The sequence below is a fragment of the Schistocerca serialis genome, chromosome 3 (genome assembly GCF_023864345.2).
Source record: "Schistocerca serialis cubense isolate TAMUIC-IGC-003099 chromosome 3, iqSchSeri2.2, whole genome shotgun sequence".
NCBI lineage: Eukaryota > Metazoa > Arthropoda > Insecta > Orthoptera > Acrididae > Schistocerca > Schistocerca serialis.
Genome location: NC_064640.1, coordinates 813,140 through 1,101,497, shown reverse-complemented (window position 1 = coordinate 1,101,497; position 288,358 = coordinate 813,140). Strand labels below are relative to the sequence as shown.

The 288,358-nt window shown below is 40.3% G+C and overlaps 1 protein-coding gene and 1 pseudogene across 2 annotated transcripts; one reads left to right on the top strand and one right to left on the bottom strand.

The window, feature by feature from the left end:
* Positions 1-65,730: 65,730 nt before the first annotated feature.
* On the bottom strand, positions 65,731-284,301 carry LOC126469655 (F-box/LRR-repeat protein 6). Of its 2 annotated transcripts, XM_050096786.1 has the most exons (10): positions 284,140-284,301; positions 262,993-263,660; positions 249,046-249,209; positions 240,924-241,093; positions 232,305-232,433; positions 200,061-200,222; positions 185,170-185,392; positions 142,502-142,661; positions 90,080-90,253; positions 65,731-67,395 (listed from the first exon to the last, which is right to left on the bottom strand). In XM_050096786.1, the coding sequence occupies exons 2-10, from the start codon at positions 263,226-263,228 to the stop codon at positions 67,392-67,394; spliced, it is 1,422 nt and encodes a 473-aa protein (XP_049952743.1). In that variant the 5' UTR covers positions 263,229-263,660; positions 284,140-284,301; the 3' UTR covers positions 65,731-67,391. The 2 variants fall into 2 exon arrangements, with proteins under 2 accessions (XP_049952743.1, XP_049952744.1); XM_050096787.1 differs by lacking the exons at positions 65,731-67,395; positions 90,080-90,253 and adding an exon at positions 141,909-142,186.
* LOC126472041 (5S ribosomal RNA) lies at positions 258,593-258,710 on the top strand (annotated as a pseudogene).
* Positions 284,302-288,358: the final 4,057 nt, after the last annotated feature.

The window sequence follows — 288,358 nt, the reverse complement described above, 5'->3', positions numbered from 1 at the left end:
GATGGTTATAAAGACGACTGTACATTACTTTTTCGAAAATTTTTGAGAATGCTGGCAACAGTGAAATTGGACGGAAATTTGATGCTATTTCTTTATCTCCCTTCTTAAACAGTGGCTTAACTTCAGCATATTTCAGCCATTCGGGAAATATTCCACTGATAAACGACTGGTTACACAGATAGCTTAATATGTTACTTAGCTCAGAATCACATTCTTTAATCAACTTTGTTGATATTTCATCATACCCACTAGATGTTTTTGATTTTAAAGATTTTATGATGGACATTATTTCTGTTGGGGTAGTGAGGGTCAAATTCATATTATGGAAGTTACTTGAAATGTCTGGTCTAAGGTAATCCATAGCAGCATCTACCGAACCTGACAACCCCATCTTTTCAGTAACAGTTATAAAATGTTTGTTAAAATGTTCTGCAACACTATACACATCTGTCACCAATGCATCATTTACTCTTAATGCTATTTGTTCCTCTTCATGTCTGGTTCTACCGGTCTCCTCCTTCACTATATCCCATATTGTCTTTATTTTGTTATCTGATATGACTATCTTTTCCTTGTAATATATTTGCTTTGACATCCGTATTACAGTCTTTAATATTTTGCAGTATTTCTTATAATGTGCTATAGCATCAACATTGGAAATGTTTCGGATTGACAGATACAGTTTTCTTTTTGTTTTACAAGATACCCCTATTCCTCGAGTAATCCATGGCTTCTTTGTAGACTTTGCTCTAACCTTGGTAAGTTTTGGGGGAAAGCAGTGTTCAAATAAGGTAAGCACTTTATTAGCAAAAATGTTATATTTTTCATTCATGCCATGAGCACTGTAAACATCAGTCCAGTGAATGTCTCTGAGGAGTGTCCTAAAATAATCAATTTTTGGCTTACTGATTACCCTCTTGAGCTCAGATTTAACAGATTTTATATCCTGTTCAGTATTAACATTTAACAGAAGGAACTGCATGTCATGGTCTGAGAGGCCATTGACTATTGGTTTTGTAATATAATTTTGTTCATTTGACTTTTCTATAAAGATATTATCAATGGCTGTTTGTGAGCAAGTGGTTATCCTAGTGGGGAACTTTACTGTGGGAATTAAGTTGAATGATAGTGTTACTAACTCAAATAGGTTCTTATTGGGAGAGTCTTTAAGGAAATCTACATTGAAATCACCAGCAACCACTATTTCTTTGTTTTTGGTTGTTAAATGGGCCAGTACAGCTTCAAGGTGGTTTACAAACAGATTAAAGTTACCTGCAGGTGCTCGATATACACTTAATATTATGAAAGATTTTTTGTGAAAATCTAATTCTGTTGCACATGCTTCCATATGCTGTTCTAGGCAAAATTTATGAATGTCTATGTTCGTAAATTTATGACAGTTCCTGACGAATGTGGCAACTCCTCCTTTCTCCATTTCTGATCTACAATAGTGAGATGCTAACCTAAACCCTGTAACACTTAAAAGTTCTATACCAGTGGTCACATGATGTTCAGAGAGGCAGATTATGTCAGCTGGGTTTGAAGACTCTAATTCATCTATGCAGATAGTTAATTCATTAATTTTATTTCTCAGTCCTCGAATATTTTGATGCAATAAAGATAGCTGACATTTCACATTGACTGACTTAAAATTGGATGGAGTTAAAATATCTGCTGACAGTTGAAAATTCTTAACCAATGGCTGTTTATGTTGATGTAATAAGCTGGAATTATGTTTTTTGATTTCTTTCTCAAACTGAAGGTTTGTCTCAGTTCTAACCTCTCTTAAAATTTGTTTTCTTTCTGTCCTCCCTACCCTAAAAAAGGGTCTTTTCTGAATCCTATAACCACTGGTATTTTACCACTCATGACAGTGCCTCCCCCCTTTAACTTTCCTGCTATTTCCCCAGCCAATTTACCCTTCCCCTTCCTGTTGAGGTGAAGGCCATGCCTAGTATAATCCCACCTACTGACAGAATCAACATGAACCACACCAATGTGTGACCCCGCACCCGACATGAGCAGCCGTTCCAGCTCCAAATTAACTCTCTTGACAGAAGAGTTCAAATGAGGTCGGTCATGGCGCCCAAGAACAGATACAAACTCAACACTGGTATGCCTCGATGCTGATGCAATCTTCGCCAGGTCACACTCTATGCTGTACCCAGGATCTCTGTCAATACTGTTACCTGCCCCACCCACTATAACCACGGTGTCTTCCTTAGTGAAATCTTTGCAAAGTGATCCTAAATCCTCTGTCACCTGCTCCAGACCAGCACTAGGTTTAAAAAAATTGGTGACCTGGTATTCTGATCCTAGTTCATCCTGCAAGAGTTGGCCAACACCTCTTCCATGGGAACTACCTAACAACAACACTTTCTTTCTCTTTACTGATTTCCCTACATTCTTACTTTTCAATTTGCTGCTGAAAGTTTGTTGTGCCCTGTCTACACCTGTAACTGCTTGAGGCTCACCAGCTTCTAACTGAAGCAACAGGTCAAATCTATTTTCCACATTCACCATAAAGCTGTCAGACAAAGTTCTAGGCCTGTTCCTCCTGTTGCCTGTTGCCACTTCCCACCTCTCTTTACCCTTCTCCCTCCTTAACCTGTCAAGATCTCCCCTGGCCTTGTCTAACTCAGCCTGAAGGGCAGCAATTTTCCCCTCCTGTTCCAGTATCTTCCTATCTCTACTACAAATCCTACAAAACCACTGATGAGTCTCATTTACTTCCCCTATTCCCACGCCACTACAGTCACCCACATGGAAAAAACTACAGCACCCATCACACCAAAGCCCCGACCTAACAATTCTACGGCAAGTCAAGCACTTTTCACTCATGATAAACGTAATAATTTATTAAGAATAAGTCAGTTAAATTACAGATAAACACGAAAATATGGTTACACAAATTTGGCCTATACGCAACTGTGTGTAAACAAAAACAAAAGTGCAAAGTTTCTGAAACAACAAGTTAAACTTTACGCTACTTTCCGGAAATGCTAGTTAAATAATGAAGAGGTACGCTAAGTTAAATTGCTGGAGAGAGCAAGGAACAACTAAACGAAATTCTATAGATTTGCTGCAGCAGAACGTAAACAGAAAATACGACTGTACGGTCTTTTCGCGTTTTCTGCTATATTACGTAATGAGAAATGAAACCTTTAATGGTACACTTAAACGGCACACTAATACACTTATTTACCACGTAATCAGTACTAATCTATGTGTTTTATAATCTAAAATAACTTATCTTTACGAGAACACCAAACCTCGCGCTAGTCGCTTGGCTGCAGGGCTGCAGGATGTACCAGGATTGTCCCAATGAATTCCATGGAAAAAAACGGGTTAACCACATTACAGTCTTCACATCCTTGAAAAGTTTTGGTGAAGCAATGTTTGCTGAAAATGTCTCTTTTACACCAGCATTTTCAGTAAATGCTATGAATGCAGTATCCTTAAATATGAACTGTCTGCATTCATCATCACATCTGCCATTGTGTTCACAGTATTAGATGCCATTGTAAAGTGCTCTGGGTATGACATAACACCTGTTCATTTAAACAGCTTGCAGCACAACACCAGTGAGTGGGCAGTAGTTAATCACCGTGTAAAACTATAGCATATGCTGCAGTGCATGATAGGAAACTTGCTGAAGATTCAAATTCAGTTCATACATGTATTAGTACTAATTTAACTATCTCATTCTGTTTTGAGGAGTCTGTTCTGATGACTGGCGCCAGCTCCTTGAATTTACATGGACTGAGTAGACATCCTTCCTCTCCAACACCTTCATACTATGAAGGGTGGAACATTGCATACTTGTCAAATGCTGGACCGTATACATTTTCTTCCCACTGTAGCAGTAAAATGTCTTATGGGTAGAATTCTGAATTCAAGTAGACTCTGGCATTAGTTAACTTCCAACTGCAAAAGGTGGTAAAATCTAGCTGTCTGAAACGCAAGTATGTTGAATCTAGGTGTCTCCAATTGAACAAAAGCTTTAATAGCCACATTTGTCTGCTCGCTGTCGGTAGCAGTGCGTATGCTAAAAGCTCCCATGAACAGAGAGTGAATGGCAGATATACAGCAGCATTCAGAACTTTTAAAAGCTTCAAACAGTCTTCGTCTGCTACAGTGTTGTGAGGCATTTTTCAAATTATATTATTGATGGTCATCTTGTTCTCTTCTTGGGTTCCTTGAATCGATGAGTTATTATCCATCACATTCCATACTAGTGTAAGTTCCTGTTTACCATTCATAATAGTTTGTTGCATGTCCTCAAAATACCACACAAGCATTTTTAGAGGCATACAGGCAGTAAATCGCTCGTACTCTTCCACTGGTTTGTATATGAACCATCCTGCATCTTCTGACCTTTCATATCAGAGGTCGATGCAGAGACATATGTGTTACAGGTTGATGCTATGCCTACATCATGTGTAGAGTCAGTCTCAGTACTGTTAAGTTCATATTGTATCTCCTGAAACAGGAATGCTAAAGCATTACATGTAACGTTTGATCCCACTGTAGCAGAACCACCATTTTTTTAATGTTCCATCCAAATATATGAAGCTCTTGCATTGAAGGGTTAAAGCATCTGGGCGCAGAATGACAATCCTATTTCATCATTCTTATTAAAAGCAGATGAAGCATAATGTTTACGTGAGAAGTATTCCTCGCACATAATTTTCCCATCATATCTACCAGAACCGTTATACTGAATGACATCATTGCAGGGCTTCAGACCTGTTGATTTAAGAAACCAGTAGTTTGCATGCGTTATCACCTTGTTGTTCTACTGTGAAGTGTCGTGCTCTGGCGAGTGTGTGCTGGTTTTATACCTTACTCCAGTTCTATCTTAGATGTCGCCACCACAAAAGTCAACGTATTTATTTTTCAGGCCCACGATATGCAGCTTCAGATAGTTCAATGTCTAAACTGTCATTGGAAGATATACAGCGTTGGTGGGAGTCTCAACAATCTTATATCGTGATCCAAATGTGGGGAAGAATCCATGAATTGTATGAATCAATGTATCGTTGAGACTGGAATGCACTGAAATGTTATACTCGACATGGATTGTGCTGACAGAGAGTATATCTCTGATCAGACTTGTAAAATTTACGAGGATCCTTCTTCAAATTATGTCGCTTTGCGATACCCAGTAGTCTTCCTACTGAACCTTTCTGGTTAAAGTCAATCGTTGCAATCACTGTCCTTATTCATGATTTAAGCGTATTGGTGTTTGCAAATAGCTCAATCCCTCTTCGAGACCAGTTTAAAACTTCGTTAAAATCATCAGTATCATATGCACCAAGATCATTTCCCACAATTTCTTTTTAATCATTAATTTCCAGAAGAAGTTTATTGTTAGCCTCTGTGATATCTGGGACGCTGTTGTATGCCTCCAGCCCAACCAGCGCAATACTCCAATCTCCAATGCTTAAAACAATTGATGCAAAGTAACAATTAACCATATAGCGGAGATGCTGAGTTGCAGATAGATACAACAAAAAGACTCTCAGAAAGAGCTTTTGGCTAACCAGGCCTTCATCGGAGATAGGACATACACATACGCATTCATGCAAACGCAATTCACACTTGGCCAGTCACAATTTTGAGTGCCCTACGGGGGCAGAATTGTGGACGAGACCAGCCAGCCCCCGCATGTCAACGTAAACCTACACAGAGTATTTCCCACCAATTTTTCATCCTCGATATCATGATGTCGTAGTTGGATGCAGTGCTGCCAGTTCGTGTTTTCCGATCTCTGGTGGCCGTATTGTCCACTAGGTCAGTCGCTCTCCACAAGTCAAGATGAACACACATGCAAGAAAAAGATTTAGGAAGTATTTTCCAACAGGGTAACACCGCAAAAATATGAAATAAAGAAAAAAACGACCCTGTATCCTTCCACGCCAACAGCTCAGCACCGTTTCCCGCCGTTTCTCCAGGTGAAGGGGGGCAGGTGAGGGAATGGGAGTGGAAATAAGGTGAGAGGGAACGGGTTGGGTGGGGGGAGAGGATGGGAGGGGAGGTACGGTTACTGCTGAGGTAGGTAAATTGCACGACACTATGCTGGTATCCCCTTTGCCTCAAAACTGACAACTCTAGTGACATCCAGAAACAGTATTAACGGTCCCTTTATTGACTGACCAAGTGCAACATGCACTGGACTCCATTCTACAAACCGAGCGAGGTGGCGCAGTGGTTAGCACACTGGACTCGCATTCGGGAGGAAGACGGTTCAATCCCGTCTCCAGCCATCCTGATTTAGGTTTTCTGTGATTTCCCTAAATCGCTTCAGGCAAATGCCGGGATGGTTCCTTTGAAAGGGCACGGCCGATTTCCTTTCCAATCCTTCCCTAACCCAAGCATGAGCTCCGTCTCTAATGACCTCGTTGTCGACGGGACGTTAAACACTAACCACCACCACCATCCATTCTACAAACTGACATCTGGTACCTGTACTACACAATGCATGCACGTTTGCATTCTTGCATTCAATATCCTGGCTGCTACACAGCTTATTAATGTACCAGCATTTCGCATTTGCAATGGCTTATCTTGATCTTACATTAACCTGGTGATTTTGCAATGTTAATCACTGAAATATGTTACCGAGACAAATGTATTCCCGAAATTTCACTACTCTACATTAGTTCTAAGATAAGTCGAACAGTCAGTATGACCTCATATGTTCCTACATTTCTCCAGAACCCAACCATATCTTCTCCAAGGTCGGCCCCTGCTAGTTTTTCCATTCGTCCATAAATAATTTGTGCAAGAATATTGCAGTTATGACTTACTAAACTGACTCTCCAATAATATTCACAGCTATCATCACCAGCTTGTTTGGGTAATGAATTCTTTCTTTCTTCTTATGTCCGAGGGTATTTGCATATGAGCCGAAATAATTTTCTCACGACTTGCTCTCCAAAGAATCCTAGTAATTCTGAGGAATTGTAGTCTACTCCAGGGAACTTGTTTCGACTAATATTTCTCAGAACTCTGTCACATTCTTCTCGCAGTATGATATCCCATACTTTATTTTTATTTTCTTCATCTTCTCTTTCCATAATATTGTCTTCAAGTTTGATTCCCTTATATAGAACCTCTCTATATTCCATCCACCTTTCAGCCGTCCCTTCTTTGCTCGGTATAGATTTACCATCTAAGCACTTAATATGCATCCAGGTGCTTCTCTTTCCTCCAAATGTCTTTTTAATTTTCCTAAACGCTGCATGTATCTGTGCCATAGACATGTACGCTTCTACATCCTTCCATTTCTAGTATAGCTACTGCTGCTTGGTCATTTTACGTCTTCTGTAAGTTGTGTAAAGGAGAAATCGTGCATACGGTAAAAAGGCCATCCTGGGAGCAGTTAGGAGAACATGTTACAGTCGGATACAGGTCGTCACTCACGGAGCATCGTGGTGTGTGCGTGTGTGTGTGACAGAGAGAGAGAGAGAGTCAGAGAGAATTTAGTGGATGATTGTACACCACAGAGGTAGCAGTACCTCGGATGCCGCGAGGAATATGCATACACTGTGTGTCCCAGGTCCATTAGCACTGCTTGTGTTAAATTCCAAACTGAAGTGCTATCTCGTTGCGAGTTGCGGCATTATGATCCTTGAAGTTTCAACAAGAGCCTTGTAAAGTCCTGGCCATGAATGCAACAGTACATTTTTGACACTTGTCGGGAAATGGTAGTGGAGCAGGGACTCAACATCAAGTTTTGTATTAACTTAGGCAAATCAGCCAGTGAGAAGTTTGACATGACGAAAAGTGTTTATGGTAGTGATTTATTTAAGTCCTTCAAATGTTTTTCGGTACTATGCTTTATTTCGTGATGGCAGAGAGGACATTAAGGACGCACCACGAGCATCAAAGCCGTGAAAATGTCACACGGGCGAAAATGTGCAAAAAATCGGCGAAATCATTGCATTAGGTAGGTGCGTTTCTGTATGACTCTTCGAAGAACTGTCAGGAATACCGAGAAATACTGTGCAAAAAATTTTGACCGAGGATTTGGGAAAAAGGGAGGTCTATGAGCGGTTTGTCTCACACACACTGTCACGGGATGAAAAACATGCCAGAGTCCAACACTGCGAAGATCTATTACACGTCGCCCAGAGTGGTAATGATTTCATGAAATTGATTTTAACTGGCGACGAGACGTGGTGTTTCCAATACGAGCCTCTTACAAAGTGACAGATTGCAGCGTCATTGAGCCCACAGAAACCACAATCAAATAAAGTGTGCTGGCAGAAGAATCGTGTGAAGACAATGCTAATGGTTTCCTTCGATTTCAAAGTAATAATACGCAAGGATTTTCTACCAGAAGGGCAAATTGTTAATTCTGAATATTGTCGCGGCGTCCTCCATTGTCTGTGTGCGAGGAATCGTCGAATTCGATTCGAATAGCGAGAGGCAAGTTCCTGGACTCCCCTCCATGACAACGCCCTAGTTCTCAACGAGAAGACTGTGCGCGAGTTTTTGGCCAGCAAAGGGTTCATAGTCCTGCATCACTCACCGCATTCGCCGGATTTGGCTGTCGGCGACTTCTGGTTGATCCCCAAATTGAAGTTGGCAATGAAGGGACACCATTACATGGCAACTAAGGACATCGAAAAAAATTGTTCTGCAGTGCTAAATGCAATTACAGGAAGGACTATAGTGACTGTAGTGGTAGGAGCACCTATGTGTCACCCCACTCTGCATTGTTGCCAAATTTATTCAAAAGGCGGATCCAAGATGGCGGCGATAGATATGGCAATGTCGCAATGACGTCATGGTGGGAAGTTCAAATTTTGGCAGGAAAATAGGTCAATTGCACTACCTCCACTAACCTAACCCCCTTCCCCCTGCCCTAACCCCTCCCCACACCCTTCCCATTCCCTCTGCCCTTACCTCCCACAGAAAATGACGAGGAGTTCAAATTTTGGCAGAAAATGGTGGGAAAAATACGTCACTTGGGCTACCTCCACTAACCTAAGTCAGCGGTCACCTCTTCCTAGGAATTTGTGGGGAAAGGACTCAGCCTGTGCTGAACTGCTGGATAGGATGGACATAAGTCTTTATTTTGCATGCAGTGTTTATTTAAACAATTTCAGGCAGCAGTTCCATCCACTGTGCTCACCATGAGGTCTGGAGTCCAACTGACCTAGTACACATTACTGCCACCAGAGGTCCCTGTCATCCCTTCTGTGACATAATCCAAGATGACGGTCTGGGGAGAAAATCGCGGGAAAAGGACTCAGACTGTGCTGAGCTGCTGGAGAGAGAATGGAGTGTTATTTATTTTGGAACAATTTATTTAGGGACGAATTTCGCGTAGTACATTTATTACACTGATACAAAACACTCGCTCTGACGTGCTTGGGATCACAATACACAGCCTACAGAAATTTATACTTCTCGTAAATTATCTAAATTATTCTGTACACTGATGTTCAGACACGCAAACATCTTGTAAATTGTCAAAATAGTGCATGTAAAAAACTTTGCAAACACGCTCACAGAGCTGAAACAGCCGAAAATAATGCACTGCACTAACGCTCAGTGCTAAAAAAACGCTATCGAACTCTCGGCAACTGCAATGTATGAGAGACTCCAACGCGCGCACGCGCCGATGCCGCCGACACCGCAAAGGTGGTTTGCAGGGGCAGAAGGACGCAAGCCAGCATTAGAGCGCGAGCCATCGCTCCCACGCCACTGTGGGCCTACAGCAAGCAGGTGAAAGTCACCTCTGTTATCGGGTATAGAGTTAGAATTCTTTGAGTGTTATATTGACGTCACTTCTCAATGTCTCTTGATGCGCACGTGGTCACCTAACCACCGTGGCAGCCGCAATGACGTATAGCTGCGAGTCCAGCGCCGAGAGAGAGGTCTGCATAGCGGCTCTCCATCTCAGATGAAGCTAAAATCTTCTCAATGTTATACTGACGTCACAGATCCCGCTATAGAAATCTGTTCCAATGCTTCCCAGAATAGCTCAGGGTGCATTGTTCCTAGCGATCATAACAGGTCATGTGAGCTCCATCTAGACTTGCACGTGCTTACCTGCATCACCGCGAAATGACTCACCATCGCAGGCGCATCTAAGAGGTTCTCAATGTTATACTGATGACACATGGCTATGTAAATAAGAGCCAAGTCTACCTCTCGGAAGCTGTAAAGTGTCACAGAAATAGTTAACGGTCGCTTTTGTAGGAGTTTTCGTGATGTCTCAGCTTGTCTGCAGGGATATTTTATCCTTAACAGAAACTGTTTACGAAAATAGCCCAGAATAACGCCGAATGCGTTCCTCCTGATGGTCCTAATGTGGCGCCCCATCCATCATGTGTTACCATTCCTGGAAATCGTTAAGTCCTGCTTTCAACAAACATCTCCGAAACACAAACATACTGACAGCTATGTAGATGCTCCTGTGTCCCAGCACAAAGGATGTCTTGCAAATGAATGGAGCATGCTGATCGGCTCTTACTGAATTTAGCCGCCAAATTACTGACACCGCTGATGTGGAAGCACTCTCCTGCCTTTTCTTCTGCAGACAAGACTTTCAGTGACAAAACTATTTTGTATGCACCACCATATTGCACTGACAGTTAAACCCTACAAACGTGGCCTACATACCGCCAAATATGGAAAGACTCTTGCTCAATTACACCGCTCTTCCACTGAGGACGGAAGCTTGGATATTTCATCGTGAAACCGATCACCATGTACCATGTCAATGTAGTAAACACACAACTCGTATCCTGCACCTTTCACATCATACATCTGTCGAAAGCCAGACACTCGTAAATATATCGCGAAGACAGACAGCATAAACACATGCACCATAGGTGTAATGCTCACAGCACTAGATATTTCCCGCGGGGTCGTCCTGTCATCCATCGTAGCCAAGTCATCCGCCACTGATGCACGATCAGAGCACCTTCAGTGGACTGAAGTCACTCGCAGAACTGTTCTACATAGTCGGGGTTGGTCCCCCTCGGCACCATATACGCGATACTTCTCGATATCAAGCATGTAGCAATACCGCTTGCATTCCAGTATGGCTCACACAGCATAATTACGAAGATACAGGCTCAAAATTATTCCTCTAGAAACTCGAAACATTAGCGAGGTGGAGCGCGCTGTAAACTACTGAGTAACTAGAATCTTACCGTCTGCGAAGACCTTTACATGAAACCTCGAAAAAAATAGAGGAAACCCATATTTCCACTCGCGATACTGATGTCGGTGATTCCAGATCACCCCCACAAAGTCAACTAAGGTGTTTCTCATGTCTAGAGGAGCAGCAAACATATCTTCCACCCGCCTTTCACCTGCTAGATGCAGACAGCACAATCCATGTTCCCTCAACTATATGAAGGTGCGAAATGTACAGACGCAGTCAACCGAACAATTTCCATGGGAGGGAATAATGGTCCAGCGCAAACACATGTCCTTATTGAACTTTCTCAAATTTTCACGCGATCACGAAACCCGTCCAACACATACTAAGTATTAGTTCGCTATTCGGCCATCTAGAGGACGACATGGTTAAGTCAGCTACATTCCTGCATGCCAACAGGCCTCTACATTCAGACAGCTCTTACCGTTAGCCGGATACGAGACTCTTTCCCGCCATAGGTCACTGACGCTGCACACCAAGCACGCATAAACAGAATAATCCTAGGAAACTGGCCACATATATGTTTTATCACTGCACTTACAATTAAATATTATGGTTGTGGTCTCAATTGGATGGCCATCAACAATGAGCAAAGTATTGAAAATACACCCTGCTGACGGCTGTGGCTCTGAAATAGAAATATCTGTACCATTCTTATTGACTGGACATACTCTTCCATTTGCTATCACAGTATTCCACGTCAAATCCATCCGTTCCTTACGATAGGACATAGTCATTTCCTCTGCACATGTCGGAACACACACACATACTTTATAAGCTTGATGCTCAAGGAGACCCTATCACACATCCCCTACTACTAAGTATAATACTTGGTCAAAAACTAATTGCTGGCGATACCAAATAATATTAACCGAAAATCAGCGATGAGTGAATATGTCTCATTTTTCTTGTGAGTGGTACCACTGTGTCTTAGAAAGAGAGACTTAATCCTCTTACAAACTGCCATATGTTAAAAAAAATACGATCGCGACGACCATATTACTATCACAATAGGTCTTGGTTCTACAAGTGCACACAAGTACCCATGTTAAAAGCTATACTGGCTTTATAAATCTAGGTATGGCATTACCTCCAATTGAAGTGGTTTTTCCAGAAAAATACCGCGATACTGAATATAGACGGTGATTGCTGAATTGTATATTACCAGACCAACAGTGCGGTTACAGGCAGCCGTCGGTGCAACCTCATAATAAGATTACCGAATTTATAAAGTGATTCGGATAAGGAACGTGGTATGAAAATGGTATTCGCAACTCCCTCATGCTGCCGCTACATATTTCTCCAGTATTTGTAACGCATTCTGTCTCGATGGCACATCAGAGGTATGTTGATATATCCATTGAGTTACGGGCGATGGTTGATTGAGAAGGATCACAAACAGTAGATGGTGTGCTTATTGAAGTCATACGTAATGTACACTAGCTTTTCAGATCTCCACTGTTACGCTCTCTGGTAGAAATGCTGTCTGGGATTTGGAATCAAGTCTTTCCATTCAACCATATACCTGCGTCAGATCCTATGGGGATGTCCTTTAATGATTACAGACACTAGTGAATCATATTTCTGGCACTCTCATATCTCGAAACGAGTCACGTTTTTCGAACCAATCAGCTACAGTAAAATGCCTCTTGCAACTGCTGCTATTTCTGTAGACATACAGAAAACAGAGCAAACGCAGTGCAACTGTGGAATATGTGGGGTCGAGGCGACTGGATGTAATCGAATACAGTGCTATACTATGTCAGCTGATTTTAAAAAAAATTGTGCATTTTCGGTAGTGTTGGCGGCTGTACTACATTTACAAGCTATTTTAGAACACGAGACGAGACGTGTGTCATGATCACACAGGTAAAAGTGACATAAAATCGATAAATTTATGAAAAATAATGGAAAATACGTATAAATTGAGAGAAAATACGCCGAATTGCAGGGAAATTGAGGATGTACTTGCGTGTCTTCTCGTTTGCGCAGAAGTATTCTCGTACTTGGGAACGAGTATGTGACAGTAAGAGGAATACGAGAAAACGTTGACATGGGAGCATCGGGAACCAGGGATGCCATAATTTTTTTTCGTCGAGGCAGTATTCTACTGTATGTCAATTGACGTAATAGTGTTACACATGAGTTGACTGTTGTCCTTGATGCTTTCCAGGGAAAACAGAGAACTATCTGCCTCTAAACTTACTTGCGTCTGCGTTAAAGGATGACAGAGAGTCGATGGTGTACTCGGTTGAGATGGAGTTGTAACGCGGTACGATTTAGTGGTAGACTTATGATGGATTCTAGAGAGAGGTAGATGTTGCTGTAGATCATTTGACCATTTCCTTCCGATATTCTGTCAGGATACATCAGTTGTGTGACATAGCATATACAACTGCGTGTTCTGTGTGGGTCTTAGAGCAGTGTCTACTTGCGATCGTTAACAGTAAACTACTCGGTCATCAGAGGACTTCAATCTCATGTGTGATGAAACGTGACACCTTTCTCTAAAAGAACGAAGATTTATGCGATGTGCACCATTCCACTGTCGCGTCTTGGGTATAAAATCAAGACTTCAATTTCATAACTAGGATCATTCTAAGTTAGCGATAGGTGTTTGTGAGGCACTGCAATCCCCGTGTATACATTTGCTTGACAGATGTCCTCTTTGCAGAGTTAGTGGCGGCACAACGTGCAATTTCACATGTCAAATGCCTTTGCTATGCGTTTATCCGTTTCCTTGTAAGAGGTATCCTCCGTTACTAGCGATCATTTTATATAGGACTGATGTGGGCATAATATAATTTCTGAACCGTGATCAGATGTGAACAGTGGACGGTATAAATTTCTGGAAAGCTATATTGTGCACGTATCACGCAGAATCAATATTTTAAGTAATCAGTTTTTTTTCATTTTACTATTTGTTATCATAGTTTATCGTAGAGAAACCTGCAAGAAGGATGTATGTCGTGCGCCGGAAATATATTTCGTACATTGGAATGTTAACAGGGTTACATTCCATATGACTAATAGGTTGGAAACTGGAGCAATCTAACATTATAACCTTGTAGTCTTTGGAGTGCGTGTGTTTATTTTCTCTCTTAACAGTATCTTCTTGGTACTGACCCCACACACTAGAACAATACTTTAGAGTTGATAGCGTGGTTTATTTGTGTAAAAATGCTTCGAACTCCATCCATCTGGAGCCCCAAAATGCACAAAAACCAGTCCTTTTTTGTTCTTCTTAACCGTCTACTATTACATCACAACACTTTCAGATCTGTTACTGTACACCAATAAGGGGTGCTAACCTCCTCGACACGGACGCATCTCGAGAAATCTTGTGTACTTAGATGGGCGAGGACTCAGCCAACTCCATTCATTCACGAGACGTTACGCGTAGCGGTCTACTTCTGGTCAGTTAGAGATTAAATCGGTAACGGTGGTACAGGGCGGGTTGGTCGATGACAGCGTGAGGGGGTCTTTCAGTCTCTAATTTTACCCTAAGACTGCTAGAATGCTCTGTGACCCCCATCAGCATAGAGATAGATCGTAAATTAAGCAATATGTTCGAGGTGTTAGAAATATGTAGAGCGATCTGGTATACTTTGATGACGTCTGTGTTCAACAATTAACAATGAATGGACGCACTGCACAGTCATCTATCTACATTTGCAATGATACTCGCAAAGTAGAGAGGGGGCAGTTTAGCTATGATACTGAAATTTGGAAACATGCCGTCGCAGCACTGCTCAGTGTTGAAATTACTGCAAAATTGCTAAAATTGTTTGCACTATCAATTGTGATGCTTATTATTAGAGTACATTGATGGTGTCTTTTCCACCCCATCCGTCCACTGGTACGCTTTTGGTTACCACATAATCATCGACTGACATCGCTTGTTTGAGTTGGAGAAAGAGTTTTGCTGGAGGGACAACACTTTCTTGGGATGGATAACACCGAAACAGTGATCGCGTACACGATTGCAATATGAGGAATCAGTCGAAGCGGAACACGGAGCCATCAGCTATTCCGTCAGTGTGACAGATGAGTTTAAATGTAGAGGTCGTTAATCACGTTCGGAGAGCAATTTAGAAACTCTCCACAAAACTCTTCCAGTTGCTTTATGTTGTAACTGTCTTTTGTTTAAAATCATCCAGTGCGTGTGGTGTGTTATGGTAGCAGCAGTAACATGACTTATACCGTGCGACATCTAGTTTTCTGTGAGAAGCAATGGATCAGAACGTGTCAATGTCAGTTTAGAACCTCACACAGAACTCGAAGTCGTGGTGGAAAAAATAAAATGTTTGGCAGTGTACAAAGAATGCTACAGCAGAAAAAGCAATGTTTCAAACAATGACATAGTGTAAAAGGGAGGGTCTCTTGCGACTTACAGTTCAATTTGTGGGATACAGTCATCCCCCCACAGTACAGGCGATGCAACTGTACACTTGTCCGGTCAATAGTTCAATACCTATATATTGAATAGGATCGTCACATGTGCTTGATGCCGGCATGCAGACGGTATTTGTCTTTGATATAAGGGAGAAGAGAGGTGCGGTAAAAATCTTATCGAGTTCTCTATCGGATGAAGTTAGTGGAGCTTTAATAGTGTGTCATTTTTCTCTGTTGGATGGTAGAGAGTAATGGTGGTAGACGTGAATGGGCCTTGAGGGACGTGCATCTGCTTCAGACTTTAGTACTTGTATGTAGTTTGGGAACACTCTACAATGCAGTAGCAAAATCCTCGTCCTTTCCCCAGTTCCTGTACTGTCTTTTACACTACGTCATGCTGCAGGAGCAGGCTTCGTTTGTCACTGACGTTACACATCGTACACTGTTGGCGGACCTATGAAAACATGTTCCCGTTTGCATCAAGTGGTCAAAACACAGTCCTGTCATTGTAACTCAGCTTAGCCTGTTTCTACGTGGGTTGCAGAAGGTGCTAGACACAGCTCTCTATCACTTCCACTCCGGTCCGACTTAAATTGCAATGATCACATGCGCAAAGCTGCAGAAATAGCAGCAGTTGCAAGAGGCATACGGACTATCTAAAATTTTACTGTAGCTGATAAGTTCGAAAAACGTGACTCGTTTCGAGATATGAGAGTTCCAGAAATATGATTCACTAGTCTCTGTAATCATTACAGGACTTCTCCATAGGATCCGACGGAGGTATGTGGTTGAATGGAAAGACTTGATTCCAAATCCCAGGCAGCATTTCTACTGGAGAGCGTAACGCTGGAGATCTGAAAAGCTAGTGTACATTTTTATGACTTCAATAAGCACACCATCTACTGTTTGTGATCCTTCTCAATCGATCGTCGCCCATCACTCAGAGGATATACCACCGAACCTCTGACATGGCATTGAGACAGAATGCATAACAAATATTAGAGAAATATGTAGCGGCAGCATGAGGGAGTTGCAAATACCGGTTTCATATCACGTTCCCTATCGGGATCGATTTCCAAATTCGGTAATTTTATTATGAGGTTGCACCGACGGCGATCCGTAACCACACTGTTGGTCTGATAATGTACACTCCAGCACCGTCTATATTCAGTATCGCGGTATTTTTCTGAAAAAACCACTTCAATTGGAGGTAATGCCATACCTCGATTTATAAAACCAGTATAGTTTTCAACATTGATACTTGTGTGCATATGGTCGTCGCGATCGTATTTTTTTTTAACATAAGGCAGTTTGTAAGAGGATTATGTCTCTCTTTCTAAGACACAGTGGTACCACTCACAAGAAAAATGAGACATATTCACTCATCGCTGATTTTCGGTTAATATTATTTGGTATCGCCAGCAATTAGTTTTTGACCAAGTATTATACTTAGTAGTAGGGGATGTGTGATAGGTTCGCCTTGAGCATCAAGCTTATAAAGTATGTGTGTGTGTTCCGACATGTGCAGACGAAATGACTATGTCCTATCGTAAGGAACGGATGGATTTGACGTGGAATACTGTGATAGCAAAGGGAAGAGTATGTCCAGTCGTAAGAATGGTACAGATATTTCTATTTCAGAGCCACAGCCGTCAGCAGGGTGTATTTTCAATACTTCGCTCATTGTTCATGGTCCCAATTGAGACTGCAACCGTAATATTTAATTGTAAGTACAGTGATAAAATTTATGTGTGCCGGTTTCCTAGGATGATTCTGCTTATGCATGCTTGGCGTGCAGCGCCAGTAGCCTGTTGTGGGAATGATTCACGTTTCCAGCTAACAGTAAGAGCTGTCCGGATGCAGAGGCCAGTTGGGATGCAGGAATCCAGCTGACTTAACCGTGTCGTCCTCTAGACGGCCGAATAGCGAACTAATACTTAGTATGTGTTGGACAGCTATCATGATCGCGTGTAAATTTGAGAAGATTCAATATGGACCATTACTCCCTTCCATGTAAATTGTTCGGTTGTTTGTGTCTGTACATTTCGCACCTTCATTTAGTTGAGGGAACATGGATTGTGGTGTCTGCATCTAGCAGGTGAAATATGGGTGGAAGGTATGTTTACTGGTTCTCTAGACATGAGAAACACCTTAGTTGACTTTGGAAATTATGGGGGTGATCTGGAATCACCGACATCAGTATTCACGGGTGGAAATATGAGGTTTCACGCAAAGGTCTTCACAGTCGGGATAGGTTTATAGTTACTCAACGGTTTACATCAAGCTCCACTTCGCTAAAGTTTCGAGTTTCTAGAGAAATAATTTCGAGTCTATATCTTTTGAATTATACTGTGCGAGCAATACTTCTATGCAAGCAATACTACTACGTGCTTGATATCGAGAAGTATCGCGTAAATGGTATAATATTCTGACAAAACATGTGAAAATACATGCGTTCTTTTAATCCCAGTGTCTGGAGATGGGTGTAGAAAGCAAGCAAGTGAGCAGGTGAGGGCCAGAAACAGTAACGCCTTTGTGCCGAGGGGACCGACCCCAACTTTGTACAATAGTTCTGAGAGTGACTTCGGTCCGCTGAGGGTGCTCTGGTCACGCGTCAGTCATGAATGATTTGTGAATGTCGGCTGCAGTGGATGACACCATGACGTCATGGGAAATATCTAGTGCTGTGAGCAGCATACCTATGGTGCATGTGCTTATGCTGTCTGCCTTCGTGGCATATGTACAATTGTCTGGTGGTCGATAGCTATGTGCATGATGTGAAAGAGGCGATTTTGTATGGCGCATACGAATTGTGTGTTTAGTACATCGAAACGATAAGCAGTGATCTGTTTCACGTTGAAATATCCTAGCTTCTGTCCTCAGTGGAACAGCAGTGTAATTGAGCAAGAGTCTTTCCATATTTGACGATATGTAGGATACCTTTTGCAGGGTTTAACTGTCAGTACAATATGGCATACTGTACAAAATACTTTCACCACTGAATGTCTCGTCTGCAGGGAAAAAAAGGGCGGACAGTGATTCCACACTGGCAGAACCAGTAATTTGGTGTGTAAATTCAGTAAGAGCCCATCATAATGCTCCACTCATTCGCAAGACTTCCTTTGTGTTGCGACATAGGAGCATCTACATAGCTGTCAGTATGTTTGTGTTTCGGAGATGTTTGTTGAAAGCAGGACTTAACGATTTCCAGAAGGGTTACACATGATGGACGGGGTGCCACATTAGGACCATCAGGAGGAATGCATTTGGCGTTATTCTGGGCTATTTTCGTAAACAGTTTCTGTTAAGGATAAGAATTTCCCTGCAGACAAGCTGAGACATCACAAAAGCTCCCACAAAAGCGACCATTAACTATTCCTGCGACACTTTACAATTTCTGAGAGGTAGACTTGGCTCTTAATTACATAACCATGTGGCATCAGCATAACATTGAGAACCTCTTAGATGCACCTGCGATGGTGACTCATTTCACGGCTACGTAGGTAAGCACGTGCAAGTCTAGATGCAGCTTGCATCTCCTGTTAGGATCGCTAGGAACAATGCACCCTGAGCTATTCTGGGAAGCATTGGAACAGATTTCTATAGCTTGATCTGTGACATCAGTATGACACTGAGAACCTTTTAGCTGCATCTGCGAGGCGTTGGACTCGCAACTATACGTCATCGTGCCAGCCACGGTGTTTAGCTGACCACGTGCGTATCAAGAGACATTGACAAGTGACGTCAGTATAACACTCAAAGAATTTAAACTGTATACCCGAAAACAGATGTGACCCTCACCTGCTTTCTGTAGGCCCACAGTGGCGTGGGAGCGATGATTTGCACTCTGGCACTGGCTTGCGTCTGGCTGCCCTTGCAAAGCGGCTGTGTGGTGTCGGCGGCGTCAGTGCGTACGCACATTGGAGTCTCTGATATGTTGCAGTTGACGATACTTCGAAAGCGTTTTTTTTCGTGCACTGAGTGTTTGTGCAGTGCATTATTTTTAGCTGTTTAAGTGCTGTGAGCGTGTTTGCAGAGACTTTTACATGCATTATTTTGACGATTTACAAGTTGTTTACATGTCTGTACATGAGTATACTGCATTATTTAGATAACTTACAAGTAGTTTGCAGGTCTGTAGGCTGTGTATAGTGACCCCAAGCATGTCAGAGCGGGTGTTTAGTATCAGCGTAGTAAATGAACTACGTAAAATCCGTCCCTACATAAATTGTTCCAAAATAAATAAAGTACACTCCTTCCTTTCGCCAGTCCTTTTCCTGCCTATTCCTCCCCCCCCCCCCCTCCCCGCAGGATCGCCATCTCGGTTTCTGTCACGGAAGGGACGGCAGTGCCCTCTGGTGGCAGTACTGTGTACTAGGTCAGTTTATACCTCATGGTGAACACACTGAATGGATCTATTGCCTCAAATTGTTTCAATAAGCACATGCAAAATAAAGTCTTACATTCATCCTATCCAGCAGTCCAACACAGACTGAGTCCTTTCCCCATCAATTCCTAGAAAGAGGTGACGGTCGGCTTGTAACAACAACAACTGTACATATAATAATTTTTTCTTCTGATTTTCGATAAATTAGTGTAAGCGATGTTCTGATTTCATTTCTGTTTTCTTTTCATGTCATTATGTTAAAGAAACTGTAAACAATTTTCGATGCGAATATTAATGTTTATGTCAAATTGCAAGCAATATTATAACAAAATGGAAATGTAAGAAATGTTGAAACTGTTGTAAGATGTTAAAGTTGTATTTGTGCACCTGGTCCATACGTAGGCAATGTATTAGGATATGTAGAATGCAAAACCTTTGGTGAATACCCTGTCTGTAGGGGAGCGGTAAGAGGTGGATGGCAGGCGAGCACAGGAAAATGCACACGGGCGCGGCATGGCATAACGGGCTCAGCAGTAGTAGTCGGAGTTGGGCTTTGATCTGAGCAACACGTTCTGGATCGAGGAGGCTCTCCTGGAAAACGTGATTTCATTGAGCCTCGGATGTGCCGTTTCCGACGACTATACTGCATGGCAAAATTCTGTAGGCACTAAATGGAAAAATATTGCGACGCTATGAAGAAGTAAAGTGCCGATACATCAAGAGCCATAGCTGTGATTGTATGTGTGCTCTGCGCCTCGCCATCTCGCCGCCCGCCAACCGCCGCATCGATACGAACAGGTTGAAACTTTTAGTACTGTATTCGTGTGGACCAGTGTTGCTTTTGTTTCTTATTGTTCGATAACAACTTAACTTTTACCAGAACTGTCCTATCATTTAATTATCCTCATCACTAACCTAGACAGGGTCCTTTCCACATGTTGTGCAATCCGAGTGTCCCGAAATGAAGATTTAAAGTTTATGTTAATAAGAATTACCTGCAGACCTAGCTATGTTAGAATGATGTTTAAAGAACTTTGTTGTTAATGAATATATAAATAAATAATATAGGTCTGACAAAGTTGGAAGATAATGTTGAAATTGGTTTAGTAATGAAGGCTAATTAATTTGAGACAAAAATAATGGTAGTTAAATGAGCAAGAAATAAGACAAAAAGAGTAGTAACTCATATATTGGAAATCTTGAGTGCTTAACGATTAAGATAATCAAAAAATTTCAGTACAGTGATCATAACAGTTTCAGGGTCCCCCCCCTTTTTCTTTTCTATTTATTTAAATTCTGAAGTGTACCAAACTGATTTGAACAGCAAAGTTAGAGTCAATATAAAACCAAAATTTATTAGTGCTTTAACTTTTTCAAAATTGACATTGTATGTGTGTTTCGAAAGTGCTATTACTAGGGTAACCTATGCCCGAATTTAATCAGATCAATAGACAGTACGAATTTTGTAGTAAACATAATAGTGTATTGTTGTGTATTTATGGCTCGTCCATATTAGTACAGAAAGTGAAATCACTAGTACAGTAAATTTTCTGGTTCTAAAATTTACCATAGTATGCAGTGTTATTACGTGTTGTTTTGTATGAACGTACATCAACTTGTACTGGGAAGAAACTCAGTTAATGCCTAATTAGGCTGGCGACCGTATTATTAACAATTTGGTAGCATCTGCTGTGTTATTTCTTGTCCATCCTAACGTGTAGTTGCACTTCAGACTTGCTTGACGCATCATTGTTGTTACTGAGTGGGTGGAAGTCTGATTTTGCCTCCATTGAGGTACACGCGGTCAACATATATACCAAAATCCTTTCTTATAAGGTGAAGCCCGTCAACTTACCATAGTACAGGCTTTAATAAGTATCGTGCGCAGTAGCGTAGTGTTACAGGCTGACTTAGGTTAGTGGAAGTAGCCCAAGTGACCCATTTTTCCACCAAAATATGAACTTCCCACCATGACATCATTGTGGTGTTGCCACATCTATCGCCGCCATTTTGAATAAATTTGGCAGCAATGCGGAGTGGGGTGACACATAGGTTGTTGCACTACTAACTGTCTGCAAAACACTTTTTAATGATTTCAGCTATGTATGGATCAGGTGGAGAATTCTGAATGAAAATACATATTTTTGTGAACATAATCCACGACTTTTATTTTTCGTAGCAAAAGTCCTAACGGAACTGTGACAAACTGTATATATCAAAGAGGCTCAGAGCTTGGTATGACCTGCTCCATTGTTCCGAAGGGATCAGCACATTATAAGTGGAAATATTATTCTTTCACAAGAAACTCTGAGACAGTTAAATCTACTTCTGCACGATATATGTGGCGGAGGTAATGGACTACAATGCCAGTGCCAGCTCAAAATATCCTGTATGCATGCCTATACATTGAATATATGTAAACAGGCAGAATATGGCGCTGTGGTCAGCAGCACCTATACGAGACAACAAGTGTCTGGCGCAGTTGTTAGATCGGCTAGTGCTGCTACAATGCAGGTTATTAAGAATTAGGTGAATTAGAACGTGGGGGTGTTATAGTCGGGTCACGTGCGATGGGACACACCATCTCCCAGGTAGCGATGAAAAAGGGATTTTTCTGTACGACCAATTCACGAGTGTACGGTGAATATCACGAATCCGGTAAAACATCAAATCTCCGACATCGCTGCAGCCAGAAAAAAATCCGACAAGAACGGGACCAATTGTTCAACGAGACAGAAGTGCAACCCTTCCACAAATTGCTGGAGATTTCAGTGCTGGGCCATCAACAAGTGTCAGCATGTGAACCATTCAGCAAAACATCATCGATATGGGCTTTCAGAGCTGAAGGCCCACTCGTGTACACTTGATGAATGCATGACACAAAGCTTTATGCCTCGCCTGGGCCCATCAACACTGACATTGGAATGTTGATGGCTGGAAATATGTTGCCTGATCGGACGGGTCTCGTTTCAAATTGTGTTGAGCGGATGGACAGGTACGGGTATGGAAACAACTTCTTGAATCCGTGGACTCTGCATGTCAGCAGGGGACTGTTCAAGCTGGTGGAGGCTCTGTAATAGTGTGGAGCGAGTGCAGTTGGAGTGATATGGGACCCTTGATATGTCTAGACACGACTTTGACAGGTGACACGTACATAAGCATCCTGTCTGATCACCTCAAACTATTCATATCCATTGTGCATTCCGACGGACTGGGGCAAATCCAACAGACATTGCGATATCCCACAAGTCTAGAATTACTACAGAGTGGCTCCAGGAATGCTCTTGTGAGTTTAAACACTTTCGGAGGCTACCAAACTCTCCAGACGTGAACATTATTGAGCATATCTGGGATGCCTTGCAACATGCTGTTCAGAAGAGATCTTCACCCCCTCGTGCTCTTACGGATTTATGGACAGCACTACAGGATTCATTGTGTCAATTCCCTCCAGCACTACTTCAGAGATTAGTCGAGTCCATGCCACGTCGTGCTCAGGCACTTCTGCATGCTCGCGGGGCTCTACACAATATTAGGTAGGTGTACCAGTTTCTTTGGCTTTTCAGCATATAAAGGTAACGCTGTCATCAGCCTGAAGTTCGGTTTGAACACCGCAGTGCTTTCCTAGAAGCGATCCTAGTGTTCAATGAATTTCACCAGGAAGGAGCGACTTAAGAGATGTGGGACGAGTTGAGTTAATGCAACAGGGCTGTGAAAAGTTGTCAGATTTGCCGGCGAGTGACCCTGACCACGATGTTTCCATAAGTGTGTTACTCATTAGATTCCATCGAAGTATCAAGGTATTGCGGACGTTACTGTATGCAAGTTGATTTAGATGAGTTGGGAAAACAACCCTGTAGAGTATTAGTGCTGCTGTGCTTGACGCAGTCACATTGATTAAATACCTAGGCGTAACATTGCAAAGCAACATAAAATGGAATGTGCACTCGAGGTCAGTCGTAGGGAAGTCGAAAGCCCGAATAACGTAGAATTCTAGGAAAGTGCAGCTCATCTATACAGGAGACCATGTACAGAACACTTGCACAAACCATTCTCGAGTACTGCTTGATTAATTGGGATTGCCACCAGCTCAGATTAAAGGAAGATATCAGAGCAATTCATAGGCGAGCCGCTAGGTTTGTTATCGGTAAGTTCGATCAACACATGAGCATTAAGGAAATAGTCCGTGAACTCCATCCATAGTATTTGCAGGATAAGTCTATATTCACGCATACGAAGTCTGTTCAAAAAATTCCGGAACTTCTGCTATAAATTTTTTCTACGCTTACCTTTTACTTATTGCGCATGGTCTCCTTCGAAATACTCTTTTCCACAACTGATGCAGCGCTCCCGACGCCGTCTCCATTTCCGGCATCAGTCTCGGTACGCCTCTTGCTGGATCGCGCGGAGCGCCGTCTACCAGTTTTCTTTTATCTCGTCTATCGTTGCAAATACTCGTCCTTTCAATGGGGTTTTCAATTTTGGAAATAAAAAAAAGTCCGCAGGGGCCAAGTCTGGAGAGTACAGAGTATGAGGCAGCATAGTGAGTTCCTTTTCTGTGCAACAGTCACGCATGACTCATGAGCCGTGGGACGAACTTTGCGGCAATACGATGCATTCCGAGATGGTGTGTCAAAATTTCATGACGTTGTCCAGATGAATGTTACGTTATTCTGCAATTTCTCGGAAAGTCAGTCTTCGATTGGCACGCACAATTTCGTTGACGTTCCTGGCATAAGCGTCTTCGGTAGACATCGAAGGGCGTCCTGAACGAGGGTCATCTTTAATTCACGTCCGGCCATTTTTCAAACATGGGAACTGTTCGTAACACCGAGAACGGCTTAAAACACTCATCACCGTGGGCTTCGTGTACCATTTGACATGTCTCTGTAAAGATTTTCTTGAGTCATCTCGAAATTCGCAAACTGTAGGACACAACGTTCTACTCAATATAGCACTGAACGATAACTAGTAGACACACAACAATGACACTTCTTGCGGTTCGCATTAATGACAGGCGTGTGGAGGGGTGCTAACCTCATTTCGCTCCAACACACGATTGACGCAAATTTACGAATAATACGAAATTTTGTGAACATACCTCGTACAGGGTGATTCAGCAAAGCTGTTCAGTTCAAATATTTCTGGAGTCATTTAAGATATCGCATTTCTTGATGTACCCAAATGACTTGTCAGAAAGTTATCACTAAAAGAGGTATAGACTCTTTTCATAGCTATATTAATTACTGAGATATCGATGTAAACTTCGATATTTCATTTGAAAATGTAGTAATTTCTGCTGCTAGTATCGTAGTTCTAAAAGAGACGTACTGAATGGCGTTTCAATCTTCAAAATCCGATTAGTAATTTCGGAGTTATTACAATATTCAAAATTTAGATTGCATGTATTTTTAATATGAAACCGATTGCTGTCTTAAACATAAGTTTGTCATTTCATACTCAAATAAGGAAATACGTCACATCAGGTGACGACGTAACACAGCGCTACACTGCAGTGATATGAAAGGGCCACAGAGGAAATGTAGTTTTCGTTCTGACTGTGTCGTTCACGTGTTGGCAGTTTGAAAACAATAAATGTCTTTCATAAACCGAGAGACACTAGATATGCTACGCCTCAATGGAGAATGCAGAAGGAATGCGGGAGAACAGTTGAGTTGCACACGTGAAGGCCTCCTGACAGGTGGTGTCAAACAATAATGACAATTCAACGAATGTGCGAAAAATTGGTATTAGGAGAGCACTGATATACTATATAGAGGATAAGGAGCGAGCCAGAAAAAGAGGAACGAACGAAACAAATGTTCTGGCAGTTGTTTCTCCTGATCCACATGTTAGCTCCGGAGAAATTACAACTGCCTCTAGAGTAAGTCAGCCCAACATGGTTCGCATTTTGCTCGCGAACGGCTTCCATCCATATCATGTGTCGCTTCACCAGTCGATTAACCAGCAGGATTGCAGGAAATGCCTGAAATTCTCACTCGGGTCTGATGCAACATCAGGACAATAGGTTCTTTCTTCAAAGAATTTTCTTTGACGATTTTGCTGCCTGTATAAATCATGACAAGCTAAATGTAAGAAGTATGCATTATTGGGCCACTCTAAATCGACAGAACATCAGTGCAAGTGGAGTTTGAACGTTTGGTGTGAGATTATTGTAGACTACACGACTGGTCCTTACTTCACTGAAGAAACCTTTTCTTACCAAAGTACTATCGGCTCGCCTATAGGAAATACCGCTTGAAGTACGCAGATGTATGTATTACCAACACGATGGGTGCCTGGCTCGCTACTCGCCTGAAGCTTCGAAAGTGTTCACCCAGCTCTTTCCTGGTCGCTGGATAGGCTGTGAAGGTGTTATCAGCTGGCCAGCCAGCACTTATGTTGATCGAAATATTTTATCACGAATGAAATTTTCATTCTGCAATGGATTGTGCGCTGATAATCATGATGGATTTTGCGCTGATAAGAAACTTCCTGGCAAATTAAAATTGTGTGCCAGACCGAGAGTCGAACTCACGACCTTTGCCCTTTGCGGGCAAGTGCTCTACCAACTGAGCTACCCAAGCACGACTCGCGACCCCTCCTCACAGCTTCAGTTCTGCGAGTACCTCGTCTCCTGCCTTCCAAACTTTACAGAAGCTGTTCTGCAAACCTTCGCAGAAGAGCTTCTGTGAAGTTTGGAAGGTAAGAGACGAGGTACTCGCAGAACTGAAGCTGCGAGGAGGCAGAACTGAAACTGCGAGGGCAGGTCACGACTCGTGCTTGGGTAGCTCAGTGGCGCTGACACGGTAGCTCAGCGTGTTCGGTCGGAGATCTGGATGCCTATTCTGTATCTTTCCGCCACTGTGCCGATCGTTTCGGTACTCAAGAGCACCGAACGGTCTAGTACTCGAATTAAAGTCCCTGCATTGTTCAGTATGCATTTCGGTAGCGATACCGTTCGGGTCTAGAGAACAGAAGTGCTGTTGTCGGTTTGTGTCGCGCAAGCCAATCAAAAGCAAGCGGCCGCAGATCCGCGCATGTGCACTGCAGCGCGCACAGCGTCACGAACACAAAAAGTAGCTAGCAGACGACACAGGCGCGCTATTCTTCCAAGTACCGAAAACTGTGTTTACGTTGCCATAATGCATGACGCCGCATTCCATCGAGCTGATGTGCCCGCCTTCATTGCCCTTGCCTCCTCCTTAATAGTATCAGGCGCAGTATATCCATTTCCATGATTCTCAGCTGAAATGCATAAAAATTTTTAGTTTCTCTGATCGCATGTTTCCATGCATGCATAATAACGATAGCTTATTTGACTGGATTCTGCAGTTATGTCATCTTATTCTAATTCACATTGATATCGTGTTTTGGATTTTACGTTTCGGAAATGGAGTCAGGAATAGTGTGTAGTACCACATTGTACTCACACATCCATAGAAACACCCGAAAAATTGATTCTGAGAGTTTCAAAGAATAAGAAGATAAACAGAATGTGGTTATAACTCGCTCCTAGAGATCTAAATGATTAAGTAGCCCACTTCCCTATATGATACGTCAACGATTTGGGTCTTAAAAACAAAATTGAAAAAAAAACGCATTTTCGAGAGCTCCTGCAGTTCGTCGAAGATTATAACATGCATCTCATGAATGCAAATGTTTCGTATATGGTGCTGCAGTCTAAAAATATTACGGCAGAGATCTTTCCTCTCTGTCAACTGTGGGTGAGGATTTGAGCGCAGATAAATACTTGTGACAAGCAAGATTATGAAGATGACTGCTCAGTAATTTAAGTTGTGCTCTTAGATTCCTGTCTAACCGCATACTCGGAAATCACTACACATTCGGAAAAAATGGTGAATTATTTCTGACAAGAAAAAATATAAAGGTCACTGTCGGTTATTTCACTCACAGCAATTTCATCTCCAACGATTTCATATTTCGTATTTTAAACACACAGAAATCATGAGATCATTACTGAGGAAGTGCGCTCTTACATGTAAGTAATAACGAATATTGCTGAAAAATCTTAACTTAGACAAACAACAATGTTTCAGAACGTGTTGCATATATGAAGAGGAAAAAAAATTTTTTTTATCCACCTATGCGCGAACCCGTATCCTTTCATATCTCATTCTCGGGCGCAAACCACTTTTTTTTTTTTTTTTTTTTTTTCCGGCAAAGAACAGACTAGCTCTGCTCAATTCTTGCAGTATTGTGTAGACGAACGTAGGCTGACTTTGTTGCGAAACAGTGCTGCGTAGGTCATAAATGCGTGATAGTTTGGAAGGTTTCCGATATCAGGCTTCACATAATTGCTTTCCATTGTTACTTAAAAACTGTAAACACGCTTCAATAATTGCTAATTAACCCATTTGTGGGAAAAAGTACACAAAGCCACTAGTAACGTCAGTTCAAACTCATGTAATATATGTAAGCAGAGCCGCTGTCTTGATATTTAATGATCTTTAAACTCTTATTTGCACAAAAATAACACGTATTTTGAGAGAATATTGACCGAAAACGATTTTTTTGGATGTAATCATTCACAGTAATAACCTAACCTAACCATATTTCTAACAAAGGAAAATAGTCTATTATGAACTCACTTTCCAATCTGGTGATTCTTTAGTAACAAAATCACTAAATCCAAAGCTAAAACCGCTAAATATGTTTAAAATAACAAATTATAGGTGTACATAAACCACAGGTCACCAATCGGCAGAGCCAGACCGAAATCCAAAACCACTCAGTACAATTGTCGTAAAATCGGTGGGAGGACCGTTCAGTAACAAGTCTCAGAAGCTTACTGAATAGGATATTTCGATAAAGAACCGAAAATGACGTCACTACCGAAACTAATCTACTACACCGATCGGTATGAATGATACAGAATAGGGTCTCTGGCTGGCCCAGTAATAAAAAAAACTGAGTGAACAACTAACTTGATCGATCAATCAGTCAAATCTGCACATGCACAGGGGCGCTTTCAACTGAAATGGCAAACGGTCTCGAAAACAGATGTAAGATTGGCAGTGTCCCCAAAACATTTAGAAAATTGTTCTCATAATTCTTTCATGGCCATACTGAATTTTTCATATCTCGAGTTTTCTGTAATGAAAGTGAGCTTATGGAAGCGGGCGGTGTTTTTTTGTCAGAATTTGTCCCTTCCACAATGAAGATTTCTTTTTAAATGCATTCCCATCAAATCGAAATAAGTTGTCTTACTGTGGGCAGTCTACAGTCAAGGGCACTTAAAATGCATGGTCGGCAATCCATTCTGGATATTCTTAATTTCGTTCCTGCTCTCCTTTGACCTTCATAAATTCAACAGTAGCGAGTTTTAAGTCGAAAAACCCTTCTGGGCATGCCCCTTGACTTAACCAACGCATTTTTCTGTAGTATATAAAGGCTCCATACTCTTCATTCAGTTCCCTCAAAAATTGTTGCAACTGACAGTGTTAAAATTTAATATTCGTACCACCAGTTACCTCATGAGCTCCATGCATACAAATTTAGCAGGAAGTTCTTCTTAATGTGCGGATCAATTAAGGCCATCCTTCCCTCCTATCCTTCCCATTCATTTTAAAGGCTTGTGATGATCAATCGCTACACTGCCTCTTTTTGAGAAAAGAGCCACTGGACCTATGAACTTCTTTTATACTACGAACAAAAAGTGAAGGGTAAACGGCACTGACACGACGATTCTTCGGAACTGAAGAGAGCCGTACTGACCGAAAAATATCGCACTGCAATGCTAAATGAAATATCAGGCTATACCGAGTACTTCCGAGAAGTACCGTGTGAAGCCTAGACAGGCGGAGCCTCGTCCTGCCTATCGTTCTCGCATGGCCGACACTGATGTAAACAATCGCATTGTTGAAGTTTGTGCTGTGGTACCGTAGGAATCAATTCAGTCTGTCCAGAACAGGGGCGGATTAATGAATTTTTGTGGGTAGGCAGTTGCCTAGAAGAGAAAGACGACCCAGGCGTCCTCTCCTTGAAAGTCAAGGAAAAAAGCTCCAAAAACTATAGTTTGAAGCTACTTCGATACTTAAAAAATCAAACAATTTCAAAAATGTATTTCATTTTAGACGAAAAAGTTTTAGATTTCTTGAAATGTGTAGCAGTCACAACCTCTTTCTGACCGACTTCTCTTATATCTAATTGTTAACACACAGCAACAAGCTCATAAGCCTTTTGTTAACACAGAGTTGATAAACAAATTAACAGTAAATAAACTGAAATTAGAATCAAATGCTTTTAAAACTGTAGTTCCTAGTAAGTTGACAGTTATATTTTTTCCAGTTTAGTTCACACACACACATATTATATCGAAAATTATAATTGTAAAGTGTGCTGTTGTGGCAGACCGGGAAGGCCTGCTAATATTTGGCGCCCAGAGTTCGAACAGGAGGGGAAGCACAAGTCACTGGTACAGGTAGTACTTTCTCTCAGGCACACAAAGTGAGATGGCTTGGGGAATACTTAATTAAACGACTAAATCCCCCAAAAAAGGCTCTAGATTCGCGTTCTTAACTTTAGCACAAATTACAAAAATCAAAAATTACTGTTTGATTTTAATATTTAGTTTCAACTCTCGGAGGAGGCGATTGCTCCCTCAACCTCAACCCCCCCCCCCCCCCCCCATTAATCCATCCTTCATCTAGAAGTCCTTGCAAAAGCACCTGTAAATATATAAACTTGCAACAGGTGATGGACGTTCCGAACACTTGATTGCATAAATGGAACTTTAAGAAAGTGTTTATAACTACATTCTTCTGTTAATCCCTTTTTATTGCTGTTTCTGGTGTAATTCTAAATTGTAAGTGTGTATCTTGACATTAAACTCATGATATTGTCTCGCAATTGTACCTCAAATTCCTGTTTTACAAATCAATTCAATTTTTGATGTGCCCAGTTCTTTCAGGCTCTGGTAGAAACAACAGCAGAACTACTACCGTAGTTGACTGGCGAATCATTGTTAGATATCACGTCCTGTGCCTTCCAGCTGGTGTATCAGCTCAACTACACGTAGCCAAATGCGATTAGCCTTTTAACTGCTGTGGACGAGTTAACTCGTCATAGACTGCCGCTCCCCACGTGCTGAGGATGTGTTTAAATACGGCCCCTGTGATTTCCTGAAGCGCTATTGACGTGTTTACGACTCCCGATCAGTCAAACTCTCACTGCTGCGGACGAGGTACTTCCACATATCAGTAAATAAAAATGTTTTGAAGTATTTATCATAGAACATATGTGCCTTTTTACCTTCTTTCATTTGCAAAAAAACTTGTTTCGATATTTTGAACGGTTTATGAAATATGGCGATTGTTATGATCACATGTTTTGCCATGCACATGATGCGGATAGTGGAGGTTTGCTGAGAGAGATTAATAAAGCTGTGTATGAACTTATTTTATTAATTAAAATAACGCTTTCTTTACAACGGCTGACTTGCAACGAAAACAATACAAAGAATACTACTACTGCAAAGAAGAGAAAGCTCACATAAATAAACACTATGCACTAGTGGACAGAATGTGAGCATAAACAAGAACAAGAACTACAAACACATGCAAATGCAATTATGCGAAACCTTTCCAACACTCCCGCTGTTTAAGTGATTGCATTTACCAATTAACAACATTCAGCTTTCACAGCAATTACACAGAATTTCTTTGGTTAATGTTTTGCTCAACAAATCAGCGAGTTGTTCTTTGGTACACACATTAACAACTTCTATCTCTTTACACAGCACTTTTTCACGAAAGAAATGATAGCGTACATCTATATGTTTGGTGCGTTTGTGATATTCATGATCGTTTTGACAACTTGATTGCACTCTAGTTCTCGATTTGTAATGTAGTTGGTTCTTTACACTTGATTCCCAGACCACCTCGTAATTTTCTCAGCCAAACTGCGTCCTTAGCAGCAGCTACATATTCGGATTCCGTTGTACTTAGAGCAACAACCTTTTGCCCTGAAAAGTCCAGGTTGCAGGACCACCAGCCAAAAGAAAAACAAATCCTGTTGTTGACTTTCGCGACGTAAGATCACCTGCGTAGTGAGCATCAGAAAAACCAACCAGTTGCACATTGCTCCCGCTGTTTGAGTTCTCTATAGCGTAATCTGGTGTTTCAATTAAGTACCTGTAAATTGTTTTCACTGCTTGCCAATGTGCATTAGTATGGCTGTTCAAAAATCTGCTCACACTGTTGATTGCAAATGAAATATCTGGTCGAGAGATAACTGACAAAAACATAAGAGACCCAACCGCTTCACGATATGATACTTTTTCACAACTGAACTCTTCATGATCAGGCAACAGACTCACATGAGTATCAGCAGGAACACTTAAACCTTTTGCTTCAGACATTCCAAATTTCTCAATTATTCTTCTCGTACACTGGTGTTCACATATTAATATTTCCTTTCCCACAGGACCTCCCTCAATTTCCACTCCAACAAAGCAATGACCTTCACTGACAGAGATTTGAAAGACTTCTTTTAGTGGTGTAACAACTTTATGAATTGCCTCCATTGACTTTGATGCAATAAGACCATCATCTATAAATAATGCTAACAAGATAACATCACCACTTATTACACCATTGAATAAACATGGATCAGCGTCAGTTGCTTGAAAACTACAGGGTGAGTCACTAACTATTGTACAATGAAGGCTTTCACGACCGGGTGACACGGCTGTTGATATACTTTCCGGGATGTGAGGTCCTGGTCCAAGAACTTTTCTGCTCCTTACGTTTCGTCCAGGACTGCGCTGGACTTCCTCAGAGGCGCTGCTCCGCTGAGTCTTGCCGACTGACTGGTCGGGTGTCTGAGAGCGACTTATATACAGGGTGATTCAAAAAGAATACCACAACTTTAGGAATTTAAAACTCTGCAACGACAAAAGGCAGAGCTAAGCACTATCTGTCGGCGAATTAAGGGAGCTATAAAGTTTCATTTAGTTGTACATTTGTTCGCCATTTCAGCCAATAAAGTTTTTGGTCCCTTTTTCTTCGAAGGTGCTACTGTAACTGGACTACAGTAACTGGAGATGTTAGAGAATTGGCTGTTCCCTCAGCTCGAACAAGAAGCACAACAATTCATATTTCAGCAGGATGGAGCGCCACCACATTGGCACTTATCTGTCCGTAACTACCTGAACGTCAACTACCCGAGGCGATGGATCGGCCGCCAGGCAGCCCGTGACGGAGCACTTCATCACTGGCCTCCAAGAAGCCCTGATCTTACCCCCTGCGATTTTTTCTTATGGGGGTATGTTAAGGATATGGTGTTTCGGCCACCTCTCCCAGCCACCATTGATGATTTGAAACGAGAAATAACAGCAGCTATCCAAACTGTTACGCCTGATATGCTACAGAGAGTGTGGAACGAGTTGGAGTATCGGGTTGATATTGCTCGTGTGTCTGGAGGGGGCCATATTGAACATCTCTGAACTTGTTTTTGAGTGAAAAAAAACTTTTTAAATACTCTTTGTAATGATGTATAACAGAAGGTTATATTATGTTTCTTTTATTAAATACACATTTTTAAAGTTGTGGTATTCTTTTTGAATCACCCTGTATTGTGAGAAAAGGGGGCGTGGTTTGGAATATAAAGTTTTTCGGAAGGCAACACATACGGACAGATATTTACATAAAAATTCGAATCATCATCCTCAACAAAAAAGAGGTGTCATAAAAAGTCTTGTCGATCGAGCGGAACGGATATGTACACCTGAACATTTGGATGCTGAAGTGAAACATCTGAAGCAGGCTTTTGAAAAAAAACGGCTATTCAAGAAAAGAGATAAATAGAATTTTGCGTCCAAGGAACAGAAACCCAAAAGATAAGAATGAACCACAACGACAGAAAAATACAGTAGTTCTCCCTTTTATTGAAAAAGTAACAGATCGGATCGGTAAGATTTTACGAAAACATGACATAAAACCGATCTCTAAACCAACAAAGAAAATAAATCAAGTACTACGATCTGTGAAGGATAAACGCCCTCCCCTGTCCACATTTGGTGTGTATAAAATTCCATGTACCTGTGGTAAAGTTTACATTGGTACTACCAAAAGAAGCGTAAACACGCGACTGAAAGAGCATAAAAGTCTTTGTCGACTTGGAAAAATAGAAAAGTCAGCTGTAGCGGAACATGCTCTTCAACTAGGCAACCACCAATAGAAGTTTTCGGATACCGAAGTTTTATCTACAACGTTAAATTACTATCCATGGCTATATAGAGAAGCTATCGAAATTTATAAACATCACGATAATTTTAATAGGAAAGAGGAGGCTATGAAACTTAGCGATATATGGACAGTGGCTCTACAAAATTGCTAACAATTTTTATCTTTGACAAGGTGGTAATCGATAGTCAACCTTATCTTTGCTATGGATTATCACTGCTCATCACGTGTCACCTGAACCACGCCCCCCTTTCTCACAATATATAAGTCGCTCTCAGACAGCAGACCAATTTTCACCTCCGCCGGTGTGCCCCAAGGCTCCGTCCTCTCCCCCCTCCTGTATCTTTTGTACACGGCGGACATGCCGCCGCCGTCACCCCCCGTCCACCTTCTCCAGTTTGCCGATGACACCGCCTTCCTTGCCCTTGCCCTCACCCTGCAACGCTCCCAACGCCTTCTCCAATCCCATCTTGACCGGTTCACCGCTTGGTGCAACCAGTGGTTGCTCAAGGTCAATCCTTCCAAAACCCAGGCGATCATTGTAGGCAAAACCACCCCTTCCTTCCGCCTCCTTGATTTCTATCTCACCGTCTATGGCCGTCCCATCGCCCTCACTCCCACCCTTAAGTACCTTGGCGTCACCCTCGACCGTCGCCTCTCCTGGACTCCCCATCTCCAGCCAATCCAAGCCAAGGCACGTTCCCGCCTCCGTCTCCTCAAGCTCCTTTCTGGCCGTACGTGGGGTCTGGACCCCTCCACCATCCTCCACACCTATAAATCCCTCATCCGCCCTATCCTTTGTTATGCCCATCCAGCATGGATCTCCGCTCCCCCTACCTTTTATAAATCCCTCCAAATCCTTGAACGCCATGCTCTCCGCCTCGCCTATCGCATCCGTCTCCCCTCCCCCACGCGGATCCTGTATGATCTCATCCCCTTCCCCCACCTCTTCCTTTTCCTTGAAAGGATACGGATCCTGTACACCTCCCGTAAACTCGACCCTCCTCACCCGCTCGTCTCCCCGCTCCTCTCCCACCCCCGCCCGCTGCCGCGCCTGTATTCCCATGTCCCACCCGGTCTCCATCTCTCCACCCTCCTTACCCTCTCCCAAGGTGGCTTCCGCCAGCTCCGTCTCCCTGATGATGTCCTTGTCCCCTCCATCTACCCCTCCTATCAACTTTGACCCTGCCCCACCCCCCTCTCCCGCTGTCCTTTCCTTTCAGCGCCCTCCCTCCCTTCTCTTCCCTTCCCTTCTCTTCCCTTTTCCCCTGTCCCCTCCCTCCACCCCTCTTCCCATGGGCTTCCTTTCCCCCTTCCTCCCTCCCCCCCCTTTCTCCCCTGCCCGTGGCATCTCTGCTCTCCCATCCCGCTCTCCCACTCCCCTTCCTCCTCCTCCTCCTCTATTGGCAGGTCCCCGGACTCGCACACGCTCAGTGGACATTCCCGCGCCGGAGACCACCGCCGTCAGTGTATCGTGTGTGCTGTCATGTTTAGTGTTCAGTGTTTCACCGTCACACTCCATCGTTCACCAGTGCCGTCGTCTTCTTCAGTGTTTGTGCATCGTGTCAACAGTTCGTCGTGTGGATTGTCATCGAGTGTGAACGGCTTCTTGTGTTTTTATGTTCATGTGTCTACTCTTTTTTCCCGCCGTTTTTCTACGTGATGTCTCTTCTGTTTATCTCATTGTACTCTCTTCGGCTGAAGAGCGGCGTATTGTGCTGCTGCCAGCCTACCTGATTGTTCAGGTGTAAAAAAAAAAAAAAAAAAAAAAAAACAGCCGACCAGTCAGTCGGAAAGACTCAGCGGAGCAGCGCCTCTGAGGAAGTCCAGCGCAGTCCTGGACGAAACGTAAGGAGCAGAAAAGTTCTTGGACCACGACCTCACATCCCGGAAAGTATATCAACAGTCACTAACTATTGCCACCTAGAATAACTCCAAAAGTATGATAGTAGCTGAAAAGTTTGTGGGACAAATGTTGCATGGGACAATGGGGGCCATAATATGATGTAGATTTCTTGTTGCTAGGTGGGGTCGCGTCAGAGATATGAAGGTTAACTTTGTTTATTTAAATGGGATGCTATACTTTGGTACTTATTTTCTGATACCGGCTATCAAGACGAATCCAATGACGTGTAACAGTAAGGTCTTTGAAGGTCAACGAAGGTAAAAAATGTGACATGAACGTCCATTTGCAGAAGGTGTTTGAAGTGATGACCATTGGTATGAATGCAGTGCTGCAATCTTCTTATCCTGGATTAAGTGGTAACCTATTCCTTATCACTTCAGCACTTATCGAAGCACACGCTCTGACAATTCTGTCTTGCATATCGTGAAAATAGTAAATATTCACTGAATACGGCGTATCTATCTAATGTGCCATTGACATTTAAACACCATTCGACAGTTTCGCAATACGGAACTAATAGGAACGATAAGAGTAGTATCGACGAATCAAGCGAATATTAATGATGTATTCCTTCGAATAACAAGTTCATATGCTTCTCATTTATGAAGAATGCCAACGAAATTCAGTGAGAGCTAGAAACGTATACACTCAACGTACTCACCCTACACATCTACATTTAAATATGTGTAAGATAAATTGAGAACAACTGGATATTTAATGCATCGGAAACATATCCAGCAAAGCAAGGTTACTAACGAGAAAACTAAAATTGGTATTCTTGCCACTGTTGTTCGAGATCCTTGTGTTAGTTTGTGTCAAATTGCAAGGGAATCTGGAATGAGACAGAGTAGTGTTGTTCGTGTTCTGCATCGCCAAAAATATCAGTTTCCGTCAAGAATTAACTGGTATGGATTGTATGTGTAGCACTGAATTCTTCTGATGGGCTCAACTTCAGGTTCAGAGGGATGACACATTTATTAATTTCATTTTATTTACTGAAGAGGCTACATTCACGAACCATGAAAATGTTAATTTGCACAACATGCATTATTGGGCAACTGAAAATCCATGTTGGCTGCGGCAAGGTGCACACCAAAAACTGTGAAAGTATGGTGTGGGATTCTCGAAGACAGAATTATAGGTCCCTATTTTATCGAAGGAAATATTACGGTAGGAAGTACACTACATTCCTGCAAGAAACATTATTAGGTCTGTTATTGGAAGCAATATCTTTAGGAACAAGGAACAGAATGTGTTATCAACACGATGGGTGTTCGGCACATTTTTCGCTGATGGCTAGAAATTAGTTGCAGAGACAATTCCCAAATCGTTGGACTGGCCGCGGAGGAGATGTGTCGTAGCCGTCTCGTTCGCCAGACTTGACGCCACTGGATTTTTTCTTGTGGGGATTCGTAAAAGACATTGTTTATAAAGAAGTTCCAATTACAGCCGAAGATATGCAAGAGAGAATTGTCAGAGCATGTGCTTCGATAAATCCCGATGTGATAAGGAATACCACTCAGTCCATGATAAGACGATTGCAGCACTGCATTGATACCAATACTTCGAACACCTTCTATAAATGGACGTTCGTGACACCTTTTCGACCTTCAAAGACCTTAATGTTACACATAATTTGATTCGTCTGAATAGCTGCTATCAGAAAATAAGTACCAATCTATAGCATCCCATTTAAAAAATCAAAATCAAAAATACATCTGAAGCGACCCTACCTAGCAACAAAAAACCAACATCATATTATGGCCCCCGTTGTCCCATGCAACTTTTGCCCCAAAAACTTTCCAGCTACTATCATACTTTTGGAGTTATTCTTGGTAGCAATAGTTAGTGACTCACCCTGTATAATGTGAAAGTAAGTCTAACTTTCTTGTTCCAAGACCGAGGAGCTTGCTACAGTCCGTACAGTGATTTCTCAAGTTTGCAAACTACTGGTTTATCTGTTTTAACAACCACCCCCTCAGGTATATCCATGTAAGGACACTTGTACTAACCTCAGTCACACAACTGCCACCTCCTCCTAAGGATTCGTGGGAAAGGGACTTGGAGATAAGTCTTCATTTCAACAATTAGAGACAGCACCACCATCCAGTGCATTTGCCAGGAGGTCCGCACTCCAACTGACCTAGTACACACAACCACCAGCAGAGGTGGAAGCCATGACATCAGCTGATGATGTAAGTACAGTTATCCAACATGGCTTCAAACATTATGTTCACCACAAGGTCTGGACCTAGTACTGATTACAACCACCAGACAGCTTGGTCATCTGCTTCGTGACATAACCCAAGATGGTGGGTGTAAATGGCGGGAAAACGACTCTGTCTGTGCTGGACATGAGTCTTTATTTTGCAGGCACTGTCTCCACCATGAGTTCTAGACTCCAACTGACCTAGTACACATTACTGCCACCAGAGAGTGCTGTCATCCCTCCTGTTACATCATCCGAGATGGTGGTCTGTAGGGGGAAAATAGCACGAAAATGACTCAGCCTGCGCTGGGCTGCTGGGGAGAGTAGGGAAGGAGTGTACTCTATTTATTCTGGAATATTTTATTTAGGGATGGAGTATATTTATCACACTGATACAAAACACACGTTCTGCCATGCTTGGGGCCATCTCACACAGCCCACAGACCTGTAAACTACTTCTAAATAACGCTCTCCAGACATGCAAACAACTCCTAAATTAACTAAATAATTTCAGTACACACCTGCAGACTACACCTAAATAATGCAGCACAGTGATGTGTAGACACGATCAGTACTCGTAAACTGTCCAAATAACGCATAGCAGAGCCTATAGACCTGCTCGCAAAATAATGCAATCAACACGCGCAAGCACCCTCCGCCACCCCCTGTCCAGTAGAGCACACAGGAGGTAGTGGCAACCCCTGTGAAGTCAAACCACGCACAGGCCCCCACTTGGGTCCCACAAGGATGAGGCAGCAACATCCCATTCATGAAACTTCCTGGCAGATTAAAACTGTGCGCCCGACCGAGTTCGAGTCTCGGTTGGGCACACAGTTTTAATCTGCCAGGAAGTTTCATATCAGCGCACACTCCGCTGCAGAGTGAAAATCTCATTCGGGAAACATCCCCCAGGCTGTGGCTAAGCCATGTCTCCGCAATATCCTTTCTTTCAGGAGTGCTAGTTCTGCAAGGTTCGCAGGAGAGCTTCTGTAAAGTTTGGAAGGTAGGAGACGAGGTACTGGCAGAAGTAAAGCTGTGAGTACCGGGCGTGAGTCGTGCTTCGGTAGCTCAGATGGTAGAGCACTTGCCCGAGAAAGGCAAAGGTACCGAGTTCGAGTCTCGGTCGGGCACACAGTTTTAATCTGCCAGGAAGTTTCATATCAGCGCACACTCCGCTGCAGAGTGAAAATCTCATTCGGGAAACATCCCCCAGGCTGTGGCTAAGCCATGTCTCCGCAATATCCTTTCTTTCAGGAGTGCTAGTTCTGCAAGGTTCGCAGGAGAGCTTCTGTAAAGTTTGGAAGGTAGGAGACGAGGTACTGGCAGAAGTAAAGCTGTGAGTACCGGGCGTGAGTCGTGCTTCGGTAGCTCAGATGGTAGGGCACTTGCCCGAGAAAGGCAAAGGTACCGAGTTCGAGTCTCGGTCGGGCACACAGTTTTAATCTGCCAGGAAGTTTCATATCAGCGCACACTCCGCTGCAGAGTGAAAATCTCATTCTGGAAACATCCCATTCATACTTGGTACCTGAGAAATTCCTGTCTAAATACGTGTTCACCTAGACACCACGGCCAATGTGAATGGGCGGGAGTGCAGACACTACAGAGAACGCGCACAGCCGTGAGCCACTGCTGGACGCATGTGAAAGTTTACTTCCGAGTATACAGTCCCGATTGTACTGACATCACAGAATTCCAAGGGGTGATCACGCCTGTCTCATATGCAGACACCTCCGAGCAGCACTTGTCTTTACCGTTGATGACAGAATAGCACAGGCTGCTTTCACCCTAACAGAACATTCGAGCTGCATCACTGACACCTCGCTGCGAAACACCTGCGTGGCGACTCGCCATCCAACAGGTTCTCAATGTTATTCTTACGCCACCTGGCTTTGTAAAAAGTAACAGCCAATTCGACCTCTCAGGAACTGAACAGTGTCCAAGAAATAGTTAAGGCTCGCTTTCTTGATGTCTCAGCTTGTCTGCACGAAAATTCTTACCCTAATAGAACCTTTTTACGAAAGTAACGCAGAATTACCCAGTCCATGACATATTACCCTTCCTGCTCTCTATACGCAAACGTCCCCTGTGCTATGCAGAGGCTCCTATATCCCAGCACAAAGCATGTCAATGAATCAAGCATTATGATTGGCTCTTATCGAATTTACCCATCGAATTACTGATACCGCCGATATCGAAGCACTGTCCGCCTTTTTTCCTTCTGCAGACGAGATTTTACACAGATCGCCATATTGCGCCGACAATTAAATCATACAAACTTCCATACATATCGTCAAATGCAGAAAGACTCTTACGATAGGACACACAGTCATTCTCTCTAGTCAGGCCATAACATAAACCATAGTAACTTTAAATTGCAATATATGCACGTTTTACACAACGTAAGCCACAGTAACTTTACGATACAATATATACACATTTTACGCAAACAGTGTAGTTATCTTTTATATCTGTACAGCTCACAAAATATTATGGTATGCCCACACCCACACCGGCTATATGTCACGATGCTCCCCAGTCCTAGGGGAGCACCGTTTGCATCAACAACTAAACCTCCCAAAGCGCCATACATATTGTCAAATATGGAAAAACTCTTACTCATTTACACTGCTCTCCCACCGAGGACAGGAGCTCGAATATTAGTCCGTGAAACCTATCTCCAACACAGCAATACATCACCGTGTACCGTATCGAAGTAGTAAACATACAATTCATATCCTCCGCCATACAAAATCATCCCTTTTACATCAGAGCACCCTCAGCCCACCCACGTCGTTCTCAGAACTGCTCTACAAATTCGATCGCTTTTCTACAGACATCTCCAGACTAGGTGATTACAAGAACACACATATTTTCTCCACAATACTATACCATTTTCGCGGTACTTCTCGATATCAAGAACTAGGCAGCATCCTACCGATCGCTAACACAGCATAATTCCCAAGATATTGACTGGAAATTATTTCTCTACAAACCCCAAACTTTAGCGAGGTGCAGTGTGCAGTGTGCATATTTCCACTCTCGAATACTGATGTCGATGATGTAACAGATTCCAAATGATTCCTGATTTACAAGCCAACTAAGGTCTTTCCCATGTCTAGAGAACAGGCAAATGTGTCTTCCACATGCTAGATGCACACACCACAATCGACCTTCTCTCAAATAAATAAAGGCAGGAAATATGTAGAAGCAGTAAACCGAACAATTTACATGGGAGGGAATAACAGTCCAGCGCAAACGCACCTCCATACACAATCTTCTCAAATTTCCACTTTATCACGAAAGTCATGCAACACATACTAAGTATTAGTTCGCTATTTGGTCGTCTAGAGGATGGCAAAGTTAACTCAGATACATTCCCACACTCCAACAGGCCTATGCATTCGGACGGCTGCTGCCGTTAATGGGAAACGTGAATCATTCCCACTACAGGCCATGCATACATGGAATTATTCCAGAAAACCTGTCACATATATATTTTATCATTATATTTACAATTAAATGTTACGATCGTGGTCTCAACTGAAATGGCATTCGACAATGAGCGAAGTATAGGAAATACACCCTCTTGACGGCTGTGGCTCTGGAAATGGAAATATCTGTACCATCCTTATGACTGGACATAGTCATTTCCTTTACACAAACATTATAAACCTGATGCTCAAATGCGAACATATCACACACCCACCACTACTACTAAGTATAATACTTCGTCAATAACTGATTGCCTAAGATACAGAATAATACTGACCGAAAATCAACCATGCATGGGCATGTCTCTTACGTTTTCCTTGTAAGTGTTACCATTGTGTGTTAGAGAGACGTAATCGGCCAGATGTTAAAAGAAAAAACTCGATCCCAACAACAACTGCATGTTACTATCGCAAGCGATCTTGGTTCTAAAGGTGCACACAACTATCCAGGTTAAAAGCTATACCCACATTACAAATCTAGGTACGACAGTACTTCTGAATGAGGTGTTTTTTTTTATTTACAGACAAATACCATGAAGTGATCGGAGAAATGTGTATTATCAGCCCATGATGCAACCTTGGGATAAAATTATCGCATTTTGAAAGTGATTCAGCTAAGGAACGTAGTATGTAAGCGGTATTTGCGACTCCCTCACACCCCGCGCTCAACTAGATAATTCTATAGTATTTGTAGTGCATTCTGTCTCGATATCATATCAGAGGTTCTCAAATATATCCACTGAGTTATAAGGGGCGACTGCTTGTGAAGGAACACAAACACTAGTAGTAGATGATGTGCTGATTGAGGTCATAAGAAGAAAAATGTACACTAACTTCTCGGATCTCTAGTGTTACCCTATCTGCTAGGAATGATGTCCATGATTTGGAATCAGGTCTTTCCATTCAAGCACATACCTGCGTTGGATCACACCCATAAGTGAATTATATTTCTGGCACTCCCATATCTCGAAACGAGTCACCTTCCTCGAACCTGTCTGCTACAGTAAAATTACAACCTAGTTTCAGCCACTCCCTATGCATTTTGCAGCCGCGCCCATTTCTGCAGCTTCGCACATGTGATCGTTCCATTTTAAGTTGGGACTGAGCAGAAGTTGGAGGAAGACACATCCACCACCTTCTGCAACCAGTGTAGAAACAGAACGATCTGAGTAACTGCAACAGGAGCATGTTGTGACCATTCGATTGTGGTACATCTCCAACCTAGATACAGATACAGATACGCGTCCATTCAAATCTATCACCCCAACATACTATCATCGTTATTCTCTATCTACAAACAGAGAAAATTTACGAAATATAAAAGCTCATCCGATACAGAACTCACCTAGGCACCATTGTTCGCATGATGACGCAAAGCTGCGGTGTGGTCCAGCGTGGAGTAAGAGATTTCGCAATGCTTCCCCAGAACAGCCCAGCATGCAGCCCTCCAAGTATTCCTAATGGTATTCACCGTCCCTCACTGAATTAACCCTCAAACTGCTGCTGCTACTGCTGCCTGTGTGGGCACAATTTTATTAGATATACAGATACCGCAGAGGCCACTTTAAAGGTTGATCACCCTCAATGGGAAAAAATTGATGCCTCCCTGATTCCCTTCGTTTCGATGTCGACGTTTTCCCGGGTTCCTCTTGTTGCCGCATACTTGTTCCCATGTACAAATTGTTTGGCGTGAACCAGAAGATACGCAAATACTTCCTCAATTTTCCCGCATTTCGGGTATATTCCGTCAATTTGTACCTATTCCCTCGTCATTTTTCGCAATTCTATCGATTTTATATCAGATCTCTCCATGCGATCATGACATAACATCTCGTTCTGTGTTGTAAAATTGCTTGTAAATATATCACTGCTGCCAACACCTAGCCTAAATGCACTGATCAGGATGCGTAATATAGCACTGTACTCGACTGTATCCAGTCACCTCCACATTCCAAGAGCATTTGCTCTGTTTTCTGTATGTCAGTGTATATGCACACCTCACAGAAAGCTCCCAGGACCCGCAGTAGACCCAAGTTAGTGTTCGAATGTGGATCTGCCGCACGTTATATCCGGAGCAGTGTTGAGATGTGGACCCACAATATGCCGCACATAGGATAGGGTTTGAAGGTGGATACGCTGGGCGTTATATGTGGAGCAGTGGTGAGGTGCGGATCCACAATATGCCGTGCATGGGATAGCGTCTGAAGGCAGATCCACCACGTGCAATGTACGAAACGGTGTTGGGATGCAGATCCACAATATACCACGTCCGAGTTGGCATTCAATTGTGGATCTGCCACGGACTATATATCCAGACCTATGTTCGGAGGCAGATCCACCACACGTCACATCCGTGATAGGCTCCGAGGGAGGACCAACCACGCGTTACGTCCAGACACGTATTCTATGTTCGAAGTTTGGTCCACCAGCGGAGGGGACTGGGTCCTGAGAGCCGTCCGCGAGGCATGCATATACACAGAAATACAGAAAACAGAGCAAATGCTCTCCGAATGTAGAGGTGATTGGATACAGTTAAGTACAGTGCTATATTATGCCTCCTGATCAGTGCATCTGGGCTAGGTGTTGGCAGCTGTGCTACATTTGCAAGCAGTTTTAGAACACAGAACAAGATGTTATGTCATGATCACATGGATAGATCTGACATAAAATCGATAGAATTGCGAAAAATGACGAGGGAATAGGTATAAACTGACCAAATATACACAAAAATGTGGGGAAATTGAGGAAGTACTTGTGTATCTTCTGATTCGCACCGAACAATTTGTACATGGGAACACGTATGCGGCAACAAGAGGAATCGGGTAAAATGTCGACATAAAAACGAAGGGAATCAGGGAGGCAGTCAATTTTTTCCCGTTGAGGCAGCATTATAGTGTATGTCTATTGAGCTACCAGTGATACACGCGATATGACTACTGTATTTGTGGTTTTTCGAGAGGACAGAGAACAATTCATCTCTAAACTTACATGCATCTGTGTTAAAGGATAACAGAGAGTGGACAGGATGACCGATTGAGATGGAGCTGCAACGAGGTACGATTTAATGGTTGACTGATGCATTCTAGAGAAGGAGAAGTTGCTGCAGGTCAATTGTTTTCCACTGTTCTGTCTGGATGCATCAGTCGCGTGACATAGCCTGCATTCTACTCGTATATAGCCACGTGATCTGTATGTGGTTTAAAGCAATGTCTACTTGCGATCGTTAACGGTAAACCTGTCGGTCATCAGAGGACTTCCATCTCATGTGATGAAACTTGACACATTCCTCTAAACGAACTTTGATTTATGCGAAGCCCCTATCGCATCTTGGGTTTAAAATAGAGACTTCAGCGTCATAACTAAGTTAGCGACAGCAGCTAGTGGGGCAGTGCAATCCCCGTGTACACATTTGTCCGACAGATGTGCTGTTATAGAGTTAGTGACGGAATGACTTGTAATTTTCACACGTCGGACACTGCTGTTATGCGTTTATCTGTTTCCTTGTAGGATGTATGCCCCGCTACTAACGATCATTTTATATAAGCCTGATTCAGGTATCGTATAATTTCTGAACCGTGATCGGATGTGAACAGTGGACACTATACGTCTCCGGAAAGCTATATTGTGCTCGTATCACGCAGAGCAAGTGTTTTACAGAAGTAGTTTGTTTTTCGTTTTACGGTTCGATAACATAGTTTATCGTAGAGAAACCAGGAAGAAGGGTGTCTGTCATGCGCTTGAAATATATTTCTCACAATGGAATATTAAAAACGCTACATTCCATATGTCTGATAGGTCGGAAACGCATGCGATCTAACATTATAACCCGGTTTTAAGTTCAGAACGTTGTAGCCTTAGGAGCGCATGTGTTTATGTCCTCTCTTACCAGTACCTTCCAGATACCTATCCTAGAGTCTAGAACAATACCTTAGAGTTTATAGCTTTGTTCATTTATGTAAAAATGCGTCGAACTCCATCCGTCTGGAGCTCCATCGCTTTCTTTTCATGTTCATCTTAACTGTCTGGTATTACATCCCCGCCCTTTGAAATCTGTTACTATACATCGATAAGGAGTGCTATGCTTCTCGACATGGTCGCACCTCGAGAAATCTTGTGCACTTGGACGGGGAGTGTAACGGTCTTCTTCTGATCGGTTGCAGATTAATTTGGTAACGATGCTGCAGGGTGGGTTGGTCAATGGCAGTGTGAGGAGGGTCTTTCACTTTCCAATTTTACCTTAAGACAGCGAGAATGCTCTGTCACTCTCATACGCAGAGAGGTAGATCGTAATTTAAGCAGTATGCTTGAGGTGTTAGAAATATGTATAGTGCTGTCTCGTATACTTTGATGATTTATGTTTTCGAGAATTAACACTGAATGGACGTACTGAGCAGTCATCTATCTACATTCACAATGATACTCGCAAAGTAGAGAAGGGGTGGTTTAGCTATGATGCTGAAACTGGGGGAGACATGCGGTCACATCATTGGCCGGTGTTGGAGTTACTGTAAAATTGCTAAAATTCTTCGCACTATCAACCGTGTTATTTATTATTACAGTACATCGGCAGTGTCTTTTCCACTCTATCCGTGCACTGGTGCACTGTTGGTTACCACATAATGATTGACTGACAATGCTTGTTTGAGTTGGGGAATGAGTTTTGTTTATGGGTGACAACTTCTGGGGGTTGCTAGCAGCGTAACAGTGATCGCGTACAAGAGTGCAATATAAGGAATCAGTCGAAAGGGAACGCAGAGCAATCAGCTATTCCATCAGTGTGAGAGGGGAGTCTAAATTTAGAGCTCATGAATCACCTTCGGGCTGTAGTTTGGAGACCTATGCCAATGCCGTAAAAATCTTCCAGTTTGCTTATGTTGTAAGTGTCTTTTATTTAAAATCAGCTGATGTGTTGCGTGTTATGCTATCTGCCATAAGAAAATGATTTACACTTTGCAAAGTCTAGTTTCCTGCAAAAGGCTGTGGATCAGAACTTCTTAATGTCAGTTTAGAACATGAGACTGCTCTCGAAGTCATGGCACAAAAAAGGAATTGCTTGGCATTGTACAAAAGCGTGTTAGAAAACAGTGTTTGAAACGACTAAACAGGACCAGAGGGAACGTCTTTTGCGACTTAGTACAGTCTGTGGGATACGATCATTCGCTTAGAGTATAGGTGACCAAACTTTTTAGTGCCCTCTGCTGTGCCTGTATATTTAATAGGATCATGCCCACACAGGCAGCAGTAGCAGCAGCCAAAATCTCTTTCTCCACACTGGACCGCCCTGCAGCTTTGGGTCATCGCACGAGCAATGGTGCCTAGGTGGGTTCTATATCGGATGAGCTTTTATATTTCATAATTTTTCTCTGTTTGTGGGTAGAGAATAACGATGATAGCATGTTGGGGTGATAGATTTGAATGGATGCGTATCTGTAGTATCTGTATCTAGGCTCGAGATGAACCACATTGGGTGCCTTTCCATCGAATGGTCAAAACATGGTCCTGTTGCAGTAACTCAGATCATTCTGTTTCTACACGGGTTGCAGAAGGTGGTGGATATGTCTTTCTCCGACTTCTGCTCAGTTACAACTAAAAATGGAATGATCACATGCACGAAGCTGCAGAAATAGGCGTGGCTGCAAGATGCGTAGGGAGTGGCTAAAACCGGGTTGTAATTTTACTGTAGCAGACAGGTTCGAAGAAGGTGACTCGTTTCGAGATATGAGAGTGCCAGAAATATGATTCACTTGTGGGTGTGATCCAAAGCAGGTATGTGCTTGAATGGAAAGACCTGATTCCAAATCATGGACATCATTTCTAGCAGGTAGCGTAACACTAGAGATCTGAGAAGCTAGTGTACATTTTTCTTCTTATGACCTCAATCAGCACATCATCTACTACTACTGTTTGTGTTTCTTCTCAATCAGTCATCGCTTATAACTCAGTGGATATAGCGCAGAACATCCGATATGGTATCGAGATAGAATGCACTACAAATACTATAGAATTATCTAGTTTGGCACGGTGTTTATTGGATTCTGTTGGGTGTAATAAAAGAGCGCTTGCAGTGGAAGAGATGTTTTGCAGTAGCAAAGATGAAGAAGGGCTCGTAGCTCTTGAAGTATGTATTTTAGAGTCCATGTTTACTGGACATTTTATTTTTGTTTTAATCCATACAGCCACCTATCAAATATGGAACATATTTTAACACCCTGTATAACGGAGGTTTCCTTTATGAATTGTCAGGTGCACTTCACTTCGGGTTGCAGCAAATTCTGTAATTTCGTTTTTGCATTACGTAAATGGAGTCAGCCCAAACAAAAACTTATTGTGTTCTCTATGTTACAGGTAGTGTCAACAGAAAATGTAGGTTGTATGTTGTTACAAAATAAAATAATAGTTAAGGAGGAATTTTTGGTGTCCACTAGGTAGAACGGTCCGGAGTTAGCCTAGTGCAATATTTGGTTTAATAGGGACGCAAAAAAAAGAAGGAAAACCAACACCGCTGTAGTGACTGGGTGGCACTACATCATGATCACAGCAGAGAGTCAACGTAGCAAAAAAGACCTGGCAAGTCAGGAAAGGAAGATTTGTTTATTGAGTAATTTACATATATGATGATTGCTAAAGCTGACTTTTATTTATACCAGCTGAGTACCTGGCGATCCCCAGTATGTATTTATTGCATCTCCTTCTTGCCTCCTCTATCTGCCCGTCTCCTCTTTCCCTGCCTTCCCCTTCCCTATCAATGTTACCTAATCTCTCTGTTGATCTGCTCCTTCCCTCTCTGTTCATCTCCTTCTCCCCCCATCTAATTCCACCTTCTCTTCCCCCCGCCCCCCTCTCTCTCTCTCTCAATCTCCTACTTCTCCTCTCTCTGTCCATATCGTCCTCCCTCCTATAGCTGTTCACATCCGTCTCACTCTTCTCTGTCCACCCCTCCTCCTTTCTTTTTGTGTCCATCTCCTCCTATTCCCGTTCTCTGTCCATTTCGTTCTCCCCTCCCCCAGCCCATCTCCTCCTTCGTCCTCTCGCTGCCCATATCTTGCTTCCCGCTGTCTGTCCATCTCCTCCTCCTCTCTTACTCTGTCCATTTCGTCCCCTCCCCCCCCCATCCATCTCCTCCTTCGCCCTCTCGCTGCCCAGCTCTTGTTTTCCCCTTTCTCTGCCCATCTCCTCCTCTTTTCGTTGTCTGTCAATCTCCTTCACCTCCTTCTCTCTCCACGTTATCACCCACACCCCAATAGGGGACTGGTGGTTCTCACCACCACAGTATTTCTTTCCATATCGTAACTGATATGTATACCAAATTTGGTGGAAATCGTTCCAGTGGTTTACGATGAGCTTTTTACCCGTGGTTTTGCTTGCTTAGGCCTTGTCTGCACTAGTATACAAATCGAGCGATTTTCATATCTAGACAGTGATTATACACAATCGAGTGATTTTGTATCTAGACAACAGAGAGATGTTTCTGGTCGATAGACGTGCTTTTTCAACAAAATCGCAGAATTTCTAACTCCCTTTGGAAATGGGAGACATGAGGCAAATCTTAGGCAACCCGGGATCTCCTGCTTACCGGGTTCGAGTCCCGGTCGGGGCACACATTTTCGGCTCTCCACATCGAGGTATATCAACAACACCTGTCGGCACTTGAGGTTGTCAGTTAGTCATCATTTATTCCAGGGAAAAGCTGCACAGTCATCAACAGTAACTGTTCTTTCGAGAACAAGTTACTGTCTTCGTATATAATTCGCTCTGGTTGGGGTGGCTGGCAGGCAGGCTGCGAGCTCAGGGCACAGTGGACTTACAGCACATTTTTGGTAGCAGCGATGCTGTCTAACTGCACACACAGCACTGAACATGAACCAAAATTTTGCGTTCTTCCTTCAGATCAAATGGTGGGGGATCCAATTTACAGTAGGCAGAGCGTGATAGGCGGGTGTCAGGAGGGAGACAGTGAAATAAAACAGAGAAATAAACGAACCTTGCACTATATTTTGACATTTAAGGTATACGTAAGGGCGCACCTTGGGATGGCAGTAAAGGACAACTGCTAGTATTGGTGATTGATTAAAAAAAAAAAAAGGAGCAGCAAGTGTGAGAAGAAGCGATTCATGTTTAGTTTGACTGGTGGCCGGTCGTGGATCACTCAGTCATAGGTGGACGGTAGGGGGCCATCCACTCTGTTGGAAGGCTGGATCATAAGAAAGAGATGAAACTCTGCCCCACACAGCACGATGCAGCCAGCAACTACCACACGACTCCATTCTCACACCTCCTAATGTCTACACACAGTGGCACGGGTATGCTATCGTTCATCGAAGGGCTGAAAAGTGTATCTTGTCAGAAAAGGTAGCATGATGCTTGTTCTGTGCTTCCCAGGCATGTAGGCCACAGAGTAAACTCATGCTGCGAACCTCAGAAGTGAAGCAAACTTTTAGATTATGAATAAGGTGCAAATGAATAGCTCTCAGTAACCCAGACTAGCTGGTCACCCTATGCATTTAATAAGCGATGTAATACATAATACATCGACACTTGTTCATTCTGAGGGAGTAGGTTAGATAATAATGGTGTGTAATGATGTACTGGTGCAAATACAACCTGAGACTACAGAAAAAGTTTAAGAGAAGCGTCATTGATCGAGGGAGCTAGCACTGACGAAGCTCGCAATACACTAAGACTGCTAATTATGTTAGCTGGCTAAACGTGGGGCCTAAATCCCGTCACCATCATCTACACAAACCGTGCAGTCCTAATGCATCAACTGCACACCGATTAGTGCAGCACCGCAAAATGTCATCAAGAAGATGCTGACCCGTGCACCGATGAAATGAGCCCACAGTGCGACACCTCCAGGAATACAAGAGTACAGCGCCCCCTGTCAACGCTAATTTAATCAGCCGTCCATTGCTGGTTGGCACAGTTTCGTCACAGACTTCGAGAGCTTCGGTGCCGAGTAATAAGAAGACGACACTTAGCCTGCATGTTGCGAACAGTAATAGTGAACAGTACTTGCCTGTAGGAGGCTCAAGCAGAACATCAGATTAAGTTATAATTATTTTCTTTTTAGAAATAAAGAGTTATATTAATCTTCAAGTGTTTTGTACAAATGTTCTGGATTTCTGCCACTGGCCATTGCAACTTCTGTCCTTCCTCGTTTGTGTTGGTGCCGACTCCCACAGTAAACGACACGACATCTGGCAACAAGCATTCCAGAACCAATGCTGCCTTCATTCTACACCGCTCCGTTACAGCGCTTCACTAATATTTCTCTCTTTTCTTTCAGAGGCACGTTGCTACTATTTGTGTTACTCATAATTCTTGCAACACTCCTCTCATTAAAATAGCCTCTAACCCACCTCCTACACCACATGCGCCTATGCCTCCAGTTGCTGCTGCCTTTAATATAATGCAGTTTATTCAGTTTCAGAACCACCAAATGTTGCAGTTGATGATGATCGTCCAACAGTACATTAATTCATGTGCCGCTGCTGCATCAACTCTGTCACGACAGCCAGCCACATCTACGGCAGCGCCTCCGTGCATTCCACCGTTTCGAGCTTTCGATGAACAGCAGGAGGAATGGAAGGAGTACTATGCTCAGTTCGACGCTGATTGTGCTGCACATCAAGTGCAAGGTACTGTGACACTTTCTCATTTCTTGTCAACGGCCGGGACAGGAGTTTACTGTCTCACTCAGAAGTTATTCCCAACTACACACATCAAAACAAGTTTTGCATCACCTCGGTTCCGAGAATTCCGGAACCTATACAGAAAATTGGAATAGAGATCAACATAAACATCATTTCCGCTCTTTTAATTGCTCATGAAAACCACACACTGCATGTTGTACCACCATAAAGCCAGATCTTCAGAGGCAGTGGTGCAGATTGCTGTACACACCTGTACCTCTAATACCCAGTAGCACATCCTCTTGCATTTATGCATGCCTATATTCGTCGTAACATACTATCCACAAGTTCATCAAGGCACTGTTGGTCCAGATTGTCCCACTCCTCAACAGAAATTCGGCATAGATCCCTCAAAGTAGATGGTGGGTCACATAGCCCATAAACAGCCCTTTTCAACCTACCCTAGGCATGTTTGATAGGTTTCATGTCTGGAGAACATGCTGGCCACTCTAGTTGAGTGATGTCGTTATCGGCCGGCCGGGGTGGCAGAGCGGTTCTGGGCGCTCAGTCCGGAACCGCGCGACTGCTACGGTCGCAGGTTCGAATCCTGCCTCGGGCATGGATGAGTGTGATGTCCTTAGGTTCGTTAGGTTTAAGTAGTTCTAAGTTCTAGGGGACTGATGAACACAGATGTTAAGTCCCATAGTGCTCAGAGCCATTTGAACCATTTTTGATGTCGTTATCCTGAAGGAAGTTATTCACAAGATATGTAAGATGGGGGCGCGAATTGTCGTCCATGAAGACGAATGTCTCGCCAATATGCTGCCGATATGGTTGCACTATCGGTCAGAGTATGGGGTTCATGTATCGTACAGCCGTTACGACGGCTTCCATGGCCACCAGTGGCGTACGTCAGCCCCACATAATGCCACCCCAAAACAGCAGGGAACCTCCACCTTGCTGCACTCGCTAGACAGTGTGTCTAAGGCGTTCAGCCTGACCGGGTTGCCTCCAAACACGTCTCCGACGACTGTCTGGTTGAAGGCACATGCGACACTCATCGGTGAAGAGAACATGATGCCAATCCTGAGTGGTCCATTCGGCATGTTGTTGGGCCCATCTGTACTGCGCTGCATGGTGTTGTGGTTGCAATGCAGCCTATTGCACACAGTTTGAGTCGTAACACGACGTCCTGTGGCTGCACGAAAAGCATTATTCAACATGGTGGGGTTGCTGTCAGGGTTCCTCCAAGCCATAATCCGTAGGCAGTGGTCATCCACTGAAGTAGTAGCCCTTGGACGGCCTGAGCAAGGCATGTCATCGACAGTTCCTGTCTCTCTGTATCTCCTCCATGTCCAAACAACATAGCTTTGGTTCACTCCGAGATGCGTGGATGCTTACCTTGTTGAGAGGCCTTCCTAGCACAAAGTAACAATGCGGACACGATCAAACTGCGGTATTGACCATCTAAGCATGGTTGGACTACAGACGACACGAGCCATGTACCTCCTTCCTGGTGGAATGACTGGAACTGATTGGCTGTCAGACCCTCTCTGTCTAATAGGCGCTGCTCATGCATGGTTGTTTACATCTTTGGGCGGGTTTAGTGACATCTCTGAACAGCCAAAGGGACTGTATCTGTGATGCAATATCCGCAGTCAACGTCTATCTTCAGGAGTTCTGAGAACTAGGGTGATGCAAAACTTTTTTTGAAGTGTGTAGTAGGCCAGAGTTGCTAGTTTTTGAACATTTAGTTTCCAGCCTCACTAGGTATTACAAGGATCAAGTACAGGTTGCTGCAGCTCATTACAAGTTCCTTTGAATGTGGAAAAAGCCAGAACAGACATACCATTAGTGGATCACAGAACTCCAGTGTCGTTCTCAATGTATTTGTGGACAGTACTATAAAGACACATTACGTACAATGTGCCAGAAAGTAGGATTCATGAACAAATTCTCAAACATTCGGATCCTACTTTGAAATAGGTGCTACAAATTATTGAACAACATGACTCGTGTGACACTGCCATGGAAAACTTTGACTTAGCTCCCATTTGCAGTGTAACGCTAGGTGAAAAACAGCTAAGGCCTTGTGAGTGACCACCGTGCACCAATCGGCCACCACACCACGTCCAGAGTAAACAAGTGTCAAGATGTGTGTCTGGTGTGAGATCATGTCTCCACTGCTTTTCCATGCATAAAGGACAGCATTGCCCTTCGTTGGGCTCAGCTTGCTTTGCTTGTGGAATGCCAGGTCATGTACAGTCTGTGTGTTTGCAACAGAAAAAGAACTCTACCCATAAGTGCTCTCATAAGTGTTCTTCTAAACCCGCTACCAGTACTACTAATGACAAATTCCAGATGTGCCTTCACCCCAGAAAAGTGCGGTTCAATGACAGTCAAACAAACTGTTTGTGAACTTAGTTATTGCTGGACGCTGTGTGCAACTTCAGTTAGACATTGGCACTTCCATTACATTGCTTAATCGTGACACTTATAAACAGTTGGGCTCGCCACAGTTGACAAAATTTTGCACGCAACTTACTGCATATAACGGTTAGGACATTCCACTGCTTGGTACATGCAGTTTGCCTGCCACATTCCAGCCTCACACCACAACAGTGACATTTACAATTTTGCGGTCGCGAGATTGTCAAAATACCTTTGCGTTATATTCGTTTGGTCTTCGTATTCAGGGCAATGTACTTTTGGTTTCTGCTTTCAACCCAAAAGACAGTGTTACTCGATTGATTGTTGAGTATCCTGATTTATTTTCTGAAGGACTTGGCAAAGAAAATAAATTTGCGATGCACGTTACAATGAAGGGCAATGAGTAATCTAAGTTTTTGCGGGTGCATCCTATCCCTCATGCACTTAAGAGACACAGTTGCAAGTGAACTTGAAGAATGGAAAGACAATGGTGTTATTGCTCCTCTCCAGGCTAGTCAATGGGCTTCTCCCTCAGTAATCTTAACAATGCCTTCTGGAAGACTTCATCTTTGTGTTGAAGTTAAATTCACTGTGAATCCACAATCAATAATTGATAATTATCTGTTGCCTCGCCCTGAGGAATTAATGGACAGGCTTTGTGCAGGGTGCTATTTTTCAAAAATGGACTTATGCAAAGGGTATTTGCAAACTCCGCTAGATGAGGAGTCTCACAAAATATTTGAGGTCAAAACACGTTTAGGGTTGTTCAAATTTTGTGCTTATCCTTTGGCAGCGCTTTCACGCCTGCCATTTTCCTTCACTATTTAGAACATCTTACTGCAAAAGTTCCATTCTGTTCAAATTACTTGGACGATATTGTAGTATCAAGATGTACACCGGAGCAATACATCACCAACTTTCATACGCTTTTACAAATGCTTTCAGCTGCAGGTTCAAACCTTTTTTCAAACTGAAATTCAGTACTTAGGGCGTGTTAATCCCCATCAATCACATTTGCTGGCCTTCCGGGACCTCCCTGTCCCACGGAACATGACAGAATTGCAGTCAGTTCTTGGAAAGTTCAAATATTATATCCGGTTTACACCCAACGCAGCCCAGATCATTGCTCCGTTGTATCGTTTGCGCTGGAAGAATGTGTCTTTTGTTTGGAACAAAGAGTGTCGCGATGCATTTCAGAAAACTTCAAAATGCCTTGTTGAGTGACAGATGCCTTGATCCTTTCGATCCCCCTTACCCTGTGGTTTTGGCAGTGGATGCTTCTTTGTACTGAATCGGAGCTGTGCTCTTGCACAGATTCGGTTTGCAGGACAGGCCGATTGCTTTCACTTTCAAGTTATTGAGCGAGACTCGATGATAAATATTCCCAAATCGAGAAGGAAGCGCTCGCTATTATCTACAGAATGACAAAGTTTCACCAGTATCAGTTTGGTCGGAAATTTTATCTAGTGACGGACCATAAGCCATTTCAGTCTTTGTTTCACCCTTCTAAACCTGTTCCGCCATGTTCTACTCAAAAGGGCTTTGTTATTGTTACAGTACCAGTATGAAATATTGTACTGGTCCACGTTGAAGCATGCAAATGCTGAAGCCTTTTCTCGCCTTCCTGTTGGTTCCAATTCTGAATTCAATGCTACTGCTGCATCTCGTTGTCAAATAGATGCGCAGGACACTGAACTTTTATAGACTTTTCCACTGGACTATAGGCAAATTGCACATGCCACAGAAGCAGACCCTGACCTGAAAATTTTGTTGCACTAATTCCATACTGCTTGGCCTCGTTCAGTATAAAGCATTCAGAATTCTTTTGTGCACTGATTTTTTGCTTGTCAGCGTAGCCTCTCTGTACAGTAGTGTGATTTTATTGCAAAATGACTGGCAAATCACGTGTGCTTAATCCTAAAGTGTCGTATAAAAGATGTGTTACGAATGCTTCAACAAGGACATAGGGGAATTGTATGCACAAAACAGTCAATGCGTCAGGCCGGTATTACACTATCAAATTTCTTTGTCCAATATCTTTGTCAAAGATATTTGATAGTGTAATAGGGACTTTGTCAAATGTCGTCCAATATTTGAACAAATCTAGGGCCTCGCTGTATATTTGATCAAAGAAACCGCTTGTCTTCTGTTCACTGCAATGTGATATGTTACCACATGGAGCGCTAGCATCGCTGCAGCGTTCTGTCGTCTGTTGTGTTTTTACACTCCTGGAAATTGAAATAAGAACACCGTGAATTCATTGTCCCAGGAAGGGGAAACTTTATTGACACATTCCTGGGGTCAGATACATCACATGATCACACTGACAGAACCACAGGCACATAGACACAGGCAACAGAGCATGCACAATGTCGGCACTAGTACAGTGTATATCCACCTTTTGCAGCAATGCAGGCTGCTATTCTCCCATGGAGACGATCGTAGAGATGCTGGATGTAGTCCTGTGGAACGGCTTGCCATGCCATTTCCACCTGGCGCCTCAGTTGGACCAGCGTTTGTGCTGGACATGCAGACCGCGTGAGACGACGCTTCATCCAGTCCCAAACATGCTCAATGGGGGACAGATCCGGAGATCTTGCTGGCCAGGGTAGTTGACTTACACCTTCTAGAGCACGTTGGGTGGCACGGGATACATGCGGACGTGCATTGTCCTGTTGGAACTGCATGTTCCCTTGCCGGTCTAGGAATGGTAGAACGATGGGTTCGATGACGGTTTGGATGTACTGTGCACTATTCAGTGTCCCCTCGACGATCACCAGTGGTGTACAGCCAGTGTAGGAGATCGCTCCCCACACCATGATGCCGGGTGTTGGCCCTGTGTGCCTCGGTCGTATGCAGTCCTGATTGTGGCGCTCACCTGCATGGCGCCAAACACGCATACGACCATCATTGGCACCAAGGCAGAAGCGACTCTCATCGCTGAAGACGACACGTCTCCATTCGTCCCTCCATTCACGCTTGTCGCGACACCACTGGAGGCGGGCTGCACGATACTGGGGCGTGAGCGCAAGACGGCCTAACGGTGTGCGGGACCGTAGCCCAGCTTCATGGAGACGGTTGCGAATGGTCCTCGCCGATACCCCAGGAGCAACAGTGTCCCTAATTTGCTGGGAAGTGGCGGTGCGGTCCCCTACGGCACTGCGTGGGATCCTACGGTCTTGGCGTGCATCCGTGCGTCGCTGCGGTCCGGTCCCAGGTCGACGGGCACGTGCACCTTCCGCCGACCACTGGCGACAACATCGATGTACTGTGGAGACCTCACGCCCCACGTGTTGAGCAATTCGGCGGTACGTCCACCCGGCCTCCCGCATGCCCACTATACGCCCTCGCTCAAAGTCCGTCAACTGCACATACGGTTCACGTCCACTCTGTCGCGGCATGCTACCAGTATTATAGACTGCGATGGAGCTCCGTATGCCACGGCAAACTGGCTGACACTGACGGCGGCGGTGCACAAATGCTGCGCAGCTAGCGCCATTCGACGGCCAACACCGCGGTTCCTGGTGTGTCCGCTGTGCCGTGCGTGTGATCATTGCTTGTACAGCCCTCTCGCAGTGTCCGGAGCAAGTATGGTGGGTCTGACACACCGGTGTCAATGTGTTCTTTTTTTCATTTCCAGGAGTGTATAACCATTACCGGTAAATACAATTGGTGTGTGCCGACAACTACAAAATTAATAGAGATGTCTGAAGCTGATGAGGCGCTTTACAACGTGAGGCACCCTGAATACAAACATAGATTAAGAAGATTGGAGACCTAACCTGACCTAACCTAACCTAACCTAACATAACCCTCTCCTGTAGCAAGGAATCGGAGTGTTATAGTGAGCCTGTCTTCTGAAGATGTAGCAGTTCTTAAGTGAATATTGTGCTTTGTGATACGAGGATACACTTCATTGAGCACATACAGAAATGTATGCTCATCCATTCTTAAGTAATTGATGTACGACTTGACGTCTTCCACTGTAAGCTCACGTAACAAGTTTTGTTGAATGCTTTTATCGTGTCGTCGTAAAACCCACGGCTTCACCCAGATTAGATTAGTTTTTCGTTCCATAGATCCGTGCTGAGGAGATCCTCGTGGATGTGGAACATGTCGATTTTTTAAAGCTGAAATAACAATACCAATAGTATGAATAAATACAATACATCATTTGTTTCTATTAAAAATTTCGCCAATTGAGTAGAAGGAGTTGGCCAGTAGTAAGTCTTTCAGGCTCCTTTTAAACTGATCTTTATTTCTTACTAATTTTTTTATGTTTCCTGGCAAATTATTGAAGATGAGTGTTCCTGAGTAGTGGACCCCTTTTTGAACTAAAGTAAGTGCTTTTAAGTCCTTGTGCAGATCATTTTTGTTCCTGGTATTGTATGTATGAACTGAGTTGTTTGTTGGAAAAAGAGATATATTATTTACGACAAATTTCATTAGGAAGTAAATATACTGAGAAGCAGTAGTTAGTATACCCAGTTCTTTGAAGAGGTTTCTGCAGGAGGTCCGTGAATTTACTCCACAAATAATACGTATTACACGCTTTTGGACCTTGAAAACTTTTGTTTGACTTCAAGATTTACCCAAAAATATTATCCCATATGACATTATGGAATGAAAGTATGCAAGCTTTTTCATTTTTATGTTGCCTATGTCTGCTAACACTCGAATTGCAAATACAGATTTGTTAAGGCCTTTCTGCAGTTCTGGGGTGTGCTCCTCCCAACTGAATTTATTATCAAGTTGTAATCCCAGGACTTTTAAGACTGTCAACCTCGTATGTATGGTTCCATTTTTCCCCCTACTTCTTTTCCGCATGTGCACACAATGCAATTGGAGTACGTAGAACTGCTGCGGTTAATAACAAGTTCTTGTCAGCCATCTTGAACTTTGACGAAAAATTTGATGACAGTGTAATACCCCTTGTAGCGCTACGTCAAAGATCTTTGTCAAATATATTGGACGGAATATTGGATCACATCTTTGATCAAATCTTTGACAAAGAAATTTGATAGTGTAATATTGGCCTCAGCACTGTACTTGACCGGGCACGGACGCCCACATTGAACAGATGATGTCACAGTGTCGCACTTGTGCTGAGAATCTACTGGCCCCACCACTAATGTTTTCAGCTTGGCCAAAGTCACAACCGTCGTGGCAACGAGTGCATATTTACTTTGCTGGTACCTTTTGGAACACTCGTTCGCTTATTGTGGTGGACTCTTATAGGAAATATCCATTTGCAGTGCCCACGAACTCGGCTACATAGCGTGGTTCCATTTAGGCTCTGTCATCTATTTTTTGCTCGGGAGGTTTGCCTGAAGTGTCGGTTACAGACAACAGACTACAATTTACGGCTCAGGACTTTGAACAGTTTTTGTAAATGAGAGCAAGCACTGCTGCTGTTACACGCAATGTACTGCTCCCCGGCCCACAACAGTCGGAGCTTCTACACGGCCACTGCTCCAGTTGCAGCGCACGGCGCCTCCCGTGCTCCACAAGTATTGCTTCACACCTATCGATTCTATTCTTTTCAGAGTTTCGGTAGCACTAGGAGCCGAGAGAGAGGAGCGATTCTTCGAAATTTAGGCACTCTCACGTATTTAATTGAACGCCCTGCCGGGTATCCGCGCCACCCCCGGAACCAGATTCGTAGATGTCGATTGTGAGATTCTTCTGCAGATTTTCCGTTCCTAGATTCGCATTCTACTGGAATCTTGCAGCCGCTGTGGCCGCCGCCAGGTACCTCTTCGGCACCGCCCGTGGAACAAATGGAGCCGGACGCACTGGCTTCGCCGCCACGGCGGCTCGACTTGCACCCACGGTGGACCCGTCGCTGTTGCCACTGTCATCACTGCCCTCTCCATTTTTCGGCCGACCGGGGTCCCTACACGACATTTCGGGGAGGGAGCAAAGTGCGGTCCCAAAGCGACGACTACACACCGACCGCCGCAGTGCCACGAAATGGCCTCGAGGAGGCGTCGACAGGTGCACCGGTGGAAAGAGCGTTAGCACCACACCTCCGGGAAGACAGAGTTCGGCACTAACTGTCGGTGCTAATTTAATCGGCCACCCCGTGCCGGTCAGCCCAGTTCGGTCGCAGTCTCCGAGAACACCGGCACTGAGTAATAGCGAGACGACACTCGGCCCGTGTTCCGCAAACAGTTATACCGAACAGTAATTGCTCGTAGGAGGCACAAGCAGCACGAGTTAGGTTGCCATTTTCTTTTTAGAAATAAAGAGTAATATTAATCTTCGAGTGTTTTCTACACACGATTTGGATCCCTGACAACGCCCATCACAACTTCTCTCCATCCTCGTTCGTGTCGGTGCCGACTCCCACGGTAGCCGACACGACACACACCAGATACTCGTCTGCACTGTCTTTGACTGTGCGAATAGAGCTCTTTACTCCTCCTGAAATTTACCTCTCCCTCTAAATGACTGAATGGTTTCAATTGTCTCTCACTGCCTGTACCCAACAATTTGAAAGACATTGCTTATTATGTATCCCGACTTCACTGATCTGCTCCTGCTCTGTTTGTGAGATCATGCTTTTACAGACATAAAATACCCAACAACCGTGATTAAATATTTCAGTTTTATAAGTCCGTGCTCTGCAACTGTTGCTGTTGATGTTAGTCACAATATTACCGAGGGCTGAAGAAGCCTACAATAAGGTTAGGTCCGATTCGGGGATTGTTGCATAAAGTAGGTGTCTTCATTGCGAGAACACGTGATATGCTAATGTACAAATGAGTAGTATATAATATAGGTCACTTTTACAGAGTAAGCTGACTGGCAGGAACTGTTGTTCACAGCAGTCTGCTCCCTGGTGAGGAACAGTCGCAGTTTCTCTTAAAAACGGAGAGAGCACGAATCCTTTTTCATTCGGAAATGCTATGCTGCTGCAGTTGCTGTTAACAAACAGCTGCAATGGTAGGGACCAGTTGTGTTCCAAAAATCAATAGAAATTTGAAGAGGTAAGGTATTAAGTCTAGTGATGATGTCATTGTTTAGTAAATTCAATAGCTTTCAAACTCTGAAATAAACTATCCCTATATTTGTAATTTTTGCATGGGTGCAAGAATCAGAAGGGGGAGCTGTATAACTGCTTTCTTGTGTAAACAGTTATGGATTGTAAAATTCAAGATATTGGCCTTAGTGTAATAATGATCTTACATTTGAGTACTTGTATGGAAAATGACTGTCTGGACAGAAGATTTAGAGACACTTACTGATATTACACTGTGCAAAAAGTTCCAGGGAGTTGTTCAAATTTGGTAAACAAAATTTTTCTTCCAAATGCACTGATAGCTTCTTTCATAGCATTCTTTATGCAGAACCTTTTATGACACAAGCCTATCTAGTTCAGACAATTTCCTGATCAGACTTACACGAGCTACTAACTGGAAGATTCACATAATCTGCTAGAGGCAAGTAAATATTTTAGTGCCATTATATTGTAAATAACATGTTTAAATGAGTGTTGGATTGCCTTCACTGCATGTAACACAGACTTTTACTTCATCACATGGGTAGCCTTACCTTCCTTTAAGGCAGTGATATATTCAGTGAAAATTTGCAAGTACATTTATACATCCATTTAACAGTTAGCAAAGAAGAGGTCACAGTGTTATGGAAAGAGTAATTTTTCTACAGATGCAGATATTTAATTTTTTACAAGCATCTTAAATCAGGAAACTTCCTGGAAGATTAAAACTATGTGCTGGACCGAGACTCAAACTAAGGACCCTCGCTTTTCACAGGCAATTGCTCTATCGAATGTGCCATCCGAGAATGACTCCTGACCCGATTGGCGGAAGTAAAGCTGTGAGGACGGCTCGTGAGTCGTGCTCGGGTGGCTCAGTCGGTACAGCACTTGGCCACCGAAGGCAATGATCCCGAGTTTGAGCCTCGGTCCCACACACTGTTTTAGTCTGCCAAGATGTTTCACGTCAGTGCACACACTGCTGCAGAGCGAAAATTTCATTCAGAAGCTTAAATTGTACTGTATCAATGAAAATAATCAATCTTCAGTTTTTGAAAATATAATGTTACTGGATAGATAAGAGAATATACTCACCAAGTAGTGGCAGGAGAGCACACACATGCAAAAGGTTAAGGAAATTTGCAAACTTTCAGAGCCAGTGACTCCTTCTTCTGGCAGAAGGACTGAAGGGGAAGGAAGAGGGATGAAGAAAGAGGACTGGTGAGGTTTAGGAAATGGGGAGAGTTTGGATTGGACGAGATCTGAAAACCTGAAGGCTTAGAGGTGAGAGACAGGGTAATAAGCAAGACTGTGATTACTGACAGAATGTCACACAAGAGTTAATGAGAACAGAAAGCTAAGAGCATTGCATGTGGTAAAGGTGGGGCGGGGGGATAGGTCAGAATCCTGGTACTGCTGATCCCTCCAGGAAAACAACACAGCAGTACACCTCTTGTCACTCAGTATTATTCTGGTCTTGAATGTATTAATCAGCAACTTTGACAAGGCTATGACTTCCTAAAATCATACCCTGAAATGAGATCCATTCTGGCCACCACACCTAGAATAACTTTTGGTCCCCTACCTCTCCCTCTCTGCAGTATCCTGGTCAGACCTTATGCTCCTTCTGCACTTATTTCCCTACCATATTGCTGCTACCCCTCTGAATGTCCCCACAGTAAGACTTGCCCTATACACCCTCCTATATCAGCCCAATAAATGGTAAAACATACACTATCAAAGGAAGAGCCACCTGTGAGAGAACACATGCAATGTATCAACTGTTATGTAAACACTTTTTGGCCTTCTCTACCACATGACAGTTGTGACTTCCATGCCTGTTGCCCCACACGTGCCATCTGGATTCTTCCCTGAGACACTAGCATCTCAGAACTCCACAAGTGGGAACTGGCATTACAACGTGCCCTTGGTTCTCACTACTAACTTACCCTTAATTTACTTTTTTTTTTTTTTTTTTTTTTTTTTTTTTTTTTTTTTTTTTTTTGCATTTCTTCTCAGTAACCATTTCTTTCTTCACTACTTTTTAGTTTTTTATATCTTTTACTTTCTGACCTATCTATTTTTCCCCGCATCCCACCTCTCCCACATACAGTGCACTTAGCTTTTCAATTTTATTAACTCTTACTCGATGTTTTGTCAGTAATCTCTGAGTTGCTTATTACTCTATCTTCCACCTATAAGCTCTCAGGTTTTCAAATCTCATCTGGTACAGTTCCCAACAAAAGCCTTTCCTTCTCATCCCATCTGATAAGGCTTTTCTGACCTGGGGTTCTGGACGACTTTTATAAACTCCTCCCATTTCCTAAACCTCACCAGTCCTTTTTCTTCATCTCTTTTTCCTTCCCCTTCGAGCCTTTTGCCAGAAGAAGGAACCGCTGACTCCAAAAGATTGTGAATTTCCTTCACCTTTATATGTACGTGTTCTGCTGCCAGTCGGTGAGCAGATTAATTATCTACCAGGTTACATTAAACCGTACCACAAATCATTTTGTCAACATTACGAAACGGATAGACTGCCGCTCACCATAATAGAGGAGTCACAGACAGGCACAGCAAAAAGGCTGCTATACATTTGTGCTTTCAGCTCAACTTGCAATAACCGCTCACAGATTCCCGGGGGCAGCACTAGCTGTGGAGGGTATATAAAGCAAGTTGGGGGGACGTGGAAAACAGTCAGTGTTATTCCGTCCTGGAATTCCAATGTGAATCGTTTTGGAACACATATATAAGGCATCTACTTTTCACGAGATTTATCATCACTAACACATACTACCAACATAACAAAGATTCATAAATGTGATCGACAAGAAGTATATTTTGTTTGTAGCACGTGTAATGGGATAACTCATTGATACAAATTACTTTTACATTCTTTGACCTTTAAGTAGAAACGTACGATAACCACTGTGTAGTTTATCTGTGGTTTAAAGGTATCCAACTGTGGAGTTATCAGCACGCTTTGTTGTCACTGTCAAACGAATGCTATTATCTAAATTTATTATTGCAGTACGTTTGTTTTTTACACATGTAATTTGAAATTACACAGTATTGTAATATACACGGTGCAGTCGTATTAACGGAGGTTGAGGGATGTGGAAAACAGTGCCACCGTCATCGTAATCCAGAAATGGGACGATTTATTTGACATCCGAATGGACACCATCGTCTGTTTTCAGGCCAAGGATGGCAGCATTTCCAAAATGGCTAAGTTTGTAAACTGCACATACGTTACCACAGATAAAGTATGCCGCGAATGGCAAAAGGTGCGATCCACAACTGGCGCAGTGGCAAATTTGGCGCACCACAGGCCATATACGACAGGGACGAATGACGACTGCACAGACGTGTACGGACAGACAGACGTGCAGTTGTCGAGTGACTGACTGCGAGGTGAACCGAGGGGCTACCTACAGTGTCTCCTCAACGACCATTCGGCAAACACTGCTGCGTAAGGGCTTCCGCAGCAGGTGCCTGGTTCGGGCACCTGTGCCGACTGCTGTTCGGAGGCGACAGAGGCTGGAATTTGCACATTGGTACCACAACTGGATGTCCACAGAGTGGTGACAGGTGACATTTTCAGACGAATCACATTTTATGCTCCATCGGACAGCTGGCCACTGGCGTGTGCAGCGTGAAACGTCGTAAAGAATACGAGAAGGGAGTGCTACAGTCTGGGGAATGTTTTTATGTTACTGTGGCATTCCCCGGGTGATCTCGTCATCCTGGAAGGCACAGTGGATCGATACAATTACGAATCTACCCTCGGAGACCGTGTCCGCACCTACGTGCAGTCTGTTTTTCCTCGGCACAGTGGCATCTACCGGCAGAACAGAGCAATGTGTGTCACACAGCTTGCAGTGTACGTGCACGGTTCGAAGAGCCCCACGATAAGTTTATCGTACTATACTGGCCACCAAATGTACCGGATTTAAGCCCGATCGAGAATTTTTGGGACCGCCAAGTGCAGCTGGCCACGGTACAGAAAATTGGTAGAGAGGAGTATAAATTGATATTAATACACACAGTTGCCAACAGAACGCTGCAGTTAAATAATTCACTTGTGATAGGATATTGTATTAAAAAAAAATAGATTAAACGGCAAATGATTCGTCTAGACACATTACTAAATTAAAGGCCACCACTTTTTTTCTGTCTTTACTTGAGGTTAATCTCAGGAACTACTTTAGGGATTTTGATACAGTTTTCACTAACAGACAGATTGATTCACAAAGAAGGTTTATGTAATAATTTATTAGTGCTATGCCAAACAAACTGTCTGGCCACAGATATCAAAGCCGGGAAAGGCAGCTAATGGAGTATTAGGCTTTTATCCATTGTGGATGTGGAACACTGCGACTGTGGTGTGAAAAGGTTTTCAGAAATTACTGCAACCAGTCACCTTTTATGTAGATGTATTTTATTTAACCATGACCGGTTTCGAGCTGCCTAGCAACTCATCATCAGATGGTATATACATTTAGTGCTAAATGTATATACCATCTGATGATGAGTTGCTAGGCAGCTCGAAACCGGTCATGGTTAAATAAAATACATCTACATAAAAGGCGACTGGTTGCAGTAATTTCTGAAAACCTTTAATGGAGTATTAATTTTACAGTTATTGAAACCACGATAAAGTAACAAAAAGCTGGAACTTGGGAAGATATTTGTGCTACCTGTGTGAAGCTGGTGCAGGCAGCTAGTGAAGTACTAATTTTAAGTTATTAAGATCAAAATAAAGTAACAAAAAGATGGAACTGAAAAAGATATTTAAGTAAATATGCAACACTTGAATTAAGGCAATTACCAAACACTGCAGAGCTTTGTTTCCTTTAGGTTACATGGGTCACCCAGTAATGACACTACATGAGGCACCTATTATATATTCAGTAAGGTCATAAGCTGACACTGATTTTTTTACAGAGCTTTTTACCCTCAAAGTCTTTTTTACAGTGAGAGAATAAAACTGCACATCAGCAAATGTCTTGCATAAAGATGGAAATACAAAAATTTTTACTATGACAGGACATATTGTTGGTCAATGTAAGAATAAGAATAACAAAAATACAGGTTATCACAAATGTAATTACAAATATTGTAATCATCAAGAAAACTGTTTTAATCACTTATCAGTTGAGATTGATTTTTTTTATTTTTTTATTTTTCTTTTTTTGTGGTACTGACACACAATGTACAACATTTTACGACGTATCCTCACAATTAATAACCAGAATAATAAAGTAATAACATGTTAACTGAATCTTCTGTCAGTTCTTGGTAGGACAATTGTATAATAAATGAAAAGCACCATGTTGCTTATGTTCTATATGATTAATTTATTGCATTAACCGGTTTTTGGCTTGCAAAGCCATTATTAGACTTTAACTGACTATTTCCACCAAAGAAATTACAATGTCTGTAAACAGCACACAAACACACAGTAAATGGCATCTTTGACAGTGTACTGGTAATGCAACTTAAAAGAAAAATAGCTGAACAATAGGTAAATATAAAGTGAGCAAACAGGAAAAACCTTACCGCTCCACTCGATAATCATGTCTGTATAACATTAAATAAACAAACCGAATAAAATAATGGTCAGTTAAAGTCTGATGATGATCTTATAAGCCTAAAACCAGTTGACACAATAAATTAATCCTTTGGAACATTAGCAATATAGTGCTTCTCATTAATTATAAAGAACCATTTTACAGGACTTGCCGCACGGTGTTTGGATGAGTGACAAAATCAGAAAAATAACAGTAATGTGTCTTCCTGTTCACTAAAAATTATGGCTGCTTTGTTGCAGAAATGCTCATGAAACTGGATCATTACAACGGTGCTTGTGATTGTGATCCTATATATAGTATATAGCTTGCACAACACGTGAAGGAAACTTCATTCATTTGGTATATCACTGCTTCACAGTGTTCATTTTCCACTTTCAGCAAGTGTATTAACATGCTAGAGCAGGCTATCTGAGGTGAATTCTAGTCATTTAAAGATTATTGTATTTACATATCTTTAAAACATAATGAACAATCCAATTATTGCTTCTCAGATAAAAATTGGAAACTCAACAGCCAATGGCCCTACTGAAATAATAATAACATTTAAACAAAATCTAGCACACAACAGGCCTTATACAAATACAGGATAGAAACATAAATATGAAGCAGCTGGAAAAATACAATCACACTGTGATGTTACGGAAATAAAAACAGTCTTTCAAAAAACTAACTTACAATACACCTCACATAAATGTAGTGTTAAAATATAATAATGAAGCTGTTCTACAGATAATGGCTTCATAGTCTTTTTCTAAATTTGCCTAATGCAAATAGTACAATTGTCAGTGCACAAACAATGTTTCTCATGTTTCAGTACCCAAACACTAATCACCTTGTATACCTGTGATCATTTTACTGGTGTGTCAGCACTTTAATGAGATTCAGTCTCTTTTTAACACAAACTACCTTTTCCAGATATGGCTAGAAAGATCAGCTTTGTCTTTTCAAGTCCACAAACCTAGCTGAAATAGAAGTGAACAACATTTATATAAAATGCAAACACAGCTAAATCAAAATCTACACACAGGTACTTCACAGTAACATATAATTGTCATTAGCTTCATCATTGTCATTATAGATTTATCACATTGCTTTCTTACTTTCAGAAGACTGAGCTCAAAATACGATAATCTAGAGAATCTTTGAGACAGACAAGTAAGCATTTTTCCACTTTCCTAACAGACCAATATTTAAATACATAGTTTTGTCTTTTGTTCTGAGCAATAACCTACTATGGCCTTGCACATCATTACGGAACATTTTTTTCCAGCTGGAGCACCTTGTGTCAATTTCCAAAAAATTAAAGTGATGTAATTTTTCAGACTGTGTAATTAGTAAATCACATCATGGTTTTGAGGTTTTAGTGTGATCAGAGATGAATGACTTATACATAACTTCCATGAAACATTGGTTACAGACTGTAACTAGAAGACAGTGTAGCAACTTCATGAAGGAAAATTATCTGTAGCTTGTTTATTTTTCTTATCTCCATTCCATTATGTCCTGTGATGAGTATTTTCATTTATAAGGAATATTCTGAACCCAGAAACAGGTAATCCGAATTATCTGCATTCCCAGTTCATGGACATCATGTGGGCTGTTGTTCGTGCATCTCAGAACTCTAACCCTGCCATCCCTCTACACATACTCTCTAATGGCATTTGTGGTTTATAATGTGGACTCATTCCAATGAACAGCAGTACTCATTTAGTTAAAAGGAAACAGAAAAACAATTTGCATTTGGATAACAGCTCTTTAACCATGGTTCCTACAGTCTATTTATATATTTTTCTGTATTTGGCTTCTATTTTCATCATGATTTTTTAAAAGTTTTACTTGATCCAAGCATAACAATGTGCTTTAGGTAAGTATGTGCTGTGCAAAGTTGGGATGGAAAAGGCCTGCCACAGTTCGACAACCGTGTTAGAAAGCTGCTATAAAATCAAACAGAGCTTCACTGCAGATTTAAACATAGCCAAAGCCTCAAAGACAAACAAAAACTACATGAAGCAAAACTTAGCACAAGGAGGACCATGCATAAAGCATTCAACAAATTCAAAAGTAAAATTCTATCTACAGATTTGACAGAAAATCCTAACAAATTTTGGCCATATATTAAATCAGTAAACAGATTGAAGCCATCTGTCCAAACACTCTGTGATCATAATGGCATTGAAACAGAAGATGACACATAAGAGTCCAAAACACAAAATATCATGAAACTTTCTGGAGGATTAAAACTCTGTGCCAGACCGAGACTTGAACTCGGGACCTTTGCCTTTCGTGGGCAAGTGCTCTACCATCTGAGCTACCCAAGCACGACTCACACCCCATCCTCGCAGCTTTACTTCTGCCAGTACCTCGTCTCCTACCTTCCGATCTTTACAGAAGCTCTCCTGCAAATCTTGCAGAACTAGCACTCCTGAAAGAAAGGATATTGCGGAGACATGGCTTAGCCACTGCCTGGGGGGTGGTTCCAGAATGAGATTTTCACTCTGCACTCTGCTGCAGAGTGAAAAATCTCATTCTGGACTAAACGTCACTTTTTTTCAAAATTGTTTTACTGAGGTAGATTGCACTATAGTTCCTTCTTTAAAGCATCACACGAATGAAAAAATGACAGATATTGAAATATGTGACCATGGGATAGGAAAGAAACTGAAATTCCTCAATAGAAGAAAGGCCACTGAACCTGATGTGAGACCAATTTGATTCTACATGGAGTATGCAATATAATTTGCCTCTCTTCTAGCAGCAGAGTACCGTAGGTCTCTGGAGGAGCGAAGTGTTCCTAATATTTGGAAAAAAAGCACAAGTCATTCCTATTTTCAAGAAGGACCATTGAACAGATGCACAAAACTATAGGCCTATATCTCTGTTGTTGGTCTGTTGTGGAATTTTGGAACATGTTTTATGCTCACATATTATGGCATTTCTCGAGATCAAAAATCTCCTGTATGTGTCAACATGGGTTTCGAAAACAATGATCATGTGAAACCCAGCACACCCTAGAATGAAATTTTTCACTCTGCAGCGGAGTGAAAAATTTCATTCTGGAAACATCCCCCAGGCTGTGGCTAAGCCATGTCTCTGCAATATCTTTTCTTCCAGGAGTGCTAGTTCTGCAAGGTTCACAAAAGAGCTTCTGTGAAGTTTGGAAGGTAGGAGACGAGGTACTGGCAGAAATGAAGCTGTGGAGACGGGTCATGTGACGTGCTTGGGTAGCTAAGTCGGTAGAGCACTTGCCCGCGAAAGGCAAAGGTCCCGAGTTCAAGTCTTGGTCCGGCACACAGTTTTAATCTGTCAGGAAGTTCCAGCACACTCTGTTCATCCATGAGACCTAGGAAACAGTGTATACAAATGCCCATGTAGTGTTCCTTGAATACCCGAAGGCATCTGATACAGTATCAAGCTGCCACCTAATGAACAAAATAAAGCATATGGAATATCAGACCAACTATGTGACCAGATTGAACAGGTTCTAGCAAACAGAACATAGCATGTCATTCTCAATGGAGAGAAGTCTTCTGACATAAAAGTAACTTCTGGCATGCCCCAAGGGAGTGTTATAGGACCATTACTTTTCACAATATGTATAAATGCCCAAGTAGATAATGTTGAAAGCACCATGAGGCTTTTTGCAGATGATGCTGTTGTATACAGAGAAGTTTCAACACAAGAAAATTGTAGCAAAACGCAGGAAGACCTGCAGAGGACAGACACTTGGAGCACAGAGTGGCAATTGACCCTCAACAAATGTAACATATAGAGAATACATAGGCAGCAAGATCCTTTATTGTACGACTACACAATAGACTAGTTTCCTATGTTAAAAATATGGATCTGATTGTTGTTATTCTGATTGATTATAACATTTAAATAGCATTTGCAGTCAATATTCTCAAGAAATATCTGTTATTTTTAAATATCACAACCTGGTCACATGATTGAAAATGCTCTGTTATTGGCTGATGCTCTGGTGATGTCACAAGCTAGGAGTAATATGAGGCTATACGTGTGTAACAGGAGTGCTAGCCACAAGTTACACAGTTTTTACATAGATTTCCTGCAAACAGTTTAGCCATTTAATGATGGAAAATGCAATTACAACTTTTAAGTAACAATAGAAAGGAATTTTGTGAACGCTGATAGTGGAAGCCCTGCGAAAGTTGATGTGTTTATGCTCCACCCATTTAGAGCAGCGGTATGTGCAATGATGGACATTCTTTTCCCTGCTCCCTGCAACATCATTAAACTCACTCAAAACTAAGGAATTGTAGAACTTTTGCAAATGGGTCCATTTATTATAACTAGATTGTCGAGTCATGAGCTATGACCCAAAGCACAATGAAATTATTCTTGGCAAAACTTAGTGCCGATTTCTTCTGCAGAAGATGCTCAGCGGAGATACTGCTGCCAGCAGGCGTACCATTGTGCAATGGATAGCTCATCCGAGTACCATTGAGGTGGTTGCCTGTTTGGATCCTGGAAGGGTCATATATTTTTAAACAAAATATGAAAATAGCACCGGTAAGAACTGACTGTAGCAGTTGTTTCGATTGTGGGATGTATCTTACGAGGGCTATCCACAAAGTACATCATGTTTTGGAATTAAAAATAAATAAAGTATTGGAAATGTTTTTAATTATATACAGATGAAAGCCACAGTTAAATACTACTTTTCTTCATAGTTGCCATTTAAATTAAGGCACTTATTGTAGCGATGGACGAGCTTGGAAATTCCTTCGTCGTAAAATTCGGCCGCCTGCGCCTTCAACCACGTGGTTACCTCTTCTTGAAGCTGTGCGTCATCATCAAAATGCTGCATAGCCAACCACTTCTTCATTGCTGGGCATAAGTGGAAGCCGCTCGGTGCCAGGTCGGGACTGTACGGCGGATGAGGAAACAACTCCCACTTAAAAGATTCAAGAACTTCACGAGTGGCATTTGCTGTGTGGGCCCAGGCGTTGTCGTGAATCAGCAAGATCTTTGAGCCCAACTTTCCCCTGCGCTTGTTTTGTATTGCTCTTCTGAGGTTGTGCAGAGTTTGGCAATAACTTTGAGAGTTTATTGTAGTGCCTCTTTCCAGGAAATCCACAAAAATCACACCATTTCTGTCCCAAAAGACAGTCGCCATCACCTTCCTTGCCGACATTGTCTGCATGCATTTCTTGGGTTTTTGGGGGGAATTTGTGTGCCCCCACTGCATTGACTGCAATTTTGTCTTGCAGTTCACATGCTTAACCCATGTTTCGTCACCAATAACGATGCAATCGAGTAATGAGTCGCCATCTTTCTCGTAAGCGTCCAAAAACGTTAATGCTGCAGCCATTCGCTGATTTTTGTGAATCTCTGTCAAGATTTTTGGTATCCATCTTGCACAAAACTTGTGGTAACCAAGCTTTTCAGTAATGATTTCGTGCAACAAACTTCGTGAAATTTGTGGAAAACTCATAGAGAGTTCTGTTTTTGTGAAATTACGGTTTTCACAGACTGCGGCATCGACTTTTTCGACAAGTTCGGCAGTCACTATGCTGGGTCTTCCACTTCGCTCTTCGTCGTGACCATTAGTTCGGCCATTTTTAGATTTTATGACCCATTGACGCACTCCACCTTCAGTGATTATGTTGTCCCCATACACTTCACAAAGCTGCCGATAGATTTCTATCGGTGTACAGTTTTTTGCAGTCAGAAACCTTATTACAGCACGCACTTCACACTTCGCGGCATTTTCAATTAACGCTGACATTTCAAACTGTCACAGTAACTCAACGGAGTACAGCACGAACCTCTCACAAGCACGGCAGGATGCCGAATGAGTGGCGGAATGCCATGACACCAAGATGGCCGCGCTAGCCCCACCCCTAACGGACACAAACGAAAACATTATGTACTTTGTGGATAGCCCTCGTATATAGCCTCACATTAGTCTTAGCCTGAAAAATAGACAACATAGGATAAATGCATTTACTCTGCGAACAAGCAATTCCTTTTTGAAAAGCATTGCTAGTAGTGAAGATATCACCATACATCCACATTAAAATGAGGTGCAGGATGATGAGGTTACACAGAGAGACATAAAGCGTGTACAACATGCTGGTGACACAAACATAAGGGTTATGATGTTTTTGAGAGTAAACTGACATTAGCGTTTGAAGCAGACTTACTTCATCTTTATGTTGGATGATGAAACTGCAAAAATGTAAACAATACAAACCCTAGCTGGACAGAACAACAACAAAAGCATTGTTTCTAATAAAGTAAAAAGTGTGTGGTCACGTTAACTAGAAAATATCTTTTTGAACGTGACGTGTGAACAGCAATTGCGAATGTAAGCATGTGTGAGCAGCAACGAAAACAGAATAATATTCTGTTTCTGATCAGTGTGGTGAAGTTTTTTAATTGTGATTTGGTTTTCATATGAGAGGGCTGTAGAATCATTTAACAAATAAGTTAAAATGTTCTTTCGGATTAGATTCGAACCGGTGATCTACGGATGTCATCTTTTATAATTCGACGGTCTACCGCTCTAACAACTGAGCTACTGAATAATTGAGGCAAAGTTCGGTAAAATGACAATTTTCACAAGGAGTTTAATTTCGTCGAATGGTGCTGTCCTTTGTTGTAACAGTGGGAGAGCATATCTCAGAGGTAAGTTAATGTTAACTTCACAGTGCAACACATTTTTAATTAAGTTAGTGAACTTGTGCATCTCGGTAGCAATTTGTGGCACAGTGCAACCACATTTTACACATCATCTTATTCTTTGGAACATTCAAAAACAACTTTTCAGTGTTTTTAAAGATGCAATTGTGCAGTATGGTACTGCACACCACTTGTAACCCATTTTCTGAAACGTAAATTCTAAAACAAGGAACCACTGTTAATTAGCACTATGAGAATACGAGCAGTAAGATAGCCAATGATGCCACAGGCATCACGACTCGAATGGAGCGTTACAGTTGGCCTTCAAATTACTTGCATTTCATTTCCGTTTTTATACAAGAATACTGAAATTCAAGAGGAAATAAGCATGTTAGGGGCATAAAATGACATAATTAATCATTTACAGGACTTTCCAAAAAACAGTCAAATACCCTATTGCAGAACAATCATTGGAAGCAGTCACTTCCATAAAATATGTAAGAGTACTTATACAGAGTGATTTGAAGTGGAAGGACCACATAACATTAATCGTGACTAAGACAGATGCCAGATTGCGATTCACAGGAAGAATTCTCAGGAGACACAGACTGTCGACAAAGGCAGTAGCTTACGAGGCACTCGTTTGACCGATTCTTAAATATTGCTTGTCAGTCTGTGATCTGTACCACATTGGGTTGATAGATGAAATAGAGAAGCACCGAGGAAAAGCAGCACATTTCATTACAGGTTCATTTAGTAAGTGTAAAAGCATCACGGAGATGCTCAACTAACTCCAGTGGGAGATGCTGCAAGAGAGGCATTCTGCATCACTGTATGGTCTACAGTTAAAGGTTCCACGAGCAGGCATTCCTAGAGATTCAACCAATATATTTCTTCCTCCTACATATATTTTGTGAAAATCTTATGAAGACAAAATTAAATAGCTGACATACAAGTTTTCTGAGTAGACGCAGAAGAAGGCCACTATAACCGTGGCTAAAACATTGAATTCCCCAATACAGTTTTCTACATTATGATGCGGTCCTATACTCAGAAAAATTTTACGTCAACTAATTCTGGCTGTGGCAGCTGACACATTTATACAATTATAGAGTAGATTCCAGCCCACAGCAATCGTTCTTCCCACAAACCGTTCACGATTGGAACACGAAAAGGGAGAAGTGGCAATGGTACACAAAGTACCCTCTGTCACATGCAGTAGGGTGGCTTGCGGAGTATATACGTGTATATACAGGTAAAATGTGATATTTCTGTAAGCTTGTTGTACCTGTCATTATAGTTAATTTTTAAAAACAGACGACGACAAAAGTGCATGCAGTCAGAGGTGCAGGACACTACTAGTACTGTATCCAAACATTACAGGTTTTTTCCTTATTTTATTTTATTTTTTTACAGTTACTGCTTCATATCTAAGAATTCATCTATTGAGCAGAAGGAGTTGTCATTCAGAAATTCTTTTTATTTGCTTTTAAATGTTAGTTGGCTATCTGTCAGATTTTTAATACTATATGACAAATGACCAAAGATTTTTGTGGCAGCATTATTCACCCCTTTCTGGGCCAAAGTGAGATTTAATCCAGAATAGTGAAGATCATCCTTTCTTCTAGTGTTGTAGCTATGCACTTCGCTGTTATTTTTGAGTTTTGATGGGTTATTAATGACAAATTTCATAAGTGAATATACGTATTGTGAAGGTACTGTGAATATCCCGAGTTCCTTAGATTAGATTAGATTAGATTAAATTTACTTTCATTCCAATTGATCTGGAGTGAGGAGATCCTCCAGGATGTAGAACATGTCAAAAAAACAATACATGACAAATATTTACAACTCAAACAAATAAGCTAATGTACCATTCCACAGGTCCCAAGTGGCATGGTCATCATTTTTTAATGAATGCTATATGAAGGAATCATTTTACAAATACTAAAGCATTGAATTTAAAATAAAAATGTTTTTTATTTATTTATAAGGCAATAAAAATCAGTCGGTTCTACTGAGAAATTCATCAATGGCGTAGAAGGAGTTGGCCACCAATAAATCCTTTAGGCTTCTCTTAAACTGAATTTCATTGATTGTTAAGCTTTTTATGGCTGCTGGCAAGTTATTGAAAATGTGTGTTCCTGAATAATGCACACCTTTCTGTACAAGACAAAAGTAACTTTAAATCCTTGTGAAGATTATTCTTATTTCTAGTATTGATTCCATGAATTGAGCTGTTGGTTTGAAAAAGTGATATATATTTTTAATGACAAATTTCATTAAGGAATAAATATATTGGGAAGCAGAAGTTAGTATCCCTAATTCCCTAAACAGGCTTCTGCAAGATGTTCTTGAGTTCACACCACATATAACTCTTATGGCACATTTTTGTGCCCGGTAAACTTTAGCTTGGCTTGATGAATTGCCCCAAAAAATAATCCCATATGACATTATGGAATGAAAGTAAGCATAGTATGCCAGCTTTTTCATTTTTATATCCCCTATGTCTGACAAAATTCGCACTGCAAATAGAGATTTGTTAAGACGCTTCAGCGGTTCTGTGGTGTGCTCCTCCCAGTTGAATTTATTATCAAGCTGTAATCCCAAGAATTTAGCACTGTCCACTTCTTCTATCTGCTTGTCATCGTATGTTAGGCATACCTTGTGGGACACCCCTTACAAGTTCTGAACTTCATGTAGTGTGTTTTTTCAAAGTTTAGTGACAAAGAATTGGCTAGGAACCAGTGATTAATGTCCACAAATATTTTATTAGCTGACCTTTCTAAGACTACACTTGATTTGCTATTTATTGCAATGTTTGTATCATTGGCAAATAAAACGAACTTGGTTTCTGGTAATGCTACTGACGGAAGGTCATTGATATACACAAGAAAAAGTAAGGGCCCTAAAATGGAACCTTGTGAGACCCCACATGTAATTAGTTCTCAGTTGGATGATGCCTGATAGCTTGATACAAGTCTCTTTCCTAATAACACTCTTTGTTTCCTGCCAGAGATATAAGATTTGAACCATTTTGCAGCATTTCCTGTTACACTATATTGTGATTTACGCAGTCAAATGCCTTTGACAGATCACAAAATATACCAGTAGCCTGCAATTTTTTGTCTAATGAATTATTGAAAGGAAAGTGCAAGTATTAGTTGAGGACCAATTGGATGAAAATCAGTGTGGGTTTAGGCTTCTTAGGGGTTGTCAGGAGCAGATCTTTAGCTTACGGCAAATAATGGAGAAGTGTTACGAGTGGAATAGGGAATTGTATCTATGTTTTATAGATCTAGAAAAGGCATATGACCGGGTTCCTAGGAGGAAGTTATTGTCTGTTCTACATGATTATGGAATAGGAGGCAAACTTTTGCAAGCAATTAAAGGTCTTTACATAGATAGGCAGGCAGCAGTTAGAGTTGACGGTAAATTGAGTCCATGGTTCAGAGTAGTTTCAGGGGTAAGACAAGGCTGCAACCTGTCTCCACTGTTGTTCATATTATTTATGGATCATATGTTGAAAACAATAGACTGGCTGGGTGAGATTAAGATAGGTGAACACCCAATAAGCAGTCTCGCATATGCGGATGACTTAGTTGTGATGGCAGATTCTATTGAAAGTTTGCAAAGTAATATTTCAGAGCTAGATCAGAAATGTAAGGACTATGGTATGAAGATTAGCATCTCCAAAACAAAAGTAATGTCAGTGGGAAAGAGATATAAACGGATTGAGTGCCAAATAGGAGGGACTAAGTTAGAACAGGTGGACGGTTTCCAGTACTTAGGATGCATATTCTCACAGGCTGGCAACATAGTAAAAGAACTGGAAGCGAGGTGTAGCAAAGCTAATGCAGTGAGCACTCAGCTACGATCTACTCTCTTCGGCAAGAAGGCAGTCAGTACCATGACTAAGTTATCTGTGCACCGTTCAATCTTTCGACCAACTTTGTTGTATGGGAGCGAAAGCTGGGCGGATTCAGGTTACCTTATCAATAAGGTTGAGGTTACAGATATGAAAGTAGCTAGGATGATTGCAGGTACTAGTAGATGGGAACAATGGCAGGAGGGTGTGCACAATGAGGAAATCAAAGAAAAACTGGGAATGAACTCTATAGATGTAGCAGTCAGGACGAACAGGCTTAGATGGTGGGGTCATTTTACACGCAAGGGAGAAGAAAGGTTACCCAAGAGACTCATGGGTTCAGCAGTAGAGGGTAGGAGGAGTCGGGGTAGACCAAGGAGAAGGTACCTGGATTCGGTTAAGAATGATTTTGAAGTAATAGGCTTAACATCAGAAGAGGCACCAATGTTAGCACTGAATAGGGGATCATGGAGGAATTTTATAAGGGGGACTATGCTCCAGACTGAACGCTGAAAGGCATAATCAGCCTAAAATGATGATGATGATGATGATGAATTAAGCACATTTTCACTGTAAGTGTAGATGGCCTTCTCAATATCAGAAGCCATTAGAAATCCGAACTTTGACAGTATGTTATTTGAGATAAGATGGTTATCAAGCCGATTGTACATTACTTTTTCCAAAATTTTTGAGAATGCTGGCAAAAGTGAAATTGGACGGAAATTTGATGCTATCTCTTTATCTCCCTTTTTAAACAGTGGCTTAACTTCAGCATATTTCAACCAGTCAGGAAATATTCCACTGATAAATGACTGGTTACACAGATAGCTTAAAATGTTACTTAACTCAGAATCACATTCTTTAATTAACTTTGTTGATATTTCATCACACCCACTAGATGTTTTTGATTTTAATAATTTTATGATGGATATTATTTCTCCTGGGGTAGTGAGGGTCAGATTCATATTACGGAAGTTACTTGAAATGTCTGGTCTGAGGAATTCCATAGCAGCATCTACAGAACCTGACAACCCCATCTTGTCAGTAACAGTTATAAAAGGTTTGTTAAATAGTTCTGCAACACTATACACGTCTGTCACCAATGTATCATTTACTCTTAATGCTATTTGTCCCTCTTCATGTCTGGTTCTAGCAGTCTCCTCCTTCACTATATCCCATATAGTCTTTTATTTTGTTGTCTGATATGCTATCTTTTCCTTGTAATATATTTGCTTTGATGTCCGTATTACAGTCTTTAATATTTTGCAGTATTTCTTGTAATGTGCTATAGCATCAACATTGGAACTGTTTCGGATTGACAGATACAGTTTTCTTTTTGTTTTACAAGCTACCCCTATTCCTTGAGTAATCCATGGCTTCTTTGTAGACTTTGCTCTAACCTTGGTAAGTTTTGGAGGAAAACAGTGTTCGAATAAGGTAAGCACTTCGAATAAGGTAAGTCCTGTGAATGTCTCTGAGGAGTGTCCTAAAATGATCAATTTTTGGCTTATTGAGCTCAGATTTAACAGATTTTATGTCCTGATCAGTATTAAAATTTAACAGAAGGAACCGCATGTCATGGTCTGAGAGGCCATTGACTATTGGTTTTGTAATATAATTTTGTTCATTGGACTTTTTTATAAAGATATTATCAATGGCTGTTTGTGAGCAATTGGCTACCCTAGTGGGGAACTTTACAGTGGGAATTAAGTTGAATGATATAGTGTTACTAACTCAAATAAGTTCTTATTGGGAGAGTCTTTAAGGACATCTACACTGAAATCACCAGCAACCACTATTTCTTTGTTTTTGGGTGTTAAATGGGCCAGTACAGCTTCAAGGTGGTGTACGAACAGATTACAGTTACCTGCAGGTGCTCGAAATACACTTAATATTATGAAGGATTTTATGTGAAATTGTACTTCTGTTGCACATGCTTCCATATGCTGTTCTATGCAAAATTTATGAATGCCTATGTTCTTAGATTTATGACAGTTCCTGATGAATGTGGCAACTCCTTCTTTCTCCATTTCTGATCTACAAAAGTGAGATGCTAACCTAAACCCTGTAACACTTAAAAGTTCTATACCAATGGTCACATGGTGTTCAGAGAGGCAGATTATGTCAGCTGGATTTGAAGACTCTAATTCATCTATGCAGATAGTTCATTCATTAATTTTATTTCTCAGTCCTCGAATATTTTGATGCAATAAAGATAGCTGACATTTCACAGTGACTGAGTTAAAATTGGGTAGAGTTAAAATATCTGCTGACTGTTGTAAATTCTTAACCAATAGCTGTTTATGCTGATGTAATAAGCTAGAATTATGTTTTTTGGTTTCTTTCTCAAACTGAAGGTTTGTCTCAGTCCTAACCTGTCTTAAAATTTGGTTTCTTTCTGTCCTCGCTACCCTAAAAAAAGGGTCTTTTCTGAACCCTATAACCACTGGTATTTTATCACTCATGACAGTGCCTCCCCCCTTTAACTTTCCTGCTATTTTCCCAGCCAGTGTACTCTTCCCATTCCTGTTGAGGTGAAGCCTATGCCTAGTATAATCCCACCTATTGAGAGTATCAACAGGAACCACACCAATGTGTGACCCTGCACCTGACATAAACAGCCATTCCAACTCCAAATTAACTCTCTTGCCAGAAGAGTTCAAATGAGGTCGATCATGGCGCCCAAGAACAGATACAAACTCAACACTAGTATGCTTTGATGCAGATGCATCTTTGCCAGGTCACACTCTATACTGTACCCAGGATCTCTGTCAATACAATTACCTGCCCCACCCACTATAACCACGATATCTTACTTAGTGAAATCTTTGCAAAGTGATCCTAAATCCTCCGTCACCTGCTCCAGACCAGCAATAGGTTTAAAAAAATTGGTGACCTGGTATTCTGACCCTAGTTTATCCTGCAAAAGTTGGCCAACACCTCTTCCATGGGAACTACCTAACAACAACACTTTATTTCTCTCTACTGATTTCCCTACATTCTTACTTTTCAATTTGCTGCTGAAAGTTTGTTGAGCCCTGTCTACACCCGCAACTGCTTGAGGCTCACCAGCTTCTAACTGAAGCAATAGGTCAAGTCTATTTTCCACATCCACCACGAAGCTGTCAGACAAAGTTCTAGGCCTTTTCCTCCTGTTGCCTGTTGCCACTCCCCACCTCTCTTTACCCTTCTCCCTCCTTAACCTGTCAAGATCTCCCTTGGCCTTGTCTAACTCAGCCTGAAGGGCGACAATTTTCCCTTCCTGTTCTAGTATCTTCCTATCTCTACTACAAATCCTACAAAACCACTGATGAGTCTGATTTACTTCCCCTATTCCCATGCCACTACAGTCGCCCACATGGAAAAAACTACAGCACCCATCACACCAAAGCCCCGACGTAACAATTCTACAGCAAGTCAAGCACTTTTCACTCATGATAAATGTAATAGAGTATTAAGAATAACTCAGTTAAATTACAGATAAACACGAAAATATGGTTCAACACATTTGGCCTATATGCAACTGTGTGTAAACAAAAACAACAGTGCAAAGTTTCTGAAATAACAACTTAAAATTTACACTACTTTCCGGAAATGCTAGTTAAATAATGAAGAGGTACGCTACAGTTAAATTGCTGGAGAGAGCAAAGAACAGCTAAACGAAATTCTATAGATTTACTGCGGCAAAACGTAAACAGAAAATACGACTGTGCGATCTTTTCGCGTTTTCTGCTATATTACGTAAAGAAAAATGAAACCTTTAATGGTACACTTAAAAGGCACACTAATACACCTATTCACCAAGTAATCAGTAGTAAACTATATGTTTTATAATCTAAAATGACTTAACTTTACGAGAACACCAAAACTTGCGCTAGTCGCCTGGCTGCAGGGCTGCCAACATCCTAAATGTCTGTAAGGCGATCTTGGGTGGGCTCCAGCTAGTATTCTGATTAAACGCTTTTGTGCAAATAATATTTTCTCTCTTAATGACCAATTGCCCCAAAATATGATGCCATATGAAAGCAGTGAATGAAAATAGGCATGGTAGGCTAATTTACTGAAATGTTTATCACCAAAATTTGCAATAACCCTAATAGCATAAGTAGCTGAACCTAATCGTTTCAGCAGATCATCGATATATTTCTTCCAATTCACTTTCTCATCAATGCACACACCCAGAAATTTTGAGTATTCTGCCTTAGCAACAGACTTCTGTTCATAGTCCATATTTATCAATGGTGTTATGCCATTTATTGTACAGAATTGTATAAACTGTGTTTTCTCAAAATTTAGTGAGAGTCCATTTGCAGAGAACCACTTAATAATTTTCTGAAAGACATTATTTGCAATTTCCTCAGCTGATTCTTGCTTGTTGGGTGTGATTACTATACTTGTATCATCAGCAAAAAGAACTAGCTTTGCATCTTCATGAATATAGAGTGGCAAATCGTTAATATATGTTAAGAACAATAAGGGACCCAAGACTGAAGCCTGTGGGACACCATTTTTGATACCTTCCCAGTTAGAGGACTCTTGATGTTTGCAGACTATCTGTATTGTTAATTTCAACATTCTGCATTCTTCCAGTTAAGTATGAATTAAACCATTTGTGCACTGTCTCACTCATACCACAATACTTAAGCTTATCTAATAGAATTTCATGATTCATGATTCACACAATCAGAAGCCTCTGAGAGATCACAAAATATCCCAATGGGTGATTTTCGGTTATTCAATGCATTTAATATTTGATTAGTGAAAGCATATATAGCATTTTCTGTTGAAAAGCCTTTCTGAAAAACAAACTGACATTTTGTTAGTGCTTCATTTTTACAAATATGTGATGGTGCTCTTGAATACATTACTTTTTCAAGAATTTTGGATAAAGCTGTCAGAAGTGAGATTGGGCAGTAGTTGATAGCATCAGATCTATCCCCTTTTTTGTGCAATGGTTTAACAATAGCCTATTTCAGTCCATCTGGAAAAATGCCCTGTTTCAGTGAGCTACTACATATGTGGCTGAGATTCCTACGTATTTGGTGGGAACAAGCTTCTAGTACTCTGTTGGAAATGCCCTCAATTCCATGTGAGCTTACTTTTGAGTGAATTTATTATTTTCCTAATTTCAGTAGGAGAGGTGGGTTGAATTTCAATTTTAACAAACTGCATAGCTACTGCCTCTGCCTTGCATTTTCTAATGAATAGCTGGAGCCTATTTTCTCAACACTTATAAATGATTAGTAAAAATGTTTTTTACTTCTGACTTCTTGTTAACAAACTTTTCATTGTGTCTGATAGAAATACATCATCCTGTGCTCTCAGTTGCCCTGTTTCCCTTTTAACAATATTCTAAATTGTTTTAATTTTATTATCAGATGTGCTAATCTCAGACGTAATGCATATACTTCTGGACTTTTTAATAACTTTTCTTAATACAGTGCAGTAGTTTTTATAATGTTTCACTGTTTTGAGATCATTACTCCTCCAAGCCATAAGATACATTTCCTTTTTCTGTTTACAAGATATTTTTATCCCTTTAGTATGCCAAGGCTTTTTACATGGTTTCTTACAATATATTTCACTGTTTTCTTGGGGAAACTGTTTTCAAATATACTCACAAAGGTATCATGAAATAGGTTAAATTTTAAATTAGCATCATGTTACCTGTACACCTCATCCCAGTCTAATTGTTGCAAGTTTTACATAAAATTTTGAATTGTTAAATCGTTAGTTGAACGCACTAGTTTGGAGGACTGTTTTGCATTACTGTATGGAGCTATATCATATACTGTGCATCATGATCAGACAGACCATTCTTTAACAGGAAAAGTTTTTATTTGAATAAATATATTAGTGTGCTGCTTTGCTGTACCAACCGAGTAGGAAAATCAATAACTGTTGTCAAACTGAAAGAATCAGGTCAAGCTTTCTATCGGACTCTTTCAGAAAATATATATTGAAATCCCAACAAACAATAATTTGCTTTCCTCTGTCTGACAGATAGCACAACAAAGAATCCAAGTTTTTAAAAAAATAGTTGAAAATTTCCCAATGGGGACCTATACACGGCTACAATTCTAAGTGCCATTATTTAGTTTAAGCTCACCTGCCCATGCTTTTATATGTTGCTCTACGCAAAAATTTTTAGTTTCCAAATTTTTCACACTATTTTAACATACATGGCAACTCCTCCTCTCCTCATAGTGTCTCTACTTACACGTGCTGAAAGCTTATATCCACCTACATTTACCATTTCCATACCTGTGACTATATGATGTTGAGACAGGCATAGAACGTCTATTCCACCATCAGTTTCTAAATCTTCTGAGTGAACAAGAAGCTCATCTACTTTGTTTTTTAACCCACCGATATTCTGATGCAATATATTAACATTATTTTTCAATGTCCTTTTTGTGAATCTTGTGACATACTAACATTATTTTCCACTGTACCGTTATGAGAATCTTGTGATATTTTCACATCTCTAGTACCTGCCTCTCTGAACTTCTCATTAGGCCTAATTTCAATCAATGTAGGATGATTGGACACTGATCTTAGCCTAAAAAAGTACTCCCATGAGTTTCAGTGCCCCCTATTAAAGATTTTGCTATAATCCCAACCAGTTTACCCTTTCCTTTCCTATTGAGATACAGGCCATGTCTTGTGAAGTCCCACCTACCAATACCATCAACTGGAACCAAACCTATGCCTGACAAAGTAGCTGCCCGAAGCAGCAGATCTAGCTCCATATCGACCCTCCTGACAAAGCTGTTCAATTGGGGCTGATCATACCACATGAAAGCAGGAACCCAGCCAACATTTGCTATTTTTACCAGGTCACACTCAATATTGTAGCCCTGATCCCTATCAATACTGTTTCCCACTCCACCCACTACCACAGCAGGACCCTGTTTTGTACAACCCTTGCACAATGATCCTACATCCTCTATCAGTTGGCTAAGACATGCATTGGGCTTGAAAATACTTGTGACCTGGTACCTGTCACCTAATTTTTCCTGCAAGATCTGGCCCACACCTCTTCCATGGCTACTACCTAACAACAGAACATTCCTCCTACTTTCCACTTTTTTTGCAACAGTTAGTTTCCCAGTAAAAGTCTGTTGAGCGCTGACTACACTTACATCAATGCTGACTACACACTCCTACTCATCTGCATTAACTTACATTTTTCCACATTTATAGCAAGACGCCATTCATCACACCAACTAGAAATTTTGTCTGAGTCATCTTGTATCTTCCTACAGTCACTCAACTTTCACACCTTTCTGTACACCTCAGCATCATCAGCAAACAGCTGCAGATTGCTGCCCACCCTGCCCGCTAAATTATTCATATATGCAGAGAACAATAATGGTCCTACCATACTTCCCTGGGGCAGGCCTGATGATACCGTTGTCTCTGATGAACACTTGCAGTGGAAGACAACACACTGGGTTCTATCACTTAACAAGTCTTCAAGCCACTCATGTATCTGCGAACGTATTCCATATGTTTATACCTTCGTTAACAGCCTGCAATTGGGCACCCATATCAAATGCTTTCCAGAAATCTAGATATATGGAATCTGCTTGTTGCCCTACATCCATAGTTCACAGAATATCAAGTGAAACCGGACAAGCTGCTCATTCTGGCAACAGACACTTCCCAACATGCTCACAAAAATGCTAACGGGTCTGAACAGTCGTCAATCGTGTATACCTCCAAAACCCTGACAGCCATCTAGTACAATAATTGTCAATTAGAAAAGAAGGCTTTAGCCATAGTGAATGGCATCTACATGTTCCATGTTTTCCTCTGTGGCACCAAATTCCATTGCATCACCAACCATAAGTCACTTGTGGCACTATTTGACACCCATTTGTGACTCTCTGACAGGAATGCGCAACACCTTCAGTACTGGGCTTCGTTTTTGAGTGCATATCAATATAAGAGTCATTAGAGATCCACAGTACACGATAATGTGGATGCATTGTCACACCTGCCTACGGGACTTGACCTGGCCTTCAACAGAATCAAAGTTGTCTGTTTTCAGAGTGATGCTCACTTGCAGATGTGGTCGACAGACTTCCGGTGATGGCCCATCGCATAGCACAGGCCATCTGGCAAGATCCTGTGGTCGATTCTGTGTGCAATGGTTGGACCAAGTGCCAGCCTGCCAAGGAGTCTGGTCCACTCCGCACCTAGTTCCTTCTCCATCATCAGCTGGCAGTAGTCGCTGGTGTTCTCCTTCTAAGTGCCAACTTGGAGGAATCAACCGTCCTCATCCCTATCATCCTGCGGGCTCGTATCCTTGCTCTCTTACACTGTGATCATTGGGATGTGACTTGCATGAAGGTCCTTGCATAGTGTTTTGTCTGTTGTCCTCAGGTCGATTCAGCCCACGAGAGGCTTATCCACGAGTGCTGCTACTATGCCGAACAGCAGGTGGCATCGCCATGAAATTTTGGTTCTTATCCCATGCCAAGTCAGCCTCGAGACTGCATTCACGTCAGTTTTGCAGGCTCCTTCTGTCAGTCTATGGGCTAGGAAGTAACTGATGCACTGTCCAGTAACCCGTATGTCCTACACACGCACTCCACCTCCTCACAAGCAACTGCGTGGGGTCTCACCCAGGTTTTCGTAACTGAAGGGTTGCCCAGAATGATCATCTCCGACAATGGCGTGCACTTCACATCAGTACCCGTTAACGATTTCTGTACCTGCAATGGTGTTGCACACTTCACGTCTGCACCATTTCACCCACTATCGAATGTGAAGGCAGAGCATATGGCACGCACCTTTAAGATGCAGCTCCAAAAGTGCTTGGTAGACTTGTCAGAAGACTCAGCATTGCCTCTGTTTCTCAACACCTATATGACCACACCACTCTATCACTGAAGCCCAGCAGAGATCTTCCATGGCTGATCTTTGTCATATGCCCTAGGGAGTCCTGTCTGGGCACATACCTTCAGTTGGCAGCCTGGATGGGTGCCAGTGACAGTGTAGATGATGTGCAGTCAGCAGAGGTTCACCACAGACATCGGGTGTATCTCTCCAGCCATCAAAACTGTCTGCATGCTCAGTTGGGCTACTACGTGCCACATCTGCAGTCGAGCAGACGCTGGTGGGGAGTCTGCCTGCAAGCACCACTCCAATCCAGGGGCCAGGTGCCACAAGACTGACTCCACCTCTGCTAATGTGAAGTGTCATGACAGCAACACATCACAGGATGCTGACGATCCAATGAAGGTGAACAGCATCGACACACAGCTGCTGCTGCATCTCAGTTGCCACAGAGTCTTCTGGGGTGATGCCGTGGCCTCCTCAGCCACCACCATCCGTCTCCAGTGGCAGTCCTGCCATTGTGGCCCATGTCTTCTTCCACCAGTGCCTGTTGTACTGGCTCCCTGAAGGGGGGAGAAGTATGGCACACATCTGCATATGCTGCCACCAACACAACTACAGCATTCATATTTGGCACCGTTGGTGAGACACCAAAACAAGAGTGCCTGCTTCACTTGCTGCTAGCACCACTGCCAGCTGAGTGAGGATAGCTGTGCGTCTGCAGCACGCCCCTTTCTCTCGTGCATCATTCGCACTTCGTGAAATTTCAATTTGCTGTTTAGGACTGTTTCACGATTTTATGATGAACTGTGCTCGTTACTGGGTTGGCCTGGAGTGTTCACCTACTGTTTTCTGTCCACACTTGTGCAGAGCTCTGGTGTTCTGTGACAATTGTTGCAATTACTGTGCACTGAGTTATTTGTAAGAAAACTGTAGATACTACAACTTGGATCTGAAATGAGCCTGTACATGGAATACAAATATCGATATGTAGCTTATAAACAGTAATGACTGCAACATCAATAACAAAACAGTGGCAGTAATGAACTTTACAAAAAGTGGAGTGTTGAAAATTATTTTTCCTTTATCAGCCCAAATTAAAATACAAATTGTCAGAGAAGATTATAAGTACAGATGGTGCAGTGATGGATTAGAGATTATATAAAATAAGGAAGCAATTAACAGGAATTTCCAACTGTGTGCGCAACATAGGAGCCTCACACAAAAGGTATTATTTATTACTATAAAACAATTATTCCTTGCAGTACAACAAAGTGTCAAACACGTACTTGTTTAACTCATTTTTAAACAAAGATGAATTACTTTTTCTGGCTTTGGTATTATTTGGCAGCGAAATGTGTAGTTTAGCATCAGCATACTTTGTTCCCTTTTGTGCAAATACCAAATACTTCAGCTCACAAAGGATATAGTCCTCTCTTCTGGTGTTATGGGCATATCTGCACTCTGTTCCCTATTAAGCAGTGTTATTTGTGACAAAATACATCAGGGAGATGTTATAATAATTGTATCAAGATGTATGAACAGATTATGACACGAGGTCTGCACATATTTGGGTGGAGGGGGTGGGTGAAGATGGGGTGGAGTTGGCGGGGGTGGGGAGGGGAGGCTACCCCACGCATGACTCAAACTGCTGTGCTGCAAAGATTTGATTTTTTTTTTTTTTTTTTTAATGCTGGAATGTTGCATCAGAATATTATGCCAGTACATATTATCAAACGAATAGCTAAAATATGTTGAATTTGAGATACTGGAGTCACTGAAATGGAAGATCACTCTCAGAACAAATGTTGATGATAATAATTATTTTAGTATCATGAAAAAATTATGTTCCCACTTAAGACTGCTATCAACAAATTGTGAGTACACAGCTTTGGTAATTGGTTATTATGCACAACTGCACAATATCTACTTCTTTTGCATTCTATAGGTTTGTGTGGAAGTGAACAATACTAGTCAATTGATCAAAAGGGAATTGTCCGGGAGCCAGGCCACATTTTCCTCAAGCATATCACTGATATCAGCCTCTAATTTAATAACTGATGTTTTATCCAGTAAAATGTGTTTGTTATAAGCTAACATAGTGAAATAACAGTTTTTACTGATGTACGAAGGCTGATCATGCCCATAACCTGCTCAAAAAAAGTTTTATCCAATCCTCATGACTTTTTTTTTTTTTTTTTTTTGGAAAAAAAAAAAAAAAAAGCACCACTTTTGCAAAACCCTGTCGAGCACAAGAAATCACATGCAGACACCTGTGTAATGGAAATAACAGTAAACCTTCATTCTCACTGTAGCTGAGTACAGTGGGTTGTCCCCCAAATTGCAAATGGGACAATGTGGCTTGTATATGCAGTCCAGTCTCTCAAAATACCTCACAAGGTCATTTCAAGCTTAGACTGTGTGTGCACTGTTATTTCATGGCAGGATGGGTAGTCAGCATGGGAAGTTTCCCACCAAACTGGCACACATAGCAACATCATTTGAACATATAACCACTATTGTAGGACACAAAACATTGAAGATCTGCCTCCTAGTGGTCACCTATGGTCAGCAACAGCTCTTGACCACTACCTACAAATTATGGATTGTATGTAAAGAACTGCACGCTGCCTTTTTGGAGGCAACTAAGAAGCATGTGTCAATCCAGACATTATGCAATAGTCTCCAATTGATCAATATGGCCTCTAGGCATTCATTATGAACAACAGTACAAACTCTCCAGCACCAAGATGCACAAAGGAGGTGCAGTACTGGGACAGGATTCTCCAATCTATTGGCCAGCCCTGTAGTCAACATTTCAGCAATGGGTCTGTCCTTAAATTAAATAATTCAAGAGGTCAACCCCCATCCCATGAACACCTTCCTACATGGGGCAGAATTCAGCAAAATGCATTGGCCTTTGGAATCTGCTGATGTGAACCTGACTGAGCATGCTTAGAACATAAGAATGCAGTTTCATGGTGATAACATTCAACAAAATGTTCTCGGGCTTCTAGCCACTTCAAGAGGTTAAATTGCCACAAGCTTCTGACCGAGCACTCCTCGGGCATTGTCAAGTGGACTGACTGCTGGTATACCCTTATATGTGCTAGCTGCTAGCTGTAATGTCACTGATGCTCACAGCATCACCATACGTGAACCTAAGATGACTCAACATTCAATGCACCCACTTCAGCCTTGTGATTGCTGGGTCTAATGCCACACTGAGCTCAAGACTGCCGTCTCTGTTAAGGGTGTTGTCAATCATTTTTATTTCCACGGCTCCTTTAATTACATAGCCGCAGAAGCTGTTAGTGCAAACCGTGACAGAGGTTTTGTCAAATTTGATACGGTGACCATTTTCTCGAGCACGCTCAGCATATTTTTCACGGTAGTGTAGGTGATAAAACCTCTCGTGCTCCTTCCTGTGTTGTTCTATACTGTGCAATGTTTGTCCCGCACAAGTTTCACCGTGCTCGCAAGGTATCTTTCGGACCTCAGGTGTTCAGGAACATGCCATTTTTTTAACTGGTCTCAGTAACTGCCACATTTTTAACAGAGGCCTGAAAATCGATTTGATTTTGTGTCTTTTCAGCAGGTGACTTACATTGTCCGACACAGAGCCACAGAATGGCAAAAAAAGTTTCTTTTCCTGCTCCTTGACATTGGTCTTACTGCAGTCTTGCTTGGGACAACTTCATTTATCTGGTGATCATTGTAGCCTCTGTTCCTGAAGACCTTGTGTAGGTGGCTCAGCTCGTGGGGCAGCTTAACGACATCTGGTATCATTCTTGCATGATGTACCGATGTTTGTAACACAGTGCATTTCTGTGCCGGGTGATGACAGCTGACGATGTGCAACTACGTATCGATGTGTGTAGATTTTCTGTGAATGCTATGGTGAAGGCAACCATTTCATTTGTGGTGCACAAGGACATTCAGCATCCATTTCATTTGTGGTTCGTGAGGACATTGAGCGAGGGCAATGCATTTTATTTTTCAACTTCCATAGTGAACTGGATGTTACTGTTAATACTGCTGAGACATTCCAACAACTCATCGAATTTTTTTCCATCCGTGGGGCCAACTGATGAATATGTCGCCAACTTATTGGAAGAAACGTCTATGCTTTAATGGGGCAGTGGCATATAAAATCTTTTAGAACTGATGTACAAAAGGGGCATTAGGACTCGATTGGTCACACTTAGCAGTTTATGGCCTTAGAATGTGCTTAAGGTACATCAGGAGTTCAAATATTGAGGCTCTCAGTCATCACTTCAACTCACCTGTTTTTTAACTTGCTGCGCAGTTCAGAAATCTCACCGCCAGTATAGCGTCTCTTCATACCACGAGACAATGCACGGCAAGATGATAGGTTCAGAGAATTTAGTAAAGGACATTTCAAGACAACAGCTTTCACAGCATGAAGACTTGCTGATGATCCACACAGGTTGAGAATCCTTAAGAAATGAAAAAAAAGTATGAGTACATAAAATACCTCAGAACAAATAAAGATTAAAAAATATCAATATCTATGAAAACCATATTTTTTGGTGTAGTCTTACATACAAATTTATGCAACTCACAATAACAGTGCAGTTATTACATACATATGCTGACTGAAATTTCGTAAATAGATCTCGCCGCGACGAAAAACGTCTTTCCTGTAATGACTTCCATCCCAACTCGCGTATCATATCTGCCACACTCTCTCCCCTATTACGTGATAATACAAAACGAGCTGCCCTTTTTTGCAAAACGAGCTGCCCTTTTTTGCACCCTTCCGATGTCCTCCGTCAATCCCACCTGGTAAGGATCCCACACCGCGCAGCAATATTCTAACAGAGGACGAACAAGTGTAGTATAAGCTGCCTCTTTAGTGGACTTGTTGCATCTTCTAAGTGTCCTGCCAATGAAACGCAAACTTTGGCTTGCCTTCCTCACAATATTATCTATGTGGTCTTTCCAACTGAAGTTGTTCGTAATTTTAACACCCAGGTACTTAGTTGAATTGACAGCCTTGAGAATTGTACTATTTATCGAGTAATCGAATTCCAACGGATTTCTTTTGGAACTCATGTGGATCACCTCACACTTTTCGTTATTTAGCGTCAACTGCCACCTGCCACACCATACAGAAATCTTTTCTAAATCGCTTTGCAACTGATACTGGTCTTCGGATGACCTTACTAGACGGTAAATTACAGCATCATCTGCGAACAACCTAAGAGAACTGCTCAGATTGTCACCCAGGTCATTAATATAGATCAGGAACAGCAGAGGTCCCAGGACACTTCCCTGGGGAACACCTGATATCACTTCAGTTTTACTCTATGATTAGCCGTCTATTACTACGAACTGCGACCTTCCTGACAGGAAATCACTAATCCAGTCACACAACTGAGATGATACCCCATAGGCCCGCAGCTTGATTAGAAGTCGCTTGTGAGGAACGGTGTCAAAATCCTTCCGGAAATCCAGAAACACGGAATCAACTTGAGATCCCCTGTCGATAGCGGCCATTACTTCGTGCGTTGCACAAGAACGATGTTTTCTGAAACCATGCTGATTACATGTCAATAGATCGTTTCCTTCGAGGTGATTCATAATGTTTGAATACAGTATATGCTCCAAAACCCTACTGCAAACTGACGTTAATGATATAGGTCTGTAGTTAGATGGATTACTCCTACTACCCTTCTTAAACACTGGTGCGACCTGCATAATTTTCCAATCTGTAGGTACAGATCTATCGGTGAGTGAGCGGTTGTATATGATTGCTAAGTAGGGAGCTATTGTATCAGCGTAATCTGAAAGGAACTTAATCGGTATACAATCTGGACCTGAAGACTTGCCAGTATCAAGCGATTTGAGTTGCTTCGCAACCCCTAAGGTATCTACTTCTAAGAAACTCATGCTAGCAGCTGTTCATGTTTCAAATTCTGGAATATTCCATTCATCTTCCCTGGTGAAGGAATTTCGGAAAACTGCGTTCAATAACTCCGCTTTAGTGGCACAGTTGTCGGTAACAGTACCATCGGCACTGCGCAGCGAAGGTATTGACTGCGTCTTGCCGCTTGTGTACTTTACATACGACCAGAATTTCTTCGGATTTTCTACCAAATTTTGAGACAATGTTTCGTTGTGGAACCTATTAAAGGCATTTCACATTGAAGTCCGTGCCAAATTTCGCGCGTATGTAAATTTTAGCCAATATTCGGGATTTCGCGTTCTTCTGAACTTCGCATGCTTTTTCCGTTGCCTCTGCAACAGCGTTCGGACCTGTTTTGTGTACCACGGGGGATCAGTTCCATCTCTTACCAATTTATGAGGTATGAATCTCTCAATTGCTGTTGCTACTATATCTTTGAATTTGAGCCACATCTCGTCTACATTTGCATAGTCAGTTCGGAAGGAATGGAGATTGTCTCTTAGGAAGGCTTCTAGTGACACTTTATCCGCTTTTTTAAATAAAATTATTTTGTGTTTGTTTCTGGTGGATTTGGAAGAAACGGTATTGAGCCTAGCTACAATGACCTTGTGATCACTAATCCCTGTATCAGTCATGATGCTCTCTATTAGCTCTAGATTGTTTGTGGCTAAGAGGTCAAGTGTGTTTTCACAACCATTTACAATTCGCATAGGTTCGTGGACTAACTGCTCGAAATAATTTTCAGAGAAAGCATTTAGGACAATCTCGGAAGATGTTTTCTGCCTACCACCGGTTTTGAACAAGTATTTTTGCCAACATATCGAGGGAAGGTTGAAGTCCCCACCAACTATAACCGTATGAGTGGGGTATTTATTTGTTACGAGACTCAGATTTTCTCTGAACTGTTCAACAACTATATCATCGGAGTCTGGGGGTCGGTGGTAGAAGGAGCCAATTATTAACTTAGTTCGGCTGTTAAGTAAAACCTCCACCCATACCAATTCGCACGGAGTATCTACTTCGACTTCAGTACATGATAAACCACTACTGACAGACACAAACACACCACCACCAATTCTGCCTAATCTATCTTTCCTGAGCATCGTCTGAGACTTCGTAAAAATTTCTGCAGAACTTATTTCAGGCTTTAGCCAGCTTTATGTACCTATAACGATTTCAGCTTCTGTGCTTTCTATTAGCACTTGAAGCTCAGCGACTTTCCCAGCACAACTACAACAATTTACAACTACAATTCCGACTGTTCCTTGATCCAAGCACATCCTGTATTTGCCATGCACCCTTTGAGATTGCAGCCCACCCCGTACCTTCCCGAGGCCCTCTAACCTAAAAAACCGCCCAGTCCATGCCACACAGCCTTCGCTACCCGTGTAGCCGCCAGCTGAGTGTAGTGAACTCCTGACCTATTCAGCGGAACCCGAAACCCCACCACCCTATGGCGCAAGTCAAGGAATCTGCAGCCAACACGGTCGCAAAACCGTCTGAGCCTCTGATTCAGACCCTCCACCCGGCTCTGCACCAAAGGTCCGCAGTCGGTTCTGTCAGCGATGCTGCAGATAGTGAGCTCTGCCTTCATCTCGTAAGCAAGACCGGCAGCCTTCACCAAATCAGATAGCCGCTGGAATCCAGAGAGAATTTCCTCAGATCCAAAGCGACACACGTCATTAGTGCCAACATGTGCCACCACCTGCAGCTGGCTGCACCCTGTGCTCTTCATGGCATCCGGAAGGACCCTTTCCACATCAGGAATGACTCCACCTGGAATGCACACGGAGTGCACACTGGATTTCTTCCCCTCTTTAGCCGCCATATCCCTAAGGGGCCTAACATTGGAGCTCCCAACTACCAATAAGCCCACCCTCTGTGATTGCCTGGACCTTGAAGGCTGAGAATCATCCTCTGAAACAGGGCAGGCAGCTGCACCTGGCTCAGCCAGAGACAGTGCCTGAAACCTGTTTGTCAGACGCACCGGGGAGGCTTTCTGATCAGCCTCCGGGGACGTCTTTCGCTGTCTGCCACGCCTTGGAATGACCTCCCAATCAACCACAGGCGAGGGCTCAGCCCCACTGCGGGCAGCAACCGGGGCAACCACAGCGGCAGACCGATCTGGGGACAGTCGGGACGAGGTTGACATCCCCGTGATACCCAAGTCCGGCTCCCCATAGTGGTGCCCATTGGCAACAGTCTCAAGCCGCGCGACCAAAGTCAGCGCCACTTGCAGCTGTGAGCGAAGGGATGCCAACTCAGCCCTCATCCGAACACAGCAATCACAGTCCCTGTCCATTCTAATCGATGTTGAACAACAGTTACTGACACACGAGTCCGTGCCTAGATAACGCAAGGGAAACACGCAAAGAATGTATTAACTAACCTATACAAATGCCTAATGACTGCGCTACAATCTGCCTGAATTTACAATTACAGTAGCTAAAACTCGAAATTACACCTCCTATACAAAACTCACACGGAATTTAAGTAAGAATCTACGAAGTAGACACTAAAGCGCAATGCTACAACTCTCAAATACTATAATACGCCCGAAATTTATGAATTAAACAATGCAAGTACCCAAAAACACGCAAAGAAATTAAGAATTAAACTATGTAACAAATAAGTAAGCTAGGGGTATACGACTTGCTGCTGCAGCTGCTTATCCAACGGCGGCAGGGAGCACATCACACTTAGTCCCGTCGATCACCCATCCACTACCTTGTAACACTGAGCATTTTGCTCCCATGAGCCTCCCTTGTTCACAGCAACTGGTCAACACTAACATGTTGTTGCATACTGAGTATATCTTTTATAACACAGATTTCTGAAAATACAGATAGGGCTCAGTCATCTATTTCTGACACAGATGTCCTTCCATCCTACCTCTGAATAGCTGCACGACACATGCACTTCCACCTGTGATAACATCACATGCCGGGCATATACTAATCATCCCACTCTAGCACTGCTGAAACTCACCCTCAGCCATCAGCACATGTTAATCCCTGTCTTCTGCTACTAGCAACACGCTCTCTTCTCTCACCTGCACACACTTCCCCACTGCCGCTAACTTCACCACAGAGGTGCAGAATGTAAACAGTGCGTACTTGCTCACTACAGATACTCTCAGTGACACATACAATTGTGCATTACCTGTCATAACCTCCACTGCCACACTATGGCAGTAGAAAAGGAGAGTCTAGTTGCCCAGCTCCACTACTAGCTGCAATTCTGGCAGTACCTTTTTCCAGGGCCTATCTCAATCCTTTCAAATACTGTTCAGGGGACAGCAAGACTAGATTCAACTGCCTGCAAAAAAAAATTGATCCACAGCTTCCTGTAAGTTTGTCAGCTCCACTCTTGCATCCCAAATGCTATTTTCTAAAGATCGAAACAATCTTGTCAGTGTTATCCCCACATCTAGTGCCTGCATTCGTGTTCTTGCGGCTTCCAAATCTCGATTCAAAGTACTCACCTAGGCCCTGTCATAATCCGTAACCTCCTCGGTGAGCTGCCAATGTATGTTTGTGTGTCATTTAGCACCCCACCCTTCAGATTCATTATCTGCACGGAATGCCATTCCACTGTCGCTCTATTTGCCTCAGCCAATTATTTCGCCGCTTCTGCAGTTTCATTCAATCTGTTCCCATCACGTCTGCTGTTCTGAACAAGATTTTCAATATTCTATTTCCAGCCTCTATTCATCCCCTCTTCACCCTTCTGGCATTGTGCGGCATGCTGACTGCTGGCACTGCTCGGGCTACCTCCTGCATCTGCTCTATCAAATGTGCATATGATCCAGATGACTTCCTGTGTGCCTTGGCACCTTCCCTAAAAAACCCATCATTACTTGTTAACTGTTGCACCTGTGAGAATACCTCTTCAAGCCTCCTCACCTTGTTCTGTGGTTCTAAACATTAAACACTAAGCTCAGTGACTAACTATCGATGGACAAATTTACAACTTGTTGCCTGGAAAATACAACTCCTCCACTCAGGTCACGATCCTGCAGCGCCCCCGCTCTGACTCTAGCAAAGAGTTACAGTACTGCCAATGCTAGCATGCTTCTCCTCTGGCCCTCCACAGTACAGCAATCTGAGGACAAGGGACAGCATCACGTCACGTCACATCATGTCACGTCACATCATGTCACGTCACATCATGTCACTTCCCCTACCCTCCCATCAGAACCCTGCTGTCTCTGACAGCATGTGTCCACATACTACAGGCAACTAACATACAATCTCAACTAAGATATCAATGCCCCATTCTATACACAGAAGAAAATAAGAAAAAAAGAAAAGAATCACAAAACATAATACATAACAACTACATCCTAGGCCTTAATGTATACGAGGTGCCATCCAAAATTTTCGGGACTAGTGCTGCCATCTGTTGAAAACCTTACTTTTGGCCTAACGGTCACCATCACCCTCGAAGTAGTTCCCATCCACACGTACACACCGGTCCCAGCGCTTCTGCCACTGGTCAAACGTTTTCTGGCAGTCCTGTTCTTTGAGGGTGTTTATCACTGCCAGCGATGCTTCTCGAATCCTCTCTAGAGTGTCGAACCGACGGCCTTTCAACTTGAGTTTCAGTTTTGGGAACAGCGCGAAGTCGCAAGGTGCCAAATCTGGCGAGTACGGTGGGTGGGGTACGACCGCCATGTCGTTTTTTGCCAAAAAGGTCCTGGTGAGCGAGGACGTGTGACAAGGCACGTTGTCGTGATGCGGCAGCCAGTTCCCTTGACGCCAAAGTTCTGGCCGTCGTCGCCACGTTTTCACGGAGCTGTCTCAAAACGTCACAGCAGTACACGGAATTCACTGTTCGGTTGGGTGCGACAAATTCTTTGTGCACAATTCCCTCAGTATCTAAGAAAACGATGATTGTGCTCTTCACTTCCCTCTTCACCTGTCACGCTTTTTTGGGTCTTGGTGAACCCGGGCTCTTCCACTGGGAGGATTGTTGCTTTGTCTCTGGGTCATAACTGTAAATCCAGCTCTTGTTGCCAGTGATAACCTGTGACGAGAAGACAGAATTTGATACAGACATGCCATTCCGTTCACAGATCCATCGTAAAACCGCCACACACAAAACACAGAGTATTACGGACATCACTGTGGACACGCAACACGTCCTCCCGGCTGACTGCCACTCCGCACACTGACTCGTCACATATGCAGCTCTCACCACCTAGCGGTACAAAGATCTACTACTCCTACTTTCCAGATGGCAGTACCAGTCCCGAAAATTTTGGATTCCACCTTGTATCGAGCATGAGGTATCTGGGCATGCTCCTCCCACTATACAGCTCTCGGTTTCTTCTTCCCTGGTTCCTTCCTTATTTTCATTCCCAGTTCCTGTGATGTCACTTCCTTGCATGGTCAATAATGCCCAACACACAAAATTATTGATCATGTAGGTACCTGTAGCTTTACATTTACTGGTGAAGTAGTCTTAATGTCGTGATATGGGGCCTGGTACTGTGCTACAAATTTCTTTGCTTTTCCCTTTGGAGTATAAGGACTGGATAACAGGACTCACTGTCCCACTCTCTGTACTGTGGCAATGTTCACACTCACTTCACTGCATCCTCTTATTTTTTCAGTGCCTTCATATTTGCTTGCTGGGCCCTTCTCCACACATCCTTCACTTTCCTCGAGAATTCTCAGACTGATTCACCATTCCTGCCTCCCTTTTGTCGAATCAAGTCAAATGGTGATGGCATCTTCTTCCCATACACCACATCAGCGGCAACAGCCCTGTGCGAGTGTGTACCTTGGAGTTATACACACTCACCACAAAGCTTAAATATGTCCCCCAATCTGAATGGTGTGAATTCGTGTAATAACTCGGCATTCTTCCAATCGTCTGATGAACCCATTCTGTTCTTCCGTTAGCATGAGAATGAAGTGGACTACTTCTTAATTTTTGTACTCTTTGTAAGTGACACAACTCTTTCATCAGGTATGACATGAAGTTTGTTTCCCGGTCTGTAGTTATCGACCTCAAAACTGCAAACTTCAGTATGCACCTGTTAATCAATGCTTGTGTGACTGTGACTTCCTGTTGGTCCAGCATTGGCACAATCTCTTCTTAACAAGAAAAATGATCTATTATGGTCAGCACAAGATGACTACCCATTTGTGTCCGGTTGAATAGTTGTAATATGTCCACCCAATAAAACTAAATAGTTCCATCATCTCCGGCAACCTTTGTAGTAACACCTCTTTCTGGTTCAAATCTACTCACTACACATACTCTATGCAAATCCTAACATATTGATCCGCATCACCTTTCCTCCCCCTCCACCAGTACTTCTCTGCAACTCTCCACTTCTGACAGCACTATATAGCAAGCTGGAGGATGAGTGTGTGATGCTGACAGGCCAGTGGGCTCGTGTGAAATACTGTTGACAGTTACAAATGACTTTTACTGAATTCAGTACATGACGTAGTGAGACACACATACCCCTCCCCATTGTTTCTGGCTGGTGCTGATGAACGGACGGCAGCTTCTGCCCTAAATGCTGAACTGATGCCCTGCTCTGCTGAGGCCGGTGGCCTTTGGAGGTCACAGATGTTGACATCAGTGGAGGTACATGGTCCACTTGGGAAATGGCTCCTCAGCTCCACACATGGCTCTGGTTGTGTGGCATATGGAGTCTGCTGTGTGTGGGGTTCGACCTACTGCCCACAGACACGAGTTGGATGGCGGCTGTTCCTGTGGCACCGAGATCCACAAGGAACTCAGCACTGACAGTGGCAGGCACTGACGGCAGGTTGGCGGGGCTGTGGCACTGAGTCTTGCAAAGGACTTAGTGCTGGTGGCAGGTACAGCCTTGTCTCGAACCCAAGGCTGCTGCTGGCAGAGCCCAGGTGTCTCACTGTCTGGCGTGACTCTGGCATTGTAGTGGTGCTGCTGGTTTCCAGCAATGAGAGGTGATCCCTGCCTTAAAATCCAGACGTATTTATATCATTCTGATGCCCATTTGTTTCACTAAAACCTGGTACCTAGTCCTGTTGCCCATAACAAGAGACTCGAAACAGTGTGGTGACATCAGCTCACTTGTTACACTGTTACTGCTGTTTACTGCTGTGCTCAGCTACCATTGCAAATCCAGTGGAGTGTCTTGTTATTGTGACCCATATGTTGCCACATCGGCGGCCACCGACCTGCAGCTGTTAACACAGCACTCTATGGCACTTTCTGTACTACTTCTCCTTACTTTTGCTAAAGACATAATTTTCTGTCCAAAGACTGGGTAGCTGCACTACAGAAGTAACATGTGATAGTTACTTACACCTGAAGCTCATAATCTGTCACTAACTTTTTAACTCTATAAAGTAAGCCACAACAAATCTTAATATACTGGAACACATTCAGAAGAGGCAAGTCTCAAATGCTCATGCAGCCATCAAGATTTAGGTTTGTGTGTTTAGTTTAGTACATTTAGTTTCATATTCCATGGATCACTTGTCCAATTATTTGTAATAATGGGAATAAGTAATTTTACATTCTTCTGTAAATATGGGTACATGCCAACCACTTACAAGGTCTTTTTCTTTTTGATGGTTGTAAATTACTTATTTGTACCCACCACAGAATTCTTCTATGGAATACTAGTTGTCAAGGGCAAACTTTTTTTAAACTTATCTATCTGTCAGACATTTTACATCATTCAGTAGGTAATCAAACATTTTAGTGGCAGGCTTAAGTCAAGCTTACTGGAGAATAATTAATGTAGTTTTTCTTCTGGTATTTCAATTATGTACATTATTGTTCCTTTTGAACTGCAGTGGATCATTTTAAAAAATCAGGAGCTAATACATATTCTGTGAAGCAGTAATCAAAATGCATAACTGCCTAAACAGATGTCTACAAGATGACTGGAAGTGAGCACTACAATTATTCTTATGACATGTTTTGGAGCAATGAAAACTTTCTTTCTTGGAGGTGAATTACTTCGTAAAATTATTCCATAGCACATTACTGAATGAAAGTATGCAAAATTTGTTAACTTACTGATTTTTCTCTCTCCAAGATCTGAAATATAAATGTCAGTGAACTGAGTTGTTTTAGGAGATCAAGAATGCGCTTTTTTCAGTGAAAATTCTGACCGATATGAACACCTTGAAGTTTCCACTATTTATTAACCCCTCACTAAGTTAGTTACATATTCTACAGAACACCTGAAGAACTCTTCTATCAAAATGATGTGGAACAAGTCAGTTTATAGATATCTGTACATTATTAGTGTTAACATTAATGAAAATATTATTTTTAGTCCTATTCGTGCAACTGTACTCAAAAACTAAAAACCTAAACTAAACTCTGTCTGCAGGCCTTGTAAGACCCTAACGGTACTGACCGACCTCCGTGTCATCCTCAGCCTATAGGTGTCACTGAATGCGGATCTGGATGGGTGTGTAGTCAGCACACCACTTTCCTGGCCGTTGTCAGTTTTCATGACTGGAGCTATTACTTATTAGTCAAGTAGCTCCTCAATTTGCCTCACAAGAGCTGAGTGCACCCCGCTTGCCAATAGCACTCAGCAGACCGAACGGTCACCCATCCAAGTGCTAGCCAATCCGGACAGCACGTAACTTTGGTGATCGAATGGGAACCGGTGTTACCACTGCGGCAAGGCCCTTGGCATACTTAAAACTAGTTTTCTTTTATAGGCTGATTTTTAGTGGCTTGGTGGCTCAGTGGTAAAGTACCACACTACAGATCTGAAGGTCTTCGGTTCAATTCTCAGTCAATCCAGTCACTTATCACTTCTTTCACATCTGGCTAAGTTTGTCGATGAGAAAAATGACTAATTGCACCATGGTTTGGAATCCATGTTAAACTGTAAGTCCCCTATATCTGGCTGTGTAAGTCAGTTTAAAGGACAGAGGAAGACAATGGCATACTACTGCCAACAGGACCATGTCTAGTAAAGCACTGAGTTGTTCAAAACAATCTTCCACTTGATGACTGCTTTACTACCAGTTATTCAATAAAAATTTGTCCATGAAATAGCAGTTGTCCAGGAGAAGCAATTTGAAGTTAGATTTAATAGTTGCTTTGTTACCTGTCAGTCTTTTTATGTTGTTGGGCAAATGATCAAAAATTTTTGTCCCTACATATTGAACTCCTTTCTGAGCCACTGACAACTTTATTAAAGGGTAATACAGGTCATAGTTTCCTCTAGTATTGTACGTATGGACATCATTGTTCTTCTCAAAATGTAATGGACTATTTTTGATGAATTTAATAAGCGTATGAGCAAATGTATGTATTGTTACGGTGCAATTAAAATGCCTAACTCCTTGAAGAGGTACATACATGACGGTCATGGGTGAGCACCAAATATTAATCTTCCTGCTCACTTTTGTGCAATCAATACTTTCTTTCTAAGTGATGATGTGTTACATTTGTCATTAGTGTATTATCATTAGACGTGCAGAACTTAATGTGCTACATCTTTTTGAAAACTGAGAGTAAGGTCATTGAAGAGAAACTCTCAATAATACTTTAAAGAATATTATTTACCATTTCTTCTGTTTCTGTATGTATATTTGGTTTGATTACAATACTAGTATCATCTGGAGAAACAAGGTCATTTTTATACACTGAAAGAAAAGAAGTCACAACACCAAGAAGGAGTTGCGTGACATAAATGAAAGTTGGTAGGTGTATTACTACAGCTGAGATTATGTCTATTCAAATTTCGTGCAAGTCACATAAAAGTTCCACTAGAGCACCACTATGAGGATGCAAATCAAGTTTGCTTTAAATACACACTGTAATGTTCATGAGTGTTATTTACTTTTGAGATTGGACATAGTGAGTTGGTGTTAGTGAAGAATGCCTTCCAGGTGAGAAAGATGCCATTATCAACACCTCACCGAGTTTGAAAGAGATTGTGTACTAGGGCTTCCCTCTGTGATATTGCAGAAAGACTTGGCAGGAATGTACCCACTGTACATATCTGCTGACAGCAGCAGTTCCGAGAATGTACGGTCACAAGAAGAATGGACTCCTGACGGCCACGTGCCACTTCCAAGAAGGGAGAACACCACGTTTGGTGTGTGACTCTGATGCATTGTAATTGCATCTGCAGCATAAATATGAGCAGCAGGTGGCACTACTGTGACGCAATGAACTGTTACCAATCAATCAGTTACTTCAGTGACAGCTCCGAGCCAGACGTCTCGTACAGTTCATTCCACTGACCCCAAACCATCGCCATTTGCGACTTCAGTGGTGTCAAGGAAGAGCTCACTGGAGGACAGGGTGGAAGCCTGTTGTGTTTTCTGATGAAAGCTAGTTCTGCCTCAGTGCCAGTGATTGCTGTGTGTTGATTAGAAAGTGGCCAGATGAGGGCCTGCAACCAACCTGTCTGTGTGCTAGACACACTTGATCTACACCTGGAGTTATGGTGCAGGGTGGCATTTTGTATGACAGTAGGAGCACTCTTCAGTTATCACATGCACCTCGACTGCAAAACTGGATGGCAATCAGGTGATCCGACCTGTTGTGCTGCCGTTCGTGGATAGCATTCCGGGGGATGTTTTCCGACAGGATAATGCACACCCACATCCGAACATGCTCTAAAGAGTATTGACATGTTGTCTTGGCCTACTCAATCACCAGATCTGGCTCCAATCAAGCACATATAGGACATCATCAGATGACAACTCCAGCATCATTCATAAACACCATTAATCCTGCTTGTAATGACTGACCAAGTGTAACAGGTTGGCACTCCATACCACAAACTGACATCCAGCACCTGTAAAACACAACTCACAATTGTTTGCATGCTTGCATTCAACATTCTGGTTGTTAATGTAAGAGCATTTCACAATTTGCAATGGTTTATTGTGCGCTTACATTAACCTGTGATCTTGAAATGTTAATCACTTAAATATGTTACCTAGACAATTGCATTGCCAAAATTTCTTTACTCTATATTAATTATTTTTTGATGCTGCAATTTTTTTCTGTCGGTGTATATGAGTAACAATAGTGGACCTAAGATTGAGTCTTTTGGAACCTCATATTTGATTTCTGTACAATCAGAGAATTTTCCCTGCTTATATTGGTTGAACTATTAACTGCAGCTTTCTGTATTCTTCTGGTTAGATATGACATTATCCTTTGGTTGGCTACACCAACAATTCTGTAAATACCAAAGTTTGTCTAGGATACTGGGATTGAAACAATCAAATAGCTTCAATGGGTCACAGGAAACACCAAACTGGTGCCATTTTGTTATTTAATGCTTGTAACATTTGGTGAATGAACATCCAAATGGTATTCTCAGTTGGGCAGTTCAGTCATCAGATGCATAATCAGGAAATTTATTTCATTTTACCTAATTCAACAGAGCAATCTGTTGTCTTCAGAAGCTTACTGGTTAAACAGATGTCAATATCTTCATCACACAAGCATAATGTTATGACACATTGAAAAACATACATATTGTATGCAATAGTTTTACTCGCAGATTGATAATTTACAGTGAATGAGTCACTGTGTACATAAATATGATTCATTCACTGCAAATTATCAATCTGTGTTTATAACTATCACATACAATATGTACATTTTTCAACATATCATGGCATTATACTTCCGTGATGAAGATACTAACATCTGCTAAACCAATATTAAGCTTCTGAAAATAATAGATTAATCTGCAGAAACCAGTAAAATGGCATAAATTTCCGAGGTGTGCAACTGACAACTGTGTTTTATTCTGAAATATATACTATAGTTGCTGAGGAAATAACAGCTATGACTACAATCAGAAATTTAGTGGTCAAAATTACATATACACATTGCTATTGCAATTGACTGCTTCATTGTTAATTAACTTGTCCTATTGTGTGCATAAAGTTCAAATTGCAGAGCACAGCAGAATGTATTGGCAACATTGCTAACTGCACTTACTGCCCTATAGACAGACTCAGTGTGTTGAAGAAAGGAAACAGGCAAGATATAAATACTAGAATCATCAGTTTGCCCAAAAGCCACAATATCAGCAACTTTATCACTAAGTGAGGACTTTAACCTGGAAGATTAAAATATGAAGTTGTTAAATTCCTTTATAACTAAGGTGAGAGTATTGACATCAACAGTTACTGACCTGTTTCACTGCTTACCTAATTTTTCTAAAATTTTTTACAATGAGACATAACTCTGGAATAGTGACGCATCTTGGTAACAATAATACACTTATCAAATCACAATTTACATAATGCTATATATACATTCATTCACCAGATTCTACAAGAATTAAGTACCACTACAGTACCTATCCAAAAAAGTTAACGAACTTCTCATCAGTTTACATGATCTAGAACGTCAAAAGAAAGCTGATGTATTACGTCTATTTAAGCACTATGTAAATACAGGAAACCATATGCTAAACACAGATGACTACAAATCAGTGGCCCATTAATGCAGGGAAAATATGGAGAAAGAAGACATTGCCATGTATGTAGAAAATAAATTCAAGTTCAGATATATTGATACTAGTGGTTACTGCCTAGATTAGCAATTCGAAGCCTTTGCTTGTGAACTGCTGCTACTAGAAAGGTCATTTATCACAATTACCATGCATGGATCCACTAGGAATCTTTCACATACAGTATCTGATCAAACGTATCTGAACAGCCCTATATAATGCAGAATGGACCACTAGATGTCATGACAGATGGGCCCCACTCGTGTAAAAGCAGGTGGCGAGTACTGTACGTACAGAAGCAGTAATAGAAGAATGGGTTGCTCATGAGAGCTCAGTGACTTTAAATGTGGACTAGTCATCGGATGTAACATGTCTAACAAATCCAACTGGGATGTTTCAATCATTTTAAAGCTGCCCAAAGTGACTGTTGGTGATATGACTGTGAATTAGAAATGTGAAAAACAACCTCAGCAAAACCGAAACCAGGGCAACCTCACGTACTGACAGAATTGGAGCATTGAGCACTGTGGGCAGGGGGTTAGTTTTAAAAAATCATGTGAGAGCAGCAGAAGTAATCATTTGTGAGTTAAAAAATGCTACCAGCACTCACACTAGCTCAGTGACTGCATGTAGGGAGTACAATGGTCAAGCAGCTCCTCATAAGCCACACAGTTCTGCAGTCAATGCCTTAGCTGGTTATTATTGCTTACAACTCATGAGGCAGTGTAAGAAACTGGACAAAGGATGACTTGAAATGAGTGATTTGGAGTGATGATTCATACTGTACCCTGTGGCAGTCTGATGGAGGGGTTTGGGTTTGGCAAATGTCAGAGAGTGTTACTTGTCACCATGTGTAGTGCCAACAGTGATGTAGGGAGGAGGTGAGTAAGGACGTAGCCCCCTTACTGCACTTAAGGAAATGCTAAATGTGGAAAGATATGCACACATTTCACAGCACTGTGTACTGCATCAGTCGAGGAACTGTTTGGAGGCAATGACTGTTTATATCAACAAAATAATGCATACTATCATAAAGCAGTATCTTTGAGGAAATGGTTTGTGGACAATAACATTCATGACATGGACTGGCTTGCCCAGAGTGTTGACCTGAACCCAATGGAATGTCTTTGGGATGAGACAGAAAATTGACTTTGCTCCAGACCCCTGCATCCAACATCACTACTTTCTCTGGTTTCAGCTCTTGAGGAAGGATGAGCTGCCATTCCTCCACCGACAGTCAAACACCCCTCTGAAGGTGTTCAGGCTGTCACAAAGACAAAGGGTGGACACGCCCCATATTAATGTCCACTAATAAGTGCCAAGATACTTTTGATTAGATAACGTATTCTTACAAACCTCTGGGTCATCATTATGCAACCTAACAGACAAAAGAAAGCAACTGATGGCCTACAGAGATTTTAGAATCAGTTTTTCTGAAAGTTTCAGATAAAAGGAATGATTTGAGAATGTTACTTGTCCTGTTATCAATTTTCCTATGAAGGTTATACAGGTTCTTCTTCTTTTTTTTGGGGGGGGGGGGGTTTCTTAGAGCTCGGTTCCTATTTGAGATAGGGCCGTGGTTTAGAAACTTTTTGGTTTAGCCCAGACCAATGGTGATTTGTATAGCCATTCAAACATCTGTTTTACTGAACCTATTTACAGCATATTAAGAAAGGTTAGAACAATGAACTGGAGCTGGCACCCAGGCAAATTGTACAAATTGATTAATTCCTTCTGCAAAAGATGTTAATTGGGCTGTAATTACTGCTCAGCTAATGGCACTATTTGTATGTGCACCATTCAGATTTTACATGCAAATACACACAAAAAAATGTTTTACTGGGAGGTTTTTGAAGTGCCCCACTTCTATACTTTAAACTTGTAAAAATTGTGGTCCATACTTTTCACTAAGGTAGATAAATCGCTAAAGTCAAAATGATTTGTTTTATCCAATAGTCTTTATACAATGACTTAAAAGTCAAGCTAAATGTAGCCACTGAAAATCATTCTTATTTGAACTGAATGCTTGGATTCACTATAAATAAAAAATGCATATTGTGATAAAATGAACCATGGGTTGGTGGGGAGGCTTCTGTGCCTCAGCGATACAGATAGCCGTACCGTAGGTGCAACCACAATGGAGGGGCATCTGCTGAGAGGCCACACAAAAGTGTGGTTCCTAAAGAGGGGCAGCAGCCTTTTCAGTAGTTGCAGGGGCAACAGTCTGAATGATTGACTGATCTGGCCTTGTATCATCAATGAAAATGGTCTTGCTGTGCAGGTAATGCAAATGGCTGAAAGCAAGGGGAAACTACAGCCATAATTTTTCCCAAGGACATGCAGCTCTACTGTATGGTTAAATGATGATAGCTCTTGGGTAAAGTATTCCAGAGGTAAAATAGTCCCCCATTCAGATGTATGAGACAGGCGAAATATCCTCAGACTTCAAGAAGAATATAATAATTCCATTCCAAAGAAAGTAGATGCTGACAGGTGTGAAAATTACCGAAGAATCAGTTTAATAAGTCACGGCTAGAGAATACTAACACAAATCCTCTACAGCAGAATGGAAAAACTGGTAGAAGTGGACCTCGGGGAAGATCAGTCTGGATTCCAGAGACATGTGGTAACACACAAGGCAATACTGACCCTACGACTTTTCATGGAATATAGGTTAAGGAAAGGCAAACCTATACTTATAGCATTCATAGCCCTAGAGAAAGCTATTGACAATGCTGGCTAGAATACTCTCTCTCAAACTCTAAAGGTGGCAGGGGTAAAATATACAGAGCAAACTGCTGTTTACAATCTGTACAGAAACCAGATGGCAGTTGTAAGAGTCAAGGGGCACGAAAGGGATGGAGTGTTGAGAATGGAGTGAGGCGGGGTTGTAGCTAATCCCTGATGATATTCAGTCTGTACACTGAGCAAGCAGTAACAGAAACAAAAGAAAAATTTAGAGTACGAATTAAAGTCCAAGGAGAAGAAATAAAAATTTTGAGGTTTGTCGATGACATTATAAGTCTGTCACAGATAGCAAAGGACTTGGAAGAGCAGTTGAACAGAATGGACAGCATCTTGAAAGGAGGATATAAGATGAACATCAACAAAAGCAAAACGAATATAATGGAATGTGTAGATTAGATTAGATTAATTATTCATTCCATAGACCCATAAAAGAGGGAATCCTCCTGGGCGTGGAACATGTCAGATAAACACATTACAAAAATGTAATTAGAAAAACTTGAGTTTCATTCATTTTAATGATTCTCAGTCAATAAACAGTAAAATTATGTACACGAATTAAATTTAAACTTCTAATACTTACAGGTTTAACTATATATGACGGTAGTATCTGTTCCCGAAAGAACAGTTACCGTGGATGACCATGCAGCTTGCTAGAAATGAAATGATAATTAAATAGACACCCTAGCTGCAAACAGGCGTTGATCTCCTGCTTACATGTAAGCAGGAGATCCCGGGTTCGAGTCCCGGTCGGGGCACACATTTTCAACATGTCCCCAGTGAAGTACATCAACGCCTGTTTGCAGCTAGGCTGTCTATTTAATTATCATTTCATTTACAGGTTTAATACTTACATCTGCTTTCATTAAATCCATCATTCAGACATTTGCTAGATTCTTGGCTTTTACAACCAAGTATTGTCAAAAATTAAAGTATAATAAATTTTCATTAAAATGGTCTACTGCACTTGTTGAGAAACCCATGGATGGAATAGGAGGAGTCGCCCACCAAAAATTCTTTTAAATTATGTTTAAATTGTGCCTTGTCTGAAACTAAACTCTTAATGGTTGCTGGTAACTTATTGAAAATATGTGATGCTGAATACCGGACTCCTTTCTGGGCAAGAGTAAGTGATTTTAAATCTTTATGTATATGGTTCTTATTCCTAGAATTGATAGTGTGTACTAAGCAGTTAGTTGGAAAAAGAGATGTATTATTTACAACAAACTTCAGTAAGGAATACATAAACTGAGAAGCTGTGGTTAATATGCCCAATTCTTTGAATAGGTTTCGACATGATGTTCTTGGATTTACACTACTCGTTACTCTTCTTATACGCTTCTGTACTCTAAAATTTTTTTCTCTGTTTGTGGAGTTACCCCAAAATATGATACCATATGACATAATGGAGTGAAAATAAGCAAAATATGCCTTTTTTTTATATTTATATCTCCTATGTCTGACATCATTCACATTGCAAAAACAGACTTGTTTAGGCGGTTTAGCAGTTCGTTAGTATGTTGCTCCCAACTGAATTTATTATCAAGTTGTAATCCCACAAATTTTACACTCTCAACTTCTCTTATTTCCATGTCATCATATTTTATACACACACCTGAAGGAAATCTCTTGGAAGTTCTGAACTGCATATAGTGGGTCGTTTCAAAGTTTAATGGGAGTGAATTGGCTATGAACCACTTATTAATGTCAGTAAAAATTTGATTAGCTGCCCTTTCTAAATTTATATTTGATTTACTATTTATTGCAATGTTTGTATCATCTGCAAATAAGACAAACTTGGCATCTGGTAATGTAACAGATGACAGGTCATTAATATACACAAGAAACAGTAGCGGACCTAGTATGGAACCTTGGATAACACCACATGTAATTTTTCCCAGTCAGATGATGTCTGATTGCCTACTGCTGAAGTGTTACATAATGACACCCTTTGTTTTCTATTTGTAAGATATGACTGAAACCACTTTGCAGCACTACCAGTGACGCCATAATATTTTAATTTACTTGAAAGAATGCTGTGATTCACACAGTCAAATGCCTTTGATAGGTCACAGAATATGCCAGTTGCCTCTAATTTGTTGTCCAATGAATTAAGGACATTTTCGCTGTAAGTGTAAATAGCTTTCTCAATATAAGAACCCTTAAGAAACCCAAACTGTGACTTTGACAGTATGTTAATAATAATAATAATAATTAAAATAAACAATCCACCAAACATAACAGACATGGAACACTTCTGGAGCAACATATGGTCAAACCCGGTACAACATAACAGGCATGCACGATGGATACAAGCAGAAACAGACACATACAAGATGATACCACAAATGCCTGAAGTGATAATTTTGCAACATGAAGTCACCCAAGCAATTAATTCTACTCACAATTGGAAAGCCCCTGGAAATGATAAAATAGCAAATTTCTGGTTAAAGAAGTTCACCTCAACACATTCACATCTAACTAAATTATTTAACAGTTACATTGCAGACCCATACACATTCCCTGATACACTTACACACGGAATAACATATCTGAAACCTAAAGATCAAGCAGACACAGCGAACCCAGCTAAATATCGCCCCATAACATGCCTACCAACAATATACAAAATATTAACTTCAGTCATTAAACAGAAATTAATGACACATACAACACAGAACAAAATTATAAATGAAGAACAAAAAGGCTGTTGCAAAGGAGCACGAGGATGTAAAGAGCAACTGATAATAGATGCAGAGGTGACATATCAAGCTAAAACTAAACAAAGGTCGCTACACTACGCATACATTGATTACCAAAAAGCTTTTGATAATGTACCCCACTCATGGTTAATACAGATATTGGAAATATACAAAGTAGATCCTAAATTGATACAGTTCCTAAACATAGTAATGAAAAATTGGAAAACCACACTTAATATCCAAACAAATTCAAATAATATCACATCACAGCCAATACAGATTAAGCGTGGAATATACCAAGGAGACTCATTAAGTCCTTTCTGGTTCTGCCTTGCTCTGAACCCACTATCCAACATGCTAAATAATACAAATTATGGATACAATATTACTGGAACATACCCACACAAAATCACACATTTGCTATACATGGATGATCTAAAACTACTGGCAGCAACAAATCAACAACTCAACCAATTACTAAAGATAACAGAAGGATTCAGCAATGATATAAGTATGGCTTTTGGAACAGACAAATGTAAGAAAAACAGCATAGTCAAAGGAAAACACACTAAACAAGAAGATGACATATTGGATAACCACAGCGACTGCATAGAAGCGATGGAAAAAACGGATGCCTATAAATATCTAGGATACAGACAAAAAATAGGAATAGATAATACAAATATTAAAGAAGAACTAAAAGAAAAATATAGACAAAGACTAACAAAAATACTGAAAACAGAATTGACAGCAAGAAACAAGACAAAAGCTATAAATACTTATGCCGTACCAATATTGACCTACTCATTTGGAGTAGTGAAATGGAGTAACACAGACCTAGAAGCACTCAATACACTTACACGATCACAATGCCACAAATATAGAATACATCACATACATTCAGCAACAGAAAGATTCACATTAAGCAGAAAGGAAGGAGGAAGGGGATTTATCGACATAAAAAACCTACATTATGGACAGGTAGACAATTTAAGAAAATTCTTTCTAGAACGAGCAGAAACTAGCAAAATACACAAGGCAATCACTCATATAAATACATCGGCTACACCACTGCAATTTCATAACCACTTCTACAACCCTTTAGATCACATAACATCAACAGATACGAAGAAAGTAAATTGGAAAAAGAAAACACTTCATGGCTAGCACCCGTATCATCTAACACAGCCACACATCGATCAAGACGCATCCAACACATGGCTAAGAAAAGGCAATATATACAGTGAGACAGAAGGATTCATGATTGCAATACAGGATCAAACAATAAACACCAGGTATTACAGCAAGCATATTATTAAAGATCCCAATACCACAACGGATAAATGCAGACTTTGTAAACAACAAATAGAAACAGTAGATCACATCACAAGTGGATGTACAATACTAGCAAATACAGAATACCCCAGAAGACATGACAATGTCGCAAAAATAATACATCAACAGCTTGCCTTACAACATAAACTTTTAAAACAACACGTTCCTACATACAAGTATACACCACAAAATGTACTGGAGAATGATGAATACAAATTATACTGGAACAGAACCATTATAACAGATAAAACAACGCCACATAACAAACCTGACATCATACTCACCAATAAGAAGAAGAAATTAACACAACTAATCGAAATATCCATACCCAATACAACAAATATACAAAAGAAAACAGGAGAAAAAATTGAAAAATACATCCAACTGGCTGAGGAAGTCAAAGACATGTGGCATCAGGATAAAGTTGACATCATACCAATTATACTATCAACTACAGGAGTCATACCACACAATATCCACCAGTACATCAATGCAATACAGCTACATCCAAACATATATATACAACTACAGAAATCCGTAATTATTGATACATGTTCAATTACCCGAAAGTTCCTAAATGCAATATAACACATACCGTACAGTTAAAAGGAAGTGACGTTTGATCAAGGTCCGCGTCACTCTATTTTTAACCGGACTTAACGTCTGAGAAAGTGAAGGAAATAATAATAATAATAGCTTTATTCAACATCGAATGGTACACTGCACATGTACAAAGAAACAGTAATGATTAAAGTTATTTGTGCAATACACAAGACACATTCTTCTGAATACATCATTAATTTACAACAAAATTACAATAAGATGTTTACTGATTTCTATTCAGATAATTTCACAAAGCATTTGTTGTTCTTCATATAAGTATGGTACTCTTCTAATGTGTAGCAAGGGTGTTTTACTAAAAATTTCTTAAGCTGATGTTTCAGTTTAATTGTAGGAAGAGCCATGAGTGCACTAGGCAGTGCGTTAGCTAATTTTATACCTGCGTACTGAGGCCCCTTTTCGTGAAGTGCTGTTCTGTGGCTGCCAATGTAAAATCTTTCTTTATTTCTAGTATTGTACTGGTTGAAATCTGAATAAGCGTTTGGGTGCAGTCTTTTCACAAGCAAGATGGCTTTTAGAATGTGTGTGTTTATAACAGTTAACACCTCTGTTTTTGGAAACAAGTTGCGACAAGATTCCCTATATTTTGCTCCACAGATTATTCTCACACCCCTTTTTTGAAGAATGAGTAGCTTATCTAGATTAGCTTTGGTTGTTGCCCCCCAAATTTCAATACCGTAGTTCAAGTGAGAGGAGAAAAGAGCATGGTATGCAGTCTTTAGGACTACAGTGTCTCTACAGAACTTGCTAATAGTACTGATTGCAAATATATTTTTTGACAATTTAGTTGCTATGGAGTCAATATGTGTGCCCCATTTCAGGTTGCTTTGGATTGTTACGCCAAGGAATTTTACACTAGACTCTTTCCTTACCAATTAGTTGCCCATGTATAATTTAATTTCATTATTCAAACTGCTTCTGTTAAACTCCATCAAACATATTTTACTGGTGCTTACATTTAAGTGGCTTTAATTAAAAAACTGAACAACTTCTTTCGTCACATTATTACACTCGGCCTCTAGTTCATTACATGATTCCTTTTTACACACAATGGACGTGTCATCGGCATACAGAACAATTTTGGAATTTATAGTACAGTATTTAATATCATTTACATAGATCAAGAACAGAAGGGGGCCCAACACCGAGGCCTGGGGCACACCATATTTTATGCAAGTGATCTCTGATTTGTAGACACCACTTTCCATTTTAAGTAGAACAAAGTGTTTTCTATTGCTCATATAACACTTTATTAGGTCATAAGCAGCGCCTCTAATGCCCACGTTCCATAGCTTGTCTAATAGGATGCCAACATTCACACAATCAAAGGCTTTTTCCAGGTATAGGTATACACCTGACATATGTTCCTTGCTTTCGACACCCCCTAACACTTCTTCAATTAGTTGAGCAGCTGCAGTGCTAGTTGATTTACCTTTTAGGAATCCATTTTGATTTTCAAATACCAGGTTGTGTTTGTTAAGAAAGTTTATAATCCTGTTGTATATAACTTTCTCAACTATTTTGGAAAAGACAGGAAGGATTGAGACTGGTCTGTAGTTTTCTATTTTGTTGTTGTCACCTTTCTTAAAAATGGGTGTTACCTGTGGTATTTTTAGTCTGTCTGGAAAGGTACCTGATTCTATTATATTGTTGACTGCTACAGACAGAGGTACAGAGACATTTTGGCTACAGGCTTTTAAAACATTAATATTTAGGGCATCATGCCCTGCTAAATTAGAAGGTTTTAGAGAGCTAATGAAGCCCATTATTTCTGCACAGTTTGTGGGGGCTAGATATATACTATGGTCATATGTATTACCTTTAAAACTGTAGTGCATGTTTTTATGTTTGTCATTTATGGCTTCCCCTAAGGAAGAAAAATATTCATTAAAATATTTACAATTTCCAGTTGGTCTTTTATGAGCATGCCATTGTGGTTAATGGTATAGTCCATACAGGATTTGTCATTGCAAGTTCTAAAACTGTTTATGACTGCCCAGATGCCAGCAGTTACGTTGTGTGAGTTTTGAAGCTGATCTGCAACATAGTTGCTCCTGGTCTGTGTGAGTAAGTCCTTATAGTGTGCTTGATATATTTTGAAGGCTTCCTTTAGCTCAGAAATCTCTCTATTATTCAGCATTGCACTGTGGAATAGTTTTAATTTTTCCCTCACTTCAGTGACATTACTATTTACCCAAATATTTTTGTTTATATTTTTTGTTTGTTTTATTTTTGTGATTTCAACTGGGCATGTGGCATCAAAGCAGTAATAGAAGTCAGCAGCAAAGCTATCATATGAAAAGCCATTATTTTCAAACCATTTTATTTGTGCTAGCATGCAGTTTAGTCTTTTATGTTGTCATTATACATTATTCTTTTAGTTAGAAACTGTTGCTTTGTGGCGACAGTGGGGGCCTCATGGAGCTCCAATTTAAGCTGTACTGCATGGTGATCTGAGGTGGTTAGTTTTAAAACTGATGCACTGTGGGATAGGTGGGTCATGTTTGTTATTATGTTGTCAAGACATGTTTTACTATTGCCAATTTCTCTAGTGGGTTCCCGAATGAGTGGGGTCAGGTTAAATTCATCACACAGATGATGTAACTTTTTGGTGCTGACATCACTTGTTAATAAATCTATATTTATATCCCCTGTAACTATAATATTTACATGACCATTTGGCCCAGAAAATGTTGTGTCTATATATACAAGCAAGTCAGAAAGATTTACAAAAAAGGTATCTGTATTTGCTGCAGGTGGCCTGTAAACACTGATAACTGTTATGTTATCTCTACCCCATTATAGGTTTATTGCAGCAAATTCTGAGACTCCTTCCAAGCAGAAGGCACTCACATCAATAACATTAAAATTACTTTCATTTACAGTGAAAATTGCTACACCTCCCCCAGTCTTGTCTTTTCTACTGAAGGCTGTGCAGAATTTCATACACAGTGGTTGACTAATGCTAATCAGAGCTTCATTGTACCAATGTTCAGTTACAACTAATATATCGGGTTTGTCAATCCGTGAAATTACATGTAGATCATTATGCTTATTTCGAAGACTACCAAGATTCTGGTGTATGATTTTAAAGCTGAGTTTCACCTGCTGGACCTTAGAGGATAATTTTGGACTAGCAATGAGGCCAACAGGCTTTACAAGTTTCCCTGGCTTGCCAGCGGTGGCTGGTGTTGTAGCAGGTCTTGTTGAGGTGGGTTGTACCACCCCATGGCAATGGGCTTCTTTTCATCACTTTGTGAACAATGTCGCCTGACTTCCTCAATAATTTTGCTACTAACAATCTTTTTGGCTCTTTTGTTCATGTGCAGACCATGAGATGTGTGCAGCTCCCTTTCTAGATAGCTGACATCTACTAGAGACACATTTTGAAATTTGCTACATAGAGCTTTAATCCTATCATTTGTTTTATGAACTTCCCGGTTCACACTAGACTGTTTCATAAGATCATGCCTCTGTGGAATGTTGACAACAATTGATTTAGTGTCATTTAACTTACCCAGTACCATTTTCATATGTCTAATTGCATCATTTGCTTGATTTCTTGCTACATCATATGAACCTCCCATAATAACAACACAGTCATTGGATGAGAAGGAGTCACAATCCTGCATGCACGGCTTCACCACGGCAGAAAGAGGGGCTCCAGGCTGGATGTGGCCTACAGCTGCAAAATTGTCTTGCATATTTGCGATGTTTTGAGCTATTTCACGTCCATGTCTGTCTCCATATAATAGAATCTGGCCCTGCTTGTGTTTCTGATTGTCGTCGTTTCTTCCGTTTTTCTCTAGGGACGATTTCTTGCATGTACTTTCACAGATTCCATTTCCTTGGACGGTTTGTTTACATTCAGTTTCATGTTTTGCACACGAGTTTGGGACTTGGTGTTTTCGGAACTTATCACTGACAGTTTTTTTGCTGCTTGAAGGATTACTTCTAGTTTGCAAGGACTGAACTTGTTCTTGTTCCACTATTTCATCAAGAATTTGAAACCTGTTTTGAATAATGACGGCAGGAAAGCTTTCCTTGGTTTTTAGTTTAGGCCTACAGTCGTTCATCATGTGCTGTTGTTCAAATTCACACACATTCTTATTTAAGAGAGTAACTTCAGCCTTTAGGCTCTGGATTTCACTTACCATATTGCCGACTAGTACAGAGAATTCACACCTACAGTCACAAAGTTTTGCTTTATGATAGTTATCTGAGTTCTTAACGCAGCACTGACTACAGTTCCAGCATGTTATAAATTCATTATTTTCTTTCACAAATGAGTCCACTTTTGCACATCGAAAATGATACGAGTTATTACATTCCTTGCACGTGATTCCGGTTTTCAGTACTTTTCCGCATTTTTTACACTTTTCCCCATCAAAACATGAGTTTTTACATAAGCTAAGAACTCTACCATTACTATTTACCGCCATCTTATTTTCACTAAGGTGCTTAAGTAGATGCTTGAACATAACCTTTTCAAAGATTTTTGAAAAAGCTGGCAAAAGTGAGATCTGTCGGTAATTTGACGGCATTTCTCTGTCCCCTTTCTTGTGGAGAGGTATAACTTCAGCATATTTAAGCCAGTCCGGGAATGTTCCTGTGACAAGCGATTGATTACACACTAACTTAAGATATGACTAAGCTCACATGAACACTCTTTTATTAACTTTGTTGATATGTTATCATAACCACTAGAATGCTTTGATTTCAAGGACTTTATGATGGATTCTATTTCTTTGGGTGAAGTAAGTGTCAATTCCATTTTACTGAGATTGCTTGTGTGCACTGGTCTCAGATATTCCATTGCATTATTTACTGAACCTGACAACCCCATGCTATCACTAACAGAGACAAAATACTTGTTTAAATTAACTATATCCCATATTGTTTATATTTTATTGCTGGATATATTTATCTTCTTCTCATAATGCAGGTGTTTAGATTTCTGGATAACCTTCTTCAATATTTTGCAGTAATTTTTGTAATGAGCTATAATGCTAGTATCAAAGGTGTCCCTATGAATCAGATAGAGTTTCCTCTATGTCTCACATGATACCAGACTGAGATTCATTGGAAGAATCCTAAGGAAATGCAATCCAAAAACAAAGGAAGTAGGTTACAGTACACTCATTCGCCCACTGCTTGAATACTGCTCAGCGGTGTGGGATCCGTACCAGATACGGTTGATAGAAGAGAGAGAGAAGATCCAAGATCCAACGGAGAGCAGCGCGCTTCGTTACAGGATCATTTAGTAATCGCGAAAGCGTTACGGAGATGACAGATAAACTCCAGTGGAAGACTCTACAGGAGAGACGCTCAGTAGCTCGGTACGGGCTTTTGTTAAAGTTTCGAGAACATACCTTCACCGAAGAGTCCAGCAGTATATTGCTCACTCCTACGTATATCTCGTGAAGAGACCATGAGGATAAAATCAGAGAGATTAGAGCCCACACAGAAGCATACAGACAATCCTTCTTTCCACGAACAATATGAGACTGGAATAGAAGGGAGAACCGATAGAGGTACTCAGGGTACTCTCCGCCACACACCGTCAGGTGGCTTGCGGAGTATGGATGTAGATGTAGATGTAGATCTTTATCCCTTGTGTGATCCATGGTCTCTTATTAGACTTCTGCTTAATTTGAGTCACCTTTAGGGGAAAGCAATTTTCAAATAAGGTGCTAACTTTATTAATGTATGTTTTGTATTTTCCATTTGTGTCTTGCATGCTGTAAACATCCATCCAATTAATTTCTTTGGGCAATCTCCTAAATTTCTCAGTTTTTGACTGTTTTATTGGCCTTCTGTACTCAGTTCTGATAGATGTTTTACCCTGACAATTTTCAAACTTTAATGTTCGGTGTTGCTAGTCATGGTCAGATAGTCCATTTATTACTGGTTTTGTAATGTGGCTTAGTTGCCTAGAATTGTCTATAAATATATTATCAAAGGCAGTCTTATAACATTTGTATACCCCAGTTGGGAAATTTACAGTAGAAATTAAATTGAATGACTGATTTCAGTAACTGTTCACTGACAGTGATTTTCAGGACATCTATATTAAAACCACCAGCAACCACTAGTTCTTTGTTTTTTAATTTTAGATGAGATAATAAATCTTCAAGACCTTTTATAAACAGGTTGAAATTTCCTGAAGGTGCTCTGTATATGGCTACTATTATAAAGAACCTATTATGAAATTCTATCTCTGTTGCACATGCTTCTAAGTGCTGCTCTAAGCAAAATTTATTAATGTCAATATTCTTCAATTTAAAACTGTTTTTAACAAACGGGGCAACTCTTCCTTTCTCCATCTTTTGTCTACAGAAGTAGGAGGCTAACTTAAATTCTGTAAGGTTTAACATATCTATACCAGTAGTCACACGATGTTCAGAGAGGCAGATTATATCAACTAGGTTCGATGACTCTAATTCATCAATGCACATAAGTAGTTCATTAATTTTACTTCTAAGCCCTCAAATATTTTGATGCACCAAAGATAGCTGGCATTTCACATTTACCAAGATGAAATCGGGTGAAAATAAAATTTCTGCTCATTGCTGTAAATTTTTAACCAACAGCTGAGTTTGCTGATCTAATGTGATAGGATTATGCTGTTTGATTTCTTTATTAAACTGAAGGTTTGTTTCAATCTTTAGTTCTCTCAGGACTTGACTTCGTTCTGTCCTACCTATCCTAAAAAAGGTGCTGCTCCAACACCTATGACCACTGGTATATTACCACTCATGGCAGTGCTTACCCCCCTTTCATTTTCTTCTATTAGCCCAGCCAGTTTACCCTTCCCTTTCCTGTTGAGGTGTAGGCCATGTCTAGTATAATCCCACCTACTGAGAGAATCAACAGGAACCCAATCAATATGTGAGCCCGCACCCAATCCAAGAAGCCGTTCCAACTCCCAAATTAACTCTCCCAACAGAAGAGTTTAAATGAGGTCAGTCATGGTGTCTCAGAATAGACACAAACTCAACACTGGTATGTCTCGTTGCTGATGCAATCTTTTCCAGGTCACACTCTATATTATAACCAAGTCAATACTATTGCCCGGCCCACCCAGAATAACCACAGTGTCTTCCTTGGTAAAATCTTTACAGAGTCAACCTAAATCCTCTGTCACCTGACCCAGACCAGCACTCGGTCTGAATTAAATCATGTGATGCTGAGGGAATTAGATCAGAAAATAAGACATTTAAAGTAGTAAATGAGTTTTGTTATTTGGGAACTGATGATGGTCAAAGTAGGGAGGACATAAAATGTAGACTGACAATGGCAAGAAAAGCGTTTCTGAACAATGAAATTTGTTAACATTGAGTATAGATTTAAATGTCAGAAAATCCTTTCTGAAAGTATTTGTATGGAGTATAGCCATGTATGGAAGTGAAACCTGGATGATAAACAGTTTAGACAAGAAGAGAATAGAAGCTTTTGAAATGTGGTGCTACAGAAGAATGCTGAAGATTAAATTAGTAGATCATGTAACTAATGAGGAGGTACTGAACAGAATTTGGGGAGAAGAGAACTTTGTGGTACAACCTGACCAAAATAAGAGATCGGTTGGTAGGACACACTCTGAGACATCAAGGGATCACCAATTTAGCACCGGAGGCAAGTTTGGGGGGTAAAAATCGTAGAGGGAGACCAAGAGATGAATACAGTAAGCAGATCCAGAGGGATCCTTTGCTGTTCCTTATCTATATAAACGATTTGGAGACAATCTGACCAGCCGTCTTAGGTTGTTTGCAGATGATGCTGTCATTTATTGACTAATAAAGTCATCAGAAGATCAAAACAAATTGCAAAACGATTTAGAAAAGATATCTGGATGGTGTGAAAACTGGCAGTTGACCCTAAATAATGAAAAGTGTGAGGTCATCCACAGGAGCACTAAAAGGAATTTGTTAAACTTTGGTTACATGATAAATTAGTCTAATCTAAAAGCCATAAATTCAACTAAATACCTAGGTATTACATTTACGAGCAACTTAAATAGGAAGGAACACATAGAAAATGTTGTGGGGAAGGCTAACCAAAGACTGTGTTTTATTGACAGGACACTTAGAAAATGTAACAGATCTAGTAAGGAGACTGCCTACACTATGCTTGCCCGTCCTCTTTTAGAATACTGCTGTGCGGTGTGGGATCGTTACCAGATAGGACTGACGGAGTACATCAAAAAAGTTCAAAGAAGGGCAGTACGTTTTGTAATATCACGAAATATGGGAGAGAGTGTCACAGAAATGATACAGGATGTGGGCTGGACATCATTAAAAGAAAGGCATTTTTCGTTACGAGGGAATCTTCTCATGAAATTTCAATCACCAACGTTCTCCTCTGAATGCAAAAATATTTTTTTGACACCGACCTACATAGGGAGAAACGATCACAACAATAAAATAAGGGAAATCAGAGCTTGTACAGAAAGATATAGGTGTTCGTTCTTTCCGCGCGCTATACGAGATTCGAATAATAGATAATTGTGAAGGTGGTTCAATGAACCCTGTGCCAGGCACTTAAATGCGATTTGCAGAGTATCCATGTAGATGTAGATGTAGGTTGCAGTAGTTACTCGGAGATGAAGAGGCTTGCACAGGATAGAGCAGTATGGTGAGCTGCATCAAACCAGTCTTTCAACTGAGGACCACAGCAGTATAACAACATTGAAAACGTGCTTTAAAAATGTGATTTCATTTGGATTTCATGTGCAGAAAACATGTTTTTTGTCACTTTTTTACATGTGCCACTTATACGTTTCAAACATTTCTAATTTTGTAAGAAGGTAGACAGATACATATAATTAATGATCAACCTGTTGTTTTGTGAAAGCTTCATACATTGCCATGATATAAGTGACATGGTTCAAAATAAAATTTAAAAAAAAATCTATATTGGATCAGCCATCACCCAAGGCAACAATACTTTGGTTGCCATGCTATGGAGATCTAATGTCAAAATTATGGTAGAGTAAAAGTTGGGAACCAGAATGAAAAATGCTCTTGTCATAGCACAAAAATGCAAATATGTCCTGGGCAGAATTAGGGATGTACAAGACGGGAACTAGCTTTTTGTCTTACCTGGCAGCTTCCAAGACATTTAAATCAAAACATCTTTGCCAGCCACAGTAAACAATATATAATATCATATGAATGAAGAGCATACATGCAATAGCTAAAAAAACGTTTTTCTGGGAGGATAAAATTTCTGGGGGTGGATTTGTTCCTAGGGGGATGACATAATGTATCATGTTACTTTACCTGACACAATGTATTATATTACGTGAGATAGGTACAAATACTAACAAGTAAAAAAGTGAGAACATGTCAAGATGTCTTAATCTAAATGTCTTTGAAGTCGCCAGATAAGTTGAAAAGCTAGTTCCCTTCTTTTACATCCCTTACTCTGCCCAGAACATATACACCTTTTTGTGCTATAATAGGAGCATTTTTCATTCTGGTTCAGTGATATAAATGTTTATGCACTGGTAGATGGCCCCTCTGGCCATGATGCACAACTAGCCATACTAAACAACTAATCTCTTTACAATGAAATGTTATCATGAATAACAGTTACAGTAATCTATGAACACACAAGATAATGTTTCAAGGCAGCACTTTAGGAAGCTGACTGAAAGGATGTGCACAATATGACAGAACTTTTCTAAAATTAATGTATTTACTGCTGGGCTTCTACCAATCTTCAACAGCTGCTTTCCCAAGGAAAAATAAAGTCTGGTACTACTATACCAAAAGAAGCCCTGGACCACAAAAGGGAATTAAATAACATCTGCACAGAAAAGGAAATTGTTTGAAATGCTTGGGACAAGTAGAGAAATAAGACTGATTTTATATTACCAGAAATACTGTACTGTACTAAGTGAAGTGATTAAAGAATCAAAGTCTGAATGCAACAATTCAGATAATAAAATTAAATCTATATGGGCAATAGTTAAATGAGGGACCAGGAAATCAGTTAGAAATGGGAGTACTTTGTTATTGAAGAAAACAGCCAAATAATAAATGATAGCAGCCGAGAAGACTATGAATTTAACAACCACTTCCTTGAAGTACCTCAGAAGATTGGTAGGGACAGTTCAAGGGATAAAGCAAACGAATATAAAAGCAAACGAATATAAACAAAAACCATTGCCTCATAGATACAGGCAAATTACAATTACTCCAGGCAAATTACAATTACTCCATGCTCTTCCAAAGAAACTGAGAACTTAATTAACTCCCTCACACAAAAAACTTGCATGGAGTTAATAACATCTTGAGGAAAGTACTAAAATTCTGCTCTTCACAGATATGCCATGTTTCCAGTCACATATGCAACACATCGCTATCACAGGGGATATTTCCAGACAGATTGAAAATATGCTATTTTCAAACAATTTTACAAGAATGGTAGTAAGACAGATATTAATAAGCACCAATTAATCTCATACTTACCTCCTAAATGAAAATATAGGAAAAAATTAAGTGTGCACGAACAGTAACACACCACTCTGAAAATAAGTTACTTAGTCAGTCTCAGTTTGTATTTCAAAAGGATTTCTCTACAGTATACACTATTTTTAAATTTACAAATGAGATAATACAAAATTTGAACAACAAAATATTGCCAACTGGTATCTTATGTTACGTGTCAAATGCATTTGATTGTGCAGTTCATATCCTTCTCTGAGAGAAGCTCAGATATGGTAGTACAGAGATTGCTGGCAACTGTTTTTCATCCTATCTAACTAAAAGGACGCAATGTGTTGCATTAACAAATACAGGAAGTGTACACATTGAAACAGCATCTTCAGAATGGAGAATAATCACTACAGGTGTAAAACAGAGATCGATACTGGGTCCGTTCTTGTTCTTGTTACATTCACTGATGTGCAAAACTTAAGGATGTGTATGATGTGCAACAGCCAAGAAATGTAGCATGATGAAACTTGGACCATACATAGAAAGAACTGTTACATTGTAGTACAGAAAGTACACTACCGGCCATTAAAATTGCTACACCACGAAGATGACGTGCTACAGACGCTTAATTTAACCGACAGGAAGATGATGCTGTGATATGCAAATGATTAGCTTTTCAGAGCATTTACACAAGGTTGGCGCCGGTGGCGACACCTACAACGTACTGACATGAGGAAAGTTTCCAACCAATTTCTCATACACAAACAGCAGTTGGACGGTGTTGCCTGGTGAAATGTTGTTGTGATGCCTTGTGTAAGGAGAAGAAATGTGTACCATCATGTTTCTGACTTTGATAAAGGTCGGATTGTAGCCTATCGTATCGCGACATTGCTGCTCGCGTTGGTCGAGATCCAATGACTATTAGCAGATTATGGAATCGGTGGGTTCAGGAGGGTAATATAGAACGCTGTGCCGGATCCTAACGGCCTCGTATCACTAGCAGTCAAGATGACAGGCATCTTATCCGCATGGCTGTAACAGATCGTGCAGCCACATCTCGATCCCTGAGTCAACAGATGGGTACGTTTGCAGGACAACAACCATCTGCACGAACAGTTCGACGATGTTTGCAGTAGCATGGAGTATCACCTCGGAGACCATGGCTGCGGTTACCCTTGGCGCTCCATCACAGACAGGAGCGTCTGCGATGGTGTACTCAACGACGAAGCTGGGTGCACGAATGGCAAAACATCATTTTTTCGGATGAATCCAGGTTCTGTTTACAGCATCTTGATGGTCGCATCCATGTTTGGTGACATCGCGGTGAACGCACTTTGGAAGCGTGTATTCGTCATCGCCATACTGGCGTATCATCCGGTGTGATGGTATGGGGTGCCATTGGTTACACGTCTGGGTCACCTCTTGTTCGCATTGATGGCACTTTGAACAGTGGATGTTACATTTCAGATGTGTTACGACCCGTGGTTCTACCCTTCATTCAATCCCTGCAAAACCCTACATTTCAGCAGGATAATGCACTACCACATGTTGCAGGTCCTGTACGGGCCTTTCTGGATACAGAAAATGTTCGACTGCTGCCCTGGCCAGCGCATTCTCCAGATCTCTCACCAATTGAAAACGTCTGGTCAATGGTGGCTGAGCAAGTGGCTCGTCACAATACGCCCGTCACGACTCTTGATGAACTGTGGTATCGTGTTGAAGCTGCATGGGCAGCTGTACCTGTACATGCCATCCAAGCTCTGTTTCATTCAATGCCCAGGCGCATAAAGGCTGTTATTACGGCCAGAGGTGGTTGTTCTGGGTACTGATTTCTCAGGTTCTATGAACCCAAATTGCGTGAAAATGTAATCACGTGTCAGTTCTAGTATAATATATTTGTCCAATGAATACCCGTTTATCATCTGCATTTCTTCTTGGTGTAGCAATTTTAATGGCCAGTAGTGTAATTGAAAGAAATACATAAAGAGATAAACAGAAATTACACGTTTATGTACGGACAATAGTTACATTGACATCATTGCAATTCATAATGATCCGCTGGACCATTACAAAAGATGGGATATAATTCTTAAAAGGGTGTCTGGTCACCACGGATGGCAATTCTTGCACTCCAACTTGCTCCCATGCTAGGCATAAGGTTGTTAAGGAGTTCCTGTGGTAGGACATTCCATTCATCCACCAGCACAATTGACAACTGGTGGAAGAGTGTTGGTGCATGTGGACGTATTGCAATATGTCTCCCCGATGCAACCCCCATGCGCTGGTGGAAATTGTGGAAGGTTGTTGGTGCACATGGATGTACTGCAGTATGTCTCACAACCCCCACGTGTTCCATGGGATTTAAGTCAGGAGAACAGGCAGGCCAGTGCATTTGCCTAATCCCCTCTCATTTCATCTGCTTACTTTGATGCAGCTGCACATTGTCATCCATAAAAACAAAATCGGGCTGAATGTACCCGTGAAAATATGCACACTGGGAAGAAGTACAGCATCACAAAAATGTTGACCAGCGAGTGTATAGTGTGACATTATGTCCCCCACACCGTAACACTTGAGAGACCAAAATGGTCAAGTTCAACAACCTGTAATGTCCCGGGAACCATTGCAAATTATGGTCACTTCAGCATAATTACTGTCTTTGGAAAAAAAATGTCATTTCTGGTCATCTCTTTCAGTTATCTTCCTCTAGCAGTTCTTTCTATGTGTGGTCCAAATTTTGTCAAAATGGTTCAAATGGCTCAGCACTATGGGACTCAACTGCTGTGGTCATAACTCCCCTAGAACTTAGAACTACTTAAACCTAACTAACCTAAGGACATCACACACATCCATGCCTGAGGCAGGATTCGAACCTGCGACCGTAGCGGTCGTGCGGTTCCAGACTGTAGCGCCTTTAACCGCTCGGCCACTCCGGCCGGCCCAAATTTTGTCATATGTTACTTGTCAATGGCACATCAAGTGACAGTAATTTTCAATCTCAAATTCTAATCATTCAGTAATGTCATATGGAATTGTGTTTTTCAGCAATTCATCTTTAGAAAAGAATGTTATCACCGAACAAAAGTGTAGGTACCATTAGAATAATATGTTGTGCTCACACTCAATCATCTGATTCACAAATGTTTAATAAGATAGGTATTTTAACTGTATCATTGTAGTACATATTTTCTCTCATGAAATTTGTTGTAAATAGTCCAGTTGAGTTCTGAAGAAAAAATGACGTCCTTAATTACAAAATATATAAACAGATTACCTTACTTATTCTTCATTAAAACTGATTTTAACTCAGAAAAGGGGGAATAATGCTGTCACTAAAATCTTTGATCACTTATGTAATGATACCAAATGCCTGACAGTGAACTGTAAAAGTTCCAACTGGGTGACACCCTTTAGTCTACGTGTAGACACGTTCAGAGTACCAGGTAGGAGGACTGGTGGCACGCATAAACACGTTCAGGGAACACAGGAACAGGCACAAAGGCACGCGCGTTACCACGTCCAGAGCAGTTAGAGGGTTAATAAAGAAAATAATGAAATTCTGGAAGTAATGCCAGATGGGATGTAGGAAGCTATTCAAAGTATGAAGAAAGGAAGGCACTAGGGAATGGCTAAAGCTGGAGGGAAACTAGTACATAAGGAACTTGCAAAATTGTTTGCAAAGGCGGGTAATTCTCAGAACAGGAACAATGTTGTAAATGTTCTACTACACAAGAAAGTGGATAGATGTAAGACATAAAGAATTTATAGTCTCATTAGCCTCCTTTTTGTAATGTACAAGAGATGCGGTAAAACTGTCACCACCTGCTTCTGGTAAAGGTACAAGCTGACTTTAGAAATGGATATAGAACAATGAACCATTTACAAGTGTTGTACAATATTACAGAATGTAACAGTGAGTATGAATCACCACTTGTCTGTGATTTATAGATTACACTAAAGTTTTTGACTTGGTTTCAATTAAATATGAGCCCTAAAAAAGCAGGTCACTACTTCAGCATGTGTTAGTATACTGAAGGCCGTAAACCAATGTGAGAGCTTTCATTGGATTTATCATGACAGCAAAAATTTTTAAATTAAAAGAGAAGTCAAATATGGATATTGGAAAGCCAAAGAATATGTCTTCATGGAACATATCTGAAAAACCTTTGTTTTGCAGATAATACTGTACTGTGTGTGTCAAGTGCAGATAAATATGCCCTGCTTAAACCGAATGCCCTTTTGAGCTCTTTTAATTTTGTTTCCAAAATTGAAATAGGTTGCACCATATTTGAGTGAAGTCTTTATTATCTCTCAAAATGAATAATTGCTTAATTAATGATTAAATACAACTTAAATATAAACATATGACACATTGTGATGTGGATAACTGATGGATGTAGTTCAAATCAACTGTAAAATCAAAAGTATTTAACATCCAGATACAAGGTGATCATTGGTAGTAAATTATCCATTCAACTATCATTTGAAACTTCATTCGCAACCATGGCTATAAAGATCAGTGAGCTGTTAATTTTTATGATTAGTGTAACTACTGCTTTAGGCAAACTGCTACAACTTCTTTAATTTTTATTGTACAATCATTTCAGCATACTTGCAATTTTTCTAGAAGTGTCTAAAGGTGTGGAACTTTATTTCAGATCTATCAAGAAACAGTTCTTGTTTTAGGTGAACAAGAGGCTCACCGCTACAGCTTTGCATTTGTACCAGAAACTGGGTCGGTCCCAAGTAATTTTGTGGTGGCCAGTAAAATACACACTCATTTGACTCACTGTCATTCAGCTTCCTATTCTGGCTACCTCACTATTTGAGACAGATAATCAAGCATTGACATGGGTGGTAGCAAGGCTGTGAAAAACAAGATGTATACCTAGACAGGCTGTCCAGATCTTGGCATTTTGTTTTAGTGTGCACCATATTAGGGGCACTGATAATCAGGTCACTGATGCTTTGAGGCACATATCTCAATGTGAGAATGAGGAGAACAGTGGTAAGGAGCAGCACCAAGAAAAGGGTTTAATAGCTATTGTGTTAGGGGAGATACTGGAACAGTTTAGGGGCCTGTGAGAAAGGCAAGATGATAATGGTCATTTGGGCACTATAAAGGAATGCATTAACAAGGATGAGGCAGTGCCTGGATACTCTATCCATAAGGGATTATTATGTTTTAGAACCCACAATGATGAAAGATATAACATTTGCTTAATCCAGGAATTAGTTCCTCGCATGTTCAAATATTTCCGTCACTCTCTATGTGGAGGACACCTGGGGATGTACAAAACAATAACGTGCATTAAAGAATATCCTACTTGGCCCTTTTTGAATAGTGATGTCTGGAAACTGGTCAGGCACTGCGAGGAGTGTATTTGCACTAAACCAAACCCTGACACCCAACTGGGTGAGCTCAGTACTGATCAGGCTGACCACCCAACGGATAACATTTTTATTGATTACCTGGTGCTCTTTCCTCACACCAAACACTGCCATAGGTATGTGTTAGTTGTTATGGATGTGTTTACCCATTTCGTATCGCTCCCGCAAAGCCAAGCTAGTATTAGCAGTGCTACTGTGAGACACCTGAGCCAAATCCTCTCAATATCTGGTGCACCGAAGGTCCTGGTTAGTGATGATGTGCCAGCATTTATGTCCTAAGAATTTCAAAAATTCTGCTTTGCAAGTCCCATAGCATAGGTGACCACCACTCCTAATCATCTGCAGCCCTTGTTCATCAAATGAGTTAATCATAATCTTAAGGTGACCTTGACAAGTTATCATCATAAATCTCAGACCAGGTGGCACGAATTCCTCAGATGGCTAACCTCCACTGAATCATATTCTCCAAGCTAATGTTTTCCTTCTTAGGTAACTTTTCACTGTCAAATTTACTGTCCATTAATGATCTTCTCCCAGCAGACAACGATCCTAAGACTATCTGGAAGAACTCGGAAGCTGTCCAGAACAACATCCGGCTGGAGCATCATAGGGTGGTTGTTGTTGTTGTGGTCTTCAGTACTGAGACTGGTTTGATGCAGCTCTCCATGCTACTCTATCCTGTGCAAGCTTCTTCATCTCCCAGTACCAACTGCAGCCTACATCCTTCTGAATCTGCTTAGTGTACTCATCTCTCGGTCACCCTCTACGGTTTTTACCCTCCACGCTGCCCTCCAGTACCAAATTGGTGATCCCTTAATGCCTCAGAACATGTCCTACCAACCGATCCCTTCTTCTAGTCAAGTTGTGCCACAAAGTCCTCTTCTTCCCAATTCTATTCAATACCTCCTCATTAGTTATGTGATCTACCCATCTAATCTTCATCATTCTTCTGTAGCACCACATTTCGAAAGCTTCTATTCTCTTCTTGTCTTAACTATTTATCGTCCATGTTTCACTTCCATACAACACTTAAATCAATACTCGATGTTAACAAATTTCTCTTCTTCAGAAACTCTTTCCTTGCCATTGCCAGTCTACATTTTATATCCTCTCTACTTCGACCATCATCAGTTATTTTGTTCCCCAAATAGCAAAACTCCTTTACTACTTTAAGTGTCTCATATCCTAATCTAATTCCCTCAGCATCACCTGATTTAATTTGACTACATTCCATTATCCTTGTTTTGCTTTTGTTGATGTTCATCTTATATCCTCCTTTCAAGACACTGTCCATTCCGTTCAACTGCTCTTCCAAGTCCTTTGCTGTCTCAGACAGAATTACAATGTAATCGGCGAACCTCAAAGTTTTTATTTCTTCTCCACGGATTTTAATACCTACTCCGAATTTTTCTTTTGTTTCCTTTACTGCTTGCTCAATATACAGATTGAATAGCATCGGGGAGAGGCTACAACCCTGTCTCACTCCCTTCCCAACCACTGCTCCTCTTTCATGTCTCTCGACTCTTATAACTGACATCTGGTTTCTGTACAAATTGTAAATAGCCTTTCGCTCCCTGTATTTTACCCCAGCCACCTTCAGAATTTGAAAGAGAGTATTCCAGTCAACATTATCAAAAGCTTTCTCTAAGTCTACAAATGCTAGAAACGTAGGTTTGCCTTTCCTTAATCTTTCTCCTAAGAAAAGTGGTAGGGTCAGTATTGCCTCACGTGTTCCAACATTTCTATGGAATCCAAACTGATCTTCCCGAGGTCAGCTTCTACCAGTTTTTCATTCGTCTGTGAAGAATTCGCATTAGTAATTTGCAACTGTGACTTATTAAACTGATAGTTCGGTAATTTTCACATCTGTCAACACCTGCTTTCTTTGGGGTTGGAATTATTATATTCTTCTTGAAGTCTGAGGGTATTTCGCCTGTCTCATACATCATGCTCACCAGATGGTAGAGTTTTGTCAGGACTGGCTCTCCCAAGGCTGTCAGTAGTTCTAATGGAATGTTGTCTACTCACGGGGCCTTGTTTCAATTCAGGTCTTTCAGTGCTCTGTCAAACTCTTCACGCAGTATCATATCTCCCATTTCATCTTCATCTACATCCTCTTCCATTTCCATAATATTGTCCTCAAGAACATCGCCCCTGTATAGACCCTCTATATACTCCTTCCACCTTTCTGCTTTCCCTTCTTTGCTTAGAACTGGGCTTCCATCTGAGCTCTTGATATTCATACAAGTGGCTCTCTTTTCTCCAAAGGTCTCTTTAATTTTCCTGTAGGCAGTATCTATCTTACCCCTCGTGAGATAAGCCTCCACATCCTTACATTTCTCCTCTAGCCATCCCTGCTTAGCCATTTTGCACTTCCTGTCGATCTCATTTTTGAGATGTTTGTGTTCCTTTTTGCCTGCTTCACTTACTGCATTTTTGTATTTTCTCCTTTCATCAATTAAATTCAGTATCTCTTCTGTTACCCAAGGATTTCTACTAGGCCTCGTCTTTTTACCAACTTGATCCTCTGCTGCCTTCACTATTTCATTCCTCAAAGCTACCCATTCTTCTTCTACTATATTTCTTTCCCCCATTCCTGTCAATTGTTCCCTTATGCTCTCCCTGAAACTCTGTACAAGCTCTGGTTCTTTCGGTTTATCCAGGTCTCATCTCCTTGTTTCTTCAGTTTTAATCTACAGTTCATAACCAATAGATTGCCGTCAAGAGTCCACATCTGCCCCTGGAAATGTCTTACAATTTAAAATGTGGTTCCCAAATCTCTGAATTACCATTATATAATCTATCTGAAACCTTTTAGTATCTCCAGGGTTCTTCCATGTATACAACCTTCTTTCATGATTCTTGAACCAAGTGTTAGCTATGATTAAGTTATGCACTGTGCAAAATTATACCAGGCGGCCCCCTCTTTCATTTCTTAGCCCCAATCCATATTCACCTACTACTTTTCCTTCTCTTCCTTTTCCTACTGTCGAATTCCAGTCACCCATGACTATTAAATTTTCATCTCCCTTCACTACCTGAATAATTTCTTTTATCTCATCACACATTTCATCAATTTCTTCATCATCTGCAGAGCTAGTTGGCATATAAACTTGTACTACTGTAGTAGGCGTGGGCTTCATGTCTATCTTGGCCACAATAATGCGTTCACTATGCTGTTTGTAGTAGCTTACCCGCACTCCTATTTTTTATTCATTATTAAACCTACTCCTGCATTACCCCTATTTGATTTTGTATTTATAACCCTGTCTTCACCTGACCAAAAGTCTTGTTCTTCCTGCCACCGAACTTCACTAATTCCCACTATATCTAACTTTAACCTATCCATTTCCCTTTTAAAATTTTCTAACCTACCTGCCCGATTAAGGGATCTGACATTCCACGCTCCGATCCGTAGAACGCTAGTTTTCTTTCTCTTGATAATGACGTCCTGTCGAGTAGTCCCTGCCCGGAGATCCGAATGGGGGACTATTATACCTCCGGAATATGTTACCCAAGAGGACGCCATCATCATTTAACCATACAGTAAAGTTGTATGCCCTCGGGAAAAATTACGGCTGTAGTTTCCCCTTGCTTTCAGCCGTTCGCAGTACCACAACAGGAAGGCCGTTTTGATTAGTGTTACAGGGCCAGATCAGTCAATCATCCAGACTGTTGCCCCTGCAACTACTGAAAAGGCTGCTGCCCCTCTTCAGGAACCACACGTTTGTCTGGCCTCTCAACAAATACCCCTCCGTTGTGGTTGCACCTACGGTATGGTTATCTGTATTGTTGAGGCACGCAAGCCTCCCCACCAATGGCAAGGTCCATGGTTCATGGAGGGGGGGGGGGGGGGGGGGGGGGGAAGGGGCAAAGGTGGCACGTTATTATAAGGGCAAGCATCCTATCTCCCTGCAGCCTTGGAGCTTGGTGTATCTAAGAAATCGTTTGGCACAGAGTAAAGGGGTATCCAGGGCACAACAGCCAGCTCAAGTTTGCCAGGGGGGACCAAGGTAGCATGGAAGGTTGTGCCCAGATCAGTCAACCCCACACCGCCTTGTCCCACATTAAGGAGTGGGGGAAGGGGGGGGGGGGAGGGGAAGGGGGGGTTGTTCATGATGCATGGCAGTATTTCTGGTGTGCTACACACTATCAACTCTGCTCTCTTCCTGGTTACATCTTTGGCAGAGGCAAGGTGACAGCAAAAGGCAGGCTAGATCATGAGGAATGGCTATACAGAGGTGCAAGCAGCTTGCCGGAGGGAGGTGTTTACTCTGCTAGTGTAAGTGACTGAAGGTATGTTGTGTGGGGCCTGGTGCCAGGCTCCCTTGAGAAGCCGAACAGAGTCCCAAGACGGCAGCTGCTTGAAGATGATGTCGTTGGACACCATACCCACAATGCGGAAGAGCTGTGTGAAGTCACTGTAACTGTGGAAAGATTCAGCCATCTGTTGGAAGGCAATAAACTTCCTTTTTATTTGATGAGAACATCTCCAATTCATAGCCACAAACTTATATGTGCTAAAATATGCTTGCTCCTTCACTTCAGTTTGCTTTTGTGCTTTCCTGACCTGGTATCAATGATTGATAATCAGCTACGACATTTCAAATTCACCTTGTGATTTATATTTTCCTGCTCTCTCAGGCATAAGAATGACATTTTTGTCTGCTCATGAGGTTTGATCAGCTGATACAGTGAGCTCACGTCTGTTTGAAATCATTTTGCTCTCTTGAGCATTGAGATCATATGGTGTAAAAGTTTTGTATTTCATTAACTTGTTCTGTTCTGTGTATGTTGCAGCAGTAACTTGTATACATACATAATGAGAGAATTATTGTTCTATACTTTTTTCTATTACCGCTGAATTGGTGTGACAGTTGTGCACCATCCGTATTTTGAAAATGAAAGGCTTGTGCACAGGCAAGAATGCTTGCACTGTAATAGGATACTTGTGTCTGATTAGGTAAAAATTGAGAACTTTCTGTGGATGAGTGAGCACAAGTCTGCTTCTCCACTTTTGTACTGTAAAGATTAGAGTTTTTGAGTTTTGATTTTCTTTATAATTAATTGGTGGAGTAATTTCTCATTATGTATTTTACAGTAGTAATCAGTGCATTACATGACTGACAAGAGTCTTGAGGTTCCTTCTGGCCTCGATGCAAACTGGCAATGATAGCGGCACACTGGGTGCATATTGTAAATATTGAATGGACGAGAATGCACACGGAGCAATAAGGTACACATCTTTACTGAATTAAGAATGATCAGCCATCTGATATAGATGCCATAAGTATTACAGTTAATCTTTTGTTTTGTCAATTCACTTGTAATTTTTAGTGCTGTTTAATCTCTTATGTAAGTGTGCATTGCTGTGAGAGGCATGCACAGATGTGTCTTATTTAGTGTTTCTCTTGAAAGGTCACACTAAATGGTAGCTATTACTTTTGTTGGTCCACTTACATTTAAAGAATTGGTTACAACCATGAAAATTTATACTGGCTCAGCTGTAAGTTTTCTAGTAAGGCCTCCTCACTGCAGAATTCTGATTTTGGTATGCACAAGTACCTGCCCTGCTGATTTTGGTTGGCCTCGTTTTGACTTGAGGTACCTGTTGGGATTGGCCTCTTGGTTGCATAAATTAATAATTTCTGCAAAGGTATGAGATTGGTTAATTGGGGAAGCTGTGAGTGATTGCTTCAAGTTGGGCTAGTGTGTCAATGAGTGTTTAAATTCTTGTCGCTCCAATGCTTAACTGTGTTACTGCGTAGGCAAAAACCGAGGTGTGGTATTATTTAAAGAATACTATCAGTAACTGATTGCCTGCAGCAGTGCCACAAGATTAAACTCACTCTGTACTGTGTGTTGGCAGCACTGCGACTCCCATGTTCTGTATAATAATTCAGCTAATTTGGCATAACTGAACATTACTTGCACTTTAGATTTTATGTACTTGTACATTTTTTTTAATGGTCCTGAGACTATTTGTGCACCAAGAGTACTTATTCCACATACCTGTGAGTATTAAGGGCTGCAAGTGCATAATATCGATTTCAAGATGTTAACTCAGTAATACTATGCAGCCTTGTCACTGTCTGTTGTTTTATAAAGGAGAGTAAATTTTAGATTTGTGTCTCCACTAGGACTGTTGATATTGTTAGAAATATTGGGAACCTGATATATTGATATTTAAAAAAAAAAAATCATTATTGGCCCTCGGCATATCGACAAAAAGTATCGGTATATCAAAGGAAAAAATATCGACATATTGGTCTATAAAAATATTGGCTACACATTGTAAATATACTGGTGATTTTAGAGTTGTATATTTAAGTGTTGATTTATTATTCTGTACCGCAACAAACTAGCATCCTGCCTATCCCCCTCAGAGCAAGAATTGAAAGAAAAACAATTTGAAAATTTGTATGTTAGTAATGGGCCTCTGTGCAGATGAAAAGCTTGTATTACAATACTTTTTTGGTCGACTGTTGTGTTGGTAATTAACAACTGTGTACATGGTGCAGTGTCATGAAATATTTCATTCCAGTTAAACTCTCATACCTTATTTTCTTAATTAGTGATTGGCTACATGGCCAAATAAACCTTTTTTCATGCTGATGTAGGAAAATTGCCTGTAGAAGATAATGCTGCAGTTTCTGTTGGTAGCAGTGAATGCCAGTTACGTCAGCATTTCCCCTCACACATCTCCACCCACCGCGAAGACCAATCTTGTCATTTAGATTCTTGTTCATCATTTTTAGCAACTGTTTTTGAAAAACGCCGATGTGAAGAAATAGCACACTAAAAAACAATTCCCTTCACACTGCCATAACCCTCCCCCCTTCCCAGTACAATTGGACTTCTTCTTTTGTGCCATCTATACTTGCTTCCCACAATCACATAGTCAAGGAGAAAGACTGGATGTGATGAAAGCTCAAACAGTAGTAAGACTCCTTCACACTATAAAACTAGAATTATGTTCTACTACAATTTCAAGAGAATTATTTCAAATATTTACCAAAAATCACAAAAAATATAATATAAAATAAAAATAGCGGAACTCAATATTGCCATTTTAATAATGACATATCAATTTTCATATCAACATATTGCTATATCAGGGAAGAAAATATCACCAACATATATCGATATTTTCTCAGGGAAATATCAATATATCAATATTTTATCAACAGCAACAGCCCTCATCTCCACATTACTAACTGTATTACTGTATATTTAAGTAAGGAAATTATTTGGTGGCATTATCACATTATTATAAAGATTAGTTCATGCCTTTTAACAGATTTCCACAAAATTTTGCTGCCTGTAATTTTTTTAATTGTGTAAATAAACTCACATTTAACTTTGGACTTCATTTAGTTGGGAACCAGTACCTTATGCGTTCCAAACCTAGTTCCCTACCGAATCAATGGTAACAGAGCATGGTTGAGTGGAGGGGCAGGGTTCTAATCCTGCTGCAGAGGCATTTAGGAAATGCTCGAATTATCAGCCATCATTTTCCTACAGCCTAGCCATCCTGATCACCTGACCTTAAACCATGTGACTTCTGGCTGTGTGGTTATCTGAAAGATGTTGTTTAAGTGCTCCAATTACAAACATAGCTGAACTGAAGGCATTCATTGCACAACACATTCTGAACATGACCCATGAGACACTCCGATTTGTTGTGGAACATGCTGTTTCTTGGTTTCAGCTCATGGCAGAAAACGTTGGCAGAAAATGGTGGCCAGCATAGTGAACTACTGTCTTGTGAAACTGATGTAATTTTGCTTTTTATGCAGTTTTCAACCCCAGGACAATAAAAAAACCAATGTCAATTTGCTTTTCTGCAGTTTTTGTCCCCAGCATAATTAAAAACTGATGCCATTTTGTTTTATATGCAGTTTTTGGCCACAGGACAATTAAAAACTGATTTTTTCCATGCAATGTGGTACGATCTTGTCATGGTGGATGGGCTTATCTAACTACCAGTGATAGAACTGTTGACTGTTGAACTTGTGCATTCACACACATTGAACAGTACGGATGGTGTAACGTGCAACTCAAACCAGAGCCATTGTACTGTGATTCATCAGTCATTTGTAGCCGAACCCAGATTCTTTGATCGATTTGCGGTAGGGGACCAAAAACAGTGAAGTCATCAGACCCATCGTGTTAGGAAAGGATGGGGAAGGAAGTTGGCTGTGCCATCTGAAAGGAACCATCCTGGCATTTGCCTGAAGTGGTTTAGGGAAATCACAGAAAACCTAAATTAGAATGGTCAGACACAGGTTTGAACTGTTGTCCTCCCACATGTGAGTCCCGTGTGCTGACCACTGCGCCACCCCGCTTGGTGGGCCAACCTCATTTATGTTAAGATGTTCACTGGATCATAGTGAGACCTATGCCTACTTCGGTGGCCTTGGAATCACATGGAACCCCTGATGTCGCTGCGTCTTCCGGCAGTGAGCATCTTACCGGTCAGCCATCACTCCAGGGTGAATGGCGGACAGTGGTGGGCTCGCGCGTGCCTGGCCGAAAGGCGAAGGTGGGATCTGGCCGCGTGGCAGCTGCCTTACCCCTTTCCAACAGGTACGGGGTGCTTCCTAGTGGTGATGACATCGTTTCCGAGCCACCACAGGATGCCTCGCCTGTTGGGCCAGTGGCCGATTCTCCGGCAAGGTCCCGACAGTCACAGAGGGCGGGCCTATTAGTTATAGGGAGCTCCAACGTTAGGCGGGTTATGGAGCCCCTCAGGAAAATAGCGGGTAGGTCGGGGAAGAATGCCAGTGTGCACTCGGTGTGCTTGCCGGGGGGTCTCGTCCGTAATGTGGAGGAGGCCCTTCCGGCAGCTATTGAACGCACTGGGTGTGACCGGCTGCAGATAGTAGCACATGTCGGAACGAATGACGCCTGCCGCTTGGGTTCTGAGGCCATCCTTGGTTCCTTCCGGCGGCTGGCTGATTTGGTGAAGACAACCAGCATCGCACGCGGAGTGCAAGCTGAGCTTAATATCTGCAGCATAGTGCCCAGAGTCGATCGCGGCCCTCTGGTTTGGAGCCGTGTGGAGGGTCTAAACCAGAGGCTCAGACGACTCTGCGACTATAATGGTTGCAAATTCATCGACCTCCGTTATTGGGTGGAGAACTGTAGGGCCCCCCTAGACAGGTCAGGCGTGCACTACACACCGGAAGCAGCTACTAGGGTAGCAGAGTACGTGTGGCGTGCACACGGGGGTTTTTTAGGTTAGAGGGACCCCCCCTTGGGCGAAACGATAAAATACCTGACGGCTTACCAGAGAGGACATTATCATCGTTGATAAGGAACGTCCGTCCTCAGAGACCAAAAACAGGAAAAGTTAACGTAATATTGGTAAACTGCAGGAGTATCCAGGGCAAGGTTCCTGAATTAGTATCTCTTATTGAAGGAAATAGTGCGCATATAGTATTAGGAACGGAAAGTTGGTTAAAACCGGAAGTGAACAGTAACGAAATCCTAGACACAGAATGGAATATATACCGCAAGGATAGGATAAACGCCAATGGTGGAGGAGTATTTATAGCAGTAAAGAATTCAATAATATCCAGTGAAGTTATTAGCGAATGCGAATGTGAAATAATCTGGGTTAAGTTAAGTATCAAAGGTGGGTCAGATATGATAGTCGGATGCTTCTATAGACCACCTGCATCAGCAACCGTAGTAGTTGAGCGCCTCAGAGAGAACCTGCAGAACGTCGTGAAGAAGTTTCGTGATCATACTATTGTAATAGGGGGAGACTTCAATCTACCAGGTATAGAATGGGATAGTCACACAATCAGAACTGGAGCCAGGGACAGAGACTCTTGTGACATTATCCTGACTGCCTTGTCCGAGAGTTACTTCGAGCAGATAGTTAGAGAACCAACTCGTGAAGCTAACGTTTTAGACCTCATAGCAACAAATAGACCGGAACTTTTCGACTCCGTGAATGTAGAAGAGGGTATCAGTGATCATAAGTCAGTGGTTGCATCAATGACTACAAGTGTAATAAGAAATGCCAAGAAAGGAAGGAAAATATATTTGCTTAACAAGAGTGATAGGGCACAAATCGCAGAATATCTGAGTGACCACCATCAAACGTTCATTTCTGAGGAAGAGGATGTGGAACAAAAATGGAAAAAATTCAGAAACATCGTCCAGTACGCCTTAGATGAGTTCGTACCGACTAAGGTCCAAAGCGAGGGGAAAGATCCACCGTGGTATAACAATCATGTACGAAAGGTACTACGGAAACAAAGAAAGCTTCATCATAGGTTTAAGAGTAGTCGAATCATAGCTGATAAGGAAAAGCTGAACGAAGCGAAAAAGAGAGCAATGAGAGAAGCATTCAACGAATTCGAACATAAAACATTGGCAAACAATCTAAACAAGAACCCTAAAAAGTTTTGGTCATATGTAAAATCGGTAAGCGGATCTAAATCCCCTATTCAGTCACTCGTTGACCACGATGGCACCGAAACAGAGGACGACCGAAGAAAGGCAGAAATACTGAATTCAGTGTTCCGAAACTGTTTCACTGCGGAAAATCGTAACACGGTCCCTGACTTCAGCCGTCGCACGGACGCCAAAATGGAAAATATTGAAATAAACGATATCGGAATTGAAAAACAACTGCTATCACTTAGTAGCGGAAAAGCATCCGGACCAGACGAGATACCCTTAAGATTCTACAGTGATTATGCTAAAGAACTTGCCCCCTTTCTATCAGCAATTTATCGTAGGTCGCTGGAAGAACGTAAAGTACCTAGCGACTGGAAGAAAGCGCAGGTCGTTCCCATTTTCAAGAAGGGTCATAAATCAGATGCGAATAATTATAGGCCTATTTCGCTTACGTCAATCTGTTGTAGAATAATGGAACATGTTTTGTGTTCTCGTATTATGACGTTCTTAGATAATACAAATCTCCTTCATCATAACCAACATGGATTCCGCAAACAGAGATCATGTGAAACTCAGCTCGCCCTATTTGCCCAAGAAATTCACAGTGCCGTAGACACTGGCGAGCAGATTGATGCCGTATTCCTGGACTTCAGGAAGGCATTTGATACGGTTCCGCACTTACGTTTAGTGAAAAAAATACGAGCTTACGGAATATCGGACCAGGTTTGTGATTGGATTCAGGATTTCCTAGAAGAAAGAACACAACATGTCATTCTTAACGGTTCAAAATCTGCAGATGTAGAGGTAATTTCGGGAGTACCGCAGGGAAGCGTGATAGGACCTTTATTGTTTACAATGTACATAAATGACTTAGTTGACAACATCGGTAGCTCCGTGAGGCTATTTGCAGATGACACGGTTGTCTACAAGAAAGTAGCAACATCAGAAGACTCGTACGTACTCCAGGAGGACCTGCAGAGGATTAATGCATGGTGCGACAGCTGGCAGCTTTCCCTAAACGTAGATAAATGTAATATAATGCGCATACATAGGGGCAGAAATCCATTCCAGTACGATTATGCCATAGGTGGTAAATCATTGGAAGCGGTAACGACCGTAAAATACTTAGGAGTTACTATCCGGAGCGATCTGAAGTGGAATGATCACATAAAACAAATAGTGGGAAAAGCAGGCGCCAGGTTGAGATTCATAGGAAGAATTCTAAGAAAATGTGACTCATCGACGAAAGAAGTAGCTTACAAAACGCTTGTTCGTCCGATTCTTGAGTATTGCTCATCAGTATGGGACCCTTACCAGGTTGGATTAATAGAAGAGATAGACATGATCCAGCGAAAAGCAGCGCGATTCGTCATGGGGACATTTAGTCAGCGCGAGAGCGTTACGGAGATGCTGAACAAGCTCCAGTGGCGGACACTTCAAGAAAGGCGTTACGCAATACGGAGAGGTTTATTATCGAAATTACGAGAGAGCACATTCCGGGAAGAGATGGGCAACATATTACTACCGCCCACATATATCTCGCGTAATGATCACAACGAAAAGATCCGAGAAATTAGAGCAAATACGGAGACTTACAAGCAGTCGTTCTTCCCACGCACAATTCGTGAATGGAACAGGGAAGGGGGGATCAGATAGTGGTACAATAAGTACCCTCCGCCACACACCGTAAGGTGGCTCGCGGAGTATAGATGTAGATGTAGATGTAGATCTATTGGTAAAATTTTTATTATTATTATTATTATTTTTATTCTTTTGACATTTCCCCCTGCCTCTATAATGTGTTGTTGAAATGTGATGTCATTCTGAGTAGTGGTTTTCTTTCTACAGCATTTTAAAACTGGAAATTTAATTATGGACATCCTGTATCATTAGGTGTGGCCCTCACTTGTGAGGAATGCTTTTCTTTTTCCCAGTTCTGTCACCTCAACTCAGTTCATCCAACATACAATTTACCGTGCAAGTGGAACAGGATGGTGCCCTCCCATTTCATGACTTCCTAGTGAAACAGAACCTAGATGACAAACTGGCACACAGTGAGTACAGAAAGTTTGCACACACTGCCTCCAGTGGTCACCATATCTCCCAATATGAAGGCATCTTAGTCACACTATGACACATCTGCGATCAAGACAGTCTTCTAACTGAGGTGATGCACCTGGAGACAACAATCCATGGAAATGGGCACAGCAGCAAACATATATGGGGTGCATTTGGACAGGTTGTACAGAGACAACAGCAGGAAGAAAGAGTAGAGCACAAATCATTAGCACGCATCTTGTTTTTCTGCAATACTTCCAGAAAAGTAAGCAGAGTCTTGGAAGTGACACAATGTCAAATGAGTATTTCATCATCCGCTAAGACCCTGACACTACTAGCGTCAGTTAAGGATGGTCTAAGCCTTCACTAATGAGGGATCTACCAAATCCCCTGCCAATGTGGCAAAGTATACACTGGAGAAATTGAATGCATTATAGAAGAGAGATGCCATGAACACAGATCAAATGGTTCAAATGGCTCTGAGCTCTACGGGACTTAACATCTGAGGTCATCAGTCCCCTAGAACTTAGAACTACTTAAACCTAACTAACCCAAGGACATCACACACATCCATGCCCGAGGCAGGATTCTAACCTGTGACCGTAGCGATCGCACGGTTCCACACTGAAGCGCCTAGAACCGCTCGGCTGGCCGTGAACACAGATGCCGTACTGAATAATACTAAATAACTAAATCAGTGATTGTCAACTATAGCACAAAAATGGCTATACTATAGATTACAACAGAACCGAGATACTTAGGCAATCTTCCTCCTTCTGTGGTTGTGTGATTAAAGAGTTCATTGAAAGTAAGGTCCAAGACAGTCTAACTAACAAGACAGTGGCCTAAAACTGAGCCGAGAAAAAGAAAACTTTTCCCATTCAGTGAGGTCTGCATTTGATGACAACAGCATGGACACTGGTGACCACAGCTCACAGCCACCCTCACCACCACCACCGCCTATCACAGTGAGTGCTCTGATAGTGACAGGAGCAGAGTGACAGAGGGGTAATGGCCAATATATACAAGACAGCAACATGAGCGCAACAGCAGTCATCAGAAACCACCTGTAAACGGCAACGAGTCTGTTCGCCAAATTATCACAGACAGGTGACGTGACCCAAACAGATTCATTCTTTCATTCCCTCTGTTCATGCATGTGCTATTACTATTACTTTACCCCTCCTCAATTTTCTTTTTCTTCTCAGCATGCAGAGTCTTTCACTACAGGCTCAAAATGTTTGTTATGCTGGTTTATTATAATTTTTTGTTATAAATGCAGTACCAGATTGGACAGTTCCACACATTTTCTTCACCATACAGTAAAAAAAATACAGATGCATATTTATCAGCCCCTCTCCTTGGTCTCTCATTTATAACAATGGTACAGCAACATCATTTTCTGCCCCCTCCCCCCCCCCCCCTTTCTTTGTCACCCATTCCACTTCTTGCCAGAGCCTTTATAATATCACCTTCACACATCATGGCCATGCACCTTCACACATCATGGTCATGACCTACTGATTACCTTTGTCATTAGTAGTAGCTCATGATGTGAAACATTTAAAAAGTGGATTATTGGCTCCAACTGAAAAATTTCTTTTTGACAGACCAGAATTTCTTGCAGGTGTATTCTCATATGATGGATCTAATATTCTGGCAGAGCCCTCCCTGCACAATAGTAGAAGGTGCACATTATTTGGTCTCCATGGAACCTTTTGCTGCCATTTACTGAATGATTAAGTTTCTTATACCAAAATCTATTGCCTTTGTCAAGTGCATGTATTTCTGACACTGCATTGCCTCTATAGAAAGCTTTTCATCACTTGGTATAACTTTTGCCATTACTCAGTCACTCAGCTGACTATGATTATTTTCTCAGTATATGTACAAATAATTCTTCCTCTCTATTCCTGAGACTAAATAAAAGGCTGTATGTGGACATTTCACTTTATTTTTCGGTTAAGTATGTAGCAATTTTGTGTAGTTATTTTTTTTTCTCCATTGGAAGTATCACAGATAATCACCACTGATAAAACATTTAAAAATAAAAGGAGCAAAATATGTATGTTAGAAAGGGTCATTTATTTAGTTGTATAGACTGGCTTCAACATGCCCGGATTGCTGTGTGTGTTAAAGTGCTGCTTCTGGGACAAGGAGGTGTGCAGACCGGCAACGAGGTTCCACGTGCCGACCAGCCCGGATGTGGTTTTTAGGCAGTTTTCAACATCCTATGTGAATATCAGGCTGGTACCCAAGTCCCACCTCAGTTACATGATCTGCAAACATTTAGAAAACTGCTGTTCACTTTCACACGAACAGCATTACACACAGAGAGTTGGGATACAAATATGCTGACCCGGAGGGTAATGGGGGTGGTGACAGGAAGGGTGTCTGGTCACCCCTTAAATTAACCATACCAAATCTGTTCAAACTTTCACTGATGCAGGACAACAGCACACGAAAAAGAAGGTGATTTAGACTGGCTTCAAATACTAAGACCATAGTCACAAAAAAGAAAGTTTCGTTGATGAGCATAGATCACTTAATTTAACCTCTTTACAAATTATATAGAAAAATTGGTTCCTGCTTACTGTAGTTGTGATTTTTCTCCACATTCAGCAAGAGCAGTCAGGCCAGAGTCAAGAGATTCATTAATATGCACCCAACTTAAGTCCACCTCCACTAAACTATGATTCCATTTTTGCATAATCAGCTCCAAACCAGAAACATTTTTCCGTGAGATACAGCAACCTGAAAAATATGTTAGAAAGAATACAAGACCTGGAGAACAACTACTGCCATTCAGAAATAGAGTTATTGGAATAGAGGTAACACATTGAACAATAATTTTTTAAATTCTCCATTCAGGATGTTTGTAACAAATAAAAAGAACCTTGTATTTCCCATATGGCTCTTTCAGTTACATCAGGGGACATTTCCTTACCTGTATGATTCTCTTCTCATTTACAAACTTCCTTGTCTTTAAAACTTACATCTTGTCATTCCCTTTTTGAAAATAAAAGCCAATAATTTTAATTTTTCTTCATTCCACATATGAAAACTTTTTCTCATCTCCACACCATCTCTCCAATATTTCAGCTACAGTAATTAAAACAAACCCTTGTGTGACCTGAATGACAGTATTATTATCTGCCACACAGTGTACACAGACTTGCAGAATTTGTATGTACATAGATGTCTATTTCCTAACAATGATATCCACTGAAAATGTACCCCTGAGGAAAAAGAAAATTCAGTTTGGACTGCATTACCATTATCTAACATTAATTCACTTAGTGTCCCCAGACTTATGATTTCAGTTCCCCATTGGGGTATGCTACTGTGGTGATCTTCAGTCCAAAGATTGATGTTACTACATTCCAACATTTATGGTGTCTGTTTTGATATACAGTGGAACCTCGCGTTGTGAGCATAATTCATTCCAGAATCTTACTTGTAGTCTGAAACACTCATTAAGCAAAACAATTTATCCCATATAAATTAATGTAAAATACAATAATGTGTTCCATGCAGAAAAAGTACTAAATGTTTTTCTTATTCACGCCATTTATTCAAAGAAAATTTTACATACAGTACTATGTAATTTATTATTCACAATGCATGACTAATTATTTTTTACTAGGAAGCTATCTATAGCCATTTGTTTCTGCCGACACTTCAACACTTGGCAAAAATGCGACACTGCATTATTGTCACAAAATTTGTAGCATCCATAACAACTGCTTTATTGGGGTGATGATTTTCAATGTACGATGCAACCGATTACCGTGCTTTCAGCATTTCTCTTACTGCGCCAGAAGATTGCTGCTTTGCTGTTACTGCCTCCTCCTCCTCCTCCTCCCCCCCCCCCCCCCCCCCCCGCTCTCTGTACAACTTTCTGTTGTAAAACACACTGCACCTGCATAAGCTCTTTAGTGGTCACTTCTTGGCTGTGATCTTCCACAAGCTCATCGATATCATTGTTATTCACTTCTAGTCCCATGCTCTTCACCAAAGACACAATCTCACTGACTACAGGCACCACAGGTACTGACTCAAATGCCTTAGCACCACATTCAACAAGGCACTCCAGCCAAAGCTTCTTTCAAGCAGATGTGAGAGTTCTCTTGGTAACCCCTTCCCATGCCTTTTCAATTATCTTGATGCAGGCAACGATGTTGAAGTGATATTTGCAAAACTCTCTGAGAGTGAGATTGGTAACTTCAGTCAACTCAAAGCAATGCTCGAAGAGTGCTTTAGTGCAGAGCTTCTTAAAGTTAGAAATAATCCACTGGTCCACACGCTGGAGTAACAGAGTGGTGTTGGGAGGTACAAATTGGATCTTGACAAAATGAAATTCTTCAAGGTGGTGGTCTTGTAGGCCTGGAAAATGGGCAGGAGTGTTGTCCATAACAAGCAAGACATGGAGGGGCAGATTCATCTCAAGCAAATATTTTTTCACCAAAGGACCAAACACTTCACTGATTCAATCACAAAAAAGATCACGTCACCGAAGCCATGTTATCGAAGCTCCACATCACATTTAACCTGCTCTTCTGGACTTTACACTTCTTGAAGGCTCGTGGAATTTCTGAATGGTAAACGAGCGGTGGTTTAATTTTCAAATCACCGCTTACATTGCCACAAAATAGCAGTGTGAGATGGTCTTTCATTGGCTTGTCACCAGGCAATGCATTCTACTCTGCTGTTATAAAGATACGCTTTGGCATCTTTTTCTAGAATAGATCCGTCTCATTACAATTAAAAACCTGTTACAGCAGATAACCCTCAGAATCTACGAGCATCTTGAAGTTGCTGATGAAGTTCTATGCTGCCTTCGTGTTGGAGCTGGCTGCTTTGCTGTGACTCACAGCGCTGTGGATGTTGGTTCTTCTCTTAAACTTCTCAAACCATCCACAGCTTCCCTTAAACACTTCTTTGGCTGCTATGATCCTGGTGTCTTCTTAATGAGGTTGGTGAAAATCATTCTTGCCTTCTCACAAATGATGTTCCCGTTAATAGTGTTGCCTCTCAACTGCTTTTTATTTATCCATATAAGGAGCAACATTTTGATATTGTCCCTTTGAAGCATCTATCTTTTTAATCTTGTCCTTGTTCTTGAGGATAGTGCAAATAGTTGATGTAGATTGATTGTATGTGTGTGCTAAATCAGCAATGGTCACACCATGTTTGCATTTTTCTATGATTTTACATTTCATTTCTAAGATCATTTTCTTTCTCCTATGTTCATCTTCTTGTGGCTTTCTCTTCAGGGACATTTCTATGAAGGTTATTAAAATTTGCACACAAAAAAACTGTGTGAACACAAGTTTAGAAAAATGTGTGATCACAAGCTGCACTGAGATGGTAGCAGAAAGAGCACTAAATCCAGACTGCAGTACACACTAAAGACATTGTTCATATGCCTTTGCTGACAATGAAACATTTCCCCTGTCACACCAAGCCCAAATGGCTGGTAATGTCACACTAAATCATTGTCATTCATTATGTGAAACATTGCTTGTCAAGCGAGTCATTTTTTTTTTACAATTTGTTTTGCTCTTTATGCAAATTGTGTGTTATAGGAGCTGCTCGTTAAGTGAGGTTCCACTGTATAATAGTAATAGAAATATCATAAAATACTACAAGCTTTTTTCATTTACTAGAGAACAGGCAGAAAGAAAACAACCTATGAATGCATAGACTTTACATCCAGCATGCAATGTTTTGTTAGTATGATTCAGCACATCACCAAAGCTCACTGTACTATCAGCAAATAATAAAGCACTCACTTAGTATATAAATCTAAATTTCTCAAACAATTTAAAAATAACTTCATATCGAATTAGATAATCTACTACTTTACACCTGTGGCAGACAACTCTATGGAGACTACGAACTTTATATGCGTCTTTGTTCTGTTACTGAATCGTAGATGTGAGGCATGAGCATTGATTTAATGACTGCCTGCATGGTCCAGTAGTTAGCGTTACTAAGAACTGACAGGGGGCCCTGACTTATTTTCAGTGACCACCTTAGACTCTAGAATGAGAGGCCAAATTGGAAGTTATTTGAATTAATAAGGTCTGTTATTGATACACAGACTATCAATGCAGGATCAGATTCAAAGGTTTACAAAAATCTGTGAGCCATGTGACATTCATTCATTCACTGAATTTAAATAGTTTGGATGAATTAGACTTAACCACTGTGGAAGTCCAAGTTTCGAAAATTGCTTGCACAGTAAGAACTTGCAAAACAAACATAATATCTAAGGAAAAAATATTAATAAAATTATTTGTTATCATGCAGTTCTGTAAAATTTTATGCAAGGACTAACAAATACAAGATCTCATGTTTAGCTTGCACAAAAACTACAGTCACACAAAAAAATGAAGCACCTATACAACAAGGTCAGATTTCAATGTAACTTCATACACATACATATCATTGGCAGGTATGTAAATCAATAGGGTTGCAATTCTCTGTGACATATATAACACCAACATGAGTGCATTAATGATGTTTGTATTTAGTGTTGTTACCAGGCCTGGTAGAGTATATAAGGGTTGTGAAAACCATCAGATGTTGAGTGGTCACCGTAAAGGACACCGAGATGCAGCGCACTCATGAGAGACAGCATTATCATCACTTGATAGAATTTGAAAGGGGTCCCACTGTGAGTCTCCACTTGGCCAGCTGGTCGAATTGTGCAATATCCAGATTTGTGGGGCATTCAGATGTGATCTTGGTCCAGCTTTGAACTGTATGGAATCATAAGTGCAGGCATACTCGTCAACATTCTGGTCGACCACATCTGACCACCACAAGGGAGGATCGTCGTACTGTGCACCGTGCACATTGTAATCCCTTCACATCCACACCTGGCATCTGATGATGCATAATGGACTTCCTGCGTCATTCTGTGTCATCCTGTACCATTGGTCAGAGACTAACAGGAGCCACACTAGGGAGTTACCATCCCACGTATAGGCTGCCATTAAAACCACAGTGCAAACAGCTGCATTTGGAGTGATGCTGTCACCAAGAAGCACGGACTGCTGATGAATGGCATCTCGTTGTGTTCAGTATGGAATTGCAGTTCTGCACTACCCTGGATGACCATCATTGGCACGTATGGTGCCGATCTGGGAAGAGGTCTCTTTCTTCCAGTGTTTTGGAAAGGCAGAACAGAGTAACTTCTGGTGTCACAGTGTGGGGGAACCATCGGGTATGACTTCTGGTCATGGCCAGCAGTTATTGAGGTAACTCTGATGGCTCAATGGTATGTCACATCTTGCATCCCCACGTGCTAGTATTCCTGCAATACTACTGTGGCGCCAATTCTCAACAAGAAAACGCTTGTTGCACATGACATATCTCTATGAACTGTTTGTGTGAGGTTGAGATAATCCCGTGGTCAGCAAGATTCCCAGTCTGTCCCTGGCAGACCATGTGTGGGACCAGTTTGGACATCATCTCCTTCCCAGTGTCCGTATATCAAGTACCAGTGACAACATTTGTGGGCCAGCTTCCCTCAGGAGAGGATACAACTGCTTTATGACCCTCCTCCCAACTGAATCAATGTAGACATCCATGCCAGATGGAGTGCAATGTCACACTCATAAGTGGGCTCATACTTTGTAAATCTGACACGATATAATCAGTGAAATAACTTCACATACTCTCTCAACCCATGAAGTTTCAATTCATCTCGTCCTCCCCTTCTGGGTGCTTCACTTTTTTTGTCAAGCAGTGTATTTAGAAGGATGCTGAAGACAAATCTAAAATAAAATTAACTCTTTCCCATTTTTGACAAATATACTAAATTAATGTAGTTTCTATAAAATTAAGTGTATGTTTTGCCTGAGGAACTACAAAGTCACAAACATGAATTGCAATATAGAGGAGGCATTGAGTAGCAGACAGGCACATCTAAAAGTGGACTAACCTACTGGACAAAATCCTCCTTCAGATTTAGAAAAACACAATACTCATCCATACAGGTAGAGGGATGTGGCAGGGGTCTGCTAGGTACAACATTGACAGGCTATGCTGGGAGAGGGGAGAAGGACAGGATGGGGGAGAGGAGAGAAGCAGAGAAGGGGAACAGACCATGCAGGCATACTGGGGGTTAGAAGGCAAGAGTGCTGGGGGGGGGGGGGGGGGGGGACACAAGGCATGTGTGAGCTTGCAGCAGGAGCAGGGAAAGGAGCAGGGGCAGGTGGAAGATATGGACTAGCGAATGTTGAGATCAGGGTGGTCATAGGAGGAAACAATATGCCACAGGAGATTTAATACCTGCGCTATTCTGAAAAGCTGTTGTTGGTGGGAAGAATACAGATGGCACAGGCTATGAAGCAGTCGCTGAAGTCAAGTGCGCCGTGTTGCACAGTATGTTGGGCAACCGTGTCTCTTGGTCACAGTTTGGTGGTGGCCACTCATGTGGACAGGCAGCTTGTTTGTGGTTATGCCTGCATAGAATGCAGCACAGTGGTTGCAGCTAAGTTGATACGCAACATGGCTTCTTTCACAGTGTAGCCCTGCTTTCGATGGGGAAGGAAACGCTTGTGACACGACTAGAATATCTGGTAATTGTCTTTTACAGAAAAATGAGGAATTGGGTAAGCCTCTGGGAGCAGGGGTGAACATACAAGGATACTGCACTGGTTGGGTAGGTGGCAGAATACCACTGTGCGGTATTGTAGCCTATTGATGCCACACAGGGAGCAATTGTTCTGGGTGCAGAGATTGGCACTAGAGCGTCCATTGCAGTCTGACAGTAGCAGCGACAGCAATCGGCAATGCCCAACTGCCAGCCACATGAGTGCCATGACGCCTTAGCTGAGGTGCCACCAGCAGCATGGACCACGTGTTTAAGACACTGCCCAACTGCATCTCTGCCTAGTTGAGTAGCTCCAGTCTAGCAGAGCTTGAGTATTGTTACAGTTGCAGTCACAACTTTCCCGACAAGTGTAGTGCAACAGAACTGGCCTCAAGACATGACTTATGTTTAATTCTGAGGCTTGCTAGCCAGAGTTGAATTGTGAACTGTTAAGATGTTTAACTTGTCCCAGCATTATCCCAGGACTTGTATAATGATTTTGATGAGGATTCATTGAGCTAAGTTGCATATATTACAATATTTCTCACACTGCTTGTGTTTTCTCATTCTTTTTATTTTTGCCTCAGAAGCCCATGCAAGGTCCAAAAGGGCACGTCACAATTTTGGTGATGGGTCTTTACTTGGTCACTTCACTGGCGATGTGGATTGTGGAAGGTCACGTTCATTGACAAGCAAGGATTGTGGCAATTTCATTTTTGACAATGACTACCAGGCTGTTTTTGTGAGAGGACTTTTGTGGATTTACCACAAGCACAGCATAATTCTGCTTTATTTCAGAGCCAGTGCCATGCCCACCAGATGTTTTAGTGTACCAAAGTGTGTACTTTACTCAGTGTTCCTATAGACCTAATTGTATTGTGGTTTGTTTCAGCACTGCACTTCTCGTTTTCTGCTTTTTGTTTGTTGCTTTCCTCTACTGCATTTGCTAGTGTATTTGCAACTGAAACCACTTTGTTGTGTTTTGCTTTGTGAACCATGGGCACACAACACATGTATCTGACAAATGTTGTTCACTTTCAGGCATAGCAGGTACTGTAATTAATGGAAGGAATGACCAAGTTACTGGACGTTCAAACTAAGACATCAGCATTGCTTGCTGCTGCCCCAGCACCACCACAGCAAACAATACCTGCACATGCCCTGCAGTTCAGATAATTTAACACACAGCAGGAAAAATGGGCAGAGCATATAGTGTAGTCATACACACACACTGTGGCGCACCACATTCAAGGTATAGATTGACATACACATCTTTTGTCAATGGTAGGAGTGGAAGTGTATATCTCTGTTGCAAACTGTTTCCAATGACCCATCCTGAAAGTGTTTCATATGAAGAAATAGTTGCTGCCCCAATAGATACTTTGACAAACAGATTCATGTGGTATCTTTTAGACTCAAGTTTCTCAGACTTTACAGACAGCCCACTCAAACAGGAAATGGGTAGCAGAGATCTGACTATACAGTGTAAATTTAAGTGTGAATGTGAAAAATTCTATAGTGATGAGATGTTACGTGATGCCATAACACAGAATGTCTCAGACAGTTGTATCTTCCTGTCGGGTAGACCGTTCGCCTGGTGCAAGTCTTTCGATTGGTCGCCACTTCGGCGAGTTGCGCGTCGATGGGGATGAAATGATGATGATTAGGAGAACACAACACCCAGTCCCTGAGCGGAGAAAATCTCCGACCCAGCCGAGAATCGAACCCGGGCCCTTAGGATTGACATTCTGTCGCGCTGACCACTCAGTTACTGGGAGCGGACTGTATAGTAGTGACAGTAACCAAGCGGTGCACGTAGATCACACACCATGACCCAGCATGGCACATGGTCATGTAGCGCAATGGAAGTAAACAACCATCCCAGACCAAACAGTCAGTTCCTAGGACAAAAATCTTGTCTGCTTTGTTTTAAGTGTAACAAGTGGCAGGGCATGCATGCACGCATGCACAATGTTACACTTGCGAAAAGTGTGGTCACATTCAAACTGTTTGTTTGGAAAAGATCATTTAGAAAAAGTAAGGAGTTCATTCCTCTAAAACTCAAGCCATGAGTATTAATGTACTCACATCCAAACTAGCTAAGGAGAAGAACAGTGTAACATCAAAATCAAAGTCAGTGTCAAATTCCCAGAACTTGTCTTCTGTTCAAAGGTAGGTAACAAGTTGTTTGTGTCATTGAACATTTCCAAGCAGGACATTTGTTTGCAACCTGACCCTGAAGCATCTGTCACACTTTTGAAACATGTTATGAGAGGCTAGGTCAGCCTAAACTCTGTCAGTCGCAGTTTTGCCTATATACCGGGTGGTTATAATTAAAATGCAGCTACTCGCAAAGGGCTGTAATTGTCATATGACAGTGAAACTGGGTAGTTATGCTAATGCGGAACTGATTTATGCTGCAAAAAAATTAGTTCTAATTTTGGCCACTAGGTGCAAATCTGGCACTGTGAACGCATGAACAACATATAGAAATACTTCCATATGTGATGGATTAGGAATGGGATGAGGCAGAAAAGTTCAAACAAGTGAGAAAGACACAATGGTGATTTTATTATTAACAGTCATTTACACAATTTGTCCAGTGTGAACACCAGAGACATCAACAAGACGCTGCGTCCATAAAATGATGTGACCAACAGTTGTTCGCAGCAGTTCTGATGAAATCTGAGCAATGTGTTCCTGTATACTGGCCTTCAGATGAAGTAGAGACCAAATGTGTACCTGGTAATCATGTTCTTTTAAATATCCCCAGAGCCAAAAGTCACATGGATTCGGATCAGTTGATCTTGCAGGCCATGCATCTGGAAAACCTCTGGAGATAATATGTTTGTGGAAGGTTGCATTAAGCAAGCAACACGAAGGTGTGTCCCATCTAGCACGAAAACAGTAATTTCCACACAGTTATGCCCTTCCAAAGCAGGAATCTCATGCTGTACAATGAGGTTTTGAAATATGCAGCCACTGTTATACACCTGACAGGCCCTCTGGTTGTATTCTCTTCAAAGAAGAACAGAATAAGAATAAAGGTGCTTGTGAATTCACACCATACAGTCACGTATAGCAAGTGCAATGGCTCTTTGTGCACAACATGTGGTTTACAGTGCACCAAATTCAGCACTTCTGTGTATTCACTGCACACTGTAGTGTAAAATGTGCCTCGTCACTCCATAGAATATTGTCTTGCCAAATGTCATCATCAACTTTGATTTTTGCCTGAAAATGAAGAGCTAATCCAGAATGTTGCTGCAGATCATGAGGCTTCAGTTGCCACACCATCTGGATCTTGTACAAGTACCAGTGTAAAATAGACCACAAAACTTTCCATACTGTTGACCACGGAATAGACAATACTCGTGACACTGCATGAGCACTAGCACTACTTAGGGCATGGTCAGTTACAGCAACACAAACACCATCAGTGGGGTAGGACGCTTTCCTCTTCCAGCTACCCCACACAGCTCACTTGTGTCTTCCAATTTCATTATCATCTTTTTCATACCATTTACTGACATTGGGCCTCTACCTCGACCTTTCAGTCAGTAATATTCTCTCAATGCAGCACTGTAATTGCTGCTGTTCACATAAAATAGTTTCACTAACGGCACATGATCTCTCTTCTTTATAGCCATACTGTCCACTCACATTATGGCTTGTCACACGAGAGCACGGATGCCATGCCATCGTACAAACAGTGTACAGTGCCAGATTTACACCTGGTGGCCAAAATTGGAACTAATTTTCTTCCAGCATAAACTGGTTCCACATTAACACATTAGCATATCTAGCAAACATCCCTGCCATACAATAACTACAGACCACATTGGAGCTCTGTGAGTAGCTGCACTTTAATTACAGCCACCTGGTTCAATGGTGATGCTATCCTTATCTTAGGTGTTGGTAGTCTCTCTGCCACATTCAAGGAAGTTACAAAACCAGTTTTGTTTGTGGTTCTCGGTGCAAAAAAAAAAAAAAAAACAGTCTGAACATTTTCGGCACGGACGCCTTTGACCTGTTTGGGTTGCAGATACAAGACAATGTGTTGTCAGTGAATGCTTTCGTGCCTAAAGACAGTGTCTCACAGTTACGTAATGAGCTTCACAACCTCTTTCGAGACATATTAGGCAAAGCTTACACTTCTGAGGCACACATAACATGAAAATAAATAACTGGCAATAGAAACACATGAGCTGTCCTATGGAAAAACCTGTGTGGTCTTGGTATAGGCAAAGTAAAAGCTGCAGCTGATTCCATTGTCCCAGGCAATGAACTGAACTGGTTCTTCACATTACCTTCAGTGACAACTGAACCACAAACAAAACAGAAACTGATTGATTACTTGATGAGGCTAGATGACTGCTGCCACAAAAATTTCTACCTAAGGCATGTTACTTGCAACACCATCAAAAAAGGCATCACGTGTCTCAGATCAGCATCTACTGGATATGACGGCGTCACAGTCCATATGATGAAGCTTATTATTGACCCACAACTGCCCACTAAACACATATCTTCAATCACTCCTTAACCACAAGTGTTTACCTGAGGCCTGGAAACACGGGCTAGTTAAGCCATTATCCAAAAAGGACACTGCCACAGTACCCTCTGATTACCAACCTATTTGCATTCTTCTTGCATTGTCCAAGGCCTCAGAACATATAGTCCATGATCAGGTAACAAATTACCTAACTACAAACAACCTACTAGATGAATACCAATCAGGTTTCCGTAAACATCACAGCACAACATCTGACTTAATAAAGACAACAGATGACCTGAAGCTTGCCATGGATGCACAAGAGGCAACTATCATGTGCTTCTTAGACTTCAGTAAAGCCTTTGACATTTTACTTCTCATACTTAGCAGCCTAAATCTCTTGCTAAGTGCAATACAATGGTTTTGCTCATATTTGACATCTCACCAGCAACGCGTCATGTCAGGCATCATAAAGTCGCAATGGTGGCAGGTAGTAGCAGGCAACCCTCAGCGTTCGGTATCAGATCCTATATTCTTTTCATTGTATGTAAATGATGTGTCCTCAGCCCTGTCTTATTGAAAATACCTTGTACCAAGCGCAAAACCTATAAACCTGAAGACAGCTACCGAGAATCTCAATACCAACCTGTGTGCACTATCAAAATAGGCACAGGATATACTAAAACCCAAGCAATACTGGTTAATCATTCTAGGCTCATTAGCCCAAAATATTAGGAATCCCTATCATCTTTAACCATAAATGGGATCCCTATCGTCTTTAACCATAAATGGGACAAACACCATGTAATGGATCTGGGAGATGTTATTTTTTTTACCGTATTTGTCGATACTGAATTGAAAATGTTTTCTTATATTTTTGTCAAAATTTATTATAAATTGTCTTATTATATGTTAATTTACTTCTGTTTTTGAGAGTAAAAGCATATTGATTACTATTAGAAAATGTATCGAAGAATAGCAAAGAAACTGATTGTGTAAAATATCTTTGACGTTGGAGTAGTCTTTGACTATAGTCAGTCCGAGTCGGAAGCTAACTCTTGGTGTGTGTTGACGGAAGAACAATGTGAAGGTCGCAGTCATAAATAATTTTGAATTATGTTAACTATTATTTTTGTATTAACTAAAAAGAAGAAACTACATTGGAAGAAACTGTATTTGAAACACCAAAATGAGAAAAACACGCTGAACCACGTCATTTTCTGCAGCCGACAACGATGCATTGTGGAATCATACTTAGACAACTGAAGCCAAGACTTATATTTGCTTGCAAACGTCTAATGGAAAAGGTACTGTCACAAAATATGGCAAATTTAAGTTTATAAAAAAAACAGTGACCATATTTTCAACTTGTGTAATAGCCGGGAAGGCATATTTCAACTGGGGACTGTAGCCGGGATATTGTGCTCACGAGATCTTCAACAGTGCTACGAGGAAGAAAATTTTTGTGTGTTAATACCAGTTTCTTCAGAATGTGTGTTACAGTGTTTGTGTTCATCGGGAAGTAAAAGTTTTGGAGAAGAAATGTTTCGGCAAAAAATATAATTTTCGACAGAAGAAAATACTTCAAGAATTTTGGTCAACAATCACATGGATGGAAAACGTGGTTTTGCAACAGTAGAAGAGTGTTCCAGATAAGTCACGAAACCCTCGTATTTTGTTAAAACAATATTTTTATCTTGTTTTGTATTGTTGTGTATAAATTTTTGTTCTTCACAATGACTTATGAGATTTTCGAGAGTATTGTGCCTAAAGTAGAAAGTAGTAATTTAATAGACTTCGAACATCAGGACAGGTCAAATGAAAGAGAAAGAACCGATCAATTTAATTTAAAAAGTTTTCTTGTAAATTTCACGAAAGAAATTAAACAATCAGTTGACGACAATAAGACATACTGGGATGAAAAAATTGATAACATTTTGTTGCAAGTCCAAGCAGTCAATACCCAAGTGGGTGAGCTTTCGAACAGAGTTGGCAGTGTTAAGGAAAAAATTGAATCTGTGGAAGCAAAAGTAAATGAAATTGATGTTAAATTGAGCGGTGAAATTAATACTGTAAAAAATGAGTTACTGGTAGATAGGGAAAGAAATTTAATTGATTTTAATGAGATAAAAGGGGAAATTAAAAATTTGGATGAGAATACAAAAGTTTTAGTTAAAAATGTACAACAAGAAACTGACAATCGTTTGGTTACTCTAGAAGAAAAAGTAGAATGCTATGATTTGGAAAACAAAAAATCTGTCAAAGAACTTAACGAAAAAAATTGAAAGTTTTGACATTGAATTTCAAAGCAAAAATTACAATGTCAACACGTGTAATCTTATATCTAATATTCCAGTGAAGCACTTTTCGGTAGATGGACCCTTACATCCCGTTGATTTTATGCAGTATTGTAAGGATTGTTTTTTACCTCACTCACCAGATGAAATAAAAATTAAATTTGTGAAAAAATTCTTGGAAGGGGAAGCTTTGACTTGGGCAAACCAGATTGTAACTTTGGGGATGACCTTTTCAGAATTTGAATCAAAATTTTTGGAAAAATTTTGGGATGATCTTAAACAAACTAGAATCAAAAGTGAATTTTTGAATGGGCGAAACTATAGGGAATCAGATGGGAACATGAAACAATTTTGCAAAAGTGAACTTCAAAAACTTATTCATTTAACAAAACCTTTGGATGACTTGATCAAAATTGATACCTTAAAGAGAAGATTGCCATCAGCAATGCAGTTGAGTTTAGTTCATTGTCCTGATAGTAATGTAGAGCAGTTTCTCAATTATATTGAAAAGTTGGATAGGGTAACAACAAGAACACACAGTGGGTTTACTCAGAAAGATAATGGTCAAAATTGGGGAAATGACAACTATCAAAAAAGGGAACAAAACAATTATCATGGCGTCAGTCAAAATTCAGGGGGATATAGCAATTTTGAAAAGAAGGACCATAATTTTTATCCAGAACAAGAACAACATTTTCGCGTTAATAATCAACAAAATAGAGAACACTGTAGGGATCAAAATCACAGAAATTTTGATAGAGGTCAGTACAATAGAAACTACCAACAATCAGGTAATGTTTGGCATAGGAATGGGATCAGAAATGTTGATCAGAGACATTGGCAGAATCATAATCAGCAGTTCAAACAGGAACCGGAAATAAAAAACGAGTAGACGCCCCCTTGAAGGTCCGCAAGGTTGAGGCAGAAGGTGAGCATGATGAAAGGACCAATGGATGTGACTATCATAAACCCAAACAGGTCAGTTCCAAACCTAAGCTATCACATGAGGTCATTAGTTGTTACTTATTGAAGAAATTTCAAGAGGAAAATAATAATGATAAAGATAACATTTTCAATACACAAGAACATACAGTAGATAAAAGTAATTGTGATTCATTTAATTTAACAGAGTTTTACACTTGGGCAGAAAAGAAAAACACTTTGTCGGATGATGTAATTTGCAGTAGTTCAGAGATGTGTGTGAATGAAAGAGAGAATGCATGCTGTGAGAATGAAAATGTTGGTGAAAGGGATCTGGTAACTTTAGAAAGGGGAAATAATATTTTGGGGGATAATTTGAATGTGTATGACCTGAATATGTGTAATGATAATGATGTTGTTGATAAAGTTGATAATGATGGTAATGGTATTGATGATGATGTTGAGGAAAGGTATTTCATTAGTTTAAATAGGGAGTTGGGTATACACATGGTTGAAAATGGATTAAATAGTGAGAATATTATAGAAATTCCCAGGGATGTTACCAGGATGAATAATACTCGCAATCTGGGTGTATGTAAAAGTGTGAATTTAGATGTTGCTGGTAAAGAATCTGACTACACAAATAACGATGACACATGTGTAACTTCTTACCTAAGTGAAACTTTTACAGATACTAATGATACACACACATTTCTTATGAATATATGGCTGAACAGTGAAACCATTTCTTTTGACAAGAACTTTAGAAAGATGCTTATTAATGTATGTGAAACTGTATGTCCTGAGTGGTGGAAAAAGATGAGATATTTTATTTTTGAAAAGCTGAAGGATAAGTACTTCAATAGTATACAACATGATTTGGATGAAAATTCTTGGCTATTTGAGATAATAGAGAGTACTAATGACAATTTTGTATCTTGTGCAAATTTTATAACTGTGACAAATAATACATATAATGGTATACCATATGATTCTGATAAGTATAGGTTTGGGGAAATTGAAAGTGATTTATTACATGAGAATACAGGTTCTGAGAAAAGTGATCAATTTTGCAGTCCTTATATAAAAGTTCAAATTGGGTCATGGGTTGGTAAATGTTTAATTGATACAGGAAGTGAGATCTCGGGAATATCTGAAAGATTAAGCAAAAAATTGAAAGTGGGGAAAGATTATGTTGAAATGCCAGTTGTTGGGGTAAAGATAAAAGGTGCTACTGGGAAGAGCAGTAAATTGGTAAAAAGCCAGGATTTAGTGACATTTTTAATTGAAGGCAAGTTGTTCACACATGGATGTTTTGTAACTCAGGAATTTAATGAGTATTTTCTTTTGGGTATGAATTGGATAGTAAAAGTAAATACAGCATTTGATTGGGTTGGAAGAAAACTTTTGATAGAAACTAGTGAAAGGGAATACATTCAGACAAATTTTGTGAACACACATGGTGATCAGAGTAATGGAAATTTTGACAGTATTAATTTACTAAAAGAAAATAGATTGGAGAATATTGAAATTCATAGATTTGATACTGATGAAGTTGAATTTGGGAATTTAGTAAATTTGAAAATTTCAGAAACACAAAATTTATCTAGGGAGCAAAAACAACAGTTAGAAAATCTGCTGTGGGAATACAGTGATGTTTCTAGTGACATACCTGGTAGGGTAAAGGGTTACCAGTGTGAGCTTCAGGTAAAACCTCATGAACCATTTTTCATAAAACCATACACTATTGCAATATCAAAAAGACCTGCTGTTGAGAAAGAGCTGAAAAAGATGGAAGGATGTAATATAATAGAAAGGAGTAACAGTGCATATAATAATCCTCTAGTAGTAGTTTCGAAAAAAGATGGTGGAGTAAGATTGGTTTTGGACTCTAGACACTTAAACAAAATTTTGTTCAGACAGACAGACCATCCTGAAAATATTGATGAGTTACTCTATAAATTTACAGATATAAAATATATGTCAAGTTTGGATCTAACTTCGGGTTTTCATCAAGTACCACTTTCGGTTAATTCTAGAAAATATACTGCTTTCTTGTACAATGGTAAGAGTTACCAATATTGTGTTGTGCCATTTGGGTTAAATTCTTCTGTTTCCGAATTTATAAGAGCTTTGGATCATGTACTGGGGCAAGAACTTGCGTCTAAACTGATAATCTATGTAGATGACATTTTGGTTACAGGGAAACTATGAGGAAACAAGGGGAAAAGAGGAATAAAAGACATAACAATAGGGTAAGATTAACCACTTTTAAAATTGGGGATCTTGTTCTGGTCAAATCTCATGAAAAATCAAAAATGTTAACTTCAGAAATTAAAAAATTCTTTGATATCTATATTGGGCCTTTTGAAGTCATAGAAAATCCACACCCTAATGCTTATCGTTTGGTGTATCCTAAGTCAAAGAAATTATTTGGTCTTAGGATGTTGTCTCTTTAAAACTGTATAAACAGAAATCATAATTTCAAAAATTTAAATAATCTATTATCATCTAAAACAAAAGTCCTCCACTGGAATACACTTGTTAGAACAAAACTGCCTGTACAACCAAGTGTGTATATTTGCATGTATAAATTAATAATTTGAAGTCACATGTTAATTGAAACTGATGAAAAAAAACACTGATGTAACAAAGAATGAGAGAAAGATTTATTTTTACTTTTTTACAAAAAAAAAAAAAAGTCTCCCTAGTGAGCATTTCTGAATTTTTCTAATTTTGGAAGCTAAGTCTTCCCTGTGGGTGAAGGTATGCATGTGAGGACATGCATGCAAAGGTATAAGTTTCAAAACCAATTTTAGATAAAGCCTCATGATATATGAGCAGTTTATTGTTGTTTATACTGATGTTGTGGGGAGCAAAAGTACTCTTCACAAGAATGTGACTTGTAGTAATATTGTAGTAGAGAGGAAAGAGTACATAAATAATTGCAAAAAATTTAGATAATACTGATGTATCTTTAGCTGTACTAAAAGAAGAAAATCATAAAAAAAATTACAAAATAAAAAAAAACATGAGTAAAAAAAAATTAAAAAGAAAATCATAAGCAAAAAAAAATATACAAAAAACAAAAAAACCATGACTAATAAAAAAAATATAAAATTTTTTAAAAAAATCAGAATTAAATATATATATATATATAAAAGGCAAATATAGAGAAAAACACATTACACTATATATGTCCAGTATCATTTTTACTGTACAATATGTAAGCATAATGAAATTAACATTAATATAAAAAAAACTAATTAAATCTTATTCTAGGAAATGAGTTTTACCTTTCTATTATTTTCAATCTGTATGCTGTATGTTAGAATATTTCTCATGTATGTTTTATACCATGTATATTTGTCATGTTAAATAATTTCTTTACTTGAAATTTTTGTGTATGGGATTGATGGGGAAGTATCATTGCAACAACAGCCAGTAACAAGTCCACAGATTCAAAGAGTCCAAATTTGGAAGAGGTTATCAGTCTGCATCATTAATGTACTAATTGTGTAATACAGATCCATCACTGAGTGTTGTCAGGATTTTGTTGTATATGTCCATAACAACAAAAGCCCTGGGGAGCAGTTGTAATGGATCTAGGAGATGTTATTTTTTTTACCGTATTTGTCGATACTGAATTGAAAATGTTTTCTTATATTTTTGTCAGAATTTATTATAAATTGTCTTATTATATGTTAATTTACTTCTGTTTTTGAGAGTAAAAGCATATTGATTACTATTAGAAAATGTATCGAAGAATAGCAAAGAAACTGATTGTGTAAAATATCTTTGACGTTGGAGTAGTCTTTGACTATAGTCAGTCCGAGTCGGAAGCTAACTCTTGGTGTGTGTTGACGGAAGAACAATGTGAAGGTCGCAGTCATAAATAATTTTGAATTATGTTAACTATTATTTTTGTATTAACTAAAAAGAAGAAACTACATTGGAAGAAACTGTATTTGAAACACCAAAATGAGAAAAACACGCTGAACCACGTCATTTTCTGCAGCCGACAACGATGCATTGTGGAATCATACTTAGACAACTGAAGCCAAGACTTATATTTGCTTGCAAACGTCTAATGGAAAAGGTACTGTCACAAAATATGGCAAATTTAAGTTTATAAAAAAAATAGTGACCATATTTTCAACTTGTGTAATAGCCGGGAAGGCATATTTCAACCATCTTCTCTCCTTCAGAAAAGAATCTAAGAGCAATAACTCTGAGGAACAATTTGTAACTTAATTTCTGTTGGCTTTGATTCTTAGGCTGTTTTAGAGGTAAATGGACATGCTGATTCCAAAACTGTAATTAGTTTTTTTCCTATCGCGTCAAGTTTTGTTCCTACAGTTGTTGCGCATGCGATTACGCTTCTGACAGGCAATTTGTTTGTTGCAGAAAGCAGTGCTGCACTCTGTCGGCGAACCTTAAACCAGTGACGACTGGAGGGGATAGTGACACCGCACGACAGGTTTGAATTCATTGTCTAGACTAATGTGGTCAGTTACGCATGAGACGCTGTAGTAAACAGGTGTACTTGTCGCTATGATATAGTGAAGCCAGTTTCCAACACATAGTGCAAGAATTTGTATTTACACAAGATTAACAGTATTTACTTCTTATTTATATATAAACGAGAAAGTTTCTTTATGTCTGCCACTGGTAGTTCGCATCTTAAGTGCTTAAAGAGTCCCGATTCATTTTGTTATATATGGGACAGTTTTACCATTCCCAGTCAATGGACAAAAATCAGTAATTTTGTCAGGGAAGCCTATTTTGCTTATTATAAAGTAAAAATTGGCGACTAAGATAAATCATGGGCCCCTCACAAAGTCTGCAAGCAGAGCGTGGAGGGTTTGAGAATGCGGACAAAAGGAACACGTGATAAACTTCCGTTTGGTATACCAATGATTTGGCGAGAACCCAAAGACCACTCCAGTGATTGTTACTTTTGAATAGTAAAAATGTCAGGATTGAAAAAAAATTACCCTGCTTTAAAGTCAGCTATACACCCTGTGCCACATTCAGCTGAAATTCCAGAGCCAGTGTTCCAAGAATTACCCTCTTTGGAAAATACAAGAAGATGTGTCGGGCGAAGATCGAAGTGACTCCAGTGACAAAGATTTTAAAGATGACGATGATTCTGTTTGCAAAGGATTTAATCAGCATGAGCTATGGTACGGGATTTGGGACTATCCAAAAAGCATCAGAACTTCTAGCATCAAGACTACACAAAAAAACTTGTTAGAAAAAGAAGCTAAATCACCTACTTCTGATCGAGAGAATGTGCATTTCTGTAGTTCTTCCGGAGTGCTGATGGATTTGTGTATTGCCACAACATACCTGGTTTAATGATGGAATTGAGAATTTCAGACTATAATGCAACCGAATGGCGACTGTTTATAGACAGCGCAAAACGTAGCTTGAAGTGTGTTCTCCTCCACAATGAAAATTTGTACAGTTCAGTCCCAATAGGCCATTCAGTTTTCTTGCATGAAAAATACGAAGACATAAAGAAGGTCATTGATGTGTTGCAATATAACTTGCACCAATGGATCATCTGTGTTGACCTTAAAATGGTTTCTTTCCTTCTTGGCCAGGAACGTGGATATACCAAGTATCCAAGTTTTCTGTGTATGTGGGACAGCAGAGCTCGTGAGAAGCATTGGGTGCAGTCAAAGTGGCCACCAAGATCTGACCTCAAACCTGGTGATCCAAGCATTGTAAATCATCCACTTGTTGACAGAAAAAAACATTATATTTCCACCTTTGCATATAAAACTAAGTCTCAAGAAGCAATCTGTTAGAGCTCTGTCAACTGAAGGGGACTGTTTTAAGTATATCATTTTAACATTTCCTAGCTTGTCATATGAGAAGATGAAGGGTGGTGTCTTTGATTGGCCACAGATTCAGCAACTGATTAAAGATGAACATTTCATAGAAACAATAAGTGAACTTGAAAAGAATGCTTTGTTGGCATTCAACAGTACTGTCAAGGACTTTCTAGGAAATACACGAGCCCAGAATTACACCAAAATTGTTCAACAACTCTTAGGGAGCTTTAAAAGCTTGGCTGTAACATGAGTATAAAATTGCATTTCTTACATAGCCATCTTGCTAACTTTCCAGAAAATCTTGGTGCTGTTAGAGATGAACAGGGTGAGAGATACCACCAAGATATGAAGGTCATGGAAGCAAGGTATCAACATAAATAGGACGTCGGTATGATGGCTGACTACTGTTGGAGCATCAAGCTAGAATGTCCCCAGATGAAACATTGTAGGAAAAGTTATAAGCAAAAATTTGTACCCTAATATCTTTGTTTTTATTATCTGTATAAACACAATGTAACTTTGAATATTATAATAACCTTTGAATGAATAAAATATTCTAATATTCTACTACGTTTGGTTAGTACCCACTTCATTTTCTTTTGTATGTCCAGTTTTAATGACCGTTAGGGTAAAGAGAGAGTATCCTGTAGTTTAAAAACTTGACGTGATAGAGAAAAACCGCTAACAGTTTTGAATTCAGGGACCAAAAATTAGTTAAGAACAAGTCACAGATCTAGGACAACAAAATGGCTGTTCCCCAGTGTAATAGATGAAAATCTAAACTGGACTGAGCACTTAACTATAATATGCAAGAAAGCATCAGTATCTCTCCGAGCCCTACAAAATTATAAGAAGCTCTTCCCTCTTGACCTGAAGAAGGAACTCGTACAAACACCTATACTGCCAATTATTGATTACAGTGGCCTTTCTCAGAAAGTCTCATGGTACTGGGAACTGGTTAAGAATGCTTGCATTCATTATGTCTGTGATGTTCAACTCTTTGATCACATTTCACCACCATATGCACAGCTATTCTGGCTGTGTGCAGACAAGCACAGAGATTTCCATACCCTCCCCATCTTCTCTACTGTCTTATCAACGAACACAGTCTCTCATATGTCTCCTCAACTCATTGTTCTTGTCTGAACAGCAAGACAGAGATGCCTGTTCCCACCGGAGCAAGATCCTTTCTGTCTCATTGCATCACACAGCTACCTTCTCCTAGTCCTTGTCAGTATTGGGAACCCAATTCTGCAACAACCGCATTATATTAGAGAACTAAATAACACCCCCAGCTTCAGAAGACAGTTAATGATGTATCTACTAAAGCAACAATAAGATTACCATTGGCCCTGTTTGCATTCGTTACCCTTGTATGTCTCTCTTTTCAACCTGATTTTCCACATTCCCCAGTATTCTTAGCTGATGTAGTCTCCTTAAATTTCCTTCTCAGAATTTGCTATATCAGAAAACATCTACTTTGTAGACCTACAAATTGTTCTTTTATCTGCCATTATCATTATTATTATTAATGTCACAATTATTGTCATTACAGCTATTATTATTATTATTATTATTATTATTACTATTATAAATATTTTGGCTGCAGCTGCAGTAGTTTAAGTAATGCCAGTATTAACTTCGTTAGTTCATAGTTGGCGTAATTTACTCACGCCACCACTGCAGACACTCAAATCATGTTAATACTAGTTGTCATATTAAAATTGTTACTTTCCTCGGCAACTATGATGTAACATACATTGTATGGGTGAAACTCTGGTCCGACGTGAGAGCGGGCTTGATGGCCCTAATTAGATCAGGTTAAATAAATAAATAAAATAAAATAAAATAAATAAACGCCAACACACACCAAAATTCTTTTCGGCATTGTTGGTCCTGCAAGCTACTTGGAACAAAGTAGCTAAAGAATTAGAACAACGGCAGGAACAAGGTGTTCTTGAACCAGTTGCTGCAAGCCAATGGGCTTCTCCTCTAGTGATCTCACCAAAACAAAATGGCAAGTTAGGCTTATGTGATGACTTCAGGTCCACTGTCAACACTCAAACAGCTGTACATTTGTATCCCGTGCCACAGCTGGAAGAACTAATGGACAGATTAGGTGCTGGTCAATACTTCTCCAAAATTGATTTGCAACACGTTTATCTTCAGATACCCTCGGACGAACAATCACAGCAGTTTTTTGTGATCAATACGCACATGATCTTGTTCTAGTTTCTACGGTTACCTTTCAGCAGTGCATCAACGCCTGCCATACTCCAATGATAAATGGAACAGTTGACAGCAAACGTACCCTCCTGCTCCAATTATCTGGATGAAATTGCAGCTTCTGATCATACAACAGAAAAACATTTCCCAAATCTGCAAAATCTTTTTTGACATGCTTTCCTCTCTGAAACAAGGACCAGTGTTTGCTTTTCAGATAGAGATCATCCCTCTAGGATATGTGAGAAATGCACAAGGTATTCATCCATCAGAGGCGCATCCCTCAGTCATTTTTGATGTATCAGAGCCCCACAAGATCATTGAAGTACAGGCACTGTTAGGCAAACTTACATGCTATATTCAGTTTATCCTGAAATCTGCTCAAATTGCAGCTCCATTGCATTGACTTCGTAGGAAGAATACTCACTTTGTGTGGTCCCAGGAGAGCATTTCAGCTTTCAAGAAATTAAAAGACACTTTGTTGAGTGACAGTTACCCGACACATTTTGACCCATCCAAACCAGTAATTTCGACAGTTGACACTTCATCGTGTGGGATCAGGGCAGAATCTAGGGGGCAAATGCATCAACTGCATTTGCATCTAAGTTGTTGAATAAAGCAGAGTGCTATTACTCCCAATTACAGAAAGAAGCTCTTGCAATAATTTATGATGTCAAAAAGTTTCATTGTCAGTACCTGTATGGGCAATAATTCTGTCTTGTGATGGACCACACCCTGCTGACTTCACTGCTCAGCCCATTCCACCCTGTCCCACTGTGCACAGCTCAGAAACTGCAGCACTGGTCTCTTGTTCTGTCTAATTAGCAGTGTGAGATTGTCTACCCTCCTATGGCAAAGCACTAAAATGCTGACAGCCTGTCACAGTTACCTATTAGGACTGACTCTGTCTTTGACGACAACACTTCAATATTTCCCAATCACGCATAGGGTGGTTGGTCAGGAAGTGGTGGCAGATCCTGGTTTCCAAGTGTTGTTGGTTCAGTACATCTGCACCAGTTGGCCACGGACAGTCAAAGCAATTCAGACCTCGTTGGTTTGTCAGTATTTTGCACACCAACTTGTTCTATCAATTCAGCAGAGTGTGATTCTCCTCCATGTAGAATCAGATCATTCACAAGCACTTATACAATGGTCTTTACAACAAAAAGTGCTTCATTTGCTGCACAGAGGTCATGGGGGCATGGTCAGTACAAAACAATTTGTCTAACACAATTCAACACGATTGCATTTGCACCAGGATGGGACTCCAGATCAAAAAGTTGACTGCCAGCTGCCAGGCCTGTGTGGAGCACCGAGCCGCTCCAACCCAGAAATTCTCTGAGTGGCCTAAACCCACTGCCCCACAGCAAAGACTGCATATTGATTATACTGGCCCATTTTGGAACATTTGATGATTAATTGTGGTTGATGCATTTAGCAGATTTACATTTGTTGCACCATGCAGTCCATGACGGCTTCTCAAACCATCAAAACACTGACGCCAGTTTTTTTCGTAGAGAGACTTCCACAAGTAACTGTTTTGGACAGTGGACCACAGTTTGTGTCAAGAGAATTTCACAAGTCTGTGACACCAACAGCTTACAACACATGACTAGTGAACCACCCCATCACCAGCCAAATGGAGAGGCGCAACATTTTGCATGCACTTTAAGCCCAAATGAACATACTTCATACTTCCCACATATAGGAAAAGGCACTGCAAACATTCTCGGCATCCTACTGTTCGCAGTCAAGAGAAGGCAAATCACCTGCGGAAATGCGGCATGGCTGCCAAAGTAGAACTTAACTTCACCTACTGCAATCACTTCAGCAGTCAGCTAAGTACCCTTTCAATATTCAGTTCAAAATTAATGATGATGTCTTTTTCAGATTGTTTGGAGCCCGCCAAAGATAGGAATGTGCACAATTATTAACAACTGGCTAATTCTATTTTTGTCATTCGAGGCCCTTCCAGTGTGCACAGACTGCACTACACCCTAATTCGTGCATGTCAGCTGCGTGATACTGCCTCAGATCTCTCAGTTTCAGGTTTGCTGCCAAACGGATTCTCTCTACCACTGCCATCTGTGCCTCCCCCGGGGTTGGCTCCATCAGTGCTAGACGTGGAGCTGAGGGAGATCAACGCAGCACTGCTGATGCAATCACGGTGCCTACTGCTTCTGACACTGGGGTCGGGTCAGGATCGCCCAACTGCCCTTCTTCACAACAGCAAGGACCCACAAGATGCTGAGATGTCATCCACTTCAATAGAGCCTCAGCCACTGGACACAAGTGTGTAACCTATGCCCGGTTTTTCAGCTGGTGTTCGCAGGCATTTGCAAGGCAGATGCTGGATTGTTGGTGGTGATACTGCCTTAGCCATCTACATCTACATCTACATCTACATCTACACATACATACCTACTTCACAAATCACTGTAAGCCGTGTGGCGGAGGGTACTCTGCACCACTAGTAATAATTTTCTTTTCTGTTTCACTCACTGATAGAGCAAGGGAAAAAAACAAGATCTATGTGCCTCCTTATGAGCCCTAATTTATCATATTTTATCTCATCCCAGCTCATGTCTCCTCAGCAACACCTGTGGACAAGCCTACCTGCCCGCACTCCTCCCCACCCCCCAACCCCCCTCGTGCCGCCATTGCTTTGCTCACTACATGACAATGGTGAGGAAGTTTCAGATGGAGGGATGTGGTATTTTAGCCTGTTGATACAACACAGGGAAAATTGTTGTGGGTGCAGAGGTTGGCATTAGATGCTCTGTTGTTGTCTGACAGTGAAACAACAGCAACTGGTTCCGCCCAACCACTGGCCACATGAATGCTACATCCACTGAGCTGAGGCAAAACTGGCACCACGGATCGCACGTTTAAGAGGCCCTCCGACTGCAGCTCTGTAGAGCTGATTAGCTCCGGTCTAGCAGAAGTTAAGTATGTAATGTAATTAAATGTCGGAGATAAAGTTTATCTCATGTGAAAAGTACGATGCCCACACTAAAGAGTTAAGATAACTTCATTATGTTGCCATACAATGTATTTAATTTATTTATTTATGAATATTTTCTTTTATGATAAATAATGGATTTGTTTGAGATGTTAAATGTTGTATATTTATATGTATTTATTTATATGTGTCTTTGGAGTGTATTAAGGTCAGAAGACCAAAGAATCTGGAATGCAGGAATGTCTGCAACTTCCGGGCACATGTTGGCTTGCCCGCCACTTCTTTGTCGGTATTGGAGGGAGATGGACGTGTTTAAGTGACCAGTACAGTATAATGCATTTTTAGGGTATCAATGTTCGAAGTGAAAATATTGTAGTTACTAAACAGAGAGTACGAATAAATATTATTTTAGCCGAAAGTAATTCGAATCCGGTAGTGTTTATTTCAAACAAGAAGAAAACCCAGGCCATGCTTGTTAGAGTAATGTTTTGCAGACAAAACCCCTAGACAAACGAGATCTGCAGTGTGTAATCTTTCAGCAGCTACTAATAAATAAGCCTTGCTGAAATTGTGCTGGAACTACTCGTATTATTATAAATTACAAACACGTGGTGCGAATGTGGTCCTACCACAATATACCGCGTAAGATTCCACATCATTCAGTTATCAAGAAACGAGATAGGTAACAACCAGTACAATATGGTGGCGTCGTCCGGGATTATTGAAAATGTTACCGAAATAAACTACCACCGTGATTGCGAAGAAAACGACAGAATTCGTACATCCTGGATGAAAATGTTCGAGGAAGTCGTATGCTGATACCTTCAAGACAAAGGAAATCGTATGCTGATACCTTCAAGACAAAGGAAATCGTATGCTGGTACCTTCAAGACATCGGAATGCAGTTACTGGAGCAAGAATAACGGCGCAATAAGTCAAGAAAGAAGAAAAAAAGTGTTAAGTGTTGTGCAAAAAAAAAAAAAAAGCAATATTCATAAAGTGTAGTGTTTCAGTGTTGTGAATTCCATCACGCACTAATCAACAAAGAAGACGTTATAAGATAAGAAAACCAGTAAACTGTGAGTAAGATCGTTTAGTATCCTTTAGAAAAGATAAATTTGTTGTGTTTTGTTTATTTCTGTGTAAAAAGATGACTATTGTAAAAGAGGAAGGTATTGACGACGGTGTCGCCAACGCTAGTACAGATGTAAATTTATCATACGAAACTGAATGCAACAGTAATAGTCCGAATCCTGTAGACAAAGTTGAAACTCGTACGGAAAGACAGAATGAAGTTAAAGACATGCTATCAAAAATAATGAATTATATGGAGGGAAAATTTAAGGCAATTGATGACACTAACAGACAAAACGGACAGTGGTTAGGAAATATTAAAGACAGACTCGATGCTAATGAGATTCGTTTGGATCAAATGGAGCAAAACAACGCTGCTCAGTTAGACCAGACTCTTAAGCTCATGAGTGACAAATTTGAAAAACAATTCAAAGAATATGAAAAGAAAAATGACGATCACTTTCAAAAAGTAGAAGCAAAAATTTCCAGTTTGAGTCGTAATATGGTTAAGATCACGGGTAAGGTCAATTATGTCGGGAGAAAAGTTAAAAATGTAGATGCAAAAGTAAAAAATCTGAAAACTGAAGTTACTACAGGTAGAGAGAAAATCCATAATGCATTTAAAGTTGTGCATTCAGATATCAAACATGTAGAAGAAACAGTATCTGATCGTATTTCTCTTGTAGACGATAAAATTGTTAAAGTAGAAAGCAAATTTGAACAAAAGATAGGAATTATTACTGAAAAAATAGATGTAAATAATCAGATAAACAAAAATGAAGTCAAGAGTTTAGAAAGTAGTATTAATGACATCACTGAGAAACTTGAAAGTGTTAGTAGCAATATGGTCACCAATGGTTTGCCGAACAATATTGGCACTTTGTGGTACAATATTCCAGTAAAAAACTTTTCAGATGAGAGCAGTATGCATCCGGTAGATTTCCTGCAGCATTGCAAGGATAACTTTTTTCCAAATATGAATGATAATTTGAAAATTAAATTTGTGAAAAGATTTCTAGAAGGTGAAGCATTGTCATGGACTAATCATTATTGTACGGAGGGAATGTCTTTTGCAGAGTTCGAGGAGAGGTTCTTAAGTAAATTCTGGTCAGAGACAGAACAGGCAAGAATAAAAAGCGAATTCTTGAATGGACCTGTTTATAAACATGAATTTGGTAGCATGAAGCAATTTTGCAGAAATCAGTTAAGGAAACTCACTCACCTAAGCAAACCTTTTGATGAACTCACTCAAATTGATGCACTCAAAAGGAGGCTACCATGTGAACTACAGTGGGAGTTAGCTTATGGTCCAGATGACACAATAGATCAGTTTTTGAAATATGTTGACAAACTAGACAGAATTATTGAGAAAACGGGTAAACCACCACACCATAGTCAAAACCATTTTCAAAAGACAGGGCATACAAATTGGGGAAACACACATGATAAAAAGGAACCACACAGTTTTGGAAGTAGTGATTCTCATCAGAGAAATCACCAGCACAACTTCAAGGGATCACAAGGACACAATTACCATTACAAGGGTCAATATGGAAATAGTCATAATCAATTTGGTAACAGGCACTTTGGAAATAAACCAAAGGAGTGGAATAGTCATAATGGTATGGGGAGAACTGAACAAGAGTTAAAAAACTGAATAGGGCTCCATTGGCGGTCCGCAAGGTAGGAGCTACTTATACACAAATGGAAAGGGCCAACCCAAACTGTCTAACTAAACAGAAAGATACCTGTGACATAATGAGTAATTATTTTAAAGAGAAGTGTTATCCCATTAATGTAGTATCTGTTACAAATAATATACGTCATACAAATAAACCAGAAACAAAAGGTAAGTTATTTAAAGACACTGATTGCTTAGAAAACTGGGAAGAAGTAAACTTAGATTCATTCTATGAGTGGGCTGAGAGGAGCACCTTGCTGGAAAATAGTTGTTCAAATGATCAAAGTGTATTAGGAATTAGAGAACTTATGGAAGAGTCTGGTGGGCTAGGAATGAAAAGAGCACCTAGTAAGGATGATTTAAATGTGTATCTGCATACTGAAGGTAAGAGTGCAGAGGATAAAGATGATGATTTTTGTGATGTTGATTGGGAAGAAAAGGAGATTGAGGGTAGTAGTGAAAGTAGATGTTTTATTGGTGTAAGTGAGGAGTTGGAAGCTTTAGGGATTACTAATATAAAAGAGGATAGTAATGAAATTAGCGAGGTACACATGAACACAGCTTACAATTTGAATGATAAGGATGCCAGAATTTCAGCCAATGAGTTATTTGATCTTGATACATGGAAGAAAAATGAGAAGGAATTGACAGCAGGTAATCTTAACAGCATTAGGGGAGTAGAGGATGAAATGTCAGATAGTGAGCAATTTTTGTTTAACTTATGGGTTAACAGTAGTGCCATTAAGGATGATGAAAATTTCAGAACGGTAACACTTGATATATGTGAAACTTTGTATCCAGACTGGTGGCATAGAATTAAGTATCACATTGCACAAATGTTAAGAGAGAAATATAAAGGAGAGACACACAATAGCACAAATGAATGTAGTTGGATTAATGAAATATTCAGAAATAGTAATCAGGCCAAAGGAAATGCAATTAGGGTAATAACAGCATATAACTCTGGTAGTAATGATACAGGTAAGGATACTGGAAAGGGATATGGATTCAGTGAAATTGAAGATGACTTATTACATGAGAATATTAACAAAAAATTTGACTTTGATGTAAGCAGTCCGTTTATTGATGTGCAGATAGGATCATGGAAAGGAAAGTGTTTAGTAGACACAGGAAGTCAAGTATCTGGGATATCAGAATCATTAAGTAAAAAACTGAAAACTAATAAGGATTATGTCGAGTTACCTGTGGTAGGAATTAAAATAAGAGGTGCTACCGGGAAGCACAGTAAATCAATAAGGAGTCAGGCTTTTATTACTTTTGAAATTGAAGGAGTATCATGGTCACATGGGTGTCTCGTCATTCCTGATCTCACAGAGGATTTTATCCTAGGCATGTCTTGGATAACAAAAGTAAGTGCAGCATTTGATTGGACAGGGCAGAAATTAATGATGACTCTACCAAGTGGTGAAGTCATCACTACGAAACTTCTTCAATCAAATGTGTTTTGTATGAATAAGACTGTGAACAGTATTGAAGTTACAAAAGAAGGTAAGTACATTGAAAGCCATGTCACAGATTTTGATACAGACGAGATAGAGTTTGAAAAGTTGGTAAATGAAAAAGCAGCCGAAGCTAGAGAACTAACTGAGAACCAAAAACAAGATTTGAAATTATTTTTGTGGGAATATAGTGATGTATTTAGCAATATACCAGGTAAAGTAGTTGGATACCAATGTACTTTACAGTTGAAGCCACATGAACCTTTCTTTACAAAACCATACAGTATTCCAATCTCGAAAAGGGTAGCAGTGGAGAAAGAATTGCAAAAGATGGAAGTGTGTGAAATCATTGAGAGGAGTATAAGCCCTTATAATAATCCCTTAGTCACTGTAAATAAACCTAATGGACAAGTCAGACTAGTACTAGATCCCAGACAGCTAAACAAATGTTTATACAGAGAAACTGACCACCCAGAGAACATCGATGAGTTGTTATATCAATTTAAAAATATCCAAATTATGTCAAGCCTTGACCTAACTTCAGGTTTTCATCAAGTACCTCTTGCAATTAGTTCCAGAAAGTACACTGCTTTCTTATACAATGGGAGATGTTACCAGTATTGTGTAGTGCCTTTCGGATTAAACTCATCAGTCGCCGAATTTATAAGGGCACTAGACTATGTACTTGGCCAAGAAGTTGTGTCAGAATTAACAATTTATGTAGACGATATATTAGTTTCAAATCAAAGTTGGGAGGATCATTTGAAGTTATTGAAAAAGGTGTGTGAGAAACTCAGAAGAGGTGGTATGACATTAAAACTGGAAAAATGTAAATTTGGTGTGTCAGAACTCAAATTTTTAGGTCATGTCATTACTAAGGAAGGGATAAGTGAAGATCCGGAGAAAATAAAATCTATCGTAAACTTTCCATCTCCTAGAAACCGGAAACAATTAAAGTCTTTCTACGGACTCTGTGGATTCTATCGAAAATATGTAAATGGACAATGCCTTAATGTAACATGTTTAAGTAACTTACTTAGAAAAAATAGTCCATGGAATTGGTCTGAAGAGTGCCAGAAAGCATTCGATAAAATTAAGAATGAACTTTGTAAGAACAGTCTTTTACACAGACCAGATTTTAGTTTGCCATTTTGTCTTCACACTGACAGTAGTGATTATGGACTAGGAGCAGAACTATTTCAGGAGAAAGTTGTGAATGAAAAAAATCTTCATTGTACCATTGCATTTGCCAGCAGAATGTTACTTAAACATGAGAGAACATACACTGTCACAGAAAAAGAATTACTCGCAGTACACTGGGCGTTTACAAAATTTAAAACATACCTGTTAGGACACAAGATAAAAGTCTATTCAGACCACAAAGCTTTAAGTTACTTGCAGGAGTGTAGACTATATCACAGTAGATTAACCAGGTGGGCAATGTTCATGCAACAGTTTGATTACGAAATTGTGTATATTAAGGGATCAGAAAATGTAGTAGCTGATGCTTTATCCAGGTTACCAGTAGGAGGAGATCAGGAAATGTTTGATCAAGAGGAAGAAAAGGAATTTAAAATAAGATACATGAAGGGAATCCAGGATGAAAAGCTCATAAAGACACTTTGCAATAACATCCGGAGGGGACAGAATAACGATCCTAATTGGAAATTGGTTAAGGACTGTTTAGGCAAAAGAGGGTATGATAAACTTGACAAGTACTATAAGGTCTTTAAGGGAACACTCTTTAGAAGAACAGATGTGGACTCTGATGATTGGAAGCTATGTTGGCCAGAGTGTGAGGCAGACAAATTAATAAAGTACACTCATGAGAGTTATGGTCACTGTGGAATACAGAAATGTGTAAAAAAGTTACAAGAAAATATCTACTTTTATAACATGGTAAAGAAGGTGAGGAACGAAATATCAACATGTGACAAATGTCAAAGAGTAAAAGTAAGCAACAGAACATGTCAGGGAGAAATGCAGAACATCATTCCAGATAAGCCATTAGATTTAGTAGCTGTAGACTTTTATGGACCTTTATCTAAAAGCAAAGGTGGCCATTGTTTTATATTCGTCATGGTTGATGTATTTTCCAAACTAATTAAACTTTATTCTGTGCGAAAAGCTACAAGTAAAGAGATCATTGCAAAAATTGAGAGAGATTACTTCAAGAGTGTAGGGAAACCTAAAGCTATACTGTCTGATAATGGTTCACAATTTGTTTCAAAAAACTGGAAAGCATTCATGGAAAAAACTAACACAAAACATATCTTGATATCCGTGTACAACCCATCTTCAAACCCAGCAGAAAGGTACATGAGAGAAATAGGGAGACTTTGTAGGACATATTGTAGTCACAAACATCCTAGTTGGTCTGACCATGTAAACAACTTCGAGGATATCATGAACAGCTTGCAGCATAGCTCTACTGGGTTTTCACCATATGAAATTATGTTTCACCTCAGACCAGCAAATCTTATTTCTGAATTAATAGACTTTCCACAATGTAGCTTAATATCAATGAAAGAACGTGAAGAGATTGTAAAGAAAACCATGAAGAAACTAGGTGAAGCTAGGAAAAACAGGCATAATAGGAAAATAAAGGCTACCACATTCAGAGTAGGTGACCATGTCTTAGTGAAATCCCACGAACGATCAAAGTTACTAACAGCAGAACTCAAGAAGTTCTTTGACATTTACATTGGGCCATTTGAGATTATTGAGAACCCCCATCCAAATGCGTACCGATTAGTATATCCCAAGTCGAGAAAGCTGTTTGGTCTTAGGAATGTTGTTTCTTTGAAGCCTTATATTGAGAAAAGAGCAAACTGAGCCTACAAACACGCCTTTATCTGGAAAGTATTTTACTGGAAAAAAAAAAGAAAAAAGAAATGCAGTCACCACACTATGCCATGTAACACATCTCATGCAAAATGATGTTGTATCTAGACCGATTGTCACATAATTCTATTATAAGATTAGATGTCATGATTCCTATGTGTTTTTTTTTAAAGTAATTTTACAGTATTTAATGAATTGCAAAATATGTAAACTTGATAAATAAGGGATTTTATTTTACTGATGATGCTAAGAGACAAGACATGTCACCCACCCTCACAGTTTGAGAATAGCAAATCTCATAAATTTTGAAATCTTGTTCATTCACTTAAATAGACCATAATGCTTAAAAAAAATTGTATAGTTAATAGAATATATTTTCTTGTATATGCAAGTGTGCTTTTGTTTTACATCATGCTCACCATAACTGTTTTTATTCAGCTCTGTTTATAACACAACACAGATAATTTGTTGGCTTATTTTGTCTCTTAATTTTGATATCACATAATTTACAAGGCTCATGAGAGAATAGTGTTGAATTGAAATACTTTTGCAACCTCACTGATGATATAGGAGTTGGTACTATGTTTATTCTAATATGAGAAAATGTTTTAACTTCAGTATTATTTTATAGTAAATTTCTGGGCAACAAATTGACATATGTATGTATGTAATCTATGTTGTGAGACAAAGGAGGAAGTCAAGGGTTGATGAAAGAATAAACAGTTTACTACAGTTGTGATAAAAAGTTGTATACAAGACAATGATGCAATTTCTGTATCGGACTGACAAGTGGACCAAGGTACACTTGTAAGTCCTGGTGGGCTATTGTAATGTAATTAAATGTCGGAGATAAAGTTTATCTCATGTGAAAAGTACGATGCCCACACTAAAGAGTTAAGATAACTTCATTATGTTGCCATACAATGTATTTAATTTATTTATTTATGAATATTTTCTTTTATGATAAATAATGGATTTGTTTGAGATGTTAAATGTTGTATATTTATATGTATTTATTTATATGTGTCTTTGGAGTGTATTAAGGTCAGAAGACCAAAGAATCTGGAATGCAGGAATGTCTGCAACTTCCGGGCACATGTTGGCTTGCCCGCCACTTCTTTGTCGGTATTGGAGGGAGATGGACGTGTTTAAGTGACCAGTACAGTATAATGCATTTTTAGGGTATCAATGTTCGAAGTGAAAATATTGTAGTTACTAAACAGAGAGTACGAATAAATATTATTTTAGCCGAAAGTAATTCGAATCCGGTAGTGTTTATTTCAAACAAGAAGAAAACCCAGGCCATGCTTGTTAGAGTAATGTTTTGCAGACAAAACCCCTAGACAAACGAGATCTGCAGTGTGTAATCTTTCAGCAGCTACTAATAAATAAGCCTTGCTGAAATTGTGCTGGAACTACTCGTATTATTATAAATTACAAACACGTGGTGCGAATGTGGTCCTACCACAATATACCGCGTAAGATTCCACATCATTCAGTTATCAAGAAACGAGATAGGTAACAACCAGTACAAGTATCATCGTAGTTGCAATCACTACTTTTCCTCCAAGTATAGTGCAACATCATTGGCATCACGACTTGACTAATGTTTAATTCTGTGGATTGCTAGCTACATATGAACTGTGAACTATTAAAGTGGTTTAACTTCTCCTGGCAATGCTCAAGGACTTATATATGGATTTTGATGAGGATTCATTGTTCTAAGTTGAGTATATTACAATATTTCCCACAGTGATTGTGCTCACTCATTCTTTCGATTTCTAACTCAGAAATCCACACACCATCCCAACAGAAGGAAGGACGATTGGGATTTAATGTCTCACTGACTTCGAAGTTGTTAGAGACAGAGTACGAGCTCGGACTATTTCCAGGATGGGGAAGGAAGTTGGCAGTGCCCTTTAGAGGAATCACACCTGTATTTGCCGCAAGTGATTTAGGGAAATCAAGGAAAACCTAAATTTGGATGACTGTATGCAGATTTGTATCATCATACTCCCAAATGTGAGTGCAGTGTGCCAACCACTGTGCCACCTCACTTGATCTGTCCCAAGGGACACATCATAATTTTGGTGGTGAGACTGTACCTGGTCTCTTCTCAGAACATGATTCAGTTGCTCCAGTCCGTGCAAGGGGGGGGGGGGGGGGGGGGAAGGGGGAAGAGGAGGGGTGTGCTCTTTTGTGGCTGGTCAGTGGGTATGTGAGGTACAGAACGTGACTGCAGAAACAAGCATGAGATATCTGTTTCTAGACAAAATGGGGGCAATTTCAGACTGTGCACAACTCTGAGAGACCCTCAGCATATTTGGAGAGGGATTGCTCCCTACTGAAAATGCAACAACCACAGGCTTTACTGAAGGGACTTCTTGGTAAGGAATGGATGGGACCTGTAAAAATGGAGGAATTGTTTGTGGTTGGTATGTTTGATGTGGATGGAGTTACTGATGGAGCCATCTGTGAGGTGAAGGTAGACATCAAGAAAGGTGGCTTATTGGGCTGAGAAGCACTAGGTAAAGGAAAGGAGGTGTTGAGGTTCTGGAGAAATGGGGATAGGGTGTTTTCACACTTGATCCAAATTGTCTTCTGTAACTTCACTACAACCCTGCTGAGATTGTTGCTCACTGCAATCGAGTCTCAGTGACTGCAGACAACAGTGTGTACGAGAGGGTGAGTGGTATGTATCCATGTGTGTTTTATAAATCTGAATAAGGATTTCATCTGATAACTTTGTCCACTTTTAAATGTGCCTGTGTGCCGCTCAACTATGTGCTGAGTAGCCATCTATCCTGATTCATAGTGTTGTTCCTTCCTGGATTTCTCATTATTTTATTTTATCTAGAGCCTTCCATCCTACAGCCCAGTGCTGTTTCCATTTGTTAGTGTTCTCTGTCACATTCCGTTACATAAGCACCCTATAACTCACTGACTCATAAGCCACCTCTGGGTTCTACTCAAATCAAAAAAAGTTTTGCATCACCCCAGTTCCCCAAACTCCTGAGGATAGACGTTGACTGTGGATATTGTATCACAGATACAGTCTCTTTGACTTTTCAGAGATGTCACTAAACCCATCCAAAGATGTAAACAACCATGCATGAGCAGCACCTATAAGATGGAGGGGTTCTAACAGCTGATCAGTTCCAGTCATTCCACCAGGAAGGACGTACAGGGCTCATGCTGTCTGTAGTTCAACCATGTCTAGACAGTCAATACTGCGGATCGATTGCGTCCGCATTGTTATTTTGTGCCAGGAAGGATTCTCAACAAGAGAAGTGTCCAGGCATCTTGGAGTGAACCAAAGTGATGTTTTTCGGACATGGAGGAGATACAGAGAGACAGGAACTGTCAATGACATGCCTCGCTCAGGCCGTCCAAGGGCTATTACTGCAGTGGATGACCACTACCTATGGATTATGGCTCAGAGGAACCTTGACAGCAATGCCAACATGTTGAATAATGCTTTTTGTGCAGCCACAGGACGTTGTGTGATGACTCAAACTGTGCTGCATGATGCACAACTTCACTCCCGACATCCATGGCGAGGTCAATCTTTGCAACCACAACACCATGCAGTGTGGTGCAGATGGGCCCAACAACGTGCCAAATGGACTGCTCAGGATTGGTATCTCCTTCTCTTCACCGATGAGTGTCACATATGCCTTCAACCAGACAATTGTCAGAGACGTGTTTGGAGGCAACCTGGTCAGGCTGAACGCCTTAGACACACTGTCCAGCAAGTGTGTGTGACTAGGGCCTGCCATAAGGTAGAACGTTCGCCAGGTGCAAGTCTTTCAATTTGACGCCACTTCGGCGACTTGCGCGTCAATGGGGATGAAATGATGATGATTAGGACAACACAACACCCAGTCCCTTAGGATTGACAGTCTGTCGCGCTGACCACTCAGCTACTGAGGGCAGATGCCCAGCAAGTGCAGCAAGGTGGAGGTTCCCTGTTGTTTTGGGATGGCATTAAGTGGGGCCGATGTACACCACTGGTGGTCATGGAAGGCGCTGTATTGGCTGTATGATACGTGAATGCCATCCTCCAAAAGATAGTGCAACCATATTGGCAGCATATTGGCGAGGCATTCGTCTTCATGGACGACAATTTGCGCCCCCATCATGCACATCTTGTGAATGACTTCCTTCAGGATAACGACTTCACTCAACTAGAGTAGCCAGCATGTTCTCCAGACATGAACCCTACTGAACATGCCTGGGATGGATTCAAAAAGGCTGTTTATGGATGATGTGACCCACCAACCACTCTGAGGGATCTACGCCGAATCGCCACTGAGGAGTTGGAGAATCTGGACCAACAGTGCATTGATGAACTTGCGGATAGTATGCCACGATGAATACAGGCATGCATCAATGCAAGAGGATGTGCTACTGGGTATTAGAGGTATCGGTGTGTACAGCAATCTGGACCACCACCTCTGAAGGTCTCACTGTATGGTGGTACAACATGCAATGTGTGGTTTTTCATGAGCAATAAAAAGAGCTGAAATGATGTTTATGTTGATCTCTACTCCAATTTTCTGTACAGGTTCTGGAAACTTTTTTTTATGTGTGTATTACTTAAGAAGTCTTCAAGCCCCTTACATGTCTGGGAAACTACTCCATATGCTCATACCTTCATTAAGTGTCTGCAGTGGGGCACCATGTTAAATGCTTTTCAGAAATCTGCCTGTTTCCCTTCATCCCTGGTTCACAGGATATCATGTGAGAAAAGAGCAAGCTGAGTTTCACGTGAGCGATGCTTTCTAAATCTGTGCTGATTTGTGGACAGAAGCTTTTCTGTCTCAAGGAAATTTAGTATGTTCAAGAATTCTGCTGCAAACTGATGTTAAAGATATTGGTCTATAACTTTGCCGGTCCATTCTTTTACCCTTCTTATATATAACAGTGACCCACGCTTTTTTCCTGTCACTTGGGACTTTGCACTGGATGAAAGATTCATGATAAATGCCAGCTAAGTAAGGGGCCAATGCCACAGAGTACCCTTTGTAAAAACAAATAGGTATTCCATCCATCCTCCCGTGAGCACACATGTCCTAACCATCCTAGCACGACTAACTTAATAACTATACTATAAAAGCAGAGAGAGAAACCTAAATATGCAACCTGCTACCCTCCTGACATGTCACCAATAGAGGCTGACTCTTACTGAGCAGAGTAGCTGGCCATTCAAATAAATTAAAACTGTGCTACAGACTGCACAAATCTAATAATACTGGGCAAGTCCCACAAATTTCATTGAAACAACTGTTCAACATTTTCAGGTGGTGGTGGTTGCGGTCACCGCTGTAAAATGTGACGGATGGTAATCACCCAGCAGTGGCGAAATTATTCTGGCCAGGAGCATGAAATATGTATGCATGGGGGTGTGCTCAGGGTTGGGTGAAAGTGGCACTGATACTGTCCCATATGGAACCAAAGAGAGGCCTTCCATGCATGTGCAGTGGGCAATGACTGTGTCTCCGGACGCTCCTGTAGTTAAAAGATGAATTAAACCTCTACAGCATACTGTGTCCAGTCATGAGTTGGAGATTCTTGTTTCTCCTGTATAAATTTAATGGCAGCCAATACTGCATTGCAGGCAGTGCTTAACTGAAAAACTGCATCACTGTTGATAAGTTTGTTCACCATATAGATAAGTATGGCCTCCTTAAAAACACAGTCCTAGAATGATGATGCTGAGGATAAAACTTCAGTATTTTCACAAAACATGTGATGCCTCACATTCTGGCAATTATCTGCTACCACTAATTTATCAAGTTGGCTCAGGCATGTATGAAAATAGCATTCAACATAACGTTCTTGCACGTTTCGACATGTTCGCCAGATATAAGATTTCCCACAATGGCACGGGATCTTATATCCTCTACGTTTTCTAAGGCCCAAGATTGTCTTTGACTGAACACAAAAAAATCCTCCGTTTTGCTGATGGGTGAAAAACACACTTGATGTCATGTCTCTTGAGGATTTTTTTCATTCTTGAAGACATGCCACCAAAATATCTCAAGAAGGCAATTGCAATGTGTGCCTCTGCATCTCCACCTACATCCCTACACTGAACTTGCTTTGTTCACAACACATTGCATATCTGCCTACCAGAATAACAGTGCTGTTGGAACACCGTTCTTAGCGTTGTAGCTCACTGTCGGTATCTGAGACCATATGGGCTCTATGCACCAGAGCATAAGACACTACTTCATTAAGCAGGGTGGTGACTGCTTTTGGCCTGCAAATATGACTCTATGTGAGTGGGTTTGCAGTAGACACTTTGTGCCATTTTTTCTTATATGACATTCAGGAGTGGTAAGATGCCACCTTTTTCCACTTCCACAGGGAACTGAATATTTAGATGGAGCAAGTTCAAATGCTGGAGAGGCATAGTTAATGTCTCTGGCCTATTGGGCCACAACACAAATCTTCAAGGTTAGCTACTTAGAGTCTTTCCATTCTTTTGTAAATAATTTGTATAAATTTTTTCAGTCATGGCTTTCGGTATTATTCAGACCTGACATCACCTGCTTTCTTTTGAATACAAAGTATTTCTTTCTTCTTGAAGTCTGAGGGTATTTTGCCCATCTCTACATCTTGCACAGCAGGTGGAATTCTTTTGTTGTGGCTGAATCTCTCAAGGTGTAGATGCAGACATGAATAGTACACTGATTCCTCCACAGGAGCGAGCTGGCAGTAGTGACTTCTTAATAGTAATAGCCTATCTAAAGGTATGGTTCTCTGCAAAATTGGAGAAGTACCATACCAGTACCAAACTGTCACTGGCTGTATACATGACACCACAATGGATGGATGGCTCTGCCAAGGATCTCTGTAACTCTAAGAAAGTGTCATCTACTCCAGAGGCCTTATTTTGACTTCTGTCCTTCAATGCTCTGTCAAATTCTTCTCACAATATCATATTTTCCAAGTCATATTCATCTACTTCCTCACCCCCTTCTATAACATTGCCTTCAAGCTCATTTCCCTTGTACAGTCCTCATATATATTCCTTCCACCTTTTAGCTTTTCCTTCCTCACTTAGTACTAGCTTGCCATCTGAGCACGATATTCAACTGCTACTACTCCTTCATTGAAACGTCTCTCTAATTTTCCTATAGGATTTACCTTCTTTCACCTCATCATGCTTGTTTTTACAGCCTTGTATTTCTGTCTAGATGTTCCTGCTTTGTCATTTGGCACTTCGTGCCAATCTTATGTTTTAGATGTCCATATTTCCTTTTGCCTGCTTCATTTGCTGCATTTTCATATTTTCTCCTTTCACCAATCACATTCAGTATCTCCAATATTATCCAAGGATTTCTACTGGGCTCTGTTATTTTGCCTATTTGATCTACCAACTATATTTTAGCCCACAACTACTTTCCCTTTGAAGGTAAGGTTTATGAACAAATCCACAGCACAACCATGGGCACTCACATGGCATCCTCCTATGCAAACCTGTTTTTGGGTCATTTAGAAGCAACCTTCCTAGCCTCCCAATGCTCCCAACCTCTGGTCTGTTTCTGGTTCACTGATGATATTTTCATGATCTGGACTCGGAGCCAAGATACCCTACCCAAATTTCTTCAACCTCAACACCTCTTCTCCCATCTGCTTCACCTGGTCATCCTCTAACCAATGTGTCATCTTCCTGGATGTTGACTTCCACATCTCTGATGGCTCCATTCACACCTCTGTCCACATTAAACCCACTAACCCCCAACAGTACCTGTATTCCAATAGCTGCCACCCCTTCCAAACCAAAAAATCCCCCCATATGGTCCAGACATCCATGAACGACCTATCGTATTTACTCGAATCTAAGCCGCACTTTTTTTTCCGGTTTTCGTAATCCAAAAAACCGCCTGCGGCTTAGAATCAAGTGCAAAGCAAGCGGAAGTTATGAAAAATGTTGGTACATGCCGCCACAACTAACTTCTGCTGTCGAATATATGTAGCGCTAGCAGGCATGCTTTGTAGGCACAAAGATAAATACTGGCGCCAAAACCTCTGCGTCAGTAAATAAATTTAAAAAAAAAAGTTGAAGACGAGCTTTTTTCTCCGCCGCGAGTTTCGACCACTGCATTTTCATACATTATCCAACGAAGTAAATACAAATTCCGTATTGTTCATCTTTGAATGTAGCACAATTTCAGTGTACTACGAAAATCTGACTGGCAAGACTGTTTGGGATGTTTGTCAATTTGGCCAACTCTACGTTCTGAATTTTTTCCTGTCTGTGAGAAGAGATGGTTGCTAATAGGAACTTGATGAAATTTGAATCACATACAGTATTCTCTTCACTATAAGAATAATATGAATATAAACATTTTGCCATGTATTCTTTCGTGTTTGCCGCTATCTCATTTAAATCCTGTCTGCCAAATAAACTACGAAACTAGAGTGAGACAACAGCAAACGCGGAAGAATATACGTATAGTGTCATGTTTATATTCGTATTATTCTTATGCCTAATAGCGATACAGTCAGAAATGAAGCACGGCAACTGACTAGATTTTTAAATCTAAGATGACTAATTTCTGTACAGAATTTGATGTAATAAAGAAGCGGCCGCAAAGATTTTCAAACGGAGAAAAATTTTCGCCCAACTCTCGCTCAGAACATGTTATATCATACGCAGTCTATTATTTGATTCTTGTTCATCATTATCAAAGAAAGCAGCAGTGTAAGTAACAACAAATAGCAGTCTCTTTCCATTGTTTCGCTAATGAGACGATTCCTCTGGTTTTTTTTTTAATTGTACGCGGCGGTAGCGCGCACAAAAGCAAGCCATGCCGCGAGCCGCGACAGGACGTAAACACGCACTATCAAAATGCGACAAACAATGCATGACACAGTGCAGTAATGCATTTTCAGCTTAAGAGTGACGCAAACACCTATAACAAAGAAAACGGCACTTATCAGATCAAAGCAAAATAAGCAATCGATTCAAACCAGACGAAGCACGTGAAAAAGGAAGGGCACCCGTATAAATACGGACGGAGCACCTGACGCATAGCAATGGCTACGTGGTAAAGCTTAACTGCTAAGCTTACGACTCGAACCAAACTACTGTAGCTGTATCATCATTCGTTCGACCTAAATTGTGTCTCATATTATAATGGGCCAACTTTGTTTCGATTTGGAGGTGCGGCCTACAACTTTTCTCTCCCCTTGAATTTCGAGTCTCAAATTTCAGATGCGGCTTATATTCAGGAAATTTTTTTTTCCTTTATTTCGAGTCTCATTTTTCAGGTGCGGCTTAGATTCGAGTGCGGCTTAGATTCGAGTAAATACGGTATCCACTGTGACGAGAAATCCTTTGCACAGTATGCTGAAGGTCTTAGAAAGGCTTGCACAGACAGACAGGAAATTCCACCCCCTCCCCCACCCAAAAAAATAAATAAAAAAAATCTACTACCACACCCAAGAATCAGCTACAAAGGAGTAGCCTCTCATTATTCAATATCACCCCAGACTGGAACAACTGAACTATATCCTTCACCAGGGCTCTGATTATCTCCCACCCTGCCCTGAAATGAGAGATATCCACCCCTCCTAAAGAGGTGTTCTACCGTGCACCCAACATATGCAATATCCCTATGCCATTCCCAGTCCAACTCCCTAGCCAAAGGGATCATATCCCAAAGTACATCGCCTGCCCAATCCACCCAACCAGCACCTCCTACTCCAGTCCTGTCAAAGGCTTATTCTACCCCACCAGAGGCTGGGCCACCTGTGAAAGCAGCCACATCATAAACCAACACTGCTAAAAACACTGTACAGATTTTTATGTTGGTATGACTACAAACTAGCTGTCCACCAGGATGAACAGCAACCTCAAGAACAAAGTTGACCACCTGGTGGCACAACATGCAGCTGAGCACAATATGCTCCATTTCAAAGGCTGCTTCACAACCCAAGCCATCTGGATCCTTTCCTCCACCAGCAGTTTCTCTAAACTACGCAGATGTGAGTCATCCTTACAACACATCCTCTGCTGCTGTAATCATCCTAGCCTCAAATTCTGGTAACCCTGTGTCCCTGCACCCTCCACCCAACAGTCTTTCCCTGCCTCCCATTTCTATTTCCCTCCACCCATCCCCCATTAACACTACTCCCACCACAACCAGTCTGCCTGCTGAAAAAATAGCATTGGCACTTTTAGCCCAGTCAGCTCCATGTACAGGCACAGGCATATGTGTATATGTGTGTGTTTGTGTGTGAATTGTACTCTAGCTCATCAGAGGATAACTCTGAAAGATAGTAAGAACTTGAGTGAAACATTAATTAATGTCATTCTTATGTATGAACTCATTATGAGTGGACAAGCTGGGTTGCCTATTCTGTAATGTTCAAAACGTTGTACACTGGGAAATAATATATGAGACTGGTTCCAGAAGAAATGCTTCATATTCATTTATATGAAGTTGAATACTTGTTGAAACTTTTCGATGCCAGCATAAGCAGGACTGCATTGGTGATGAAGTCCATCATATTTGCACCAGCATAGTCCAAACAGAATTTGATTTTAGGTGCAGACATTTAGAGCTACAAAAAGTAACAAGCTACAATGTGAACATGCTTATATTCATATAAGGGGAATACTGGAAGAGCTAAAAGTTATCCTAAGGATCGAGTTCCAGAGGTGTTTCGGGGATTGGAGAAAGCACTAGCATAAGTGTATAGTATCTAATGGGGACAATTTTGAAGGGAATGACATTGATGTAGACGAACAAATTAAATTCTTTCCAAAAAACAATAATTCCCACTACTTTTTATCACACATACTAACTAAGATTGTAAATTTCAATTGGTACTTACCTGCAAGAAATAATCGTTCAACATTCCATGCAGGTAATCTTACTAAACCTGCATCTGACACACTATTCTGGCCACGAACATCTAATAGCTTAAGTTTAGTTGAGGTTTTTAAAATCCTTTCTATGGAGTTGTCATCAACTATGGGTTTTGAGCATGATTCATCAAAAAGAGTAAATGCTGCAATATTTAATTCCTCAAGGTCAGGGAAGCCAGGAGATAAAACCTGAAACAGTTTCAGTTGTGTTCTGTACTTTCTATCACAGAAATAAAGACTTAACATGTATCCTGAAGTAGTTGAATAAAATTTACTTTACAATGACATGGAAAGTGCTGGATGGACATAATCATACACACATGAACAGTTTTTTTACCCTACTCAGCATAGGTAGAACACAGTCTATACACTCATTCTCACAAGCAGTGATGCAAAGACTGGTGGAACAGATATGCAGTTCCTATGGTTGATGATGGCAGAGTTCACAAAGTGGACAGCTATCCAGAAGCAATGTCCAGAACATAGTGAAAGCCATTGTAAACATACATAAACAGCTCAGCGAGTGGTCCAAATTGAAAAACATAAAAGTGCTGTGTGGTGGACCGATGATGAGTCTTGAAGTTATAGATGCTAAGAAACAATGTCCACTATTGCAGCCCATGTGCCGTTTTATCAGGAAGTCTTGAGTGTGGGACAAATAGAGGAATGAGAAGTTTGTGACTGGACATCAGGTGAACTTTAGTACCACAGAGATATATGTGAAACTTCTTCATGCTATGTATGACTGTCGAAACTTCTTTCTCCATTTGTGAGTAGTTTCCCTGTGCTGTATTTAATGTTTTAGACACAAATTCAAGGGGCTGTTCTATGCCACTGGCATATTTGTGTGACAGCACTCCACCAATGCCACACTCTGATTCACCAGTGGCAAGTGTTAAGCATTTCCCCAAGTTGAAAGTTTATAAACAAGGGACTGGTCTAAGGTAAGAAAGCTTTCTGGCATGCCTCTGACCATGCAAATTTAACTCTTTGTTCAGCAATTTATTAAGCACATACACTCCTGGAAATTGAAATAAGAACACCGTGAATTCATTGTCCCAGGAAGGGGAAACTTTATTGACACATTCCTGGGGTCAGATACATCACATGATCACACTGACAGAATCACAGGCACATAGACACAGGCAACAGAGCATGCACAATGTCGGCACTAGTACAGTGTATATCCACCTTTCGCAGCAATGCAGGCTGCTACTCTCCCATGGAGACGATCGTAGAGATGCAGGATGCAGTCCTGTGGAACGGCTTCCCATGCCATTTCCACCTGGCGCCTCAGTTGGACCAGCGTTCGTGCTGGACGTGCAGACCGCGTGAGACGACGCTTCATCCAGTCCCAAACATGCCCAATGGGGGACAGATCCGGAGATCTTGCTGGCCAGGGTAGTTGACTTACACCTTCTAGAGCACGTTGGGTGGCACGGGATACATGCGGACGTGCATTGTCCTGTTGGAACAGCAAGTTCCCTTGCCGGTCTAGGAATGGTAGAACGATGGGTTCAATGACGGTTTGGATGTACCGTGCACTATTCAGTGTCCCCTCGACGATCACCAGTGGTGTACGGCCAGTGTAGGAGATCGCTCCCCACACCATGATGCCGGGTGTTGGCCCTGTGTGCCTCGGTCGTATGCAGTCCTGATTGTGGCGCTCACCTGCACGGCGCCAAACACGCATACAACCATCACTGGCACCAAGGCAGAAGCGACTCTCATCGCTGAAGACGACACGTCTCCATTCGTCCCTCCATTCACGCCTGTCACGACACCACTGGAGGCGGGCTGCACGATGTTGGGGCGTGAGCGGATGACGGCCTAACGGTGTGCGGGACCATAGCCCAGCTTCATGGAGACGGTTGCGAATGGTCCTCGCCGATACCCCAGGAGCAACAGTGTCCCTAATTTGCTGGGAAGTGGCGGTGCGGTCCCCTACGGCACTGCGTAGGATCCTACGGTCTTGGCGTGCATCCGTGCGTCGCTGCGGTCCGGTCCCAGGTCGACGGGCACGTGCACCTTCCGCCGACCACTGGCGACAACATCGATGTACTGTGGAGACCTCACGCCCCACGTGTTGAGCAATTCGGCGGTACGTCCACCCAGCCTCCCGCATGCCCACTATATGCCCTCGCTCAAAGTCCGTCAACTGCACATACGGTTCACGTCCACGCTGTCGCGGCATGCTACCAGTGTTAAAGACTGCGATGGAGCTCCGTATGCCACGGCAAACTGGCTGACACTGACGGCGGCGGTGCACAAATGCTGCGCAGCTAGCGCCATTCGACGGCCAACACCGCGGTTCCTGGTGTGTCCGCTGTGCCGTGTGTGTGATCATCGCATGTACAGCCCTCTCACAGTGTCCGGAGCAAGCATGGTGGGTCTGACACACCGGTGTCAATGTGTTCTTTTTTCCATTTCCAGGAGTGTAGAAAAGGTGGGCCACTTTAGGAATGAATTTTGCATAATAATTAACTTTGTCCAGGAACGACTGTAGTTCTGTGGAGTTCTTAGGAGCTGGTAAGTTATTGATTGCAATCCTGCCCAGGTGTGAGCCCTTTTTTACTTAATATACGTCCTAGGCACTTTATACTTGGCTCACAGAAACTATATTTGCTAAGGCGTCAATGCAGCTGAGGGACTTGAAGCCGTTCAAAGAACATATGTATGTTTAGCAGGTGATTCTCCCATGTGTACCCAGCAATTAGCAAGTCATCTAAATAATTGACAAATCGTCAGTGAAGTCTATCTTCGAAAAATAATGGGTCCCCCCCTCACCAACACACATTCCTCAACAAACCAAGCAAATGCCTGAGGGGGAGGCAATGATGCTGCAGCTGCAGACTGTTGTTGGTTTTGCAGTATCTGTAACAACAACATGTGCTGTTTGCTGTTGCAATTCTCACTACTTTCGTGCTGTTGTTATAACTGCTGCCACAACTTTATAAACTCATGATCCATGCTTCACACTGAACAATTACACAGTAAGAAAGTCTTCATCATCACTTTCCTATACAACTCAGCACAGGTACAATACAGTTTACGATCACTCCTACCTGTGGTGAAACAAACACCAATGAATCTTCCAGGCGGTTCCTGTGGTTGACAACGGCAGAGTTCCGAGTACACAAAGTGAATGGCTAGACAGAAGAAAAGTCCAGAGTGTAGTGAAAGTTGTAATAAGCAAGCACAAACAGCCAAGGGAGCAAGCCAAATAAAAAAATGTAAAAACAGGCAAGGTCAGTCATTCTACTATCAATGGGACATACCGAAGGCTTCACAGAATAGCGAGAAATGCCAGACGAGTGTGGAGCCATGGTGTTTACAGGCACTCTTGCATCAATGGATGGGCTCACATGACATGCGCACAGCTGTGGTGGCACAATGAAAGAGAAATCTGCGGCTATGATTTGAAACTCTAGTATCTCTGACCTTTCCTCCATACTGGTACTTGGGCTGAGCAGAGAATCCAAATCACTGTCAGATACTAAACACGTGAAAATGTAGTTGTGTGTGTGTGTGTGTATATGTGTTTTCTGAGGGCTTTTTTTGTTAGCTGTGGAAAAGGAAATTGTCCAAAAGCTGATCAACGTTTTCAGTCTTATGTTACTGTTGACTACTCAATGTCTCAGCTATATGGTGAGTGGATTACCTTTTTTGCTTCCATTATTCCTCTTACAATTTACAGTTAATAATAAAATGCTGAAAGAAGTGTATCAATACAGTTTGAGACATGCCAAAAATCATATTCTAAGTCACAATAGAAGAAACAGTACTTACATACCAGGAAAAGAAAATACAATATCTCAAAAATAAAATCTCAACTTACTGTCAAATTCGTAGATGAACACTTATCAAATGCATTAATAATAATTGAACATGCACGAAAATCTGGTGGAATAATATATTACAGATTAGAAGACTACTTCTAATAAATAGTAATTGCAGGCAACGTGGTAGTATGGCAATATATGTTAATAAACGTATAGCAGTCTAAAAAATTTCACTTCTGGAACACCACAACAAAGATTAAGCATAAAGTGATTGGGGTATGTTGCACACTAAATGAAGATGTCATGTGCTTAATAGCCAGACTTACTGGTAAAAAGGTAAATTCAAATAATATAACACACACAAAATTTACTCATTTATTAAGTTCATGGAATATTTTAAATACAGTAAGTTCAGACACTAGAGTACTGGACACATGCTCCATCAGAATAGAGTATGCTGTAATCAACAAAAATGTTATAGATAACACAAATTACAGTACCTTAGATTTTTCATTATTTTGACCGCTCTCCTGCAGAAACAAATTCTAATAGATGAAACATTTACACCTTTAAACACAAAGTAACAGAATAATAATGAGGTTCTATGTAACAAATTAAAAAGGTCTGGTGACAAATGGAATGAGTTCTACTCAACCCTCCTGACATACAGCATTGCTGCCTTGTTAAAAAAATCCAGAAGGTAATGAAAAATTACCAAAATGGAAGTAATTCTAGATTGAAACTTCCACCAAGTGTGATTATAGACTCACAAAGAGTATACATAACAAAAGCCTGCTTTACAAAACTACTAAACCACTGATTTTTAACAAAAATACAGGGAGTCTCAAAAGAAAATTTATACTTGATGACCTCTCTGCAGAGGTGCAATAAATCCGAGGAGGGGGGAGGGGGGGGGGATGCGTTGAATGCTTGCTAGGCCTTTTGGAATTCAGTCAACATGAAGCACTTCTTGGGAGTGGACCGCGCGTTCTGGGTGCAAAAATTTTACAAAAATGGTGATTCAGTGACTCTAGGATGGAGAAAATTTTACAGTGTGGACTGCATAATGTAAATGATGCTCGAAGTGTTCCCCTTATCCGGAAATGGACCAAAAGGTTTGTGGAGGCTGGTTCAACAACGGTCAAACAGAAGTCCAGGTGACCAAGGTTATCAAGAATGAGTGAATCCATGGAGAGTGTAAATTGGTGTGTTCGTGATTATCCTAACCTCTCTATTCATAAGTGTGCAAGTTCTTTGAATGTGCACAGATCATCACTGCAGCATTACAAAGTCCAGTTGGTGCAAGAATTAAAGCCTCAGAATGCCAGACATAGCCTGCAATTCATTAATGATGCGTGCCCTCCATTAACAGCATCTTGTTTTCTGACAAGGCTCATTTTTACTTGAACGATCACATCAATAACCAAAATTTCCGCTACTGGAATGCAACAAATCCTAAATAGAAGCATGAGAACCCCTTCATTTGCCAAAAGTTACTGTATGGGCTGTGATTTAGGATCGAGGAATAACTGATCCGTACTTATCAAGGTCAAGAGCAGTCATGCAGTTACAGTGAATTCGGAATGTAATGTGACGATGTTAAATGATGTTTTGGTACCTGAATCGCAAAACTTTCCTGGTGATAACCAAAGAACATGATTTCAGCAAGACTGAGCCACAGTATACATGTCCAATGCATCTTTACTGCGAGTTCATAAAATTTTTGCTGGCACAATGATCTCCAGGAGGGGTGACATAAATGGGCCATCCTGTAGTCCAGATTTGAGCACCATGAATACAGTGTATGTCAATAATCCAACTTCTTTGGAGCAACTGAAAGAAAATATCTGTAGCAAAGTGGCAGCCATCCCTGTGTTTACATGCAGAGAGGTCATGGAAAATTTTGTTCATAGTTTAAATGAGTGCCATAGGCATGCTGGATTGCATTCAAATGACCTTATTTTTAAGAAGTACATTTCTAAACTGTATTTTTCTTTACTAAATACATATTCTGTCAATAGACTTCAAATTCTATTTTATTCTGACATATCAAACATAAACTTTCTGTTGAGACACGATGTACAATCCATAATCTCTAACCTCAGGAAGCAGACTAGCAAAAAAGCAATAGGGCAGTCTGGTAACACAACTTAGGCATCCTGAGAGCTAATTGACAAATATTGTAAAGGTCCCAAGAAGATGAATGTGGAACCATTCAGTGTTAGACATGAAGGTAACATTGTGAAAATCCTAAACACTGCATGTAGTATTTTTAATAACTGTTTGACTTCTACTATTAACCAACGAATCCATATGCAGATGCACAGGTAGAGAGACCCCATGTCCCCTTACTCAGTGTACCAAGTTTGAATTTGAGGAGGTGAATGAGCAGAGGTATGCAAAGTAATACACATACTAAAGAAAAAATATTCATCTGGATGGAATGGCACATTAAGTGCAATTACTAGAGTGCTTTTAAGAAGAATTTCTAAACCCCTTGCCTAACGGATTAATTGCAGAATTACAGGAAACATGTAAACAATTGTTCTAAACAAGAGTGTTGTGAAACCATAGTATAAAAGGAGAAGTAAGAAGGAGGTCTCCAGTCGCAGATACAATAACAAGAAGAAGAAGAAGAAGAAGATTAAAATCTATTGTCTCTACTATGGCAAACACAGGAACAATTGGCATTCACACAGAACACTGAGAATGCAGGTTTCACAGTTGTACATTCTGATCCCAGTGGTTGTGTTTTCTGATCATGTAACTGAAGATTTTAGGTCTTATGCCACAGGCCTCCATCCTCACTTCTCACCACGGAAGGCAATGGCTGAATGAATTCAGAAATATCTTTCACTATTCTGGTTTCAGACAGAGCTCCCTGCCACCGTTGGATAAGCAGCAGCCAGCAGCAAGTCGTACTCTTAGCTCACTTATTTGTTTCATAGTTTAATTCTTGATTTCTTTGAATGTTTTTGGGTACTTGCATAGTTTAATTCACAAATTTCGGGTGTATTATAGTATTTGAGAGTTGTAGCATCGCGTTTAGTACCTGAATAGTATAAATTTGTGTAGTTGAACGACCAGTGTCGGTTGGTCACAGCCAGTGAGCTCCCTGCCGCCATTGGATAAGCAACAGCCAGCAGCAAGTTGTACTCTTAGCTCACTTATTTGTTTCATAGTTTAATTCTTAATTTCTTTGCATGTTTTTGGGAACTTGTATAGTTTAATTCACAAATTATGGGTGTATTATAGTATTTGAGAGTTGTAGCATCGCGTTTTAGTACCTGTATAGTGTAAATTGGCGTAGTCATCAGTCATCTGTTTGTTTTAAACAGCTTGTGAGATAAGAGAGAGGAAAAAAAATTTGTTAGGGATGGATAGGGACTGCGCCTGTTGTGTATGGATTCAGAGGGAATTGGGCACTGTCTGTAAACAGCTGGAAGCTGTGTTGGCCGTGATCGACAGGCTCCAGGCTGTTGCCCTGGGCCGCGGTGACATTGGGACACCTGAGGCGAGCATTTTGGCGCCTCTGGAACCTGTAGCATCACCTGGGATCTCTGATGCCACTGTGCCCTCGGATTCGGACATCCCTGTCGGTCGGCACTTGCCTGACAATGATTGGCGAACTGTGGTGGGGTCGCGAATCCCTGGGCGGAAGGCGAAAGTTGGTGCTGGTCACAAGGCTGTACCCTTATGCCTCTGTAACAGGTTTGAGGTGCTGCCCACTGCTGAAAGTACTTCTGAGCCAGCAAGGGAGACCTCGCCTGTTGCGGCAGTGGCCGGTCTCCCTGAGCGGTCCGGACAAGCACAGAGGGTGGGATTGCTTGTCATTGGGAGCTCCGATGTTAGGCGGGTGATGAAGCCCCTTAGGGATATGACAGCTCAGGACAGGAAGAAAGCCAATGTGCACTCCGTCTGCATACCGGGGGGAGCCATCCAAGATGTGGAAAGGGTCCTTCTGGATGCCATGAAGGGTACAGGGTGCAGCCAACTGCAGGTGATGGCTCATGTCGGCACTAATGATGTGTGTCGCTATGGATTGGAAGAGATTCTCTCTGGTTTCTGGCGGCTATCTGGGTTGGTGAAGACTGCCAGTCTTGCTAGCGAGACGAAGGCAGAGCTCACCATCTGCAGCATCATCGACAGGACTGAGCAGACCTTTGGTACAGAGCCAAGTGGAGGGTCTGAATCAGAGGCTCAGATGGTTCTGAAACTGTGTAGACTGCAGATTCCTCGACTTGTGCCATAGGGTGGTGGGGTTACGGGTCCTGCTAAATAGGTCAGATGTCCACTACACACAGGAGGCGGCTACACGGGTATCAGGGGCTGTCTGGCGTGGACTGGGCGGTTTTTTAGGTTAGACAGTCTTGGGAAAGATCAAAAAGGGCTCCAGTCTCAAAGGGTGCAGGGCAAAGAAACGTCAAGAATCGACCAAGACACAGTCAGTATTGTAGCTGTAAATTTGTTGTAGCTGTGTTGGAAAAGTACCAGAGCTTCAAGCGCTGATAGAAAGCACTGAAGCTGAAATCGTTATAGGAACAGAAAGCTGGCTAAATCCAGAGATAAATTCTGCTGAAATTTTTACAGAGGCACAAACTGTGTTCAGAAAGGATAGATTAAATAAAGTAGGTGGTGGTGTGTTTGTGTCTGTTGGTAGTAGTTTATCTTGTAGTGAAGTTAAAATAGATAGTTCCTGTGAATTGCTATGGTTAGAGGTTATACTCAACAGCCATACCAAAATAATAATTGGCTCCTTCTACCGACCCCCCGACTCAGATGATATAATAGCTGAATGTTTCAAAGAAAACTTGAATCTCATTACAAATAAGTACACCACTCATACAGTTATAATTGGTGGAGACTTCAATCTACCCTCGATTTGTTGAAGAAAATACATGTTCAAAGCTGGCCGTAGACAGAAAACATCTTCAGAAATTGTACTAAATGCTTTCTCCGAGAATTACTTTGAACAGTTAGTTCATGAGCCCACATGAATTGTAAATGGTTGCGAAAACACACTTGACCTCTTAGCCACAAATAATCCTGATATAATAGAGAGCGTCATGACGGATACAGGGATTAGTGAACACAAGGTCATTGTAGCGAGGCTCAAAACCATATCAACCAAAACCACTAAAAATAAATGCAAAATATATCTATTTAAAACAGCTGATAAAAATTCGCTTGATGCCTTCCTAAGAGAGAGTTTCCATTCCTTCCAAGCTAATTATGTAAGCGTATACTGTATCGACAGAAATAGATAGATTCATACCGCGTAAGTTAATAAGAGACTGATCCACCATGGTACACAAAACATGTCAGAACACTGTTGCAGAAGCAACGAAAAAAGGATGCCAAATTCTGAAGAACGTAAAATTCCCAAGACTGGCTAGTTTTACGGAAGCTCGAAATTTAGTGTGGACGTCAATGCAAGATGCTTTTAATAGTTTCCACAATGAAATACTGTCTCAAAACATGGTAGAAAACCCAAAGAGAGTCTGGTCGTATGTAAAGTACACCAGTGGCAAAAAACAGTCAATACCATCACTGCGCGATACCGATGGAAATGTTACCAATGATGGTGCCACTAAAGCGGAGTTACTAAATACACTTTTCCGTAATTCCTTCATGAAAGAAGAGAAGTAAATATTCCAGAATTCAAAACCAGAACAGCTGTTAGCATGAGTGACATAAAAGTAGATATCTTAGGTATTGTGATCCCACTCAAATCACTTAAGAAAGGCATGTCTTCCAGTCCAGATGGTATACCAATCAGGTTCCTTTCAGAGTATGCAGACACAATAGCGGCTTTCTTAGTAATCCTACACAACCGCTCACTTGACGAAGGGTCTGTTCCTAAAGATTGGAAAGTAGCACAGGTCACACCAATATTCAAGAAAGGAACTAGGAGTAACCCTTTGAATTACAGACTCATATCACTGACCTCAATTAGCAGTAGGATTTTGGAGCATATACTGTACTCGAACATTATGAATTACCTTGAAGAAAATAACTTACTGATTCATAACCAACATGGATTCTGAAAATATCATTCATGTGCAACACAGCTAGCTCTTTATTCCCATGAAGAAATGAGTGCTGTTGACAAGGGATCTCAGATTGATTCCCTATTCCTAGATTTCCAAAGGCTTTTGATACCGTTCCTCACAAGCGACTATTAATCAAATTGTGTGCATATGGAGTATCATCTCAGTTGTGTGACTGGATTCGTGATTTCCTCTCAGAGAGGTCACAGTTCATAGTGGTAAACAGCAAACCATCAAGTAGAATAGAAGTGATATCTGTCGTTCTGCAAGGTAGTGTCATAGGCCCTCTGCTGTTCCTGATTTACATAAATGATCTAGGTGATAATCTGAGCAGCCCCCTTAGATTGTTTGCAGATGACGCTGTAATTTACCATCTAGTAAAATCATCAGACAATGAATTCCAATTACAAAATGATCTAGAGAGAATTTCTGTATGGTGCGAAAAGTGGCAATTAGCACTAAACAAAGAAAAGTGTGAGGTCATCCACACGGGTACTAAAAGAAATCTGATAAATTTTGGGTATACGATAAATCACACAAATCTAAGGGCTGTCAATTCGACTAAATACCTAGGAATTACAATTACGAGCAACTTAAATTGGAAAGACCACATAGATAATATTGTGGGGAAGGCGAAACAAAGACTGTGCTTTGTTGGCAGAACACTTACAAGATGCGACAGACCCACTAAGAGACAGCCTATGCTACACTTGTCCGTCCTCTGCTGGAATATTGCTGCGCGGTGTGGGATCCTTACCGGGTAGGATTGACGGAGGACATCGAAAAAGTGCAAAGAAGGGCACTCATTTCGTGTTAATGCACTGTACGCATAGTGCCAGAACTGATTCACTTGGCTCACTGTCCTGTACAGCCTTATATTTTTCAGCAATAAGTCATTTGTTAGATTGTGGGTTTACAGAGGACAGTACTAACAAAGTATTCTGTGATACTGGCATTAACTGATATAACATTTATTGTATCTGCCGGGGATCTACCTACACACAATACACGTGTGTACTGCAGGCTGCTGCTTTTCTGGCACTAGTGACACCATTATGGGAGATGCAAGAAAACAGTAAGATGACAACATAAGCATACCGCACTGTCGTCACAACCACCATGGTAACATGTGGCACCAGCTTCGCTGCCATCGCAGGCACATTCTTTTTCCACAGGTCATATGCCCATCGATCACCGTGCCAATATTCTTCTGCCATGTGGCTACAAAGGATGCTGCCTAACCAGTCAGTGCCAGTTTTGCACTTAGAGTTGCTCCAGACCAAGTTTCAACCACATCTTGCCAGTCCCTCAACTGGAGTTCCCTTCGACCCATTGCAGTCATTCGCTCCAAGCTGTGTCTGAATCTTCACTCTGTACCTTATCTGAGTTCTCCGTACCAATCACCTGTGTCTTCGCTCCGAGCTACATCAGAATCCTCACTCCACGTCTCGTCTCAATTTTTCCACACTGAACCTGACACCTTCACACCCACAACCCCAGCCATGCTACCTCCATCCGAGCATGCACTTCCATCTCCGCAGGACCTCTCTCCTCATGCCCTACTGCTCTCCATCAATATGGCCACACTGATGTCACCCTACTAAGAACTTTCCCAGTGCAATGTCAGTGACTATTGGGGGATTAGAACCAAATATTGAAGCTTCAAGTCTGAATGACTGTATTGTTCTATTCAGTTTATGAGTGTAAATAAAGTTCATTTATTCTAGCTACTTAATTGGTGCTGGTGGGACCTTCTTGCCCACAACACAATAACATTTATGGCCAGAGAGAGAGAGAGAGAGAGAGAGAGAGAAGGAAGGGGGGGGGGGGGGGGGGAAGGGGGAGAACGGCATATTAACAGTCATTGAATCTCTAAGAAAATTTGGATGGTTTTAAATTTTGCCTGTACATCTGAACCCAAATAATACTGCAGATTGTCATTCAAAAGACAAGAAACAAACATCACTGTAATTTTCAAGAATGGTGTTCATATATGGTGCTGGGTGGGAAAAAGACATACAGAAGCTACAAGTATTGTACCATGTGACATTTACACCATTCACAGAGCACGTACCAAATTTCTGTAATGATACACTGTCACCAGTTGAGGTATTTTGCAGCTTGCTGAAGGAACTTCACTAGGCCAATCAAACCATTTTCTTACAGAAGTTATATTTTTATGGATTTCATGGTTCAGCATACACTTAGTTTGGTTCCTGTTTAAGATACAGAATGCATAAAGTTTCATTAGGCTGTTTAAGTAACGTGGAGGGACTGCTCACCATTTGTACTGGGAGAAATTATGACAGATGTACTGTTGCTTCAGTTCCATATTAATGCCCTACCAGTTTATTTTAATCACAAGGTAGAATTAATCAATTTGCAGCTATGAAAGGTCTATCTTTCAGACCAGAATTCACTTTGCAGTGATGTACAAATTAGATAGAAACAAGATGTGATTCAGATTCCACATTGAACTTTATGTCCCCTTTCGCCAGTTGGACAACTAGGGTAGGCTAGAAACACACACGTCACCAAAATGGTGTCCAATAGAAGACTTGCACCAGGTCATTGAGCCATAGGAAATTATTATTATTATTTCTTTCTTGTCTCAGACGTTATGTCTGGTTAAAAATGGAAGGTGACGCGGACCTTGATCAAGCATGACTTCCTTTTAACTGTACGGTATATGTTACATTGCATTTAGGAACTTTCGGGTAATTGAACAAGTGTCAATAATTACAGATTTCTGTAGTTGTATATATAAGTTTGGATGTAGCTGTATTGCATTGATGTACTGGTGGATATTGTGTGGTATGACTCCTGTAGTTGATAGTATAATTGGTATAATGTCAACTTTATCCTGATGCCACATGTCCTTGACTTCCTCAGCCAGTTGGATGTATTTTTCAATTTTTTCTCCTGTTTTCTTTTGTATATTTGTTGTATTGGGTATGGATATTTCGATTAGTTGTGTTAATTTCTTCTTTTTATTGGTGAGTATGACGTCAGGTTTGTTATGTGGTGTTGTTTTATCTGTTATAATGGTTCTGTTCCAGTATAATTTGTATTCATCATTCTCCAGTACATTTTGTGGTGCATACTTGTATGTGGGAACATGTTGTTTTATAAGTTTATGTTGTAAGGCAAGCTGTTGATGTATTATTTTTGCTACATTGTCATGTCTTCTGGGGAATTCTGTATTTGCTAGTATTGTACATCTGCTTGTGATGTGATCTACTGTTTCTATTTGTTGTTTGCAAAATCTGCATTTATCTGTTGTGGTATTGGGATCTTTAATAATATGCTTGCTGTAGTATCTGGTGTTTATTGTTTGATCCTGTATTGCAATCATGAATCCTTCTGTCTCACTGTATATATTGCCTTTTCTTAGCCATGTGTTGGATGCGTCTTGATCGATGTGTGGCTGTGTTAGATGATACGGGTGCTTGCCATGTAGTGTTTTCTTTTTCCAATTTACTTTCTTCGTATCTGTTGATGTTATGTGATCTAAAGGGTTGTAGAAGTGGTTATGAAATTGCAGTGGTGTAGCCGATGTATTTATATGAGTGATTGCTTTGTGTATTTTGCTAGTTTCTGCTCGTTGTATAAAGAATTTTCTTAAATTGTCTACCTATCCATAATGTAGGTTTTTTATGTTGATAAATCCCCTTCCTGCTTCCTTTCTGCTTAATGTGAATCTTTCAGTTGCTGAATGTATGTGATGTATTCTATATTTGTGGCATTGTGATCGTGTAAGTGTATTGAGTGCTTCTAGGTCTGTGTTACTCCATTTCACTACTCCAAATGAGTAGGTCAATATTGGTACGGCATAAGTATTTATAGCTTTTGTCTTGTTTCTTGCTGTCAATTCTGTTTTCAGTATTTTTGTTAGTCTTTGTCTATATTTTTCTTTTAGTTCTTCTTTAATATTTGTATTATCTATTCCTATTTTTTGTCTGTATCCTCGATATTTATAGGCATCTGTTTTTTCCATCACTTCTATGCAGTCGCTGTGGTTATCCAATACGTAATCTTCTTGTTTAGTGTGTTTTCCCTTGACTATGCTATTTTTCTTACATTTGTCTGTTCCAAAAGCCATATTTATATTATTGCTGAATACTTCTGTTATCTTTAGTAATTGGTTGAGTTGTTGATTTGTTGCTGCCAGTAGTTTTAGATCATCCATGTATAGCAGATGTGTGATTATTATTATTATTATTATTACTGAAAACAATTGAGAGGTATGGCGTAAAGGAAAAGTATGTAATGTATTGTAGAAATCTGCGCAATATAATGAAGGCTAGCTGATGAGTAAAACACGAAGAGACATTAATGCACAAATGAATATGTGAAATAAGAAGAAACTGTTGTAATGGGGCAAAAAAAAAAAAAGACTCAGTAATTAATAATTATACCATGCATAACTAAAATGGCAAAAACAGGATTGGAAAATATTAATAGTTCTCCTATAATGGAACAATTATTTACATCTATAGCAACACTTCAGGAATGATCTTACAATGTGTGACAGAGACTACTTGAGGACCACTACTGTTTTCTCCGTTTCCTGCTGTACTTGGGAATAGTGTGCAGGGAGAATGACTTTCAGTAATAGTGAACATGAACTATGAAATAAGAAAAACAGAGAGATACTGATACAAAAGGAAATATCACAACAGTAATTGTAAAAAAAAATTAAATAAAGAAATAAAATAAATAAATAAAAATAAAAATGAGTAGATGAAAATGGCAGCAAATGACAACAGCAATAAGGAAAACTTGGAAAGGAAATAAAAACAAAACCTGCAGAATGAAGCAAAAAAATTGGGACGATAGACTTCAGAGCAATGATGACATACAGGAATAGTGTTTTTATAGAAAGTTATGTGAGTCGCAAATATGTCACCAAATGGAACTGAGTAGTTCTGCAGTGTTAACAGTATTACTACACAGGTAACTGCTAATGGGAATGAAACCAATTGTAATATACTTTAAGAGGTATTGTAATGATATAAACCTTACTTGTATGTTAAGTGGCACTGGGCTTAAAGCTATATTGCTGTTTGTAACTCTCAAAACTTTCAGTTTCTGGCATCCGCTCTGAAATTTTTCCAGGTTTATCAGTGCAGTAGAATGCATCTGAAGAAAGGAAATATCCAGCAGTTCTAGATTAGGGCATGATGTCTGAAATAAAAGATTAAAGAAAAATATTAGTTAAATCAGATCACATGGAAATATTATCTCTGAGCCTATATTCCCAGATGCTATTTGTATCTGCATTGTCTAAGATGAGTGAAAATCATTTCAGTATCTGACACTGACCCATTATTCATTTTTTGCTAAAACTGTCTATTGAAATTAGACATAAACTGAATGACAATAGTTTATAATAGTTAATTAGTTTTCATTTTGATTACAAAATAAACAATTTCAAATATATTCTTTTATGTTGTTCTGTTATTTTATTCCCTCACAGTAAGACTGTCACATGTTATCATGGAAAATTATTCATAATAAAAAGCTAAAGTTGGAAAACTACCAGTACAACTCATCAGAAATAATTTGGAAAACTCATGTAACACTCAAATCACAATCGGGGCACCAAGTAGCAATGCTAATTACTCATCACAAATACAAGAGATCGTCAGTTCCATTCATTTCTGTACCAATTACAGTTGCGTAAACTTTAAGCATATTCCTGGCAGATTAAAACTGTGTGCTGTACCAGGACTTGAACCCATAACTCCGCCTTTTATGGACACAACTCACCCAGGTGTGACTCACAGTCTACCCTCATAGTTATAATTCTGGCAATACCTCTCTCCTATGGTCCAAACTTTGTAGAAGTCTCCTGCATACCCTACAGCACAGCAGTCACGGAAGAAAGGATACTACAGTGAAATGGCTTAGCTATAACCTGAAGGTTGTTTCCAGATGGAATCTTTCATTCAGCAACATAGTGTGCACTGTTGTGAAAGTCTGCAGCTCATGGTCTAGTGACTAGCATTGCTGCCTCTGGATCACGGGTCCCAGGTTCGATTCCCGGCCGGTTGGGGATCTTCTCTGCCTGGGGACTGGGTGTTTGTGTTGTCCACATCGTTTCATCATCATCGTCATTCGTAATAGTGGCTACATTGGACTGTGGAAAAAAAGTGGGACTTTGTATGGGCGCTGATCACTGCGCAATTGAGGACCCCACAAACCAAACATCATCATCACTGTTGTGAAACTTGTGACAGATTAAAACTACGAGCTGAACAGGAGCTCGAAACTGGAACTTTCATTTTTCAAAGGCAGTGTTACATCTAATTTAGATATCTATGCACAGCTCCTGGCCTGCCTTCACAGATTCAACTTTGTAGTTACCTCTCTCCTACTTATAACTGCTCACTGTTGTTCTATAATATACTTCTACAATATACACAGCTAAAGGCACTTCCATCCTGTTTCAACACTTTTAATTGTGCAAGCAAAACCACCTATTGGTGAACATCAACACCTAACCACAGCTGGTATCTTTCCTTTGCTTGAGTTCAGATGTCTGGATGGTTTACTCTGTGAAGTATTATGAATTCGCTGTTTCTCTTTGAAATACAATCATATTTGTTGTCAGCAGGAAGTTACATTCAGAAATCTTCCCTCTTTCTTTTAACATCACTGCAAACAATTGTTTTGACAGTACTTTGAAGACTATAGTCTCATTGATAAAGAATTATCTCCTCCTGCACCCTCTACCTGCTGATACTACACGTCTTTACTTAGGTTATTTCTTGAAATTTTAATTTCAATAACTTCTTTTATTATGATATCCCAGTAACAGTTCTCATCATAATGAGAGACAAGTCACTGAATGTAACTCAGTATCTATTTTCTAAACCATGTTCTTCACTGGCTGATTTCCTGGGATAACATATGTATAAAAAGTCTGATGTTCTGTCCAATGTTGCTTTACAATGCATATTAAATTTGCTCAGTGTAATAGTAGTCATACTCACAAGGTACCACACATACATCATGTGCTGAGAGACTTTTATCATCCTTCGCAGGTGTCATTAACTGCCATTTCTTTCCTCAGAGCTTGAAGACTGAAATCATGTTCTCTCTCTTTAGGGGCTGGCTAATTTTCCCTGTCACTGAGCCAGAATATGGCAAAAATGCAACTCCTATGGAGGCATTTTGCTTGTTTGTCTCACCTGATACAGGTTGCAAAACCTGGCAGTGATTGTACCCCTTTCGCACAATATGTTTTACAGGTAAATCAATTCTTGATGAAGATTTATGGTGTCTGAGCCAGCTTTCACACAACACGCTAGGGTCTTCAGAACATTGTGCTTCTGTGCCAGGTGATGGTGGCTGAGAGTAGCACTTGTAACTTACTGGGATGTCCATGATTACTTTGTCTCTTAGACACACTACAGGCAACTTGAGAAGTTACAGCATACAGGGAGTTTTACAGCCAGAGTACATCTCATTGCTCTGGTGTCCTGAAGATTATTTGTAATTCTGCACCAAATACAGTACTATAAATTCATTTGGCATATGGATATTGAAGAAACAACCAGGAAAACCACAGGGCAGCTAAGAGAGTCCTCATGCTTAGAAGCTTCTGTGAAGACTCCTACACAGTTGTTCTCTTATGCCTTAATAAATCTAAAATTATTCCCAGGCTCCTCAGTAACAAGGGCAGGTGCCAGTTTCAGTTGGTATTTGATCCACACCTATTGCCACAAAGCTATATTTTATGAAGAACCCAAGAGGCCTTGTTTTTGCAGACAATATGTGAAAATTAGTTCCAGACAAGGGCAACAGTTTGATATGCCAATAACCAAAATATTCTTCCTTCATGAGCAAGAAAATTGTCCAGTACATCACACTGAATTAAAAAATTCTAAGAGGGTTTTCTTTGATTTGGTTTTCAGGTGTCACAGTGTCCTATTTTGAATTTCGTAGTGACTCAGTATAGTGCCATCAGCCTTATATAAGTACCAAACCCTGCTCTTACACAGAGAAGGGGCAGTTTCATGACTAAGAATTATTGGGTCAGAAGTCTAATGCAACCCTCTCCATTGTTGCATGGCAGTGGTGGAATGCTCGATCCTGGCTGGCAGTGGCAATAGCCATGAGAAAATGGTTTACCGCTGTGTGGGTGATGTCTCCAGGTGTTGTTTGAAGACACTGGTACCTCTGCACAGCTGTTACAGGTGACTGATTTGGCGAACCAAAAATCATCCTGGTAGATTTTCATATTTCTGTGGAACAAATAGAGTATCTGACAGAGCACGTGAACACTTCCCTCTGTGTTTCTTTACCTCCTCTGATTGCTTATTTAGCTTTGGCACTCACAGCCTGAAGGGCTGTGGCATTTTCTTTGGCTGGTTGATATTTGTACTATACCAGAGCTGCACATCTGACAGATTCCAGAGTGACACTTTTCATTTGACCTAGGAACATGGTGAAAAGAAGATTATGGTATCATCCTGTCACTGGTGAGACCAGTAGAGGTGGAGCAAAAGCTTGGTTTTGGAAAGGTGGAAAAAGGAAATGGTCACACCCTTTTCCAAGCAACCAGCATTTGCCTTACGCAATTTAAGGTAACCACGGTACAAACAGGATGCCCAGGCTCTCTGCCACTGACATGTGAAAGCTTCTTTACTTCACATACTTTCACTCCATTATATCCTATGGTATCATATTTTTGGGACAACTCTGTGCATTCACAAACAACATTCTTATCCCAGAAAGGAACAGTAGATGGAATGATTGTAGTATCCGTTTGCAAACCTGGTGCTCGTCAATACTCAAGCATCTGAAAATTCTACCTCTGCTATCTCTTTTTGAAGACTACAGCATGGGAGTTTTTGTTAATAATACAGATTAATTCAAAAGAAATTGCAACATTCATTCAGGGAAAACTAAACAGAAAAATGTTTTGAAATTGTATGACCAGTACCAGTGCGGGTATATGTGAGGTTGCTAATGTGAGGGTATATGGTTCCTGGGACTTCATGGGGCTCTCTACTTGACCCGTGGGGTAGGTAGAGGATGAGCTCCTTAACATGGCAAGTGCATTAGTGTATAAGTAGGACAAGAGGCCAGGGAAGTTTTTACCAGGTGAATGAGAGTCTCATAGTCTAATACTACTTGCAGTGGTAAGTATAGTGAGCATTTTGTTACCCTCACATATATTTCAACAACAATTTCTTAGAGATCAACAGCCAGGAAGAAATAAAGAAACTGTGTATGTTGTTTACAAATACAACCATATTTTCTTTGGCCCTACAACAAGGTCATCCTTGATGTGGGAGGGTATAGCCCCTTAGCACATGTGCATCAGTGAGTTCAAAGCGGCTCTCTAGCAAAGATAAGTTCAAAGGTCTTCCCTATGCCAGTTTCTCCACATGTATCCTGTAAGACTGTATGAGAAGTTTGGTGGTACCCTCAGACTTCACAGCCCATGGTGTTTCTATAAATATCATCAGATCTTTCAGATTAAAGTAATGGTGATTGGTCTGATGGTTCTAGATTCAATTGTGCAAATTACTTCACTTTCATTTGCCTCAGTCTGTGTCAAGATGCTAACTTTCTGTACTAGTGTTTTCAATGTTGCAGCAGTTGTTCTTGCGAAGTTGGGCAACTGTTGTGTTTTGTGTAATTTTTGCTTCACTGACTTGGTCCCTCGTGTTTTCTGTGTCTTTGCTCCAAGTAAATGGAACCATCATTACTCCACAGAGTATGGCTCTCACCACAATTAGCATACAATGGTGGCAATTTACATAGGGTATTAGGTTCATTGGCAACTTTGTCTTCATTTCTGCAAGCTCCTATGCTCTTACACATACCAGCGCATTGTGTTTGAAACATTTGCATTTAGAACACCTCAGAGGGTTCGATATGTGGAGCCAGACTTCCAAGGGGCTTAGCACTCTCTGATATATTTGGAAAGAACAGGCATGTTAAAAGTCAACACAAATGCTGCTGTACTTTGGGGTTCACTATTGAACTTTTTGACAATATTTTGTACATTATCAATCTCCCATTCTTCCTTGTGGTTTACGATTTAAATTCTGAAAAATTATGTTCCTAGAAAAGACAATGAATATATTGCTTCCTTCTACACAGGAGGTGTGATCAAAAAGTAATGGGAATTTTTTAATTTCGCAGGCTTTATACGTCTGATTTTCGAAATTTTTTATCCTGTTGATACACATGTTCCTGACATCTGCCCGCATTTTCAGCTGTTTTGAATATTTAGTTTATTGTTGATAGTTGAAAAGCTTATATACATTTTCGAGTGCTTGGTAAATTTCTACTTTTGAAAAAAAGGCATCAAAGAATTTGCATTAAATTTTGGCTGAAGATGGAATAAAGTGCAGCAACACATTTGAAATGTTGACTGTGGCTTTTGGAAAATCTACTGTGAGTATGACAAAAGTTTACAAGTGGTTTAAACATTTCAATGAGCGTCAAGATGATGTTGAAGACGATGACTGCCCTGGATGCCCTAGCACATCAATTACTGATGACAATATGGAAGAGGTAAGGAAAATAGTTCTGGAATCACAATCAGAGAGGTTGCATGTGATGCCGGCATATTCACTGACCCATGCCAAGCAACTTTTTTGGATGTTTTTGGCATGAATGTGTAGCAGCAACGTTTGTTCCAAAACTGTTGAATTTTGACTAAAAACAATGTCATGTAGACATCGTTCATGAATTGTTCAATGAAGTCGACAATGGTCGAGAACTTTTAAAGAAGGTTACAGCAGATGATGAAACGTGGGTATGACACTGAAATCAAGGCCCAATCGTCTCAATGGAAACTGCCAAGAGCAAAAAAAAAATCGACAAGTTTGATCACATGTGAAGATTCTTCTCACTGGTTTGTTTGGTTACAATAGGATAGTACATCATGAGTTCCTGCATTATGGTCATATGGTCAATAAGGAACACTACCTGGAAGTTATGCGCTATTTGCACGAAGCAATCTGTCAAAAACGACCAGAATTGTGGCAAAACGACTTGTGGAAATTGCACCACGATAATGCTCCCGCTCACATCTTAATGCTTGTTCATGATTTGTTGGCAAAGAACACAAAACCATTATATTTCCTCAGACACTGTATTCACCAGAAATGGACTTCTGTGACCTCTTTCTACTCCCAAGGCTGAAGAGAACCACGAAAGGGTGTCGTTCTGACACCATTCATGGGATAAAAATAGAATCACTGAAGGATCTGAACACCATTATGGAAAGTGAGTTGCAGAAGTGAGTCCAAGATTGGAAAAAGTGCTGGCACAAGTGTATTATATCTGAGAGTGATCCCTTAAAAAGGGACAAAGTTGATGTTGATTAATAAATAAATAAAGATTCTTTAACAAAAACAAAAATTCCCATTACCTTTTGATCACACCTCATATATCTCACAAGAAATACCATGAAGATTAAATCAGAGAGAAATTTGCGCATAACAGGAGAGGGTGGAGGTGACAGTGATACCGCAAGTATCTTCAGCTACACGTCAGGAGGCGATTTGCCAAAATATACATGTAAGTTCACTAGTGTCTAAGTCTTTATGATCCTGCAAATCACAACCACTTTGTTAAAATCTAGAGTTTAGTGCAGCTCTGTCACTGCTACTCACCAAGTTGTTTTGCATTCTGTAGTACTGTAGTTCTATATGAAGCAGCAGTTTCTGCTTGCAATGTTACATTTCAAAAATGTTTCACTGTCTCCATGGTTCCTCCTAACCCCTAGCAAGTTTACAAATTTGGACAAGTGACACTTCTCTCTTTATTATTAAAAACATATTCTGGAAGTTGATATGTGTACTGTTACTATTATCTTGTTTTATTTTAGTTGGTTCATGTTCTCAACTTCTCTTGTTGATTCAAGTGTTAATATCATTCAGTGGCCCAACCAAAAATTTTATATGCTATTGTAGGATCCATGAAAATCCCATAAAGAGCTAGAAAATAAAGATATCACCTCAGATAGAGCCCAGGAATGCTAACAAAGCATTCTACAGTTAAGATTAGCAGGTACCTCAGACATTGCCTGCGAAGGAATGATTTGCTCAACAGCCATCCACTTCATCAATACATAGCATACCTTGAGATTGAAGATATTTATATAGAGATTCCTATCATTTTTGCAATTGGAGAAGTTAAGCTCAGATGCTCATTTACTGTGTCACATGATGTCCCCATGCTACACTGGACAGTGTTTGCTGAAGTACTCCCACAGAGGACTACTGGCAGTCACCAGCCCCAGCCCAAAAACTCTGAGTTCATCAAACCTGTACCCAACCCTGGCAATGAGGTGCTTGGCATTTAGCTTGATCTAGGATGAATATATGGTTTACCCAATGCCACAGATAGTGTATAAGAAGACTTTTTCTTCCAGCTCAATTATTTTTGTCACGCCTCAAAATACTGAACTTTTTTCAAAAACACCCCATACATGTATTAGTTGTTGTCAGTAACCAAGGAACAAAATTATGTTCATGTTTACTCATTTATTTTCTCAGGTTCTATGGCATAAGCCACTATAAATATACTTTACAGAATTGAGATTAGGAATCAAAAACATAAAACAAAACAAAATATTTGTGATTTTTATGTACACTTATCACTAAATTACATCAAAAAACTGTCAGGTCATTTGCCACACCAGTATGGGAATGATAGGAATGGAACACTTGGAATTATCAGAATGGGACATCATTCTGTATAAGTTAGATGGCTGACTTGATGTGCACATGCTTAGACTGGCTGGGTAATCAGCACTGTGAAACAATGGATGTATAATTAGATACATGCAATTTGATGCCACACTAGGTTTATCAAATGGTGCAGAAGAATTATTATACTGATCAGCAGTAGTAGACAAGGCTGTCATATTCAGAGATGTACCACATACTACTGGATATTCAATAAATTAACAGGTCTTAACAAGATGTATTCATTGTAATTTGAACAAATCTGGAATACCAGTACAGTGATTTTTGAACTATTCAGTTCATGGTATTATTTGACATACACCAAATTTCACAACTGGATTAAAGGATGGTGATGCACTGTTTTCTTTGATGATTCATATTTCACCCACCAAGCAGGTGATAATCGTATAAAGATTCATCAATGCAGTGAACTAAAAAAAAAATCACTTAAATATTCATAACAACCACACATTTATCGTTTAATGTATCAGTGTTACACTACTTCTGCTTCTCATCATATTTTTGTTTCTGTTTCAGGGGGTGGGATGGGTTGAAGAAAGCATAATAACATGTTAATGATTTGCTGACATTTACCTTGAAGTGTACCTTGTTTCCTGACCCTAAAAAATAATGCTCATATGACTCAGTTTTTACTGGCTCTTATCTGTGGGGTCATTTATTTTGTCACATGCTGAGCATATCTTAGAGGAAATGTGATATATTTTACACCATCAGTCCCCTGCATGGACATTTGATTTACTTGTGGAGTTTCAGAATCAGTTGTAGAATCTACTACAAAACATTATATGTACCATTTACAATAGGCTGCTTCATTGTAGATTCCACCTTTCTAGATTTCTGGAAAGCGTTTAACATAGTGCCCCACCAGTAGGCTCAATCAACTCGCGAGTTTTACAGAGATGCTTCATGAACTCATGTGGGAATCCCTGTAGGGGAGACAATGTTCTTTTTGCAGAACACTATAGAGGAAACTCAGGAACCGGCACTTGAATCTGACTGCAGAATGATTCTATTGTCACCATTTCACATAAGGACCATGAAGATAAATTGGGGCTCATACAGAGGCATGTAGACAGTCATTTTTCCATCACTTTATTTGCAAGTGTAACAGGTAAGGAAATAACTAGTAATGGTACAAGGAACCCTCCACCATGCACCATATAGTGGCTTGTGTAGTAGGTATGTAAATGTAGATCTCGAACAGCTCATGCTCCACCATTGCTTCCCATACTGAGTTGGTGCTCGGTTATTGTGAAACATAATTTACGTTATACTAGCTGTGATAGTTTAATTGTGCTTCACATACTGGAGGATAACAGAAATTACCATAGGGCACATTACATGGTGAAATGTCTCCTCGTTTGGATACAGGCTCGAATCTATTGTGGCATATCAGCAATGAGTCAACAAAGCAGTCCCGGTCCAAATTGTCCCCACTCTTCAATAAGGATTCTGCGGAAGTCGTGCAAAGTACGTGGTCATTGCAAATGTCCAAAAACAGCTTATTTAACTGAATTCACATCCAGGGAACAGGCAGGTCACTCTATTCTGTCGATCCTCGCATGCCGAAGGAATGTGTTCGTGAGAACAGCACAATGAACGTGTGAGTTATCACCCGTGAAGATGAAATTATCACCAAAATGTTGGTGATATAGTCTCACCAGTGGTTAGAGAAATTTGCCCATCTCATAGAGCAGTGAGATTGCCTTCAACAACCATGAGAGTTGTGTGGATGCTCCAGGTTATGGCACCCCAGAACATCACTCCACCACCGCCTTGTTACACATGTGGGGCACAGTGTAGGTAGTGTTCAATTTTACCAGGTTGTCTCCATACCCATTGGCTATGATTATCAGTGTGCAAACACATCCCAGTTTCATCTGTAAACAACACCTGATGCCAATCCTGGGGTGTCCATTTTACACAATTTCTTGCCGCTCTGTGGCAGGATCCGTGGTGTTCTGGTGTAAGATGTGGTATTTGCCACAGTTGTCGGGAATGGAGATTCACATCGTGCAACTATCTCCTAGCAGTTTGGTACAATACGTGACCTCCTCCAGCCCCCTCGAATGCTGAATTCAGTTCTGGAGCACTCAGCCCACAGTTCCTTTGACTCGACAGTTGTAGACACGGATCATCAGGAGCTCCTTTTGGACGTGGTCGGTCAGCGCAGTGAAGTCCTCGTCAGTACCCGTCGATTGGAACCCATTCCGTGTCCACACGACATTACTTTGAATCTATTGCACTTCTCTGGCTGACGAGCCTTTCGCACATAGCGTGATAATGTGGTCACAACTGTCCTTCGTGGCACGACTGATGTTCACTCTGCTGTTCCACAGGTGGCTTTAATGGATCCCTACCAGTGCTTTACTTTCAACTGAAGTGCTGCAGTTCATTTGAGTGCAGCATTCTAACTGTAAGTAGCGCTCACGGTAACTGTATGTATGTTTACAAACAATATCAGGGGTGACCCTCCAATCAGTACAGGAACATATCGTGGTGATCCAATATTTTTGTTGATGTGCATATTAAGTCGTGGTTACAGAAAATCTAACTTAAAGTCAAGGTGGACATTAATATTGGGTGTGTCCACCCTTCACTTTTATGGGAGCTTGAACTCTTCTGGGGACACTTTCAATGAAGTGACTGAATGTCTATGGAGGAATAGTAGCCCAGTCTTCCTCAAGAGGCAAAACCAGGGACAGCCAATATTCTAACTCACACAAAAGATGTTGGATACATTGCCTAGCACACTGATTAAACTTGAGCCTAGCTGCTACAATGTGAATTTGGTGACTGTGGTAATCAGCAAACCATAAACATCAAAATAAGTCCAACTACTAGGAATGATCAACTGATGACTTCTAGTCAATGTCATCATCCAATTTACTGAGTATGTGTTTGTCTGGTAGTTTGGTGGCACAGGATTCAGTAGTTAAAGCAGTAGTTAGTGACCATCTGCCCTCACTGTCAGTAGATGCCCACAAACAGAAGCATTTCAATCGGCATCAGCATGTTGCAAAATGAGCATTGTTTTATTTCCCATCATTGTCAACAGACCCCAAAAAAGTTTGTGCCATCAAATTGTTTCCAGACTGTTGCTGACAGCATCCATGGTGTCACTTCCCTTCCCATGATATCATCTGTTTTGCCTGCTGCAAAATGGGGCACATTGTGAGTGTCTGCCTTGGCTAGTGTGTCTCAACAACATCGGCTGTCAGCACACAATGTGCTGTCTTGCTGGTGCCCATACCAGCTGCAGGGTGGCTGCAGTGCCTCATGTTGCACCTGGAAATTAATGGGGCAATGGCAGGTTTCCAGTTGGTGCAGCCTTGTCTCTGATTAACGAGGACAAACAATACTGGTGCACTGGCTTCCCACAGCTGGAGTCTCCTCAGCATAAATGGCCAGTCAATCCCATGGTGGTGTCAGGTCATTGTCCAAGCTAAGTATAAAAATGTAGCTCAGCAACTAACCTTTGGTGTAGTCAACTCTTCGATGGAAAGTAACATTTTTGGTTTGGACGCTTTCACATTTTTTATTTTCAAATTCAGCATCAAGTTAATCTAGTTTCAACTGCATCACATTCCTAGAACTTTTATGTTGTGTGTTAAAACCAAGCAGCTGTCCATACTTACATTAGGTTGTCCATCAGAGTTACAGACCAACATATCCATAAAGAAATTGGTAATGCATAAGTTTTGTAGAACTTGTTCAGTGCCTTTCACCATGAATGTACAAGTTAAAGCAGAAATAGATAGGTTACAAAGTGAGGGTTTTATATCCCCAGTAGCATCTATCCAGTGGGCTACGTCCATGGCCATAGTTAAGAAACATAAAGGCACCATTTGTATTTGTGGTGCTTTTAAGTCTACTGTTAATGTTCAAGCAAATGTCAATTTATATTCCCTTCTCTGGCAGCACGAATTTTTGATTAAATTGCCTGGGGCTATTATCTTTCAAAGATAGATCTCACTGATGCCTACTTTCAATTGCCTGTAAATGATCAGATGAAACTGTTTCTAGTGCTTAATATGCCATTCAAAAAGTATAATTATAACAAGTTGCCATTTGGAGTTGTAAGAGCACCAGCGATGTTTCAGAGATATCTTGGGCAACTCATCCAAGGATCCCCAACTGTGCTAATTATTTAGAAGCCTTATTAGTTATGGGGCCACATGGGAGAAGCATCTGCCCAGTCTACAAGCGTTGTTTGAGTGGATCCATGTCCATGGCCTGTGTTGTCACCTCAACTATGTAGTTTCTTTGAGCCACGTATCAAGTACTTGAGACACAAATTAAGTAGAGATTGGCTCACACCCACACAGGATCATGTGGATGCTATCACTAACTTACTGGTTCCTAAAACCTCAAAGAACAACAGTTGTTCCTTCACAAAGTACTGATGCACTGCAATGTGGCGTCGGTGCCATGCTGTCCCACAAATATGCTGATGGCATAGAATGGCCCATTGCATTAGCATCTAGAACACTGAATGTAGTGCAGAGAAATTATTCACAAATTGAGAAGGAGGCATTGGCTATTATATATGGCATGCAGGACTTTCATGTGTACCTCTACAGTGCTAAGTTTCACCTGATCACTGATCACAAGTCCCTTACTTCACTTTTCGGCCCCCATCTGAAACTTCTTGATAAAATGGCACAGAGGCTGAAAGCATGGGTGTTGTACGAGGCATGTTTTTTTTAAGTAAGGTCCATTTGAACATAAGTACACAATGAAAGGTTATTTCAAAAAAGTAAATTTATTTTCAGAAAGTACATGCTTCACTCTATTTTTTGACATAGTTGCCAAGTTTGTTGAAACACGTATCATACCTCTCAATCAATTTTAAAATACCCTCTTCATAAAAACTTGCCACCTGCTCCCATAACCAAGAGTTCACTGCTGTTTTCACGTCGTCGTCATCATTGTAACGTTTGCCACTGAAGTGTTGTCTGAGGTGAAGGAGCAGATAGTAATCGCTCGGCGCAAGATCAGGACTGTAGGGTGGGTGGTCTAAAGCTTCCCAGCCAAAACTGTCCAATAAATCGCGGGTCTGACCTGCGGTGTGAGGTCTCGCATTGTCACGGAGAAGGACGATTCCCTTTGTCAGCATGCCGCGTCTTCTGTTTTGAATCGCTCTGCGTAGCTTTCTCAGGGTTTGGCAGTATGCTTCTGCATCAATAGAGGTTCCTTGTTGAATGAAGTCGACCTACAAAATACCGTGCCTATCCCAAAACACCGACGCCATGATTTTGCACTGGGACAGAGTCTGTTTGACCTTCACCTTTACAGGCACATGTGTGTATCTCCATTCAACACTTGGTTTTTGTGGTCCTCTGTTAGGAGTTTTGGGACTCAATGGGAGCACAGATTCCTAAACTTTAGGTGTTCAGACACAATGCTGTAAAGCACTGATCTCAACACATCAGGAAATATCGTTTGAGAGACCTGTTATTGTGAAGCGCACGTTCTCATGAAACCTCGCTTCAACTGAAGCCACCAAATCGTCTGTAATCAAAGAAGGGCGACCGGAGCGGTCCTCATCACGGATGTTGTCACGGCCATCTTTGAATTCTTGTACCCACTTATGCACTTTGCTTTCACTCATAACAGTACCACAGTACACTTCGGCAGGCAAGCTGATAGCCTTAAACATTTCGAAAACACAGAACAGAACCGTACAGGTTAGCAACAGAGTTGAAATGGAGCACAGTTGTTCCCGAGGCATGCCGGTACACGATGCACACGCTCATTGCGGTAGATGCACGGACTACTAGTGTCTACAACAAAACAGACCTTACTTAAAAAACACACCACGTACATAAGTAACTATACTTATGAGATCCATTATCACCATCATGCAGCACTCCAGCACTAATACTCTTTCCCAGCTGCTGTGCGGTCCAGATGCTGAATTTGATAGGCATGAGGCACTGTGTTTTGCCACGGATGCAAATCAGTGACACACTTTTGACAAATTCCTGATTATGGCATGCAAAGTAGCAGCTGAAACAGCCCGTGATCTGCTCCTCAGCAGGGTGTTGTCTGCTGTACAGAGGGGTTGGCCAGAGCACTTGCCTAACAACACTGACCCAGAATGGTGTACCTATTTTTCCTTATGGCACAGGCTTAATGCCGCTGAGTGGGTCATCTTGTTGCCTACGGATGATGTTGAATGCCAGGTGATAGTTCCTTTCGTGCTTTACCCCTGCAAACTCTAGCTCCTCCACACTGCACGTTGAGGAATGTGCACAATGAAAGCAATAGCACGCATCTCGAGTATTGGCATGTGGTTGACACTGCCACTGAATGCACCATTCAGAATTGCCACATCTGCACCCACAACCAGTCAGCCCCGGCACAGCATTTCGACCGTCTGCACCCTGTCCATCATATTTGCTACAGGGAGGGGAGGAAGGCCCTTCCATCCTTGTTTCTGACAACAGCCCTCAGTTCATGGAATCTGCATTTCAGATTTCTGCTATGGGCTGTTACACAAGATGTCCAGAGGGCCTGAGGCAGCATCAGCAGGTGCTCGGTATCCACACAGCTGCTGACGAGGAAGGTGCCGCGAAGACAACTGTGGCAGCATCGAGATCCCAGAGATCGACACCCAATGCCAGGAAGACTAAATGACTGTAAATAATAAACAAGAAGGAGCAGTTCTAACCGTGGGTTGCCTTCTTCTGCTGGATCCACATCTGTCACTGGCAGATAATCATTCATCCACTCCAATACATCCTGACACCCCATCACAGTACATAAAATGTTTTCAAGCCAAACATTTCTGTAGATGTGAGAACAGGCAGAAGTCACAGGGTGCCAACTCTAGAGAACAGGGTTTATGTTCCAACAATGTGCACTTCAAATACTTCCATTTTCTCATTGCCAAAGCAACTTTTTGAGCAAATGAAACGGCTTAATGAAAGATGATTCTTTTTGTTCTTTTGAAGAAGAAGAAGAAGAAAAAATAAATAAAGGGGGAAAGGAAGATCAGGGTTTACCCTCCTACCAGCAATGAGACCATTACAGATGAAGCACAAGCTTGTATTGATTCGAGGATGGGGAAGAAAATCGGCCGGGCATTTTCAAATGAACCATCACAGCATATTTTACGGACATCACAGAAAACCTAAATCAGGATAGTCAGATTTAGATTTGAACTGTCATCCTTTCAAACACGAGTCTAGAGTGCTAACCACTATGCCAACTCCCTTGGTTTTCTTTTATGGTTGCGACCTCTCCTAACACATTATTTCACGGAGATGGATCAAAAGACTTGCATAGTACTTTCCACTATTGTTTTACTTTATGCAGGGAAGGAATAAGAATAATTTCCTTTGGATCCCAGAAAGCACAGACTAGCAGGTGAACCCAGCCTCACCAAATTTAGTGCAGGGTTTCAATTTTCTGGTTTGATTGTTGTTTCATTTATGGAATCATACAGTGGCCCTGTGTCTCATCCAGTTTTAACAAATCAGCACACAAAATCAATAGGAATCTTTTCAACCCAATTTGAACATTACTGAGAAAATTTTTCACATTCGCATTTGATCACTATTCAACAAATGTGGCACCCATCTTGAACAGAATTTCCTCATAGCCAATCATTCATGTAAAATATACCAGATACCTACATCTCCATCTACTTAGATAATTCGCAAGCGACTGTACAATGCATAGTGGAGGGTACCCTGCAGTACTACTTGCCATTTCCTTTCCTATCAAAGCAATTTTCTCACATTACAGATTAAAGGTATATGAGTGCGTGCAACCCAATTCAAGGATGTGCTGAAAAGTAATGTCTCCAAATTTTTAATGTGAAAATATGTGCAGCTTTGTAAATAAAACAAACTTTATTAACATTCTACATCTTTATTCTTCATGTTTACATATTTATTTCTTAATATAGTCACCCTAGCGATGAACACATTTCTCTAAACGAGACACCAGTTTGTTGATACACTCACTGTACAATATTTGACTGTGTTGATGGATCGCAGCCTCACCTCTGCTTGCACTGATCTATCACTATCAAAGTGGAGTCCTTGAAGGTGTTATTTAAGTTTTGGAAACAGCTGAAAATTGGATGGGACCAAGTTGTAGCTGTATGGAGGATGATCAACGACAGTGGACCTGAGGTATCGGATTGTTATAGGTGTAGTACTCGTGTGTGGTCTGGTGGTGTCATGCTGAAGGAGAGGTTGCTCCATGTGTGGACAAACTTCAAATTTGAAGCCTGGTTACAGCACGCTGTTTCTCACACTTCAACACACACTCCTGGAAATGGAAAAAAGAACACATTGACACCGGTGTGTCAGACCCACCATACTTGCTCCGGACACTGCGAGAGGGCTGTACAAGCAATGATCACACGCACGGCACAGCGGGCACACCAGGAACCGCGGTGTTGGCCGTCGAATGGCGCTAGCTGCGCAGCATTTGTGCACCGCCGCCGTCAGTGTCAGCCAGTTTGCCGTGGCATACGGAGCTCCATCGCAGTCTTTAACACTGGTAGCATGCCGCGACAGCGTGGACGTGAACCGTATGTGCAGTTGACGGACTTTGAGCGAGGGCGTATAGTGGGCATGAGGGAGGCCGGGTGGACGTACCGCCGAATTGCTCAACACGTGGGGCGTGAGGTCTCCACAGTACATCGATGTTGTCGCCAGTGGTCGGCGGAAGGTGCACGTGCCCGTCGACCTGGGACCGGACCGCAGCGACGCACGGATGCACGCCAAGACCGTAGGATCCTACGCAGTGCCGTAGGGGACCGCACCGCCACTTCCCAGCAAATTAGGGACACTGTTGCTCCTGGGGTATCGGCGAGGACCATTCGCAACCGTCTCCATGAAGCTGAGCTACGGTCCCGCACACCGTTAGGCCGTCTTCCGCTCACGCCCCAACATCGTGCAGCCCGCCTCCAGTGGTGTCGCGACAGGCGTGAATGGAGGGACGAATGGAGACGTGTCATCTTCAGCGATGAGAGTCGCTTCTGCCTTGGTGCCAATGATGACGTATGCGTGTTTGGCGCCGTGCAGGTGAGCGCCACAATCAGGACTGCATACGACCGAGGCACACAGGGCCAACACCCGGCATCATGGTGTGGGGAGCGATCTCCTACACTGGCCGTACACCACTGGTGATCGTCGAGGGGACACTGAATAGTGCATGGTACATCCAAACCGCCATCCTAGACCGGCAAGGGAACTTGCTGTTCCAACAGGACAATGCACGTCCGCATGTATCCCGTGCCACCCAACATGCTCTAGAAGGTGTAAGTCAACTACCCTGGCCAGCAAGATCTCCGGATCTGTCCCCCATTGAGCATGTTTGGGACTGGATGAAGCGTCGTTTCACGCGGTCTGCACGTCCAGCACGAACGCTGGTCCAACTGAGGCGCCAGGTGGAAATGGCATGGCAAGCCGTTCCACAGGACTACATCCAGCATCTCTACGATCGTCTCCATGGGAGAATAGCAGCCTGCATTGCTGCGAAAGGTGGATATACACTGTACTAGTGCCGACATTGTGCATGCTCTGTTGCCTGTGTCTATGTGCCTGTGGTTCTGTCAGTGTGATCATGTGATGTATCTGACCCCAGGAATGTGTCAATAAAGTTTCCCCTTCCTGGGACAATGAATTCACGGTGTTCTTATTTCAATTTCCAGGAGTGTAGTTACGTTACACACTGTCATGTTACACATTACAATTTGGAGCCTTTTAGCAGCAGAGAGCTGTAAATACAAATACATGAAGTATAAAGATGTAGAATGTTAATAATCTTCAAATAATTTATGGGAATGCAGCTGGGTGATGTCATCGACACCAACCAATATTTCGACAGGAGCACAGCCTGGCATTTTCAAGGTGTGTGCGCTCGCTTGCTCGCTCTCTCGCTCTCTCTCTCTCTCTCTCTCTCTCTCTCTCTCTCTCTCTCTCTCACACACACACACACACACACACACACACACTCTCTCTCTCTCTCTCTCTCTCTCTCTCTCTCTCTCTCTCTCTCTCTCTACAATGAAGTGTGCGCTGATATAAAACTTCCTGGCAGATTAAAACTGTGTGCCTGACCGAGACTTGAACTCAGCACCTTTGCATTTCATGGGTAAGTGTTTTACCGACTGAGCTACCCAAGCATGACTCGTGACACGGTGAGACAAGGTACTGGCAGAATTAAAGCTGTTTGGGTGGGTCATGAGCTGTACTTGTGCAGTTCAGTTGGTGGAGCACTTGCCCGAGAAAGACAAAGGTCCCAAGTTTGAGTCTCGGTCCAGCACACAGTTTTAATCTGCAAGGTAGTTTCATATCAGTGCACGCTCCATTAGAGAGTGAAAATCTCATTCTGGAAATATCCTCCAGGCTCTGGCTAAGCCATGTCTCCGCATTATCCTTTCTTCCGTGAGTGCTAGTTCTGCAAGGTCTGCAGGAGAGCCACTGTGAAGTTTGATAAATAGGAGACAAGGTACTGGCAGAATAAAAGTTTTACAACCAATCCTGTTCAAAATGCTCCCTGTGTACGGCAGAAAGGCCCTAGAATTTGGTGTCACCTTGGTATTATCATCAATCACCCAGTGCAGAGTTGGTCAATAACGCAATGCACATCTAATCTGTCTTTCACTATAACTATTCTGACGAAAGGTGACTCTAAGATGGGCTAACTCAGTTGACAAACTCTCAGGGTCTGAGATGGGATTCCTCTTCATCTGACTGTGAGTAACATTAGTGCTCTTATGTACTCTGTAGCAAAACAACTTGCTACTCTGTTGTCCCTATAGTAGACTGGTGTGAGAACCACATTAAAAACTTAGCGGATTTCTTATGTTGAGTAGAGGGAATACTTTTGAATGACTCTGATATTCTAGTAAGTTTTGATGTTATCTCCCTCTCTACGCACACGTTCCTCTGTATGGTTTGTTACAGTTGATTAAGATCAGGTTTGGTGCTGAATTAACAAACCTATTTCAACATGTTGATTTCCACTTACTTTTTATTCAATGATCACTTCTATGAACAAACAGATAGAGTTGTGATGGGCAACCTGTTGTCACCTACTGTTGCCAATTTGTTTATGGAAGATTTCAGGGAATGTGCCTTGGAGATCATGGCTTTGAAACCAGCATGTTTTTAGAGATATGAAGATGATACTTTTGTTGTTTGACCTCATGGCAATGAGAATTTGAATGACTTTTTAGGACACCTGAATTCAATCCACCTAAATATTTGTTTCATGGTGGAGATGGAAAAGGATGGCTGTCTGCCCTTCTCTGATGTTTTGGTCAGAAGGAATGTGGATGGTACATTGGGACATGCCATTTGGAAGAAGTCTACTCAAATTCACTTGTATCTGTAGGTTGATAGTTGTAACCATCTGGCTCAACATGAAGGGGTACTTCCTACCTTAGTTCACAGAACCCATGCCATCTTGGACCCTGATAGTTTGTCAGCTGATTAAGCTCATTTTGAAGTCAGCTTTCATCAGAATGGTTATAGTGAAAGGCACCTCAGATGTGCAGTGTGCTATCGATCAACTGTGCACTGGACGAGGGATGATAATACCGAGTCTACAGTCTTTCTGCCTAATGCATAATTATGATGTGAAGTGTGTTTTTCAACCACCATCTAAGATCAGGGTACTATTAGGTTCTGTAAAGGTCGCTCTTGGTTTGTGTAAGGCAGGTTGTGACAAAGCAAGATGGGATATTTTTACTTCCCCTCTTGTTTTGCCATCTGCCTCCTTAAAATTCATTTTTTCATTTTTGAATTAATTACCATTAACTTACGTGAATATAATCTGAATTTTTATAACAGAGAAAGAATATAACACAAGATCTAATTTTGTGCTTAGTTTTATGTATGTAATTGATTTTCTTATTTTTTTCAACTATTCCTAGTTAGTATCTTTTGTTATAGGGTGAAATCGGTAATTGTTTCGTAACTTAAATTCTATTGTTGACATATAAACAAATATAAATTCTGTACTAATTATGAACATTTCAGAGATGAAACACTAGTATTCTTATAGCGTCTATTTGGCTCTATCCGAAAACATGTTATCAAAACCAGGCCTTCATTAATTCCAAAGTAATTTACATGTTTGTCAAAAGTACTGTTTACATAACTATACATGTCAACTTCATCATTTAAACAAATAATTTGGCCTAAATCTTGTAGTATAAGAAACTGTTAAAAAGACCAAATTTTTCGATGTATTCAGTTAATTTAATCTATCGTATTCCTTGCAGTTGTGGCATGTCATATACTGGTCAGACTATCAAGATTGTTGAGGACCGGTGTACTGAACACAAGCGGCACACACACTTACAACAGCCAAGCAAATCTGCCACTAAAGAATATTGGCATTTCCTTGGCACCGGTCATAACAACACATAACAACACAGAGATTCTGGCATGCACCTCCAGCTATTGGGATAGTGTTATTAAGGAAGCTGTTGGAATTAAATTACGAAATATCCTTATAAATAGAGACAATGGCTTTTGTTTAAAATTTTGCATGGAATCCTGCTCTCTCCCTTGTAAAAAAATTAAAAAAAAATAAATAAAAATAAAAAATAAAAAAAGCAGAAGGACAGAGTTTATGCCACTCACATATCGATGATTAATTTCACTATCAATAACTTCTGATGTCGGTTATCTTTGGTGTGTGATGGTGCTAGGTTTACTTTGTGTGTGTGTGTGTGTGTGTGTGTGTGTGTGTGTGTGTGTGTTTTATCTTTTTGGAGATTTTCTTAAAATTAAGGTTTTAAATTCTCTTGCACAGCACTTACTTGGTGCAGTTTTGACTTGAAAATGGCAGGGTGTGCTCGTGTTAAAATATCAGCGATTGACGGTGATATTACCTGGCTACATTTCTGCAAGATATTTGAACATTGTACATGTGGGGAGAAATTCAAGTCTCACAATGTTAATAACATTTGTTTTATTTAAAAAGCATTGAGAGTTTTCACATAAAAAGTTACAATTCATTATTTTTCCACACACCCTCATAGTTTACAAGACAGGGAAGTTCGTCAGGCACGGCTCAAATCCACTTACCAGATTAATAACCATACATCTGGCATACTGGCCAGTCTGAGAGTAGCAGTCTCCTTCTCTTCTTAGTTAATGCTTGGCTGGTCTGCAATCTTCACCTCAATAGACATGACAGACACAGAACAAAGTTTACTTTTACTTGATTCACAAACACATGCCACACACAACCAACTACAGGAGGAGCTTCAGTTTAATGTGGGTTCCAAAGCATGATGCAGCTAATCATTTTACACATACACACAAACCATTGCCAGTGCCCTAGGTGAAAGATGACAGAACAAATTCTGGCACTGAATGAGAACTGAACTATGGACCTGGGATTTGTACTGTGCCACCAACCTATTTAGTCATCAAGTCACACCTGATATGGTGCTTCGAGAGTTTTCACATGAAAAGTTCCAATGCACTATTTATCCACCGCCTTCATTTCAAACATCTTTAAGTACCATTTCTTCGAGACCAAAGCAAACATTTCCTAAATTTCTTAATGAGTGATTGTAGTTCTGTGCCATCCACTTCACGGATCATCTTACAAATAAATATGGCCCTGCTTGAAATCAGACACCGAATGAGAGGCATAGTGATTGGGAAATGCTGGGATCATCTCTTGGGAAAGGAAATGGCCAATTTTCATCCCCATATTTCCCCAATCCAAGTTTGCACTCCATCTCTAACATCCTCATCATCAACAGGATGATAAAACTTTAATCTCACTTATTTATTTGAATTCGGTTGCCCATGTCTTAACTGTTGGAAATAAAGATGCAGATGGGTCAATCTATATGAAGTGGTCCAGTGATGGTTGCTTGACCATTTTTAAATATTTTAATTTTTTTATATGTGATTGCCCTATATTTGAGAAGTTCAAATAGGTTTTTAAAATAATTTATCTTGCACCTTTACTGGATGGCAGCCATTATTATTTGTAGGCGCACGATTTTTCAGTCTGGAGACATTAGCGAAAATTTGAATATCTCTGCACCGAGTTAAGTTACAACATTGAAATTGACATGATTGTTTTTAGAAAAGTGTCCTCTACAATGTTGTCTATTACACAAAATATCCTAAATTCAAAAATAACAAGTCAAAATGACCTCCAAAGTTTGGTATCCAAATATTCAAGAATCCAATTTTAGGCCCAAAAATAACAAACAAGGAGTGATTTATGAGAGTCTATTTTTTTCCTATAGTTAGATATCATACACTACTAGCCTTATATAGAGCAAGAACACATACAAATGTTTATGTAATATTTTATGAATTTTTGAAATTTGAAAATTTTCATTTTTTGTAATGTTTGGGGTTAGTTATCTCAAGTGGGACTGAATATAAAAATATGATTCTTGCACTGTTTGTACACCTATATGATTTTTACTGTAAATTTCAACATTGGTATCTGACTGTGAACAAAGATATGAACTTTTGAAAATGAGGAAATAATTCACATTACTCAACAAACTGATCTTATGGCTGTTGCCAACTTAAATGGTTTATTGTTTCATTGTAATAAAATTTAATTGTGACATACATTTAGTTAACACTATCACCCCATATTCATTTAGTTTATTTATTTTTAATAATGCAATATTAAACAACAGGAGCTTTCGCTTTTGTTCTATGGTAATAAAAATGCCCATTTACGTTTAGGTTTATTGTCAACAAAGAAGTACATTATTGCTGGGCGTGGCATTGTTGTAGTCAGTCTACATCTACATCTACATCTACATCTATACTCCGCGAGCCACCTTACGGTGTGTGGCGGAGGGTACTTATTGTACCACTATCTGATCCCCCCTTCCCTGTTCCATTCACGAATTGTGCGTGGGAAGAACGACTGCTTGTAAGTCTCCGTATTTGCTCTAATTTCTCGGATCTTTTCGTTGTGATCATTACGCGAGATATATGTGGGCGGTAGTAATATGTTGCCCATCTCTTCCCGGAATGTGCTCTCTCGTAATTTCGATAATAAACCTCTCCGTATTGCGTAACGCCTTTCTTGAAGTGTCCGCCACTGGAGCTTGTTCAGCATCTCCGTAACGCTCTCGCGCTGACTAAATGTCCCCATGACGAATCGCGCTGCTTTTCGCTGGATCATGTCTATCTCTTCTATTAATCCAACCTGGTAAGGGTCCCATACTGATGAGCAATACTCAAGAATCGGACGAACAAGCGTTTTGTAAGCTACTTCTTTCGTCGATGAGTCACATTTTCTTAGAATTCTTCCTATGAATCTCAACCTTGCGCCTGCTTTTCCCACTATTTGTTTTATGTGATCATTCCACTTCAGATCGCTCCGGATAGTAACTCCTAAGTATTTTACGGTCGTTACCGCTTCCAATGATTTACCACCTATGGCATAATCGTACTGGAATGGATTTCTGCCCCTATGTATGCGCATTATATTACATTTATCTACGTTTAGGGAAAGCTGCCAGCTGTCGCACCATGCATTAATCCTCTGCAGGTCCTCCTGGAGTACGTACGAGTCTTCTGATGTTGCTACTTTCTTGTAGACAACCGTGTCATCTGCAAATAGCCTCACGGAGCTACCGATGTTGTCAACTAAGTCATTTATGTATATTGTAAACAATAAAGGTCCTATCACGCTTCCCTGCGGTACTCCCGAAATTACCTCTACATCTGCAGATTTTGAACCGTTAAGAATGACATGTTGTGTTCTTTCTTCTAGGAAATCCTGAATCCAATCACAAACCTGGTCCGATATTCCGTAAGCTCGTATTTTTTTCACTAAACGTAAGTGCGGAACCGTATCAAATGCCTTCCTGAAGTCCAGGAATACGGCATCAATCTGCTCGCCAGTGTCTACGGCACTGTGAATTTCTTGGGCAAATAGGGCGAGCTGAGTTTCACATGATCTCTGTTTGCGGAATCCATGTTGGTTATGATGAAGGAGATTTGTATTATCTAAGAACGTCATAATACGAGAACACAAAACATGTTCCATTATTCTACAACAGATTGACGTAAGCGAAATAGGCCTATAATTATTCGCATCTGATTTATGACCCTTCTTGAAAATGGGAACGACCTGCGCTTTCTTCCAGTCGCTAGGTACTTTACGTTCTTCCAGCGATCTACGATAAATTGCTGATAGAAAGGGGGCAAGTTCTTTAGCATAATCACTGTAGAATCTTAAGGGTATCTCGTCTGGTCCGGATGCTTTTCCGCTACTAAGTGATAGCAGTTGTTTTTCAATTCCGATATCGTTTATTTCAATATTTTCCATTTTGGCGTCCGTGCGACGGCTGAAGTCAGGGACCGTGTTACGATTTTCCGCAGTGAAACAGTTTCGGAACACTGAATTCAGTATTTCTGCCTTTCTTCGGTCGTCCTCTGTTTCGGTGCCATCGTGGTCAACGAGTGACTGAATAGGGGATTTAGATCCGCTTACCGATTTTACATATGACCAAAACTTTTTAGGGTTCTTGTTTAGATTGTTTGCCAATGTTTTATGTTCGAATTCGTTGAATGCTTCTCTCATTGCTCTCTTTACGCTCTTTTTCGCTTCGTTCAGCTTTTCCTTATCAGCTATGATTCGACTACTCTTAAACCTATGATGAAGCTTTCTTTGTTTCCGTAGTACCTTTCGTACATGATTGTTATACCACGGTGGATCTTTCCCCTCGCTTTGGACCTTAGTCGGTACGAACTTATCTAAGGCGTACTGGACGATGTTTCTGAATTTTTTCCATTTTTGTTCCACATCCTCTTCCTCAGAAATGAACGTTTGATGGTGGTCACTCAGATATTCTGCGATTTGTGCCCTATCACTCTTGTTAAGCAAATATATTTTCCTTCCTTTCTTGGCATTTCTTATTACACTTGTAGTCATTGATGCAACCACTGACTTATGATCACTGATACCCTCTTCTACATTCACGGAGTCGAAAAGTTCCGGTCTATTTGTTGCTATGAGGTCTAAAACGTTAGCTTCACGAGTTGGTTCTCTAACTATCTGCTCGAAGTAATTCTCGGACAAGGCAGTCAGGATAATGTCACAAGAGTCTCTGTCCCTGGCTCCAGTTCTGATTGTGTGACTATCCCATTCTATACCTGGTAGATTGAAGTCTCCCCCTATTACAATAGTATGATCACGAAACTTCTTCACGACATTCTGCAGGTTCTCTCTGAGGCGCTCAACTACTACGGTTGCTGATGCAGGTGGTCTATAGAAGCATCCGACTATCATATCTGACCCACCTTTGATACTTAACTTAACCCAGATTATTTCACATTCGCATTCGCTAATAACTTCACTGGATATTATTGAATTCTTTACTGCTATAAATACTCCTCCACCATTGGCGTTTATCCTATCCTTGCGGTATATATTCCATTCTGTGTCTAGGATTTCGTTACTGTTCACTTCCGGTTTTAACCAACTTTCCGTTCCTAATACTATATGCGCACTATTTCCTTCAATAAGAGATACTAATTCAGGAACCTTGCCCTGGATACTCCTGCAGTTTACCAATATTATGTTAACTTTTCCTGTTTTTGGTCTCTGAGGACGGACGTTCTTTATCAACGATGATAATGTCCTCTCTGGTAAGCCGTCAGGTATTTTATCGTTTCGCCCAAGGGGGGGTCCCTCTAACCTAAAAAACCCCCGTGTGCACGCCACACGTACTCTGCTACCCTAGTAGTCTGTTGTAAAACCTCTGTTAGAGTGGATCTACATACTTCATCGAGAGTGTAGAATGTGTTATGTGCTTTGTCCGGTGTGTAATTTGTAATTAATTTTGCAAGATTAACTGGAATTCAATAACATCGATGAATAGTGCTCTGTTGCACAGATAGCAAGTGAAGTGTGTCACAAAACAGTTTACAGTTCAGTTTCAAAAACTTAAAAAATGTCAATGACTTTGATGAAGTTAGACAAACTTTGTTTAAATTTAAAGTAAGTTCCTCTGTAACATCAGTGTGTGAGTATCATGAGAAGAAATACATTCTGAAGTACAACCATATTTTTGGAAGAAAGAGCTGTGATACACTTAAAGCTCATAAAAAGCCTATTACTAAAGGTTTGAGGGAAATAAAACTTGAACATTTGTCCTTGTTATGTGAGAATGAAACAGCTTCCCAAGTGAAATGTAATGTGATTCCTGGAAATTCCCTCTGCCCAAACTGTTACTCAAAATTATTTGTCGTGAATCCAGAAGCAGAATCATGTAAACTTGTTAATGACATTTACATTCCTAATGAGGAAGCTGTTAGCATTTTGGATATTGCTTGTTCTAAGTCAGACATATCTCCTGCTTCAAAAATAATAAAATTAAGTAGCAGAAAAAGAAAAGCAGCAATTGAAAATAAGGTACAACAAATCATCATCATCATCATCATCATTTAAGACTGATTATGCCTTTCAGCGTTCAGTCTGGAGCATAGCCCTCCTTATAAAATTCCTCCATGATCCCCTATTCAGTGCTAACATTGGTGCCTCTTCTGATGTTAAACCTATTACTTCAAAATCATTCTTAACCGAATCCAGGTACCTTCTCCTTGGTCTGCCCCGGCTCTTCCTACCCTCTACTGCTGAACCCATGAGTCTCTTGGGTAACCTTGCTTCTCCCATGCGTGTCACATGACCCCACAATCTAAGCCTGTTCGCCCTAACTGCTACATCTATAGAGTTCATTTCCAGTTTTTCTTTGATTTCCTCATTGTGCACACCCTCCTGCCATTGTTCCCATCTACTAGTACCTGCAATCATCCTAGCTACTTTCATATCCATAACCTCAACCTTGTTGATAAGGTAACCTGAATCCACCCAGCTTTCGCTCCCATTCAACAAAGTTGGTCGAAAGACTGAATGGTGCACAGATAACTTAGTCATGGTACTGACTTCCTTCTTGCAGAAGAGAGTAGATCGTAGCTGAGTGCTCAATGCATTAGCTTTGCTACACCTCGCTTCCAGTTCTTTCACTATGTTGCCATCCTGTGAGAATATGCATCCTAAGTACTTGAAACCGTCCACCTGTTCTAACTTTGTTCCTCCTATTTGGCACTCAATCCGTTTATATTTCTTTCCCACTGACATTACTTTCGTTTTGGAGATGCTAATCTTCATACCATAGTCCTTACATTTCTGATCTAGCTCTGAAATATTACTTTGCAAACTTTCAATCGAATCTGCCATCACAACTAAGTCATCCGCATATGCAAGACTGCTTATTTTGTGTTCACATATCTTAATCTCACCCAGCCACTCTATTGCTTTCAACATATGTTACATAAATAATATGAACAACAGTGGAGACAGGTTGCAGCCTTGTCTTACCCCTGAAACTACTCTGAACCATGAACTCAATTTACCATCAACTCTAACTGCTGCCTGATTATCCATGTAAAGATCTTTAATTGCTTGCAAAAGTTTGCCTCCTATTCCATAATCTCGTAGAACAGACAATAACTTCCTCCTAGGAACCCGGTCATATGCCTTTTCTGGATCTATAAAGCATAGATACAATTCCCTGTTACACTCATAACACTTCTCCATTATTTGCCGTAAGCTAAAGATCTGGTCCTGACAACCTCTAAGAGGCCTAAAACCACACCGATTTTCATCCAATTTGTCCTCAACTAATACTCGCACTTTCCTTTCAACAATACCTGAGAAGATTTTACCCACAACACTGATTAAAGAGATACCTCTGTAGTTGTTACAATCTTTTCTGTTTCCATGTTTAAAGATTGGTGTGATTACTGCTTTTGTCCAGTATGATGGAACCTGTCCCGACTCCCAGGCCAATTTAAATTTCAGACAAAATTAGAAAAGACTTGGAATAATGCTTTAATAATACAGATACCAACATTATTTATAAAGAAGAAGAAAACCTACCAATAGCATCATTTGACACTGAATATTTTAGCTTAATAGAGAAATTAAAAATTAAATGTTCAGTGACATCTACAGAGGGAAAAGTTAAAATTTTAAGTATGCTCCCTGACACATGGCCAAGAGAAAAAATAGTTCATGAATTCAACGTTTCTCATCGTTTGGTTAAACTAACCCAAAAATTAGTGAAAGAGCAAGGCATTCTTCCAGTTTTAGGAAAGAAGAAAGGAGTAGGTATACGTGAAGAAACAATTAAAAAGATCCAGCAGTTTTTTGAAGATGATGAAAACGGTAGAAAGTGCCCAGGTTGCAAAGATAGCAAAAAGAGTTGTTATAAATGGAGTTAAAGTAACAAAGCAGAAACGACTAGTGCTGTCAAATTTAAATGAACTTAATGTAGCTTTCAAAAATTCTCATCCTGAATGCAAAATTGGAAGGTCAAAATTTTGTGACCTCTTCCATAAGTGATGTATTTTGGCTGGATCCTCAGGGACACACTCCGTATCTGTTTGTTTATATCATCAAAATGTCACACTGATGATTGCGGGTGCAAAACTCAGTGACCTTAACTACAAAGAGTTACTAGATTTAATGGTCTGTGACACTAACAGTTATGACTGCATGATGAGTTTGTGTAGTAAATGCCCTGGTAAGGAAACCGTTATTAAATTGTTTCACAAATATGATGAGGAAATGCCAGACAGAATTACCTTCAAACAGAGGGTCACAACTGACAGGACAGAAATGATAACAGTGGTTAAATCTCAGGAAGAGTATTTGGAATCTTTAATTGATAACTTACAAAAACTCAAAAGTCACCACTATGTTTCTAAAACACAAAGTAAGTTTTTAAAGGACAAAAAAGCACAACTTCATCAAACTGAATGCATAGTGCTAGCTGATTTTGCAGAAAATTTTACATTTGTGATTCAGGATGAAATACGAGGGTACCACTGGGTCAATGACCAGGCAACAGTGCATCCATTTATTCTCTACTTTAAAAATGAGAAAGATGAAGTTTGCAGTTCTTCAATTTGCATTCTAAGTGACTACTTGGAGCACAACACTTTGGCTGTACATGTGTTTCAAAAGTACATAATAAATTACATAAAAGAAAATTTTCCCAAGGTTGAGAAGCTAATATACTTTTCAGATGAAGGAGTAGTCAGTATAAGAACAAAAAGAATTTTTCAAATCTGTGCAACCACGAAGTAGACTTTCGGTTGGAGGCTGAATGGCACTTTTTTGCATCTTGCCACGGTAAAAATGCATGTGATGGAGTAGGAGGTACCACAAAACGTGAAGAAGAAGTGGTTCAGCATATGAAAACCACACTTCAAAGTAGATTTGAAAAGTGTATAGCAATAAAAGCAACAAAGCATTTCCACATTCCTTGGCACTGCAAAAAACCTAGTTCGATGCTATGTAACATCAGAAACCGAAATTTATGAGGATCATTGTGTCAGTAAAATTACATCTCTGTCTTTAACATTGAATGACATAGTGGCATGTGTGTATGATGGACAGTGGTAGCCTGCAGAGGTTGAAAGAATAAATTTGGAAAACAATGATGTTTTTGTGCATTTTTACCATCCTGCTGGCCCAAGAAATCCATTAGTGACAAAGTTTTGATACCAATGAAAAATGTTTTAAGGAAACTTTCAGTGATTGAACTTACCACAGAAACTGGGAGGTCTTATTCTATATTACAGAAGCTGTCTGAAAAAACAAGTGTTCTTAACATTCACCACCAGGTTTAGGAACAGTCGCATCATGAAGGATGTACATTGAAAAGACTTATTTTATGTCAAAATTATATAAATGTTAATTTCAGTGATGTTTCCAGTTTTGTATATAATTCAGTACCTTACTTCAATAATAATTGATTATATCCCGCCAATATCACACATGAATAGGCAAAAGTCATAAGATCAGTTGTAGAGTAATGTGAATTATCTCCTCATTTTCAAAAATTCATATCTTTGTTCACAGTCAGATATCAATGTTGAAGTTTTTACAGTACATTGCTATCATATAGGTGTACAAACTGTGAAAAAATTGTATTTTTATATTCAGTCCCACCTGAGATAACTAACCCCAAACTTTACAAAACATGAAAATTTTCAAATTTCAAAAATTTATAAAAAAATTAAGGAAACATTTGTAAGTGTTTTTGCTCTAGATGAGGCTAGTAGTGTATGATCTCTAACTATAAGAAAAAAAAATAGACTCTCATAAATCACTCCTTGTCTGTTATTTTTGGGCCTAAAAAGTGGATATTTGAAAATTTGGATACCAAACTTTGGAGATCATTTTGACTGGTTATTTTTGAATTTAGGGTATTTTGTGTAATAGACAATGTTGTAGAGGACACTTTTCTAAAAACAATCATGTCAACTGTAATGTTGTAACTTAACCCAGTGCAGGGATATTCATATTTTGGCTAACGTTTCTAAACTGAAACATTGTCACATGCTTACAAACGAAAATGGCCGCCATTCAGTAAAGGTGGTAGGTAACATTTTTTAAAAAACTGTTTTGAACTTCTCAATTCTAGGGTAATCACATATAAAAAAATTAAAATATTTAAAAACGGTCAAGCAACCAACTTAATTTTTATTGGACCACTTCATTTGGATTGACCCCTACTCATAAAAGTTCACCAAGTCTGGAGGAATTTCCATTACCAATAAACTGCCAAAAATGAAAAGAACTTGATGACTGCTTAGTATCCATTTAAATGAAAAGTACATAACACCACTGGCCACTGGATTACTCTACTGTAAAACGTGTATCAACATACCAGAAACTCAATTTCATTTATATTAGAGTCTTGTCAGTGCCAGACTTTTTCCTTTGTACTCATATAATATCTTGAAAATAGTGAGCATCAGTTAACAAATTCAAATTGATTAACAAAAATTCAGAATCACTTTAATATTTTTCTATAGACCTAGCTCACATAAGTAAGTAAAACAGATATTCTATCCGAACATTATGTAACTATTATATTTTTCTAGGGAGCTTAAGAGTGCTTTAGAGCTAAAAGACTGACACTCAACTGCAGTAAAATGTGATGGGTTTGTCCTTCTGATGCCCACTATGGAAACATGGTTAGTGAAGCAGAAGACACCAGATTTCTGGTACTGAGAGTATATGGAAAGTTTTTGAAGGTACATAGCCACAACTTCCTGTATATGCTGACTGCTGCTACCTTTATGATTTGGATGTTATACACAGTCAACATTGGCAACACAGTCAACATTGGCAATAGTCAATCCTTGGGTTAATGTTTGCAGAAAATCAGTTTCTATCCCAAAAGCCAGCACAGCCATCGGTGGGGTTATTTCACCAACTTCCCATAGGCCTCTGCTAAACATACCGAAGATTCTTACAGTGTTACTGTGTGCATTGCTGTGCAGCATACATTTTCAAAAGGTAAAGTGCAGGTGTTCAAACACAAATTGCTGGACTTTCTCCAGGCAAACTTCTCCATTTCTTGCAGGAGCAGTTTTGGCAAATAAATTGTGTTATGGCAATGGCAAGTCACTGAAATTACTTGGAAGTAGAGAAAAAAGCGATATAATTGCCTAGGCTTCTGTGGCCTGAGTTTTCTGGGTATGGTGCCACACCATATTGTAAAATAACAATCACTGGATAAAACTGATGTTTTGGTCATTGTTACAGTGACCTTCTTATGTGTCTACTGGTCAAGAAAAAGACCCAGAAGAAGGCCACTGTAACCTCGGCCAGAATTTCATTTCTATCCACCGATAATCATTTTATGGCATGATGCAGTACTATATGGAGAAAATTTTTATGTAGACAAGGAAAAAAATGTTCACGTAAACATCAATTCAGTCATATTTAACTGGTCTAGCTATAGTGGTTTGAGATTTCTCTGATTTTTTTCCAAATCAGTCAAGGAAAATGCTGGGTTAATACTTAAAATAAGAGAAAGGCAACCACTCACACAGCAGACTGATGACTGGAACACAGAGAGACAGGCAACCACTCACATACAGCAGACTGATGACTGGAACACAGAGACACGTAACAGGAAACAGCATTCACACTAGCTTTCAAGCTCTCACTCTTTTTGTCACAAAATTACACATGTTCACAAACATAACTACACAGACACCTAAAAGTGCTCTTCTATGGCCCTCGTTAGAGTTACCTGTTACGTGTCTAATTGCTCCATGCTTTGGTCTCTAAAGGTGAGTGATTGCCTTTTCCTTATTTTACGTATTGCTCCATCCAGGAATTTGTATTAGTGTTGTAAAATGCTGAGTTGGTTGCTACTGACTGAATATGACTAACACATTTCCCATTCCTTGAGCATTATTCCGCTTTTTCAGAACATAGTACAATCTTATGCTGACTAATTACTACCATTATTGTCACTTTTATTTTCATTGTGGCATTTTATACTTCACTGTGTACACAGTTGAAATTCTGAGTATGTGATGATATATTCCATGATCATGTACCAGACAGAGAGATTCTATGGAATAATAATTAAGTACTTTATATTACCAGTTTCTTATGAAATCAAGCAAACTATTATGCAACAGATAAAAGAATTCATTTCCTTACTTACAGACAAAGCAATAATGATCTGTGAAAGGCCACACATTGTGTTGTTTGATAACACCAAATGTGTCAGTCTATGAGTCATAATTTGAAGAACAGATGTATATGACTGTGCTGGGACAACTTTACCATCACTCTGAAAATAAAATAATAATAATAATAATAATAATAATACACAGTTACAGCAATGACATTTGTTATGTAATTAACAACACATATAATTAATAGGGAATTCATAGAAAAACAGAAAAATCAAATGATGAATGAGAGAAAGAGTAACTACTCAGTACATGCAAATTAAAGAAGTATTCACTGAAAAATTAAAATTGTGTTTGGAATTATTCTAACTAGATCTATGAACTCTGTAAAAATAAATTCAAAATGCATGACTCTTTATGTTCATAACTGATAGTATTTGTCTCAATAGCATAACAATGTTGCTCCACAGAAGGCAACAGTACTGAATAAATCCTAAAACATAGTACTGTTGGTAATGTGTGCTTATGTCACGTGGTGTAGACAACTGTGCAGGGCAGACCAAATGGAAGACCAACTGACTCCAAAATCCCACCGTATTTAAACATAAAAAAAATTGTTAATGATGGATGAATGTCAAGAGCTCAGATGGAAACCCAGTTCTAACCAAAGAAGGGAAAGCAGAAAGGTGGAAGGAGTATATAGAGGGTCTATACAAGGGCGATGTATTTGAGGACAATATTATGGAAATGGAAGAGGATGTAGATGAAGATGAAATGGGAGATATGATACTGCGTGAAGAGTTTGACAGAGCACTGAAAGACCTGAGTCGAAACAAGGCTCCGGCAGTAGATAACATTCCATTAGAACTACTGACAGCCTTGGGAGAGCCAGTCCTGACAAAACTCTACCATCTGGTGAGCAAGATGTATGAGACAGGCGAAATACCCTCAGACTTCAAGAAGAATATAATAATTCCAATCCCAAAGAAAGCAGGTATTGACAGATGTGAAAATTAATGAACTATCAGTTTAATAAGTCACAGCTGCAAAATACTAATGCGAATTCTTTACAGACGAATGGAAAAACTAGTAGAAGTCGACCTCGGGGAAGATCAGTTTGGATTCCGTAGAAATATTGGAACACGTGAGGCAATACTGACCCTACGACTTATCTTGGAAGCTAGATTAAGGAACGGCAAACCTACATTTCTAGCATTTGTAGACTTAGAGAAAGCTTTTGACAATGTTGACTGGAATACTCTCTTTCAGATTCTGAAGGTGGCAGGGGTAAAATACAGGGAATGAAAGCTATTTACAATTTGTACAGAAACCAAATGGCAGTTATAAGAGTTGAGGGGCATGAAAGGGAAGCAGTGGTTCGGACGGGAGTGAGACAGGGTTGTAGTCTCTCCCCGATGTTATTCAATCTGTATATTGAGCAAGCAGTGAAGGAAACAAAAGAAAAATTCAGAGTAGGTATTAAAATATATGGAGAAGAAATAAAAACCTTGAGGTTCGCTGATGACATTGTAATTCTGTCAGAGACAGCAAAGGACTTGGAAGAGCAGTTGAACGGAATGGATAGAATCTTGAAAGGGGGATATAACATCAACAAAAGCAAAAGGAGGATAATGGAATGTAGTTGAATTAAGTCGGGAGATGCTGAAGGTATTAGATTAGGAAATGAGACACTTAAAGTAGTAAAGGAGTTTTGCTATTTGGGGAGCAAAATAACTGATGATGGTCGAAGTAGAGAGGATATAAAATGTAGACTGGCAATGGCTAGGAAAGCGTTTCTGAAGAAGAGAAATTTGTTAACATCGAGTATAGATTTAAGTGTCAGGAAGTCATTTCTGAAAGTATTTGTATGGAGTGTAGCCATGTATGGAAGTGAAACATGGATGATAAATAGTTTGGACAAGAAGATAATAGAAGCTTTCGAAATGTGGTGCTACAGAAGAATGCTGAAGATTAGATGGGTAGATCACGTAACTAATGAGGAGGTATTGAATAGGATTGGGGAGAAGAGAAGTTTGTGGCACATCTTGACTGGAAGAAGGGATCGATTGGTAGGACATGTTCTGAGGCATCAAGGGATCACCAATTTAGCATTGGAGGGCAGTGTGGAGGGTAAAAATCGTAAAGGGAGACCGAGAGATGAATACACCAAGCAGATTCAGAAGGATCTAGGTTGCAGTAAGTACTGGGAGATGAAGAAGCTTGCACAGGATAGAGTAGCATGGAGAGCTGCATCAAACCAGTCTCAGGACTGAAGACCACAACAACAACATAATGATGGAAATGAAAAGTAGCTCCAAAATGTTCTCATGGAGCTGACTGACACACATACAATTCATAGTTAACTTAAGAATATTCTGAGAATTGCAAAAACACTATTCATCTCTGTCTATATTTCATATGATAAGCTTCTCTGACAAACCAGCCTCACAAGCTGAAATGAAGATCCATAATGATCACTGGAACAATATGAAATGGACCAATACCTTGCCTCATGTCAGTGGTGACTAATCTCCGAAACTTGTAGTGAATGTAGTTGAGCTTCATGACAAGATTCCTCAATTCCTGTTATTAGCTGAATAATATGATTATTGTCTACCCTTTTCTAGAAGCAAAAGAGAACATAGTGCTCATCAATGTCTCTGTTTCATGTTCACGGAATAAAAATAGCGTAAATTGTGCAACACCACAGATGGTAACATTACAAATGGTAGCACCGTTGGATTGGGGTTGGGTTGTTTGGGGGAAGAGACCAAACAGCGAGGTCATCGGTCTCTGTAGCACCGTATACCGACTGTTAAATATCAGTGCAAACTGACCAGAAATCAGCTAAAAACACCTGCTATACTCAGTTGCAAATAGTAGCAAATAGTAGGAAATCATCATGTGCCACAAATATATTATTTAATATTGTACCTAAATTCTGACACAAATCTGAGCAGAAACATTTTTTGCTAAGTTGTCAGTACAGATCTTGGGGATTTACACTCCAGTTTCCTTAGATGGACACAAGTACACCTGAAACTTACATTAGACAGCTTTTATGGTATATCAGATAAAGAAGCCTGTGCAAAGAATAATTCTGTAATGTGAGAAACTCTCCAGGAAGATAAAATCCATTTCATTTTGGCAGGTACACCTGAAGAAATGTTCAAGTGGCTGTTGTAGAAGAATCTGGCAGTAACTGGTTGTTAATTCTTCATTATGTATATGTTTTGGAGTGTATCACATGATATGGATAAAAATAAATAGCAACAGTTCTCTACAACATTCTGTGTTCTGAAAGATTAGAAAGGAATGAAGTGAAAAAACTGCAGTCAAGAAAAAAAGTAAAAATCTAAATGTAGACCATGTCCCATGTATGCAGTTGGTAGCACGCATGTTGAAATTTGCAAGATATTGTCTGCAGTACGACTGGAAAGACTAAAGTGCTACTTGGTGGAAAGGTAGGAAGGAAATTTAGGGTTTAATGTCCCATTGATGATGAAATCATTAGAGATGGGCATAAGCTTGGATTGGGGAAAGATGAGGAAGAAAATCAGTCTTATCCTTCTGAAATGAACTCTCCTGGCATTTCCCACTACTGATTTGGGAAACACAGAAAACCTAAACTAGGATGGAAAAGGGATTTGAATCCTGCTCCTCCTGAAAATGAGCCCAATGAGCTAAACACTCTTCTACCATGCTCAGTTTACTTGACTGAATCTCGATTGCCAAAAGTAAATGTGAAAGAGTCGGAATACATTCAGTAGACAACTGGTCTGACAAAGACACAATAGCAAAAAGAAAGAAGGCACAAAGATTCTGCAAGGTGTGTACCCACATACAAATTAGAGTTCTCATTCATAAACAAAGTCAACTACAACAGCAAGCCAATAGAAAAAATAGGGCAAAAGTTAAACAAGGAAGTTTGTATAAATCAGGAAAAGTAATGTAATTTTGCAGGTCAACAGTGACATTTGTGGTGCCTCACAAAACACAAATCATTGAAAGTGAGAAAGTTAGGTTGTGGAAAAACAGAAGTTTGAATTTATCAGGTACCATTTAAAATATGTGTTATTCCTAATAAGCTATCAAATAATGACTTCCTTTGGTTTGTAGTGATTCAGTGGCTGTTCATATTTTGAGAATAATCTTAAAGCAGTTGAGATACATTAGAGGTCTTACTATTAACAATATAAACAATTATGACTTAATTCAGTCCTTACGTGTAGCATTCATTAATGTATCGATGCATTACACTGTACATCACTCAGCCTTAGTGTGGCACAGAAAGGAAGGAGGCAATCAGCCATGAAAAACTGTGACCACTTAACCCACTAATGTGAAGGACCCACAAGGTAATTTTATTATCTATAAACACAAACTGAAATCATATTTACTTGGCAACTATCCTACTCCATAGAAGAATGTATGCATTATGTAATATTATAAAGAGTGTGTGTGTGTGTGTGTGTGTGTGTGTGTGTGTGTGTGTGTGTGTGTGTGTAATGGTGAAGGGGGCAGAAGAGGGTGGGAAGGGCGGGGATGGGAGGGAGGGAGGGACGGAGGGAGGGAGGGAGGGAGGGAGGGAAGGGGTGGGAGGGGGGAGGGAGAGAGACTGATCACAGAGTTAAATAGAAATTTATTTACTTATTTATTTAACCAGCTATCCGGATCTCTCTTACAATGGACTAGGATTTCACATAAACAGTACCTTCTTTTCTACATCATAGTTACCTAAGACATAATAATTTTAATATAACAAATAATATTATAATGATTTGAGTGTATATAGTGACAATGTGAACAAGTAATACTGACCATGAACTAATAAAGTTAATACTGGCAGTACTTGTACTACTGCTGCTGCCGTTAATAGACAGTGGTTAGCACATTGGACTCGCATTTGGCAGGACAATGGTTCAAACCCGCATCTAGCCATTCTGATTTAGATTTTCTGTCATTTCCCTAAAATGCTTCAGGCAAATGCTGGGGTTGTTCCTTTGAAAGGGCATGGCCGACTTCCTTCACCATCCTTCCCTAATTCGATGGGACTGATGACCTCGCTATTTGGTCCTCTCCCCCAAATCAACCAATCAACCAACCAACCATTAATAGTGATGATGATGATGATGATAATAATAATAATAATAATAATAATAATAATGAAAATACAGGGGTAATCCCAAAAGTAAGGTCTATCATTTTATAAGTACAGAACTCTGTGTGGCAGTTGGTCACACTGTTATGAAGAGTGCTTCATGTACTGTGTGTAAACATGCGCATGCCGTGCTGAGGTGCTCAGTCTTGGCTTGGCAGCTGTTGAAAATGGAGCTCCCATTGGATGTTACCGCAAAGTGCTAATTGCACTCAGTTATTCGGTTTTTGAATGCAAAGGGCACTGTGCCGATTGAAATCCATCACCAATTGATGGAAGTGCTAGTCGTGTATGGATGTCAAAAATGTTCATAAGTGGTGTAGAGAGTTTGCAGCTGGTAGCTGGTCGGACCGAAATTCACAACGAACAAAGGAGTGGGAGACTGTCAATTTCTGAGGAGACAGTGTTGAAGGTTGAGCAAAGCATGCGTGAATATCGAGACCAAGCAACAAGCGTGCCAGTGGCGGCATCCTTCTTCGCCAAAGCTGCAAAAATTCAAACAAACACAGTCTGCCGGTAGAGTCATAACAACCGTTTTTTGGGATTGGAAAGGGTTATTGTTGGTTGACTTTATGGCCACTGGGACCACAATTAATGCTGACAGATACTGTGAGACTCTGCAAAAGCTCAAACAGGCGATTCAGAACCGGAGAAGAGGAATGTTGAGCAAGGGCATACACATTCTCCACGACAACTCTCACCCACACATCGCTCGGCAAACCGTTGCTCTCCTGCAACAGTTTCAGTGGAACATAATCACCCACCCACCCACTCACCCACCCTATAGTCCTGACTTGGCGCCCAGTGACTATCACGTGTTCCCTAAGTTAAAAGAACATTTGGCTGGAAAGCAATTCAGCTCCAACGACGAGGTGAAAGAAGAGGTTCATAACTTTCTGAACAGCATGGCGGCAAGCTGGTATGACATGGGCACACAAAAACTGCCACAGCGTCTACAAAAATGCATCTACAGAAATGGTGATTATGTCAAAAAATGGCTAAATGTTCAAGCTGTAAACTGATGTAAACCATTGTAGAAATAAACAGGTCTAGGTACTTATAAAAAAATAAGAGACCTTATTTTTGGGATTACCCTCGTAATAACAATAATGACAGTGGCAGATATAAAAAGAATGTATACGTGTGCAAAATAGATGTTTTCTAATATACTGTGTTCTGGGAAAAGGAAATTTAAGGAAACTGCACAAGCTAAGAACACTGGAAAACGAAGAAGATCTGATTGGAAAGAAGGATTTATACAAGGGTTACAAGTGTGTACAGGGGCATCCTTATTGTTGCTTTAGCAGACATGTCATTAACTGTCTTCTGAAGTTGGAGGCAGTTCCCTAATATACTGCAGATGGTTATTCCCAACTCAGGTTTCTGTTACATGAGATATACAATGGCGGTAGCGGAATTATCACACTGTCTTCTTCAAATATCATTTCTCTAAACCCAACAGAGTTTTGCAATAACAGCATCACTTTTCTTCCAAAGATTTCTATTAAATTTCTCCAAAAACCTTTATTAAACTTTTTTATGGCCTATAGCGTCACAACTGAATGCATTCGGTGCCGTGTCTACTTGATAAGAACTCCAAAAGCTGGAGCAATACTGTTTTAATAGGTCGCACTAATATTTTCTAAGCAATTTTTTTTGCAGATGCATTGTTGTTTCCTAGAATCCTTCCAACATCTAATTTCTGCATCTGCCTTGGCAAATAATAATCTTACATGCTCATTCCATCTCATAACACTTCTTAGCATTACCCTTAAATATTTTTTAAATGATGTGACATGCTCCAGATATTCAACATTAATCTTATTATCAGATACAATCAGGTTCTGTCTTTTTGTTACAGGCATTATCTAGAATGCATTCCCATTTAAAGAAAGCTACCATTCAATACATATGTGGAAATTTTGTTCAAGTCTTTCAGTTCAATGATTACCTAACAACAATATAAATCTCTAGACAACAGCACCATCAGTGAATAATTTTAGAATACTACTGACCTTATATGATACACCATGTACGTATTTTGAGAACATCAGAGGTCTTATCATGCTTCCTTAGGGCACAAATGATGCCACTTACATTCCTATTGATCATTTTCCATTCACTATAACTCACTGAGTTTTATTTGTGACAAATTCCTCAAGCATATATTTGAGAACACTCTGTATGATCATATCTTGGTTATCAACACAAAAACCCTGATTCATTAAAGAATCGAACTCTCTTGGATAAAACAGCTTCCAGCAACTGGTTACTTCACAAATGAATTACTGTGTTAAACATCTGACTTTTGCATGTAAGAGAAAAAGAGTTTAGAAAATATTTGTAATTATGCTTAAAGTTTGTTGAAAATCATTAACTGCTCTCACTATAGAACACTGTATAAATACAGTCTGGGTAATTTGCACTCCTGAATTGTGTGTTGCACAATATGATTTTTCTGGTACATTCAGTGATATATGTAGATCCCGTCTGTGAAGAGTGTTGCAAATATAGAGTTAGTAGTAAAGAAGTAATAAATGAAAACATCATGGCTGAGGCTGAAGTTTTATTGCATGCCATTTTAAGCAAAAGCTAGTTCTTTAAGCAAATAAATGTTTATGTTGTCATATCTCCTGAACTATGTGTTGTTCAATGATATAATCTTTCAGATAAATTCAGTGGTACATGCAGATACTGCCTGCAAACTTTGTTGGAAGTAGAACTGGTAGTAAAGAAGTAATAAAATGACATGTGCGATGCTGAAGTCTGCATGAAAAGTTAACATGTAGTAAGTGATAAACTCTTTTCTTGTAGTAATTTTGTGGGGCATGTCAGCAAGTAAAAATTTAGTAAATGTTTGAAATTTTGTTGTGAAGTTTGTTGGAAGTCACTAAATGCTCTCATTTTCAATTACTGGATGAATATAGTCCAGACAGTTATGTGCCATCAGTTATGCTGCCTTAAGAAAAACATGCAGTTTCTAACTGTAAAACTTGTTTTACTGCGTTAAACTTTTAACATTATACCTCTTAATGAGTACATCATGACAGCATCTAAAATTTTTAAATTTGGTCAATAATTACATGAAATATTGAAAATAAAATTTTTGTGTCCCTGGAAGCCATTAGACAATTAACCTACAACTGGGACTGCATTTGAGGATAGTGGCTTAGAGATACATTGTCGAACACCTTTCAGAAATCTAGGAAACTGGAATCTTCTCGTTCATCTGCCTTTATCATTTGCAAGGTATTATGTATGGATAAAGCATGCCATGTTTCTCATAAGTGCTTTTTCTTGAATTCATGTTGAGAACATAGAATATTGTAAAATCTGTATAACGTCGAATATTGTAAAAATCTGCATACAATGATAATGTAAAAAAAAAATAAAAATAAAAAAAAACACAAGCCATAACAGTTTTCTAATGACAGCACAACGGAGTATTTACAAAGTAAATTTTAAAATAAGATTGTAAAGGATTACGTACAACCGTCCTTGAAAGATCAACTCTTGACAAATTAGGTAAATTAGTTGCAACATATGCTAGATTTGCAGGACTCAGTCTTGTCCAGCCCGACAATGACAGACTTTCCAGTCTTTGACAACTTTCACATATAGCCGCCAGCACATCAGTTACATTTACAACTTTCCAATCACCTGTAAAACAATGTTATGAGATATTTGCAAATGAACACTGTTCTTTAGCACGTATTTATTTATTCATTCTGTAAAATCTGTTTACATACAATGTATGACAGATGTTGTACAATGTTTTAGAGTGCATCAATATTACACAGTTATTCTAGATTGCTACCCATATAACCAGACATACTGTTAAAATTTTTTTCTTAATACAAAAGATTGACTGTTTTTTTGAGTGCATTTACTTCATTGGTGCTCTTTATAATTTCTGGCAGCTTACTGTAGAATGTGATAACTGAATGGCATGCACCCTTTTGACACAGAGTTATGCTGCAACACTTTATATAATTATTTTTCTTAAACCTAGTATGGTACTCATGCACTGCAGTATTTGGGATCAAGACATTCTCCTTCTTCACCACACTTTTCCTTACAAACAGTACAAATTCTAAAATGTAAATGGAGGGAAGAGGAAGAATATTTAAATATCTAAAAATAGGCTTACATGAACTTCCATTGTCAGATTTTTTTTATTATTCTGATTATTTTCTTTTGCTTCCTGAATGTTCTTAAGGCATGAGGAGGATTCCACCAAAATATAACACCATACCTTAACAGTGAGTGTCTCTGAGAAAAATACACAGTTTTTACAGTTTCATGGGTTGCATGCTGGATAGCACTCTGATTACATACAACTTAGACAGCTGTAAGTTGAAGGAATATATGTGAGACTTTCATTTTAGATTTTCTTGCAGGCAAAGCCCTAGAAACTTTGTCTCAGTGATATTTTGAATTTCCTGGTTGTTAATGTGAATTAGTTGCTTTTCTGCATTTTTATTTTGCTGGGTCTGACAGTGTAACTAACAGTTTTTGTGGGTTTATGATGAGCCTTTTTCTATAGAGCCACTGGGAAATTTCATCTGTGATGACACCTGCAGAAGTGGTAAGATCTTCTCTATTTTTTGCTTCAATAAGTAGAGTGGTATCATCTGCAAATAGTATTGCTTCTGCATTCTTTACACATAAAGGCAGGCCATTAATGTACACTAGAAAAAGAAATGGTCCTAAGATAAAGCCTTGGGGTACCCTGTGTGACAGTAAGCGTGGCTCTGAAAGATAGTTCTGTGTCGTGTTACTGTGCTTGTGTTTGTTCTGTGTAATCTAATATCAATTACTAAAGTAAGAGTTCGGCCACTCCTGTGGCACACCGTAACAGTCAATTTTGTTTAGGAGAAGTGAATGATCTATAACATCAAAAGCATTTGTCAAGTCTAAGAAAACACCTGAGATTTTGAAGTGTTTGTCAATTGCATTTAAGGTATGGTTGACAAAATTAAAAGTAGTGCTCTCAGTGGAATGCTGTGCTCTGAAACTGTATTGGCATACAGATAATATAGTATTCTGACTGAAACATATTGCCAGCAGAGCTAGAAAGAGTTTGATTTGTATAATGCTGCCAACCGGTTGCAACAAAATTCAACATGACTTGATTTTGACACCAACTGTGGGTGTTTTCTTTGGAAAAAAAAACAAACAAAAACTACTGGCTACAAAAGATTAAAACACTATTAAGATAGAGGAAAAACCAAGACTACATGGTTATTATGCTGAACAAATTTATGATGTGACTATACTCACATGCAGTGACAGTTAAAACAAATTTACAAGCAGAATACCCCTGTCCTATAAAATAACTTCTTAAAACCATATTTAAAACCGATACCTGTAGTTCTTATATAGTTTTAAATATGATTTTAAGACATTAGTTTACATGATGAGAGCATTTTGCTCATAAATCTGTTTTCAATTGTCACTACATGTGAGTATACTTAACTCATAAGTTTGTTCAGCATAATAATAACTAACTATTCTTGGCTTTTTCCTCTATTTATATAGAGTGCAGCAATCAGTCGTCCTTTTTTTGTAGGTTTTATTTGGCAAATCCAGATTTCAGCTACTGCCTAGCCATTATCAATGCACTATTTTCTAGTCTCTCTCTCCTCCTTTTTTTTTTTTTTTTTTTTTTTTTTTTTTTTTTTTTTTTTTTGGGGGGGGGGGGGGAGGGGGGGGGGCGGCACACAACTACAGTGGTTATTAGTGCCCAGACTAAATTATGAATGCACTGTGAGGCATAATGTTAAAACAGCAACTAAAAAGGACAACACTATAAAAGGCACATTAACAGGCAAGGGATTAAAAGAAAACAGCAGAATCAAATGTCCTTAGACAGGTTTGTCAAGTGGATAAAATGAAGAACGCGAGCAGCTGCTCCTGGGTCATCCGCTAAAATTTCATCCAGAGTACATGGCAGTCCAAGATCAATGCACAGTGTATCAAAATTCGGACAGGACGTTAAAATGTGGCATACCGTCAGCAATTGCCCACATGGGCAGAATGACGCCGGTGCAGCCGTCAGCAGATGGCGGTGGCTGAACCGGCAGTGTCCAATCCATAACTGGGCCAAAACGACCTCCTCCCGCCGAGAAGGGCGTGAAGAGGTCGTCCAAGCCCTGGGTAGAAGTTTCGAGGCCCGAAGCTTGTTTTCAGTAAGTGTAGACCAATCGGCATGCCACAGCGATAAAATGCGCTGACAAATGACCCTGCTAAAATCAGATGAAGGCACACAGCCTTAGCCGCAGCATCTGCAGCTTCGTTCCCAGGGTTACCGACATGGCCAGGAACCCACATAAAGGTAACCGGAGAACCGTCATCTGCCAGCTGCTGAAGAGAGCGTTGGATCCGGGGCACGAAAGGGTGAACCGGATACGGATCACTGAGGCTCTGGATGGCACTCAGGGAATCGGAGCAGATGACATAAGCAGAATGTCGGTGGCGGCAGATGTAAAGAACAGCCTGATAGAGGGCAAATAGCTCAGCTGTGAAGACCGAACAATGGCCATGGAGCCGGTATTTGAAACTGTGTGCCCCAACAATAAAAGAACACCCGACACTGTCATTGGTCTTAGAGCCAGCTGTATAAATGAAGATCGAACTAATGAACTTCGAATGAAGTTTGACAAGCTGTGAGCGGTATACCGAAGCTGGGGTAACCTCCTTTGGGAGTGAGCTGAGGTCAAGGTGAACGCGAACCTGAAGCCAAGGTGGCGTTTGGCTCTCGCCATTTTCTAGTCTCGATACATGTCAGTTCCCTGTTGTTCGGGTGTCAGTCACAGTTCTTTGAATACGATATTCAACAATAATATATTCAAAGAATACTATACGAACTGTGACTGACGCCCCAACAGGGAACTGGCATGTATCAAGACTAGAAAATAGCGCAGTGATAATGGCTAGGCGCTAGCTGAAATCTGGATTTGCCAAATAAAACCTACAAAAAAAAGGATGACTGATAGCTGTGCTCTATAATTTATAAATAATATCACAGTCACTGAGTGTACCAACTTTCCTATGGAAGGTAACCTGATGAAGATTTTAATGGTTTTGTGCTCTAGGTACCTGTTTTTGGTTTTTTCTGATGAAGACACCCGTAGTAGGTGTCAAAAACAGGTCAAGTTAAATCTTTTTTAAATCAGTTGGCTGTATTACACAAATTGTATTCTTGTATGGTTGCTGCCACACAGCCATGTTTAAAATTTCTGGCAAGATTTGTTCAATAGTTTTTAAAAGCCAGATAATAGTGCTACAGGTCTATAATTTGACATTTCCTGTGAGTCTCCTTTCTTATATAGTGGTCTTACTTTAGCAGTTTTTAGAACATCAGAGAAAATGCCCTCTGACGCTAAAGAACTGTGTATGTCTAATATGGGTGTGAGAATACAGTTTGCTGACAATTTTATCATGTGATCATGGATCTCATCAACACCAGGTGAATGACTATTTTCAATGAGCTCTGTGCACATCAGCTACATCTACAACTTGTTAGTCACCTTTAAAACAATAGTACAAGGTTTATACAAATGAATACTGTTCTTTAATGTGGCATTGTGATTTTTCCTGGAACATTTTTAGTACTGTATGTTCAACTTCAGCAAAATATTTAACTGAGGTACAAGAGCAAATAAGGCCAAATTCTCTTCAGGAAATATCAAGAAAAAATAAAAATCTTGAAAATTTTGAAACCACTTGTCTGATTTATCCTCTTTATTGACTTTCAGTGATTGATAGATCATTTTGTCAGAACTCTCTCTCTCTCTCTCTCTCTCTCTGTGTGTGTGTGTGTGTGTGTGTGTGTGTGTGTGTGTGTGTGTGTGTGTGTGTTCTCACTGAATGACTGGTATACAGTAGAATCTTCACAGATATAAGTGTATTACATAGCTGTACTAAAGCTGCAATGAACAGGGACACTATCTGATCTACGAATCATTATGAAATACAGTGCTCACTTTGTAGTGTGACACAAGTAGGATGGGACGTCAATACGGTTGTATACTGAAGCAACTAAAGGACAGTCAGCTAGATGAACACATGAGACTTCATTCTTCACTGACATGTCTATGACTTATATGCTTTGGGCATTACAGACAAATAAGATTTTCTCTGGTTCTTTGTATTTAAGACAGACAACCTGAGCGTCTTACATATTTATGAAGTAAGTTAAATTTGTTAGAATTTACAGTGTACATCATTTTGTTTGCCAACATAGCACATACGTAAAGTTGAATGACAGTCCAATTCTAGAAAACAATGTAGTCTGCAGTTTGGCTAAACACCTGTTATTTGGCAGGGCTTAAAGTTAATAACGTCATTGTCATTGATACAAACCTCTGGAATTTAATATAATGCAGAGATGAATAAATAGAAAAGCTGTTAATTTCATGGAATTTTGTTTCTAGTTTATATTATTGACAGGTGTTGACAGATGTGAAAATTAATGAACTATCAGTTTAATAAGTCACAGCTGCAAAATACTAACATGAATTCTTTACAGATGAATGGGAAAACTGGTAGAAGCCGACCTCGGGGAAGATCAGTTTGGATTCCGTAGAAATATTGGAACACGTGAGGCAATACTGACCCTATGACTCATCTCGGAAGAAAGATTAAGGAAAGGCAAACCTACATTTCTAGCATTTGTAGACTTAGAGAAAGCTTTTGACAATGTTGGCTGGAATACTCTCTTTCAAATTCTAAAGGTGGCAGGGGTAAAATACAGAGAGCAAAAGGCTATTTATAATTTGTACAGAAACCAGATGGCAGTTATAAGAGTCGAGGGGCATGAAAGGGAAGCAGTGGTTGTGAAGGGAGTGAGACAGAGATGTAGCCTCTCCCCGATGTTATTCAATCTGTATATTGAGCAGGCAGTAAAGGAAACAAAAGAAAAATTTGGAGTAGGTATTAAAATCCATGGAGAAGAAATAAAAACTTTGAGGTTCGCCGATGACACTGTAATTCTGTCAGAGACAGCAAAGGACCTGGAAGAGCAGTTGAACGGAATGGACAGTGTCTTGAAAGGAGGATGTAAGATGAACATCAACAAAAGCAAAATGAGGATAATGGAATGTAGTCGAATTAAGTCGGGTGATGCTGAGGGAATTAGATTAGGAAATGAAACACTTAAAGTAGTAAAGGAGTTTTGCTATTTGGGGAGCAAAATAACTGATGATGGTCAAAGTAGAGAGGATATAAAATGTAGACTGGCAATAGCAAGGAAAGAGTTTCTGAAGAAGAGAAATTTGTTAACATCGAGTATAGATCTAAGTGTCAGGAAGTCATTTCTGAAAGTATTTGTATGGAGTGTAGCCATGTATGGAAGTGAAACATGGACGATAAATAGTTTCGACAAGAAGAGAATGCACTGTCTGGAACAGCTTGGAAGACAACTGTTTAGGGAGATGAACAAGGCATCAACTGGAAACATAATGGCAGAATACAAGCTATCTCAAATACTGGGATCCCAAGAATCATCAGTGTTTGGTGTTAGTGATCATTTAGATATGAGTCATGTTAGTAAAATGTCTCAGCAGCATATTTGTTGAGGACGAACCTTCACTGACTCATTGTCTACAGGTCGTTAAACATTAATCTCCTACTCCTGATCATTTTCAGCAACTTCCATGAAGCTATGCAAAGTTTATTTGCTCTCTCTATCTCTCTCTTTCACACATTGTAGCTGTGTGAATGCCACATGGATCATCCACATTGTTGCAGTGCTCTAATGACTACTACTAAGATAACGAACACTCACTTTTCTTCACAGTAAAAGAAATCTGAGCAGCCCAAGCATATCAGTTCCACATAGCTGATCTTAACAGGTACTTCCAAATCACACCATCTGAAGTCTCATACCTACAACAGTTTCTCTACACTATGATGAAGGTCTTTTCTGTCCTGAACACTCTTATGATCTCAAAATCCTGTCTCCCTCTCTCTACATTTCTGTTCTCCTAACCTCGTGCTTATATTTCTTCTACTTCTTCTTAGCTTCAGGCGTCTCTAATGTTTTCTTTAATTTCATTTGTTATTTATTTTATCCTCCTTGGGGATCATTTCTTAAAACACTCACATTTTTATGATGTTGCCTTTTTCCTGCACCCCACTGTAATGCACCACCATCTTCCCATAGGTACTGTGTCCGCATTGATTCATCTGTGTATGCTCTCCCTGTGTTCAATTCACCTGTCCCCTCCTGCACTCACTCTAAGCAATCATATGTCATGTTCTCTTCTACTTTTCCTGCCTCTCCATCCTCCTCAGCTTAGGCCAACAATCTTGAGCCACATTACAGCTACAGAAGCATGTGTGTACGTATACTTTCTTACTATGACAAAAACTGTAGTGTGAAGGCTTTTCCACACTAATGGTTACTTTTTCTGTGTCTGCTTTCCCTGTAATTCTTCATCTTGCAAGTAATTGATGATCTATACTCTCAATCATTGTTGGATTTTTGTTGTTAAGCACTAGGAAGTGAATGTACTGCATATGAATGTGAGCTTACCAACTGTCTTACACATGCCTTGTCGTGGAGATTTATCATCAATGCTATGTAACGTTTTAATACTTGTTCTGCAACGTAAGTATACTACTGTTGTTGCTGCATTTTTGCAGACTAGAAAGGAGAGAAAATGAAAAATTGCTACATTTTTTATTTTCAGTTCAACAGAATGACTTCTCAGCATAACTCATAGTACACTAGAGTTGAACAGAAAAACACCCAGTAGTTGGACTGAACCGAATCTGGGGCAAAGTCTGGACACTTTAAAAAGAATTACCATAAACACCAAATCAGGTGTTAGTCAACTTACAATAGGGGTAGTTCTCTAAGTAACATAATACTGAAAAAAGAAGACAGTATGAAACAGTGAAGTTACTCACTTACAGAGCCAATACAGAAGCCAAAACTGTTATCTTCTATATTTATTGTCATTGGAGATACCTCATTATTGAGTCTAGAGCAAACATAACAATTTCTTAAATGAAAGAAGGGAAAAAAACAATAAAAACAGAATATTTTAGATGTAGTAGTCATTTTGGAATTGGAAATAGTGGATGTAAGTACTGCTAATTTCACCATCCAATGGAATTAAACCTTAAAATGGCACAAGATATAACACTTCACTAAAGAAAGTTATTTAGCCACCAAATAATGGTGCTGTTTACTATATAGCAATAACTGCTCTTGTAAAAGTATCCTAATAATTCAGAGCTGTCCTATTCGATTAAGTTGAATTCTGATTAAAGCAATCTAACTTAAACATATCAGGTGATACTTCTTGTAGTGTTCCCTGTTGCTGCACTTGATGTGTCATTTATACAAGTAAGGCAACAGTTCTGTGTCCCTGTAAGTTTGCACCTCCAATCAAACAAATATTTTCTGCAATTATTACAGGGTATTGTCTAAAAACCCCTCTTACTTTTTCTTTCTGCCCTGATAGTAAGTACACTGAATAATATTAAAAGTAAAATAAATAAATAAATAAATACAACATAACAAATATTTGGAACCTACAGATTTACATGCAACTGAAACACATCAGAAAATAAATCAGAAAAGACCTGCATTTGCATACCAATGTCAAGATGACGTACATGTGTCAATTTATTCAAAAATAACCGTCTGATACGAGTATCATTTTTGTATGCTTTTTTAAGACGGTTTCCTGATAGATCTACATTGTGCCACAAGGAATTAATGGAAGCTACACGGTTCCAGAGATGACACACTTTTGATGCCCTGTAAAACAAAAATATATTAGAAGTCAAATGATACAACAAGTTTACTGTTATAGTATAGCTTAACCTAAAATGTTCACATTAAAAATATATTTGATGTTTTATGTTTCATTGCTCCTAGAATAATGAATCAATGTGTGGTACTATTTACATGGTATTCTTCAGCATGATTATTGGTTTTAATATCGAAAAAGTATACTACAGGAGGTAAACAAATGAAAAAGTGTAAAGTAACAAATCCTCCTGCAGAAGTCTCACTCTCCCCTGCTTTTGCTAACACTTATCTTCAAATTCCCCTGCCATTCAAATGGAAATTGAAATAATTAGTTTCACTGTTACATAAAATACATAAAAAAGTAGAAATACAAAATTCTGCAAAAATGCATACCAGGTGAATGTGGCTAAGATATCAGTTTAGAATAAAATTACATGTCAATATCCTGAAAATGGATTAAAATCTTGTTAGCCTATTAAGGAAGAAGCCAAACATTGTATAACGTGTTTGTATACACACTACTTTTTTAAAAAAATGGTTCAAATGGATCTAAGCACTATGGAACTCATACTACTTTCATATTGTCATTAATTTAAATAGAGGGTGGGTACAATAATAGTAAGTTCCTTGCAACTTATTATCAAGTACAGCTCAGTCAGTAAAATGTAGAATTTAATTTTCCTCTTGTCCCATACAGTAATCAACACACCCAAGCCATCATCCACATGACTGAGAGCATGTGCAGTACATACAGTTTTGACACCTGATGTAATTACACCACGGTAACCACAAGAAAAAATTTATTGACATATGTAGGTTGACATCTTGCCTCCTGCATTTGTGAAATTGTTTTGATAAATGTTGCTAGCCTTATTTTGATCCAAAGAACAAGGTTAATTACACACAACTCATATGTCCCTAATTTGAGCCTTGTTGCTATCTGATTACACTTACACAAATTCCAGACCTGGTAATTAGAACAGACTGCTAACCATCTTCACTTAACATCCTGACAGATCCTTGGACCTCATAAAAGAAAAGTTCTGAAACAGCAGTTAAAAAGCAAAAGTTAAACTGCCACATGTGAACCAATACTTTTGTTTCCATGGAAACACTGAAATTTATTTACACTTAAATAACTGACCACGTGTGTTTCTCCAACCAAAATCTCTAGCTTGATATAAGGACTAAAACCTAACACTGAATTACCCCCTCCACTAAACCACAACACTTCCCTTCAAATATCAAAGCTTCCCACTTGCAGTTATTTAAACTCCATATGCATAGTATCATACATGTGATGGACTTGAACACTTTTTGAGCAATAGAACCCAATACATTGTTGTAGATGGCAGAGACAAATGTAGTGTTACAGGACCACTCCTTTTCTCCAGCCACATAAATATCATGTCAGGTTCGCAGTTATCCAACACTGATAATGACACTTTTAGTATTGACACAGGCGTGATAATGCCTTGGAATTGTCATTAGCAGCATGAATGGAACTAGGCTAGCTGATAGTGGCTCAACTACAAACTGGGGAGCTGAATGCTGGAAGAGGGAACAGATCTTAACAAGTGAGTTAATCTGCGGGGAACATAGAGTCTGAATATCACGTACAGAATGAGCATGGAGGTAACCACGACACATGACTAGCGCGAGCAATTGACAACAGAGCACATGGAACAGAGCACTGTGTGGTGCTGAGGCTTGGTCCACAGGCATTGAAATCAGTGTTAGAACTGCTACACCAGGCATACAGCTACTGATACCTGACATCAGGGTCAGTGGCTCTGCTCATGCCATGCTTCACACGTGTCCCCAAGGCAGTGCTCTGCACTATTCTGCTGTAGTATCCATGCCAGCTTCATTGCATACATCTCTATGTCTGCTGATGGGGATACTAAATCCCTTCCCCCTGAAAAGGCCAGGTAAGGTCAAAATACAGCTTGCTCTGCCAGTGGAGCAGCAGAGGCTGGTGTAATGGTTGGTTATCCGACACAGTCAGGGTGTAGACTCCGCCACTGGCGAGCAGGGAAAGGAGGCAATGGTTCAAATTCCACGGGTTCCACAGTAGGGGGCACAAGAGCTAGCCCTACTGGTGCCCCACTCCGTGGTCGAAGGTAGAATGGTGGAGGGCACATGGGGACAGTAGCAGGGGAGTAAGCAGCTGCAATTGGGAGGCTCCCACTGAAACAATGCCACAACCGACCCCATTGTCTGTCTAACAGGGCACAGCCGCAACTGATTACAAGGATGGATCAGCTGTTCCTGACCAGTATCCACAATGCCAATCTATGTGGTCCACCACTACACCCAGCAGCAACCCTGCTGCTACCTGAAAGACCGGGTTCAAACGAACAGCAGTCCTGTGAGAAAAGCACATCGGGATGTGACAATCCGAGGCATATGACATTGTGGCTGGGCATGTGGCTGGTGCCCACGTAAATGTTCCATCGGACTACATCTGTTACCTGGCATCGCCCAGTATTTAGCCAGGCAACTCAACGGGGTCACAGTATGAGGCAAACACACACTTCTGCATTTGGATCTTGTACATACACACATAGTACTCCACCTGTGAGTTAGACATCGGGTGAAATAAGGTCGTGGTCAAATGCTGGATACCACTGCAAATGCAGTCTTTAAAATCCTGTGACACAAATTGCTGATTGTTATCAGATACGAGAATTTGGGAAACCCCTCGATAGCAAAAATTACAGCTAATGCACAACCATTTGCTGCCGACATTGTGGAGGACAGTTTGGTGACATAAGGGAAATTCGACAAAGCGTCAACCACCAACAACCACAAAGGAGTCTGCAAAGCTGGCATGCACCCTGCCCCCAATAGTGATCTGCAACTCACCAAGGGGAAAACTGATGCGGCAGCACAGCACGGTTTTGTGCACAGGCCATGCAAGCCAGTAGATGTGAAGACGTGCCTAAGCCTTCATAAGAGTCATACGCCAGTGTGATGCGTGCTGCAGCTGGAGTATGCGAGGGCACAAAACTGGAGGGATGACAACTGGACAGCTTTGCTCCTCCATGATGAGTATGAGGATGCCCTGGAGAATGCTGAGTCAATCATAGCAGAAAAACAATGTACATCACACCAAATCTGCTCCAAAAAGAGTGCCTCAGGCCACCCCACATGGACAGCTGAAACAATTTTCTGGAAAAGTAGGGCAGTGGTTGTGGCAGCTACGACTTCCTGTGCTACCGTAGGAAAATCTGGCAACGTCTGTCGCAAGACATTAGCCGAGGCAAAAATGAGGGCCTCCTGTGGGTTGAGTTCTGGATCTGGTCCCACTGGCAATCAAAATAGCCCATCTGCATTTGTATGCTGGGCAGTGGGCTGTTATTGAATGTCATAAGAATAATTATTGAGAAAAAGCGCCTCCCTACAAAATCGGTGGGCAGTCCTATTCGGCAGTTTGGAATGAAGGCCGAATAAGGAAAGCAATGGCTTGTGATTGGTGGTCAGTACCAACTTCACCCCATACACGAAAAGTGAAACTTTTTAATTCCAAAAATGATAGCCAGTTCCCTCTTTTCAACCTGTGAATAATTATGTTGCACTGCAAAAAGCGTCTTTGTCGTACAAGCGATGGGCTATTTGGTGTCGTCTGGATTCTGATGTGATAGTACCACACCACAATGCCATACTGGAATGTGTCACAGGCCAGGGTTAAAAACTTACCCAGCATAAAAGAAGCCAAATGGGGAGCACAGAACAAACACTATTGGTAGGATTGAAAGACCCTGTGACAATCTGCAGACCAGAGAAATCTGATGCCCCTTTGGCAAAGCCAGTTACGGGAATGGCAGATGTGGGTGGCTTGGGAAATGAATCTTGCCCAAAGAGGTCTCAAGGTTCTCTGATGCTGGCAGGTTCACAATGTCTCGATGTGCTCCATAAGGTTGAGGCAATCTTTGCTGAGCACATGACGCAAAAAATGCTCCTTTGGGGAAAAAGACTACATTTTTTTCTAATTTGCAATGAAGGCCAGTCTACAAACGGCGTTGGAAATCTGTCTGCAGGTTCCACAAATGCTCCTCTCGTGTGGAGCCCGTGGCCCAGATGACATTGAGGTAGTTTACGCAACAAGGAATTTCCTGAATTAACTTCTCCAAATATCATTGATAAAGTCCAGACATGAGAAGGTCCAAAAGGTGAGCACTTACACTGATAAGAGCCCACAGGAGGTGTTAAGCACTAACAAACTCCAAGAAGTGGTGTCCAGTTGCAACTGCACATGTATGTCATGCAAGCTGATGCACAAAAACTACTGGCCCCCTGACAACTTTGCCAACAACTCCTCTGGGTGTGGGTTGGAATACGAGTTCATAACACACTGTACATTTATCATCTGTTTAAGATCACCGCAAAGGTGACATATGGCTTCTCAATCGTAACCAAAGGGATGGCCAACTGACTCAATGAAATAGGAGAAATGACACTGAGGTCCTGCCGACAATGCAAACTGATCCTGATCTTACGATGCATTGGGAAGGGAATGGGGTGGGGGTGACAGAATTAAGGTATTGGCTTAATGGTGTGTGGACCACTATCAGTGCAGCATGAAAATGGAGTAATTTCTGATTCTGTTTGAACAGTTCCAACATTTGCTCCTGCTGCAGATTTTATTGCTGCTCCTGGAGGCACAACTGCTCCTTCCGGCATTGTACAAATGGGTCCATGGTAGGCACAGTTTCACACTCTAAGGAAGAAAAGAAGAGTGTAACATGCACAGGACTGTCTGATGTTGCCACTTGGTACAGGCTTGACAACGCCATGGAATTAGCCTCTGTAACTAGGGTAGTTGACAGTGACTTGACTACAAGCCAGCAAGCTGAACACCGGAACAGTGAACAAATCTCAACACGTGAGTTAATCTACGGGGGAACAGAGGGTCCAAACACTGCGTAAAGAATAAGCGTGAAGGAAAACACCCTAATGACCAGCACCAGTGACTGACAACAGAGCACACAGAATAGAGCACAGTGCAAGGCTGAGGCTTGGTCCGTGGGCATTGAAATCAGCATTAGAACTGGTGGGCTACAACTATTGCCGACAGTAAGTAAATATCTGAGTCAGAGGCTCTTCCCGTGTCACACTTCGCACGTGTCTTACACAGCAGCATTCTGTACTATTTTGCTGCGATACCCGTGCCAGCTCCTCTGAAAATTACTGTTACATACAGAAAAGTGACACTGTTGAATGACTGTAGAGGGACAACTTGACCATAATTTATACCTTATATAATAAACAGCAGCATGCTTTATATGTTGATGGATAGGAGAAACATTAATGTAATGTTCGAATACAGTATTATGACACGAAATAGATGGAGCACATATGGATAGTTGTACATAAGGCAAATAGCCCAGCTATTATTTATTCAGAGAGAGTAGTGCATCTATAAAGGAAACAGTGCACAGAACACTTGTGTGACCCACTCTTCTGTACTCCACAAGTGCTGGGGATTCTCACTTGGTTAGATTAAAGAAAGACATTGAAGCAAATTGGTATGCTGTTAGACTTGTTACTGGTCAGTTTGATTAGTATGAAACTGTTATGGAAATGCTTCATGAGCTTAGATGGGAATCCTTTGAGTAAAAAAGATATTTTTGAGAAATGGTATTAAGGAAGCAAACTCGGCATTTATGACAGACTGCATCATGATTCTGCAGTCTCCTACATTCATCTCATGTAAGGATCCTAAGGACAAATAAGGGAGATCAGGGCTCATACGGAGGTGTACAAGAAATCATTTTCTCCTTGCTCAATTTGTAAATGGAACTGAAAAGTGAATAACTAGCTACACTACAAAGTCCCGTCTGCTACTACCACACACTAAACAGTGCCTTGTGGAAAATGCATACTTTCTGTAATAAGCAGCAGCATGCTGCAGATGCTCTTTTTTTGCACTGAACTGTTTTTTCAAGCTCATAGGGTGTCAAGGCTCACAGGTCTACAAAACTGTTTTGAAATGGTACAGCATTTTTACTGCAACTGAAAATGGTGATGAAAGTGTCAATATCTTCTAACTGTATTACCTTGGTGAAAAAATGAAGCACCTCGAGCATTGCAAATAATCTAGTTCTTTCCCCGAGCACAGTGAAAGCAATATGACATGAGTTTTATTCCTCTCATAATGGAGAGAATTTCAGGCTATGCTGTAAAGTCAAGTGCCAGCAGGCCACTCGGGAATGACAGGGAAGAAATCAGCCAATCGCACGCTCACCATACCTCCCTCCACGACGACAACACGACAGGAGCGGACCGTGCACGAAGAGGACATATGCACTGTGACAGACTGGTGACAGCCCAGTTCAAAAGCAGCTTCAAGATTAGTGACTTTGGTAGCAACATCAACTCTAGTAACTTTGCTTGTACTTTCTATGTTGCACAGACTTGGGATTGTTTATACTGAAGAAGATAGATTATTTTGTATGTCGCCTTTTGCTTGCCACACATCAGTGTAACTGCCAAAGTTAAGTATTGTAATTTTGTTTTTGTAATAAACCCCATTAATATCACTTGTTTGATTGTTTGTCTAGTGAACCGAGTATGCAGGCTTCCTAGACAATAGACATTTGGCAACGAGGTGAACAAACACCATAGCAACAACCTGTTACCAGAGCCAACAGCCTCCACAGACTCTCTGTTTTGTTTTGTCGTGGGTCGCTGAATAAGGTGAAAAACTGCACTTCCTACTACTGACAAAAAGTAATATAGTTTCACAGTACCTGATACCCTGTGAGCAATGATGTGGGCTTCATGCTGTTGCAACCTCTCGAGCCCTTTTTCATTAAACTGGTGAAACGACACAAGAGTGGGTCACACAAGTGTTCTGTGGACTGTTTCCTTCGTAGATGCACTACTCTCTCCCAATAAACAATAGCTGGGCTACTTGCCTTCTGTACAACTACAAATGCAATAGCTCAGTCCTCACCACAAGCTGCAGATTTACGCTCCAATACTGGTAACAGCTTGTCCGAGAATCTGGCACCATCCTCGTAGGTGTCATCTCCATTACTGCTACCATCAACATACGCAAACTTATTGCCGACAGTGGGATTAATACTCGTGTTGGCCAATATTCTGGTGACCTTGACAATAACATCCTGTACAGAAACTGTGGAACCTCTTATATCTGAACTTGAGACAGTTCCAGTGGCTGTGCTATTATCCATATAAAGATCTTTTTCAAGACAGAGTGACAACAGATCCAGTAAGGCACTTATTGCTCCTTCCTCCACATATAGCTCTGTCCTCGCAGTATCGCTTTGAGCCATCAGGTTTCCACGAGCACATCCCAAGCAAACCACTGTGTCTCGTCTACCAGGGTATTTTTTCATTAGTTTTACAAATAATCCAAAGCAACCATCATAAGCAATAACTGTGTCACAGCACTCATCACGGCATCCTTCGTACAGTCTAGATTTAGCACCTCTGACTTCCATCTGTTCCTGATAACGATTTATTAAAATATTCCCATCCAAACCAAATTAACGAAGGTAGAGGTATTACTTTTCATTCAGCCCTCGTACATAATGGGTGCTAATTTCAAACTAGTCCCCATACACTGATCACCCAGAACAATGTGACCACCTACCTAATAGCCGGTATGTCCACCTTTGACACAGATAACAGTGGTGACACATCGTGGCGTGGAAGCAATGAGACCTTAGTAGGTTGCTGGAGGGAGCTGGCACCACATTTGCACACACAAGTCACCTAACTCCTGTAAATTCCAGGGAGGGGGACAATGAGCTCTGACACCACATTCAATCACACTCCAGATGTGTTCGATTGGGTTCAGATCTGGCAAGTTGGGGGGCCAGCACATTAATTTGAGCTCATCACTGTGTTCCTCAAACCACTCCACCACACTCCCGGCCTTGTAACATGACGCATTATTTTTCTAAAAAATGCCACTGCCATAGGGATACATCATCACCACGAAGAGGTGTAAGTAGTCTGCAACCGGTGTACGAAACTTCTCGGCTATGATGGAGCCTCACACGGGCTCCACTGGACCCACAGATGCTCACGAGAATGTTCTCCAGAGCACAATGGAGCGGCCATTAGCTTCTCTCTGGTCCACAGTACAGGTGTCGAGATGATGTTCCCCCAGAAGACGACCGATTCGCACCCTCCCATCAGCATAATGTAGAAGATATCAGGATTCATCAAACCGTGCAACTCTCTGCCACTGCTCCGACATATAGTGCCGACGGTTATTTGCCCGTTCCAGTCACAGTTGCCAATGTCGTCGTGTTAACAGTGGCACACGGACGGGTTGTTGGCTGCGGAGGCCCATCATTAGGAGTGTTCAGTGCACTGGGTGTTCAGACACACTTGTACTCTGCCCAGAATTAAAGTTTGTGTTAGTTATGCCACAGTTCACCACCTGTCCTATTTTACCAGTCTGCCCAGCCTACGACATCCGACATCCGTAGGGTGGCCGCCCAATCCTATGATGCCTGGACGTGATTTCACCTTGCTTTCTCCACATGCAGAAAATACCCACCACAACACTCATCGAACATCCGACAAGTCGTCCAGTTTCTGAAAGGCTTGTGCCAAGCCTCTGGGCCGTCGCCATCTGCCCTCGGTCAAACTCGAGCTCGTGCGCCTTTCTCATTCTACACACTGACAGCACACTCACTGATACTACATGCGCCATGCATGTGTCTCACTAGCAGTCATTCCTAACCAGGTGACACTGCTTGGATGCGTTTACACCAATAATAGCTCAGTGGTCATAATGTTCTTGCTGATCAGTGTATACTCATTACAAACCTTATCCTTAAGATTGACTCCACGTGATCATTGCAAAATGCAAACCTCTACTGAGTGCAGTTTTCATCCATGTCTCTTCTTCACATCCCATATACCACTGTTGGAGATCATTACTGGTCTAATTGCTACTTTGTATTCTTTGCCTTTGCTTCAAATAGGCATAGGATCAGCTTAGTCTAGTGGTTTCAAAATTGTATAGTATGATTTCTGTTTAAACTCTACTGACACACAAGCTAGCACACAGTAATGCCTCTCTGCAGCACACATACATCCCTCTCAATTTCTTGACTGTCTTCTGATAACAACACCTTATCATCAGCATGCAAAAGTCAAATCATTCATAATGATGATGAACAGGAATGGGTCAAGAGCCAATGCCTTGATGTACAATGAAACTGTCTGATTGACCAACTGGACTCCTGGCTCATCCAAACACGGTTTTACGTATCAGCAATAATGTTTATGTAATATTCAGCTATGCTGCATACTCTCAGAACCCACCATATGATTGTTGGAGAATGTACACATTTATGATGATCTTCCATATTTTTAATTTATGCAAAGTAAGTTCCACTGCCAATGGCCTTGCCGCAGTGGTAACACGGGTTCCCATCAGATCACCGAAGTTAAGCACTGTCGGGCTGGGCTAGAACTTGGATGGGTGACCATCCAGTCGGTCGAGTGGTGTTGGCAAGCAGGTAGTATTTTGATACAGTCTGCTGAGCACTGTTGGCAAGCGGGGTGCACTCAGCCCTTGTCAAGCAAACTGAGGAGCTACTTGAGTGAGAAGTAGTGGCTCCGGTCTTGGAAACTGACATAAGGCTGGGAGAGTGGTGTGCTGATCACATGCCCCTCCATATGCGCATCCGGTTACTCCTATGGGCTGAGGATGACACGGCGGCCGGTCTGTGCCGTTCGGTCTTCGTGGCCTGTTCGGGAGGAGAAGTTACACTGCTCTATAGTGTCCGCCCCCATAGCTGAGTGCCCAGTGTGGCAGAATGCCATGCGAGAGGCCTGGGTTTCATTCCCGGCCACGTCAGAGATTTTATCCACTCAGGGAATGAGTGTCGTGTTGTCTTCATCATCATTTCATTCTCATCCGACACACAAGTCGTAGAACTGGCATCAACTAAGATGACTTGCACTAGGTGACTGGTCTACCCAACTGATAGCCCTAGCCACACAAACATTTTACTGTTCTATAGTTTTCACAATCTTGCACGTTGCATTTATAGAAAGACATCAGTCTACTTTTCCTCCATGCATCTGGCATTACTCCACATTTCACTGCGCCATTGAGGAGTTCTGTAAGCAATGTGATGCCATTTACTGTGAGGAGTTTCCATAGTTCACATCTGGTCTGGACCAGTTGCTCCACAGTTTTGCATTTTTTTATAGCTGTACCTACCTTTTCTGTGGTAATCTCATTTACAGAACATTGGATCTTGCAGTTCTTCTTGCAATAATAATGGAATTGCAAATACACTTCTCGGGTTTGCTGCCAGATTGTATTGTGTAACTCGCACAATACGATCCGGCAGCAAACCCGAGAAGTGTATTTGCAACAGATCCATCGGAAAAGCATGAAAAGTCACAATAATAGAACTGTTAACATATAGCTTTATCCATTGTTAACTGCACACCTTTATTATTACTTATGTATTTACTTGTTATGAAATATTTGCCATAAAGACATTTGTTGCTACAATTCTGCATCAGCAAATGCAAAAAAGTTCTGTATCATATGTTTGGCAAAAATTTTGCTTCCCTAAAATTAAGTATTTATAAATATGCTCACAATAATAGTAACACTTATTTACAAACCACTTAAGTGGGAATAGTTGGAGTAAATCTGACAAATTTAAAAATACAACAGAAACCCTTTATTTATGATATCTCCAAAACTAAAACAGAAAGAAGAGGGGATACAGCACAAAGTACTCGACACAGTCCCTCCAAATTCTCACCTTCAATAGTTGCATGTCTTACCCTTTGTGATCTCTCCAGCCCGTCCCCTCTCCCCATTTTCTCTAAAAGAACTGTATTGTTCATATTCATTTCTTAAATGTATACAAGTGTGATAAATAATCATGGCATAACTTCTGGGTGTGTACATACTCATTTTAGTATGGTGACACAGGATGAAATACAGAACTGGTCCAATACTGACACACCATTAAAACATTTGATAGAATGGAATAACATTAGCTTCAATATCTCAATGATACCACCTTCACATGTAGATATATGCATCAATATGACAAACTGTGGACTAAAGAAAGTAAATTGTTCGTAACATATTTGTTTTGTTTATTGTGTAAAAAAAATTTGTTTTAAATCAAAAGTAATTCTTGGCTGACAGTTGTTATGCCATGTGGTTTGAAAATGTTTCTGTTAAGAGTCAAATCAGACGGTTGGGTACATCACAGAACTGTTGAAATATGACAAACACTGTGAGGCAATACGAACTGCATACAGGACATTATATTGTGGGAAATGGCTACTAGTCATCCACCCAACAAGGATACCAAACAGAGAATTAATATGTCTGGTGTCTACAGTCGACAGTTGTACAGTCAGTGACGAAGATACTTGCTGATGGCGACAAGAACAGTATAATTTACCTCCTAAAGCACTGTCCACAGAGAACAACATTTGTGCCTTGACAAACTTAGGCATATTGTACCACCAATTTGTAGTTGGGCAGTATGTAATGTGCTAATCATCTATTCTCATCGAAATGTGTGTGTTTATTACAAAAAACAATATATTGCTAATTGATAAAATTTTAGTGTTTCCTCATATCTGTTCTGGTAAATGAGGAAATGGTTCCAGTTCAGGTAAATGTAATGATAGTTCTTAAAGAGGACACCTCTGATTTCCTCTATTAACCTTCTGTTACTAAACAAAATCTGTACATCTAACAATCTCAACATCAGTTAATAGTGAAACTCTTCCACACACATACATACGTACATACTATGCATGCCACCATATAGTGCATGGTGCAGGGTACTTTGTATAACTGCTTGTTATTCTCTTTCTTGTTCCACTCGAAAACGGACCGAGGGAAAAGCAACTATCTATATGCTTCCGTAAAAGCCCTGATTTCTGTTATCTGGTCTTTGTGGTCCCTACACAAGATGTATGACGCCAGCAGTAGGATCATTCAGCAGTCTGTCACAAATGCCAGTTTTTTAAAATTTCTCAACATTGACTCACGAAAAGAATGTCTTCTTCCCTACAGGGATTCCCATTTGCATTCATGTAGAATTTTATAATACTTGCTTGTTGATCAGATCTACCCATAACAAATCCATCTTCTCACAGACCTTGAAGGTGTATACTCATAGTTTTGTTTAATTTCGCATATCCTAAACATTTGCTTGAAGCTCTTGAAGCTCACCTTCTATCTCATAACTGTCTTGTTTCAATTGAGACTTTTTTCTATTACTCCCTTCATACTTACAATATCTTTTGCTGTTAGCACAAGTTCTTTTGTTAAATAAGTGACCATTTCATCTGTCTGTATAACATTCATTTTCTTAAACACTGAGTTCTTGCGTAATTTAATCTCAACTACTTCCCTATTCTTAAACAAATAGGCACAAAAACATGAAGGTGCTAGAATATTGGGGTGACAATAGTACTTCACACAAAAAGTTATATAAATTGAATAATTGCCTGTGCCAGATGTCTGATGCATCTGGTCAAAATAACCTAGGCCTATACCAGTGAAGTTTTGCAGGACTAGAATTCAAACCTCTTTTGTTGGTGCACCTGGTTTCTACAATACAAGTTCAATGCATGTAAGTATCTTTGTTTACCTGTTCTGCTCAAATACAAAATGATTGTTAGCTAAAAAACAGACATTGTATGAGGTAACGGGTTAGTAAATATGTTCCATGGTCCTCCACCTTTTCCCTCACACTGATCTCTTGTTAGCGATGATTCTCTAACTGTTTATACGTGTCACATGGTGGGTATTCAGTAACTGGACATATGTTCACTGGTAAGAGAGCACTGCTACTTTCCTTCCAGGTGGCTGTATATGCTCCCCACCCCAACAACAAATGTCCAAACTGATACTGCCTGACCAGTGTGTGTGTGTGTGTGTGTGTGTGTGTGTGTGTGTACAATCTAACTTCTGCACCATTTCAGTGCAGTAATGTGTTCATTGTAAATAAGTATTATAGTAGTTGTATTACACGTTAATTACCTTATAAATAAATAAATAAACTGTTTTATTTTAAATTCAGTGCATTAGTATTTGTAGAATGATTCTCTCATATAGTGTTCATTAAAAAATGACGATCATTCCACTTGGGACCTATGGAATGGTACATTAGCTTATTTGTTTGAGTTGTAAATATGTGTCATGTATTGTTGTTTTTGTGACATGTTCTACATCCTGAAGGACCTCCTCAATACAGATCAATTGGAACAAAAGTAAATCTAATCTAATCTAAAAGTAATGGATGTGCCAACTCTGGTCAATGCTATATCACACAAGAAGATCAAAGCTGAAAGATGGCACAATCCACAGTGCACTTGACAAGGACTACAGTATGTAGGACCTTGGTTCATGTCCATCTACTTTCCTACTTCATAATGACTTTCCCCCAAATATAATGTTCACTTTGCATAACAAATAATTCAAAGGACTGACATAGGTACTATCCCTTACCAAAAAAATTATATGATTACACACATTTATTGATACAAAAGTACAAAATGACCAACTCACATATAGATTTGAAACATGCATTATGTTTTTGAAACTGATGATGCAGTTAATGTCATAATGATGCACACCACGAGACTTGTGGTCTGCACAACTTACTACCAGCATTACCTACTGCAATAAAAAAGTTACAATGGTGTATTGCAAGGTATAAAATTACCCGATGCACTTAAAATAACAATAATATTTTGTGATCACTATGAGGACAAACTGACCTAAGATGACAAATACCTGACAAGGAACGGTATGCATCCAGTTTCACTGCACACTAAGGAAAATATATGCATTAGTACATTCTCTGGAAGTCTTCTTCCCCAGTCACTTTGTGCATCTGTAGTTTCATCCTTGGCATTGATTGACTCACCATTACTATGCATAGGTAGTCTCTCACTTGAATGTCCATCTTCAGAATGGTGAGTTTCACTTTTATCAGTATTTTGATCTCTCAAACAGGGATTTTTCAACATGGCTAGTTGAGTTGTCGCAGCCTCAGTTCTATAATGCCAGTGTTGATTAAAAAAGTTTTCTGGTCAAAGGACACACTGATTTAACGACTGTCCAGTCGTATGCAGATGCTTAACAGTTTGTTATCGATACAATTTTCTGTGTGGTAACCATATCATTCAGCACATTTATCCCTTAGAACTTGCACAGCTGCTGTTTATCAATGGTGTTTCCACGTTCACTGGACATTCAAAATTATTTCCATTTTCTTTGTTGGTGGTAAACAGCTAATGGCACCATTTGCTAAAAACTAATGCGTTTTGAGTCCAAGAACTTCACTTTTGAGAAATCTGTTAACTTCCACACGTCCAAAAGTAGCTCAAGATAGATTTTCACATTCTGATAGAACAATAGTCTATATTTTATTTTCAGTACACAGGGTAACTGTTGTGTTCCTAAGGGAGAAAAAATACAAAGGATAAGAAACATTAAAACCTGTAAAAGTTTAATTTTTTTGCACATGTTAATTATGAGTCAAATAATAGCAAGATTAGATCTCTAAGGCAACTAACAATCTATATACTGCAATTTACATTCACATCTCTTTCTTTTGCAAGCATTGCTCAATAGCAGAGCATCATTCACCCAAGGCAGAGATAAGTGTTGGAGAATCCCAGTTTAGCACAGAGATTTAACCCATCATAAATAGTCTCACATTTTATTACGCAGAACACTACCTCATTTTAGGAAAAAATACTGAACTGTTATATAATAACTGTATAAAAAGGAAAATTCACTTGAGAAAACTATAAAATTACAAAGGGACAGAATATATTTATAACAGGAAGTGAAAATCCAGCACTACCAACAGACACAGTTAAAAGTCTCATTTTTCCTGGCCTTATCCAGTGTATTCATGGGTCAGGATGTTAATCTGTATTTGGCAATGTTAGAGGTAGAAGCTGCTTGGGGGCCCCTCCTGTCAACACCCCCCCCCCCCCCCCCCCCTCACAGTGAAGGGTGAGAGCATTTTCAAGATGATTGTGAATCATGTAATCTGGTATTCACATAGTTGGATGTGGGAAACTACCTAAAAACCACACCCATGCTGGCCTGCACACCAGCCCTCAACATTAATCTGCCAGACGGATTTGATCCAGGTTGGGAGCACCTACCCAAATCCAGCAAGGAATAAGCTAACATGTGTGCTATCTGGGAGGGCCAGATACATTTAAAAGTGAAAAAAATCTATTCCTTGCTTTTGAAACCATTAGCTCCGTCCTCTGGGAGCAAATCGGGATGGACTAGGAAAATGTAAAAAGGAGGGTCTGGTCATTCAGACCCCAGAATGAGAGGATGTTGGGATGATTATTCCCTATTCTCTCTTTCTTTGCTTCCTGGAAAAGATATTAATAGTTCCAAAAGTTAAGAACAGTTTTTTTCTGTTAAAAGTGTCTTTCAATTGCACTGGAATTTTCCTCCTGAAGGTAAGTACTGGACAGCCAATGTGTCTGTGAGTTGTTGTTGTTGTTGTTGTCTTCAGTCCTGAGACTGGTTTGATGCAGCTCTCCATGCTACTCGATCCTGTGCAAGCTTCTTCATCTCCCAGTACTTACTGCAACCTACATCCTTCTGAATCTGCCTAGTGTATTCATCTCTTGGTCTCCCTCTACGATTTTTACCCTCCACACTGCCCTCCAATGCTAAATTTGTGATCCCTTGATGCCTCAGAGCATGTCCTACCAACGGTCCCTTCTTCTTGTCAAGTTGTGCCACAAACTCCTCTTCTCCCCAATTCTATTCAATACCTCCTCATTAGTTATGTGATCTACCCATCTAATCTTCAGCGTTCTTCTGTAGCACCACATTTCGAAAGCTTCTATTCACTTCTTGTCCAAACTATTTATCGTCCATGTTCCACTTCCATACATGGCTACACTCCACACAAATACTTTCAGAAACGACTTCCTGACACTTAAATTTATACTCGATGTTAACAAATTTCTCTTCTTCAGAAACGCTTTCCTTGCCATTGCCAGTCTACATTTTATATCCTCTCTACTTCGACCATCATCAGTTATTTTGCTCCCCAAATAGCAAAACTCCTTTACTACTTTAAGTGTCTCATTTCCTAATCTAATTCCCTCAGCATCACCCGACTTAATTCGACTACATTCCATTATCCTCGTTTTACTTTTGTTGATGTTCATCTTATATCCTCCTTTCAAGACACTGTCCATTCCGTTCAACAACTCTTCCAAGTCATTTGCTGTCTCTGACAGAATTACAATGTCATCGGCGAACCTCAACGTTTTTATTTCTTCTCCATGGACTTTAATACCTATTCTAAATTTTTCTTTTGTTTCCTTTACTGCTTGCTCAATATACAGATTGAATAACATCGGGGACAGGCTACAACCCTGTCTCACTCCCTTCCCAACCGCTGCTTCCCTTTCATGCCCCTCGACTCTTATGACTGCCATCTGGTTTCTGTACAAATTGTAAATAGCCTTTCGCTCCCTGTATTTTACCCCCGCCACCTTTAGAATTTGAAAGAGAGTATTCCAGTCAACATTGTCACAAGCTTTCTCTAAGTCTACAAATGCTAAAAATGTAGGTTTGCCTTTCCTTAATCTACTTTCTAAGATAAGTCGTAGGGTCAGTATTGCCTCACGTGTTCCAAAATTTCTGCGGAATCCAAACTGATCTTCGCCGAGGTCGGCTTCTTCCAGTTTTTCCATTCATCTGTAAAGAATTCGCATTAGTATTTTGCAGCTGTGACTTATTAAACTGATAGTTCAGTAATTTTCACAACTGTCAACACCTGCTTTCTTTGGGATTGGAATTATTATATTCTTCTTGAAGTCTGAGGGTATTTCACCTGTCTCATACATCTTGCTCACCAGATGGTAGAGTTTTGTCAGGACTGGCTCTCCCAAGGCTGTCAGTAGTTCTAATGGAATGTTGTCTACTCCCGGGGCCTTGTTTCGACTTAGACCTTTCAGTGCTCTGTCAAACTCTTCACCCAATATCGTATCTCCCATTTCATCTTCATCTACATCCTCTTCCATTTCCATAATATTGTCCTCAAGTACATCGCCCTTGTATAGACCCTCTATATACTCCTTCCACCTTTCTGCTTTCCCTTCTTTGCTTAGAACTGGGTTTCCATCTGAGCTCTTGATATTCATACAAGTGGCTTTCTTTTCTCCAAAGGTCTCTTTAATTTTCCTGCAGGCAGTATCTATCTTACCCCTAGTGAGATAAGCCTCTACATCCTTACATTTGTCCTCCAGCCATCCCTGCTTAGCCATTTTGCACTTCCTGTCGATCTGATTTTTGAGACGTTTGTATTCCTTTTTGCCTGCTTCATTTACTGCATTTTTATATTTTCTCCTTTCATCAATTAAATTCAATGTTTCTTCTGTTACCCAATTTTTCTTGTTTTTACCTACTTTATCCTCTGCTGCCTTCACTACTTCATCCCTCAGAGCTACCCATTCTTCTTCTACTGTATTTCTTTCCCCCATTCCTGTCAATTGTTCCCTTATGCTCTGTACAACCTCTGGTTTAGTCAGTTTATCCAGGTCCCAACTCCTTAAATTCCCACCTTCTTGCAGTTTCTTCAGTTTTAATCTACAGTTCATAACCAATAGATTGTGTCAGAGTCCACATCTGCCCCTGGAAATGTCTTACAATTTAAAACCTGGTTCCTAAATCTCTGTCTTACCATTATATAATCTGTCTGATACCTTCTAGTATCTCCAGGATTCTTCCATGTATACAACCTTCTTTTATGATTCTTGAACCAAGTGTTAGCTATGATTAAGTTATGCTCTGTACAAAATTCTACCAGACGGCTTCCTCTTTCATTTCTCTCCCCCAATCCATATTCACCCACTATGTTTCCTTCTCTCCCTTTTCCTACTCTCGAATTCCAGTCACCCATGACTATTAAATTTTCCTCTCCCTTCACTACCTGAATAATTTCTTTTATCTATCATACATTTCATCAATTTCTTCATCATCTGCAGAGCTAGTTGGCATATACACTTGTACTACTGAAGTGGGCATGGGTTTCATGTCTATCTTGGCCACAATAATGTGTTCACTATGCTGTTGGCAGTAGCTTACCCGCATTCCTATTTTTTTATTCATTATTAAACCTACTCCTGCGTTACCCCTATTTGATTGTGTATTTATAACCCTGTATTCACCTGACCAAAAGTCTTGTTCCTCCTGCCACCGAACTTCACTAATTCCCACTATATCTAACTTCAACCTATCCATTTCCCTTTTTAAATTTTCTAACCTACCTGCCCAATTAAGGGATCTGACATTCCACGCTCCGATCCATAGAACGCCAGTTTTCTTTCTCCTGGTAACGACATCCTCTTGAGTAGTCCCCGCCCAGAGATCCGAATGGGGGACTATTTTACCTCCGGAATATTTTACCCAAGAGGACACCATTATCATTTAACCATACAGTAAAGCTGCATGCCCTCGGGAAAAATTACGGCTGTAGTTTCCCCTGGCTTTCAGCCGTTCGCAGTACCAGCACAGCAAGGCCGTTTTGGTTAGTGTTACAAGGCCAGATCAGTCAATCATCCACACTGTTGCCCCTGCAACTACTGAAAAGGCTGCTGCTCCTCTTCAGGAACCACACGTTTGTCTGGCCTCTCAACAGATACCCCTCTGTTGTGGTCGCACCTACAGTACGGCCATCTGTATCGCCGAGGCACGCAAGCCTCCCCACCGACGGCAAGGTCCACGGTTCACGGACGTAAAACTTTATTATGTAGTAATTCTGTCATTGGTCATTTATTAAATATACACAATGGACATTTGCATGTAAGTATGAATTATATTCTTTCAACTAGATTAATTACTCTACGGGCATTCCTGCCTACCTGGATAACCACGTATATTAGCACACTTTGCCCGGGATTCGGGTAGGTGTACTAGCCTCGGATCAAATCATCCCAGCAGATTAGTGGCTAAGAGTGAATTACGTGCAAATAAAAAAGAAAAATCACAAAAAAGACTCCCATTTTACGTAGTACCTCAAAAATGAAGGTATTATTTATGAAACAACTGTGGAAATGGCAGCCTATATTTCAGTAGTCTGCCATAGCTGATGAATTGATATGTGTCAACATGGTATCAATACTACAATGGATACCATTTGTCTCTCAAATTTTGTTTAGTATAAAAATGAATTACGATAAAAAATTCTGATATGAAATATACTAACTTATGCAAAACAGGGCAAGAGTAGCAGAATTTGCCAGAAATGAGTAATCGTGGTCACAATGCTAATATATCAACAGCAACTGCTAACATAGAAGAGATACTGGGAACTGTTTGTGTATATCTTGAACGAATTATACAAATATCCAGGAAACACACAACAAGGAGATAATATCAGTGTCAGCAACAACAGTAAAGACTAGCACCATAGTTAGAGTTCAACTACATTTGAAAATGGCCAAAGTGTCAGATTCAGTGAGAAAGGAGACTAGTTCCACATAATTTGTTAGCATTTGGGAAGATCTAACAACACTGTGAAACAGCAACAAGAATATGTGGGTGGGACAGAAAGCATGAACACCAGGAAAGTGCTCTAAGACCCCTGCAGATAAATAAGATTGTCTTCATTTGTGAAGCATGTACAACAATTTGCTGTTACACTCTCTATCCAGAACATACTGTATTATTAGTAACTATTTCTTTGCCACTCAGTATTTCACTGTCACTCAGTTGAACAGAATTTGTCTATTTGGTGATCAATACGATATTTCTGTTCCGCACTACGGATGGGACTGGACAGCATTCCACAATGGCTCCAGACATTATTTGGACACGGAATAAAAGCAAAATCTGACTCTTATGCAAGTAGGAAGCAGTAAATCAGCTTGCAGTGTCAACTGACAACAAATTAGACTCTAACTGACGGGCAATGAAATAGGATATTAGGGTTGCCACAGGGTGTTCATATAGATTCACCACTCTTCTTGTTATACGTGAATGACCTGCCATTGAATATGATGCTTATTTCAAAACTCTTCAACTTGGACAGAACACAAGTGTCATTGTGAAAGCTGTGGTCCATGATGTAAATGGTTCAAGAAATATGGTGGTAAATAATATCAGATTGTGGCTGTTCAAATACAGCATTAGTAGTGTCCAGCTCGATATAGTCACACCATTTAAATATTTGAGCATAACGCTGAAAAGCTATACGAAATGGAACGAACGTGTGAGGATTGTAGTAGGGAAGGTGAATGGTCAACTTTGGTTAATTGGGAAAATTTTAGGAAACTGTGGTTCACCTGTAAAGGACACTAGTGCGACCTATTTTTGAGTATCATTCAAGTGTTTGAGATCTGCACCAGGTCTGATTAAAGGGAGACATTGAAGCAATTCAGAGGCAGGCTACTAGATCTGAAACCACTAGGTCTGAACAAGATGCAAGTATTACAGAGATGCTTCAGGAACTCATGTGGGAATCCCTAGAGGGAAGGCGACGATCTTTTCAAGGAACACTATTGAAAAAATTTAGAGAAGTGGCATTTATGACTGCAGAATGATTCTACTGCTGCCATTGTAAATATCGCATAAGGACCGTGGAGATAAGATGTGAGAAATTACGGTTCATATGAAGGCATATAGGCACCCATTTTTCCCTTGGTCTCTGTCTTCAAGTGGAATAGGAAAGGAAACAATTTGTAGTGGTACAGCAGTACTCTCCACCGTGCACCGTATGGTGATTTGTGGAGTATGTATGTAGGTGTAGTAGATTAGATTAGATTAGATTAGATTAATACTAGTTCCATGGATCATGAATACGATATTTCGTAATGATGTGGAACGAGTCGAATTTTCCAATACATGACATAATTAGGTTAATTTAACAACATATTTAAGTTAATATAACAACTTTATTTTTTTGTGTTTTTTTTATTTTTATTTTTTTATTTTTTTCAATATTTTTTTTTCTTAATTTATATCTAAAAATTCCTCTATGGAGTAGAAGGAGTTGTCATTCAGAAATTCTTTTAATTTCTTCTTAAATACTTGTTGGTTATCTGTCAGACTTTTGATACTATTTGGTAAGTGACCAAAGAATTTAGTGCCAGTATAATTCACCCCTTTCTGTGCCAAGGTTAGATTTAATCTTGAATAGTGAAGATCGTCCTTTCTCCTAGTATTGTAGTTATGCACACTGCTATTACTTTTGAATTGGGTTTGGTTGTTAATAACAAATTTCATAAGAGAGTATATATACTGAGAAGCTACTGTGAATATCCCTAGATCCTTAAATAAATGTCTGCAGGATGATCTTGGGTGGACTCCAGCTATTATTCTGATTACACGCTTCTGTGCAATAAATACTTTATTCCTCAGTGATGAATTACCCCAAAATATGATGCCATATGAAAGCAATGAGTGAAAATAGGCGTAGTAAGCTAATTTACTAAGATGTTTATCACCAAAATTTGCAATGACCCTTATTGCATAAGTAGCTGAAATCAAACGTTTCAGCAGATCATCAATGTGTTTCTTCCAATTTAATCTCTCATCAATGGACATACCTAAAAATTTGGAATATTCTACCTTAGCTATATGCTTCTGATTAAGGTCTATATTTATTAATGGTGTCATACCATTCACTGTTCGGAACTGTATGTACTGTGTCTTATCAAAATTCAGTGAGAGTCCGTTTACAAGGAACCACTTAGTAATTTTCTGAAAGACAGTATTGACAATTTCATCAGTTAATTCTTGTTTCTCAGGTGTGATTACTATACTTGTATCATCAGCAAAGAGAACTAACTTTGCCCCTTCATGAATATAGAATGGCAAGTCATTAATATATAATAAGAACAACAAAGGACCCAAGACTGACCCTTGTGGAACCCCATTCTTGATAGTTCCCCAGTTTGAGGAATGTGCTGATCTTTGCATGTTACGAGAACTACTTATTTCAACTTTCTGCACTCTTCCAGTTAGGTACGAATTAAACCATTTCTGCACTGTCCCACTCATGCCACAATACTTGAGCTTGTCTAGCAGAATTTCATGATTTACACAATCAAAAGCCTTTGAGAGATCACAAAAAATCCCAATGGGAGGTGTTCGGTTATTCAGATCATTCAAAATTTGACTGGTGAAAGCATATATGGCATTTTCTGTTGAAAAACCTTTCTGGAAACCAAACTGACATTTTGTTAGTACTTCATTTTTACAGATATGTGAAGCTACTCTTGAATACATTACTTTCTCAAAAATTTTGGATAAAGCTGTTAGAAGGGAGATTGGACGGTAATTGTTGACATCAGATCTATCCCCCTTTTTATGCAAAGGTATAACAATAGCATATTTCAGTCTATCAGGGAAAATGCCCTGTTCCAGAGAGCTATTACACAGGTGGCTGAGAATCTTACTTATCTCTTGAGAACAAGCTTTTAGTATTTTGCTGGAAATGCCATCAATTCCATGTGAGTTTTTGCTTTTAAGCAAGTTTATTATTTTCCTAATTTCAGAGGGAGAAGTGGGTGAGATTTCAATTGTATCAAATTGCATAGGTATGGCCTCTTCCATTAACAGCCTAATGAACACCTGGATCCTACTATATCCACAACATTTAGAAAATGATTATTAAAAATATTTTCAACTTCTGACTTTTTGTTCGTAAAGTTTTCATTCAATTTGATGGTAATACTGTCTTCCTCTGCTCTTGGTTGACCTGTTTCTCTTTTAATAATATTCCAAATTGTTTTAATTTTATTATCAGAGTTGCTGATTTCAGACATGATACACACACTCCTGGATTTTTTAATAACTTTTCTTAATATAACACAGTAGTTTTTATAATTTTTGATAGTTTCTGGGTCACTACTCTTTCTTGCTGTCAGATACATTTCCCTTTTCCGGTTACAAGATATTTTTATACCCTTAGTAAGCCATGGTTTGTTACAAGGTTTCTTACGAGTATATTTAACTATTTTCTTGGGGAAGCAGTTTTCAAATGCATTTACAAAAATGTCATGAAATAAATTATATTTTAAATTGGCATCAGGTTCACGGTACACCTCATCCCAGTCTAACTGCTGTAGGCTTTCCCTGAAATTTGCAATTGTTAAATCGTTGACTGAACGTACTACTTTGGAGGACTGTTTAGTATTGCTGAATGGAGCTATGTCATATATTGTAACTAGCTGTGCACCATGATCAGAAAGACCATTCTCAACAGGCTGAGCATTTATCTGGTTAAACTTATCTTGGTCTATAAAGACGTTATCTATCAGTGAGCTGCTATCCTTTACCACCCGAGTAGGAAAATCAATAACGGGTGTCAAATTGAAAGAACCGAGTAATACTTCAAGGTCATTTTTCCTATTACCCTCTTTCAGAGAATCTACATTGAAGTCCCCACAAATAATAATTTGCTTCCCCCTGTCTGACAGATAGCACAACAAGGAGTCCAAATTTTTCAGAAATAGATGAAAATTTCCTGATGGGGACCTATATACAGTTACAATTATAAATGTGCCTTTATTTAATTTAAGCTCACAGGCACATGCTTCTATATGTTTCTCTACACAAAACTTTTTTGTTTCTATACTTTTTGCACAATGATAACTTTTGACATATATGGCAACTCCTCCTTTCTCCATATTTTCTCTCATTACATGTGCAGAGAGCTTATAACCACTTACATTTACCTTATCCATATCAGTATCAATGTGATGCTCAGACAGGCATAGTATATCTATTTCATTCTCAGCTTCTAAATCTTCTAAACAAACCAGAAGCTCATCTACTTTATTCTTTAAACTCCCAATATTTTGATGAAATATACTTACATTATTTTTAATTATACTTTTATGAGAACCTTTCCTTATTCTAACATTTGCAGCACTCTCCTGTCTGAGTTTCTCATTGTGCTTAGGCCTAGTTCCTATACCAGTGGTCACATGGTGTTCAGAGAGGCAGATTATGTCAACTGGGTTGGGTGACTTTAATTCATCAATGGAATTACCTAGGACTGAGATACAACTTGGTGGAGATAAAATTTCTGGTGATTGGTGAAAATTTATAATTGATAGCTGTGATTGGTGATCCAATGTGCTAGAATTGTGCTGTTTAATTTCTTTCCTAAACTGAAGATTTGTTTCAATCCTGACCTCTCGTAGAACTTGACATCTTCCTGTCTTACCTATCCTAAAAAAGGTGCTGCTCCAACACCTGTAACCACTGGTATTTTACCATTCATGGCAGTGCCTCCCCCCCTTAAATTTCCTGCTTTGTCCCACATAAGAAGATCTGCTAACAATCCTTCAGACAGCTTCCTGGCTGAAGTGTTGCAAACTGCGCCTGCATGTGAGATATTGCCAGCTGCGCAACATACCGTATTTACTCGAATCTAAGCCGCACTTTTTTTCAGATTTTTGTAATCCAAAAAACCGCCTGCGGCTTAGAATCGAGTGCAAAGCAAGCGGAAGTTCTGAAAAATGTTGGTAGGTGCCGCTTCAACTATAACTTCTGCTGTCGAATATATGTAGCGCTACACAGGTATGCTTTGTAGGCAGAAAGATAAATACTTTCGCCAAAACCTCTGCGTCAGCAAATAAATTTAAAAAAAGAAGAAGAAGAAGAAGAAGAAGAAAGGTGGAAGACGAGCTTTTTTTTTCTCCGCCCCGAGTTTCGACCACTGCATTTTCATACATTATCCAACGAAGTAAATACAAATTCCGTATTGTTCATCTTCGAATGTAGCACAATTTCAATGTACTACGAAAATCCGACTGGCAAGACTGTTTAGGATGTTTGTCAATATGGCCAACTCTACGTTCTGAATTTTTTCCTATCAGTGAGAAGAGTTGGTTGCTAATAGGAACCTGATGAAATGTGAATCACATGCAGTATTCCCTTCACCATAAGAATAATCGAATATAAACATTTTGCCATGTATTCTTTCGCGTTTGCTGCTATCTCATTTAAATCCTGCCTAATAAACTACGAAACTAGAGTGAGACAACAGCAAACGCGGAAGAGTATACGTATCGTGTCATGTTTATATTCGTATTATTCTTATGCCTAATGTGATACAGTCAGAAATGAAGTATGGCAACTGACCAGATTTTTAAATCTAAGATGACTCTAATTTCTGTGCAGAATTTGATGTACTACAGAAGCGGCCGCAAAGATTTTCAAACGGAGAAAAATTTTCGCCGAACTCTCGTTCAGAACATGTTCTGAAATACGCAGTCTATTATTTGGTTCTTGTTGATCATTATCAAAGAAAGCAGCAGAGTAAGTAACAACAAATAGCAGTCTCTTGCCATTGTTTCGCTAATGAGACGATTCCCCTCTCTCTCTTTTTTTTTTAATTGTAAGCGGCGGTAGCGCGCACAAAAGCAAGCCGTGCCGCGAGCGGCGACAGGCCGTAAACACGCACTGTCAGAATGCGACAAACAAAGCATGACAGTACAGTAATGCATTTTCAGCTTAGGATGACGTGAACACCTATAACAAAGAAAACGGCACTTATCAGATCAAAGCAAAATAAGCAATCGATTCAAACCAGACAGAGCACGTGAAAAAGGAATGGTACTCGCATAAATACGGACGGAGCGCCTGACGCATAGCAATGGCTACCTGGTAAAGCTTAACTGCTAAACTTACGGCTCGAACCAAACTACTGTCGCTGTATCGTCATTCATTCGACGTAAATTGTGTCTCATATTACAATGGACCAACTTTGTTTCGATTTGGAGGTGCGGCCTAAAACTTTTCTCTCCCCTTGAATTTCGAGTCGCAAATTTCAGGTGCGGCTTAGATTCGGGAATTTTTTTTTCCTTTATTTCGAGTCTCATTTTTCAGGTGCGGCTTAGATTCGAGTGCGGCTTAGATTCGAGTAAATACGGTACTTTTTTCAGCAGACTTGTGACTCATAATCGTAAGGATACCTGGCAGCAGATTTCTGTAACACATGTGAAAATGGTAAACAAGTTCCATACACCAGCAGCCAACCAGCCTCATTTTCGGCAAACCTTGGCCAGGCCCAGGAATCATTCGCAGTGATCCTCTTTGTTTCTGAGTTGACTGGACTATTTTTCTTTGCATTTCAGACAGGAATGTCCACATTATGAGGTTGAATGTTATAAATGTTTATATAGATGTCTCACTGCAGAAGTATGTCATAGCACAGCAGACACCAGTCACTGGTCCCAATCAATTTAAACAAACAACATTTCAGGCAGTGACCAGGTGCTGGCACTGCGTAAAGTTTTGTTACATGCAACAGTGCAACATATTCCCGTGACTTTGCTTTTCAATATTGGCGTACTGGTCTCAGTCATTAACGTCTGTGTACTTTTCTGTGTCCAGTCCCTTGCTCAGCAAAATGCAGTCAAAATTGTGGGCATACAACTAACACGATATGCCACTCTCAGTTCATGCGCAACTGATGGTCACTTATAATCAGGTGTCTCGAATGTTGTCTTATCGGTTGTATCAAATCCGTTGGGTGAGAACATTATTGGTCTCAATGCATATTCCACCTTTGCATTTTCATTACATCATGAAGCACACAACTTCAGTTTGTTGGTACCCTGTAAAGCCACTGATAGACTTGATACACAATTTGTGTGTCTATTTGAACCAGGTTTAGGGAAGGTGGTTGACTTTCAGGCCTATGTCATCTTAAAGGTGAGAGAAAGTCCAAGATTTTGCCATGCTCATCTTATTTTGTTGGCCATTAAGGATGAGGTTAACATTGGACAAGACAGAATAAAACAATATCAAATTTTGTCCCCTGTTTCTTATATTCAACAGGTTTCATCCAACAGTGACTGTTAGGAAGTCTGGGAACTCTCTTCAGTTGTGAGAAGACTTCACACAAACAACTAATGCTCAAGTGCACATTGATTTTTATACCTTGCTTCACCCAGATGAAATTTTTTTCAAAGCTTTCAGGATGAAAACTCTTTTCTAAAATCACTCTACTGGAGGCACAGGTTCAGTTGCCGGCTGACAAAGACTAAAGAAAGATTTTAGTCTTCAACACACTGTTCAGACTGTACCAATGTAACACATTGCCTTTTAGTGTGGCTAGTGTTCCCGCCATCCTTCAGAGGTTTCTTGATTAGATTATTGCAGGAATTCCACAGTGTGTGAATTACGTCGACAATATTCTGGTCACTAGTCGCATGACAGAAAAACATCTGCACAATCTACATTTGGTTTTACAGCCCTTGCAAAGAAATATCTTAATTAAAACTTTTCCAAATGTGCATTCTTCAACCAACAGCCCACCACAGAATATGGACATGCTATTACATACATCCCTGTGGCGTAAATCCGTTAAGGATTTTGAAGTATTTTTACGAGATGTGAATTACTGTGCAAGATTTATTCCCCAGGCAGCCTCCATAGCCCACCCACTGAGTTGTCTTGATACAGAGGGAGTCCCCTTTCAATGGTCAAAGAGTGCTAACAGGCTCTTCAGAAATTAATACTAGCCTTCCAATCAGCACCCCGCCTTGTGACTTATCTGCCTCACTTGCCATTGGTGTTGGCAGCAGACGCCGCCTCACACAACATATGGGTTTTTCTCTCGCATCAGCTAGAGCACAGGTGAGCAACAGGTGGCCGATGGACTGGACCTGGTCCGTGCAAGAAATTTATGGGAGATAGAATGAAGCACTTGCATTGTAGTATGGCTGGGACATATTTTCTGCTCTGCTATCGTGGGTTAGAGCAGCTTCGGCCATTTTGTGCAGTGCTAATGACATACAATTTATGCCTATCATCTGCAGTAGTAGTAACGTTACATGAACAGTATTAATGCCGAGCAAAATATTCTCAGTATTACTAACATATGTTGAGAGTGCGAGGGCGCATTATCAGTTTGACAATTTGCTATGCTGTTGTTTGCATTTTTCCAATTTGGCTTCTATCTGCTCTGCTATCACGTGTAAGAGCAGTTTCGGCCATTTTGTGCAGTGTTAATGACGTACAATTTATGCCTATCATCTGCAGTGGTAGCAATGTTACATTGAAGTTAACAGCCTCTCATATGTTCAAAATTACTATCAATACATAAATATAATGGCCCTCAGAAAGCGAATATAGTCATATTGTCAATACTATAAGAAATATTGACGAACAGTATTAATGCTGAGCAAAATATTATCAGTATTACCAACGTATGTTGAGAGTGCAAGGGCGCATTATCAGTTTGAGAATTTGCCATGCTGCTGTTTGCATTTTTTCAATTTAGCTTCTATATAATACAGACGATGCACACTGTTTGACCTATTTATACTTATTTAAAGTGAACAAAGAAATGATGGCTCAGTTTATTTAAAGTTACAGAAACAACCAGTGTCCACGCAGTCAGTCATCAGAAGTATTTTCGGACAAATATGTAGAAAGTATAAAAATGCTTGTTAATAGTATTTGTGGACATTAACACACTAAATTTCAAACACTCGAGTGACTTGCACGCCGCCAAAAATCGCAAAGACAACTGTTGTGAAACATTGTAAGTAAGTAAACAATGCTCTGACAAGTAAACAAACATCCCAAGATGGGTTGAACATAAAATGAAGGTACTCTCAAAAAAGGTTGTTTCGAAGCACAATTTGTCGGCATGGCACGTCGGGAAAGGGGTGCTATTCAGATCGATGCATTACCCCATAGAAGTTAGTGACACAGGTGCTACAGTTTGGACTTTATGCACAAGGAGCGCTGCTGTCACATCACAAGACGAGGTGACCCGAGGTCGCCCAGGCCAGAGTTAGTGGATGGTTCGGAGAGACTAGCTGTGTATACGTAAAAGACACTTACTTCAGCTCGAGAATGTTATTCACAGATCAAAAAGGAAGTGTTGGCCATTGCCTTTATAGTGTGCAAACAATTTTTTTGTACGGTCAAAAATTTCATCTAACCACTGACTTATAAACCCCTCGTCACTTTTTTGACCTGAGATAAAACTGTGTACAGCACATCACTTCCAACGATGGGGTCTTTATATGACAAATTTTCAATCCCCAATAATTATTGCACCTCTGCTCGTCATTCTAATGCAGATGCACTTTCTCGCATTCCACAAGGTCGGAATCCTGAATTTGACCACCAGGAGACTGTTTTCATTTAGAGGCAATTGGAGCAGTCACTTTTCCACTGGCAGAACCGACTTCAGATTTGGAAAGGTGTGGTGCTCCTTACAGAAGGCAACGAATTATGGCTCGTTGTGGTAGCAATGCTGGCACTGACTCTGGCATCCAGTCAATCGTACAGATGGCAAATACTGTCACGGGGTGCATTTTGCAATGCCCGCTTCACCTGTTCACATAGTTCCGTAAGAGGTGTCGTCGATGAGTCGCTTCACGTCCCACTATATCCCACGCGTACTCGATTGGAGATGAGTCCAGAGATCGTGCTGGCCAGGAAAGTTGCTGCACGTGTTGCAGAGCGCATTGAGTTTCACGGGCAGTGTGTGGGTGAGCATTATCCTGTTGGAACGACACATTATCTTCTTGTTGCGAGGATGCCAAAAGAATAAGTCTGGCAACACTCTGCATGTACTGAGCACAGGTTAGCATCCCCTCCAGAAACACAATTGTAGCTTATCATGCCCTGGGGTGGGACCAGTGTGTCTTAGACGAATGATCTCTACAAGACGGCACTTACCAGATCTATGTTGTATGCATAAATGGTCACCACTTTCGTGGAGGCTGTCCCACATACTAATATGGGTGTTTCAGTACGGATTGATAACTGGTACCTCAGAACTGCTTGTGCTACTGATCTGTAAATGCAATCATTTCATGTGCTCCATATGCACTGTTACAACAATAAAGCTTGAATGAATAGGAAACCTCTAAAAGGGTGAACTTTTTTTCCAGCAGTGTTAATGCACATCTTGGCAACAATGTATGACATCCTAAGTCATTTCAGAAATCACACAAGAGGACATATACATGCTATGCAAATGTAGCTCATCCTGCATATCCATACATGGATGCAGAAATGACAATGAGTGGAATGAGAACTAGCCACTTAGATGCTGCCAAAATCAATCAACAGTGAATGTGCATATAAGGAAAGATTACATAAGAGAAGTTCAGTTAAGATTCGTTGTGCTCAGTGGAAATACGAGAGAATCACATAAATGAAAACAGTGTTATACCACTACTAATTATCATGATTTGGAACAAGTACAAGGACTAAAATTGTCAGAACAGGACATGAACATTACATTAGAAGAAACATGTCACACAGCTGGAATTCTGTATACGTGTATGCACGATCACAGTACGGATCAAAGTTCTTAATATCGTGAAATGGTACGGCAACTGCCAAAAAAATTTAATTAAGTACTAAGCGTATTCCGGTGAAAGTTAGTGGCAACCGTAGACTGTGAGCCTAGTACTTTAAACTGGAATCTTTGTATTGCACTCCCCCCCCCCCTTTTCTCTCAATATTATATGTCCAAATCCTCAAAGTCTGTGTACCATGAGACCACCTAGTGTTGGGAGAAGAGTGTATAAAATTCAATAAATTGCCAGAAACAATGAAAAAAATTGGTTTCAGATAAAGTACAGTTTAAACAGAGTTTGAAAGACGTTTTGGTAGGCAACTGCTGCTACTCTGTACACGCATATCTTAACAGACCACCTTATGTAAAAATGTCTGTTGCATTTTAGTTTTAACAGCACTTGGTCACAACAGTCAAGATTAGGTATTTTGTGTGTGATAAATTTATTAAAAGGGCATAACTATGTTTCATTCTGACAGTGTATTAATTCTATAAATATTCGTAGTTACAGTTTACTCTAATGTATTCACATATCTTGACAATCTCCTGACAAATGATCAGGGAAGTGAGTATTATACTCACATGTTCTATGTCTTTTATGTTACACTTTCTAACATGTTCCACATCCGTGAGAATCGTCTCATTTTTGTGTCTACAGAATGAAAACTGAATCTAATCTAATTAAACATGTTTAAAATATCTCTTGAGGACCTGAAATCCCATTTAGCTTTTATCTGAGCACACTGTATGTTTGTGCTGGCTACAGAATTAGGGTTTCAAGTCCTGCTGACAATGAAGTCATTAGAGATAAAGCACAAGTATGGATGGGGATAATGATGTGGAGAGAAATCAGCTGTGTCCATTAAAAAAAAAAAACATTACAGCATTTGCCTTGATCAGTATAAGGTAATCATGGAAAAGATAAACAAGGATGGTTGGATGGGGATTTTAACCCTGCTCTTCCCGAATGCACCATCTAACTTGGTCTAGGGTACAAGATAAATTTCATCAATGAGTCTGAGTTACGTTCATTGGCCAACATACTAGAATACTGGACAGGCTAGAAAAGAAACAGTATCTGCACAAGCCACAAGTGGCTGAGCACTAGCCTGTCCTCTGTGGCCTGGTGCACAGTCTGTTAGGCATCATGGAAATCTTGCATTACAAATACGTGAATTACATCCACACACAACAGATTACAGTAAGTATGTAGACTGAAAAAGCACACCAATAATGGTCTTCTAACACTGTAACAACAAAGCAGCTCTGCAGTGAGTCATTGCCATACTGGTTAAGAGTCCATTTTCTTGTACAAATGTAACATTTCACGATCCCATACCATGTCCAAGGTTCTGTGCTTAGGTCTAGAGATCCTCTTTCAAACACACACCAATAGAGTAGTATTATGCCTAAAGAAGACTGGAGTTCCATGAGATGGGAAAAGAAGACTTTCATAAACACCTGTTCCCTCTTCTTAACTGGAAATATGTACAGAGCTCGAGGTGTAGTGATTAGCATTGCTGTCTCAAGATCGTGGGGTACTGGGTTTGATTCCTGGTCGGGCCAGATTTTATCCCCTTTGGAAGTAGGTGTTGTCCTGTTCTCATTATCAACGCAGAAGTTGCTGAAGTGGAGTCAAATAAAAACACTTGCACTAGGTGGCCAAACAATTCCAGGTGGAAGTCTCCAGGGCAATAATGCTGTATAGGCCCTAATCATTTCATTTCAACTGGAAATATGATGTCTTTCGAATTCAGTGTGGCATATATCCAATGAACTATTCACAACCAGCAATCATAAATACATAACATCCAGTGCTCCTCAACAGACTTGTCAGTCAGTCCATAGTTCACAGAATTTGTAAACAAAAGAAGCTATAGAATTAACAAAACATAAAAAGAAGTAATGGTGAGTGAGCTGAAAAAAATAATGATTAAAAAGAATCTGCCTCAATTGCAAATAGAAACGCGATGTTGACCTAGGATACGGTACGGATAACCACGCCTTCTTCGGAACACACTAAAACTACAAACTGCCTAAAGAGGTGTTCTGTATTAATGTTGGACCGTGCCTCTTTAGGCAGTTTGTAGTTTTAGTGTGTTCCGAAGAAGGCGTGGTTATCTATGCCAAAACCTAGGTCAACATCCGATTTCTATTTTCAATCGAGGGGGATTCTTTATAATCATTAAATTATCCAAGATTGCTGATTTTTCTTTTTTCAGTTTTGCTGGAGGCCTCTTGATTATGAAACCTGAATAGATAACTAAATGTCCAACTGAAAATCATTTTACCATCTGGTATCCACTGAATTAATGTTGCAGTTTCCTTCAAATAAGTCAATGCTGCCAACAGCATATTCCATGATGGAGTATATGTACAGTGAAGGCAGAGTTGGAATTCAGATACACCTGAACAATGGCCTTTAAAAATTTCAGGAATTGACATACAGACCAGCCTGACCACCATTTTATGGACTAAAGAATATTCTTGGTGAGAGAACAGTTGCCCTAACATATGATGCCATATGAGGATAACTGAGTGAAAGCAAGCAAAGTACATGAGCCTTTGCATGACAGTATCTGAGGTAGTGAACACTACTGTTTTATTGAAGATATCTGCACTCAGTTTCTGTTCAAGATCTTGAACCTGACACTTCCAAGAAAACCTTTTGTCAATAATCAGTGCTAATAATCTGAAATGGTCGACTTCAGTGACTGTTTGACAATTTTTGGAGAATAATATTTCACTTTCGCAACTGTATTTTATTTTTTGCCATAAATTTATTGGAATGCCTCGTTAATTTTGCATAATTTTCATGCTCCATTCATGAAAGCAGTAAAACTGAAATCAAACATACAGTTTTTATTGCTACTTACATCTTACAACTCAGACAAAAATAATACAAACTCACAAAGGAAAGGATTGCTCTATCTTGGGTGTAATATTCATCAACTGCCACATACATAAAGTGACTGCCGGTCCATTCCCTCCATTTGGTATCTTACAGTGACAAGTTTTTTTTTTAAAAAAATAAATTAATTAATTTTAAAAAAGTTACAGGAAAAGTTCTCCACTACCACGAAAATTTACAAACTTATACTGTAAAGCCGGGGCTGTTCATGTTCTATCCTCATGATGCAAATGGTGTCCCTTATTTGTCAAGTGTTTAACTGGTTTATAGTTTCTAAGCCTTTACAATTTCTTACACTCATAAAGGAAGAAAAGATAAAGATGTAACACCCACACGGGATCGGTAGAGATGCAGTACAAGTTTCGATAAGGCAAGGATTGTATGGGAACTCGGCTATGCCCTATTCACGAGAAACACAGTGTCACATACTTCAGTTGATGTAGGAAGTGTATGGAACGCCTAAATCTGAACGGCCGGGCGAGGATTTGAGCCATACTTCTCTCGAATGCGAGCTTAGAGAACATCATACGGTAACGGGATTAGCTATTATCTACAAGCGAAAAAAATAATAAAGGGAGTAAGAAACTTCGGGTCGACAGAAGCGTCCGATCCAACGCGTCGGCTTTGACCCGTGACGTAAGGGTGTTGTCGTGTGTGACGTCATGACGGCGCGGAGTTTGGTTTGAGTGTGGCTGTCTCCAGTTCTGTTTTATCTTATTTTATTTACTTTTCTGATCTGTTCGTTCTATCTCGTGAGATTTTTTTAAAATTTAAAAACACTTATTACTTATTTTAATCATGTTTCCTCGAATTTATGTTTTAGTTTATTATATTTATCTTTCTGATCAGTTCGTTCTTCCCGGTGAGATTTTTTTTTAAAAAAGACAAAAAACACTAATCAGCTACTGAAGCATCTTTATCTTCTATGGGTTGCAGGGGTTACGACCCCTGGGGCGGTGGGTGGCTATTCATGCATGGCTGTCTTCACTTACACGTTGTAGCTACGCAAGGCGTCTAAATTTGTTTATATTTAGTTTGCCCCCACCCAAAACACCCCATTTCCCGCGCTTGTCCCGTTAGTGTCATTAGGCTTCTTGTGGAAAGTGTGTGTTTGTTTTTGTTTCCGCCATATTTGTGACGTCATGGGTCAAAGCAGACAGGTGGGATCGGACGCTTCCGTATTTCCGAAACTTCTTATTAACCCTAGATGATTTAATCCTCGTAAAATTTACGATTGCGTCAGGGTACAAAATGGCTCTGAGCACTATGGGACTTAACACCTGTGATCATCAGTCCCCTAGAACTACTTAAACTTAAATAAGCTAAGGACATCACACACATCCATGCCCGAGGCAGCATTCGAACCTGCGACCGTAGCGGTCACGTGGTTCCAGACTGAAGCGTCTAGAACCGCATGGCCACACTGGCCAGCCGTCAGGGTACAAAACTGGGCATTTTGTACTTGATTTGGTATGTAACATACCATTTGAGTTCAAATAATTGTAATTAACATATGCTTATTCTATTACTTATGGCTTCCTTTGAATAAAATTTGATGTAGGTAGTACCCTCCCCCCCCCCCCCCCCCCACCGCCCTCATCGGTATTCCAGGATTAAGGCAAAAATGTTTCAGTAACATTAGAGTCTAATGTGGCATATCGTTCTTCTCCAACATCACTAAATTACTAACCTTGCCGTACATGGAGATGTTCCAAGTTATGCGAAAATACTACCTCCCAACATAATTTCTTAATAATGTGTACTCCAAAGTTTACATTCAGAACGTAAACAGTTTACATCACAGTCACACTGTCAACATAAACACATACATACACAAAATACCTCATGCCAAAGATCGATAGACACAAAGAGAGTTCAAGCAGAGTCAGTAAAAACAAAGTAAGGTAATAAAAGTGTTACTTCATGTTACAGATAAAAAAGAGAACATTATCCGCAGAAGATTCCCAGAGCAAAAGAACATTCTCTGAGAAAGTTCTCAATTTTGAATGAATAAAAAATTCGCAGCACACTATCTGACCATGGAGAACCTTCTCACCGCCTCCCCTCCTTTTATTTATGTATGTATTTATTTATTTTGACCCACCGTTGAAAATTTTAATGCAAACGATGTCGTAATAGGGAGTATATTTCACAAATACGTTTTGTTGACATTATTATAGTACACATACTAATAAAAATACAAGGCGCATAAACTATACGCTAGAGGAAAATTTCTTAATTTTACAGTGCACAGAAAACTATATACGGAAGTGTCAAATAAACTAGTGACAGGGTAAGGTAAATACAAAATAGTTTACAGTTAGAAATAATTTAGCGTCTCATGTTATCCTTGGAATAGTTTTGAAATTCTGAAATATTGTTGAAAGCCTTTTCTTGATTGATTTATCTGATTTATTTATTTATTGATCCATTTTCATCTACAGCTGAAAAACTTTCAAAAGATATTTGGATTTTTATGTTAATATTCACAATTTTACATATAATATACCTTTGTACATAATAACACACATTAATAAATCAATTAATGATGAATACTTAAATAAATGTTGTCACGCTATCTACACAGAGATAACATACAAATGTTCTTCTGTATCAGACTGCATTGGTTAACATAGAAAAATTTATTTTTGTAGATATTCATTTACTGTGTAAAAGCAATGATCAACCAAGTAGGACTTCAATTTAGAATTGAAGTGACCAATGTTTTGTATGTGTTTAATTGTATCTAGTAAGGCATTGTATAGTTTGATACTAGGATGGATATTGAAATAACTTATACAAGGAAGAGGCAGGATCATCCTTTTTTGAAACAATGGTCTACATGATTTGCGATTATCTACCCCTTCCATTTTCTAATTTTTTTTTAATTTGAATGTTTTGATGGCATTTTCAGAATTTTCCCAGAACATGATCCCATATCAGAGGTGATATTGTACAATTGCATAATATACACACTGAAGAGTGTTGTAGCTGCTACAGTTTTTTAATGTATGCAACACAAAACAAGAAGCCCTTAATTTTTTCTTCATTTGCTCAATATGTGCTTTCCATTTCAAGTTGTCTTGTAGATGAAGTCCAAAAGATTTGTTACAGGCTGTTTTGGTAATTGTCTGTCCATATAGCTCTAGATTGTGTGACACCAGATTTTTTGTTTGTGCTGCATGTATATCAATAGCTACAGTTTTTCCAGTGTTTATTATTTAGTCATTGTTATCAAAGGAACATGTTAGCCTGTCATTGGCTTGTCTTATGTTTTCTACAAGAGTTTAAAACACTCATATCATCAGCAAATTGAAATATTTTACTGTTGTTATTGCTATGTTTAGGTCATTTCCGTAGAGTAAGAGCAGAACAGGACACATTACTGATCCTTGTGGCACACCTTTAACAATCAGTAGCTTGGAATTATATTTCCTAATAACATTACCCCTTTCCTGATCTATTTCCACATATTGTTCCCTGTTCTTAAGATAAGAGCTGAGCCAGTTGTTGTCTGTTCCCCTAATGACAAGATTTTCTAGCTTGTGTAGCATATTGTCATGACTTATGGTGATAAATGCCTTTGACAAATCTAAAAATATGCCCATGGTAAGTTTTTATTGTCTAGTGCTGTCAGCACCTCTAATAGAAAAGAGTTAACTGTTGATTTGATTGAACGGTTTGCTTTAAATCCATGTTGAGATTCTAACAGAATGCCATTATCCTCTAAGAAATCTGTTAGTCTTATATCGAAGAGTCTTTCTAATATTTTTGAGAAAACAGACAAAAGTGTCAATGGTCTGTAGTTGGAAATATCATCTTTGTTTCCTTTTTTGTACAATGGCTTTACTTTTGCAATTTTCAAACATGAAGGAAAAGTTCCTGTAGCAAAAGGTAGGTTCAAAAGGTGAGTTAAGGGCTCAGTAATCAAGTCCCCACATTTCTTTACAATGAAATTAGGTTTATCATCTACGTCTGCAGAGAGTTTCATTTTGAGACTTTTTATTGTAACCTGTACTTCTACATTTGTTGGGTACAGAAACATTGATTTGCTTAGGACTTTTTTCCCTGTTTCTGTATGCTGTGCTCTATTGGAGGTCTTAATTCAATATTGTTAACTCTATTTTTGTCAGATTGGGTTTCTTTCTTTACAACTTGCCAGATTGCTTTGGCTCTATTCGAAGTATTTTCTATGTATTTGCCAATGTCTCGTTTCTTTGGTTCCTTTATTATTTTATTTAAGATATATTTATATTTTTTGAAGTAACTATCAAACTCCTGAGTTATGTTATAGCTTACTGCAATATTGTGTAGGTACTGTTTTCTAGCACAAGATTTCCTTATATCACTAGTAATCCACTTGTTACAATTAGTGGTTTGGGTTGTTTTGGCTTTCAATGGAAAAGCAAGTTCAAAATAATATTCAAATATATTCATGAATGTCTCAAACTTATCAGAAATATTTTATGTTCTATGCACTAGCTCCCACGATTCATGTAGGAGATAATTATGGAATGTTTGTACTGCAGCAGTACTGAAAGTTCTGAGTCTCTGACTCCATAACATCAAAGTTTCTCCAGTAGTATTATATGGTTCACTGTTACCTTGCTTAGGTCGACTAGAATGGATTCAGCAGATAATTTTGAATCAAATGAGGTTTGTCCAAAAGAAATTATACATCAGCTGCTTTCACTGTTGATAATTTGGAGCTAAAACCATACTGAGATTGAGTCAGATCATTGTTTTTAGATGAATGTCTGCAAACATCCTGTTGTATGCAGGATTTATAACTGTCAGTGAAGTTAGACGACAATTGCTTTACACACCTTGTTACTGTTCTTATGAATAGGGATGACAACTCTTCTTTTTAGACAATCTATAAAATGGCCACTAGCATGCAATCGGTCTTTTAGTGTACAAAGAGGGTTTGATATGAGATCTACTATTTTTCAATCACAAAATTTTGTAAGCCATAAATGTCCTCAGATTTTGAATTTCCTAGTTTTGTTATTAATTTAACCATGTCACATACTTGTATCTGTGTTCACTGTTAAGTTGGTGCAGATTTTGCACAGTTTCAGAAATGGGGTGTAGGTTATGAGCATATGTTGAATTGGAAACATGCTCGCCAGAAATTGCGGTGATAGTGAGGATTGCTGCCGTGACAAAAAATTTATTACATTTACCTGCTGTGATATTGACAGCACTTGTGGTTTCTTTACAATTTATATCTGTACCCAACTCTACTTTTATAATCCTCCATGCTGCCTTACTTCTGTTATTTCAGTTTTCACTGTAATGTTCATTTACCTTACATTTGGCTATTCTGATTTGTTGTCTGTAATGTCCTTTGAGATTAATCTAAGTGGCTTTGTCCAGAATACCGATTTTTACTTTTCCACAGCAAATAAGTACCAAGAGTCTCAGTTTCTGTTAGGTGTAAACTATTTGTTTTGTGTAGGGTATCTGGGTCTTCTGACTTTATTACTATATTTCTTCTTATATTTGGGTAACAAATATTATAACTTTTAGAGACAATGTTCATGAATCTGTTGAAGGCTTACTCAACAGTGTTTGAAGAAAGTAAGACAATATTTCAGTCTACTAGTTTTAGTTCCTCCCTATGGATGTTAATACCATTGCCAGTTAATAATCTAAGCTGCTGATACTGAATTTGTTCTTGGTCTACAGTTAATTTCTCAGTAATTACAACTGCACTCCTTATACCTTTATGGTCTGAAGGTGATCAACATTAAACAGTCGCAGCTGAAATTCACTGTTATGCACATTTGTTATGAAGTTATCAAGACAAGACTGAAGCCTTGTAGGACTTTCATTTGTAAAGAAAATATCATGTTATTTTAATATAATTGCTAAGTTAATATTTTTTCTAACACCAATGATTAAGT

Excerpts from the sequence above, each read along its gene's own strand:
- LOC126469655 (XM_050096786.1), bottom strand. The coding sequence starts at position 263,228 with ATGTTGAAAAATCCCTGTTTGAGAGATCAAAATACTGATAAAAGTGAA. Across the intron at positions 185,393-200,060 it reads CAGTGCCACTTAACATACAA|GTTTTATCTCCTGGCTTCCC; the intron begins GTAAGGTTTATA and ends AAACTGTTTCAG. Across the intron at positions 142,662-185,169 it reads TGAACGATTATTTCTTGCAG|GTTGCTGTATCTCACGGAAA; the intron begins GTAAGTACCAAT and ends CATATTTTTCAG.